The 242196-nt window shown below is 41.8% G+C and overlaps 3 protein-coding genes and 1 long non-coding RNA gene across 9 annotated transcripts; 1 reads left to right on the top strand and 3 right to left on the bottom strand.

Moving 5' to 3' along the window:
- Positions 1 to 8278: 8278 nt before the first annotated feature.
- FEM1B (fem-1 homolog B) lies at positions 8279 to 20755 on the bottom strand. Of its 2 annotated transcripts, XM_060153033.1 has the most exons (3): positions 19843 to 20755; positions 11136 to 12016; positions 8279 to 10913 (listed from the first exon to the last, which is right to left on the bottom strand). In XM_060153033.1, the coding sequence occupies exons 1-3, from the start codon at positions 20088 to 20090 to the stop codon at positions 10381 to 10383; spliced, it is 1662 nt and encodes a 553-aa protein (XP_060009016.1). In that variant the 5' UTR covers positions 20091 to 20755; the 3' UTR covers positions 8279 to 10380. The 2 variants fall into 2 exon arrangements, with proteins under 2 accessions (XP_060009016.1, XP_060009006.1); XM_060153023.1 differs by having other exon boundaries at positions 8279 to 12016.
- Positions 20305 to 101470, top strand: LOC132522427 (ceroid-lipofuscinosis neuronal protein 6 homolog). Of its 3 annotated transcripts, XM_060153045.1 has the most exons (14): positions 20305 to 21001; positions 27156 to 27221; positions 29429 to 29505; positions 60009 to 60123; positions 62956 to 63051; positions 63297 to 63395; positions 64545 to 64733; positions 65035 to 65090; positions 66597 to 66719; positions 88835 to 88931; positions 89034 to 89064; positions 93694 to 93834; positions 95425 to 95613; positions 98288 to 101470. In XM_060153045.1, exons 2-14 carry the CDS (start codon positions 27168 to 27170, stop codon positions 98443 to 98445), a joined length of 1425 nt encoding a protein of 474 aa, XP_060009028.1. In that variant the 5' UTR covers positions 20305 to 21001; positions 27156 to 27167; the 3' UTR covers positions 98446 to 101470. The 3 variants fall into 3 exon arrangements, with proteins under 3 accessions (XP_060009028.1, XP_060009039.1, XP_060009050.1); XM_060153056.1 differs by lacking the exons at positions 62956 to 63051; positions 88835 to 88931; positions 89034 to 89064; ... (1 more) ...; positions 95425 to 95613; positions 98288 to 101470 and adding an exon at positions 68333 to 70181; XM_060153067.1 differs by lacking the exons at positions 20305 to 21001; positions 27156 to 27221; positions 29429 to 29505; ... (4 more) ...; positions 95425 to 95613; positions 98288 to 101470 and adding exons at positions 52816 to 53040; positions 68333 to 70181.
- On the bottom strand, positions 94476 to 100376 carry LOC132522437 (uncharacterized). Its single transcript, XR_009541205.1, has 3 exons — positions 100146 to 100376; positions 98767 to 98855; positions 94476 to 94799 (listed from the first exon to the last, which is right to left on the bottom strand). It is a non-coding gene; the product is annotated as an uncharacterized LOC132522437 (long non-coding RNA).
- Positions 101471 to 104608: 3138 nt separating the features above from the next.
- PIAS1 (protein inhibitor of activated STAT 1) lies at positions 104609 to 222410 on the bottom strand. 3 transcript variants are annotated; one of them, XM_060153000.1, is made up of 14 exons: positions 222387 to 222410; positions 195486 to 195930; positions 148958 to 149042; positions 148646 to 148693; positions 145287 to 145377; positions 144505 to 144639; positions 136521 to 136626; positions 125726 to 125799; positions 114364 to 114524; positions 112491 to 112621; positions 111589 to 111769; positions 107664 to 107806; positions 105624 to 105661; positions 104609 to 104966 (listed from the first exon to the last, which is right to left on the bottom strand). In XM_060153000.1, the coding sequence occupies exons 1-14, from the start codon at positions 222408 to 222410 to the stop codon at positions 104673 to 104675; spliced, it is 1956 nt and encodes a 651-aa protein (XP_060008983.1). In that variant the 3' UTR covers positions 104609 to 104672. The 3 variants fall into 3 exon arrangements, with proteins under 3 accessions (XP_060008983.1, XP_060008990.1, XP_060008993.1); XM_060153007.1 differs by lacking the exon at positions 222387 to 222410 and adding an exon at positions 221478 to 221495; XM_060153010.1 differs by lacking the exons at positions 104609 to 104966; positions 105624 to 105661 and having other exon boundaries at positions 107670 to 109591.
- Between the last annotated feature and the right edge of the window lie 19786 nt (positions 222411 to 242196).

The following is a 242196-nucleotide window of genomic DNA, read 5'->3' as shown; positions in this document are numbered from 1 at the left end:
ACCGAATTGCAACCCCTGGACTCAGAGGCAGCCTTTATCCCCAGGAGGTCATAGTCCCTCCATGTCCTCCCCTACCCTAGGCCAAGAACAACTAAATGGTCAAAAGGTGGAAAAAATGGGAGGCTTGTTTGTATCTTCAAGGCCTTCAGCCCTTGCACTGTGTCGCTCTCCTCTCTCTCTTATCAATTCTCCCTTTCTGAAATTATTTGCTCTGGGGTATAAATGTCCATGGCTGGCCTTAAATGTGCTGGTAGGGCAAGCAGAGAAGATACATTTTACATGGAGCAAAGCCTCGTGCTAGAGCAGCGTTTCTCAGGCCCGGCTGCACATTAGAATCACCTGGAAGCTTTAAACGCTACCTATACAAGGCCCCACCCCCGGGAGTCAAACTTGATTGGTTGGGAGGGGCCAGGGCATCATTTGTGTTTCAGAGTTCCCCTGGCGACTCCAGTGTGCTGACCGTTGAGGTCAACAGGCAGGTGAATATGTAGGCTAGAAAGCGAACAACAAAAAAGGGGTTTACGTGCACAAGTGACCTTCTGTGCTGAGTAATGGGAACTGTGTTGTCATCGTAATGCTGTTCAGGTTTACTTGGCTCCCGCCTGCAGTTTAGAAGACTTTCTCGTTGCGGCAAGTCTCCAGAGTGGAATTTGCTACAGGAGATCACCCAGTTCTTGAGTTGGGGCACATTTGCTAATGTCCGGGCGGGGGGCAGCCTCTGAAGCATTTTTAGCATTTTTAGCATTTGGTGGCAAGCTGTCCGAAACGCAACCTCAAATCAACATGAAAATTCATATTACGGTTCATAGATGGGAGTTCTTAGCAATGCTCTCTGTCTGGTAGTTAAGTGTAATTATTTATGATGGAGCTAAGGAGTGAACTCAAGAGTGTTAACATGAAGCATAACCAACTTAAAAAGCCTTTTAGAAGCCTTATCGGCCCACCCTAGACACTACTTCAAAACAGCTGCGCTGATTTCCAGATGGCCTCGTGATACTAAAGCAATTCCACGGCAGGTGAGCGCGCAGGAGGAAAACGTGCCTGGGGCGGGGCCTGACTGCAAACCAAACTACCAGCAGAAGGCGGTTTTAGAATCTGCTCCGTGGACTGTCAGGATTTTTTAAATTCTAGGCTCACTGTCTAGTAGAGGGAAAGGACCTCCAACAGGGAGTTGTGAACTGAGATGTGCAAGATGTTCCGGGGGGTCCCATGTTGATTCTGACATGGTGATATGGTTAGACCCCATGCGCAAGGGGCGCCGGCCCTCAGAGAAGATACAAGAGCTGAGGGGCAGACCTTGGGTATCTTTGAGAGAGGCCTCAGGCCCTTGCGCCATCATCCGGTGTTCTGCAGGGAAGTGGACATCAATTATGCTGTCCCTCAGTTCCGGCCAGCTAAGAGTTGAAAAGGAGAAATTCAGGTAAGAATGCGGCTTCTTTCTGGTGTCAGATGGTGTGGGCGTGTAAGCTCGGAGGGCAGGGTGTGCCTCTTAAAGCGGAGTATCTATCCAGAGCTGAGCGTCTCAAAGTGGGGTCCTGGGGCCACCTAAATCAGAACCTCAGATGACATTCTACCCCAGACCTCACAGATCCAGTTCCTGTGAGGTAATTTTAAGCACATTAAAATTATAGAACCAGAAATCTAGAGCCGTAAGATTTTGTTATTCTCTAGACTTCAACATCAGTTTCTTACAGCATGGCCTTTCTCAGCTGCCCTTTAGCCTATCTTGGTGGCAGCAGTCATAGGTAAAAACCCCCCAAGGGGTGTCCTTCCAGTGCCAACAGTGGAGTTTCTGGGCCTTCCTTTTGTTAAGAAAGGCGGTACTTCTTAACAAGATGGGTATCAGGTGAGGGGGGCTAATACAAACACAACAGAGAGAGAGAGGAGAATAATTCTTTCCCAGGAAATGTGGGAGAGCTTCTCTGAGACCTTTCCTAGAGGTCTATAAAAGACAAGTTGCTGTCTCCATCAGTATTCAAGAGCTTTTAGCATCCATACTCTCCCAAAATAAGACACGAGACTCTTGGCTTTAAGCCCTAAGATGCCAGGCAGCCTGTAATCGAAGAAGCTGGCTTAATCATGCTTCTTTTCTGGCATATGACTCACTGCAACCACACCTCACCCCAAACATGAAGTGGCCAGGTTTCTCCACCAGATATGCCTTGGGTGATTGACTTAATACAGCCATTAGTAGTGAATAGTCCTGTCTTCACCACACTGACCTTTGTTTTTACCTTTAGCTAATGTCACGTTGCCCTTTATTCTGCACTACTTCTTACCTTTAAAAAAAAAATCCCCCCAAATTATCCTTATATTACTATTAATGTCAACTAGATCCCTATCAGAGGACAGTCAAGCTTAATCGCCCACATTAAATCTGCAGAGTGCTTCTGTGTCACTGTCTGTTCCGTTAGCTTTGACATCACACTAAAGTAGGACAGCATGTTCCAAACAAAAACTGAAACCGGAACGTAGGAGCTTTGCTGGTGTAGCTTGAAGGGAGGGTTACAAGCCTGGCACCTGGCCTCTGAAACTTCAATAAGATATAGGCTAAAATGTACCTAGCAGACTCACAAGGCTCAAAGTAGGGTATGAGCAGAAAAATATTTTTTTTAAGCAGATGGGGGCACCATTCCTTAAGGACTCATCCTTTCTAATCAGTTGTGCATGTTCTTTGTTCCTGTCTCCCTGGTACTATATTAAAAATGATGATGGTAAAGTTTTCTGAAGATGGCCCAAGCCAGCGTTCAAAAGTAACATCTTAAACTTTCAAAATTAAAATTTGAGGAAAAAATAGAAAATCAGATTTCAAATAGAGACATCTAGCTGGACAACAAGCTTATCAAGGACAGGGACCATGATTCTTATTTTTTGTATTCACATCCCTGATATAGTGCCCGACACACAGTAGGTGCTTGATAAACAGGAATTTCCAACTGTTTCTTCCTACTGGTTGAGGCCAGAGCAAACCCCAGTTCTGTTCTCCGGATGAACTGAGCAAACCAAATTTACAAATCACAGGCAAATTAGAATATATAATTTTGTCTAAGCTTGCCAAAAAGCTAAGATTTTGTGAGCTACCTGAAATTTGCATCTCATACTGAAATTTTCTAGATCAGGTATCTGATGAAATATATTACTGCCAGCATTTTCTTTTGTCTGGACATCTGTTACTTTAATACAGCAGACATTACTTGAAATACAGAAAAAAAAAAAAAAGATGATTTACAATTTGGATGATTTCTGCAGTCCAGTCAGATATTTTTGCCAGGCACAGATCTGGCAGAAATGCTAAGATGAGCTTCTCTGGTACTGGTGTGAGAGTCTTACAGTGAAAGAGCACTGTTCAGCGGGTCAGTAAACTCAGAGCCTACCTCAGGCTCTGACACTTGGTCCTTGTGCAACCTTGGATGGCCAAGTCGCTTCTTTGTGAGCCTGTATCCTCAACTATGAAGTGACAGAGTTGCCCTAAATGATTTTTTCAGATCTCTACAAAGGGACTCACTAAATCTAAATTTGAATGCAAACACGTGCAGAGGATGTGCTCCAGTACCACCCTTTAATACCCTTCTGGTAATCTTAACTATTGTAATTAGGTAAAAGAAAGAAATATGAGGTATGAATACTGGAAATGAGAAGGCAAAATCATCATTACCTGTAAACGATGATTAGTGTATCTGGGACATCCAAATGAAGCAAATGAAAAAAAATTTTTTTTTAAAGGGAGGGCTTCCCTGGTGGCGCAGTGGTTGAGAATCCGCCTGCCGATGCAGGGGACACGGGTTCGTACCCCGGTCCGGGAAGATCCCACATGCCGCGGAGCGGCTGGGCCCGTGAGCCATGGCCGCTGAGCCTGCGCATCCGGAGCCTGTGCTCCGAAACGTGTGCCCGCGCACCGAAAAAAAAAAAAAAAAGGGAAATCCATTAAAATGCCTATATCAAAGCATTAACATTTAGAAGTATATACAGTGGAAGAAAGGCTCCTCTCTACAATATAAACAAACAAACTAATGATAAAAAAAAAAGGAAGATATTTGCAAGACCTTTATTAAAAATAAACTTTCTGGTTAGAGAAAAAAGACAAATGAAACATCAGCCCCACTTTTATTAATACTTAACATTTAGCAGGCACTTCACTGTTTTAAGCACTACATTAAGCGTTTTAATTCTCTCACTTGCTCATCACAACTTAGGTAATATTATTGTCCCAATGTACAGAAACTGCGACTTGGATCGAGGTCACAGAGCTAGTAAGTGATGGAAAGAACCCAGACAGTATTCCTCAGGGTTCCACCACACTGCCAGGTCTACAGAATAGAAGAGAGAACCCAGAAACAGATCCAATTACTTTATGGGAATTTACTTTATGATTCATATCAGTGGAAAATAAGAGAGTTCTTGGCTAGCTGGATCCTTAATCAAAATAAATTCCAGGTAGATAAAAGATTTAAACCAAAGAAGACGAGAAGGAAAGAATGTGGAGAAGAAAGAGGAAAAACAAAGGGGGGGGGAGGGGAGAGAGAAGTGGGAGGGAAAAGCCATAAAAGCACTAGAAGAGAACATGGGTAAAAAAGATATATGAACTTGGAATGGAGACAACTTGACAAGATACAAAATTCAATAGATATAAAAACTACTAAAAGTCAAAAACAAACTACAAACTGTGACACGACAGAAAATTTCCTTAAATTTGCAAGGAATTTCTAACACGTAGCAAGAAAAAGACCACAACCCAAAAGCAAACAAAAGAAAGAAAAAAGGTCAGTAAATATATGTCAACCTCATTCATAATCAAGGAACACAAATCAGAACCATGAAATATTTTCCATTTCCATCATCTTGGCAAAAACTAAATGATTAGATAATATTTGATGTCAATAAGGATGTAGGGAGATGGAAGGCAACTGGATCACCTCTGTCAAGATTTTAAACACTCAGTCACTAAACCAGAAGTTCCAGAGCTAGAAATGAATTTGTTCTCTGAATACAGTATATAAGGATGTTCACTGAAGCAGTATTTGGAATATCAGTAAACTGAAAACCTAAAAATCCAACACTAAGGCCTGGTTAAATAAATTTTAAGTCCATCCATATAATTAAATGCTATAAAATTGTTTTTTTAAAAATCTATACATACCAAAATGAAAAACTGTCCAAGATATATTAAATGAAAACAAGATGCAGAATAGCATAGGAAAGTTAAAAGTCCATTTGCATTAAAGAAAAAAAAACAAAAAGGAGAAAATACACATATATACACATAAAATTCTGGGAAGCTACTCAAAAAACTAGTGAGTACCCTCTGAAGAGTCCAAATGGCAGGCAGAGAGAGATGAAAAAGTAACTTTTTTTTTTACTATTTGAATTTTTCTTAACTCTCTGAATTTTTTTCCCCATGCACATGTATGTAACTTTCACAACTTTTTAAAAATGAATTCAACAAAAGATCATCTCAACACTGAACAATAAAGACACACACTTCAAGGCAGTTTTTTTTTTCAAACATTTACTGAACACAAACACCATTTTTTCCTATTACACAGCAATATTGTTAGTTTCAAATTAGCTGGGCTATTAGGACTGTCAGTTACCACGAAATTAAAAATGATTCTACATGTCAAACTCAAATAGAAAATGTCATGCAATATATAAATCACTAACAGGCCTCTGGTGCAGTCAGCAAGTTCACTATGTTTATTAAAGTCATGTAAATGGTTTGACAAAAGTGCACAATAGAATGACATCACTGGTTTGTTATAAATCACAGTGAATTACTAGAATACAACAATGTAATTCCTCTACGTGGAAGATTGCAGGATGGGGTGACTATTATAAAGGATAGGATCTTTCAACACGTTAAGCCAGTCAGAGTTTACTCCCCAGCTATATACTTGATTGGTTAGCAAAGCTGAGGTTATTTTCCCTCATCTTTTCTCCTCTACCAGTTACTAAGCAACAACAACAAAAAAAGGCCATGCACAAATTTTACAACACCTGATTAAAAAAAAGTTACAAAACCTTGCGCATTGCTTGGATGAAGCTTACATCTTTGCTCCTTCATTTTTCTGATTAGGCCACTCACCACATGACTCACCCCTAAATGAAAAGCCGTTAACAATTTAGCACTTCTCACCCCTGCACACACATCAAGGTACACTCCCCATAACCATCAAGTCGGTGTCCCTTTCCTATATGTTAACACAAATGAACACACCACAAACCTAGGACTAGAGACCACATTTACTTCACAGTTTTGAAAATTAATATATCACCACTATCCATGTAGTATTTGTTTCAGATCCCATATTTGGAGAAGGTACTGTACAACCCAGCCCATCTGAAGATTTGGGCAAGTCTGCCAGGAATGTATGAGAGAGCTCGGCAATGTACCATACACATTAGGAGCTCTTTACTTTCCAGAGAAGGTATCCAGAGCAGGGCTGTGCATTTTCAGAGTCGGAGTCAACACACAGCTTAGAATCTTATGGACTAATAACTTTTCATAGAGCAAAAGGCAGAGATCTGTTTTCTTTAACCCATTTTAATGTTATAGTATAGTCAGTGAGGGAAACGGAATAGTCATCTGTACACTGATACATCTGGCTAGCCTGAAAAGGAGCATTTAAAACATTTTACCATAAAAGCACAGAAAACCTACCACAAAAGCAAGTCCTTTATACTTTTATCCATCTACTCTCTAGTTCCATCACTGGCTGCTTCTAAAACCAGCAAACTAATCCAAGGTCCAGCAACTCATTCCTCACCCTGCCCCATTCCCCCAGAAAGAAATGCTTCTGCTTGAATAACCTAAAGTGGCCTTATTCCTCAAGTAGCTGCCTCAACTGAGATGGAGACTGGTGACAGGGTACTGTTCCCTTGGGATTCTGATTTTCAAAACCACTTGCCAAATGCAGAGCTGACACTCACAGAGCTGCTGCCCCCACATCACATTTTACTTCAAACAGTGCTATCGTGCCTAAGTTTCTCATGATTACAGTTATTAATCAATGATCAGGGTAACGCAGTAAAACCCTTCCCAGAAACAAGCAAGACCAAAGTTTGCTTTTTGGTTTGTTTGTTTGAACCTGAAGGTAGCTGGACTGTGGCCTACTAGAGAGCAATCCGGGGTAGACTGAAAACAATGTTGTGTCAGAATTCTTATGTCAAAATTTCCTGTCTGATCAGTTGAAGGATGCATTTGCTGCCCATTCCTTGACCTAAATAGTTACCTAAACTCAAGAGTTCAATTTTACCAACTCTTGAGTGCAAAACCCACCCAAGGGTTCACATGGTTTGCCCAGGCATTCATCCACTTGGGCCTCTAGTTAACTAAATTTATATGACAATTACTGAGCAAGACCAAGGAGTTTTGATGGAATTTGTAATGTTATCAAGGAACACATACAATCTAAAGCATAATTCTACCAATAATAAACACAAAATGACAAAAGTGGCTAAAAAAATGGCAACAGCCCAGAGTTCTCAGAGAGCTGAGATACAGAACTATCACCTTTCTTATTTATTTTCTTAAAAAACAAAACAAAACAAAACTTAAGTTTGGGAAGGGTTTGGCTAAACAGATTTTAAAATAATTCTACCAAAAAAAAAGAAACAGGCATGTAATCACTTGTTTCAAGAATGGTTTTATACAGGTGTTTCACAATACATATTTGGATTCGTTTCACAAGACAGAATTAGATCCTTAGCAATATAGTGCACAATGTACCGCTATACCATAGTTTAAAAAAAAAAAATCTCGGTTACCATTAGCAAAGTTCATAGTCCATTCCACTGTCTTCAGATTTTTTCTCCAGCTTTGTCAGCATTTCAATCAGCAGTTTTACTCTCTCCAGCATTTAGTCCTCCCTTCTCAAAAACACTGAGTGTCATTAAATTTTGATGTCTGAATATGTACAGATAATCATTATCCTCGTTTTATAAGTAAGTAATATCTAAAATAGTTCTCGTCCTGGGTAGCCAAAGGGATGAAATGGTTTTTAAAACATGCAACATTATCTGATATTTTAAGTTTTGATGTTTAAAAATCATATGCATTAATAATGGAACCAAGGGCTTCCCTGGTGGCGCAGTGGTTGAGAGTCCGCCTGCAGATGCAGGGGACACAGGTTCGTGCTCCGGTCCGGGAGGATCCCACATGCCGCGGAGCGGCTGGGCCCGTGAGCCATGGCCGCTGAGCCAGCGCGTCCGGAGCCTGTGCTCCGCAACGGGAGAGGCCACAACAGTGAGAGGCCCGCGTACCGCAAAAAAAAAAAAAAAAAAAAAAAAAAAAATGGAACCAAGTAAATACCAATTATCATAGCTATTCCTCAGACTGTCAAATAAACAGGCCTTGAAGTCTGAAAAATACAGGGTCTGATCTGAGCTGTGAAAAAGGCATGATTCACTCACCTGGAGGATGAGCATTTTCTCTTTCATGAGAGTTGCCAAGAGCAAGGTATAGTAGTTCCCTGATTCATACCAGGAAGATCAAGGCCAGTAATTTTCAAATTAGGGCTCATTCAAATACCTCCCTTTAGACCATCCTAAAAAACCTTCCTTGTAAAAATCTCAGGTTAGGAAAACAGAAATATATTACTATGACAGAGTTTACCATCAAAACATTCCTAACTGAAGCAAGAAGACACGTGAAGTATAACTACAGCACAGTAAAATTATCTCGCGTTCTTGGGGGAAGAAGTTTTTAAAGTACCCCCATCCATTCCCTCCTATCCTTCAGAGTGTTTCATTTCATGGGGTACCTATTTTATTTAAGGTCCTAGGTGCTGATTTTGGCTTAGTCATTATGTTTTATACTGATCCGGCTGCAACCTTTTTCTTACACTTCACAAAGCAATATCCATACATAAAATGTTAACTGAAACCTTACCAGTGGTTTTTGTTGTTGTTTTTTTTAGTTTATATCTGATGTTGCTGCATCATTATAATGCTTTTCATTAAAGAAAAAAAGCTGCAGGTCTTCACTTACAGTACCATGCACTATGAGTAGCTAAGGCATTCACTTGGCACTAGAGAGAAAAATACAGATATAGCTAATTTTATTTTCTTTATCATTTTTAACATTGAAAGAAATAGGTGTGTACCCTTTACTTGAATTTCTGTGATGCTTAAAAGATAATCACAGAATATTCTTTTGACAGTTTACAATGTTGCCATTAAAACAAAACAAACAAACAAAACCCATAAAGACCTCTGTACAGCCTGTCGGAATAAGCGACATTTTGTGGTTCCAAAATTTGCTGCCCTCAGGCAGAAATATCTTTCCAAATGGCATTGAGAATTATTTTTATTATCAAAAACATTTAATTTCCTATACCACACTAGTGATTTTTCTACTTGTCACAGACTGAATAAAGTGAAAAAATTAAAAATATCCCAGTTCCTTTTCATCTGTCATAAAAACCTTCTTAGGGAGGCACAAATAATGCCCTCTGGAAAAGTAGTTTCCAATTTTAAAAGATACCGCACAAGAGGAAAGGGAGAAGGGGACAAAAGAAGAACATATAACTATATTGTGACAATTTGTTTCCTAAGAGAGAACACAGCATTCATAATTTTTACATGTCTGTGAGCTGAGTCAAATGCAGACTGCTGCAATTTAGATTAATTACATTAAAACAGAGACTTCCACACATTTTAGAGTCCAAGCCCAAAGGCAAATAGTCCATCAATATTCTCTGAAAAGTTGCTTAAAGATTTACTGCTGTATATGTACCACCCAGCATAATTCAACAATTTCAATGGATTTAACTTTATAAATTTGTAACTATTATTAAGTTAGCACATTTTTCAGATTAATCTGCAGTTATATTTTTAAAAATCCTCCTGACGTTATAATGCGTTGATCTCTTCACATAAATAATGGAAGAGTGAAAACTACCTAGAGCAGTTTGGCATGTGCAGAACATCTAGATATTCCATTACTTTTAATGTTCCTTTTCGTTGTTTTTCTTCATGATCCTCAAAACTGCTGCAGAGAATAACATGCTGACACAGGCTTAACAGAAATACTTTTCTAGGCAGTTTTTTTTTAAACATTATCAACTTCAAATCATAAGGGCCCTTTTTACATAAACAAAAAATTTTATATTCATTCCTTAAAAAAAAGAAAAATAGTTAAGTGACCAATATCCAAACACCTTAGATTTTAGTTACACCTAAACAATGTGGTTTTGTTTAAAGTGTATTTGAAATCAGTAACCATATGAGGCAAGAAGACCAAATACAAAACTAAGGAAGGATGAGTAGGGAGGAAGGGTAGTGGAAAGAAAAGCACATTTTATGAACACATAATTCTATTGTCTGTGATTAAAGTCCTTTACTTTTTAGCACCACATTAAATGATTTTACATATCCAGTCACTTAATGAAATCCAACAAACTCTTCAAGAGTTCTGGGGATCTGGTCTTGGTAGTTAATGTCATTAGCCCGAACTGCCCGGGCGGCCAGGCACTTGAGACTCATCTTCATTTGAGTTTTAAGTAGTATTTCTGATACCCCAGTTGTACTTTTGTCTAGCGGAGTCTTATTCTGTTTATTTGTCATGTCAGTGTGAGCGCCAGCTTCAACTAGGCTAATGATGATAGAGTGCAAGGTCAAAAAATCACTGATGGGCCTGTTGTACTGAACGATAATGTGAAGGGCACTGTTCCCTTCATTGTCCACAGCATTCACCTCAGCACCACAGTCCAGCAGGAGCTTTGTGACAAGCGCGTTTGGAAAGCTGCAGACATCATTGGTGTGGAAATCATCAACTGGGGTATTCGAGTTGACAGCTAGATGCAGCAAGGTGAAACCTTCACGAGTTCTGGGATCAAGGTGAATCAGGTTGTAGATCTGCTTGTTAATTTTGCACTGATCTTCTTCACTGCACTGCGTTTTGGTGGAAATGCACACTAAATACAGAAAAGTATAGAGATTACATTCATAATTGTCCATAGCACTGTGGACGTCAGCATCTGGAATATTTTTTACTCTGTTCATACTTTGTTCTATTTCCAAAACACTGCATCTCAAAACACATTCTATGTCTGGGGCCTTCACAGTTTCATTCAAATGTATCATCTGTGAAAAAACTTGGGCAAATCGAAGAAGATCCTTATGGGTGTTCCTGTTACCTTTCTGTCTGAGGTGCAGGGCATGAAGCCACAACTTGATACACTGTTCGAACTCCATGTTATCTGCATAAACGGCTCCCCTGTAAATGATGGGATGGGAAACATCAATGTTGTCGGCACCTAAAATCCGTTCCCGAACTATAAGGCCTTCCATATGAAGAGCATCTCTGTCTTGCCGAATGGATTCCAGTTCCTGAGGATTTCTACATTCAGTTCTATTCCCATAGGCATGGATTGGTGGGAGAACCTCTTTCTCAAGAATGTTATCACCATCTTGAAACCTCTCCAACATAGCTAAATATAAATAGTGGTATGTCTTCATGATGTCATAGTTCTCACGGTCATTTGCAAAGGAGGCACCCAAGAGCTCCAAAGCTTCAATCCGACTTCTTCGGTCACAATCAGCATGAGAGAGCAACAGTTCGACAACATCAGCTTTACAGCTTTCAGCAGCTACTTTTAATGGCGTCATCCCATGGCCGTTCACTACTATAGCAGCACGCCATTTTATCAGCTCCTTCACAATATCTATGTGCCCAGCTTCAGCTGCAAAGTGCAGTGCTGTGGCTCCACAATGTGCTTTAGCATTTGGATCAGCACGTTGTTCTAAAAGGTATCTGACCACATCAGTGTGTCCTTTATAGGCTGCAATCATTAGGCAGGTGTTGTCATACTTGTTGGCAATGCTGATGTTGGCATTATTTTCAACCAAGTATTTCACAATGTCCAATCTGCCATCAAAGCATGCTGCCCGTAGCGGGGTTGAGTTAGTTACTGTGGTATGGTTCACGTTGGCTCCATGACTGACTAGAAGCTTAACAACTTCAAAATGTCCTGCCCCTGCTGCACACCAAAGAGCGGTGGCACCATCAATGACATACCTATTCATGAAAAGAACGAACAGTTAGAAAATGGAGGTTACCTGCCCTAACGTAAATTTAAAGGATGTATTCATTTACACTGACCCAAAACCTCAATCTACAGAGCGTTAGTAAAACATTAGTTTGGCTGAAAATAAAATCAGGTAATTTAAGTAAAGCACTTTGCATAGTACTTGTACCTAGTATGAGCTCAATAAATGTTAGCGACTGTTGTTATTACCAAAGTATAAAAACTAAAAAAAGAAGAAAAAACGAATCACTGACTTGCTACTAGCAAAAGTAAATAAATTTCAGAAAACAAAGAGGAAATGTATGGAGTTTTGTAACTTCTTGACCACCAAGCTGATTCACTGGCTCTTAGGAGCACAGCATGTTCCTCCCAGCACCCCCTAGGTACCACAGTTTCATTGAGTACATCAGTGAGAAAGCCACCCCAATCTCTGCATTAACATTGTGTTAGAAACTGCTTTAGGAAGAAAAGTATTTAAGCAGATAATTTTTCCCTAAGATTATCTAAGCTAGTAAGTATTATACTCTACTACAGCAGTGAGAAAGAAACAATTACTGCCCCAACATGCATGGTACAACCTTATAACACAGGTCAAATTCTATCTCCCTTGAAGTGAAAAAGAGTACAATCCACCTGGATTAATATAAATACCATAGTTTAACCGCAATTATCAATACCATCTATCACTTCTGCTGAAAATAAAAGACGCACTTTATAAACATGCAAGCAATTACTTCTTCAGTTTCAAATAATGACGCAAAATGTTTATAAGCAAAAGCATTCCCGGTAACAGTGACCTATGGGGTGACCTATGGCGGAGGGTGTAGGATTCACTCGGATGAGGCTTAAAGCTACTAGAAATGTACTATATTTTGATCTGGGTAGTGGCTACATGGGTGGACATTTAGGGGAAAAAACTCATCAAACTGTACATGAAAGATTTGTACATTTTACTGTATGAAAGACATACCTCAAAATAAATTTGAGACTTCTGAAGTTTCTTTTTAAACTTCATCTTTTTAATGTCATTTAATCGTTAATTGATTTTTTAAACTAAAGAATGAATCAAGAAAATAAGACATTACATCAGTTGAAATGTTTTAGTGGTTGCCAACTGTACCTTTTGCAAACAATTCAGTTTAATGAAAATTCACTTATTACATTTTTTATTGTCATGATTATAAACACAAAGTTCAAAAAAGTTTTCTTTCACTGTCAAAAAAATAAAATTTTCAACAGCATCAGAAAATACCAATATCTGATACTAAATCTAATGAAAAATGTACAAGACTTCTACATTGAAAATTACAAAACATTCCTGAGATAAAGACCTAAAGAAATGGAGAAATATTCCATGTTTATTGTTTAGGAGATTCAATAATGTTAAGATGTCAGTTCTCCCCCAAAATAATCTACAGATTCAATGCAATCCGAAACAAAATCCCAGCAGGGATGTGTGTGTGTGCACATGCACAAATGCGTGCATGCATCCACATATGTGTAGATATTGACAAGCCAATTCTAAAATTTATATAGAAATGCAAAGGGGGACTTCCCTGGTGGCACAGCAGTTAAGAACCCGCCCACCAGTGCAGGGGACACGGGTTCGAGCCCTGGTCCGGGAAGATCCCACATGCCGCGGAGCACCTAAGCCCGTGCACCACAACTACTGAGCCTGCGCTCTAGAGCCTGCAAGCCACAACTGCTGAGCCCACACGCCACAACTACTGAAGCCTGTGTGCCTAGAGCCTGTGCTCCACAATAAGAGAAGCCACCGCAATAAGAAGCCCGCGTGCCGCAACCAAGAGTAGCCCCTGCTCGCCGCAACTAAAGAAAGCCCACACGCAGCAACAAAGACGCAACACAGCCAAAAATAAATTAATTAATTAAAAAAAAAATGCATGGCTTCCCTGGTAGCGCAGTGGTTGAGAGTCTGCCTGCCGATGCAGGGGACACGGGTTCGAGCCCCAGTCCGGGAAGATCCCACATGCCGCGGAGCGGCTGGGCCCGTGAGCCATGGCCGCTGAGCCTGCGTGTCCAGAGCCTGTGCTCCGCAACGGGAGAGGCCACAACACTGAGAGGCCCGCGTACCACAAAAAAAAGAAAAAAAAAACAGAGGCACTACATTACTACTATAATTTAACTTCTAAATCAATTTAAAGAAAAAGTTTAAATAAACACAAATAGCTAATAAATAATTTCCATGTGCCAAGCACTGTATTAAGTGCTTAATATATAGTATATCTTATTTAATTCTCATCATAACCTTCTCCCAATAATCCTATAAGGTAAATACTATTATTACGCCCATTTTAAAGACATATAACTAGAAGGCTTACATGAGATTAAAAATACAAAAGTACTTTGGAAACTATATAATGCATCAAATGTAAGGAAACAATACATGTCATTGTTCAAACATGTTTCAATTTTAAAAGCTTTTTTTAAAAAAACTTCTTAATATAATCTATCCAAAAAATCAATACATAGTTAACATATAGTTATATTTACATAGTTACAAAGTTTCCTTGCACATCTTAAGAATATTATTTGCCAAGAACATGAATATAAACTAAGTAAAAACTCAAGAAATGTTACATTAAAATAGGCATTCACATACATTATCTTTAACTCTTGCAATAACCATATAAGATAAATAGGACCCCCATTTTAAAGATGGAAAAAAAAGAGACAAAAGTAATTAAAAAATTTTTTTTCTGGCCTCAAATTTCCCAGAACTAATGACATGAGTAAAAATTAAATTACAAGTATATACTTCACTTGGTTTTTATAATCGTTTAATACTTTTCCTGGTGTAATCTAATAATTTCCATTTTCCCTATGGTGATGTGACAGGAGCCTAAAAAAAGTTTCAATTATCTATTTTTATTGAGACAAGTAAAATTTTTTAAATAGTTTATGACAAAATATTCACTGTAGAATGTTACAGAATGACTAATCCTTCAGAAACATTAGCCTTAGTGATTTTTAAATTTCTACATCTAAATAAAAACATTAAACAGATTAAAGGGAATTATAATCCTAACATCTATGACATTTTTTGTCCATAAAATACAGCTAAAATTATAGCCATATACTGCCTCAAAACAAAATGCCAAACACATTTATAACAAAATGAACAGAAAATAAATAAAAATATAATCAAATTAATGCAATATTTACTTAATGCCTATGGGAGAAGCACTATAAAACAATGATCTTTCTAGATTGAGTCTAAAATTGCAATGCAAACTAGCTATTATGTATTTCATCTTAAAAATGAAGAAACTTGGGACTTCCCTGGTGGCTCAGTGGATAAGAATCCACCCGCCAATGCAGGGGGCACCGGTTCGATCCCTGGTCCAGGGAAGATCCCACATGCTGCAGAGCAACTAAGCCCGTGCACCACAAATACTGAGCCTGCGCTCTAGAGCCTGCAAGCTACAACTACGGAGCCCAGGTACTGCAACTACTGAAGCCTGTGCACCTAGAGCCCACGCTCTGCAACAAGAAGCCACCGCAATGAGAAGCACACGCAATGCAACGAAGAGTAGCCCGGGCTCACCGCAATTAGAGAAAGCCCGTGCACAGCAACAAAGACTCAACGCAGCCAAAAAAAAAAAAAAAAAAAAAAATCAAACTTTAATCTGATATTCACCTTTTAAACAAAATGTATGCATCAGATGATGGAAACATTTCACAATAAAAGATAACATTTCTGATCACAAAACTAAACTCATGTATTTCCTGGTTCGATCTGAAATAAAAATGTCTAGTTCAAGCATTTGAAATAGAAATAAAAATTCATTAAATGTAACTGACAGCACTTTATTTTAAACAAAGTCCTTAAAATCATTTATCAGATCATATGTAGTTCCTTGAAATATACACTGGAAATGACTTTCTAAATGAAGCCAAATGACGATGTGCCCCTTACACCTTTCCTCTACCTGGACATTTATTAGAAGTATTAGTACTAGAACTGACTTTAAAAGAGTACTCAACAAAAAGCCTCAGAATTCCCAGGGTCCTGTTCTCCTTCCCATCCATGTCAGCAAACTTCTTCTAGGACAAGAGCTCCCCACAAACTCTGGTACACAGCAGTCAGGCCCTCAGAACTCAAGCCAGCACAGAACTCCAAGGTCACATGACACCTCCCCTTTGTTATGTTCCATTTCTATAACATTCTTAACAGCTTCCCATACTCCAACTAAAGGTTCTTCTTTCATTCCCGTTCATTTTTTTTTAAATGAAATAAAAATTCCCGTTCTTTTTTTTTAAATTTATTTATTTATTATTATTTTTGGCTGCGTTGGGTCTTCACTACTGCGCGCAGGCTTTCTCTAGTTGTGGTGAGCAGGGGCTATTCTTGTTGCGGTGTGTGGGCTTCTCATTGCGGTGGCTTCTCGTTGCGGAGCTCTAGGTGCGCGGGCTTCAGTAGTTGTGGCTCAAGGGCTCTAGAGCACAGGCTCAGTAGCTGTGGCGCACGGTCTTAATTGCTGTGCGGCATGTGAGTTCTTCCCAGACCAGGGATCAAACCTGTGTCCCCCTGCATTGGCAGGCGGGTTCTTAACCACTGCACCACCAGGGAAGTCCCAATTTTTCTTCTTATCCACTCGTCTATGTCAATTTTGGTCGTTACACAGTAAGCCATAAATAAAATAATCTCAAATGTTACTCCTAAAAATATGTACAAGGACTCAAATATCAGCATCGGGCTTAACCTAGGTGGGTGGCACCGTCCCTCTTTTGAGGCTCTATTATGAATATACTTTAGTTTTCTAAGGTATTCTAGATGTTTTTAGGCAGAGTATAGGCTTATTTAAATAAGTTATTTTAATGTCTATGTGTCTCTCTATCCCTCTCTCTCTCTCTCTTTCTCTCTCTCTCTCTCTCTCTCTCTCTCTCTCTCTCTCACACACACACACACGCAGAGTACCATATCAAACCCCATAATTACACAGATACTGTTGCTTAGGATGAAGCTAAGAAGTGAGACTTTTTTTTAATATTAGGCAAATAACAGGATAGGTGGTGAACGGTTTGGCAAAAAATTGTGAAGATGGTACATAAATTACTGAAAATTAGGAAACACTAATCTACTTCAGCCCACAAAGAACCCGTTTGTCCCTATCTGGCCATGGGTCTCAAGTACCAGTGGAATCTAAAGAAGGGGGGTTGGCTAAGTACCTCTCAAAAGCCAGTCCCTGAGGGGTGAGTGAGCTTCATATTATTAACACCTCACTCAGACTAACATTTTCACACTGTCTGGAATGAATGTAAAGTGAAATCATGACATTTGCAAGTAACACCCTCTTCATCTATTTCTGAAATGCCTAAATGACTGGAACAAACTGCAAAATAATCTCACAGAGTGGTGTGAGTGGGCAGAAAGGTGGCCATGAATTTCAATTCTTCTCTTTTGTTAATCTGTAAGCTCCTCGAAAGTAGAAACTTTACATTTTCTTCTACATCTTCCACATTATCTGTGTGGCACAGGGCTAGGCCCATCATAGGCATTTAATAAGTTAAAAAAACAAAACTACTTTGACAGAGCAGCTAATAAATCCATAACTGTAATAATCCATAAACAAAAAAAGACAGATTGAAGAAGCCTCACACAAAATCTCAAATGATAGAAATCTTTGCAATTCCAGTCTCACCAATCTGACTCTTGAAATTTTACACAAGGATCATCAAAATCTGGCCTCCACCTCACTCTAGTCTCCCACAATCTCTCTTAATTTCCCAGGCTTGAACCCCTTACTGAAACTGCACTGAAACATTTGTCATTGCAAGAGCACCATGCCGCCGTCCCTCTTCTTCACTCTCTACTATCCTTTAAGACTGAGCTCAAATATCACCTCGGCTATGAAGTCTTCCCTGATTCTCCCAGGCAAAGCTGAGCACTTCCTCTCCCTGTGTTCCCTCAGTAGTCCAAAAGATTTCTATAACCCTAAATGGCATGGCATCTACACTTACTCATTTTCATCAATTTCTTACCTCTGCCACACACCACGCCCCACCTCCAGCCCCTGCCCAGGGCAACAGACTGTCTTCCTCTGCAGTGGGAACAGTATGTCATTCATCTCTGCACACCCAATCCCTACTACAGAGCCTGGCACACAGTAGGTGTTCAAAATATGTTTGCTTATTGAACCCTTTAATTTCACTGGCCAGTGCAAAATACTGGGCAAGGTAAGCCACTACACAGGCTCAATGCTACATTCCTAGCCATTTCTGGTTCTCTTAATTGCCACCTCAAAACACCTTTCTCTTTGATGGTTAAGAAAGATAAGCAAAGCCTTTCCAAATGCTTTAGAAAACTATATTTTCTCGCCACTATTCTCTCCTAATCAAAACAGGCCTCAGCAAGCTCCTTAGCAGCAGTGTAACCAGCAGCTGTTACTGCAGAGATTCCTATCTCAATGGATGCTTGTGCCTATACAACTGGAATGGTGCTAGAAGTTCAGGGGTCATCCTACTTCACTCCTCTGCGTAGAGAAAAGGCTGTGGGAATGCAGGGAGTTACAGAAAGCACACAGAAGCTAGTAAAAGAAAACGAACAAGAATCAGGTTGCCATCTTTGATTAATATGAAAAAGACCATCTCCTTAACGTCTAGAGAGGTGGTACCAGAGGTTAACCACCACCCGTGGGCTATCATTTCAGTAAAATGTAATACCCTGAAATATTTTCCTGTCATCTAAAACAGAAGAAAAAGCTCTTATTATTTCAACCTACAAAAAGAATCAACCAAAATTCAACAATGCCCTAGTCATCTTCAAGAGGAATTGTTTTTTCCATCAGGTTTTAACCAAGCAGTTTTCAATCACCAAAACTAAAGATACGTATCTTTATGCTAGAACCACATCTATCTCAAAAGAAGAAAATGCTAGAATAGCTTATGTACTGGCACAAGTCAACAAAAACAATTAATGCATCTTCATGCAGCTGTAATCTGTAAAACAGGTTATAACCATCCAGCACAGAAAAGATAACGTCAAACCTGACAATTCTGCATTCAACTCTATCATACCCAAAAATATGTACAATTAAACCTAAAGGGCAAGTTTTAACTCTGACAATATGAATTTTTGAACTCCCCACCTGGAATAACAGTATATCATCAAGCTTCCCCACAACATCACAGAATAACATGTAATTTAACAATGGCATCACCTCATCCTACACCAGGTCCGGTGCCATTTTCACAGCCAACACATCTACCCCCAGCAATGTGTAAGAGTCAGAATCATGTCTTGGGAAGCCTGGCTGCGTGACCACCCCTCAAGAGGCTGCAACTGCTGCTGGTTCTAGGGGCTTATTTTGACATTAAGGTCCCACAACCTACTAAGGGGCTTTATCGGACACTCACGTGAAGGGGTAAACATTGGGTGGCCAAATAACTCATCAAACAAAGGTCTTCAACGTTAATTGCTGACCTCGTTAATTTCTGATCTCGGTTACAACCCCAGTACTGATACAGTGAAAACCTGAAAAGGCTGCTACCTCCTCCATACTGCTTCTTCACAAACTATCTAGTAAAGAATACAGAATACCTATTAGGTATCAAGACAGAGGGTGTGGCTATTTACCTATAGAGGGAATAAGGGGTAGGGGCCAATGAGGATGAGCAGCAAAACATGGGATGGAGTATTCGCCCTAGAAGATGAAGTGGGCATTAATGAGGCAGGTCAGGAGGTACAAAATGGGAGAAGTGATACCTCCAAGAAGCGAGAGAGAGGGAGGGGAAGACCCATAAAGTGGTGGGTCCGCGCGCGTTAGAGAGGAGGCTGGAGTTGGGATGTACCTACCCGTCGAAGCGGACAGTGCCAGTCTGCTGAGTCTGCACCCGGTAATGTTCTAACAGCAAGCGCACCACCTTGGCGTGCCCATTGCGGGCTGCGATGATGAGGGGCGTGGAGCGCTGCCCTCCCTGCTGGCTGACATAGCCAAGCAGATAGCGGATGTCGCTTTCAGACCGGTTGAGAAGCAAGGCGGCCAGAGTCAGCACCTTGCCCTCGCTGGCCGCCTTGTATACATAGCCAGCCAGGCCCTCCATGGCCGCTGCCAACTCCAACACCCGTTTGGTCGCCACCGCTGCTGCTGCCTTGCGCCCCTGGAGGCCGCGTTCGCCAGCGCTTCAAACCTGGGCCCTCACAGCCCATTCAACAGGGCGCCGCCGCCGCCGCCGCCGCCGGCGCGCCCAGGCAGCAGCGCGGCCAGGGGAGGGCGGAGACGCAGAGGTGGCCGAATGCCGCGGGGGGCAGGTCAGCGATCCAGGCCGGGCAGGGAGGAGGGCGGTCAGGGCCGTCCCCAAGGCCCCAGACGCCAGCCCTGGGCCGAGGGGATCTCCATGGTGGCCGGGCCTCAGGCTGGACCCCCTCCTTCCTGCGGGCTGCGACAGGCGCGCGCCCGAGCTACGGGTCGCCGGCGAGGTCCCAAGAGGGCCGCGCGCGCCCTGGATGGCGAATGATGGACGCGCTTCACCCGACCCAGCCCGCCGGGCCTAGGGCCTGAAAGTGCTTCTGCCTCCGCCTCCGCTCTGCGTCCTCCCCAGCTGGAGGAAACCTGCAGGCCCTCGCCCACTGGAGCCCAGAAGAGCCAGACGCTGTCTGTCGGTAGCTTCAGAGGTCCACGCCTGGGGAGGCCCCCAGAGAGAGGCGGAACGCTGCGGCCACGGCAACCCCTGGGCTCTGGACGGGGAGGAAGGCGGGCCTCTGCAGACAGGGCTGAGACGGGGAGGGTGCGAGCGGGGGACGGTTAAGTGGGGTGTCTCTTCCAAAGCAGACCGGCCGGCGAACGAGGCCCGATGAAGAAAGGTTCTGCTGCGCGAAGGCGGCCCATCCCCACTTCGGCCCGGGATGTCCTCATTGCCCTTGATGCCTGGAGCTTCCAACTCGCCCCCACTAGGCCCTGGGGGTCCCTAGCCAGGGAGTGGGACAGAGTGAAGGCGCTGAACCGTTACTGCCGGTGGGTTTTGGGGCCCGTCCCGTTTTACCGTAGACATTGCGGGGCTCTTCTCAGCCCCTGTTTGGGGGCCCGGGGAGGGGGGTGCGTGCACCCGGCGGGGTCCGTTTTGAGAACAGGGCGGCGTCTCTGAGCCCCCGAAATGTGGGAGGACTTTGAGGGTCTGCACGAGGCTCTGAGAAGGAACTGGAAGTCCGACCTGCCCTCCCTGGAGAGGAGGATTAAGTGTGTGAGAAAGGTCGGAGAGATGGGGAACTGTGGAAAGGGGCGAGGTACCCTGGGAAGGAAGACGAAGTCTGTGTTCGGACAGACCAGGACTCTAATCCTGAATCTGACGGGACCTTCGGTTTTCTCACAGACCTCACCAGATTGTTAGGGTTTGAAAAGATCCTTCATCCAACGAATATTAGAGATCTACTATGTGCCAGGCTCTGCTTGGCCCTAGGGATTCAGTGATAGACCAGATAGACACAGTGCCCTTCAGGGACTGTGTTGTTGCGGGGAAAACAGACAATAAACAAGTAAACAAATAATAGACAAGACTGGCTGAGTTTGTATCATTACCATTTGCTATGAAGCAAATGAAATAGAGTGATGGGGGGTGGGAGGCGGAGCTAATTTAGTTTGGGCGGTCAGACAAGACCTCCATGACAAGTAAGGAGAACAGGTGGTATTCTAGGCGGAGGGAATAGCTAGTACAAAAGCCCTGAGGAGGGAACAGTCTTGGTGAGTTCAGAAACAAAGGTCAGGGTGGCTGCAGCAAAGTGGGCCATAGGAAGAGTGATAGGAGAGGAAATCAGCAGGGTGCAGGTCATCTTAGGGCCCAGTTACCCATGGTAAAGTGTTTAAATTCTACTCAAGTGTAGTGGGGGCATTTGAAGAGTTTTAAACAGAAAAGTGACAAGATAGAATTTATATTTTTTAAAAGATCACTCTTGCTACTGTGTAAAGAATAAACTGTAGTAGGCAGGAGTCAAAGCAGGAAGGCCATTTAGGAGGAAAGGTTGGGACTAGGATGGTAGGAGTGGAGGTGATGAATCTCATGGGGCAGTCACAGAAGGTATAAGTTCAATATGGAGGTCACTCCCTCCATACACACACAAAGGACAGTATCTACCATAGAGAAAGAGCAAATACATTTATTTGGTCCCAAGGGACCAGGTTGAGCTCAATGAGTTCACATAAATTATTTCATTTGGACCCCACCCTTCCAATCCTAGTTGGTGAAGGCGTCATCTTAGCTGCAGAGCTATTGGTGAGGGTTTGGGCCACTTCTCAGATTTTTCTCTTCCACTCTACAGTACAACTTTACCTATTTTCAGATCTCTATACTTTTTCACCCTTGTTAAACAAAAACAACACTGGAAATCAGAGCTGAAGGTGGGGTTCTACCAGCAAAGTCTCTGAAATAACTGGTGGAAAAGAAGGGGAAGCTGGTTGTTCTCATTCTGGGGCTTCAGGGTTGGAAAAAATTCCAGTTCTAGACAGACTGAGCCAGGCTTTTTGGCCTCTGGGCACTTGGCGGTGACACATTCGGATGTGGGGCCTGGGGGCTCCCTTCCAACTGATTTCATTCCTAGGCTCTACAAAGCAACTAGGCTCATCCTATTCTCTCCCCCTCTCTCCCTCTCTCTCCCTCTCCCTCCTTTCCTCCCTCTCCTTGCGGCCCTTTGCCCTGCATCATTCTTTTCACACCCAACTTTTCAAAGGTGATCCAGACACAGGCCCCTTTCACACCCAGCTTTTGAAGGTGATCCAGACACAGGCCCCTTCTTCCCTTTGGTTTCATTTTCTGAAAGAGACCTGATTCATCCAGCTATTCATTACTGAGTAAGAAACTTTCTTCTGGGACTTTCCTGGTGGTCCAGTGGTTAAGACTTCACCTTCCAATGCAGAGGGTGCGGGTTTGATCCCTTGTAGGGGAGCTTAGATCCCACGTGCCTCTGGGCCAAAAAACCAAAACATAAAACAGAAGCAGTATTATAACAAATTCAATAAAGACTTTAGAAACGGTCCACATCAAAAAAAAAAAAAAGAAAGAAAGAAACTTTCTTCTGCCTTCTCTTGCCCTTTGGAGATGAACTAGGGTTCATCCTGGTGCTGACACCCCAATTTAGTTGTGTAACTGGATGAGTGCTAGAAAGGGTGACTAAACCAAGAGTCATGCCAGAGAGGGGCTCGGAACTTGCACTTCGGGGCCTCCTCCCCCAGATGGGAATATACATCTGCTCCAGCAGCCCAAGGTCAAGAACCTTCTTTATTTATCACAGTTGCCTAGTATAGGGTTCTGGGCTCCTTGGGTTGCTTAATAGCCATTGACTGGGGAGTATTTGGTAGCCTATATTTACCTGGGCTTGAAGGATGATGTTTCTGTGGTCAGGCTGGGCAAATTAGAGACAGGATGTATAAACAGGACAAGGCTGCTTTCCCAAAGGCCAGAGCCCAGAAATAGCTCCTTGTGCTTCTGACCTATTCCCTTCCCCTTTGACAGAAAGCCACTGAGCAAATGATCAGTAGTAAAATGTAACCGAAAATAGTTGTATCCAGATGGAGATTGATTTGCTGATGACAGCAAACTGCAACCTTCTACCTGGACAAAAGACAGGACCAACATCCAGCACTTTTCTGGGGATTGGAGGTGACCTATGAGCAGAATTAGCTGTACCTTCCATAGAATATTCCTTTTTCCAAGCCAAGTCAGCCCAGCCTACAGCTCTTGAATCAATGGAGTTGCTCAGATTTTGTATAAAATGTCATTCAAAATGTCATTTTTCAAGCACCAGTAAAGATACTTGTTTTAGTCCTGTAAGTCTCCCACAGACTCTAATGGAAGAGGATGACTTTTGGTGTTGAATAGATCTGGGTTGGACTCCCTTCTCTGTGGGTTAGCTGTGGCCTTGGGCAAGTTTCTTCATGTGTACAATGGGGGTAATAAATACTTTCCTTGCAGGGCTGGTGTGATGGTGACAGGCAAGCTCCTTCACCCAGCCTCGTCCTGCGAAGGAGTGCCTATCAGTACACATTAGTTTCCCTTCTTCCTAGCTCCCACCCCAGGCATACTTCCATTGTGCCGTTAACCTGTTCAAGAAAGGACTTCCCACCCCATCTGCATTCTCCCTGCAGGATGTGTCTGCCTCTGGACACAATGGAAAGTAAATCCATAGTATGCAAGGGGCTGGGGAGGTTAACTGACAAGAGCTGGGAAATTCCAACAGAACCTCCAAAGGAAGATGTCAAAAATCAGACTGACGACCAGTCTCTCTATTAGCCCAGTTTCAGGGGACTGGCAGCCCACTAACCTTTGTCTCCTCCTCCTCTCTCTCCTAGACTTGCCCTGAAAAGCAGATGTAATAATTGTCAAAGACAAAACCTAAGGTGGAGGAGAGGGGGCAGCTGGTCTGTGTTATTTCCCGAGCCAGTTCACCCCTGCCAGGTTTAGGTTTACCAGGAAAGTAGACTGAAGTCGACATGTGCCTTCTTTCTTCTGACCCCATTCCTCCCTGAATCATGGTACCAGTCAGGTACCCTGGGACTACAATAACAGAACTAACAATAGCGAGCTCATACTGAGTGCTTACCGTGTGCCAGGCATCATAGTAAACACTGTATACAGATTAGCATGTTAAATTTGCGCAAGCCTCTGAGGGACATGCCATTATTACCATTCCCATTCTTCAGATGAAGAAACTGAGATAGAAGTGTTGTGTAACCAGATGTAGAGAACAAACGTATGGACACCAAGGGGGGGAAGCAGCAGCGGGTGGGGGTGGTGGTGTGATGAATTGGGAGATTGGGATTGACATGTATTCACTGATGTGTATTAAACTGATGACTAATAAGAAAAAAAATAGCACAAAGGACATACAAAAACAAAAAAAAGAAAATGCACTGGAGAGCAGGGAAAGATTTTTTTAAAAAAGAAAAAGAAAGAAATGTGTAACTTGCTCATGGCCTCATAACTAGAGTGTGTTAGAATGTCAGGATTTGGATGCTGGATGTCTGACCCCCATGCCCTGACCCTGCTACCAGCTTTCTGTTCCCTCTTTATCCCCCTCTGAGTGGCCCCCACCCAACATGCTCTCTGCAGCTAGGATCTCGGCTGGAGGTCCCCAAGGCTTTCTATGGTCCTGATCACTTCTCCTGGGCTTAGGTGCTAGTTAGCTAATCTGATCATCCATCCTTTGTTAATGGGAGAGGGCTAGAGGAAATTCTTCCCCACCTGGCAATCCCACACACACCTGGACGTTCCTCATTCCTACCCAGAAACACAGGTCCAAATCCAAAGCAAACGCTGTCTCATCCTAGAGATCTTCCTTGTTTTGCCCTGAGCTCTGTACCACTTTATACCTCTCTTGGAACCCTTACCTCTTTCTTTTTTTTTTTAATATTTGTTTATTTATTTGGCTGCGCTGGGTCTTAGTTACAGCACACGGGATCTTTGTTGCCGTATGCGGAATCTTCGTTGCGGCATGCTGGATCTTTAGTTGCGGCATGCAAACTCTTAGTTGTAGCATGTGGGATCTAGTTCCCTGACCAGGGATCAAACCCGGGCCCCCTGCATTGGGAGCACAGAGTCTTAGCCATTGGACCACCAGGGGAGTCCCTTACCTCTTTCTAATAATAACTCACGTCTGTATAGCACTTTGTGGTCTACAACACTTTACCATCCACCCAATCCAGCCCCCACCTCCTAGGCTTCTTAACCACCTTCTGTAACTGGGGTGGCAGAGAGCATGGTGGTTCAGCACCCAAGGTCTGGAATCTACTCTGCCAGCATCCCAGCTCCACCATTTGCTAACTGTGTGATGCTGGACAAGTTGCCTATTTAGCTTCTTCCCTCAGGTTTCTTATCTATGAAATGGGATAATAACAGTGCTTCTATCTGGTCATTGTGAGGGGTAAATGAGATAAACACACACAGAGACACAGAAAAACACACACACAACAACACACGTACACACACAGCAAGCAACTCATTAAGTGTTGGCTATTGTTATTATATCATTGAATCCCCAAACCCTGTGGGAAAAAACAAAGCAAGTCAGTTCTTGTCATCAGTAAACACAAGTTTAAACCAGATAATCTCTAAGCTCTCTGCCAGCTCCATCAAACTCTGATTCTACCATGAATCACGGTTATTTATGGACACATCTTAGTTCTTCTTTGCTGTAGCAACCCCTGAAGGCCCAGCCCTTAATAGAGGGCCTTGTATATAGCAGACTGTCCTGCCTGGTCAGGGTTAGCATGTAACAATAGTCCCTCCCTCATCCAGGCGATGGGAGGAACTAACGAGAAATTCCTATATAGCCTTTAGCACAGTGCCTGGTACTAAGTAAGCTCCTAATAAATCATAATTACTATCGTTCCATCGTACAGTGAGCCTCCCAAACATGGTCCTTAAGAACATAGACTCTAGAACCATACTGCTGGGGTTCATCTTAGTGCTGATCCTGTGAGGCTTTGAGTAAGTTAATTAACCACCCTGGGCCTCAGTTTCCTCATCTGTAAGATGAACACGATGATAACAGCACGTGCCTAAATAAGGTTGTTGCACAGATCAGATGAGTTAATATAAGAAAGGCACATAGATTTGTGCTTGGCATATGCTTGGTGTATGTAAGTGCTTTTTGTCATCGTTTACAAATGAGGAGACCCAGGCTCAGAGACATCAAGTGACATTCCCAAGCAGTAGTGGAGCTGGGATCCAAATCTAACTGAGTCTGTCTGATTCCAGAGCCTCAGTCTTTTTTTTTAATTAATTAATTTAGTTTTGGCTGCGTTGGGTCTTTGTTGCTGCATGCGGGCTTGCTCTAGTTGCGGCGAGCAGGGGCTACTCTTCGTTGCGGTGCACGGGCTTCTCATTGCGGTGGCTTCTCTTGTTGCGGAGCACAGGCTCTAGGCGACTGGGCTCCAGTAGTTGTGGCACGCAGGCTCAGTAGTTGTGGCTCACGGGCTCTAGAGTGCAGGCTCAGTAGTTGCGGTGCATGGGCTTAGTTGCTCCACGGCATGTGGGATCTTCCCGGACGAGGGCTTGAACCTGTGTCCCCCGCATTGGCAGGCGGATTCTTAACCACTGTGCCACCAGGGAAGCCCCAGCGCCTGTCTTAGTATTAGGATATGTTGCTGCCCCAGGTGATCCATGTATATTTTATTACAGGAGCCTTCTCCTATGGTGGAGATCTCAAGAGTGGAGGAGAGTGAGTTGGCACCAGAGACCTCTGGGGTAAGGATGCCCTCAAATCATGGCACAGAAGTGGCTTTTTCCTCACCTTTGTCTGGCCATATGGTTTTAGCGTTCCATCAGGGCTCAGGCCCAGAAGCCCAGAAACATGGCTTCTGGGCAGCACACACACAGGCCTCTAACCTGGAATCTGCAGTAAAACTCTCATTATGCACATTGATGGCACAGGCCCTGGCCTTGAGGCTTTTTCCATTTCTGAGGCATGATTCAGCCCAGGAGACAAGACCAGACAGACTTGAACCGGAGGAAGGAGGGCTTGGTGGTGGATGGAGGGGGAGAAGAAAAACAAACAGAAGTTAGAGCAGGGGAGTCTCTCAGCTGCTGGGCTGCAGGGGGAGGGGGCAGGAGCGAGCAGAGGGAGCCTGCCTGCTGGAGGAGCTGCACAAAACTGGGCCACCCACTGACCAATGTATCTTCCTTGCAGTCAAATTTATTGATTTAAACATGAATCCAACCATGCTTCTGAAGCCCCAGAAAAACACTAATAACATTTCACAATTGTGTAGCACAGTATGATTTCCATAGCATTGCACATAAATAAGCTCAATTTTGAGCTGCTTTTGAAAATAATTGGCTTCTCTTATTGCAAAGCATCACATGCTTATTGAGGGATACTGGGAAATGTTTTTAAGTGTAAATTTAAAAATGTCAGATGTGTATATATTATACCACTAGCAGTAACGTTTTCAGTAAATTTCTAACTAGGCTTTTTTTCTGAGCCTATATACATATATAGGGCACTTAAACAAAATTGGAGGCATACTACATAAAGAGTTTTAGATTTTTTTTCCACTTAACATAAAATCATAGGCATTTTCTAACGGTGCCAAACATTGAGCTATAAAAATCCATAATGACTGCATTTATCAGTATAGAAGTGCCACAATTTCTGTAGCCATGCCCTAATTGTTGGACATTCCAGATATTTACAGAAGTGTAGTATATACCTATAAATAATACTGCCGTGAACATCTTTTTACTTACATTTCTGTCTATATATCTGATCATGTCCTAATAGTAAATTTCTAGTAATGGAACTACTAGCTCGAAGGATTTGAGTATTTTTGAGTACATAGAGCCGAATTACTCTCCAGAAAAGGTATTCAATTTACACTCCCACCAGCAACGTGTGACAATGTACCTCTCTACGTTTTGAGCCAGTGAGTTAGGTAACAAGCATCTCATGTTACAGATAAGGAAAATTGGGGTTCATACAACTAAAAGTCAAACTCTAGTGCCCTGGATTTGGTGCCAGGGCCCTTCCCACTCTGCCTTCTAGACAAGAAGAGCTCTGAAAAGGTTTTCCTGAGTAATGGAGTTGTATAAAATTTTATTTTTATATCCACACTTATTGGTAAAAATATTTTTGAAAATCTTCAGTTTCTTGGCCTTATTTGTGCCATGGGCCCCTTTGGCAGCCTGGTTAAGCTTACCAACCCCGTCTCAGAGTAATGTATTTGTATGCATACAATAAAATACATAGGATTATAAAGGAAATGAATTATATTAAAATATAAAAACAAAATGATGACAGAGTAATACATCTGCTCCTTTATACATGCATTAATGACAAGATCTAGTACTATATGTAGGAGAGGCAGTCCACCAGGGGTCCTGGACATCCTGGCTGAGTTTACCCTTGTGATATTGAGCGGTTTCAGTAGGTAGTCACTTAGGCAACAGACTAGCTTATTTGCTGCTTACTCAAACAAGTGCTGGGCCCTCGGCTCTAAATTCTTCTTATGTAACATAATCTACTACATGTGCTCGAGTCACCTGGCCCTCCACATTGCCCGATGGGAATCAGAGCTCAGGGAAACAGCGCAAATATGCTGACACTCTAGCTACCCCTTTTGCTGTGAGTAATAATGTCTTACATGTGGGATCCAGGAGTTTTGTGTCTTCTGTCCTTATCCAGAAAACTGTGGCAAGCTGACTTGTTAGCTTGCAGGGAGGGCAAAATCTCAGCGCCTTCACAATTCTGACCCTATCTTTCATTTCAAAGTAGTGTTAGGCGTAAATGATATTTTGAGATGTACGCAACAGCTATAATGCAGACTGAAAATACCAGTAATTTTTACTTGTGCAAAAGTCACTGTGGTTTGTTGTGCACATTCGTAGTTGAAGGAAATGCTCACTTTCAGTTAAACGTTTCTGAAAATAAATGGCAGGTTTTTTTCTCATTCAAGTTCACAGATTTTAGGAGAACTCTTGGCTACTGCCACCTCCTCAAAAGAAGACCAGAAAAACCTGTTGATCAAGCAAAGTAAGTCTAAGTTAATTCAGTATTTACTGCAGAAAGGGAGAATAACACCTTGAAAGAGACTTGGTGTAGTTTCTAAGAAGGAGGATTTCAAGAAAGGGTGTTTATAGGATTTGGAGGCCTGGGCTCCAGTGGTTTAAGGTGGTTTTTCAAAGCAAGAAATTGATGGGGAGTGGGCGCAGTTTGTGACATTTAAGACAGTTTAAGATCCGTAGACACAGGAAAGCAGGGGTCTTGAAGCAAGTCTCGTTAAGTAAACTTGGTCATACATGTGAGCTCTTTGTCTGTGTGAGCAGTCTGTGGTCCTGAGAGACACCTGTCCTGTCCCAGATGAGCAAACTATTTGCCCAGATAAATGAATTTCTTGAAACAAACAATTAATCTATTTATCCTCCTGGACTAGAATTTCCTAGAGCGGTTGTGTCATGTTGACATGGGTGGTCTCAGTTCTTATTTAACAAGACCAACTTCTTAGCTTGAAATCCCCTTTCTCACAAAAGTGGAAGCCTGCCTATTTTTACCTGTTTTTGCTCTGTCCTTTCCATACTGAGAGTTCACCGTGTGTGGGGGCTAAATGTTATACTCCTAGATGTGGGGTTCATTTGTTTTCTATATATGTTTACCCAAAAGACCCAGTAAAATATGTTTTTTAATATATGGGGGTATTTATTTGGTGAGGATTCCTTGTGCAGTACACTTTTCCATACATATGTAATACTTGAATAATTAAGGTGTTGGGGTTTTTTTTTGTAATACCCTTCTGTTGACCCAATAGCTGTTGCTTTTTTTTTCCTTTTTGCATCAAAATTCCCAAAAGAGCCATCTGTACTCATTGTTTCTGATTACCCTTTCATTGTCTTTTTTTTTTAATGAGCTTCTTTATTTGGAAAATCACAAACATAAACAAAAGTAGAGAGAATTGTAGAGTACGAATCACCTGGATTCAATAATCATAAGCTCATAGTCAGTCATGGTTCATCCCTACCCCATCCCACACACATTCCCATTGTATTATTTCAAAGCAAATCTCAGACATTTTATCATTTCATCAATAATTATTTTAGTATATATCTTTAAAAGATAAGATTTTTTAACCTAACCATAATATCATAAATCTGAAAAATAGTACCATATTATCTAAAATATAATATTATAAAATAGCATAATACCATAATATCTTAAGATCAACAATTAATTCCTTAATATCATTAAATATCCAATCAGGGTTCACATTCCTAAATGTCTCATAAATGATAGCACATGTTTTTTCATTTGAATCAGGATCTAAATAAGACCATATATTACATTTGGATGCTACGTACCTTAAATTTAATTTAGAAATTCCCTATCCCTCCCCCCCCCTTTTTTTTCCTTCTTCTTTTTTAATTTATTTACTGAAGAAACTAGGTCACTTGTCCTGTAGAGTTTCCTACAGTCTGAATTTTGCTGATTGCATCCCCTTGATTTGTTGTTTAGCATGTTCTTCTCATCCCTATATTTTCTGTAACTTGTTGGCAGTTAGACCTGGTGACTCAGTCAGATTCAGGTTTGAGTGTTTAGGCAAGAATAGTTGAGAGGTAGCACAGTGGTCTCCTATTACGAAGCATAGGATGGATGTCTACTCATCTTTCTCGCTTTATCTCGGTCTCTCTTTGCAACCATTGATGATCATTGCCTACATCCATCATTTCCTTAGTGGTTGCATTATTTCTTCTTTATTTAATAATGAGAATACTTTTATAAAGAGAAACTTCCTCTTGTTAACTATTTAGCTATCCTGACATACAGTTTACATAGAAAAGGCAGGTCATACTTGATTCTTTCTTTTTGTTTTTATTTGTTTGTTTCAAAATAATGAATTGTTTCCCTAGCATCCTCCAAAAATGAACATTACAGATTGCTGGGGAAGTTTACTGTATTACTACAAACTCATGGACTTAAACATATTTCACATGTTTCTGTTCATTCTTATTGACGGAAATACCATTTTTAATCTAGCATATTGTCAAAGATCAAAAAGTTTGAAAACATACAGCACTGGGGTGGCTGTGTAAAATGGTTCAACATCTGTGGACAGCAATTTGGCAATATTTAACAAATTATAAAATGCACATTTCCTTTGACCCAACAATTTTACTTTTAGGAATTTATCCTAGAAATGGACTTACAAGCATGCAAAGTGATGTATGTACAAAGGTATTAATTGCAGTCTTGTTTATTTTAGCAAAAACAATGGAAAGAGATATTTATACACACACATTTATAGCAGCATTATGCACAATAGCCAAAAAGTGGAAGCAACCCAAATGCCCATGGCTGGATGAATGGATAAAATGTGGTATATACATACAATGGAATATTATTCAGTCTTAACAAGGAAAGAAATTCTGACATGACTGCAACATGGAGGTGTTGGTTGCACAGCAATGTAAATACTTGATGGTACTGAGCTGTACAATTAAAATGATTAATTAAGATGGTAACTTTTATATAAAGAAAATTAAAACTGTAATTACTAACATGAATTTTACCATTGATCTTTCTATTGTGCAACGCCAATTTTAAATGCAACTATCATAGTATTTCACTCACACACGGAATCACACAATACAGAAATTACATAATTTGTGAGTTACGGTTTGTCCCCCAGGGGTGCCTTGAGCTGTCCATAAGAGACAAACACAAGAAAGACGGAGGAAGGTCGTTAGGAGGAAAAGAGCCCTCCCAATCCTCCTCCAAGCTCGGAGCCAGAGTAGGGCGCGCTTCCGGAACACGCGGACACTCTCTAGTTAGAGCGGTCCCCCAGGGTGCATCCCTCCTGCAGGGTTGCAGCGAGCGCAGGCCTGCGTGCTGCTGGGTCCGGCTCCTGCCAGCAGATGACCGCCCTAGCCTGGCGGAGTCTGGAGAGGTCAGGCCAGGTGTCTCTCCTGCCCCAGGGCCCCCTGCCCAAACCGGGGCAGACAGGCGACTCCCAACGGTACCGAGACCTCTGCGCCGGTGAAACTCTCGCCCCGGGATTGGGGTGGGCGAGAGACCCTGCGCAGCCAGCCCGGGGAAGGGATGGGCACCATCACACCCCTGACCCTTCCCATAGCCGCGCCCAGAACCCTGCTGGGGACGGAAGGGGGCAGCAGTCGCCGGGCAGGGCCAGGGACACCGGGAGGCGGGGGGAGGCGGGATGGTGCACGAGCCAAGGCTTCCAGCCGCTGGCGCATGCTCCATTGTTCTAGGCGACTTCCTTCTGAAACGCAAATTCAAAGATACAATTAAGGATTTCGAGGCAGTAACAGCACTTCAGAACATGGGACCCTCTGTACGACAGCACCGGCCACACACCCATGCAGCCGGCCCTGGTAGGTAGGGATCGCAAGTCTTGGTGATAACATCTAGAGCTGTGCTGTCCAATAGAGATAAAATGTGAGCCCCACAGGCGAGTCACGTATGTAATTTGAAATGTTCTAGTGTCTAATTAAAAAGGTGAGATTAATTTTAATATATTTTATTTACCCTAACATATCCAAAAATATTATCATCTCAACATGTAATCAATATTAAAATTACTGAGACATTTTACTTTTTTTTTTCATACTAAGTCCTCAAAATCCAGTGTATATTTTACACTTAGGTCACATCTCGTTCCAAGACCTCAATTGCCACATGGGGCTAGTGGTTGATCAAGTGGACAGGGCAGGTCTAGAGCATGAAAAAGGAAGTGGGTGGCTGGAGGACCGTCTGTGCTGTTGCCACTTGGTGGCATAACATTGGCTGCTAAAACAGAAATACCTACCAACGTTTGTCAGTCACTTCCTGTGACTGGTGCAATTTGGCACCAGAATTCCTGTGAGTAATTTTGATGACTATTGTGAATATTGTGCTGCTATTTTAACACTGTTACTGATTTTTAAATATTCCTGTATGTAACAGTGTCATCCAGACATTCATTAAGGCAGTGGTTCTAATGCTAATGCTACAAAACCGCCCCTAATCAATAAACATTAGAAGGGGAAGTTAGATATGTCAATTGCCAAGAGGGAAACCAAGTAACCAACGGTATGCTCCATGTTGTTAATTTAGAAATGAAACCTTGGGAAATACTGGAAAGTTCTGAAAAATAAAAATCAACATTTAAGCAGATACACTTCTTTTTTTTTTTTTAAGCAGATACACTTTTAAGTTTTCAAAAATGGTTACATAAGGCAAAAAGAAAGGAAAAACAAAACCTGACAACAGAGCTGCAAGATCCAGGTCAGAGTAATGTGCACCTGAGCTGCCCTGGTTGTGCATGTAAACACTCAGAACAAAAAGCCCTGTTTTACGTTTTGCATGTGTTCCTACAGGGGAAATTGAGTGCTTACTAGAACACTGTCATTAGGTACAGTTTCATCTTCACCAGCCTTTCCCATTCAGGAGTCACTTTACTGGCGGACTAGCCTGCCATGTAGTGGTGAAAATAGGAAACGACAGGCCACTTTTTAAACATTTTATGCATAGTATTTGAAACATCAAAATAATAAATGCAATATAAAATAAACACCTGGAAGTGCACCATCCATCTTAAGAACTAGAACATTACCTATTAATGCATCCACCTGTATGCCTTTTTCCTATTTTATCCTGCCTCCTCATTAGAGATAATACTGGCTTGAATTTTATGTTGACCATTTTCTTGATTTTAAAAAATAGGTTGTTTTATCATTTGTATATGCATCCCTAAACGAAATATTGTTTAATTTACTCATTTTAGCTTTAGAAAAGTGCTGTCATGATTTTATGCAGTTTTCTGCAACTTGCCTTTTTCATACATTATATTTGACCATGTTATGTGTGTAGCTGGAGTTGATTCCCTGTGGGAATAGATAGCTATTTATTTATCCATTCTCCTATCAATGGACATTTGGTAGCCTCCAATTTTTTGCCATTTTTTAACAGTATGGCAATGATTATTCTTACGCATGTGCAAGAACTTCTTTATAACATATCTAGTTCAATTTTACAAAATACATATAGCCAAAGTGTCTTTCAAAGTTGTACCAATTTACACTCCATTTGTAGTATATAAAAGGACCCAGTGATCATCTCCATCAGCACTCGGTGTTACTTAATTTCTTAGTTGTTGCCAATGGAGTTGGAAAACCGGATCTTATTGTGGCATTGACTTGTATAGTGTTTCCCTGGCCATCAGTGAGGTCGAGTGTATTTTAATTTTTATTGGAGATTTGTTTCCTTTTTTGCAAAGTGCCTATTCATGTCTTTTGCCCATTTCTAACTGGTTTATCTCTTTGTAATTTTAAGATTAAGATCTTAATCTAGGGAGATATGTATCAGTTTCTGTATTTAGCAACCTGGGTGACTTGTATTTAGCAACCTTGGTAAGCTCTCTCATTAATTCTAATAATTTGTCTGTAGATTCTTTTGGGGTTTTCTACATAAACAATTATATTAGCTACAAATAATGACAGTATTGTTTCCTTCTCTCTCCTTATATCTGTCTTATCCTTGCCTTGTGGAGCAGAAGAGGTGATGGCAGACTCCTTTGCCTCATTCTGCTCTTAAAGGAACAATGCTTTCAATGATTCATCATTAAGAATTATGACTACTGTAGGCTTTTTTTAAAAAAGATGACGTATTAATGTTAGGATGTTTTTTTTATCCCTGCTTTACTAAGAGTTTTTACCAAGAATGAATGTTGACTTTTACTGACTGCCTTTACTAGATCTATTTAGATAATCATACAACTTCTCCTTTAACCCATTAATGCAATGAATTAAAGTCATGGGCTTTTATGTTAAATGATCCAAATATTCTAGGGATAAATCCAGCTTAGTCATGATGAATAGCCTTTAATATATGCTGTTGGATTTGATTTGCTAGTATTTTGTTTATAGTATTTCCATCTAATATGTTCATGAGGGATTCTGGTCTGTTATTTTCTTTCTCATACTTTTTCATACTTGACTGATTTTATTTCAAAGTTATACTAACCTCATATGAGTTGAGGAGCATTGCTTCTTTGGATAGTCTTTGTTCGTGTGAAATTAGAATCATTTGTTCCATGAAAATCTGCTAGGAATTGCCTGAAAACCAGCAAGGCTTGATTTTTTTTTAAGCCACTGATTCAATTTCTTTAATACTGTTGGGAACTCAAGCATTCTTGTTACAGCTTCGATAAGTTATATGTTTCTAGAAATGTGTCCCTTTCTAGTAAGTTTTTTAATTCATTGATTAATTCATGTTTTATTCTTTATGGCATGCTCATCTTATCTTTTTAATCTCTTCTGTATTTTCAGCTTTCTTCTGTTCTCCATTCCTATTATTGCTTGTTTGTGCATGCTACCTACTACCTCCCCTCTTATTTAATGAATCTTACCAAAAGTTTGTCTGTTTTATCTGGCCTGGGCTTGTTGATCATCTCTATTGTATATTCATTTCATTTCATTAATTTTTGCTCTTATCTTTATATCTTTTCTTAAACTTTCTTTGTGTTTATTCTACTGGGGTTATTTTTCCTCTTAGAGCGAAAGCTAGCTCATTAATTTTCAGCCTTTTTTCTTTTTTAATGTAAGCATCTAAAGCTATAAATTTCCCTGTAATTACCATTTTTGCTGCATCCACCAGTTTTGATATGTACAATTTTCATCACATATCATATAGTTGTTTCTATACAGCTTTCAATTTCTATTATAATATCTTACTTGACTCCTATAGTATATAGAAATGTACTTTCTGGGACTTCCCTGGTGGCGCAGTGGTTAAGAATCCGCCTGCCGACGCAGGGCACACAGGTTCGATCCCTGGTCCGGGAAGATCCCACATGCCGCGGAGCAACTAAGCCTGGCTGCCACAACTCCTGAAGCCCGCGGGCTCTAGGGCCCGTGTGCCACAACTACTGAAGCCCGCACACCTAGAGCCCATGCTCCACAACAAGAGAAGCCACTGCAATGAGAAGCCTGCACACCGCAATGAAGAGTAGCCCCCGCTCGCCGCAACTAGAGAAAGCCCGCACATAGCAACAAAAACCCAGTGCAGCCAAAAGTTAATTAATTTTTAAAAAAGAAATGTACTTTCTAATTTTCAAAACTCAGGAGGGGGTGTCATTTATCTTTCTGTTAAAGACTTAATTTAATTGCATAAGTTATAACTATGATCGTAGGTCATAAAATGTGATTTATGTGAATCAGATTCTTTGAAATTTGTTGAAACTGGCTATAAGGCCTTTTATATGGTCAACTTTTGGAAGTGCCCCATGTGCACTTGGAAAGAATGTCTATTCCTTGATTGTTGGATATAGAGTGACTTATAAATATCCACTAAATCAAGCTGGTTAATTGTGTTATTCAAATCTTTTTTGACCCATTAATAATTGAGATCATCGTATTGAAATCTCCCACTATGTTAGTGGTTATCAATTTCTTTTTTTTTAATATTTATTTGTGTATTTAGTTTTGGCTGTGTTGGGTCTTTTTCTTTTCTTTTTTTTTGGTTGCACCAGGTCTTAGTTGTGGCCAGTGGGCTCCTTAGTTGTGGGAGGCAGGCTCCTTAGTTGCAGCACGTGGGCTCCTTAGTTGTGGCATGCAAACTCTTAGTTGCGGCATGCATGTGGGATCTAGTTCCCTGAGCAGGGATCAAACCCGGGCCCCCTGCATTGGGAGTGCGGAGTCTTAACCGCACTTAACCACTGCACCACCAGGGGAGTCCTTGCATTGGGTCTTAGTCGCAGCACGCGGGATCTTTTCTTTTCATTGCAGCATGTGGGCTCTTCATTGCGGTGTATGGGCTTCTCTCTAGTTGTGGGTGTGGGCTCCGGGGTGTGTGGGGTCAGTAGTTGTGGTGCGTGGGCTCTCTAGTTGTGATGCATGGGCTCAGTAGTTGCGGTGCGCGTGCTCCAGAACACGTGGGCTCTGTAGTTATGACGCACGGGCTCCAGAGTGTGTGGGCTCTGTAGCTGCGGCACACAGGCTTAGTTACCCCGTGGCATGTGGGATCTTAGTTCCCCAACCAGGGATCGAACATGCATAACATGCATTGGAAGGCAGATTCTTAACCATTGGACCACCAGGGAAGTCCCAGATTAGTCAATTTCTATCCATAGTTCTATACATTTCATTTTATGTATTTGGATACTATTTTAGTAGGTGCCCACAACTTTTGGACTATTATATCTGGTGGATCAAACCTTTTATCATGAAAATGATGAAAGGCCCTAATAATACATTTTGCCTTATAGTCTATTTTGTCTAATACCAATATATTGCACCAGCTTTCTTTTAATTAGCATTTTACTTTTGTTCATCATTTTACTTTCATCTTTTCTGTGTCCTTTTATTTTAGGTTTGTCTAGTTTTTAGGGGCTTTTTTTAAATCTAGGTCTGAGAATCTGTCTTTTGTTTATCCCATTTATACTTATTGTGATTACTGATAATATTTTTACATCTTAATTTTTATTTTCTATTTGTTCTCTTTTCTAAACTTCTTTCAACTTTTTTTTTTCTAAACTGACTTTTTTTTTTTTTTGCGGTACGCGGGCCTATCACTGTTGTGGCCTCTCCCGTTGCGGAGCACAGGCTCCGGATGCGCAGGCTCAGTGGCCATGGCTCACGGGCCCAGCCGCTCTGCGGCATGTGGGATCTTCCCGGACCGGGGCACGAACCTGTGTCCCCTGTATCGGCAGGCGGACTCTCAACCACTGCGCCACCAGGGAAGCCCTAAACTGACTTTTTGTTTTTGTTTTCTTACTCTATTTTCTGCTCTACTGGTGTGGAAGTTATACTTTCTGTGTTTTTAGTAATTACCCTTGATATTTTACCAGGCACATTTAACAAAGTCTAAAGTCAACAGTACTTGAACCTTCTCAAGAAGAACTCAGAACACTCTACCTCCTCTCACCAGCCTCACTCTCCTTCCCCCACCTATAAACTATTATTGTCCAGTATTTGTGCCTGTCATTTTTCAACCCCACAAATTACATGCCATCACCATCTTTCATTACTTGTTTTTTGCAGACAGTGTGTTTGGAATTATCTACATATTTACTGATTTCTTTGCTCACCATTTCTTCTTGCATTCCAGACCTTCCTTCTGGGCTCATTTTCCTTCTTCCTGAAGTGCATCTTCTAGAAGTTGTTTTAGTGAAGGTCTGTTAGTGATAAAATCTCTGGGTTTTTTTTTCTAAAAATGTCCCTATTTTACCTTCATGTTTCTATCTTACACTTATTCTTGAAAGATAGTTTTGCTGGGTACACAATTCTGGGTTAACAGTTATTTTCTCTCAGTACTTTGAAGATATTTTTCTACCTTTTAGATTCACTGTTGTGGGGACTATATTCAATATCCTGTGATAAACCATAATGGAAAAGAATATATAAAAAAAGAATGTATAGATTCACTGTTGCTGTCACTGTCCAATTGTTTCTCTGTAGACAATCTTTCTTTTCTCTCTAGCTGCTTTTAACATTTCTGCCTTTAGTGCTCTGTGGTTTCCCTACAATATGTCCAGGTGTATGTCTTTTTTAACCTGCTTGATGCATGTTCTGCTTCTCCTATCCATAGGTTGGTGTCTTTTATCAGATCTGGAAATTTTTAGCTGTTAGCTTTTCAAATATTGCTTCTCCTTTAGTCTCTCTATTCTCTGCTTCTGGGATTCCGACTGGATATTTTTTAGACCTCATTCCATCTTCCCTTCTCTTAACCTCTCAGTCATATTTCTCATCACCTTGACTCCCTGTGCCTCATTCTGGGTAGTTTTCTCAGATCTATCTCCTGTTCACTAATTCCCTATCCAGCTGTGGTTAATTAATCTGTTGTTTAGCCTGTCCATTGAGGGTTTTTTTAAATAAATTTATTTATTTTATTTATTTATTTTTCTGTGTTGGGTCTTCATTGCTGCCTGTGGGCTTTCTCTAGTTGAAGCGGGCTTTTTTTGGGTGTGTTGAGTCTTTGTTGCTACGTGCAGCCTTTTTCTAGTTGCGTCAAACCGGAGCTACTCTTCGTTGTGGTGCGTGGGCTTCTCATTGCAGAGGCTTCTCTGTGTTTCAGATCATGGGCTCTAGGCATGCGGGCTTCAGTAGTTGTGGCGTGTGGGCTCAGTAGTTGTGGCACACGGGCTCTAGAGTGCAGGCTCAATAGTTGTGGTGCACGGGCTTAGTTGCTCTGCAGCGTGTGGGATCTTCCCAGACCAGGGGTCAAACCCGTGTCCCCTGCATTGGCAGGCGGATTCTTAACCACTTCACCACCAGGGAAGTCCCCATTGAGTTTTTAATCTCAAGAGTTAAATTGTTAAGTTCTATTTGCTTCCTTTTCAAATGTGTCTGGTCATTTGCAGTTGTCTCTTTGCCTTGCTTATTTTTTAAAAGTAACAGCTCTATTGAGATATAATTTGCAAATAATAAGATTCACCCTTTGAAAGTGTACAGTTCATTGGGTTTTAGCATATTCACAGAAGTTGTGAAACAATTATCATGAATTCTAGAACAATTCTGTCACCCTCAAAAGAAACTCTATACTCCTTAGCAATTAGTACAAATTCCTTCTACCTCTGTCTCCCAAAAGCCACTAATCTATTTTCTGTCTTTGTGGATTTGCCTGTTCTGGACAATTCATATGAATGGAGTCATACAATATATGGCCTTCTGTAACTGGCTTCTTTCATCTAGCAAAATATTTCCAAGATTCATCCATATTGTAGGAAATAGCAGTACTTTGTTCCTTCTTATGGCTGAATAAAATTCCATTGTACGGGTCTACCATATTTTATTTATTTACCAGTTGATGGACATTCGGGTTGTTCTTACTTTGGAGCTATTATGAATAATGCTGCCACGAACATTCATGTACTAGTTGTTTTGTTTTTGTTTTTGTTTTTGTTTTTGCGGTACGCGGGCCTCTCATTGTTGTGGCCCCTCCCGTTGCGGAGCACAGGCTCCGGACGCGCAGGCTCAGCGGCCATGGCTCACGGGCCCAGCCGCTCCGCGGCATGTGGGATCTTCCCGGACTGGGGCACGAACCCGTGTCCACTGCATCGGCAGGCGGACTCTCAACCACTGCACCACCAGGGAAGCCCTGTTTTTTTTTTTTAATTTAATTTAATTATTTAATTTTTTATACAGCAGGTTCTTATTCATTATCTATTTTGTACATATTAGTGTATACATGTCAATCCCAATCTCCCAATTCATCACACCACCACCCCACCCCGCCACCACTTTCCCCCCTTGGTGTCCGTATGTTTGTCCTCTACACAGTGTCTCTATTTCTGCCTTGCAAACCAGTTCATCTGTACCATTTTTCTAGATTCCACATATATGCATTAATATACAATATTTGTTTTTCTCTTTCTGACTTACTTCACTCTGTATGCCAGTCTCTAGGTCCATCCACGTCTCTACAAATGACCCAATTTTGTTCCTTTTTATGGCTGAGTAATATTCCATTGTATATATGTGCCATATCTTCTTTATCCATTCATCTGTAGATGGACAGTTTGGTTGCTTCTATGACCTGGCTACTGTAAATAGTCATGTACTTTTTGTGTGTGGATGTATATTTTCTTTTCTCTTGGTCATATACCTGTATATCTAGGTTATGTGATAACTCAGTATTTAACAGCTTGAGGAATTGCCAGAAGGTTTTCCAAAGGGGATGCACCAGTTTACAATCCCACTAGCAATGTAAAAGGGTTCCAATTTCTCCACATTTTCCCCAACACTTGTTATTGTTTGTCTTTTTGATCCCTTGCTTATTCCTGTGATCCAATCTTTTATTTCTTTAAACATTTTGTATCGAGTTATTTTACATCTTCTTCTATCTGATAATTGCAATAACTGAAAACCATAGGGATCTAAATGTGTTAACATTTTGTCTTCTCTTCATGGTAGCTCATTTCCTTTTGTATTTGATGATATATTTCTGTGAAAATATAAGGTAGGGTTTTTCTTGTGTGTATTGCTATATCCCCATCATCTAGAACAGTGACTGATATGTAACAGGTGCTCAACAAATTGTTGTTGAATGAACAAATGAGTCCTAAGGACCTAAGCAGGAAAGGAAACCCCAGAGACGATGTGCATTTGCTTCTGCTTAGTGCCAAGATGCCTATAGACCTACGGCTATGTTAGCCTCTATCAGTCACAGTCTCCTTGGGGAAAACAGAAGCCATACACTCTATGTATTTCAAGTGTATCCACCTGTGTCCAATCAGGAAACAAACCACACAGTGATTTATTTTTTTTGTTTTTGTTTTTGTTTTTGTTTTTGCGGTACGCGGGCCTCTCACTGTTATAGCCTCTCCCATTGCGGAGCACAGGCTCCGGATGCGCAGGCTCAGCGGCCATGGCTCACGGGTTCAGCCGCTCCACGGCATGTGGGATCTTCCCGGACCGGGGCACAAACCCGTGTCCCCTGCATCGGCAGGCGGACTCTCAACCACTGCGCCACCAGGGAAGCCCAGTCCAGCTTTTATAAAGAGCCCAAAGCAGTTGGTATTTTTCTCACAATGCTTTTCTAAACATTAATAAAAGCATTTCTAATTAAATGTTCACTGTTTACTGTTTCTAGCATATTAGTTTTAAATCATATTAAAGACATAGTAAAGTTTTTCGTGTTTCATAAAAAATTTTGCAGTGGAAGAGGGCCCCTTGTGTAATTAATGTCTACAATGACTCCATGCCTGTTTCATAAGGACTGAGCATGGCTTTACTAACAAGTTATTATAAGGGTTTGTTTATAATAACTTTACTTGTAAGACATTTTCATCATTTAATTTATGTCAAATCAGGAACAAACTCCCAACTCAAACAATGTTCTTATGGGGAAGACAGAGTTTTATGCAATGGTCAATTCAAGAATGCCCTGGGGAAAAAACTAGATTGTCTCGTTTCTGGTATTTTAGCCCTGTCCTCCACCCCACCCCAAACCCGGCTACCTTACGTGTTTCCCCAGGGAAGGGACCGCAGAGCAGGAAGACCTGGGAGTCCCTCCTGGCTTCTGCTGGGTAACCTTGGCCTCACATCTCCAAGTTTCCGTTTAATCATCTGTCAAGGAGCAATGACAATACCACGGAGTGGGTGGGCAAGGACAGTAAGGTTACAAGAAATATTGGTTCCATGTGTGCTCTCCTGGTGCAGCTCAACAAATGCTTATTGACTGACTAGGTAACTGGGAACTGGCTCTGGCTAGTTGTCCAACTAGGAAAAGGGATCCCGCTTTGCCTGCTGGGTCTATTCAGAGTTATGACTCGCCCATTGTTCGATGGGGGATCCTGTAGCCAAACAAATGAATAGTTAATTTAAAGTCAGGCAGCGAGGGCTTTTGGCTTTGGGTGGAAACTTAATTCCCAGATAATACATACATTATGTATAGACTGCCTACACCTGCCTCTGCGCTTGGCACTCAGGCCAGAGCCCCGCACAGGAAAGGCAGGGGAGGATGAGACATAGGATGGTGGTGAATGACCCAGTCTAGAACTCCCCGCTCACATCGCAGGGGTGAGGAATCTCCAGGCCATGGGAGTGAAATGTACAACTTGATGTGTCAGCAGGGTGATACTACCATGGTTACCTCTGCTGTCATTCAGAAGGTAATCTTTTTTGCAAGGCAGGGCATCTAAAGTTTTTAAGATTAAAGATCACTTGAAATGGTATTGCTACTTTGGAAAATAGTTCGCAGTTTCTTATAAAGTTAAATGTATAGTTACCATAGAAGCCAACAATCCCATTCCTAGGTGTTTACCTAAGAGAAATAAGACACCTGTCCACGCAAAGACTTGTACATGAATGTTCCTAGCAACTTTATCAAACTGGAAACAACTCAGGTATCCTTCAAATGGATTAACAAACTGTGGTACATCCAGACAATAGAATTCTACTCGGTAATAAAAAGAACTGAACTCTTGAAATGTACAAAAATGCGAATGAATCTCAAAGGCATCATACTAAGTGGAAAAATCCAGATGGAAAAAGCTAGATGATTCCATTTATATGAAATTTAAGAAAAGACAAAACTATAATGACATAAAAAAATCAGTGGTTGTCAAGGGTTGACGATGGTAGAAGGGAGGGACTGCAAAGGGACAGGAGGGAATTTTTGGAAGTGATGGAATTATTCTGTATCATGACTGTGGTGGTGGTTACATGAGACTATACATTTGTCAAAATTCATTGACTTAAACTTAAAGAATTTTATTGTGTGTAAGTTATACCGCAATATAGCTAATTTTTTTAAACTGTGACTTAAAGCTATCATGTTTGTCTCTCAATTAAACCTGAAACTAGCAAAGTTTACTTAAGTTTGATCTTAGACTCATTTTCCAGGCAGATCAATGGGCCTCAGAAAAATTCCTAAGGACTCACTTCTGAGCTGGTGGTGGGAAAGGCTGATACAGGCTTCTAAAGCCAGAAGTTATGTGATGTTTTCTGCTTTGGGAGCCCATGGGCTCAAAGCCCAGAAAGGAATTCAGGGGCACCCTTACAACATGGAGCAGGATACAGACTACCTGGTGGGATTCGAGGGGATCCAGAAAGTTCTCCTTCAGATGGCCCCCACGTTGGTGCTAAACTTCTGATGCTTCCTCTGGATTGAGCATTGCCTTCCCCGAGCTTCCTACCCAGGAAAACACATTCTTGCCACCCGGACAATGACCATGAGTTTTCAGGCTTCTACCACCTTCTTAGAGCTTCCCAATAACCTTGGAAGGGGGCTGTTGTGAGCATCCTGATCTTGGGTGGCTGTGTGGTGGCTGCGGTGTGCGGCAGCTTGAAGCGAGATCTCAGTTCCCTGGCCAGGGATTGAACCCAGGCCATAGCGGTGAAAGCACTGAATCCTAACCATTAGACCACCAGGGGTTAGTGGAGCAGGACCCTGGCTCTTGTCTGCTTTGAAGAAAGACTTCATCAAAGAGATGAAAAGTAGCGAGGCAAGTAAAGGGTTTATTAGGAGAGAAGATAAGTTCAGAGAAAGCATGGGTGGGCTGAGATAGAGAGAGAGCGCCACGCTTTTGGGGTGGTTTAAATCACTTATATGGGGGCAGTTCTTCCAGGTTTCCTCTGGCCAATCCTCTTGCTTTGTCTGTCTTTGAGTCCATGTTTGGTCTGGCTCAGGGCCCTCCCCTCTGTGCGAGCACATCTTTTACCCAAGATGGATTCCAGCATGAGGGTCTCTAGGAGGTTAGCAGAACATATTATAGTCCAGTGCCCCCTCCCCTGAGGATCTTTTCTGTCCATGGGTAGCTTGAGGGGGTCTCCTTGACCTCAAGAATGAGAAATATGTGACCTCCCTATCTTTTATCTAAGCAGGGCTTAGCCCGTATTTGTTTTTCTCATTCCCATCATCTTGAAGTGTCCACAGGAGACAAAGTCCAGCTGCTTATCATGTTCCTGTTATTATCTTTATTTTCAAAGTGTAAACAGGAGGCTAGTTGTAAATGTCTAACCTGGGGCCCATCTATCTCCTACCTCAATCCCATTTTACAGGTAAAGAAACCAAGAGCAGAGAGCTTGGGTGGCTTTTCCCACAGCACACAGCCCTGACTCAACCTCAGTGGGGCCAGAGCCTATCTAAGGCTTATCTTTTCAAAGCCCTCTCTTTCTGCAGCATGGCTGTCCACTCACATGAATGACTTTTCTACTTTTTAAAGATCAGACCTATGAAGATGCCTCTGGGAAAAGCCTAGATTTTCTAACACTAACAGCTCTGGGTCTCTTGAATAGATGATTAATTTCAAAGTCCAGTCACACAGAGTTCAGGCTTAACAATTCTTAAATAGTTTTTAAAAGCAGATATTACTCCTTGCTCGCCATGGCCATGGAGAAACCTCCCTCAAGTCTGCATGGCCTGTCTGGTCAGGCAGCTTGTGTGGTGGTTTCTGAAGAGTACGGGCGCCAGAGGCAGGCTGCCCAGTTCATTGATGGCCACAGCACTGACAGGAGAGGCTGTGGGATCTTGGGAGGGTGACTCAGCCTCTCTGTGCCTGAGTTTCCTCATCTGTAAGCAAGGCAAAATTTATTCCTACCCCTAAGGGCTATTGTGAGAATTAAATGAGGGCAGACACGTAAAGCACTGAGACCAGGGCCTAGCACATAGCAGCTGTACGATAAATGTTAGCTGTTAAGAGTGAAAGAAAAGGGGGGACTTCCCTGGTGATCCAGTGGTTAAGAATCCACCTTCCAATGCAGGGGACGCAGGTTCGATCCCTGGTGGGGGAACGAAGATGCCACATGCCATGGGGCAACTAAGCCTGTGAGCCACAACTACTGAGCCTGCGTGCTCTAGAGCCCACGCACCACAGCTAGAGATCCCACATGCTGCAACTACTGAACCCACACACTCTGGAGCCCGCGTGCCACAACTAGAGAGCCCGCGTGCTGCAACTAAGACCCGATGCAGCCAAATAAATTAATTAATTTTTTAATGAAAGTGAAAGAAAAGGACCCTGAATTCCTTTCTGGGCTTTGAACCCATGGACTCCCAAAGCAGGAAACACCACGTAAGTTCTGGTTTTAGAAGCTCACATCAGCCTTTTCCACCACAGGCTCAGGAGCAGGTGCTTAGAAATTCATTTGAAGCAGTAATTTTGAGGCCCACTGACCTTTTTTTAAAAATGAGTCTAAGATTAAACTTAAGTAAACCTCACTAATGTTCACATAAGAGCTAAGGATGTGGCATCAGGGCAGTGGCAGGCCCTGGGACCCTGTTAGCAGCAGGTGGGAAGGAGAGAGGGCTAGCTGAGAACAATTCAGTGGGGGAGGCAGACTTCCAGACAAGGTTTATAACACATGTAGAAAAGAGTGATCTCTTCCAATAAGGCATGGGGAAAGAGCACAGAATCTCCTGTCTTAGGGCTTTTGTTGAAGCCTAAGGTAGTGAACCGTCCCCTTCTTCCCTGGCCTATCTGGCCAGAGAGGGAGCAGCTGTGACTGTACAGCACCTGGCCTCACTGACTGGCCCAGGGTGGGCACCTGCCTCAAGCTGAGCCAATCGTAATCCCTCCACGAGAACTTAGAATTGGGCCCAGAAGAGTCCAGGCTCATTCTGCTTAACTCCTGGATGAAGGCGAGGTAAACTTGGAAGCTGTCAGCTGAGGCCATTTGCTGCCAATGCTCCCTAGGACACAGGGCAAGCCAGTTTCAGAGACAGAGAGGAGGATGGAACAGAAGCAGAGTTGGAGGGAGGTGGCTTTCGGGTTTCTCTAAGTCCAGGCCCTGGTTCTCAACTGTTCCCCAAGGGCCAGCTGCATCCTCATACTTAGATTCCTTTAAAATCGCTTTTTGCCATTAACCTGGCCCCAGCTGTTTCTAGCAGTCACAACCACAAGACTCTTTTTTTTTTTTAATAAATTTATTTATTTATTTTTGGCTGCATTGCGTTTTCGTTGCTGCACACGGGCTTTCTCTAGTGGCAATGAGCGGGGGCTACTCTTCGTGTGGTGCGCGGGCTTCTCATTGCGGTGGCTTCCCTTGTTGCGGAGCACGGGCTCTAGAGCAGGGCTCAGTAGTTGTGGCTCGTGGGTTCTAGAGCACAGGCTCAGTAGTTGTGGCACGCAGGCTCAGTAGTTGTGGCTCGTGGGCTCTAGAGTGCAGGCTCAGTAGTTGTGGCGCATGGGCTTAGTTGCTCCGCAGCATGTGGGATCTTCCTGAACCAGGGCTCGAACCCATGTCCCCTGCATTGGCAGGCTGATTCTTAACCACTGCGCCACCAGGGGAGCCCCCACAAGACTCTTAATGAAAGCAATTTGAGGCAAACACCTCTTTCTGTTTCTTTCCCCCAAGTGTGGCCACCCTCCAAGCTTCCTTAAGGATGACCTCAGCCTGGAGGAGGGTGTCCTACAGGCAACACCAGCTGATAGGGGAAGCCAGTCTCCATCTCCTTCTATGGTCCCTCCCTCTTCCCCTAGGCCTATCCTCTCTTCTCTGAGGTCTGACCATGTGTAACCCCTGTTTCCCACAAGCAGAGGTCCCTAAATCAGGCCTTTCCTGACTGCCTTTCTCCCAGCATAACTGCCCCTTCCCTGTCCCGTTTCTTCTTTGTCTGCCCTCCTTAGTCCCAGCTTCTGAGTTCAGAGGGCTGTGTGTCATGCCTCCCAGGTGGTGGCTACAGCCTAACAGGGGACTTCAAAGCCTTCCAGAGAGATGATGGATATTAGCTGAACCTACTGTAATCATTTCATAATATACGTAAATCAAACCATGATGCCGTTTGCCTTAAACTCGTGCAGTGATGTATGACAGTTATTTCTCAACAAAACTGCGGGCGGGGGGGGGAAGGCCTTCCTGGGGCAGACCAGCATGGGAAGATGTTTTGGGAAAAGAAAAATTTTCAAAAGTTCTTATGTAAACTTGATATAGAAAGATGAGGGTTCGTCTCACCAGATTAGGAGTGAGGAGATTGGAGTCTAGCCCTGGCTTTGCTTCTAACTCACTGTGTGACTTCAGGCTTCAGTTTCCTCAGCAGCAGAATGGCAGAGTTGAATGAGATCAAAGGCTTTTGGGAGCCTTATAAGGAGGCCTTGGTCATCGCCTTGGAAACGGTAGGGGGGAAAGAGAGATGGTACCTGGGCCCCTGTTTCTCTTCACTCAGAGCGGCCCCACTTGTATCTGTTTTATACACGGAGCCTCCTTCTCAGATGTTACCTTATCCCAGGTTTCCGAAGAAGCAGATCTTGAGGCAGAAGTGTATGGCTAACACTTTATGATGGAGTACGATGCTAGGGAAGCTGAGGTGAGAGAGAGAAAAGGAGGGAGAGGGCACAGAGGACTTTGCTGAGCTGGCTGCTATACACCTCCCCTGATGCTAAATCTTGTGGGCCCTTCTTTAATGAGGCTGTATGAAGCTTAGGACAGTCCACCCAGAAAGAGGAAGAGAAAGGAATTTATCTGCCAATCCCTGTCTCTTACTGGTCAAAGGTTCACCCCATGGAGTGTCTGACACTCCTGCACTCTCAGGCCAGAAATTTGGGGGATCGGGGGGTGCCATTGGCTTGTGCTGGTGAAACAAGTGACAAGACCTGGAAGACAGGTGTAGCTGAGAGGATCTTAGGTGGACATTAAAAAGGAGCTCATACAGCTCTAGTTGGAAAAGAGTGAGAACTTCTGCTAAAATAAAAGTTGAGGGCTTCCCTGGTGGTGCAGTGGTTGAGAGTCCACCTGCCGATGCAGGGGACACGGGTTTGTGCCCCAGTCCGGGAAGATCCCACATGCCGCGGAGCGGCTGGGCCCGTGAGCCATGGCCGCTGAGCCTGCGCGTCCGGAGCCTGTGCTCCGCAACAGGAGAGGCCACAACAGTGAGAGGCCCGCGTACTGGAAAAAAAATGAATAAATAAAAATAAATAAATAAAATAAAAGTTGAAACCACTGGTCTGTGTAATCCCAAAGGACCTTCCCAGCTGCAAAGTCCCTTGATGCTGTTCACTGAAATTGCAGCTGAGACCATTTGCCTTTCTGGTGGGCAGGAACCATGTCCCCAGAGAGTTGGAAGCCAGATTCCTGGAAATGTGTATTCCTCAGTGCCCAAGAGTTGGTGCCAACTTTGCTCTATCCCCTGGCCCTGCTCCCCTCAATTTCCATGCAATTTGAGAGCTAACACAGATCGTATTTTTAAAGAGTTCTGATGGGACAGGAAAAAGGGGGGACTGATAATCCCACCAGGCCGGGGGGAGATTTCATCTTGTTCATTCCGAAAGTCCCAGCCTCCCTGCCAGCCTGGACTCCCCTCCACTCAGGAGCAGCTGTCGGCTCCAGACAGGAGGCAGATTTGATGGTATTTAAGGGATTGGAGGATTAAGTGAGCCAGAGAGGCCCCCACTGCACAGCCTCATCCTCTAATGGCTGGAAGCCCACTCCTGGGTATTATTAAATCGATGATTACATCACAGGTATGGCATACCCCTACCTTTGGAGCCCAGCAGGCTTGCAAAGCCAGCAGAGAATGAGAGATTAGGGTCAGAGTGGGCAGCCTCAATCCTTCTTCTCTGGTGTATGCATAGATCAATCTGTAGATGGAAGATCAGACTCACCAAAATTAAATCTGGGATCCAGTCTGAGCATTGTCATTGGCTGACCTTGGGTACACTACTTCAGCTCAGGACATTGGCTTTCCCTGATGCAAAACAGGAACATCCCCTGCTTGCTGAAAGCAAACGTGCCCTTTAGTGGGGCTGGGGAGGGCATTGGGGGTGTGACCTGTGGGCTGCTGGAGCCCAGGATGATCCTGATGGAAAATGGTCCTGATGCAGGCGCCAGCCACAGTCAAGATGGGACATACGGGCTCTGATCAAAAGGAGAAGGAATAAACCCAATAAAAGTCTCTCAAGTGAAAAGACAGGAAAGAAAATAGAATGGAAGTAGGCATAGCTCAAACCCCTCACATCATGGAGGGAAACCTCAGGTCCAAGGACAGACTGTTGTAAATAACACACCCACCAGTGCCAGGCTCTGTGCTAAGCGCTTCACGTGCATTATTTCACTGAATCATCACAACCCCAATGCAGTAGATGCAACAAGCTTCTCCCTGTTACAGATGAGTAAAGTGAGGCTGAGAGGGGTTGAGCAATTTACCCAAGTGTCACAGCTAGTTAGTATCAGGGTTGAAATCCAGGCAGTCTGCCTTGCAGATTGTTCTCTGGCTTCTTTTTTTTTTTTTTTAATTGAAGTATAGATGATTTACAATGTTGTGTTAGTTTCTGGTGTACAGCAGAGTGATTCAAATATATATATAGATAGATAGATATAGATATATATTCCTTTCCATTATGGTTTATTACAAGTTGCTTATTCTTCTATATTTTATATTCTTTTCCATTATGGTTATATAGTTCCCTGTGCTATACAGTAGGACTCTGTTGTTTGTTCTCAGGCTTTGCCCATTGTTCTCTTCTCTCACAGGGAAGCTGTCTCCCCAGGTAGCCTCTAAGTTTCTAATTGTCATCTGTATTCCTGTGACTCACAAGTCTGTCTGCCCAACTCCCAAGTCTGGCCTAAGTTTCAGATCCATGGGTCCATCAGCCTTCCTGACCCACCTCAAGCTTAATGTGTCCAAGGATGAATTCTCATTTAGCTCCAACCCGCTTCCCAAGGGGTACCTCCACCACCCACCCAGCTGCAGAAACTGGCCACTGCCTGAACTCTTCTCTCACCCCTGACATCCAAGGCACAGCCTTGGTACCTCCCACACAACTCTTGATGTCATCAATTCTCTCCTTTCCACTGTCACTGTAACCACTCCAGGACCCTCACTAGAAGAACTGGGCCCCAGTCTCTAGTCCTGCCTCCTTTTATCCACCTCCCCGAACCCCCATGCTGTGGAGGGAAGGGTCTAAAATGCAAATATGTTGGTGCCACTCCCCTGCCCAACAGCCTTGAACGACTTCCCATTTGTTCTCTGGATAAAGGCTCTCCTCCTTTGCGCTGGTTCCTTCCCCAGGTCAACTCCTGTTGCTCTCCCTCCCTGCCCTCTGCTGCTCTCACTGAACTTCTTTCTGTTCCTCCAAACATCAGGGTCTCTTTGGATGCCAAGCCCCCTGGCTGGCTGTCCCCTCTGACTGGAACACTCTTCCCCACTCCTCATGTGTTTGGTGGACTTCTGCTCAGACTTCATTGTCACCTCAGAAGTCCAAAGTCACAGCTAGGATGTCCATCTGAAGCCCAGTCCCCCTAAACTGAATTCATGATTAATCTCTCCAAAACTTTATTCCCTTTCTTGTCCCCTCTGACCTCAATCCTGTGCTAACTGAACACTAATCAGCCAGAGTCAGGTGACTAAAACTGTTGTTGTTAACATCATTAATGTACTAAAATTGCTACTATAGATATCATCATTAACATACAAACCCAGGTTGTTTCTCCAGGGCAAGATGAGCTAACAGACCCCCCCAGCCATGGACCATCTGGTTGGAGAATCATAACCAGAGATATCCGGACTCCTGAAACAACAATTAACAAATGTCACAAGACGATGATTAATCCCAGCCTCTTTGTTCTTCCCCTTAAAAAAAACCCCTAACTCAAAGACTAAGTTGGAGTGGATCTGAGGCTTGTCTCCCACTCCCTTGCTTGGCACCCTGCAATAAACACTGTACTTTCCTTCACCAAGTGGACAAAAAAAGTTGTCCACCATCAAGCCATCAGCCACTGCAGCTGCCCCCACTGTGCACCCTGAGGGGAATTCAGGATGGAGAAAAACAGGATTCTGGCCCTAGATAGTTAAGATGCAGATCAAAGGTCAGTAAGCCCAGACTCTTGCATCTTCCCATACACTAAAATCATTAACTTGAGATGTCTGTTTTTTGTGATTAGCGGTAATCTTTTGACGTTCGACTACATTTTTTTTTTTCTCAGTAAAAACTCCTGTGTATCCTGGCTCCTCCCTTACCTCTTTGGAACAGTTCCGCAAAGCTATCTGAGCTATCTGGCCTACAGTTCTCAGTAATGTCCCCGAATAAAACATAATTCTCAACTTTTAGGTTGTGCATTTTTTTTCAGCGGACAACCACAACTCATTGTCAGTAAATTGGCTTTGCTCCACGTTTGCAAACGGAGTTCAGTTTCCTAAGGCCTCCTCCAGAAGCCTTGTCTGACCCCACCCCCTCCAAGTTTCCACCGTCACAATACTCAGTACCTTCCCCAGCACACCACTTACCAATCCGCACCCCGAACACCCCATGTAAGCCTACTAGGGTAGGGCTCATCCATTCTCATATGGGATGGGGCGCTGCTCAGGAGTTAATACATGTTTGAATGGAAGAGAAGGGAAGTAACTTTTACAAAACCACAGAGTCCAAGAAAGTGACAAAGCCGGAAATGGATTTTGCATCACCCTCCTCCCCAACCTGGAAAGAATTCGCTCTTCTTTGCGTCCTACCCTCCTATCCCACCGATTTTTGATTCCCAGCGTCAAAGGCCATAGAGTTGACATTTTAAGGAGTGCTATCTTCCATCTGAAGAAGGAAAGTGCATAACACAGTGGGGAAGGGCATTGAACCCGTCCCCCCAAGCCTTCCCGTCCCCAAGGACAAGGGAAATCCAGTCTCGTCTCCTCCCCAGGGGAGCATTTGGGTCGAATTAGTCTTTCCCCACGTCCCTAGCCCACCCTAGACTAATATCTAATATGCGGGTCTCGGGCAGCCTAGGCAAAGCTTCCCGCCACCGGCCACGCAGGGGACCCCAGCAGATCGCAGCTCCATTAGGCTACACGTTGTGCCCTCCTGCATCGGTCCCCACCCACTGCCTGGGACGCCACAGTCATCGGGCCCCTCCTTCCCCGCGCGGAGCCGGCCCCGCCTCCCGCGCTCCCGCGGCGCGTCTCTTGTCCCGCCCCCCGCCGGCCCCTCCTCTGGCCCGCGCCTCTGGGGCCGAGCGTTCTCCCGCCGGTCCGGACCGGCGCTGGGTATTTGCTTTCGCGGCAGTCAGGCCAGCCAAGCCCGTTTCCAGCTCGGGGCAGCGGGGCGGAGGGTCCGGCCGGCGGGGCAGCCATGGAGGCGGCGGCACGGAGGCGGCAGCACCCGGGAGCGGCGGGTGGCCCGGGCGCGCAGCCGGGCGCCTCCTTCCTGCAGGCCAGGTGGGCGCGCGTCGGCGGGCGGAGCTGAACCACAGCCCCGCCACGTGACGGGGAGGGCGGGGGACCGGGGCCACGGAGCCCGGGTGGGTAGTCCACGCGCTATCCCTGCAGCTGCTTCTCGCTCACTCCCCTGAGCCCCGCCTCCGCGCTCCTTTCTCTTCCTGGGGGAACTCCGTGCCCAGGGAGGCTCAGCGGCGGGGTTCAACTGCCCAGCGGCCCGGCCGGCTCTAGGACAGTCGCTCAGCTGGGGTCCAGGAAACTCGGGGTGGGGACGTCGGCGGCGGGCCCAGAGGACATCTCTGCTCACTAGGGACCCCAACGCGCCTGCAAGCCCCGGGCGCCAACCCGAGTTCTCGGGGTGTCTCTAAACTTGACTTGGGTTCTGATATTAACAGGAGACTCACTCCTTGCCCCGAGGAACCAAAGAATGTGGGAATGTAAATGGAACAGACAGCGAAATGTGGAAGCTCCCCTCCAGAGAAAGAATTAGGAAGGGCTTTTTCCACATGCTTGCTGTTCCCTTCTCTCAGTAAGGGGAAGTTATTGGTTTATGTAGCTGAGACCAGGTGCTTGGGGCAGAGGAAAAGGTACAGAAGCCACCTTTTAATCTTTCCCTCCACTCTACTTTCATACCATTTTACAAATTATAGACATTCATTGCACATAGTAGGCATTCATTAAGCATCTCTGTTGTGTCCAGCGCTGTGCCAGGCACTAAAGCGGTGGGTAAGGTGAAGCTAGGAGGGTCCCACAGTCCGGTAGGGCGGGCCTGGGAGGAACAGTCCAGGGGCTGAGAGGTCGTCTTGGAGGGCTGCCGGGAGGAAGTGGAGCTTGAGCTGCATCTCAAAGAACTCAGTAGGTGACAGGGGAAGAAAGGCTGTTTCAGCCAGGGGAAAGCTTGGGAAAGGCAAGGAGTGCAGTGGTGCTGGAGCTTTCTTTGTGTACAGTGGCAGGAGGATGCAGACGGATTGTGAAGGGCCTTGAATGGCAGCAGAGCTGGGACCAGAGTGAGAGCCTTGAGTGCAAAAATTAAGGAGATGCTCTTGGGGCACTAGTGTTCAAAAACCTTCCATGGCTCCCCTATGCCTACTTAAATGTTGGGCCCTGTGTGCCTCACTTGCTTCACCCTAGTTCCTGCCCTAAATGTCAGGTTAAGGATGCAGCTTTTGTTCTGTGGAGCACGGGGGAGCCATGGAAGGTTTTTGAGCACTAGTGTGCTCAGTTTTAGGAAGTTTGTGGTATGATTTGGGATGAAGTCTGAGAAGAAGTCTGAGAGACTTGGGTGAGAATAGCTCTTTTTCATGCTACTAAGGACATCTCTGTTCCGGATCACCTATAAGTTGGGAGTCTTTGACTGGCTTGAACTGTGGTAGTCCAATTAGAACAGCGTGTGAGTAGTGGATATGGTCACCACTTTATCTCATATGCAGGGTTTCCACATACAGCATCTTACTCAGTCTTTTTGTATTTTGTATGTGTGGAAACTGAGGTCTAAGGAGGTTTACATCATTTGCCGGCAAGAACCGGGGCCTAAACCCAGGGCTTCTGTTTTCTGTTCTTACTACTCCACTCTGGCTCTTCCTCTTTACTCCTACATGAGCTCCCCACCATCCAGGTTGCTCGTGGGGATGGCATGAGAGGCTGGCTGTCTTCCAGGGTGTCTCTGCCCCCCCTCATTGGGTGCCTGTAGGCTGGTTCTCAATATCATTGCTGCACAAGACAGTAGGCAGAATCATCCTGTCTGACTCCTAGGATGCTTGGATTTCCTCTGCTACATTCATGCTTTGCTTACATACCTCTAATGACAAGGTGCTCACTACCTTTCAAGGGACTCTATTCCAGCTTCCACCTGCTCTGTTGACAGTTTTTTGTATTGTAATCAAAGTAATACATGCCCATGATTAAATACAACTGCACAGACAGGCTTAGAGTAAAAAGCAGTGGCCCTTTTTCCACCTCTCCCTAGTACCAGAGACAACCATGTTAGCTTCTTTTAACTGTTTCTACCAGAATTAAATTCATATTTCTAAATAATAATAACAAATACTACGTACATACCACTTTCTGTGGGCCAGGCCCTGCTCTTAAGTTTTTGCATTTTAAAAAAAAAAGTTTTTGCATAATTTAATTCAGCCACAACTCTTGACGTAAGATCTAGTATTATCCCCCATTTTACAGATGAGAACATTGAGGCCCAGGAGGTAACTTGCTCAAGATTTGGTTACTGGTAGAGCTGGGATATGAGCCCAGGCAATCTCCAAAGTCCACACTCAAAAGCTATGCTTAGGGCTTCCCCGGTGGCGCAGTGGTTAAGAATCCGCCTGCCAATGCAGGGGACATGGGTTCAATCCCTGGTCTGGGAAGATCCCACATGCCGCGGAGCAATAAGCCTGTGCGCCACAACTACTGAGCCTGCACTGTAGAGCTCGTGAGCCACAACTACTGAAGTCCGCATGCCTAGAGCTCTTGCTCTGCAACAAGAGAAGCCACTGCAATGAGAAGCCCGCACACCACAATGAAGAGTAGCCCCCGCTCACTGCAACTAGAGAAAGCCCACAAGCAGCAACAAAGACCCAACACAACCAAAACTAAATAAATAAATTTATTTAAAAAAAAAAAAAGCTATGCTCAACTGCTATTTCTTGGTTTATCAGTTGCCTCTAAGCTAATGTTTACCCACTAATTTTCTGTTATGATTTGGTTCACTTATGCCGCTCCTATCTTCACAAGATGGTTTTGTATCACCATTTTTAGTTTTGCTCTTTGTTACCTTTGTAGCCTTAAGGAATATGTATATACCATTATTTCTTTTACAGTCAACTGTAAAGCAATATCTTTTTTTTCCCCAAAGTTTACCTATTTATTTATTTATTGAAGTATAATTGATTTACAATAAGGGCAGTATCTCTTGATTCCTTTTTAAAAGAATATTAGTCTCCTACCCTAATCTCTAGCATTCTTTACCGTTTCCCCAACTCCTGTCATCTATAGTTTTACTTTCAAGTTGTCAAGGTTCACAGTAGTATTTACCTGCTGTTTTTTAACCATAATTGCCTTCCATGTTTTGTTTGTGGATTGATTCTGCACTTTGGAAATCAGTATACAATGTTTTTATTAGTTAAGCCATGTAAATATTGTTCCCTACAGAGTCCAGTAAGTTTAACAGTTACATTTGCTTTCTTATATTGCTTTTGTTTTTCCTGGAGTTTCTAATTGCCTTTCCTTTTTGTCTCTTATTTTTTGCCTTCATTTTCTCATTTTTTGTTCAAACTTGTCATCATGTCAGGTATTTCACCATCGTGTATATAGAACCAAAATCAGTCCCTCTATAGTCCCCATTCATAGGTCCCTGCTTGACTCCACCATGGCTGAGCTGACCGCTTTGAACATTTCATCTATATGTTATGTGCTTTATGGCAGGGGTCCCCAATACCCGGTAGCAGTCCACAGCCTGTTAGGAACTGGGCTGCACAGCAGGAGGTGAGCAAGTGAGCAATCGTTCATCTGCCGCTCCCCATCACTCCCCATCACCACCTGAACCATCCCCCCTATTGCTCGCATTACTGCCTGAACCGTCCCCCATCTCCTCCCCACCCCCACCGCCGCCCCCCCCACCCCCGTCCATGGAAAAATTATCTTCCACAAAACTGGTCCCTGGTGCCAGAAAGGTTGGGGACCGCTGCTGTATGGTATGCGCTCCCCAACTGTCGTGGTATCAGTTTTCCCAGATGGTAGACTTGTAAAGCCGCGGAGGAGATTAAAGGCCATCCTTGTCTTGGGTTACCTGCCATTGTGCTTTCACTGTTGTTCTCAGCAGGAGTTTCTGATGATTGAGGCCTAGAGCTGGCATGGCTGGAGGCTAGGTGTGTGAAGTCTGTGAAGTCAGAAAGTGGGGTTAGGTTTGAGGTTGCTCATCCCCAAGAGAGGGGCTGGGGGAGAGGATGCCTTCGCCCTTCATGATCTGCCCCCTGTGCTCAGAGTCCCAACAGGAGAAAACCAGTCAGATGCTCACGAATCTTGATTCCCAAGTTAGGTGTCTGCCCTGCACCTGCCCTTTTTCTTCCTGCTCTGCTCAGCCAGGCTGGACTCCTGATGGGGGTCCCCCTTGACTGAGTGCCTCCTGAGGTGGAAGAGGAAATAGTCCCTGAGCCCCTAGTGTGTGCTTCGTATCCACAGCTTCCAGAGACCCACACTTAAGTGCTTCCCAGGCTTTCAAAACACCTTTATTTCCTGTACCAAACATCCTGCTCTTTGCCCAGTTTGAAGGTTTCCAGAATAAAACACTGAGGACTGTCACTCTCCTTCCCCATCCAAGTTCTTCAGGTCCGGAGGTTGCCACCATCTGCTTTTTGAGGCCTTTCCCTGATGGTCACAAAGGGGAAGGGGCACGGTGGGGCCTCTATACCAGTCACCTGTCTCAGACAATGACTGAATGTCTGCCCCCGTCCGAAGGCCCAGCAGCCCCTCCTCTTCCTTCCACCAATAAGCCAGGCATCTGAGCTCCCTTCAGCACCTTTCTCACTTCCACCTCCAGGCCTTTGATCCTGCTCTCCTGCTGCTTTTCTGCCTACTGGAATCCACCCATCCATGCTTCCAGGCTCCCTTTCTTCCTGCAGGTGTTGCATACTGCTTCAGGCTACACCGATCTCTCTCTATCTTGATCTCCTGATATGCCACAAAGCTTATAATAATCAGCAACAAAATAGCAAGCTACTTAGAGCACAGGTCTTGAATCCTTAGAGACCCAGGTTTGAATTCTCTGCCTTTCAGGACTCCTGGATTACGAGTGACAGAAAGCCAGTGTGAACTACAGCACCCTTAGCAAAAGGGAATGTATTGGCTCTTGTGGCCAAACCATTGCCTTGGGAACGCCTGGAACTGGGAATGTGAACCCTCTCAGGCCTTCTTCTCCTCTTTCCCTGCTCCTCTCTGCAGGGCTGCTTCATTCTCACCTGGCTGTCCCTTGAGGCTGGAACCTTGGCCACAGGCAGCCCCGCGCTCTCATCTTTAGCGTCCCAGCACCAGAAAGGAAGATGCTCTTTTCAGCTCTAGTTAGAAAAGTCCCACTGCTCCGGCCTGGGTCACTGGCCCTCCCTGTGGCTCAGGATACATCATCTCTCACCAGAAGAAGGAGGGAGTAGGAAGGCTGACAAAAGGAATAGTTGATGCGGCTCCTTTTTTTTTTTTTTTTTTACATGTGTCCACTCTTTTTTATTCTTTTCCTTATGATGCAGCTTCTTATTAGCGGGGGTAACCTTGGTTAAGCCTCAGTATCCCTATCTGTAAAATGGGAGGGTAACAGCCTCCTGTTCTGGCTGTGGGGATTAGATGAGATGGTGCTGGTGAAGCTCCTAGCATAGCACACAGTCGGCACTCAGTAAGTGGTGGGCACTGAGTAGAGGGGACAGGAAGACTTAGTTGACCTAGGAAAGGCCCACTCCACCCGCCTTGCCTGCCGCTAGAGGATGATGAGATCCTCCAAGAGCTTGCCTCTCTGTGTCTGGGTTGCTCTAGCAGCCCAGTGTGGACCATACTTGGAATTGGCTAAAAAGGATCCCAGAAAGTTATGGAAGCAACAGCAGTGTTGACAGAGTAAAATCTTCATGGTGCCTCTAAGCTATTGTTGCCACTAAAACGAATGAGTAACTGGTAACGGAGATTGTTTTATATCAGCCAGTAATCACTGAGCATAAATCAGGTACTGAGCTGAAAACTCTGGAGAATATGGACTCACATCACACAGCGCCTGGTCTTGGCACTAATGGGGCAGTACAACTTACACCTCAGTCGTCTTGGGAGGAGTGAGCTGCTTGTCACTGGAAGTATGCAAGTAGTGGCAGGGGCACTGTAAAGAGGATGTGTACTCTGATGGGGAGGTTGGTGAGTTGAGAGAACCTTAAAATCACCCTTCTTCTTGAGGGTCTAGATACGAGCAAAACTCCAGCCCTGTGATGTCATGGCCTGAGTGGGAGTTAGGGATGATGCACTCCCTGTAGTGGGCTTTGGGAAAAGCTTCATCAGGGAAGCCTTCTTGGAGGAGGTGGCACATGCACTGGCCCTTTAGCTTCAGCTCATTTGTGAAGAGCAGATGGCTGACTGCTTTGCAGGAGAGACAGGCATCCAAAGTTGTGTCATCAGATGGTTCTCCTCTTCTTGCCACGTCTCTCACATCACCTCGTCCCTGCTGCCTTCCTTCTTAGGTTTCACTGTGGATTGGTGAGAAGAAGGACACCTGCAGCCCCTTTCCTACCTCCTCATGGTTCAGAAACCAAGGGAAAGGGAGATCCCCTGTTCATCTCAGTGTATAGTCTGTAAGGCACATCTCACCAGAGGGCTCTGATTGATCCAGCTCAGGTCACATGCCCATTCCGTGGACCAATCACTGTGGATACAATGATGGGTTAGAGGTTAAAAATATAAGCTCTGGAATCTAATCATTTAGGTTCAAATATTTAGCTATGTAACTTTGGGCAAGTTGCTTAACATCTTGGGCTTCAGTTTTTTCACTTGTGTAATGGGGGTAATATTCTAACCTCAGATGGTTTCTGTGAGAATTAAGAGAGTTAAATGAGATGGTACGTGCAAACAGCTATAGTAGTGCCTGGAATATAGAAAGTGTTCAATAAAGGTTAGCTGTCATCATCCATCACCATGTTTCATGCTTTTCAGCCACATTTGCATCCTTTGCCCCATCTGATATCCCCCTCATCCTATAGGTAAGAAAACCCAACAGTTGTTATACCCTTTGGGCATTTTCCTGCCTGAAACATAGAGGAGCAAAGGTCAGGGCTGATGGAGTCTACTCCCAGGATACCTCCCCATGGACCACAGTATTTCCAGCAAAACCTTTTCTAGAACTTAATCATGTGTGTTTCCTCCTGCTCTCAAATCTCTGTGGCTCATCTTCATGGGGAAGCTTCCCATGGGAGGAGAGAAGAGCTGACCCCTTTTGTCTGCCCCTTTCCCAGGCACAGCTCCGTCAAGGCTGATGAGGCTGCCAGCACGGCTCCCTTCCACCTTGATCTCTGGTTCTACTTCACCCTGCAGAACTGGATTCTAGACTTTGGCCGCCCCATTGCCATGGTGAGTGTGAAGCTGTGGACAGAGCCCTGACCAGCAGTGAGGAGACAGGGTGACTTCAATTGTCAGAGTGACCTCAGACAAGTCATTGAATCTACCGGTACACTGTGAGAATAGGTCTGGATGCTTTCATGTCCTTTAGTTCTACGACTGTGACCAGTGCGGCAGCTGCCAGCGAGCGGGGGATCCGGGGGGGCCTGACTAGTCATACTGCGCCCCCCCCCATATCTCACACCCAGGTTTAACCAAAGCACCAATTCAGACAGTGGGGTATGAGAAAGGATCCCACCTGCTTTCCCCACAGCCTTGGGATAGTATTGTTTTTCTGGAGGTGAAGAGTATAGGCCAAATTTGCCTATCATGTATGACTTGAGCCTTGGGTAATTTTTAGTGTCATCTAGTGAAACTGTCCCCTTCCCTCCAAGGCTACTTCATGCATCAGTGTCCAGTGGGAGCCTCTACGGAGATTAATACTGGAAGAGCACCAAATCCCCTCACTGGTCACGAATAAGATAGATAAGACAGACAGACAGGTAACAGAAGGTGAAAAAAATTGAGTGAGTTCCCACCAAGAACTAAGGTGTTAATTTTTGCATGTGGGTGGTAAAAATAACAATATCCAGCACTGAAACTGACACCTCATACATGCTAGTGCTAATGCAAATTAGCAAAGCCCTTTGGGAAAGCAGTTTGTCAAGGCGATAACTAGTACCTAGAATAGTGCCTAGCAAGATACGTGCTCAGTATACTTGTATTGAATGAATAATAACAGCTAGAAATAGCAGTTAACATACATGGAGCGCTTGCTCTGTTCTAAGTTCTTCATGTGTTTACACTTATTTAGTTCTCCCACCAATGCTATCATTAATCTCAATTTTATAGATGAGAAGAGTCGAGGATAGAGAGGGCAAATAACCGGCTCAAGGTCACCCAGCCAGCAAGTGGAGGAGCCAGCACCTGCCCCCAGGCACTCTGGCCCCAGAGCCCACCCCCTTCCATCATGATTTTATCCAGAACCCTAATATGTTCATCCCTCCCGACTCAGTACGACCCCTGCCGAGCATCTGCCCTGAAGATGTAATCAGCAAGAAGACAGCCTCCGTACCGAAGGTGTTCATTGCAGTGTTGTTACAATAGCCAAAACTTGGAAGGGACTTGAGTGTCCGGCAGTAGGGACTGGGTAAATCAGCTTTGCTGTACGCAGGCTAGAGGATGCTACCTGGGCATTAGACAGGAATTACGAATACTCTAGAGCAACCTGGAATGTTTAAGGAGAAAAAACATGCCTAAGTGTCATGCATATTGACTGCCTGCCAATTAGTAACGGCCCTAACAGTCTTGTATACATGGGATCAAAGACTTGAAGGGGATGAAGAAAAGCTTCCTGGCAATGGTGTCGGGGAGGAGGTATGGTGGCTTTCTGCAGGCTTGCCGTAAGGTTTACATGTTTTTTAAATGTAGGTGAAAGTAAAGGGACTGAGCCAGGAGTCAGGGCACCCAGTCAGGTTCATAAGTGACTTTGGGCAAGTCAGTGTCATCTGGGCTTTGGTTCTCTCATCTGTAAGAAGACTGGTTGGACTAACTGCTCTGAGCCCCCGTGCAGCATGAAGGTTCCACATACTGGGGGACAAAGGAGCCGCCCATCAAACTGGTGTTACAGGGAGAGGGGAGATGAGGCCAGGGGCAGGCTCATGGCTCTTCTCATTCATTAGGACTCAGCCTCATCAGGTCTAATAGGGGTCTCCTGCAGGGCAAATCACTTCCCCCATCCTGCTCAGAGTTGCTGTGGCCACTATAACCCTAAGTGGGCTTATCAGGAATATACATTTGAAAAACTCGTGTATACACTGGAGCTTTTCAGATGTACCCATGATAGTCCCAAATTTGTAATAACTACAAAATAAAACCTTTTACAAGTTATAAAAGTACTATGTCATAGTTATAACAAGTCAGTTCATACCCAGGGGTATAAAGAAGTGTGAGACTTTCCGTTTCCAGTTCCACCCCTGACAGTTTGAGGCTCATCCTTCCACTCCTTTCTCTACTCATGCAAACATATGTATACGTCCTTTTTTTTTTTTTTCTCTAACCAAAATGAGATTTTACTTTATACTTTATTTTACAACTTGCTTGTTTTACTTTAGAATATATCATGGATATCTCCCTGTCAGTACATATGAGGTGTCATTTCTGTTAATGGCTACTTAACCTATAGAAAAGATGTATTGTAGTGTATTCAAGTAGTCAGCCTATTTCTGGTATTTTGCTATCAAAGAGTATTTCAGCCAACATATATATCTTGCTATAGGTAAAGATACAGAGATACATGCACCCAGCAAGTAAGAAAGAGAAAGAGATTGAGATTCTTATATCCTGAGAGTTTTATTTCTGCAGGGTGAATTTTTGATAGAAATTTATGGTCATTACACGTGTTCTCAATCAACAGATAGTGGGCGTACGGTGTGGCAGGGCGGAGGTTGTGAAGTGTTTTGACCTCGAATAGAGGTTTTCCCACTGACACCGACAAGGCTGGGACTCACAGCCTAGAGCAGTAGGAGGAACAAGGGCATTCTAGACAGAGGAACAGCCCTGGCCTGCCTGCCTTTCTCAGGGAAGGTAGAAAAGGAAGAATTGAATCTTTGTAGAACTCACTTATTTTCTCCTTTGTTTCATAAGGTATAGTTTCGACCTGATTTGGAAGTGGTCCATCTGCTCAGTGGACAGAGTGTTTTTCCATACCTGGGTGGCCAGGAGATCTTGTCATCATCCTAGGACCTGGAGTGCCAGATCCTTAAGGGTCCATGTAGATCACCTGGGCCACATTTCGTGTTACAGATGGGGGAACTGAGGCCTGAAGAGGGGAAGAACTTGCCCAGGGTCACCCAGAACGTTGGTGCACAACTGAGTCCCAAAGGAGCCTCCAACTCTCAGGCCGGTACCCAGGGACCTTTATTTCGTACCCACAGGGAGAGGGACACAGGGGCAGGCCCTGGATTTGTGTCTACTGCGTGCTTACCTTCTCTGGGACTCAGTTTGTCTGTCTGAAAACACCTTGACTTCAGTACTGCTGAGAGGATCCCAAGAGATCACAGAAAGAATGAAGTGTGTGCAGAAGAGGTTCTGAGGGTCTCATGGGGCTGTGCCTGGTAAAAATCATTCCTCCCTTTGCTCCCCAGCTGGTGTTTCCTCTCGAGTGGTTTCCGCTTAACAAGCCCAGCGTGGGGGACTACTTCCACATGGCCTACAACATCATCACGCCCTTTCTCCTGCTCAAGGTACAGTCCAAGGCTCCCTGCCCTCCCTTCCCACCCTCATGTCTTCCTCCACCCGGCAGGGAGCTGGTGCCAAGCCCCGGGAGCGCCCTGAATCAGACTGTCCCCCGCCTAACTCTGGGGGACGAAGGCTGTGAGAGAGGGACATGTCAGGCCCCAGGAGAGGCAGGACTGCCTCTGGCCAGGAGGGATGGAGAAGGCCTCCCCAAGGAGGGGCGTTTGATTTGGGCCTCTGCCTGGTGTGCTTGGGGGTGAACTGGGAGAGGCCTTCAGGCAGGAGCACCTGAAGACAAGGCCGTGCTAGAGGAGCCATAATACATCTGGGGAGGCTGAGGTGGAAGGAGTGGCTGGATCGCCCAGGACGAGGTCAGGGACCAGTCGGGAAGGCAGGTGAGGGCCAGGTGGCAGGAAGGGCAGCAAAGGAGGGTGAACTCTCTCCTCTGGCCTGGAGATCCCTGACTTTGAGCTACCACTGGGAACACAGAGCTATCTCCTAGATAGCTACGGGAGATAGATATCTGGGTGATGGCTATCTCCAAGGTAGCTCTCGGCAATGCTGGCTTTGCATTGTGCCACATAAGGGCTCTTAAAACTATTGCTGTTTACTGTCCCCATCATTTTGTTTTTAGACATTTCAGATCTCCAAAAAATAGGGAAGGTGTAATCTCAGAATTCAGAGGGTCTTTAGTAAAAGAATTTAGTTTCGGAAGCACCTGCCGCATCCCTGTCGTTTTCATTTTTGTTTGCTTGGGTTGCTCAGTCGCTCAGAAACAGGAGGGTCTCCTCAGCAGGCCAGCCCAGTGACCCAGGAGCAGAACTGGCGGTGGTGGGAGGGCAGGACCTGGAGCCTGGATGCCTGTGTCACCTCCAGCACAGCCCGTGGGTGTGTGTGACCTTGGGCAGAGCTGGCCCTGCTGAGTGTGTTTCCTCTCCAGCACAAGAGGGTGCTGATCCCTGGCCCCTGCTGGGTTCACAGGGATCTTGTGAGATTCTGGAGGCTGGACTGGCCCCACTAAAGGGACCCACCAATTTGAGAGTGACGTTCCAGCTGGTGGCATCCATCCCACTCTGGGTGTGAGGGAGGGAAGCAGAGGGCGGCTCCTATCATGGTGGAGGCGGGGGTCATGCTGTCGGGCCTCCCTCTGACCTCAGCTCATCGAGCGGTCCCCACGCACCCTGCCGCGCTCCATGATCTATGTCAGCATCATCACCTTCATCATGGGCGCCAGCATCCACCTGGTGGGTGACTCTGTAAACCACCGCCTGATCTTCAGCGGCTACCAGAACCACCTGTCAGTCCGCGAGAACCCCATCATCAAGAATCTCAAGCCGGAGACGCTGGTGAGCCTCCACCCCGGCAGTGCGATCCGTCCTGGGGCCCAAAGAGGCTGCCCGACCTATCACGGTGCCCTAGATGAGGGCAGCCCCCGCCCCCCCGCCCCCGCCAAGCTAGGATGCTCCTGTGTTGCTAGGAAGTGGCACGTAGGCTCCCACCAGGGCCCCCTCCTCCGGGTAGGGAGGGACTGAGGGCAGCTGGGGGAGGCCTGGCCATTGGAGGGAGGGGGACCGCCGGGTTGCGTGGGTCCCGCACCCTCCCTGAAGCCCCTCCCACTCTGCCCTGACTCGCCTCTACCGCCCCCAGATCGACTCCTTTGAGCTGCTCTACTACTACGACGAGTACCTGGGCCACTCCATGTGGTGAGTAATGGGGCCCGTGGCCGCAGCCAGCTCTGCCGCCGGCCTTGGTGACACTGAACATGGGCCTGGGGTCTCCAGGTGTCGAGCGCAGCGGCTGGAATGGCGTGCTCTTCCCGGCGGGAGCGCTGTCGCTCAGCTCTGGCTCCCGCCAGCCCGCGGTGCCCGCGGCGGCCACTAGAGGGCAGCGAGTGGCTGTCCTCCCTGGGCCGAGGCTGCAGCGCTGATAAACATTCTCCCCCACCCTGGGGATGGGGATGGGGACCCCGCCGGGTCGGGCTGCGGTCTTGGGCATGGAGGCGGGGAGGAAGATGAGCAGGTCCGGCTGGACTGGGGCGGGGGTGGGGCGGGGGCAGGGTACTGTCTGTGCCCCCGCTCCTCCTAACTCCCAGGGGAGCGCCTCCCTCCCACCCCTTCACCCACAGTGGAGGAAACCTCACGAATGCGGGCTCAGCCACAGGAGATGCAGGGCCCAAGCTGGGGGCAGTCATCTGTTCCAGGCCCACACCTTACACAGGATAAGCTGGGGCCGGTGGGAGGGGGTTTGGCCCTGGGTTGACAGCTAGTGACAGAGCCAGCCCTGGGCCTGGGTGGCTCCACTCCCGAGCGAGGTGGGCTTACTCTTGCCGCACTTGCCCTACGCTGTGTTTCTAGGTTCTGGTTGGGGACCTGGAAGGTCAGGGGCTTCCTGGACAGGCAGGCCTCTCGCCAGTTCTCCCCGGCCTGTGCCAGAAGACCCTTCGGTGGGAGGCTGGGGGCGGGAGGAGAGAGGAGGGGAGGCTGGAGAAGCGAAGGGGCAGGAGAGGACTGGGCACATGAGGGGCAGGAGGGAAGGTGGGGAAGGAGACAAGGTGGTGCGCGGGAAGAGAAGGGGGGTGTGATGGCACAGGTGCGTGGGGAGAGCAGCCTGTGTGTGGAGAGGAGAGAGGGCAGTACCTTTGGGGTGAGATGGTGTGTGTGTGGAAAGGGGGTGAGGCTGTGGGCTGAGTGTGGGTGAAGGGGCTTCACAGAGCTCCTTGGAGTCCTCTGGCAGGTGCTGTCCCCCCCACCTTATTTTAAACTGGGACCTCGGGCCTCTCCCTCCTCAACCCTGCTGGGTACACCCCTTTCCAGGGCAGTGAGGGGCTGGGACTGCTGGTATTTGGGTGCGTACACGAGGCAGACACACACACACACACACACACACACACACACACACACACGGAGTGAGTGGGGTGGCCAGCGCCGCGTGGGAGGGAGCTGCCCCTCCCCACACCCCCCAGCCTGCGGGGCTCTGACCGGCATGTGCTCAGGGAGCAGACCTCATCTTCCTGCTTCCCTCCTGGACCCCCTGCTCGGGAAAGGCTGCCAGGGAAGAGTGCCACCCGAACCAGGCATTTTTGTAAACCGTGAAGTGAGACTGCATAGGATGGTGCAGGGAACCAGTACAAGGACGAGTGGGGAAGAGGCCCTGGGTGGGGGCAGCTGGACGGGGCAGCGGGCGGCTCAGCACTGGTTTCCCTGCTGCAGGTACATCCCCTTCTTCCTCATCCTCTTCATGTACTTCAGTGGCTGCTTCACTCCCACCAAAGCTGAGAGCTCAATGCCAGGGCCAGCCCTGCCCCTGGTGGTGCCCAGCGGCCTGTACTACTGGTGAGTGGACGCTGGACCTGGGGTGCGGGGAGGCTGGGAGCCCTTAGTGAGCCAGGGAGTGAAAATGTGCTCTTGACCACAGGACTGCTGTGTGACCCCAGGTGAGACGCTCCCTGTTGAGGTCCCTTCTTCCTCCTCTTTCAGTGGGGATTGTGACTGCCTTATGGTGGCCGCTCTGTGACCAGGAAGCCAGGCCTGAGTGTGACCTCTTCACATTCAGAGTGCAACCTCGGAGCCAATAGAATCCATCTCCGACACCAGGCCCTGTAAAGGCCTTGGGACCTCAATTTACTCCTCTGTGAAATGGGAATAATACCCACCTGTCTCCCTTTTAGGACATGGTGAGAATCCAGGGGGAGAGAAAGGGGCTTTGTAAACTATGGAGCATCATGGAGATGACAAGGACAGATATGTGGGGAATTCCATGGCCTCAGGGGCTCCCTGCCTGGTTTCCTTTTCCCTCCAGCTCTCTCTTCCCATTCCAGGGGCTCCAGGCCTCAGCCAGACTCCTACCCCTCCTCTGTCACTTCCGCTCTGGAGAAAGGCTCCCCTGGGGATTGTGGGTGTCCTGGAAACAACTAGCCCTTCTCTGGTGGGAAGCCTCCAGCCAAATGAAAAGGGCCTCCGCTCCTGGGGCCAGCTCCGGCCCACCTCCAGGGGCTGCCCGTGGCCAGCAGTGGGGGTCCACCAGGGCAAATCCGCATGCCCGCTGAGGGCAGGATTAACAGGAATGGGTGGAGGGAAAGAGGTGAGACGTGGGAAGGAGCTTCGGCCCGTTCTTACCCATAGCACTACCAGAGTGATAGCTACAGGAGGCCATTTATTGAACAATATGCTTTTCCAAGTATGTAGTTCTTGAGAGATAGGGCCATTTATGCCCCCTTTATTAGCAAGGAAACAGAGGCTCCAAGATGTCATGGAAAGTCCCCAAGGTGACACAGCCACCAAGTTGCAGAGCTATGTAGTTCCTTGAGTGGGATGGGTCAACATCTATAGGCAGGGGAGTGGACGAGATAACCTCTCAGAAGCCCTCTAGCCAGTGTTACTGAGTTCCTGGCCACATGCTAGGTACTGCCTTAAGAGATGGAGAGAACCCTGGGAGATGAGACTGTCCCAGCCTTCAACGAGACAGTAATGACAACTCCCGTCAGCTGAAACTGCATTCCCAAACTCAGATGCCTTTAGGAACCAAGCTGGTAACAGAAATGCATGAAGCAGGCATCAAGTGAGGCAGTAGGGAGTGGTGGGGACTGTGGCAAAGCTGCAGAACAATGCTCTGTCTAAAGGCAGCAGCTGCTTTCTCCTCATCCGTTATTGTTACGTGGGAATACAAGCCTAAGGTGAGCAGGGAAACCAGAACTCCACATTGGCAGGTAATCTGCTATTTACATACTGGCAACAAACTCTATGTTTTAAAAAACAGTAACTCTACAAGCCAAGTCAATATGCTGCGTATGGGCCACGGCTCAGAGTGAAGTGGTTGCCTCAGCCCCTCACTTGACGTGCTAATCTGACCCACTGGGTGGGCAGCCTGGTACTTGGGTAGAGGGAGGGACGCCGGGCAGGATGGGCTGTCACGGCACCCACCTCCGCTCACACACGGGCCTCCTTAGGTACCTGGTCACCGAGGGCCAGATCTTCATCCTCTTCATCTTCACCTTCTTCGCCATGCTGGCCCTTGTCCTGCACCAGAAGCGCAAGCGCCTCTTCCTGGACAGCAACGGCCTCTTCCTCTTCTCCTCCTTTGCCCTCACCCTCCTGCTCGTGGCGCTCTGGGTCGCCTGGCTATGGAATGACCCAGTACTCAGGAAGAAGTACCCGGGCGTCATCTACGTCCCTGAGCCCTGGGCCTTCTACACCCTCCACGTCAGCAGCCGACACTGAGTCCGGAGGGGTATGTGCACCCCAGATCCTCGCCCAACCTCAGGCTGCACGGGGTGTCGAGCCACCTGACCGTGGGCAGCCAGAGGCCAGCCCTCCCCGCCATCCACCGGCCTGGTCTCTGGTCTCCCTCTGCCAGAAGCTCTCTCTCCCCACCCACTCCAGGATCGTGGCACCCCTTCGTGTGAGGCTGACTGCAGGTTTCTGAGTGGCCGCCGAAGGCAGAGTTCTCACGCACTTGTACTGTTCCCTGAGCCGCTCACTAGGGGTGGGGACGTCGTGAGGCTCTTCAGTCAGCCTTGTCTCAGCCTCAGTCTCTGCCTGCCACCAGCAGGCCTGTTCCCAGGAAAGGGGCCCTCGTTCCCCATGGGACGCCCCCCCCCGCCTCCCCCGAGGCACTGGGGCCCGGTCTCCTCCCTCGGCTGCGGGCCCTCGGCCTCATTTCCCAGCAGTGCCGGCCTGCGTGTGCGCAGGGGTCTTGGGGGCCTGCCTCGCCTCCCCCGGCCCCGCCTCCTCTGCTGTGCTCTCAGGGAGCCCTGTGCCTCAGAGCCTCCTTTCACCCTGCATGCAGTGGTCCCCCAGCCCCCGTCAGTCCCCGTCTGCTGGCAGCATCAGGGGTGAGAAGTGTGACTAAAGGCGGTGTGGAGCCCAGCCTGGCTGGCTGCTGCTGCTTCTTACTTTGGGAGTGAAGTTGGGAGGCAGGAGGAGGGCGGTTCCTGGAGCAGCGGAGGGAGTGGCTGGTCTGGGGCCCAGGCAGGAGCCCTGGGCTGACCCCAAGGGCCCACTCAGCCCCGTGTGGCTGAGAGCAGGTGTTGCCACTGTCCGCTGGCCCTCCGTGCCACTTAGTAGGATCCTGCGGTTGGGGGTCACCTCAGGAGCAAGAAGGGCCTCCTCTAGGTCCCAGCTCTCTTCAGAGGAGTCTGGGGGGCATTCACAGGGGTGGGGACCAGCATAGGGCATCTCCAGACCTGCCCCTCAGAGATGTCCCACTGAGCCTCCCAGCTGTGCTGCCAGCCCGTTGCAGGGGCTGAAGCAGAGAGGGTGCCCTTCGGGGGAAGGTGGCGGGCCTGGTTTGTGGGAGGTTGGCACTTAGCCTTGGGCAAGTTGTTTAATCCCTTGGGGCCTCAGCTCTTGATCTCTGAGGGTCTCAGCCTCACCACACAGCCACCGGGGGCTTTGGGCTACCGTTACTAGAAAACACAGGGGAGGGCCATGCTGAACCGGAGACGCCTCATTGTTGGCCATGTTGTGATGAGAGAAACGCCTTTGAGGAAAGCGGCTTTGTTTCTCAGGCTTGCTGCTGAGGCATGTTACAGCACGGTAACCCTCCTCACACCCAGAGTGTGGACATAAAGACTGGAGTTTAGGATTCCCGCTTTGCCTTTCCCAGGCACCTTTTAAAATAACCACTCAGCGTTTAAACCCATAAAAAGCTGGTGACCTCCACCCCTCCCGCTTTAGATAGGTACTTGGTACCCTGCTCTCTTCTCCCTCAGGATCTGGGACGGAGGATGGTCCTTCCCCTGGCTCATTGCGCCCCCTGGCGTCTGGGATCTGAAACAATAAATCTTGTGGCTCTACTTCCTTCGTGTGGATCTATTGAAACTGCCTTCAGTCAAAAGGACCCCATGGGTTTCATTTCCCCAGAGTGGGAGCTGGATGCCGAGGAAGCTCCCTGCCGCCCCTGCGTGGGTGGCTTGTGCCCCCTGACTCAGCAGGTCACAAGTCTGTACGTTCTTAATCCATAAGCCAGCTGCGGCCTTTCAGCACACAAGGGCCCCCACCTGCCCAGCAACCTCGTTTGACCCCTTCCCTACCTCAAGGCCACTGTTAACGCCAAAGCCTGCTCCAGGCCTGTTCTCCATAGAAGGACTTAATGGATATCGTCTGAGCAGGCATAGGCCTGGTTATGTGGGGTCTGAAGCTTATACAATTTTGGGGTTGCTTGATAAGAAAACAGTTGAAAAAAACAGTGAATAAGAAATTAGGTATGAAAACGAGTGTTTAGAATGGAAAAGAAATCACAGCAAGTTATTGGAGCCTTGGAGAGTCATGTCCCTCTTGACCAAGATCTCTCTGGGCAGTTTACTGAAAATGTTGCCCTAGAAATACTTCTTAATTGCACCCTGGCTTCCCTCCACCTAGAAAACTCTAGGCCAATGGTTTTCAAAGTATGGTCCTGACTGGCAGCATCTAGATGGCAGGAGAAAATGCAGATTCTTCCCCCCTTTCACCTGCTGAATCAGAAATTCTGGTGATGGGGCCCTTCAGGTGAACAAAATCTCAGCCCCCAAGTGGCATTGGAGGGGGTTTCTGTTTTGCGGCCCGACTTGAACTGTAGCCTACACATGACAAGGTAAAGCAGACACCTTGAGAATTTTTGTATAGTGAACTCAGGTAGCCACCACCCTGTGCAGGTGTTTTCAGTTATGAGAAACACCCCTTAGAGACACCTAGAAACACCTAAAAAAGGAGTTGGCCAGGGTGTCTCAGTTGGTGTGCCTTCGGGGACACAGCCCCAAACTCTAGTGCACACTGACCTAAACTCAAGGAAATGTCACGTGTATGGTCAGGCCATTCAAGATGGCTGTCCTCTTGCTCTCTGTACATCCCCAGCTCGACCAGGCCCTGCTTCGCTCCCATGACTATCCAATCCTCTTAATTGTAGGGCTTCATTAGTCCCTGGTAACTGAGGAGCCCACCTGAAGTCAATTCCCCCTATAACTGGTAACCACCTTCCCCCGCAGAGCAGCAAAGATGGCTGCCGAGTCCCGTCTGCCGCACGCGGTGGGGTGTTGCTCCAGGATGTTGCTTCAAACGTGTAAGATCTCCTATCCGACAAATCACGGAAGCCTCTGTCACTGTCTCTGGGCTGTTCCTTTGGTCTCAAGGCTGGGCCACTCCAAGGCTTGCAGGCCTGCGGGAGTGCAGCCCAACAATTGGCGACCCAGCCGAGAAGCCTGGGAAACTCCCGGGCGCACCGAGATGTCGGGGAAGAAGGACGGGTAGTGGAACGTTGTGAGGAATCCGGGGGGTGGCCATCCACTCGTCTGCGGGGCCCTGTGGCGTCTGTCCTTGATGAATGAGGGCCGCAAAGAGACTGGTGAATCCACAGACCACCCTGAGGGTGTTGCAGAGATGTCGCTGCCGTTACTGTGGGGAGAGAGAAGCCAGACGGTGGAAGGGGTGGCCATGGCTGCGGGCAGGCTGCTGCTTTGGAGGCTGAGAAAGGCCACGGACACTGAGCAAGTGCCCAAGGCTCAGGTTAGGGGCCTACAGGTGGGGTGCCAGGCTGGCCCAAACCAAAACTGCCGGAACGTTAATGGCCAGATTGAGGGAACAAGACGGGAAGCAGACACTTAGCCCACCACGCCGCGTGGCTGAAGGGAAGGTAGCTTCCCCGACAGGGAGTGCAGATGGTTGGGGCCCGTCCAGAGGGGAACCCCAAGGCGTGGGACCCTACAGAGAGAGGTGATGAAGAGGAAGAAGATTGGGACGAGGTCATCGAGCTCCCTGTCCCCCAGGCGCAGATGAAGAGCTCTTTTCTCCCCCAGAGCGGAGGCAGCAGACCATCAGGAGGGATGCCTCTCTCTCCCATCATAATGGTGATATTCTGTTAACCTCAGGGTCTGTTTCCCGTTTCAAAGTAGCAGCCCCCACGCTTGGAGCTCATTTGACAGCCAAGGGATGGCTGGAGAATGCAGACAGAAGGCAGAGACCTGGATGACCTGCCAAATACTTGGGTGTTATCTGGTCAGGTAAGCCCAAAGTGGTACTGTCAGCAGTTACTGGCAAAATGCAAGCACACCTGTGGCCCATCACCCCGAAACAATTACAGACCTGGCTAGGGCTGTTGGGCTGTTGGAGGCCTCTCATCCCGCATCTGGCCCAGACTTTTTGACCCTTGTTCAAGCCTGTAAAGAAGGGAGCTCAGTGGGAGAGGACCCCGGGGGAGGAAGATGCCTTCACCCAAGCCAAGGTGGCTGTTAAACAGATCCAGGGCTTTAGGGATATGAACTCAGGGACAGGCTTTGAGTTGGACGTGGCCAGTTACCTGAAACGGTTTGGTCGGGGCCTGTGGTAACAGCGTAATCACAGGAGTGCCCTTGGGCTTCTGGTCCCACCCGTGGAAGGGGGCAGAATAACGATGCCGCGGGCTGGAACAACAGCTCTGGGCAATCGACGATGCTTCACAACAGGTGAAAGACATCCCAGGAGGCGCCCCAGTGACTGTACGTACTCAGGATGCCACAGCTGAGTGGCTAAAGGATACCTTCCAGAAGCCCAAGTCCGGGCACGCACAAGTCCGCACCATAACTAAGTGGCGTGTCTGTCGAAGGCAACGTAGCCCTTGACCTACTGGCCCACCGAGTGCAGAGTTACACGCTGAGGCCTGGTTACCTACACCACGGAGGACCCCACCGGCCTGACGGAGACAGCTGATCCTCCTGAGATGCCACCTTTAGTGGAAGAAGGCACAGGCGCCATCCCCTGGGAGGTTTCGTACACCGATGGGTTGGCCCGGGGTAATCAGTGCAGGTGGGCAGCAGTGGCCAGCCGGCCTGCAAGGGACAGCATCTGGATGGGATGCAGTGGATAGCCCAGGAGTGGATGGTGGCGGGGCGACCCTATGGCGAAAGGACCCCGATAGTGACCAAGGAACCCACTTTATGGGCCACGCAATTCAGGCATGGGCTGATAAAAATGACAGACACTGGCATCTCCCCCTGCGCTACGACGCCCCTGCTGCCAGGCTAAGCCGCGGGATGAATGGACCACTTAACCAGCTGGTGAAACTGGAAACCCGCTCTCTTGACACGTGGACCAGGACGCTAACTCAGCCCCTCCGAGCTATAACGGAACATCCCAGGGGCAGTCGACCCAGTGCCTGCAGCACGTTAACCCAGAAGCAACTAGGCAACACCATCCGAGTTCAACTGTTGACCACCGAAGGACCAGGACTGATCAGGACAATAACTTGTTTTCACCCTGGCCACCGGACCTATTCCTAGGGGAACCCGGTACACAATGGCCTGGGACTGGCAGGTAGGTCCCCGGCGTTCTGGGTTTGCTGCTTCATGGGGAATAGGATTAGAAAGGGACTTACAGGCTTCACCTGTCCTCCACTTGGCCCTGCCTGACAGCACTAAGGTCATTAATCCAGGCCCCTGTTGGAGAAAGCACCATTATATGAACGCTCTGGTCTGTTATGCGCCCTCTCCAGTATCGGGCACTGGCTGTGGGGACTGAGGGTGGACAGACGGCGTGGGACTGCAGGCTGCGATGCAGACCACAGGTAGGGGTGGTGTGATCTCAGAATGCTGTTACTGCCTGTATTTGGCTTCAGGGTCATGATCTTCCCCCGTCTTGTGCCTGTAAAGCATCTCTATATTTCGTGCCTAGCCTGAGCAGAGGGAATGTGTTTGGGAACTGGACAGCAGTGGTGGCCTCGCCGTTGGTAAGTCTGACTGCTGGGTCTACAGCGAGGTGCTATCGTCATCCTCCTCTGGACTTCCATGAAAAGTTGACCCGACAAGCGCCTGGCTGCAAAGTCTGCCCACCTCTTGGCCTCTTGATACTCCTTAGCAGCTGTTGGCTCTGTTGCCTTTGTGGTATTTGGTTGCAGTGCCCTCTGCATCCCTGACCCCAGGAATATGGCGGAAGAGGGTCAGACCAAGATTGTAAGGGTCATATAGGGTGTGTAGGGGTGGAGCGTATGGTCAGGCCGTTCAAGATGGCTGTTCTCTTGCTCTCCGTACATCCCCAGCTCCACCAGGCCCTGCTTTGCTCCCATGACTATCTAATCCTCTTAATTGTAGGGCTTCATTAGCCCCTGGTAACTGATGAGCCCAGCTGAAGTCAATTCCCCCTATAACTGGTAACCTCCTTCCCCCGCAGAGCAGCAAAGATGGCTGCCGAGTCCCGTCTGCCGCACACGGTGGGGTGTTGCTCCAGGATGTTGCTTCAAACGTGTAAGATCCCCTATCCGACAAATCACTGATGTCTCTGTCACTGTCTCTGGGCTGTTCCTTTGGTCTCAAGGCTGGGCCACTCCAAGGCTTGCAGGCCTGCGGGAGTGCAGCCCAACAATTGGCGAGCCAGCCGAGAAGCCGGGGAGACTCCCGGGCGCACCGAGATGTCAGGGAAGAAGGACGGGGCATGGAACGTTGTGAGGAATCCGGGGGGTGGCCATCCACTCGTGTGCGGGGCCCTGTGGCGTCTGTCCTTGATGAATGAGGGCCGCCAAGAGACTGGCTAATCCACAGACCACCCTGAGGGTGTTGCAGAGATGTCGCTGCCGTTACTGTGGGGAGAAAGAAGCCAGACGGTGGAAGGGGTGGCCATGGCTGCGGGCAGGCTGCTGCTTTGGAGGCTGAGAAAGGCCACGGACACTGAGCAAGTGCCCAAGGCTCAGGTTAGGGGCCTACAGGTGGGGTGCCAGGCTGGCCCAAACCAAAACTGCCGGAACGTTAATGGCCAGATTGAGGGAACAAGACGGGAAGCAGACACTTAGCCCACCACGCCGCGTGGCTGAAGGGAAGGTAGCTTCCCCGACAGGGAGTGCAGATGGTTGGGGCCCGTCCAGAGGGGAACCCCAAGGCGTGGGACCCTACAGAGAGAGGTGATGAAGAGGAAGAAGATTGGGACGAGGTCATCGAGCTCCCTGTCCCCCAGGCGCAGATGAAGAGCTCTTTTCTCCCCCAGAGCGGAGGCAGCAGACCATCAGGAGGGATGCCTCTCTCTCCCATCATAATGGTGATATTCTGTTAACCTCAGGGTCTGTTTCCCGTTTCAAAGTAGCAGCCCCCACGCTTGGAGCTCATTTGACAGCCAAGGGATGGCTGGAGAATGCAGACAGAAGGCAGAGACCTGGATGACCTGTCAAATACTTGGGTGTTATCTGGTCAGGTAAGCCCAAAGTGGTACTGTCAGCAGTTACTGGCAAAATGCAAGCACACCTGTGGCCCATCACCCCGAAACAATTACAGACCTGGCTAGGGCTGTTGGGCTGTTGGAGGCCTCTCATCCCGCATCTGGCCCAGACTTTTTGACCCTTGTTCAAGCCTGTAAAGAAGGGAGCTCAGTGGGAGAGGACCCCGGGGGAGGAAGATGCCTTCACCCAAGCCAAGGTGGCTGTTAAACAGATCCAGGGCTTTAGGGATATGAACTCAGGGACAGGCTTTGAGTTGGACGTGGCCAGTTACCTGAAACGGTTTGGTCGGGGCCTGTGGTAACAGCGTAATCACAGGAGTGCCCTTGGGCTTCTGGTCCCACCCGTGGAAGGGGGCAGAATAACGATGCCGCGGGCTGGAACAACAGCTCTGGGCAATCGACGATGCTTCACAACAGGTGAAAGACATCCCAGGAGGCGCCCCAGTGACTGTACGTACTCAGGATGCCACAGCTGAGTGGCTAAAGGATACCTTCCAGAAGCCCAAGTCCGGGCACGCACAAGTCCGCACCATAACTAAGTGGCGTGTCTGTCGAAGGCAACGTAGCCCTTGACCTACTGGCCCACCGAGTGCAGAGTTACACGCTGAGGCCTGGTTACCTACACCACGGAGGACCCCACCGGCCTGACGGAGACAGCTGATCCTCCTGAGATGCCACCTTTAGTGGAAGAAGGCACAGGCGCCATCCCCTGGGAGGTTTCGTACACCGATGGGTTGGCCCGGGGTAATCAGTGCAGGTGGGCAGCAGTGGCCAGCCGGCCTGCAAGGGACAGCATCTGGATGGGATGCAGTGGATAGCCCAGGAGTGGATGGTGGCGGGGCGACCCTATGGCGAAAGGACCCCGATAGTGACCAAGGAACCCACTTTATGGGCCACGCAATTCAGGCATGGGCTGATAAAAATGACAGACACTGGCATCTCCCCCTGCGCTACGACGCCCCTGCTGCCAGGCTAAGCTGCGGGATGAATGGACCACTTAACCAGCTGGTGAAACTGGAAACCCGCTCTCTTGACACGTGGACCAGGACGCTAACTCAGCCCCTCCGAGCTATAACGGAACATCCCAGGGGCAGTCGACCCAGTGCCTGCAGCACGTTAACCCAGAAGCAACTAGGCAACACCATCCGAGTTCAACTGTTGACCACCGAAGGACCAGGACTGATCAGGACAATAACTTGTTTTCACCCTGGCCACCGGACCTATTCCTAGGGGAACCCGGTACACAATGGCCTGGGACTGGCAGGTAGGTCCCCGGCGTTCTGGGTTTGCTGCTTCCTGGGAAATAGGATTAGAAAGGGACTTACAGGCTTCACCTGTCCTCCACTTGGCCCTGCCTGACAGCACTAAGGTCATTAATCCAGGCCCCTGTTGGAGAAAGCACCATTATATGAACGCTCTGGTCTGTTATGCGCCCTCTCCAGTATCGGGCACTGGCTGTGGGGACTGAGGGTGGACAGATGGCGTGGGACTGCAGGCTGCGATGCAGACCACAGGTAGGGGTGGTGTGATCTCAGAATGCTGTTACTGCCTGTATTTGGCTTCAGGGTCATGATCTTCCCCCGTCTTGTGCCTGTAAAGCATCTCTATATTTCGTGCCTAGCCTGAGCAGAGGGAATGTGTTTGGGAACTGGACAGCAGTGGTGGCCTCGCCGTTGGTAAGTCTGACTGCTGGGTCTACAGCGAGGTGCTATCGTCATCCTCCTCTGGACTTCCATGAAAAGTTGACCCGACAAGCGCCTGGCTGCAAAGTCTGCCCACCTCTTGGCCTCTTGATACTCCTTAGCAGCTGTTGGCTCTGTTGCCTTTGTGGTATTTGGTTGCAGTGCCCTCTGCATCCCTGACCCCAGGAATATGGCGGAAGAGGGTCAGACCAAGATTGTAAGGGTCATATAGGGTGTGTAGGGGTGGAGCGTATGGTCAGGCCGTTCAAGATGGCTGTTCTCTTGCTCTCCGTACATCCCCAGCTCCACCAGGCCCTGCTTCGCTCCCATGACTATCTAATCCTCTTAATTGTAGGGCTTCATTAGTCCCTGGTAACTGATGAGCCCAGCTGAAGTCAATTCCCCCTATAACTGGTAACCTCCTTCCCCCGCAGAGCAGCAAAGATGGCTGCCGAGTCCCGTCTGCCGCACACGGTGGGGTGTTGCTCCAGGATGTTGCTTCAAACGTGTAAGATCCCCTATCCGACAAATCACTGATGTCTCTGTCACTGTCTCTGGGCTGTTCCTTTGGTCTCAAGGCTGGGCCACTCCAAGGCTTGCAGGCCTGCGGGAGTGCAGCCCAACAATTGGCGAGCCAGCCGAGAAGCCGGGGAAACTCCCGGGCGCACCGAGATGTCGGGGAAGAAGGACAGGGAATGGAACGTTGTGAGGAATCCGGGGGGTGGCCATCCACTCGTGTGCGGGGCCCTGTGGCGTCTGTCCTTGATGAATGAGGGCCGCCAAGAGACTGGCTAATCCACAGACCACCCTGAGGGTGTTGCAGAGATGTCGCTGCCGTTACTGTGGGGAGAGAGAAGCCAGACGGTGGAAGGGGTGGCCATGGCTGTGGGCTGGCTGCTGCTTTGGAGGCTGAGAAAGGCCACGGACACTGAGCAAGTGCCCAAGGCTCAGGTTAGGGGCCTACAGGTGGGGTGCCAGGCTGGCCCAAACCAAAACTGCCGGAACGTTAATGGCCAGATTGAGGGAACAAGACGGGAAGCAGACACTTAGCCCACCACGCCGCGTGGCTGAAGGGAAGGTAGCTTCCCCGACAGGGAGTGCAGATGGTTGGGGCCCGTCCAGAGGGGAACCCCAAGGCGTGGGACCCTACAGAGAGAGGTGATGAAGAGGAAGAAGATTGGGACGAGGTCATCGAGCTCCCTGTCCCCCAGGCGCAGATGAAGAGCTCTTTTCTCCCCCAGAGCGGAGGCAGCAGACCATCAGGAGGGATGCCTCTCTCTCCCATCATAATGGTGATATTCTGTTAACCTCAGGGTCTGTTTCCCGTTTCAAAGTAGCAGCCCCCACGCTTGGAGCTCATTTGACAGCCAAGGGATGGCTGGAGAATGCAGACAGAAGGCAGAGACCTGGATGACCTGTCAAATACTTGGGTGTTATCTGGTCAGGTAAGCCCAAAGTGGTACTGTCAGCAGTTACTGGCAAAATGCAAGCACACCTGTGGCCCATCACCCCGAAACAATTACAGACCTGGCTAGGGCTGTTGGGCTGTTGGAGGCCTCTCATCCCGCATCTGGCCCAGACTTTTTGACCCTTGTTCAAGCCTGTAAAGAAGGGAGCTCAGTGGGAGAGGACCCCGGGGGAGGAAGATGCCTTCACCCAAGCCAAGGTGGCTGTTAAACAGATCCAGGGCTTTAGGGATATGAACTCAGGGACAGGCTTTGAGTTGGACGTGGCCAGTTACCTGAAACGGTTTGGTCGGGGCCTGTGGTAACAGCGTAATCACAGGAGTGCCCTTGGGCTTCTGGTCCCACCCGTGGAAGGGGGCGGAATAACGATGCCGCGGGCTGGAACAACAGCTCTGGGCAATCGACGATGCTTCACAACAGGTGAAAGACATCCCAGGAGGCGCCCCAGTGACTGTACGTACTCAGGATGCCACAGCTGAGTGGCTAAAGGATACCTTCCAGAAGCCCAAGTCCGGGCACGCACAAGTCCGCACCATAACTAAGTGGCGTGTCTGTCGAAGGCAACGTAGCCCTTGACCTACTGGCCCACCGAGTGCAGAGTTACACGCTGAGGCCTGGTTACCTACACCACGGAGGACCCCACCGGCCTGACGGAGACAGCTGATCCTCCTGAGATGCCACCTTTAGTGGAAGAAGGCACAGGCGCCATCCCCTGGGAGGTTTCGTACACCGATGGGTTGGCCCGGGGTAATCAGTGCAGGTGGGCAGCAGTGGCCAGCCGGCCTGCAAGGGACAGCATCTGGATGGGATGCAGTGGATAGCCCAGGAGTGGATGGTGGCGGGGTGACCCTATGGGGAAAGGACCCCGATAGTGACCAAGGAACCCACTTTATGGGCCACGCAATTCAGGCATGGGCTGATAAAAATGACAGACACTGGCATCTCCCCCTGCGCTACGACGCCCCTGCTGCCAGGCTAAGCCGCGGGATGAATGGACCACTTAACCAGCTGGTGAAACTGGAAACCCGCTCTCTTGACACGTGGACCAGGACGCTAACTCAGCCCCTCCGAGCTATAACGGAACATCCCAGGGGCAGTCGACCCAGTGCCTGCAGCACGTTAACCCAGAAGCAACTAGGCAACACCATCCGAGTTCAACTGTTGACCACCGAAGGACCAGGACTGATCAGGACAATAACTTGTTTTCACCCTGGCCACCGGACCTATTCCTAGGGGAACCCGGTACACAATGGCCTGGGACTGGCAGGTAGGTCCCCGGCGTTCTGGGTTTGCTGCTTCATGGGGAATAGGATTAGAAAGGGACTTACAGGCTTCACCTGTCCTCCACTTGGCCCTGCCTAACGCTACTAAGGTGATTAATCCAGATCCCTGTTGGAGAAAGCACCATTATATGAACGCTCTGGTCTGTTATGCGCCCTCTCCAGTATCGGGCACTGGCTGTGGGGACTGAGGGTGGACAGACGGCGTGGGACTGCAGGCTGCGATGCAGACCACAGGTAGGGGTGGTGTGATCTCAGAATGCTGTTACTGCCTGTATTTGGCTTCAGGGTCATGATCTTCCCCCGTCTTGTGCCTGTAAAGCATCTCTATATTTCGTGCCTAGCCTGAGCAGAGGGAATGTGTTTGGGAACTGGACAGCAGTGGTGGCCTCGCCGTTGGTAAGTCTGACTGCTGGGTCTACAGCGAGGTGCTATCGTCATCCTCCTCTGGACTTCCATGAAAAGTTGACCCGACAAGCGCCTGGCTGCAAAGTCTGCCCACCTCTTGGCCTCTTGATACTCCTTAGCAGCTGTTGGCTCTGTTGCCTTTGTGGTATTTGGTTGCAGTGCCCTCTGCATCCCTGACCCCAGGAATATGGCGGAAGAGGGTCAGACCAAGATTGTAAGGGTCATATAGGGTGTGTAGGGGTGGAGCGTATGGTCAGGCCGTTCAAGATGGCTGTTCTCTTGCTCTCCGTACATCCCCAGCTCCACCAGGCCCTGCTTTGCTCCCATGACTATCTAATCCTCTTAATTGTAGGGCTTCATTAGCCCCTGGTAACTGATGAGCCCAGCTGAAGTCAATTCCCCCTATAACTGGTAACCTCCTTCCCCCGCAGAGCAGCAAAGATGGCTGCCGAGTCCCGTCTGCCGCACACGGTGGGGTGTTGCTCCAGGATGTTGCTTCAAACGTGTAAGATCCCCTATCCGACAAATCACTGATGTCTCTGTCACTGTCTCTGGGCTGTTCCTTTGGTCTCAAGGCTGGGCCACTCCAAGGCTTGCAGGCCTGCGGGAGTGCAGCCCAACAATTGGCGAGCCAGCCGAGAAGCCGGGGAGACTCCCGGGCGCACCGAGATGTCAGGGAAGAAGGACGGGGCATGGAACGTTGTGAGGAATCCGGGGGGTGGCCATCCACTCGTGTGCGGGGCCCTGTGGCGTCTGTCCTTGATGAATGAGGGCCGCCAAGAGACTGGCTAATCCACAGACCACCCTGAGGGTGTTGCAGAGATGTCGCTGCCGTTACTGTGGGGAGAAAGAAGCCAGACGGTGGAAGGGGTGGCCATGGCTGCGGGCAGGCTGCTGCTTTGGAGGCTGAGAAAGGCCACGGACACTGAGCAAGTGCCCAAGGCTCAGGTTAGGGGCCTACAGGTGGGGTGCCAGGCTGGCCCAAACCAAAACTGCCGGAACGTTAATGGCCAGATTGAGGGAACAAGACGGGAAGCAGACACTTAGCCCACCACGCCGCGTGGCTGAAGGGAAGGTAGCTTCCCCGACAGGAAGTGCAGATGGTTGGGGCCCGTCCAGAGGGGAACCCCAAGGCGTGGGACCCTACAGAGAGAGGTGATGAAGAGGAAGAAGATTGGGACGAGGTCATCGAGCTCCCTGTCCCCCAGGCGCAGATGAAGAGCTCTTTTCTCCCCCAGAGCGGAGGCAGCAGACCATCAGGAGGGATGCCTCTCTCTCCCATCATAATGGTGATATTCTGTTAACCTCAGGGTCTGTTTCCCGTTTCAAAGTAGCAGCCCCCACGCTTGGAGCTCATTTGACAGCCAAGGGATGGCTGGAGAATGCAGACAGAAGGCAGAGACCTGGATGACCTGTCAAATACTTGGGTGTTATCTGGTCAGGTAAGCCCAAAGTGGTACTGTCAGCAGTTACTGGCAAAATGCAAGCACACCTGTGGCCCATCACCCCGAAACAATTACAGACCTGGCTAGGGCTGTTGGGCTGTTGGAGGCCTCTCATCCCGCATCTGGCCCAGACTTTTTGACCCTTGTTCAAGCCTGTAAAGAAGGGAGCTCAGTGGGAGAGGACCCCGGGGGAGGAAGATGCCTTCACCCAAGCCAAGGTGGCTGTTAAACAGATCCAGGGCTTTAGGGATATGAACTCAGGGACAGGCTTTGAGTTGGACGTGGCCAGTTACCTGAAACGGTTTGGTCGGGGCCTGTGGTAACAGCGTAATCACAGGAGTGCCCTTGGGCTTCTGGTCCCACCCGTGGAAGGGGGCAGAATAACGATGCCGCGGGCTGGAACAACAGCTCTGGGCAATCGACGATGCTTCACAACAGGTGAAAGACATCCCAGGAGGCGCCCCAGTGACTGTACGTACTCAGGATGCCACAGCTGAGTGGCTAAAGGATACCTTCCAGAAGCCCAAGTCCGGGCACGCACAAGTCCGCACCATAACTAAGTGGCGTGTCTGTCGAAGGCAACGTAGCCCTTGACCTACTGGCCCACCGAGTGCAGAGTTACACGCTGAGGCCTGGTTACCTACACCACGGAGGACCCCACCGGCCTGACGGAGACAGCTGATCCTCCTGAGATGCCACCTTTAGTGGAAGAAGGCACAGGCGCCATCCCCTGGGAGGTTTCGTACACCGATGGGTTGGCCCGGGGTAATCAGTGCAGGTGGGCAGCAGTGGCCAGCCGGCCTGCAAGGGACAGCATCTGGATGGGATGCAGTGGATAGCCCAGGAGTGGATGGTGGCGGGGCGACCCTATGGGGAAAGGACCCCGATAGTGACCAAGGAACCCACTTTATGGGCCACGCAATTCAGGCATGGGCTGATAAAAATGACAGACACTGGCATCTCCCCCTGCGCTACGACGCCCCTGCTGCCAGGCTAAGCCGCGGGATGAATGGACCACTTAACCAGCTGGTGAAACTGGAAACCCGCTCTCTTGACACGTGGACCAGGACGCTAACTCAGCCCCTCCGAGCTATAACGGAACATCCCAGGGGCAGTCGACCCAGTGCCTGCAGCACGTTAACCCAGAAGCAACTAGGCAACACCATCCGAGTTCAACTGTTGACCACCGAAGGACCAGGACTGATCAGGACAATAACTTGTTTTCACCCTGGCCACCGGACCTATTCCTAGGGGAACCCGGTACACAATGGCCTGGGACTGGCAGGTAGGTCCCCGGCGTTCTGGGTTTGCTGCTTCCTGGGAAATAGGATTAGAAAGGGACTTACAGGCTTCACCTGTCCTCCACTTGGCCCTGCCTGACAGCACTAAGGTCATTAATCCAGGCCCCTGTTGGAGAAAGCACCATTATATGAACGCTCTGGTCTGTTATGCGCCCTCTCCAGTATCGGGCACTGGCTGTGGGGACTGAGGGTGGACAGATGGCGTGGGACTGCAGGCTGCGATGCAGACCACAGGTAGGGGTGGTGTGATCTCAGAATGCTGTTACTGCCTGTATTTGGCTTCAGGGTCATGATCTTCCCCCGTCTTGTGCCTGTAAAGCATCTCTATATTTCGTGCCTAGCCTGAGCAGAGGGAATGTGTTTGGGAACTGGACAGCAGTGGTGGCCTCGCCGTTGGTAAGTCTGACTGCTGGGTCTACAGCGAGGTGCTATCGTCATCCTCCTCTGGACTTCCATGAAAAGTTGACCCGACAAGCGCCTGGCTGCAAAGTCTGCCCACCTCTTGGCCTCTTGATACTCCTTAGCAGCTGTTGGCTCTGTTGCCTTTGTGGTATTTGGTTGCAGTGCCCTCTGCATCCCTGACCCCAGGAATATGGCGGAAGAGGGTCAGACCAAGATTGTAAGGGTCATATAGGGTGTGTAGGGGTGGAGCGTATGGTCAGGCCGTTCAAGATGGCTGTTCTCTTGCTCTCCGTACATCCCCAGCTCCACCAGGCCCTGCTTCGCTCCCATGACTATCTAATCCTCTTAATTGTAGGGCTTCATTAGTCCCTGGTAACTGATGAGCCCAGCTGAAGTCAATTCCCCCTATAACTGGTAACCTCCTTCCCCCGCAGAGCAGCAAAGATGGCTGCCGAGTCCCGTCTGCCGCACACGGTGGGGTGTTGCTCCAGGATGTTGCTTCAAACGTGTAAGATCCCCTATCCGACAAATCACTGATGTCTCTGTCACTGTCTCTGGGCTGTTCCTTTGGTCTCAAGGCTGGGCCACTCCAAGGCTTGCAGGCCTGCGGGAGTGCAGCCCAACAATTGGCGAGCCAGCCGAGAAGCCGGGGAAACTCCCGGGCGCACCGAGATGTCGGGGAAGAAGGACAGGGAATGGAACGTTGTGAGGAATCCGGGGGGTGGCCATCCACTCGTGTGCGGGGCCCTGTGGCGTCTGTCCTTGATGAATGAGGGCCGCCAAGAGACTGGCTAATCCACAGACCACCCTGAGGGTGTTGCAGAGATGTCGCTGCCGTTACTGTGGGGAGAGAGAAGCCAGACGGTGGAAGGGGTGGCCATGGCTGCGGGCTGGCTGCTGCTTTGGAGGCTGAGAAAGGCCACGGACACTGAGCAAGTGCCCAAGGCTCAGGTTAGGGGCCTACAGGTGGGGTGCCAGGCTGGCCCAAACCAAAACTGCCGGAACGTTAATGGCCAGATTGAGGGAACAAGACGGGAAGCAGACACTTAGCCCACCACGCCGCGTGGCTGAAGGGAAGGTAGCTTCCCCGACAGGGAGTGCAGATGGTTGGGGCCCGTCCAGAGGGGAACCCCAAGGCGTGGGACCCTACAGAGAGAGGTGATGAAGAGGAAGAAGATTGGGACGAGGTCATCGAGCTCCCTGTCCCCCAGGCGCAGATGAAGAGCTCTTTTCTCCCCCAGAGCGGAGGCAGCAGACCATCAGGAGGGATGCCTCTCTCTCCCATCATAATGGTGATATTCTGTTAACCTCAGGGTCTGTTTCCCGTTTCAAAGTAGCAGCCCCCACGCTTGGAGCTCATTTGACAGCCAAGGGATGGCTGGAGAATGCAGACAGAAGGCAGAGACCTGGATGACCTGTCAAATACTTGGGTGTTATCTGGTCAGGTAAGCCCAAAGTGGTACTGTCAGCAGTTACTGGCAAAATGCAAGCACACCTGTGGCCCATCACCCCGAAACAATTACAGACCTGGCTAGGGCTGTTGGGCTGTTGGAGGCCTCTCATCCCGCATCTGGCCCAGACTTTTTGACCCTTGTTCAAGCCTGTAAAGAAGGGAGCTCAGTGGGAGAGGACCCCGGGGGAGGAAGATGCCTTCACCCAAGCCAAGGTGGCTGTTAAACAGATCCAGGGCTTTAGGGATATGAACTCAGGGACAGGCTTTGAGTTGGACGTGGCCAGTTACCTGAAACGGTTTGGTCGGGGCCTGTGGTAACAGCGTAATCACAGGAGTGCCCTTGGGCTTCTGGTCCCACCCGTGGAAGGGGGCAGAATAACGATGCCGCGGGCTGGAACAACAGCTCTGGGCAATCGACGATGCTTCACAACAGGTGAAAGACATCCCAGGAGGCGCCCCAGTGACTGTACGTACTCAGGATGCCACAGCTGAGTGGCTAAAGGATACCTTCCAGAAGCCCAAGTCCGGGCACGCACAAGTCCGCACCATAACTAAGTGGCGTGTCTGTCGAAGGCAACGTAGCCCTTGACCTACTGGCCCACCGAGTGCAGAGTTACACGCTGAGGCCTGGTTACCTACACCACGGAGGACCCCACCGGCCTGACGGAGACAGCTGATCCTCCTGAGATGCCACCTTTAGTGGAAGAAGGCACAGGCGCCATCCCCTGGGAGGTTTCGTACACCGATGGGTTGGCCCGGGGTAATCAGTGCAGGTGGGCAGCAGTGGCCAGCCGGCCTGCAAGGGACAGCATCTGGATGGGATGCAGTGGATAGCCCAGGAGTGGATGGTGGCGGGGCGACCCTATGGGGAAAGGACCCCGATAGTGACCAAGGAACCCACTTTATGGGCCACGCAATTCAGGCATGGGCTGATAAAAATGACAGACACTGGCATCTCCCCCTGCGCTACGACGCCCCTGCTGCCAGGCTAAGCCGCGGGATGAATGGACCACTTAACCAGCTGGTGAAACTGGAAACCCGCTCTCTTGACACGTGGACCAGGACGCTAACTCAGCCCCTCCGAGCTATAACGGAACATCCCAGGGGCAGTCGACCCAGTGCCTGCAGCACGTTAACCCAGAAGCAACTAGGCAACACCATCCGAGTTCAACTGTTGACCACCGAAGGACCAGGACTGATCAGGACAATAACTTGTTTTCACCCTGGCCACCGGACCTATTCCTAGGGGAACCCGGTACACAATGGCCTGGGACTGGCAGGTAGGTCCCCGGCGTTCTGGGTTTGCTGCTTCCTGGGAAATAGGATTAGAAAGGGACTTACAGGCTTCACCTGTCCTCCACTTGGCCCTGCCTGACAGCACTAAGGTCATTAATCCAGGCCCCTGTTGGAGAAAGCACCATTATACGAACGCTGTGGTCTGTTATACGCCCTCTCCAGTATTGGGCACTGGCGGTGGGGACTGAGGGTGGACAGACGGCGTGGGACTGCAGGCTGCGATGCAGACCACAGGTAGGGGTGGTGTGATCTCAGAATGCTGTTACTGCCTGTATTTGGCTTCAGGGTCATGATCTTCCCCCGTCTTGTGCCTGTAAAGCATCTCTATATTTCGTGCCTAGCCTGAGCAGAGGGAATGTGTTTGGGAACTGGACAGCAGTGGTGGCCTCGCCGTTGGTAAGTCTGACTGCTGGGTCTACAGCGAGGTGCTATCGTCATCCTCCTCTGGACTTCCATGAAAAGTTGACCCAACAAGCGCCTGGCTGCAAAGTCTGCCCACCTCTTGGCCTCTTGATACTCCTTAGCAGCTGTTGGCTCTGTTGCCTTTGTGGTATTTGGTTGCAGTGCCCTCTGCATCCCTGACCCCAGGAATATGGCGGAAGAGGGTCAGACCAAGATTGTAAGGGTCATATATGGCGTGTAGGGGTGGAGTGTATGGTCAGGCCGTTCAAGATGTCTGTTCTCTTGCTCTCTGTACATCCCCAGCTCCACCAGGCCCTGCTTCACTCCTATGACTATCCTATCCTCTTAATCATAGGCCCTAATCAGTAACCACTACCTACCTATGTGCTTGCCCCTGGCCCAGCTGCTGGTTTGCCTGGTAACTGAGGAGCCCACCTGAAGCCAATTCCCCCTGTAACTGGTAGCCTCCTCCTCCCCTGGAGTAGTGAAAACTGCTGCCGTGTCCTGCCTGCCACCTTCCATCCACAGTGGGGAGTCGCTGCAGGATGTTTTGGACACGTAAGATCCCCTGTCCAACAAATTATCATCTCTGTCGCTGCCTCTGGGCTTTTCGGTCTCGAGGCTGGGCTACTACAAGGCCCAACAGTCATGTCTCCTCCAAGAGACCCTTTCCAGACACAGGGTGATTCCGAGTAAGCACTTGGCCCGGCCCTGCCGGCCTTCCCCACAGGCCTCTGCTCTGTGCTCCCCACCCTTCCAAGCCCCCACCTGACGTCCCGTCTCCTCTTCTCCCATGAGGCTGTCAGTGAGAAGTTCCCCTCTCCTGCCTCCCTCCTGTGTCTCCTCTACTCAGCCCTACCGGGAAGAGTGTGAATCCTCCAGCTGAAATTCTCTGGGTCTAGAAACGGGTGTGAATAGGTGACTTGGGAGACACGAAGTGGAGGAAAAGAGAACCTTCCACATGGAGGTGGTCAAGGGACAAAGGAGGGCCCCAGCTGTCCATGTGCCAATTACCAACGCATCCCTCTGCGCACGTGCAGCCCCTTTCTAGGACCCACTTGTCCCTGGTCCGGGAGCTCTGGTGCAGTGCACAACATGTGCAGCCGTACGTGTCGGTCCTGACAAAGTGGCTGGACCTTGGAGTCGGAGCCCACAGGCAGGACAGCCGTCAGCCGTGGACAAGGGATATAACAGGTGTCTGGGAGAAGAACGGGGAGAACCCAGCCGTGCCCAGCACTGTAGCTCTAGGGAACCAACCCCCCTCACTTCCTTAGTTGGGTGTGGGGAGGGGTGGGGGGCAGCACAAACCACTGAGAAGTGGGGAGAGTCAGCAGCTTCTGCCGGAAGGGGTGGGGGCTGCGGTGGGGAGAGGAGGGAAAGGAAGAAAAGCGGGGAGACTTCCCGGCCGGGAAAGTCACTTAAGAGGCTTCCCTCTGAGCCCCCTGGGCAGCCTGTGGTGGGGCCGGAGACTGCAACGCAGGCATCTACTGCATCCCCACCCCAAACCACACCCCCCCACACCAGAAGGAGGGGAGAGAACTGACACACATGCTGAGAACTGACGGTGCACCAGCCATTTGACCATCGACAGCCGTGTGACGAGGCCCGGCCAGGACACTGAGGCACAGAGCAGTGAAGTGACACGCCAAAGTCACTCAGCAGAGGGGCCTTAGAGCAACAGTGGCTGTGTCCCTTCTGCATAAGGCATCCCAAGGCTCTGGCAGTGGAGGCGGCTGTGCCGTCACAGTGGGGTTTCCTTCCACCTACAAGGTGGTGTGTGATGAGCCTTAAGTAAGGCGGTGTGCAAAGTGCCCGACACCTAGGAGGAGCCTGTCAGCCCCCAGCTTAGTCCCCGGAGAGAGAGAGGAAAGACCCCCGGAGGCAGGGCCAGGGACCCCCTTTCTGTGTGTCACCCCTTCTTAGTGTCCACAGAGGGCTCCCAGGGAGAAACAGCAGCGTTTGTCCTCTGGCTACAGAGCTTCAGCCTCCTGATGCAAGACTGAGGGCTGGGGAAGCCCTCGTGCAGCCCCGGTCTCTCAGAATCCAACCTGCCACTAGCCCAGGCAGGCCGGGCATCAGCAGTGCACGGGAAGCTGGAATCTGACCCCTGGCGTTGGGCCTGGTCTCCATGGCAGCCGTGGATTTATAACCCGGGCCTCCACCCAGCTTGGCGGACTTTCGACTTGAAGCCGGGAGGAAGGGGAACAGGAAGGCGGTTCTGGGAGCAGCGAGCGCACGGGTGGCAACCGGAGGCCCCGCGATGGTGAGTGAGGGTCTGTGTGGCCCTGTCGAGCTGTCCTGGGCTGGGGTGGCGGGGGGGCTTTTGTGGAGTCCCTCCCTGACTGTTCTCCTCTCTCTGCTGCAGGCCAAGTTTCTTTCCCAGGACCAAATTAACGGTAGGTTTGGTTTGTTCTTTCATTAGCAACTCACAGCAAAATGTGGGTCTCGTTAGGTAATTTGCTCTGCTCATTTTTTGTTAGTGGGAGGCAAGGAGGTTGGTGGGAGAGCTGGGCCCACCCACAGGCAAGGGGCCAGCCACTGCAGGGAAGGGCTGGGTTGGAGGTGCAGGTGGGGGGCAAAGCTCGGAGGTAAGAGATATTGGTGTCACACCTGTCGGTGTGATTTACAAGAGGGAGTGATAGGAGAGGGAGCTCACTGGGTTTTCCCCCAGAACTTGATAGCTGGATTTGGGAAAGGAGAGGGAAAGGGAATGGACAGAGAGACACCGCTGTGGCTGAGGACCCAACCTAAGGAGGGGGCTTTGTAACTGGCTGAGAAAGAGAAAAGAGCCCAGGTTTGCACACTCAGGCAGGATGCTTCTACGCTCTGGGCCTCAGTCTCCCCATCTGTAAAGGGGGGAAGGTCAGCTTAGGTGGTCTCTGAGGTCCCTTCTGTCCTGACAGCAAGCCTAGTCTCGGTGTTTGGAGCACTTTGTTCCTGGAGTCCCCTGACCTGCTGGTCCCCAAGCAGGCTTCAGTTTCCCGCAGTGCATGGTTCTGTTTCCACAAGGCCAAGCCAACAGGGTTGGGTTACACAGAACTCAGGGGCCCAGACCTGGCTGGGGAGGCCCATCCGAGCTCAAGTAGGGAGATGAACTGAGAGTTACCTAGGCAGGGATTCCAGAGTTCTGTGTACCAGGAGCTTGGTCTATAAGGGAGAGTGGGTGGGTGGGTTGTAGGCACCTCCCTACAGACCCCTTGATATCCTTACCCCACGAGGGGGAACAGAGCAGGGACTCTTAAAACACAAGGCCCAGGGCAGGGGCCCCTCTTGCCCAGGTCTTGAGGCAAGACTTGAGGAGTCTCAGGGCTGGAGTCCAGCTGTCAGCCTCAGCCTCCCCCAACCAACACCTGGCTCTGAGGGTCACCCTCCCTCTGGGGCCTCTGAACCTCGCAGAAGGGAATAAGGTAAGTTCCCCTTCGTATGTTAATGTCTGACACAAAGAAAGTGACCACAAACGTTAATGAATGAAAGACTGGAGTGGGAAGACCAGGGACCTTGGAGGCAGTGGACCTGGGGTCCAGTCACCTCTGAGCCTCAGTTGTCTCATCTGTGAAGTGGGGCTAATGACACTGCCTCACTAGGCTGCTGTGAGAGACACAGCATATGTCAGCCATGTGCCTGACACTGGGCCTGGGTGTCACCCAGACGTATGCTGGGGCCAGCTTGCCCTTGCTAGCGTGAGCCAGATGGTACAGTTTTAAGAAATTTGTGAGCTGGTTGTTAAAATCAGCCATTATTAAATAATGGAAGATGAAACAATGCTCCAATCCCTCCATCTGTATAAACATTTTAAAAAGATATCTCTTGGGGCATCCCTGGTGGCACAGTGGTTAAGAATCTGCCTGCCAATGCAGGGGACGTGGGTTTGGACCCTGGTGCGGGAAGATCCCACATGCCGCAGAGCAACTAAGCCTATGCGCCACAACTACTGAGCCTGTGCTCTAGAGCCTGTGAGCCACAACTACTGAAGCCCGTGTGCCTAGAGCCCATGCTCCACAGGAGGAGCCACCTTAATGAGAGGCTTGTGCACCACAACAAACAGTAGCCCCCGCTTGCTGCAACTAGAGAAAGCCCGCGCGCAGCAACAAAGACCCAATGCAGCCTAAAATAAATTTATATATATATAAAAAATATCTCTTGCAGTCAATAGTGCTGAAGATTTCAAAGATTTCAGTTTAATGAATATAATTTCCACAAAGGCCGAGAAGTAGTTTAATAGATCACTTATCAGATGTAATGATAGTATAGTCATTGGGAAAAGAGTAGCATTCATTGGCATGCAGCCTACCTCACTTAATGGTTAAATCAAAACTGTAGGTTGGCAATGGCTACAAGAGCTGTCAAAACTCACTGTGATAGTCAATTGGCTAGATGGAATTTATAATCAGTATATTTTATGATTTTAAATTGTGTGCTGCACATCCTCAAGTCTATAAAACTTAAACTACGTACATATATCATCAGAGCCGGTTGTTACATTCCGAGCATACAACTGGTGTTATCCTAGGCCCTGGGGAGGATTATTTTTTGCCTTGGGGTATTTGTATTTTCAAAGGGAAAACCTAAAGGGGATTTTTAATTCAATTTATTTAACCCAATTTGTTCTTTCATTCAACAGTTATGAGTCCTTTCTTTGTGCCAGCCCAGATGTAGGCATTAAAAATATAGCAGTGCACATAACAGCGCCAAATTCCTGTGCTCACAGGGTTCACCTTGCAGGGATGGCGGGCGGGGGTGGGAGGTGGGGGACGACAACAGGAAAGTAGTAACATAAACAGGATGTTGGATGGCCAGCTGGCCTATCAGAAGGAGAGCCAGGCAGGGAGAGGAAGGAGGTATGGAGGTCTGGGGGGGTGGGGTGGGGGCGGGTCTGGGGGGGGTGGGGTGAGGGCGGGGCGGGGGGGGGGGGAGGAGAAGAGCCCTGTTGTTCCAGCGCAGAACTCCAAGTTCAGAGCCAGACTCCCAGGTATCTAAAGGTAGGAAGACAGAACACATATGTAACTGAGGAGGTGGGCCCCCATTTGACCCTAGCCCTGCTGATATCAGGGACCACGGGCCCCCGTGGTGCAGGGCATGGGGGCAGGGGGCAATGTTCCCCCCTGTAGAGCCTGGTGGATTCCAGGCCCCAAGAATGTGATGTCCCCACCTGGCCACTGTCGGAAGATGATCAACTGTCATAGGATGAGGTCTCAGGAAGGCAGCGGGCCCACCCCTCGTGCAGAGAGACAGAAGACAAACCAGACAGAAGACAAGGTGGGTGGCCAAGAGCGGTCCCCAGGAGGGGGAAGGGGAGAGCTGAGTTTAAGCCCTGCACACATGGTGGCCCTCTCTCTTCCCCCATCCCCACTGGCACTGGGCCTTCTTGGAGGAAATTAGGTTTTGCAGGAACCAAAGGTGGGGTTAGGCCAGGCTCTGGCCCTGCTTCCCCTGGGCCACTCCAGCCCCTGCCACCAGGTCCTGTTGGTGGTCTGCCCCTCCGAAGCTCAGGCTCTGCAAAGTTCTGAAAGGGTGGAAAGTTCCCATTCAACCTCTCCACAGGCACAAAAGCAGCTAATTGTCTCTAAACCCCACTGCCTGGCCTGCCTTTGGTTAGCAACCTCCCTGAAATCCTCCTGCCAGGAGAGGCCTTAAGGAGGGACCATGAAAGGGCCCTAGGCCTGGGCTTCCTTTTGCTGTCTCTCCTGCTCTGCTGCCCTCTGGTGGCTTCTGCCCGGGAGTGGAGATCCAGTGTGGTCTCCGGGGCAGAGCAGGCTGCCCACTGTGAGTCTTCTGCTGCTCCAGCCTTCTGCCCCATCTGCACCACGGGAACAACGAAGGTACCACCCCCACAGGGTCACAGTGAGGATTACACAAGGGCCTGGGGGGCAAGTGCTAGTAGCGGGAGCTGCGGTTGCTGGTTTTGTTATCAGCTCAGGAGCCACTGGTCTAGGCCTCTGAGGAACCAGCTGGGTGTGGGAAGCAGGAGAGAGCAGGGTGCTGAGGACAGCACAGGGCTCTGCACGTTCCCAAGCGGGGCTCAAGCCAGGAGCTCTACCCTGTGGGCCCCAGGGACTGGACGAGAGGGGAGTCTTGACCAATTCTGATGAGAGCCCTACCCACAGCCCGTGGTCAGAACCTCTATGAGGGGCCCCTGATCTTCCCAAGCTCACGGCTGGCCTCACTGTGCCTCCAGGGCTTGGGGGTTGGGGGAGATGCAGGTGGGGGTCGGTTCTGCTGGGCCTGGGGGGGCTGTGGATCTGGAGGCTACTTGGCCCCCAGCAGGGTAGAGAGGGTTTCGGGAGAGCAGCAGCAGAGCCTGGGACGACTTCCTGGCAGCGCCTCTTGAAGTCTTGAACGGGGCCAGGGCCTGTGTCAGAGAGCAGCTTGAGAGTTCAGCAGCCTGGAGGCCAGCGGCTGGAGCAGTAGGCTCAGAAGTGCCCACAGTTGTGATTATTGTCATCACATATGAGAGCCTCTCTGCCAGGCCTGCCCAGAGGGGATTTCTGGTCCTTCCCAGAAAGGACCCGTAGCCCCGAGGCATTATTGGCCCTGTTTCCCACATAAGCTGTCTTTGCCAAGGTCCCCTGGGAGTCTGGTGCCCTGCTGTGAGCTCCTGGTCTCCCTGGGCTGGCCCTGGAGGGTGAGAGAGCTTTCCTCTGGTTTTAGTCGACTGAGGAAGGGAGCAGGGAGGGTGAGAGGGAGGAGGCAGAAGGGAAGTCAGGAGAGGGAGGGGAGAGGGTTGGCAGATGAAACAGGACACCTAGTTAAATGTAAATTTCAGATAAACAACAAATACCTTTATAAGTATGTCCCATGCAAAACTTGGGATCGACTTAAACAATGAATACATTTTTTAGAATATCGGAAGTTCGGTTTACCCTGGCAGCCCTGTCTTTTTCTTTGCTGTCTGGCCACTCTAGGAGGGAAAGAGGAGAGGGGAGCAGGCAAAAGGGAGGGGAGGGGCAGAAAGAGGGGGGAGAGGACAGAGAGGCGGGGTGGAGGGTGAAAGGCGGCTCCTGATTCTCCTTTCTGGGCTTTGGCAGAGTACAAGGAATGCTTCTCCCTGTACGACAAGCAGCAGCGGGGGAAGATGAAAGCCACTGACCTCCTGATGGTGATGAGGTGCCTGGGGGCAAGCCCGACGCCGGGGGAGGTGCAGCGGCACCTGCAGACTCACGGGATAGGTGAGTTGGCTGGGCCGGGTCAGTTGCCAGGGAAGGAGGAGTCTGGGCTGAGGGTGGGCCCTGAGCCCCACAGCTGTGGTACTGGGGAGGGCCCGGCAAGCAGGTGCAGATGCTGGGGTGTAAACAGCTCAGAAGTTTGAGGGGTAGGTTGCAGCTGGAGCTACCGGCTGGGTGCTGTGTATCACTCGGGCTTCCTTGAATCCTCACAGCAACCGGTGACACCCCCATCCCAGAGGACCAAGGGATCTAGGCATTCCCACAAGGTTATCACACACCTGCAGCCCAGACAGTGCTAAGTGATCCCAAAGTTGTTTTGATAGAACAATGTCCCTTAACTATTTGTCATGTGCTTAGCTCAACAACCCAATGAAGGAGGCACTATCCTAATCCGGGTTTTACAGACAAAGATCAAGATTCAGAGCCCATTAGGTAACTTCCCCAAGTGCTTACGCCAATGGTGGAATCAGGCTTGGAACCCAATTGTGATCTCCAAATGGTTCTCTGGTGATGCGATTATGGGATTTTCATTCTCCTCGTTTCCTCTGTTTTTGACAATGGAAACATATGGGACTTTTCATAACCAAAAACAAGTTTTTTTTTGTTGTTGCTGGGTTTTTATTTTTTAAAGAAAAAGAGGGAGGGATGTCAGAGGCCAGGCTGGCTGTTTGCATTGGTGGCTGGACACGCAGGAAGGAAAGAGAAGGGCGGCCTGGAAAGAACACTTGCTCAAGAGCCCATCTGGACCTCAGGTTCTTCATCTCTCAGATGGGTTCCCACCATCTGCTAGCGTTAACCTGAGGTCCCATCCGAGGGTGCCTGAAGTAGCACTGGGAGCCCGTCCTGAGGCCAGCCTGGGCCTGGGGGTGGGCCTCTGAAGGCCTCAAGCCCAGGGATGGGGCGCTTAGCAACTGAGATCTGCTGCTTCCATCTCCGAACGGGTGGTGGTTTCCTTTGGTTTCTGTCTCCTGCAAACAGGAAGCTGTGGTCAGAGGCAGTTCTGACTTCCTGCAGTTGTAGCCCAGCCAGGGCCTGGGCTGAGGTCCCCAGGCATGCCTGGAGGAAGGTTGTGGGCTGGAGGGACTGGGGTGGAAGCTGCAGTGAGGGAAGTAGTGAGGCTGCAGTGAGGTGAACAGCCTGGTGGGCAGAGGCTTGAGGCCCCAGGTGGGGGTCATCTGTCTATCTTTGTAAATGTGTTACAGTGGCTGCCAAAAGGGGGGATAGACATGTTGGTGCACTTTCCTCCAGTTCAGGGCAGGAGAGAAGCATCCAGAAGGGGATAGAGGAGGCAGTGCTTCATCCTAGTCCTGCCACTGCTCTGAGGTGACTCTTCTCTCTGAGCTTCTGTCTCCTTAGTGGGCAAAATGCGATAACCAGTCACTAAGGGGTTGTTGGGAGGATTAAATGAGGCATATCCATGGTGGGAACTCAGCAAGACAGGCTGCATCCTCTTCCCCATGACCACTGCCTCCATCATGGTGCTTCCTGAGTTAGGTGGCCCTTGAGCTGGCCATGAAGGCAGGAACCCAGCTGCCTTCCTCAAGAGAAGCCTTTTCCTCCTTGCTCACTCCGCTGTGTTTGGGGGTTTCCTAGACAGAAATGGAGAGCTGGATTTCTCTACTTTCCTGACCATTATGCACATGCAAATAAAACAAGAGGACCCAGAGAAGGAAATTCTTTTGGCCATGTTGATGGCGGACAAGGAGAAGAAAGGCTACATCATGGCGTCTGAACTGCGGTCAAAACTCATGAAACTGGGAGAGAAGCTCACCCATAAAGAAGGTAATGGCCTGGGTCCCTCTTTCCCAACAGCACGAGGTGATTAAGGGGTTGGGGGAAGGACACCAAAGCCCAATCCATGCCACCTGGGTTATGCAGGCACTGCATTTGGTGGATGCCCCAGAAGGTTGTAACTAGATGTTGAGCTTAGTGAACTCTGGATTGGATCCCAGAAAAGAACTAGGGACGCTGTGGGTGGCAGGAGAAATTAGCCAGGGCGAAGGGACGGCTTGGGGAAACCCAGTTATGATCTACTTGGGCATCACACTGTGTTCTAAACTTTCACTGTGGGCCTTCATTTAGTGATTATGACAGCTCTGGGAGCACTAGTGTCCCCCTCATACTGATTAAACAGGTGCAGTGAGTGGCTTGTGAGTAACAGAGCTGGGAGCTACATGCAGGTCTATCAGACACTTGGACCCCCGCCCCCCAGCCCCTCTCCTCTCACCACAGCTGTCTTCTGAAGCTGCTACTGCTGCCAAGTTTCTAAATTGAGATGTTACTTTGCTCCCTTTCCCCACGACTCAGCCAGCTCTAAGAGCTTTTCCAGAAGGGGTGTCCGTGGTGGTCTTTGACTCCTACCTTCCCTGCCTTCCTACCTCAGAGAGGATGAGAGGCTTGGGTCTTCTAGGAAAGCCTGATGTCCATGGTAAGGGTGACTCCAATGTTGGGCCCTTTGCAGGTGTTCTCCCAGTCTGCCTGGTGGGCCCCTCGGTCCAGCCATGGCAGCCATGCCAGGTCGCTACCAGAGTCCACACCCACCAACCCCAGAGGCTGGGATTTCTAGTTAGGCCGCTGGGCCACTGCCTATGATTGAGGCAGGAGGAAAAAGGCTTCAGTAGTGATGGGCCTTTAGCCTTTGGTTAAATCACAACAAACAGACTTGAATCCTGGCTCCCCCTCATTCTGGGGGACCTCAGGTGAGTTTCTTAACCTCTCTCACCCTCCTCAGTTTCCTCGTTGGGAAATGAGGTTACAACAGACAGTCCCTCAGGTCCCTCCAAGAGCTAACATTCTATAAAGCAGTCTGCTGAGATTTTATCTGCAGTCACAAAGGCACAGCGCAAAGCATGTAAAAATAGCTCTACAGAAAGCAGATGGAGCTTCCCCCGCTTTTTCAGGCCGGGAGCTATCACGATCTCGTCTTTCATTGTGTCTGTTTTAATGTGAACAGGGAAACACGGGCTCTCCTTCCCTCCCCGGCTCTGAGGACACTGCATGGGCTTTTATGTACCAAGTGGAGTGTTTGTTAGCAGAGGGCCAGCAGGGGCCTTATTCTTACGATTAATGATCTCTAAAGCAATACCATGGCCCCCAAACTCAAACATATCTCTCATTTGTTTAACCAGTAAAGAAACATTTCAAAGAAACTGACAATGTCTTCCAGACAGAGACTGATGTCCCTTCCTCTGGCTGTGGGAGAAGGAAAGATGATACTAGAAGTAAGACTCCCTTACCCTCAGTGATTGAAAGAAAAAGCTTCAGTTTTACTACAGAAGCATCCTTGGAGCTGCTGAGATGGCTGGGAGGGAGGCCTCCTTTGCGACCTGGTTCTTTGTGGGTTCACAGGGAACCGCCGTTCTACCCAGAAGGCATCATCAGACTCCAGCTGCCCCTCTTCTGGACAGTTGGAGGCTGCAGTGGTTGTTGTTAGACCTGTCCATTGGGACGGTTTTAACCAAGTGGTTGGTGGGTAGAAGCATCTCTATGAAATAAGATAAATTACAGTCTCAACATTCTGAAAATACTCAGAAGTGCTATCAGCTTAAGCACAGAGCACAGTAATTACATTTTTGGAGGAGGATGGTTAAGCAGGAAGTCACAGGATATTTTCTAACAACTACCCAGGATTATGTTGGGGATGCCTGGGGCTGGGGAAGTTAACACAGAGCAGTGATAGTTTTGTAAGAGGGTGAGGATGGTCCTGAGAAGCCACCGTGGAAAAGTGTAAGCTGAAATGGCTCTTTTTGTCAACTGCTGGGAGAAGCTAGTATTTTGTCCCAGGGATCCAGAACCAGTAAATGTTGGGGTTTTGGTTTTGTTTTTTCTTTTTTTGAGCAACATTAGAGAACAGTGGCAGTTTTTTGTAGGCTTTGAGCTTAGACACAGTTGAATATATTTTCTCTTACAGTACCCCACCCCCGAAACACATACTTTTTAAAAGAGGTGATGGTGGCAGGTACCACTTGTCACCGAGCCCCCTTGGGGTGGGGTGGGGGTGTCAAGTTGGAAGGCAGACTGGCAGGTCAGGGGCAGGCCAAAGACTGGGCTGGGGGGCCTGGGATGGAGCTACAGAGGGTGTCTGTTCTGCAGGGGGCTGAGACGGTGGGCTGTAGAAGGTAAGATTGATGCCAAAGCTTTCTGGAAATACTGGCCCAGGGGCCAGACATTTTCTGAAGGGGAAAAAAAAAAGCACAAGATGGTTTCAGTGACTGAATCCTTACCAGTACACCCCTACCCTGGCCCCTGCAGAAAGCCTGATGAACTCAAAATTGGATACATGGTCTCCAAGGGGTAGGGGGTGGGTTGTCCTGTTCCCTCCACTGGTTTATTTCCTCATCTACGGGAATAGTCAATCAGACGCTCAGGGAAGACCTCCAGGGAGTCCCAACCCTCAACTGGATGTCCTATAACGTAACACTAAAGCAAACTGAAAAATTAATGTGATTTATTGCAGTGGATGATCTTTTCAGGGAAGCAGATATTGAACCTCATGGCAAAGTGAAGTATGACGAATTTATCCGCAAGATCACCATTCCTGTGCAGGACTACTCAATGAGGAGAAGGCAAGAGAGCCTCCCCTGGGCCGGAAAACTCAGACCGATGAATCTTTAAAAAGAAAAGCGTTCCTTTCACTTGTGGGAGATGGCAAACACAGCAAGATGACATACCTGACCACAGCAGCGGGTAACTTAGCAAGGAAACGAAACGATTTCAGCTACAGTATTAGCATGTCTTTAATAAAAGACTTTTACTGATTTTAATAACTAACTACCATCAGTCTAGCCCTTTATATCATGGAAAGAGCCTATGGTTTAGAGTTGGGCCAGGGTTCCAGTCCTGACTCTGCCACTTCTGAGTCAGGTGATTTTGGGCAAATCATTTCACCCCTCAAAGCCTTAGGATCCTCACTGAGGTTGGATTCCTACTTCTTACCTCATGGAGCCTGTTGAAAATGGTCTTCAAAGGGCCTTTGCAAATTGTAGAGCACTGTGTAATCCTGGGTTGCCATGGTCGTGCTTCTCCTAAAAAGGGCAATTTACCGAAAGACTAATATTCTGTATTTGGGTGCTAGAATCATCTTCCACATTTTCAAGATAAAGCTAGCTGAGAAACAGCAACAAACAGAGAGCTCAAACTATGGCAACAGTTCTTGCAGCACCACAGGGTCACATACAAATTCTCATTCCCAGTGCATACTAATGTAGTTCAGGATATTCATTCATAAACAGGATAAAAAACAGGTTTAAAACAAGGCAGCATCAGCTAAACCCTGGGAAGAGTGATCCGACTACACCCCAAACCAAAGGAAACCAGATGTGACGAGTTGCATTCACTGAGGCCTTGCAGAGCTTGAGAAGACCTGTTATGATGCTTCTGTCAGAATTTTGAGCTCCTCCCTGACCCATTATCACAGAGGTTCATGGGACTGGGATGGTCTGCTCAAGTGGGCCAAACTGATGATGGCGTCAAGCCATTTCCTCAGGACTAATGGAAAGTAATAAGGGGATGGAACAGGCCACAGCCATGACCCAGCGAGAGCCCTGGAAAACAATAGTAGGGGTACTGGTCCTGCCGGGAGCTTTTCCAGCACAAGTGGCTTTTTAAGTTAGTTATGTAGCCAGGAGGTGCCAGGCTGGTGCTGCCTGTGCACTCATCAATGGTGTGGATCCATCGCTAGCGCCAGCACAGCCCTAAAACGGGCTGGAGTCACACACCAGCATGCTGAGGGCGGAGCGGGGCAGAACTCTTAACTACAGAGATTTTCATCCTTATATGTATCAAAACTGGGATCTCTGGGCTGTGGCTTTTTCTAATTGTGCCTTAGTGGCTAAAGCAAAAGAAAACCAAATTAAGAGGGAGGTGCGTCTCTGGGGAGGTTTACACAGAACGCAAATCTAAGGGCCAGGAACAAGGTAAACTTCAGGGGACAAAACAGTCACAGTCTTAGTGCAGCTATCTCACGATGCTGCATGGCCTCAGACCAAATGGAGGTCCTGAGAAAGGAGAGCCGCTTTCATTTCCCCAACAGTGTAACTGCCAATGAATTCCTAGGAGCTGTAGAGGCGGCTTCTGTGGGGGCAGGCAGTATATGGGCCCCAAAACAGCAAGTAGGTGACCTTGTGATCGTCAGGCTGGATCTTAGGCTCACTCGGTACAGGGGCAGATCCAGGTTTTGTGGGGTCTGAGGGTTATACGATTCGGCGGCCTTCTTTAAGAATATTACAGTAGAAATAGAGAATTACTAGGGCTGCTCCTGGGACCCTGGAAGAGACCAGAGCAAGTGAGGGGCCCTGGAGCTTAAACTTCATTACCTTCATGGTAAATCCATCTGAGGGCTGGTTAGATGTTGGCACCCATGTTGAACTGCTATATTTCACTTTCAGGCAAGGCTCAAGGGTCCTAGTGCGCCACATTTCTTTTTAACTCATCATGGACATGAGGAAGTTAGTCCTGCACAGCCACTCTGACAGTAGATACCTGTGATTTAGATGGGACAGGAAAAGGAAGTTCTGGGCTATAACAATAAACACGGGTACGTTCCCTCAAAGCTTTGTCTTTATATGCCACTGAATGGTACCCGTTTGGTTTCAAAGCAAGTTTTATGAATCTCATTTGCCTAACAGGAACCTGAAGTAGACCTTGCCAAAAACATAAGTGGTGTGTAACAGCCTTGAGAACCTGGGGCTTGTGTCCACTGACTCAGTGTTCCTCATTAAGGGTGTTCAGTGGGTAGGATTCCAAGATCCTGGGATGTGCTCTGATTTAAACTTCTACCCCAGGAAAGGCTCTGACACTACCCCATGTCTGGGTTTCATGCTCATTCCTGAAATTCCTGTTGGTTTACCTAGCACCAAGTATTGTTTGCAAAGAAAAGGCCACAGTGCTCTTAACAATCAAATTGCAGATTAAACAGATTTAAAACTAAATGGATGCTGTGGTTCATTACAAAGCTAGCCATATTTCAGTAAGAAAGGGGAATGATAGCTGTATATTCATTACTTACCTCAAAGCATGTTGCAAGAGAATGAGTTACCTGTCATGCTTTGAAATCTCTGGATCAGAGGGGCTCTGGAAGCACAAAGCATCGTCACTTTTTCTCATAGGGATTGTCCCCTTGTATACGCAGCAGTGTATTTTACAGAAGACAAATTAACTGAAGGCTTTTCTTTTATTACATCTAAAGAGCTCTACATAAACAGGTAACATTCAATAGGTAAACAATTTTTTTTCCAATGCATGTAATAAATATTTTCACTTGGTACTTTTATACAAACTGACATTGGCCTACTATACATTTTTAAAAGCCATTTTACTGGTTTGGCATGCGGTATGGAAATTCTAAGAGAGAAAGTTTTAAGGCAATGAATCACAGATTTAAGTTCATGGAATTTATGGTAACTTTTATATCTGTTTATATACATTTTTCCCCTTTGTTAATTAAACAATTAACAGCAGCACACTCTGGGACCACCAGCTATTCTCCCTCCCTCTTTCTGAAATCTAAGCTTTGTATTTTCTTTTAATTAAAAAACAGAATTCAACATGTATTGATAAAACAAAACTCTTACTAAAATAATTTCAAATGTGCTTTAAAGTCCTAAAGATCTTGAAGTGTTTTGTGTGTTTAAAATTGGAGCTGTTTAAAAACAATGTTCTTTCCACAATTAGTAATTTAAAATTGGGATGTATTTTCATTCAGTTTCAGACATTTGACTCAAAGGAAAATCTGCCAAGAAATCACATTTCTCAGAAGCTTAAGTGTATCTTTTCTAAGTCAGTAATAATAGAGAATTGTGATAATGTCTACATTAATAGAAGTAGAAAATTTTTAATGCTCAAAATAAATTAGTCAACCAAGCGTGGCATGGTTAAGGTCCAGATACTTTTAAAAACGTGTTCAATAATGCCCACAAAATAATTAAAAGCCACTTCAACCCTGCTAGTCAAACAGCTATTATACTAAAGATGTGTGTGTGTGCATATACACACACACACCCACCCACAGTACTATACAGACACACAAACATATGCGCACCTATTATGAGTGACCAAGGCAAGGGGATGGTGGTAACGTGACTAAAGATTCTGAGTCATTAGTCCACAGACAGCATGTCAATATTAGCATGGGTGGGGGAGTGACAGTGGGCTAGGGAAAAAAGAAATAACTGTGCTTTAAAAACAAACAAACAAAAACTTAGAAGATAAAGATGCAGTGCATGACTCCACTAATAATTACTATGGACCATAAAAAGTCTGATTGACTAATAGCGGCCATGAGACCAACAGAGTAATAGTTACTACTACTGCAACATTTTAGAAAGTTAACAACTGAAGAGAACAAACTCCGTAAGAGTGGAATGAACTAAAATAAGAAGACAAACTGAATGGTTAGTTTCTCCCACGGAGACACGACCAAAGCTACTAGACAGACATTTATTTCTCCCTGTTACCTGTTCTTCCCTTCGGTTGGTATAACGCAGGACCCTGAGAGAAAATAACCCTCTCCAAAACTGGGCTGAAGAAAGTAGAGGGACGGTTTTTCAACTGGATCATTCAAAGAGTCTGTTATTCAGCATCATACACAAAGTTATTGATCAGAATTCTGAGACCACTAACAACAACAAATAAAGAAAAACAAAACTATTCATTTTATCTTAGGTAGCTGAATTAACAGAAACGTTTCCTATTACAATATGAAAGAAGCAACTCCCTACAATTTAAGTAATTTCTATCCCAATCTGAATTTAGACACAAATTATAATACTATTAGATATTAGCCTAAGTTAACATGGCAATGAGAGTTCTAAAGTGTGTACTCACACAACACCAGATTCATTTAAAAACTTAACTATTTCCTGTTTTAACTGACAATGAATTTTTTTTTATTGCAAATTGTTTAGTGACTATAACTCAGCCATGTATGTGTGGAATACACATGTGTAGGGAAGACTATATAACTCAGTTGTCACTCACACACTTGTCTATAAATACATATATACACACACACATATACATATCAATACCAACCTGTTTTTCAAAATTCAAGTCAACAATTTGGTGGCAGAGAGATACTGTAAAAACAGGTATGTTTAGATGCCACACAGTCATGTGAACCATTAATTTCATCAGACAACTGAAGATACAGCCATCTTGAACTCTAACTGGATTAAAGTAGGTCAATTTGTTACCACTGCAAGGTTTAAAATGACAATTTTATACACAAAGGTGGTCCTTCATCAACTCTGAGAACAACTCTGAGAACATTAACAGTTGTGATATAAAAATCCAGTCTGGAAAATTGGTAATCGTTATGCCCCTTCTTTATCTTTTCTGCTAAACCTTTCAATCAGATAAACAATATTTTCAACACCTTCAGATATTACCTGAAAAACGGACCTTCTCTGACGAGGATTTTGGAACACAAGTAGAACCACTTTTTCCTTCCCTCCAACCCTCACTCATTTCCTGAAAAACAGTTTTCAATATATTTACATTTCCATTATTAATAAGAGTAGATCAGACTGATCCATGAATTCTTAAAAAGATTTGACTTTCCTATGTCATGCTTGTCTTTAAAAGATGAAGAAAAATATAAAACAAACAAGATAACTAGGCTAAAAAAATAAGTACACTCAGAACCAGAGAGTGAAAATGACTAAGGATCAAGCCCATTTTGAATTTCAACTGTTTATCAGATGATAGATTTCTACAGACTGACATATGGTGCACTGTATTTTCCGAAGAGAATTTACTTTTAAGGATAATTGACTGTCTTTTTTGAGGTGATGTAGCCTTACCTCTGTCAGCTGCACAGGACATCCAACAGGGCTTTCTAAGCTATTTTTACTTCCTACTTTGGTATGAAGATCTCACATGAAAACTTGTTACCCTGTGGCCAAAAAAGCAGGTGTTCACAGACTTGGTTTAAATACATAATACTGGCAATCCAAATTTAAAATAAAGAACTAGACTAAAGTGTATTATTCACAGGTCGGCTAAGCCTACTCCTTACCCAGATAGCTCTACTCCAATCTCTGAAACATATTCTCAGGGGGTATCTAGCAAATAAGAGACAATATGTGATGGAAAACATGCAATTGGGACAGTTGATAAAGATGCTCATATGAGAGTTCAAGACCTTCAAAGCACTTTTAAAGAAGCAGGCAACTGATTTATCAACTGAATGCAAACTCGGGAGAAGGAACAGTAACGACACAAAAATACACACAGACACATACACACCCACAAGCTATGTCCTGAAAATACATAGGGAATGCAGAGGAACAGATGAGATTTATAACTTAAGGCTGGATAAAATATGCACACACACAAACAGAATCCAAGTCTGTCATTTTTAGAAAATGGAAATTAAAACTATCCCCCCCCAGCCCCTCCCCACAACAAAGAAAAGCCCACAATTTAAAACTTCATACATGCAATTCCTTTTCTGTTATTGCAAATAAAATAATGCCATTGAAGTAAAATAAAACCAAATAGGACAAATGATGAAAAAAAAATCTTCAGAATCCAGAAAGAATGAACTGAAGGTGGTTTGTGGGTACTTGTTTTTTTTCTTTTTTTTTTCTTTTCTTTCCTTTTTTTTGTTTTTTACAAGTGTTTTTTCAGACAGGCAGTCTTAGATTTATATACAAAAGTAAAACTGAAAATATAGTTTTGTTCTCTGTACATTTCTTTTAATTTTTTCCCTAAAAAAAAGGAAAAAAACACGCTTGTGTACTTTTCTAAACAGAATAAGGTAAAACATAGCACAAAGTTCTCTTCTTTCTACCAAGTTCATTTAATCTGGGGTAGGGATGGGAGCAGCAGGGGCAAGGGAATCAGTCCAATGAAATAATGTCTGGTATGATGCCGAAGATGGATGCTGTGTCCGTGCTGCTCCTATTTGCGACGGTGTGGCTATGGCTCTCCCTTAGGCTGTTGGAGGATACGAGGCTGCTGTTACTGCCACTGCTGCTTCCATTGGTGGCTGGCAGAGAAGTACTGCCTCCTGCACTTAACTGATCAAGAAACATCTGTGAGGAGGTATATGGAAAAAACCGAGACGAGTGTAAGAGGTCTTGATCATCTGAAACCGCTGCTGCTGCAGCGGCAAGCAGGGAGGTGTTATAATGCTAGGGAGGGGAAACAAAACACAGGAAATAAAGTTAATTATACTTATAAATTAATAAACTTTCTTCTCAGCAGAACAAAGTCCTAAATTTAATATATTCTGAGTACCTGGTGTTTCTGAAATATTTAGTAAAACATTTTGCAAAATCAAATGGTCTTATGTAATGATCACATCATTGACCTTTTAATTTTTATTGGCACATCACTGATCTTAAGAGACATTTTTGTAGCTGAAACTGCGGGGGGGGGTTGTGGGAGGGAAAAAAAATATTTTTTTTTGCTTTAATTTGTATTGCAAGCAATTTTCATAATGCTATTTCCAAAGAGGCATATACTCAGAAGCAGCAGGAAACAGAAGAGTCCACTTTCTTTATCTTCTGGAGATATATGGCCAAGAAATTTATCAGTCAATATGACTCACTGCCCTGTTTTTTATAAAACAGTACTGGGAACCAACAAATAGACATCGTAGTTACTATATATTCAGGCACAGCTGAAACAAAGGGACTTTTATTTAAAGTTTTAAAACCTTAACAATAATGGGTATAACTACTCTGAATTTCCTAAGGAAATTTATTTTCTTTCTCTTGGCTACATATTATACTTTTAAGTATTTTAACTTAGAATTAAAATAACAGTATTTTTTTCATATAACATACCTGATTGTCTCCTGATAAGAAAGGAAAGAAATCTAATCCTGTGGGAGAAAAAATTTAGTTTAAAAAAAAGAAACAAAACAAAGAAAGAAAAAGCCTTCCAAATGCCCCAATACTACAAATACAATATCTTAAAGCTAATTCTAAATTCATTTAGAATTTTATTTAAACATGAAGAGTTGAGCTGAATGTTTTACATCTCTCCCATCTCTAGATTACAAAGCCTAGAGTTCAAGCTTTAGCAATGATTTGCACTCCTGGTGACTCCATTTGTGGGACTTGGGCCAATGCTGCCCTGTTAAGTCCAACACTGATCCCTTAAATTGACAGAGCACTTTTCACTAGATGCTCTCATCGACTCCCCTAAAGTCACCTTTCAATCTACTCGAATTTACTCCTCACAAGCACCTCATGAGGTATGTAATTACTTTGGTCTCATTTTGTGGATAAGAAGATTTTTACATTAAGCAAGTTGTAAGACAGATTTTCTTTCTCAGATTCCTTCATTTCCCACTATCTGTTCCAGATTCTAACTCAGAGACTCCTGAGTGACATAAGAGGGGAAGAGATCTGAGGGGGTGTCTTAACTGCTGGTGTGGAGGCTATTACAGAAGGACCAGCTCTCATCCCTGGCTGCCAGGAAGTCATTGTAAGCCGGCCCCTTCCAAGTCACATTCTTGTCCATATTGCCCAATGTGTAATGCGACGAAGAGCAAGTAAACCAACATGAATAAAATGCCTCATTATGATATCTAAACTTGGAGAAAAGTACAACAAGGTATAGATAAAAATATGACAACAACATGAACACTTTGGGGATCCATCCACTGTCTACACTACAACAGATTATAACATAAGGATCCTGCAAAATGTATAGTACTGTGTTTTTAGTTTGTTTGTTTTGGCCATGCCATGGCAAGGCATGTGGGATCTTAGGTCCCCAACTGGGGATCGAACCTGCATCCCCTGCACTGGAAGCATGGAGTCTTAACCACTAGACCGCCAGGGAAGTCCCAGTACTGCGGTTCTTGATAGTGAGTTTGGCAGTGGGCTAACAGGCAGTGAGAAACGGGGCTACACTGTCTAACAGGGTAGCTGTTAACCACCTGATGTGGCTATTTAAATTTACTAAGATTAAATAAAATGAAAAATTCAGTTCTTTAGTCATACTAGCCACATTTTAAATGCTCCATAACCACGTGTGGCTAGTGGCTACTGTACTGGTCAGATTACATTTCCCTAATTGCAGAAAGTTCTATTGGACAGAGCTGAAATAGGGTTTTCATAACAATCACTAAGAATCCACTCAACTATCTCAGCTCCCAAGATCCTTGCCAGTGACCCTGAATTTTACTGTAGGAAATGGGTGGAGGGCACTTTGTGCTTCTGTATTATATTTTCTACAATGAGCATATATGGCTTTTTGTAATTTAAAAAGTGTTCTCAGATAATATGGCTAATGTACAAATTATTAAATTACAAACATAATGAGAACTAGTAATTCTTTTTGATAATGTAAATGATTATTATGAACTCAAAGTACATCGTAGAAATGAGTATACTGACATTTCAAATTACTTTCAAAAAGAAGAATCAGGTTCACCGGAATAAAAATTAAAGCTTTCCAATGTTTCAATTCTGCATTATCTATAATACAATATGACATAGCTACCCACAATGCCTGCTGCATTATAACTGGATTCACGGAACAAAAAATAATTGTCATAAATATCAAAATTTAAAGCAACATATTGGAAGTCATTAAAAAACAACCTGCAGACTACTTTGAAGCACACAAAACCTAAAGATCATTACACTGTTTTTACCACTGGTAGTAAAACACTGGTAGTAAAACACTGGCTATGAACAAGGAACTGAGTCTGTATTTATTTATGACCACAGTGTATATTTCTCCCAGTTTCCCAGATCCAACCCCTTCTTCTCCTAATCTTTCAACCTTTCTTATACTTGCCCAGAAGAAGACTATATAGATCAAAGGCATTCACAATGCTATGTGACGACACAGAAGAACCGGTGACTCACCTTGCAAGTCATAAGGCATGGGTGTCATGTGGAAAGGATGTCTGTAGTCTTGGATGAGGGATGTGTTAATATAGCTTGTGTCTACAGCAGGGAGGCTTGGGGTGCGGGACACTGGAGATGCTTGATGTGGAAGACTTAATATGCTAGAAGAAGAAAAGGTTTGTGAAATTTTCATGAGTCAGTTGAACTTTTAAAAAGGGTTGCATCTCACAATGAGTCCTAGTTTTTGTGCTGGAAATTAAAACAAAAGACAAGTAAAGCAATATATAATTTAGACTACCATAATTATTAGGAAATAATTTGTATACTTAATAGCATCTTTCAGAGGCTACAGGGAAAAAGATGGACGCAATGGTATCCAACATTCATAAATCACATGTTGTCTTTGGAACGACGTCATCTACACTTTCAGAATGCAGGGGGAAGGCATGGCTGAGCCAATTCAATGGAATATGAGTGAAAAGTATCTACAGCAGACAAAATTCTGAAACCTTTAAAAAATAAGCACTAGAGTGCTGGCTAGTAAAAAGTTTAGGTAAATCCTTGCAAAGAAAACACATATAACAAGACTAGGGGAATGCAGCAATCTGAGCAGTGAGGAGTTAACAGTGGCCCTCAGACTTGTAAGATTTATGAGAATAAAAACTAGGTACTGTTTATCTTGTTATATTCAATGCCCGGCACAGTCATTATCACGCTATTTACATAAAAGGCCTGCTGAATGAACGAAGGCAGCAAGACAAGGAGTAAAGATGCTCCATAGGGGCTTCCCTGGTGGCGCAGTGGTTGAGAGTCCGCCTGTCGATGCAGAGGACACGGGTTTGTGCCCCGGTCTGGGAGGATCCCGCATGCCACGGAGCGGCTGGGCCCGTGAGCCATGGCCGCTGAGCCTGCGAGTCCGGAGTCTGTGCTCCGCAACGGGAGAGGCCACAACAGTGAGAGGCCCGCGTACCGCAAAAAAAAAAAAGATGCTCCATAATGAACAGGTGGTACAGCGTTTTTAAAGGGAGAATAGTATAAATGGAAAAAGAAAAAAAGAACAAAGAGAGGGATTCTGGAAGAACAGAGTGAAATGTTTAAGTAGCTGAGTAGTTAAATCTTTTTTTCTTTACCAAAAATCAGGGAAAAGCAAAAAGAGGGAGAAATAAAGGAAAAAAGAAAAGGAAGAATTAAAATGATTTTGAAAAAAGAATTCTAATAGTCCTGAGTGAAAACATAAGGGCCATATGCTATCCCAACCATACAAGAGGCTAATAGACATATAAGTTATAGAAAATAAAGAGAAAAGAAGGTAGAAACAGGCTGTCTTTTGCTTTTAAAACTTCATGTAAAGTCCTCAGGGTATGGAGATGCAATTTCAATGGTAAAAAATATTTCAAAAGATGCCAAGGTTGGATTTCCAGGAATAGAGTTCTAGTTATGACCTTCTACCATATTTTTATGAATGGGATATGAAGCATAAAATATATTCTCATCCACCTCATAAAAATGTTTTGTCTAATGGAAACTTAACTAAACCTCTTACATCTATAGAAAGTACCATTTTCCATTAGCTATCTCCTCTGACAATACCTAAGGGATTACAAGAGAGACAAAAGGAGTTGAAATGCTAGTCTCTGAAAACATCTTGGTATACCAAACAGCAAAGGTAATTTCTGGATGAACACTCAGCAGCTGAAGACAGCAAGATGTTTTACATTTACTAATCTTTGCCTCTTTCTAATTCCTGGCTGGCTCCTTCTCTTTCAATTTTATGATAATATTCTAAAATGCATTTCCACCTTCACACTGCACAATAACAACAAATACAATATGCTGGGTATAGGTTTCTATTTATTGGCTAGCCATTACTGAAAAATGGTCACTTGTGCTGAATATGGTGCTGTTCTTCTAAAAATGTCATAAACCTTCAGGTTGCTTGTTTTTATCTGAAAATCAAGAGAGAAAGGTCTGGCGTTAGCAAATACTCTATCTGGATTCAATTAGTCACTGGGAAGCTCAGGAAGTAGTTAATGCATCTAATGTAATTTCCCAAACATAATAAACAAACTATTTCTGGAGAAACAGCAAAGCAAATATTCAAAGAAGAAAAATTAGATTTCTAAACACTCAGAAAGTTTCCTTTAAGGAAAAGTGTTTACATATGTATGACTACTATCAATATACTAAAGAGCAGAACTAACGTATATATAATGATGCATTTAATCCATAAAGTATTTATATACCCAGATTTATGAAATGTATTTTAAGGTGCTGTTTTATGGCATTTAAAGTAATAAAATGATATGTTTTGGTCATGCTATGTTAAATATACCATTTAAAAATATATATAAAACATAAAATATCTTAGAATCAAAATTCTACAGACATTTGCTCTAACTACGCCAGCTTTTGCTAATTTGACTCTTCTTCCCTCCCCGCCCCCCACCCACAACTCAGATTTAAGAAAGAAGCTGGTATAATAATACGGTCGGGCTTGTTGGATAACAGCCATCAATGTAGGCTTTCATCAGAGGTGAATGTTCATAAAGTAGGATGTAAAGCAGAATTAGTGTTTAAATATTCATTTTGTATAGAATAATGATACTGCTTTTAATGTCTTTTATTTCTGTCTCTATGATAAAATAAGCTACTCTAGAGTGAAAATATCAACCTGCGTCATATGTCTGGTTGTACTATAAAGATTCCTAAAATAGCCAAAGTCCTCTAATGAGAGAGGAGCCACATTTATCACAATTGTGCTCTTTTACTGTTGCAACTTCATCTTTCAAGTAACTACAAATATACTCAAATAGAAGATCTTTTTATCTCATCAAACAAGATCAAGCTTGAAAATAATTTGACTCCAAGCACAGAAGTGCCTGCTCTTGGTCTGGTGTTTACTTTCCCTCTTTAACCTTGAAATCTGTAACAATGCTTTCTGCCAACTTTCCCTTCCTCACTTACATTCTTCCTTCAGGCACTACAGTTTGCTGGAAGATTTTCTGAATAGCTCCTATTCAATTACATCAGGCCACATAACTCTCCTGATATATACCTAAAAGGGGTCACACATGGATTTCTAGATTTACCTTTGGTGTGCTACAACTGTGCCTTAGAAAAACATGAAGTCTTTTGCTGAGAATCCCCGAAGTGTCTCATAAGACTAACAGTCTGTTTAAGAGTACAGCTAGAGTCAGCTACTTGTTTTACCATCCTCTACAAAATGTTAACTCTTTAAGGTTGGGACTGTACTTACTTACTTTATTATCACCCACGTTTAGTACAGCGTGTTTTACGTAAAGTAGGTAACAGTGTTTCATGAAGTGACATGAAGCATAACCAAGGTACGTTATTACTGATATGAGACTAATGGAAAGTATGGGAAATGAGTCTGCAAAACATAAAGCATTGTGTACTGCAACTTAAGTCCTACATTCTTTCATTGCCAGTCTTATACATTCTGAGGCAGGTTTAAAGCATTCATCTGGACTTTCTCTGCTTTCTGCTTGAAACACTCAACTTAGGGTTCATTTTACAGCACACCTTTTCCAGTTTGACTAAATATTTTAAATCCTATGACTAGCATTAGGATCACCTGGGAACTTATTAGAAATACACATTTTCTCAGTTCCTATTCCTGAATCAGACATGGGGGCTAGGGAAGCAATGTGTTTTAATAAGCCCTTCAGGTGATACTGATGTATACCCAAGTTTGAGAACCACTGTGCTAGAATCATCTTTTGGTATGATGAAGACCATATCCAAGTGACCCCTTTAATGCATTATTCCAACCCCTTAAGAAACACACCTGAGAAAAATTCAACCTATTCTCTGATTACTAAGTTAAGTTTTACAATCATTTTATTTAGCAGATCTTTTAATCCTATTTGCAAAATTAACTTTCACAATGAGTTGTTGTTTTTTTTAAGATCGCAGCACTTACCCTTTATTACTTAGTGGTGATGTGGGAGAGAGAGAAGGGCAGGTTCTCTTGGCAGATGGCTCTTCCTCCTCTTCATCAGATGAACTGTCTATGGTTAGGTCAATCACCTCTACTTTCTTACTTTTATTTGAGGACTGGTGATGAGAAGCCACTTGGTGCTCTAATGTGGAGCTCAAGCATCCTGTGTGGGAATGATTGAAACACAAGGCAAAAAAGACCTGTAACATCTCTCCTTTTCTCAGCCTATGGATTAGATTATCAGTTGTAGCTTAGACTTTATCAGTTACAGTATATTGCTAGGGTCCAAGAATACAAAAGCAACAGTGGCTCTGTTCCCCTAAGCTTAAAACTATTATTTATTATCGGTTGTTAAAGGATTTTTTTGAAAAACAATTCTGAATTAGGGCAAACAATCAAAATATATGTCCACCTCAGAATAAAAGTAGTCTGAGGGCAAACACTATATATTACACACGTTTACCTGTACAATACCTGATATACTGAGAGACGTTACAGTAAAGTTTTTAAAAAGTCATAGTTTCCTTCCAGCAAAAACATACTAAAAAAGCCAGGAAAAAGATGTAAGTGAAAAAAGAACATTCACTAACTTGTACCAAGTCTGTAAAAAATTTAAAAGGATACCATTTCAAAAGCATGACTTTACAAATAACTTATTAGATTATGTTATTCTGAAATCTTATACCACAAAATTTTAAAAGCTGGCAGAAAGTGAATTTAGAGTTTCAATACTTCTGAACATTTAATCAATAATTTAATAAGAGTTACTGAGCTATCCATAAACTGCTGAGTATTCTTAAAAATTTTATGTGTTTTAATATTGAAAACCAAGGCTTTACAACAACAGGGAGACTGCCCCACTCTTTTAGAAAACTAACACTCACCGTCAACCCCATTGTAAGAGGCAGAAACTTCCTGTACTTCCTTTTTTGATCTCATAGGTGCCCAAGAGCCATCCTCCTTAAACTGTATTTCATCACAATCTGTACAGTACTTCAGGATTTCCATAAACAAGCTATAAAAAACAATTTGTCCTTTGAATATCACATTCTAAAGTAAGGCCAATTAGAATTATTACTATTCGAAAAACATTCAGACCTTCTATGTTTTGTACAAGTATAAATGAGAAAGAAAGTGTAACAGACAAGGTATATTTGTTCTCAAAATCTAGGGCTAAATAGGAGAATAGTTACTTAAATTATGGTACCTGTATGCAAGAAAATATTATGTAACCATGAAAAATGAGGTTTCCAAAGATTTTTTTTAATAATATGGGGGGAAATACATGTTCACAGAAAGTGTGAAGAGGCCAAGAAAAGAAAACTCTATATTTTAAAAATAAAATTCTGTGTGAGTGGTATATAAATAGTGCTTATCTCTCAGTGGTAACATTGTGGATATTTATTCTTTTTCTTTATACTTTTCAACATAATCCAAATTGCCTACAATAAGCACATCTTATTTGATAACTGAAGAAATACATGCAAAAATATGTATTGAAAGTTAAAGCTTCTTGATAATTACCATGCAGATATTAAAAAATGAGATTTTCAAAAATGTGTAAAATTAATGATCAAATTCTCAGGTTGTAATGTTAAATAAAACCAAAGGATAAAAAATACTAATACTGTATAATCACAAATATGGGGAAAAAAATCAGAAAATACCATAACAGCTTTTTACTTTCGTATGTTTCCAATTTTTCTTTAGGGGTGTGTGTGTATGTGTGGCTTTTATAGTAAGAAAGAATAATCCCAATTGATGCAGGCATCTAGAGTTACATAATATACAGAGTTGGTAAAATATTACTCAATTCTGATTTATTAGTGATCACTGACATCTCTGAAAAATCAAACATAAAACATTTAAGTTACATGTTTACTTCTCCCCATATGACTGGTCTGACATCTTTCAAGCTCTGGATTACACTTCTATCGCTAAATGTATTCCATTCCTTATGTTATACCTTCAGGCTTCTATGTTTTCTCAAATATTATAGGTAAGTTGTATTAAGCATTTTTCTAAAGAGTACAGGAAATCTCAAGAAGATCCTTCTTTTCACAATTTATCTTTGTTCGGCAGCAAAACAGAAAAAAAGGAGGCTAGAGAATAGGAGAAAAGTGAAAGGGATATTCGAAGATGTTTGGAAGGACAGATAAAACATCAGAGTGTTAAAAAAAAATTGACTGTTGTGATGCTATAGGTGGAGAAGAAAGACAAAGACAAGTATTTTAGAGAAAATAAAAAAACAAAGAGAGCTGCTGTTCAGTGTGTTGATCAGTTTTAGGAGCCCGTAAGGTAGGGAGTAGGTATGCTGGCCCACAACTGAAGCACCAGGAAATCTCCAAAAACAGACCAATTTCTGGTCAATTAAGTTAAGCAGAGTTTCACAATCCTTTCATTCTCTCTCCAAAATGGTCTCTCTCCAAAATGCATGTCGAGGGATAGATGGATTCATGTTAGGAAAAGGTGTAAGTACATCCTACTTAGAACCATTGGTGCTTTAAAATGGTAAATGTCAGGAGGCACTGACAGTAAGGCACACATTTTCAAAACAAGGGGACATAAAGTTAAAAAGGAAAAATGTTCACAATATTAATTACTTAGAAAACTACTGACTTTACAGTCATGAAAATCCTAAAAATATATAACTCAGGAAACACTACCTATAGAATTTTAATCCCAAACGTGCTGGATAACAAAACCAATAACAGATGGTTACTTTGAAGTACAAGGAAAAACTTTAAATTGACATACCCATCAATAATAAGGTGTTCATACGGAGCCTTCTTATCACAGACAGGGCAAACCCAAGTTGGTTTTTTCTCATTCATCTGAATATAAAGAGTTGCATCAAAACACTGCAGATGAGAACATGTAAGGGCCCGACATGGAATTGTCAACCGCATTTTACCAAGCTTTGAAAAAGGGAGACAAAAGTAAATATTAGACAACTGTTATACAAAATTTTTCCTGAAACACAAAGTGTATGTATTCCAATTTAAAGCGTATTCTGTTTACTTTTAACACATTTTCTGTGAAACATCTACCGGTTAAAAATTACAATATTTCTTTGGATATTAAAATAGAGGGACTATGGAAAGTTACAGCAGAGGTTATTTACCCTCAATCCACAGCTTACAGATCTGCGTTTAGGGGAAAGAACTATGAACCCCTTGAAATTACATGCCAAATCTTGTAAGTGTGTGCACTTTTCCGGGGAAAGTGCTTTCACCAAATTCTTAGAGTAGTCCCTAATCCAAAAAAGTTAAGAACCACTTTACTAGGTATTGGGAAAGGAAAAAGGAATGCCTTATTAAATGCTCAAGATACAGATACTCTCATTAAGATATCAGGTTGATTGTAATTCAGAGGTCAGAACAGAATAAGCATTCCCCACAATGCCTGGCATAATTGCCAAAGAGCAGCTCTGAGAAGAAACCCAGGTGTGCGCACTCTCTTCCCTCACTGGGCACCATCACAGGCAATTCAGCAAACACCTCTGGACCTCTAGCATCTCTAGCATGTTATGAGACTTGCTCTTCTTGCCCTGCAAATAGTGCTTATGCTGACATAGGTTGAGTCTGTCCTATGAACAATGAAATCTGTTTCATCTGGTCCCTGAAATGCCAGCTTTGGACCAAAGCAGAGAAGCTGTCCAAAGATCTGCCCAGGGAGCTACCATATCATGCCCTCCTTGCATGGAACACACTTCGTACAGTACAGCTGGATAACCACTGTGGGGTCCCCGTAGGTCACAATGGCCATATAGTATAGAAGTCACCTACTTTCAGTAACCACATTTTTTGCTAAATATCAGGAAAAGATCTTCCACATGTTTGTGAGCTTGAAAAACATAAGGCCTTGGAAAGGATATGAGTTAAGTGAGGAAAAAAAGAGGAAAAGATTCTTGGCTTAGGAGGACTTCACGGAAATGTGTAATTTCCTAGTCTACCAAGGAAATTAACTGTCATTTGGGGCCCTAAATTATTGTTCTCATACCAGTGATTTACTGTGCCTCTAGGAAAGGCACTTAACCTTGCTGGGCCTCTTTTTCTATCTCTGAAGTAACATGGTTTCCTTCTTACTTCAACAGGATGTAGTGATGAAGAATAAAAAAGGACCCAGAATGTGTCATCAACTTGAGGGAGTAATGCCAGTTTACAGTATCAGAAGTATGGACAGGAGGACTCCCAAACTCATTCTACAAGGCCACCATCACCCTGATACCAAAACCTGACAAGGATGTCACAAAGAAAGAAAACTACAGGCCAATATCACTGATGAACACAGATGAAAAAATCCTCAACAAAATACTAGCAAACAGAATTCGACAGCACATTAAAAGGATCATACACCATGATCAAGTGGGGTTTATTCCAGGAATGCAAGGATTCTTCAATATACGCAAATCAATCAATGTGATACACCATATTAACAAATTGAAGGAGAAAAACCATGTGATCATCTCAATAGATGCAGAGAAAGCTTTTGACAAAATTCAACACCCATTTATGATAAAAACCCTGCAGAAAGTAGGCATAGAGGAAACTTCCCTCAACATAATAAAGGCCATATATAACAAACCCACAGCCAACATCGTCCTCAGTGGTGAAAAACTGAAAGCATTTCCACTAAGGTCAGGAACAAGACAAGGTTGCCCACTCTCACCACTCTTATTCAACATAGTTTTGGAAGTTTCAGCCACAGCAATCAGAGAAGAAAAGGAAATAAAAGGAATCCAAATCGGAAAAGAAGAAGTAAAGCTGTCACTCTTTGCAGATGACATGATACTATACATAGAGAATCCTAAAGATGCTACCAGAAAACTACCAGAGCTAATCAATGAATTTGGTAACGTAGCAGGATACAAAATTAATGCACAGAAATCTCTAGCATTCCTATACACTAATGATGAAAAATCTGAAAATGAAATCAAGAAAACACTCCCATTTACCAATGCAACAAAAAGAATAAAATATCTAGGAATAAACCTACCTAAGGAGACAAAAGACCTGTATGCAGAAAATTATAAGACACTGATGAAAGAAATGAAAGATGATACAAATAGATGGAGAGAGATACCATGTTCTTGGATTGGAAGAATCAACATTGTGAGAATGACTCTACTACCCAAAGCAATCTACCAATTCAATGCAATCCCTATCAAACTACCACTGGCATTTTTCACAGAACTACGACAAAAAATTTCACAATTTGTATGGAAACACAAAAGACCCCAAATAGCCAAAGCAATCTTGAGAACGAAAAACGGAGCTGGAGGAATCAGGCTCCCTGACTTCAGACTATACTATAAAGCTACAGTAATCAAGACACAGGGAGATCAGCTCAGTGCTTTGTGATCGCCTGGAGAGGCGGGATAGGGAGGGTGGGAGGGAGGGAGGGAGACGCAAGAGGGGAAGAGATATGGGAACATATGTATATGTATAACTGATGCACTTTGTTATAAAGCAGAAACTAACACACCATTGTAAAGCAATTATGCTCCAATAAAGATGAAAAAAAAAAAAACCACACACACACAAAAAAGACAGTATGGTACTGGCACAAAAACAGAAAGATAGATCAATGGAACAGGACAGAAAGCCCAGAGATAAACCTACGCACATATGGTCACCTTATCTTTGATAAAGGAGGCAGGAATGTACAGTGGAGAAAGGACAGCCTCTTCAGTAAGTGGTGCTGGGAAAACAGGACAGCTACACGTAGAAGTATGAGATTAGATCACTCCCTAACATCATACACAAAAATAAGCTCAAAATGGATTAAAGACCTAAATGTAAGGCCAGATACTATTAAACTCTTAGAGGAAAACATAGGCAGAACACTCTATGACATAAATCACAGCAAGATCCTTTTTGACCCACCTCCTAGAGAAATGGAAATAAAAACAAAAATAAACAAATGGGACCTAATGAAACTTAAAAGCTTTTGCACAGCAAAGGAAACCATAAACAAGACCAAAAGACAACCCTCAGAATGGGAGAAAATATTTGCAAATGAAGCAACGGACAAAGGATTAATCTCCAAAATTTACAAGCAGCTCATGCAGCTCAATAACAAAAAAACAAACTACCCAATCCAAAAATGCGCAGAAGACCTAAATAGACATTTCTCCAAAGAAGATATACAGACTGCCAACAAACACATGAAAGAATGCTCAACATCATTAATCATTAGAGAAATGAAAATCAAAACTACAATGAAAAAAAAAAAAACTACAATGAGATATCATCTCACACCAGTCAGAATGGCCATCATCAAAAAATCTAGAAACGATAAATGCTGGAGAGGGTGTGGAGAAAAGGGAACACTCTTGCACTGCTGGTGAGAATGTGAATTGGTTCAGCCACTGTGGAGAACAGTATGGAGGTTCCTTAAAAAACTCCAAATAGAACTACCATATGACCCAGCAATCCCACTACTGGGCATATACCCTGAGAAAACCAAAATTCAAGAAGAGTCATGTACCAAAATGTTCATTGCAGCTCTATTTACAATAGCCCGGAGATGGAAACAACCTAAGTGCCCATCATTGGATGAATGGATAATGAAGATGTGGCACATATATACAATGGAATATTACTCAGCCATAAAAAGAAACGAAATTGAGCTATTTGTAATGAGGTGGATAGACCTAGAGTCTGTCATACAGAGTGAAGTAAGTCAGAAAGAGAAAGACAAATACCGTATGCTAACACATATATATGGAATTTAAGGAAAAAAATGTCATGAAGATCCTAGGGGTAAGACAGGAATAAAGACACAGACATACTGGAGAACGGGCTTGAAGATATGGGGAGGGGGAAGGGTGAGCTGTGACAGGGCGAGAGAGAGGCATGGACATATATACACTAACAAACTTAAGGTAGATAGCTAGTGGGAAGCAGCTGCATGGCACAGGGATATTGGCTCGGTGCTTTGTGACCACCTGGAGGGGTGGGATAGGGAGGGTGGGAGGGAGGGAGATGCAAGAGGGAAGAGATATGGGAACATATGTATATGTATAACTGATTCACTTTGTTATAAAGCAGAAACTAACACACCATTGTAAAGCAATTATACCCCAATAAAGATGTTACAAAAAAAAAAGAAGAAACAAAGATTGTTTAAGAATCCAAGCCATAGGCTGTAGAACTTATACTATGAAAAGCAGTTATTCTCCAAAGACCGTCACCTCACATAACTTTAGCCCTATAATTTCCAGCTGTCAGTTCATCTTTTCGTTGGGAGAGCAACTCTCAAGCCCTTATATGATCAGCCACACTGACAAGTTTACCTACAGAATTTTTAAGGAACTCTGCTACATGAATGGCACAGGAAGGACGTTTACAAATAAGTATACGAAAGCATAAGTTCAATTTCAAATGCAGTTTATTAGCCATCACACAAATGTCTTGCTTCAAAGAATTACAAAGTAATTGTTATATGACCCTCATACTCCTGATTTTTAAAAACAATCACTAAATTCTAAATACTTATCTATGAATGGACACTGAATTCTCTAACTTCAGAAAAGAAGCTGAGCTTTGAACATCTTCATCCTGTAATTACAAATCCCCCTTTTCCCTTTATAGGATGGGGTGGATATTTGCATCATTCGCAAATAAACACTTAGAAAACAACTACCAAATACGTTTTCTAATGCCATTAACCTTACTATAACATAATAGTAACTGATGATACTTCAAGAGAAAATACCCTACTTAGATATAAGTTCAAACCAGCTTATACCAAAGGACCCCCAAAACATCAATAATATATGTACTTTTTCCTTATAAAAAGAAAGTAGTGTGATATTGAGAATTTTATAACTTTTTCATCATCATCATTATGGTAAGTATTTCATGAATAAATTTCCAAGGAGTTTTTTTTTTTTTTTCTATCAACTCCAAGTGATTTGCATTCGAATTTACAGGTCTAGGGAGTATCTCACAAAGCAGGTTCACAAACATTCTTCCAGCTTTATTTTTAATAAATTAGAACTGAAAAATTCCCAAAGAGCAAACACATCTTTAATTATTTTCACTGCCTTTAGCTAAACAGCACACAGAAACCAGAAACTCATTTATTTTGAGCTGTGTATATCACAAGGGTAATTCAAATGCACAGTCAGACATCATATTTACATATTTCAAAGGGAACAAATCCCTTCTATTATTCTATAAATTTGATATATAGATGAGTTGCCATTACGAAGTTTTACTTTTTAGAGTAGAAACATACCTAAAATACATTGCCTTACTGTTCCAGAATTATTGTAAAGGGATTGTCCTTTTGGCCAAACAGAAATCCATAAAAGTATTATAATTATGGGTTTTATATATATAGTTGTTTTTCCTATAATCTGAATTTTGAAAGCATAAGTCAATTTAAAATGAACTGCTGTAACTGCTCCAATTAAAAAGGAAGGAGCAGGGGGATATAGAAAGAAGAATTTAAAGCTCACCGATTAAATTAAGAGGTGTAACAAGCAAAACATGATTAACATGTTCTAATAATATAAAGATCACCTGAACTATGAAATTCAAAACTAGTTATATAAATAAGAACATCAAGATTTATATTGTAGTCCTTATTTATATGAATAAATGCTTCATATAAATGTTAAATAATATAAACATCATATATATTAGTACAACTGTAAACACTTTTAAAATGAGACTGCAGAAAAACAAGACTCCTTCCAGTGATTTGAATGGAAAATGAAGCTTTTGCACATTCCTAAATTTCTCATGTTCTCTGAACTGGTGTTTTATAATGGAATGGGGCGGCAAGGAATCATGTCAAGGGGGAGGGTGGATAAATAGGTGTTTGGAGGAAAGAGGGTATGAGAGGTATATACCTTAAAAAAAAACTTTGTCTTCTTCCCACCCTCTACTTAGCTGGTCTGTGAACCATTTTTCTAAATGTTAAAAAATACCACATTCCTTTACACCATAGTCTGTTATAACATCTGATTACTTAAGAATCCACCCCATGTCCCCCTGGCCAATATTTTTTATTGTGGTAAAAACATTAACATTAAACCTACCACCTTAACCATCTTAAAGTGTACAATTCAGTAATGCTAAGTATATTCACACTGTTGTACAAGCGATCTCTAGAACTTTTTCATCTAGCAACACTGAAACTCTACACCAATTTGCCCTCCCCCAGCCCTTGGATCCATCTTTCTACTTTCTGCTTCCATGATTTTGACTACTTTATATACTTCATGAGTGGAATCATACGGTATTTATGCTTTTGTGACTGGCTTATTTTGCTTATTGTAATGTTCTCAAGGTTTATCCACATGGCATATGACAGGATTTCCTTCTTTTTTCATGTTCCATACATTATATTCTATTGTATGTATTTATACCGTATTTGTTCATCTCTTGATGGACATTTGGGTTGCTTCCACCCTTTGGCTATTGTGAATAATGTGATGAAAGTGGGTATGCAAATTATTTCAAGATCTTGCTTTGAATTCTTTTTTTTTTTTTTTTTTTTTTTTTTGCATTATGCAGGCTTCTCACTGTTGTGGTCTCTCCCGTTGCAGAGCACAGGCTCCATCTCCGGACGCGCAGGCTTAGCAGCCATGGCTCACGGGCCCAGCCGCTCCGCGGCATGTGGGATCTTCCCGGACCGGGGCACGAACCCATGTCCCCTGCATCAGCAGGCGGACTCTCAACCACTGCGCCACCAGGGAAGCCCGCTTTGAATTCTTTTAGATATATACCCAGAAGAATTGACAGATCATATGTTAATTCTATTTTTAACTTTTTGAGGAACCTCCATACAGTTTTTCCATAATGGCTGCCTTTTACATTCCCACCAACAGTCTACAAGGGTTCCAGTGTCTGTGGCATCCTCACTGAAACTTGTCATCTTCTGATTTTTTTGATAGGCGCCATCCTGATGGGTGTGAAGTGATACCTCATGTGATTCTGATACGCATTTCCTTAATGATTAGCGATGTTAATCTTTTCATGTGCTTGTCAGCCATCTGTATACCTTCTTTGGAGAAATGTCTATTCAAGTCCTTTGCCTATGTTTAATCAGGTTGTTTTGTTGTTGTTGTTGGGTTGCAGAAGTTCCTTATATATTCTGGATATTAACCCCTTATCAGGTATAAAATTCTCAAATTATTTTCTCCCATTCCCTAGGTTGTCTTTTCACTCTGTTAACTGTTTCCTCTGGCAAGAAAAGGTTTTAAGTTTTTAAGACCAACGGGTGTATTCCCATTGGTCTGTCTTTGCTTTTGTCGCTCGCCTCTGCTTTTGGTGTCATATCCAAGAAGTCACTGCCAGATTCAACTGAAGCCCTTCCCCCATGTTTCTTCTAAGAGCGTAACAGTTTAAGGTCTTACGGTTTTGATCTTTAATCCATTTTGAGTTAATTTTTACATATGGTGTAAAGTAAGGGTCCAACTTCATTATTTTGCATGTGAATATTCAGTTTTCCCAATGCCATCTGTCTAAAGAGACCATCTTTTTCCCATTATATAGTCTTGGCACTCCTGTAGAAAGGCATTTGACCATATTGTTTCTGGGCTATTTTGTTCCATTGGTCTATATTATCTACCTTTCTGTCAGTACCACACCATCTTAATTACTACTGCTTTGTAGGATGTTTTGAAAACAGGGAGTGTGAGGGCTGGAACTTTGTTCTCATTAAGATTGTTTTGGCTACTCAAGAGTCCCTTGAGATTCCACAGAAATTTAAGGATTTTTTTTTTGTATTTCTGCAAAAAAATGCTATTGGGATTTGATAGGAACTACACTGAATCTGCAGATCACTTTGAGTAGTATGCACATTTTAACAATATTAAGTCTTCTAATCCATAATTATGGGATATCTCTCCATTTATTTCTATCTTCTCTGAATTCTTTTTTGTTATGTTTTATAGTTTTCAATCTCCTTGGTTGAGCTTATTCCTAAATATTTTATCCTTTTTGATGCTATAGTAAATGGGACTGTTTTCATAGTTTCCTTTTCAGTTTGGTCACTGTTAGTGTATAGAAATGCAACTAATTTTTGACTGTTGATTTTGTATCCTGCAACTTTGTTGAATTCAATTCAAACAGGTTTGTTTTGAGTTTTTTTGTGGAATCTTTGGTGTTTTCTACATAAAAGATCATGTCATCTGCAAACAGAGATTATTTTACTTCTTCCTTTCCAATCTTTTTTTTCCTCCTTGTCTAATTGCTCTGGCTAGAACTTCCAGTGCTATGCTGAACAGCAGTGGTGACAGTGGGCATCCTTGCCTTGTTCTTGGCCTTAGAGGAAAAGCTTTCAAGTCTTTCCACATTGAGTATGATGTTCATTGTGGGCTTTTCATATATGGCTTTTATTATGTTGAGGAAGCTTCCTTCTACTTCTAGTTTGCTGAGTGTTTTTATCATGAAATGGTGTTGAATTTTGTCAAATGTTTTTGTCAAGTTTTTTTTCTGCATTGATTGAGATGATTATGTGGTTTTTGTCCTTCATTTTGTTAATGTGGTATATTACAATGATTTATTTTTGTATGCTGAACCAGCCTTACATTCCAGCTATGAATCCCACTTGGTCTGGTGTATGATCATTCTAACGTGCTGGTGAATTCGGTTTGCTAGTATTTTGTTTACGGTTTTTGCATCAATATTCATCAGGAATACTGGTATGTAGTTTTCTCAGGTTTTTTTGTTTCATTTTGTCTTGTCTTGTTGTGTCCTTGTGTGGTTTTGGGATCAGTAATGCTAGCCTTACAGAATGAGTTCAGGAGTATTCTTTCTTCAATTCTTTGTAAGAGTTTGAAAAGGATTGGTGTTAATTCTTCTTTAAATGTTTGGTAGCATTCTCCAATGAAGCCATAGGGTCCTAGGCTTTTCTTTGTTGGGACATTTTTCATTGCCGCTTCAATCTCCTCACTAGTTATAAGTCTGTTCAGATTTCTTATTTCTCCGTGATTCAGTCTTGGTAGGTTATGTGTTTCTAAGAATTTATCCACTTCTATGTTATCCAATTTGTTGGCACAGTAGTGTCTTATAATCTTTTTAATTTCTGTGACATCAGTTATAATGCCTCCTCTTTCATTTCTAATTTTAGCTATTTGAGACTTCCCTCTTTTTTTCTTAGTCTAGCTAAGGATTTGTCAATTTTGTTGATCTTTTCAAAAACCCAACTCTTGGTCTCGTGATTTTTTTGGACTGTTTTTCTATTCTCTATTTCATTTATCTCTGCTCTAATCTCTCTATTTTCCTTCCTTCTGCTGACTTTGGGTTTAGTTTGTTTTTCTTTTTTTAGTTTCTTGAGGTATAAGATTAGGTTGTTGATCTGCGATCTTTCTCCTTTTTTAATGTAAGCATTTACTCCTATAAACTTCCCTCTTCTGCTGCATCCTGTAAGTTTTGGTATATTGTGTTTTTATTTTCATTTGTCTTCAGATATTTTCTAAATTCCCTTGTGATTTCTTCTTTGACTCACTGGTTGTTTAAGAATGTATTGTTTAATTTCCACGTTTGTGGATTTTCCTGTTTTCCTCCTGTTACTGATTTCTAGTTTCATCACACTGTGATCAGAGAAGATACTTCATAATGATTTTAATCTTAAATTTATTAAGACTTGTTTTGTAGCCTAACATGTGCTCTGTCTTGGAGAATGTTCTGTGTGTTCTGAGAAGAATGTGTATTCTGCTTTGTTGGGTGTAGTATTCTGTATATATCTGTTAGGTCCAATTGGCATACAGTGTTGTTTAAGTCCTTTGTTTCCTTATTGACCATCTGTCTGGCTGTTCTATCTATAACCAAAAGTGGGGTATGGAAGTCTACTACTATTATTATATTGCTGCCTATTTCTCCCTTTAGTTCTGTCAATGACTGCATTATATATTTGGGAAAGAATTTAACAATTTAAAGTAATAATATAAAAAGCCTGGAGTCAAAATACTTTCCCTATAAAAATGACTGGCTATACAGTAAGGAATAAAAAGATAGAAGAATATATACAAAATTATACATTTGGTGATTTTTACTAACTTCGCTGTATTTTTTTCTGTACTTTATAGACGTTTAATAGTGAACAGGAGTTCTCTTAGCAATTATAAAACAAAAAAGATTTTTTTTAAACAGCTATGCAAAGTACTCTATTATAAACTACTTCATGAGCTAATGACTTTTTCATATTGTTTGAGGTTTTATAAATTATAAAAGACTAAGATATAAGACAAATAACACTTAATTTTTGTTTAAATTTTTTGTTTAAGAATAAATAACTTCATCTCAGATTAGCAGGATTCCAATATTAAAAGCTTTCAATATCAGGCTTGCCTGAACAATCCTGGCAAATCAGGAAAGAGCTGAGTCCTCTTATTTTCCATACTTTGTCCCCCAATTTAAATATGATTAATTTGATTAATTACAGAAAAGGCAATCAAAATATCAAAGTAATTTACTCTCAGTTTTTCACATATTTTTGTATGAAAGCATCATTCAACTACCATTCCTACTGTTGGTGGACCTGACATCAAACTAGTTAAGAAATAAACCTTAACACATTTTTGGAAACTTTTCCACTACCAGTTTAATCATTCGGTATGTCTTGAGCCTTATGTTTATTTTGTAGAAATGACTGAAATTGATCTCATTTTCTGGTTTAAAAACATTTCTAGTTGATTTTTATATGCATAACCAATTCAATTATTCAGGCTAAACAGAATAGTTTTTAATTGTTGTTAATAGTCATTGTTGGCAAAATGGTTAAATTGAATGTGTGAATAATCATGGCCAGATTTTTATTCAGAAGTATACTATTTTAAAAAATGAAATTTTAATAAATATACTAAGATAATAAAATGCATTATGTGGAGATTTTACACTTAAGTCTGAGAGAAAGGCATTTAATAACCACAAGCAATATTTAAATATAACTTATTAAGAGTAGAAAATTTTTATAGACATATATTTGTTTAGATTTCAAATCCTAAGACTACATGATGTCTTTTACTTTTCATAAACTCTAACAAACAAGTGGGCATGTTTCAATTTAACAGAACTTGTTAAATACTGGAAATACTTAATAGCCAAAGAAAATGTATATTAAGCCTCCTGGAGAGCAAATATTAGTTAACACTTACTGGACATAGTAGAGAAACCCTCAGGCTGGTTGTAGCTATTTCACTGTCTGGATCCGCAGTCAATTTCTCTTTAACTGACATTCATCAAAGAGAAAACAAACAAACAGAAGTTTATTAAAGATACATCACCGATGCAACATAAGAAAAAGAATGAGGAACTTAAAAAAAAAGAACTCAAAAATAATCTGCTCAATTATTTTCCAATCAATTGAATGAAAAGATAAAAATTATAAGGTTCATAATCTCTACAATAAGCAAAGGAAGGAAAACAACTGTATATCTATAGACTGACTACATTTCCTGTAAGTCTCCTATTTCTCACCCACAAAACAAAAACTGCATTGCACTAACATAAAGGAAATTTATATAGCAGGTTAATATATTCAGCTGATGGCACACCATCTTCCTTTTATAACTCTAAGATACTGGATAAAGATTTTCTTTCTTTTAAACTATGACAATATTATTTTAAAAGAAACTAATAAAAAACTATAAAACTAACATGTATAAGTTTTTACAATGCTCACATAATACAAATATTTATTGTAAACACATTAACTCTAATTTCAAATTATAAAAAGAAAAAAGTTCAATTGATTTTTTTACCATATGATTATTTGAGTTTTATATTTATTTATCCATAACCTAATTAATTATGCTACCTTGGGCAAGTCAGTCCTCCTCTCTGAGCTTAATTTTACTTCTTGGAAAATAACAGCCTACACTAGATAATCTCTACATCTTCTCAGTTCAAATTTCCTATGGTTCTTAAGAGAGGAGGCACTGGTAATTTTACTTTTGAAGCTATTCTGTTACTCTCAGTCAGTCTAACATAACAAGGACCTTTTTTTAAAAAGAAAAATTTATTTATTTTTGGCTGTGTTGGGTCTTCGTTTCTGTGCGAGGGCTTTCTCTAGTTGTGGTGAGTGGGGGCCACTCTTCATCATGGTGCGCGGGCCTCTCACTGTCGCAGCCTCTCTGTTGCGGAGCACAGGCTCCAAACGCGCGGGCTCAGTAGTTGTGGCTCACGGGCCTAGTTGCTCCGTGGCATGTGGGATCTTCCCAGACCAGGGCTCAAACCCATGTCCCCTGCATTGGCAGGTAGATTCTCAACCACTGCACCATCAGGGAAGCCCAACAAGGACCTTTATACTTCTCATCTGAAAACCTGAGACATGTTACTTCTGAAAACCTCAGAACTTTAATTAAACTTCAGCACAGAAGTGAGACTGGAAATGCCTAAACGTAATATTTCAATAATTTTAGAAGCTGTTCCAGAATAACTTTAAAGTCTATATGTGTAAGGGGGCACAAGTGGAGTAGTTGTGGAGTCAATCATAGAATTTCAGAGCTGAGGCACAACTGAATGTGACAGGAAGGAAGGAAGGGAGGGAGGGAGGGAGGAAGGAAAGAAAGACACAAGAAAATGGAAAGGGGAAAAGTACTTGGGTAAGGAAGAACAGTTTCAGATGTCTGTTGAATTGGTAACTATTTATAAGAACTAAGAATTCTGGGCTTCCCTGGTGGCGCAGTGGTTAAGAATCTGCCTACCAATGCAGGGGACACGGGTTCAAGCCCTGGTCTGGGAAGATCCCACATGCCGTGGAGCAACTAAGCCCGTGCACCACATCTACTGAGCCTGTGCGCCACAACTACTGAGCCCATGTGCCACAACTACTGAAGCCCACGTGCCTAGAGCCCATGCTCCGCAACAAGTGAAGCAACCACAATGAGAAGCCCGCGCATCACAACGAAGAGTAGCCCCCGCATGCCGCAAGCAGAGAAAACCCGTGCACAGCGACGAAGACCCAACACAGCCAAAAATAAATAAAAGAACTAAAAAAAAAAAAATTAAGAATTCTGCCTTTATTAAACTTGATGATCACAGAGTCTGGATTTTTTTGAGATGGTCCAAATCTTAGATATTCTATTCAACTGCCTCCATAAACTAGTGGATCTCAACTAAGATGCACATCAGAACTACCTATAGAGCTTTCTAACTTATAACTGCCCACTGAACCAAAATGGGGAAGAGGGACACTAATAAGTAGTTTTTAAAAAGCTCCAGATGTGATTCTGATGACAGACTAAAAAATCATTTTATGGCCTGGAAATTCAAAATTTTTACAGTCTATGTAACTCATAGGCTGTCTATCACATCTAAAAAGGCACACAATCCGTGGGTTTTAGTTTGGAAAATATAGTTATCATATCACTTACGCTAATTAATATTATATGTAAATTATGAAAAGTATGCTTTTGCCATTATAGACCCAATGTTACTCCAACCTTTCTTATAAAGATACATTTAACAAACAGTATCCTTTTAAAGGTGACAAACAATTGCCATACGAAACAAACATGTAAACAGAATTCTAATGTAATTCCTAACCATTCTGCATGTCTTCACCAACCACTCCCTAACACCCACCACGCACACAGCAATGGGAACAGTAACTGACTTTACATCTTATCTATTTAAACTTCGAGTTAAATGAAGCAATATCATAGATCATAATATCAGCCTTATGCAAAACAAAGTTCAGTGTTAGTACTTTGAAAAAAAAATGAAAAAGGAAAGGCAACCTGAGGTAGTGGTTCAGAGCACAGGATCTAGAGCCAGCCTAGGCTGTAATTCAGCTTTAGTCATTTAACTTTTCCATGCCTCAGTTTCCTCATCTTGTAAATGGGAATAATAACAGTACCTCATAGCATTGTTGTAAGGATTAAATGAGTTAATACAAATAAAATGCTTTAAAATAACCTAACATTATACTAAATAAATATTAGTTATCACAACTTAAAATAAAATGTGACTTGTATGTTTATTTTCTCTCAGAGGTGAAAGAATTTTCTGAAATTATTTTAGAATTAGCTTATTAATTTCTATTTAAAAAAAAAACTTCGCTTTTCACCTTTGCCATTATAGACTCAATCAATTCTCTCCTGTAAAGATATTTTTAATACTTTAGGATCTTGATTGGATTGAATTTAACCTACAGATCAACTTGGAGAGAACTGACATTTCTCCAATAACAATACTGAGTGTTCTGATCCATTAACATGATGTATCTCTTCATTATTCAGGTCTTATTTTAATTACTCTCACCAATGTTTTATAGTTTTCAGCATACAATTGTGCATATATTTTGTGTAACATATTCCTAAGTATTTCATATTTTTAAAATTCTTATTATTTGAATTTCAATTTCCAGTTGTTTACAGCTAGTAGAAATACAATTTTTATTAACTGACCATGTATTCTGCAACCGTGCTAAATTTACACATTGGCTTTAGTAGCTTTTTTGTAGATTTTTTGGATGTTTTCTATACAATGAAGTCATCTTCAAATAAAGACAATAATTATTGTTCATTTCTAATCTGTATGCTTCTTTTTTCTTGCCTTATTGTGCTGAATAGGATCTTAAGGGCAATGCTGAATAGAGGCATTAAGAAAGATATTCTTGCCTTATTCTTAGGGGTGAAGATTTTTACCATTAAATATGATATTAGCTAAAGGCTTTTTGTAAATATCCTTTATTACATTGAAGCAGCCCCCTTCTCTCTATTTTGCTGAGTTTTATCATGAATGGATATTGAATTTGACCAACTGCTTTTTCTGAATCTATGGAGACGATCACATGATTTTTTCTTTTTTTGTTTGCTGAGATGAGAAGGTGAATTATATTGATAGATTTTTGAATGTTGTATGAACCTAATATTCCTGGAACAAACTCTATTTGATCCCTATGTATTACCTTTTAATATACTGTATTTGTCAAAACAATTCTGAAAAAGAAAAAGTTGGAGGACAACCTGATTTCAAGAATTACTATCAAGCTTTAGTAATGAAGACTGTGTTATTGGTATAAGGATAGATAAATAGGTCAATGGAAGATAATGGAGTCCAGAAATAAATTCATACATCTATGGTCAACTGGTTTTTGACAAAGGTGTCAAGGTAATTAAATGGAGAAAAAATTAGTATTTTCGAGAAATGTTATGGAACAACTGTTATCCGTATGGGGAGAAAATGAACCTCTAAAGCTTACTTTGCATCATACACAAAAATTTATTTAAAATAAACTGTAGACCTAGATCAAAGAATAAAACAATAAAACTTCTAGAAGTAAAATGTTTGTGACCTTGGGTTGGACAAAGATTTCATAGTATGCAAAAAGCACAAACTATAAAATAAATGCAGGGAAAAGTTGAATAGATATTTTATCAAAGAAGCTGTAAGGATGGCAAATAAGCACATGAAAAGATGCTTAACATCGTTAGTCATTAGAAAAGTTCATATTAAAACCACACGACATATCACCTACACAATGACTAGAATGGCTAAAATCAAAGCAGCTTGACAATATCCACTGCTAGAGAGAATGGGGAAAAAACTCTAAATCTCAAATCTTCTTGGTAGGAATGCAAAAATGGAATATGCACTTTATAAGAAACTGCCAACCTCTTTTCTATACATTTATCATGTGACCCAGCAATCCTAGTCCTGAGTATTTACCCAAGAGAAATGAAAACGTATGTCCACAAAACTGATACTCATATGCAAACTGCAAATGTTTTAGCAGCTTTATTCATGATAACGAAAAACTGGAAGCAATCTAAACGTCCATCAACTGATAAATGGATACCCAAATTACAGTACAGATAAATGGAACACTACTCAATAATAAAGAAGAGCAAACTACATGAATGAACCTAAAACCATTATACTATGTAAAAGGAGCCAGAAACAAAAGGCTACATGCTGTGGGATTTCAAGTTCTGGAAAAGAAAAAACCACTGAGACAGAAATCACATCAATGGATATAAGAACTGGGGGTAAGGAGATGAGACAGAATGCAAAGTGCCACAGGGGAACTTTCTGGGGTGAAGAATGTTACATATTTTGATTGTGGCATTTAGTTCATGATTGCATACACCTGTCAAATTCATCAAACTGTACACTTAAACAGGTGAATTTTTACTGCTTGTAAACTATACTTGAATAAACACAACCAAAATAAAAAAAAGAAGAAAGGTGTGGGGGGGAATCAGTATGTTAAATTTCATAAGAAAGTGAAAAATAAAAATAAGACATCAATATTCATCCTGCTGCATCAACCAACACCGGGTAAATCTTTCAGTCAGGTTTTCTGGTGTCACTGTGAGCTGCAGCCGTAACAGTATTTTACTATTTTACTATATGATGATTAAGTTACTAAAATTAATCTTTGAAAGTCCCTGTTGTCATGTGCTATGAGAGTTAGCCACTAGTCACATGTGGCTATATTTAAATTTAATTAAATTTAAAATTCAGTTCCTCAGTTGCACTACCACATTTCAAGTACTCAACAGACACATAGTACTAGTGGCTATCACACAGGACAGTGCAGATATAGAACATTTCCATCACCACAGAGTGTTCTATTAGTGCTGTTCTAGGTTTTCAAAAAAATGTCTTTCCTTTTCAGAATTTTTTTTTTTTTTTTTTTCCGGTACGTGGGCCTCTCACTGTTGTGGCCTCTCCCATTGCGGAGCACAGGCTCCGGACGCGCAGGCTCAGCGGCCATGGCTCACGGGCCCAGCCGCTCCACGGCATGTGGGATCTTCCCGGACCGGGGCACGAACCCGTGTCCCCTGCATCGGCAGGCGGACTCTCAACCACTGCGCCACCAGGGAAGCCCTCCTTTTTAGAATTTTAAGGCTGTAAACAATTGAACATATTAAGTCCAATACTTAATTTTATAAGCAAGAAAACAGAGGCACAGAGATGTGATCTTTTACTCAAGAACTCTTTTCATCAGTTTACTTAACAAAAGTCTGAGGATCTACTATGTGCCAGGCCCTGAGCTAAGCACTAGGAATTCAAAGAAAGATAAGATTAAGTTCCTGCCCAAAGGAACTCATAGTCTAGTAGAGAGCAAAGATACTTCTCTAATGTGCTGTAATGGAAACTAGCTCAAAGTCAATGCATCAACTCTGGGGGTTCTGAGATACCTCCTGGAAAAAGTGAAACATGAAGGATAACTAGAATTTAGGCAAAGTAGGTAACAGGGAAGTCTGAGGCACAGAGAACAATACTGGCAAAGCACTGAAGAAAAGAAAAGAATTCATTATTTTTGGAGTAAAAAGAATGAGAAAAAGAATGAGAAGAAGAATGAGAAGAAAAGAATGGAGTAAAAAGAATACTTTCCAGATGACACCGGAAAGTAATAAGCAGGTGCCACACCATGGAAAGCTGTATGTTTAAGTCATGTTAACAAGTTGGAGTTTTTATCCCATTGGTGTTAGGAAGTCATGGATTGCAAAGAAATGGTAAGATTAGATCTGTATTAATCACTTAGATTGCTACCAGAAGAGAGATATAAAAAGGGGGGCCAATGGGCTTCCCTGGTGGCGCAGTGGTTGAGAGTCCGCCTGCCGATGCAGGGGACACGGGTTCGTGCCCCGGTCCGGGAAGATCCCACGTGGCGCGGAGCGGCTGGGCCCGTGAGCCATGGCCGCTGAGCCTGCGCGTCCGGAGCCTGTGCTCCGCAACGGGAGAGGCCACAACAGTGAGAGAGGCCCATGTACCGCAAAAAAACAAAAAGGGGGGTGGGCAAGAAAGGAGAGGAATATATAATTCAAGAATAGGTTTTTAAAATAAAGGCAGGATATGAGAGCTTAAATGAGGTCAGTGATGGTAGGGAGAGAGAGAGCTCAACAGAGTTGAGAAATATTTAGGGTTTATGTCTGATAGAACTTAGTGAGTTCAGTTTTCACTACTTGAATCTGAGGAACCAGTGGTATATTTCAGTGAAGACAGTTAGCTATGTGTATCTACATTTGAAATTCAGGGGAAGGTCTGGAATGAAAATATGTATTTGGGAGTTGGTGCTAATTTAAACCACAAGAGTAAATGTGATTATCTCTAGGGAAAGTATGTATGTCCTTGTAGAGACCAAGGACAAAAACCCAGAGAAAACAAATATTTAGGATACTACCCTTAAGAGTATCCATTGAAGGCAAGTGATTGAGAAGAAATAGAGATGAGAATTTCAAGGAGACAGTTGTTGGTATGAAATGCAGCAAAAATATCTGACATAAACTGAAAAGATAAACTTTAAATCTGGCAATCAGATTGTCACTTGTGACATCTGCAAGAGCAGTTTCAGTGGAATGATGGGAGTTAAAAGTTCACAATGGGTTGCAGTGAGGAGGTAGAAAGGGAAGTTTAGATGACTCTTTGAAGAAACTAGGATGAGAACAGGAGGAACACAGATCTCTATCTAGAGAGTAGCTTGCTTTTGTATTTTCTAAAGGATGAAAAAGACTCGACAGTGAAGGCTGACAGAAAGCCTATAGAGCGGAGGAAGGAACTGAAAATACAGGACAGAGAGCAGATAAGTGAGCAGAGAGGCCTCGTAATGCTGTTTCTGAGCATCTCCATCTGGATGCCTCATAGACATCTCAAATACCAAAAGTCCAAGAGTGCACTCTGATCTTGCGCCTGCAACCGGATCTTTTCAACACTGTTTTCCATTTCAGTAAATGGCACTACCATGTAAGCTGGTGCCTAGTAAGTAAGGAACCTAGAACTCCTTCACTTCTTTTTCTTCACTCCCCACACGTAGTCACCACTTCTCCCCTTTAACACCTCTCAAACCATCAACTTCTCTCTATTTCCATCACCATTACTTCAGTTCAAGACATCATCATCTCTTATCTGTACAACAGGCTCCTAACTGGCCTCACTACAACAGCCTAGCTCCCCTTCAATTCAGTCTACTAAGTGAACGTTTTATTGCCCATATCTGACCGTACCACTCTGCTTAAAAATCCTCTAAGGGTTTTTTATCATCTGTCTTCATATCATCTATATGAACTCACCCCATGGCTATCTCTCTGGCCACTTTCCTCCTTTGTTCTCTCCACTTCAACTCTACTGGCCTTGTCTCTTGGCATATTCTCCTCCCATCTGGGGCTTACCTCCTCCTCATCCTTATAATTGTGTCTTAAACATCACAGCACCAGAGAGGACTATGTTCTCCTGCTGTTACCTCCAGAGTTCCCTGTCTTTCTTCTTTAAGACACGTGTCACAACTGTAATTCACTAATGACTTGTACAATCATTTAATTCTGTCTTTCCCACTGGACTGCAAAACTTCTGACGGATGCAGAGACAGTATGTGTTTTGTTTAAGGCTACAGTCTCCTGTGCCTGGAACACAGTAGACTCTTAATACAATTTCTTGAATGAGAAGAATAAATGAATAAAAAATTAACTTTGGGCAGGAAACGGGACATTTCCTCCTGAGATTGAAGAGAATAAATAAGGATGGGTACAAATGAAACTAAGTTGAAAAGTAGTTTTGTGACATTAAGGAAGAAATGGGCAATTTAGACAAGTCACATCTTATAGCACCGATTTTCTTGCGCTGACAGTGTTGAAAGAGGGGGAATATTGTTTAAGTATGGCTAAGGTTTAAAGTGATTGCTAAAGGGAAAAAGAAGAGGAGACAGGAACTTGACCAAGAATTAGTAAAGGACTGCTTTGTGATAGTGGTGAGGGGACAACTCTACATGAAGACGGAAACCACAATACAAAAATCTACTAAATCAAATGAATCAGCGTGGATTTCTCTGTGAAAAGTCTAAATACCATTGACTTCATTTCAAGAATAATGTCTGATTTGACTAATAAAATTTTGCCAGTAGAATTCATTGATAAGATTAAGAATGACTTACAATGAACATATTTGTGGGTAATTTGATTCTACAAAATATCTGAGAAACCCACCAACATTTTCTTCTGTCAAGTTGTTTCACACTATCTTTTAATTACATAATTAATTTGTTGGGTAACTTATTTCTTTAGAGATAGCATAAAGGCAAACAATCTGTTCTTTAGTCAATTATGACAAATGTTTTATTGGTAGGATCCAAATTAAAGTTTTGTTGGTTCCCCAAGCCAACAAGATAAGATACAAAGTTCCACAAAAATCCAACCCAATCTGCAACTACTCTCCACCTCCAGGATTTATTAGAGATGAAATAAACCACTTTTGAATTAAGTAGCTTTTGCTGCTTAACAGTGGCTAACAGTGGTTTGTTCTAGTAAATAAAATAACTCTAGGCTCACCTTCCCACTCTCCCTCCAGATGGTGCCACAGCTGCAAGTGGAGAAGAATTTACAGCTTGAGCAAAGACAGCTTGCCTTATTATTATTATGCAACATAACAGCTTCATCAGCTTTCAGCTTTATTTCTTGGTATGACCTTTTCTACACAGGCTCACACAATTCCATAATACTTTCTGACTAAATGAAATTCTAACGCTATGTGGCAAATACGAAGATTCTCAGGAGAATGACCAGAATGGAGTGTGAAAAAAGAAAAATTCTTCTCTTGTGTGCTCCTTCAAAGCAGGTGTCTGTCCCTCCTCTTCTTTCAGGATCCCCCACTCATCTCCTTGTCCTTGCCAAAAGGTGCTTCCACTCCCCTAGACCTCAAACCAGACCTCTAGCTCTCCACTGTCTATCAAGGAATGCCTACAGAGGCATTAGCCACTAGTGTGCTCCTCTTGACTCAGAATATTTTCAATTTTAAAAGGACCCTTTTTATACAGAAAAATCCTTCAATGAACTCTTGAGGGTATACTGATATTCAGAGGTAATGGGATCTTTTAATCCGGCATAGAAACAGGTTAGAAAAAGAGATAAAATCTATGTCGCAAAGGGAAACAAGAGGAAAGGTGGTCTTACTACCTTAGTTTCTTTCTACCAGAATGTTCCTAACTACAAATCTGATAGTGGGCTTCATTAATCAACTCACATCAAGAATCCTTAAAGGGTAGCTATCGAACCCCCATCTGTAAAAGCTTTGTTCTCCAAGTGCCCATCCCCATCCCCCAATCCATCTATCTCTCACAAAGAAGAGAATAAAGGAAGAACTTAGTTCAACTCTTTGGAAAGGCCACCAACCTCTGGCCTTAACCCTCAAACACTGAGGCCAGAAGAGTCAGTGTGCCCCTTGCTACCTCTCAAGTTCACCTGAACAAAAGGAACCATCTAGTTATTCCTACCTAAGAACCTAGATTTTGAAGGAGCTTTAGATATGATGTGGTATAAACTTCTTGTTACAGATGAAGAATAAGAGATTCAGAGTACGAGTAGACTGACTTTCCAAGGCCACATAACTGGTTAAAAGCAGAACCTACTTCATTATTATATCTACCACCCCACTGACTCTCTTTTTACTTTGTTAATGCAGGGATGTTGTCATCACATATCCTTGGACATTTTTCCTGGATAAACCTTAAATATAAAATAACTCTTGTAAAATATATGCTAAGATTTCCTTTCCATCTCCTAGAATTCCTGAACACTTATTTATTTTTATGAAGCTTTGGTAAAATATTCTTCTGTATTCATGTACTGACTTTACAAAGTTAATTTTAAGATCAGTAAAATATAAACTATAAAATATACGTCATGACAAAGATATTAAAACTACTCTTTTTTTTTTGGCCCCGCCACACAATGTGTGGCATCTTAGTTCCCCGATGAGGGATCGAACCCGTGCCCCCCGCAGTGGAAGCGCAGAGTCTTAACCGCTGGACTGCCAGGGAAGTCCCTAAAACTACTCTTAAGCCTTGAATTACTCTAGCTCACAAAACAAAGTTTTCAGTGTTTTAATCCACTATGACAAGCTCTAGTAAAAAAAATAAACCCTAAAATTTCTTGAGTTGAAAAACACTATTCTAACCTTTACCAAAATAGTTCAGCTGCATAAATAAAATAAAGTTATCATACGTACTTAAAGCTCTAGAATGATCCGGATTCCTTATTCCCTTTGCTCGTAACCTCTGAAGAAGAACTGTTGAGGACAACTGTTTTACAAGATATACTGCCATGGAATAGTTCTGGAAAAAAACAAACAAAAAAAAAGATGTAGAAAGCAAACAACATACGTAAGTAAATAGGTACATCTATTTTAATCCCACAATGATAGGGAAAGAAAATTAACACCTGTTTAAAACACCTACTGTGCGCCAAGCACTATCTTAGGTGTTTTCATGAATGGTAATTCATTTAATCTTAACCAAAAAGCTGCTGAGGTAATCCTATTTTTATGGATGAGGAAAGTGAAGTGTAGAAAAGTAAAAGAACTTGTTCTAATTTTGCAACTTTCAAGAGATAATGCCAGGTCTGTCATGCTTCTGTATTACCTGACTACCTATGCTTGAAGTTAATCAATTTAGGCACTTATGTAAAGAACATTGTTAAAAATAAATATAAACCAATGCCAATAAGATGTCAAAGTCATCATAAAACATATTTAGCAGGTAGCAGTAGCTATTTAAAAAATTAGACTGGCATCCTAATCCATTTAATTTCTCTCTATGCCTTTAACTAGTTTTGAAAAGACCCTACTTGGGCTATTATCACAACAAGCAGAGGGAATATTAAATATTTTCAAAGAGAAGCTGATGGTTTGGCAAAAGAACAGATGAATATCCATTACCAGCAGAGGGACTACCCAGAGATGGTACTAGGAGAAGGGGGACAAAGAAAATAGTTTATCAACAAGCCAAGGCAAAGTAAAGGGTACATGACTGGATAAGAGGAAGAAAAGAGGGCTGAGGCTTATGAAGGGTAAGAGAGAGATCTAAATGAGAAGGCCCACTTTCCACTTGGTGTTGGAATCAAGAGATTTGGAAAGAAGCAAAAGGAAAAATAATTATTGCCATCTTCTATTTATTAGCTACATACAGTTTTACACACACTCTTAATATATACTATCCACTTCATTTAAACCTCAAAGAAGGCCTGTAAGAGATATGTAGGGCAAGTATCTTTCTAAGTAAAGGACTGATAAAATGGAGGCACACAAAAATGCTTTTAATTTTAAATTTTAAAAAATATATGTAATCTGCTCATGATCATGCACCTGCCTGATGACAAAGGTGGCACTAGAAATCAAGAGGAAAGTGAAGGGACGTCAGGACAATGGACTAATGGCCAAGGCCAGTGTAGTTCTCTATAGTTCTTGACTTCACATACCATTTGCTTTGACCCTCCTAACCTAGTCCAATGTACATTCCAACTTTCAGTTACTTTCACACTTTGGAAAATGCATCCCCCTCTTTTGGCAAGAAGAGAATATATTGTACAATACACTCTGGAAGGTCAAATTTTCACTTAGAGTTCAGAAACCTATCCGTGTTCACATGCTACACACTTTCCAGGAAAAAATGAAGTATCAAAAAAGCTAATTTCGGAGGGATAAATTAGGAGTCTGGGATTAACATATGCATACTACTATATATAAAATAGATAATCAACAAGGACCTACTGTATAGCACAGGGAACTCTGCTCAATACTCTGTAATAACCTAAATGGGAAAAGAAGCTGAAAAAGAATGGATATATGTATATGTATAACTTGAATCACTCTGCTGTACACCTGAAACTAACATTGTAAATCAACTATACGCCAATACAAAATAAAAATTAAACATTTTTTAAAAGCTAATTTACTTTCATTAATAAAACCCTTAATTTATTAATGAGGAACAAATAACCTTAAAACTTACCAAAATTTTAGACACACAACATACCAATCTAATATAAAACTAAAAAGCTCCTTTTAGAAAAAAAATCCTTATTCACCTTTATTATTTGATTAATGGTTCACGTATGATAGAAACTGGAGAAATGCTAATTAACACTGTGAAATTATTATATATACTTACAGCCTGAATCTTCAGAACTAGTAATCACCCTAAGGCTTTATATAAATTTTTAAGGAGAGGTCAAGTAGAAACTACAAGTTCAGTGAAAAGGTATGTTCACTCTAGTTGAAACATGTAACCAGATAAGAAATTAAAAAAAAAAAAAAGGAAGCAAAAAGAAGGTCAGGTATTAACAAACACCACTTGTACCGATAATATGGAATTAAATTTTATATCACATGAAAGAGATTCAGCAGCAACCCCGCCGAAACTCCACCGTGGTATAATATCTCTCCTAGGTACATGATACATTGTTCCTGCTAACGCTTCAAAGTACTACTTAACTCCAACTACTGAAATATATTGCATTACACTGATGTTTTTGTCAAATCCTTTTTCAAAGTCTTCAAAATTGTCTATCAAGTTTATAGGACGTTTTCTTCATTATTAAGATATGATCTCATTAAGTGCCCTTTACACCAGTATCTAAATAACTTCTCTACAAACAATGACAATTTAATAAATGGCTAGATGCAGTGATTACTCTGAGGTAGGATAAGAAGTTACAACATAGTTCACTTATTTCCTTAAAGCACTGTACTAGCTCTTCTTTTTCTCTTATATTACAATTTTTAAAATTGAGCTATAATTGACATATAATATTGTATAAGTTTAAGGTGTACATCTTGACTGAATAGAGTTATAATATATTGTAAGACGATTACCACCATAGCATTAGCTCTTCCATTTATTTCCTTTGAAGACATAATGCTAACACTTCTCAATGGCAACTAATAATACAGAAATTAATCCCCAAAACAGTAAGAGATCCTACATGAACTATTCAGAGTATCTTCACAAGCTTAATAAAACTAGGATCAAAAACCAATCTAATAAGTTATCTTTTGGGCTTCAGAAAAGAATAATTTTCTTTCAATGTTTTATTTCAAAAAGAAGGTCTCCAACTTGTAGATCATGGTCTACACAAAGCTTACCTGGGAGATCTTCAAATCACTGAAGATTACTGTTTTCTTTCTGAGGTGTGGAAGGCTTCCCATGGAAGAATACTTCCCCCTCTCCTCTAGTGCTATATATCAGCAACCACATTTCCCTCCTCTCCCACAGTTTGACTTCTTTCATAGTTCACTGTAAACACCCTGGTGTTTATACACTTTTCACACACAGACAAAACCCAAAACATCTGCAATACCCTCTTCAAAAAGGGGGACAAAAACAGGGAGCCCAAGGTACACTAGAAAAAAACATTTAAAAGGATTTTAAAAACCTAATAGTGACATACTGATTAGGTAAAGAAAAAATATATAACCTTGATAGATCTCAAAAAAGGATTTTGATAATATTCAAAATCCATTTCTCTCAAAGATATACAGTAAAAAAGAGGACCATAGGATTATGTTATTGCTATAATTAAGTTCTCTCAAAAATTAATAGCCATTATAATACTTAATGTTGTGACACTAGTATTCTCATTAACGTTAAGGAACAAGCCAAGTATGTCCACTAGCACTCACATTACTTAACATTGTTCTGAAGGTTCTAGACAGCACAGAGAACAAGAATAAGAAAATATGGCCTAAGTATTAGGATTATCATTATTCATATAATGATACATCTCAGACTCAAAACTGCCTATTTGGAAATACCAAGAAACCTACTAAAAAGCTATCAGAACCAATACGTGAATTTATGTACTAAGTAAATATTCAACAATAACTAGCTTTTAAATAAAACAATTAAATACATTTTTTAGAAAATATAACAGAAAAAAGATCTATTTACAATAGCAGTAATAATAATAAACAACACAAGAATCAATAAAAAATATGGAAACTTTGTAAGAAGAAACCTATTAAATTACTGAGGAACATGAAAGAGGATTTGAATAAATGGAGAAACATACAGTTCCTGAAATAAGGACATTAAATACTGTAAATAAGTTAATCCTCTCTAAGTTAATATACAAATTTTAAAGGCAAGCTCATTTATTCCCAGAAAGATTTGGGGGAATAATGCAGGGGAATATGTCTTACTCCATGCAATTACTTTTTCAACATTTTCACTCTCCTCAATGCCCCGATTTCTTCTCTCACTCTCAGCAGACTTCTCTCACCTCCTATCTCACAGACTTAAGAGAATTCATCAGATCAGAACTTACCACTTCTCCAGTACCAATCATATACATGCATCCAATCCTTTTATTCCACTAAATAAAGAAGTTGTCCCTCCTAGCTACAATGAGTTAGTTAATGAAATTCACTATTATTTTTCTCGTGTATATTTAATCTCTTCCTCCCAAGAAGATACCTGCCATCATCCTTTATACATGTTTAACACTCTCCCATTAAAGCAAACAAATAACTCTCATCTCAAATTTCCCTCCAGCTCAGCTGTATCTATTTCCAAAGCTACCCTTCTATAACTCACTATCTCCACTGCCTTACCTCTGCCTGGTCACAATCGGGCTTCTCCTCCCACCATTCACCAAAACAGCTCATGCTAAAGTCAACTTTATGTTTCTAATCCAAAAAGTATTTTTTTAGATTTCAACATACTTGACTTCTCAACATCTGTTCAGTACTGCTTACCATCTCCTTTTTTTAAAATAAATTTTATTTTATTCACTTATTATTTTTGGCTGCATTGGGTCTTCGTTGCTGCGCGCAGGCTTTCTCTAGTTGAGTGGGGGCTACTCTTCATTGCAGTGCGCGGGCTTCTCGTTGCAGTGGCTTCTCTTGTTGCGGAGCATGGGTTCTAGGCACGTGGGCCTCAGCAGTTGTGGCTCACGGGCTCTAGAGCACAGGCTCTGTAGTTGTGGCACACAGGCCCAGTTGCCCCGTGGCATGTGGGATCTTCCCGGACCAGGACTCGAACCCGTGTTCCCTGCATTGGCAGGTACATTCTTAACCACTGTGCCACCAGGGAAGTCCCTGTCCTTCTTCTTTGAAACTCCTCCCTTGGCTTCTCATACCCACCCCCCCGTTCTGCCCCACATCTCTGGTACTATTTCCCCATGTCCTCTGCAGGTTCATTCTCTTCTATCCAGTATTAAAAGTTATAGTTCCTCAAGAATGGTAAGCCTTCAACACTCTCTTCTTTTTACTTGTTACATTTCCCCTAACCAATGTCAGCCTGCTTGTATGGCTCTAGTAACCACCAATATGCAGATGACTCATTTTCTTTTCTAGCCCAAACTTATCCTCTGAGCCTATATGCCCAATGCCTCTTCAGAATGTCTCAAAGGCATCTCGAACTCAAAAGCTTCAAAACTGAACTCATGATTGTCTCCATGTAGTCCTCCAATACTCCTTCCTTCAAAGCAAAGCAAAGCAAAACAAAACGCACCTAAATTCAGTCCTTTTTCAGTGTTTCCTCTATCACAGTAACATTATCATTTACCTTGTCACTCAAGCCAGAAACCAAGGAGTCATCCTTGACTTCTCCCTTTCTCTTAGCCCCTATTTCTAATCTATCACTTAGTCCTACAGATCCACCAATTTATCTCCATCCCCAGTGCCACCACTCTAGACTAATATACTATTTCTCTCACTAATGCTTCAGCAATAGTAAGAGGTAACCTCTATGCATGACTCTGGTCTCCATTCAAGCTGTTCACCACTCTAAAGAGTGGCCTTTTCTAAACAGAAATATGGCCCTGTAAACTTTCTGCTTAAAAAGAGAATATCCTTAACATTAACATTACCTCAGAGGCCCTACACGGTTTCGTCCTTTTTTACCTCTCTAGCTTCATCTTGTATCCTGTTCTTCCGCATTCTATGTACTCTAGCAATTCCTCCTCCCTTTCAGTTTCTTAAGAAGAACTAGGCTCACACCTGCCAGTGGACTACTCTGAATGTTGTTTTCTCTGAACCTTTCACCTGATTCCTTCTACCCTTCTCTCAGCTCTTAGCTCAGTCATTACTTCCTCAGGGAAGCCCTGCCTGACCTCTCTCTAGTGCAAAGTGGCCTTTAATACTCTAAAATCACCACACACATCTTCTTTATATTACTTATAATACAGTTCACATTTTCGTGTGTGACTACCTGCCCCCTAGATCCTAAGCTCCAAAAGAGTCAGGACTTTTTTTTCTCACTATGGTACTGCCAGTCTTCAGCAGAGTGCATGGAATATAGCACACATTCTATAAATTTCAAATGAATTAGTGAATAGACATGAGCTCATATCATAAAACTGTAATAATCAAAACTATTCTGAAATTGTGCCGGAAAAAGAATGCTAGGCTAAGAAACAATACAGAAAAGTTCAGAACACACACAGGATAAATCAAAGCAAATACGTAATAATGGTGGCTTCAGAATTAGCATTTATTTAGTCAATGGTATTAGAACTGGCTATTTAAAAAATTAAATTTGTATTTCACACTACACATAAATTCACAATGGATTAAATATTTAAAGGTAAAACTAGAAACCTCAAAAGTCAAGAAAAAAATATAAACAAATTATTTACGTAAGATTGGGAAGGGCAGACAGACTAAACTTGATGGAGGCTGACTGGAAAGACTATAAAGAAACAAAACTGTGCAACTAGAGATTATAATACTAAGTGAAGTAAGTCAGAAAGAGAAAGACAAATGCCATATGACATCACTTATATGTAGAATCTAATATATGACACAAATGAACCTATCTATGAAACAGAAACAAGTACGTAGAGAATAGACTGGTGGTTGCCAAGGGGGAGGGCAATGGAAGAGGGTAGGAGTGGGAGTTTGGAATTAGCAAATGCAAACTGGTATATATAGGATAAATAAACAACAAGGTCCTACTGGATCGTACAGGGAACTATATTCAATATCATGTGATAAACCATAATGGAAAAGAATATGAAAAATAATGTATATATATGTGTATATATATATGTAAAACTGAGTCACTTTGGCGTACCGCAGTAATTAACACAACACTGTAATTCAACTATACTCAATAAAAAATAAATTAAAAAAAGAAAAACAAAACTGGTTAAGATTTGGCTCCATAATAATTTAAATCTTCTACACATTAAATAAAGGGCAATAAACTAGAAACAAACATTTGCCACATGTAAAAGAGGGTTAAATCAATATATAAAGAACTCATAAACAATAAAAACAGCAATACAGAAATAGATACTGATATGATTTTTAAATGTGAATAATCACAAACATAAAATATGTCCAACCTCAATAATAATAAGAGGAGTACAGGGGCTTCCCTGGTGGCGCAGTGGTTGAGAGTCCGCCTGCCGATGCAGGGGACACGGGTTCATGCCCTGGTCTGGGAAGATCCCACATGCCGCAGAGCGGCTGGGCCCATGAGCCGTGGCCACTGAGCCTGTGCGTCCGGAGCCTGTGCTCCGCAACGGGAGAGGCCACAACAGTGAGAGGCCCACATACCGCAAAAAAACAACAATAATAATAATAATAATAAGAGTACTAATTAAAACAATGTGGTACCACTATTTACCTATTAAAATTAGTAGAGATCTTAAAGAAAATAAAACTCAATGTTATCCGTCGACAGGCACGTGAATAAACACAAAGTCAGAGAATAAATCTGTACAACATCTTTTGGTAAGGCAATCTTCTGTCAATGTACACAAAATTTCTTTAAATTCTGATGCTCTTTGACTCAGCAATTCCACTTCTGGGAATTTACTCTAAGGAAATTACCATGTATGTATGCAAAGTTAGAGCTACTAGGATGGTCTTCAAAATGTTCTTTGAAATAGTAATCAATCAACCAAATAAATGTTCAACAACAGGGAACATCATATTGGAATATGATGTAGCCATTTAAAATTATGCAGATGAACATGAAATGACATAGGAAGATGTTTATGAAAATTACTCAGTGAAAGTTATCAGGTTATAGAACACTGGGTAGGGCAAGATCCCATTTTTTTAAATGGGAACATGTTGAAAATTCATTGTGAGACAAAAATAAATCCTTTTGCAACTCATTTTATTTACACAAAAGCTCAGGTAGCCATGGAGATTAACCATTCCTTATAATACAAAAATCTGGTAGAAACAAAAATTTACTTACTCTTCCAATTTCTGCAGTCCATGAAACAACAATGGTGTTTGGTACAGTTGTGGACAATCGGACAAGTGAGGTGATATTAATTGGTCGGCTGGGTCGCTTTGGTTCCACACCATTTTTAGTAGGTGGAAGATAACCCTAAGGATGAAATATAATTTATTTCTACTTATTACTTCCACAATCATTTCAACTTCCATTCCTTAAAAAAAAAAACCTACAAACTACATATGAGAAAATGAGTATTTTCATTTAAAAGTAGAGAAGCAAACGTTTGTAAGAGTTTCCTGTATGTTTCTCTAAACAACCATACAGTCTCATAGTAAGCCTGAGAAAAATACTGGTGGCAGAACTTAAAAATCTCTAAAATTTAAGAATCAGGTTGAATTCATAAAGAGCTTGGATAAGTATATAAGGACTATTTTAAAGGTGAACAATAACAGCCCCCACTCCTCTGTTAAAGGCACAGCATTCTTCAAATCTCTATTCAACCAAAGCTTCCAGACTCACACGAATACATCTGAGGTTTTGTTGAAACAATCTCGTCTTCCCAAAATTCAGTAAAACACTAAAGCTACCACACCCAACTCCTAGACTATGTCTCCATAGCTAATGTCACAGCTGTTAATTGTACACAGTTGGTACAAGTGTTTCACTCAGTCACATGAATATATATCCAAAATAAAGATGTTTTCTTAACGAAAAATATGATTAACAACAGCTGTGATGACTTATTTGCTAGCTATGTTGGCAATGCACTTTTTAAAAAAATAGCTTTTGGGACTTACTGGAAGGCTGCAAGGTTTTGTATTCACTTTCACGCAAAGATTGGGTGGGAAGTGATCTTCTTGTGGACAACTGGTTTCTGATAAACAAAACCTAAACAATAAAGGACAAGTTTAATTACCTTTATTAAAGGATGACACCACATTAATATTTTTGTTCCACAGCTAATCTAAAAGATGGTCAAACTTAATAACAACAGCAAAAAAACCACTAAACCTGAATAAATACATGAAATAGGTTCAAAATAAATAATTCTGTCAATGTAGAGTTTCAGTGGTCACAACTACCAACCTGTAGTTCTCTTCATAATATTTGAAGTCATTTGTTCACGCATGTTTTGGGGGGGAGGAGGTGGGGAAGTGCTCTGTGGTTGAATAAATTTAAGAAATTTTGAATCAAAAAATAAATTACGTTTCCTCCATATAGAACTTCTCAGAGCTAGGCTAACAATAACTGTAACTTTTTAAGAGGGAAATATAAATATATAGTAGTTCCCAAATTTATTTGTCTGTGAAACATTTTTTTGGTTCTCAGCAGACTATACTGAAAATGCTAGAAGTCCATCCCCAGGATCAAGTTCTGTCCACCAAGCCCAGGTACTCCATTATTCCCTGAAAACTGAAGATGCTGAATAATAACATTAATTGTATTATATCCATTATAATATAATATCCATTATAATATCCATTATATCCACATGTTAGAATACTATTTTAGAAACTCATGAAAACATTTATTTCTAAATTAAATGCGTTATCTTTTGGGAAAACCAAGGACAACTACATAATTTGTACATTCTCACTCCATTCTTACATAGATCAAGAAATAAATTATTAATTTGCTATTTAAGACAACTATTCTTGATTATTATACTTCCTTATTCCCAATATAGAGCTGAGGCTCATTCCACTTTACAGAATGTTCACAGCACCTTTGAGTTACATGTTAAGAAGAATGCTATCTCTGAATTCTGTGAAATATTCATCATGCACAAACACCTTCTCTCAACATCTTGATCTGCCTGCCATGCAATCTGTGTGAGGGAGTGTCCACAAAATGGGACAATTTTCTATATAAAATGTTATGGGTACATATAAATATATGGTCATCTTTAAGCAGGGACAATCTGTAGCTTCCATTAGATTCTCAAAGGGGTTAGAGATCCATATAAAGGTTGAGAATTACTAATCTACAAAGATTTTCTCAAAATATACTTAGCAAACAGATGTCAAAGCCCACAAGATCATCTCTAACTCCAGCAGAAGCTTCTATTACAGGCCAGTTCTTTACTTTCCAACAGTAAGAGGATGCCATAAAGCTTTTAATCAATTACTCCAATGCAGAGATAAATTAGCAACGTGAACCTGGCTGCCTGAAGCTACAGAAAAGCAATAATTTATATGACTAGTTGACTGCTATTCAATTAAGTAAAAAGTGAAAATCTAAATCACCCTTACAAACCGAAGACAAAAAAAAGATTTTAAAAATGGGGAACAAGAGCAGAAAGTTTCTATATAGGAGTTCATGGGGGTGGGGAGGGGAAACAGATAAATGAAAACAGATTAGGAATCTAATAGAGAAAATATTGATCCTAATTCTGACCAAATTGTTTTCATGTTTTAGATAAAGACTTATAGTTAGGATAGTGGAAGGTATACACTCCCAACTTAATACACTGGGATTGCTGTAGGGGGTGAGGAGGGGATTAAAACAATTTAGTAAAATACAAAGAACCACCTAACAATTACCAAATATAATACAAAATGGTTGTTTTTTCATCAAATTCTGGAGATAAATTTGATGGCTAAGCCATTTTTAACCGTCAAGATCCCCTTAGAATCTCTGAATTTATCTTAGAAAGAAAACCTTCCTTTGGAATGTGAACCATACCTCTTTGCTGCTTTAAAGAATGCATGCGTACGTTAGTACTAAGGATAGTAACTAGATATTTTGTTTTAGAGCTATGGTTTTCAAACTTTATTTTAGTCTTGGGATACTCTCCTCAAATGAAAACTAACCCAGAAGTCAAACATGTAGAACAGACCAAAGCCACATTACTTTGGTTCAGAGTGTGTGTATATGTGTGTGTCAGGTGGGGGAATTGGGGGGGTTGGGGAAGAGAAGGTTTCAGAGGGTAGCCCCCAAACAGTGGCTCCAAGCAACAGTCTGAAAACCACTGTTTTAAAGGACAAAGTCACATATCAGTATGAACAAAATGTAAACTACTGAGGCAGGGAAGTAAAAAATATTACAGCAATATACAATTAATTATGAAGGCACCATATTTTAGTCCTTTAATTTATTCAGTCATTATCATAGTCTGTCCCTGACAGAGGAAAAAGTACCTTTTACACAGAAACACCTTGTCAGTGCCTTCCAAAACCAAGACCTCAACCTCTCCTCTGCTTTCTCAGTTTTCATCACACTATTTTTGAACCTAAATCAAGAGTTTTTCACATTATTCCATGAAGCACTGAGCTGGTGCTTTCATCTCTTTTCTGATCTCCTAGTGTATTTATAATCTTTACATACAACTTAGTATCTGATTATTGAGACTGGGCTATCTGTTTGACTTATCCTTCCCACTTTATAGGGAAAACAGCTTGTTGAGGAAAACAACTGTCTTGTATTTCCTCTTCTATCCCTATTGCAACAAGAACAATGTGGGACACTTAGGTTTACACAAGGATAGTCACTGAGTAAAAACAACAGCATAAGATGGTTTATGTAAGCAACAAGAGAGAGACATATTAACATAAAAGATGTCTTAGATATTCTTAGAAGAAATGGGCTAAGAAAAGAAACAATATGGGCAGTAGCATGTTGAAAATTTTTCGTTTTCCAAATTGTAAAATTTCGTCTTTACAAATCTATCAAGAGATGTCTCACATGGAATCTAAATTAGAGAGTATCTAAATTAATGGTTTAAAAATACAGGACAAAACAAATTAGACTATTTTGGTTCTTGTTAGTCCATGAGACACTGTAGACTTAATCTAAGTATTAGTTCTTTATCTACAGTAGTTTGCCACTCATGCAGATAAGGTCTTTGCTTTCATAAAACTGGGTACTTCTAAAGAGCTGACCACCATATTTAAACATATCATTAGCTGGAGCTTCTCAACCAACCAAGGGCAACCAAAATAGAGAAATATGGTTAAATATATGGCACATGACTTGGTTACATTAAAATCTAACTTTGATAGTAATTAGGATGTATCGTAACAGGAAAAGGTTTTCCCTCACCCAAACATCTAAACCCAATACTTTCAATATACTTACTGAAAATCAGGTAGATTTTTCAAATCTTTAAGAAATATTAACTTTTAAACTTTGGATATATACTGTAGCAACACTGTACCTTAACTGGACCTGCACTGTGAAGTCACATTTGGTCCCAGAAATATCCCTAGAAAAGACAGAGTAAGAACTACAGTTATTTTAAAGATATACAGAGGAAAGCTGATTCAAAGACACTGTTACCCCAGAAAGTATTTCAGATTTATCAGAAATATTAACAGTTATTAGGGTAACTAACACTATAATAGTATTTTCAATACTAATATTTGCATGACAATAATACTCATCCAATACACTGTTTTTAAAAGTCACTTATTATAGACAAAACTGGATTCAAAGGTCAAGCTGCAAGTTACACTCGAAGACAACTTACATGGAACTACTGATTTGCTGCACTTGTTGTGGTGTCAATGCAAATGCAAAACAGGTTTCTCGAAAGCGCTGGCTGTTGTCTGATGCTAAAGAAGAAAAGAATTATATTTTTAATTACCTTCAAATTCATCAATATAGAACACAACAGTAAACAAAACAAAAAAACCCAAGCATTCACACACCTTTAAATTAACTAGGACAGATTCTAGAGTTTAGATAACAACTCAGTTAAGACACTGAAAAATAAGATATGTGCCAATATCTAATCATATAGATGTCTGCATCTAAAAAGCACACTTGTATAAAAACATGCTGATATTAATTTTATTTAAAATAATATAAACCCATTTAAAGATACATGGCTTCTGAGCTAAGTAACAAACATATACACACACCTTGAGATCTGCACAGGTAAGATGACAGCTGGACTCGAAGGCAAATTAAGAATTTTATCATCTCCCATCTAACTATACCATGCCAAGTTTTATACAATAAATATCATATACAGTTTCTCCTATGCTTAGATGAAATGACATCAAAATGTGCCTGTGGTCACTATCTCAAAGGAGGAAAGGAGTTACAAGAAGGGAAGGAAGGGAATAGAGAGAAGGAAGGGAGGGAAGTGGAGGCGGGGGAGAGAAAAGAGCAAGAGAACAGGCAGGGAAGCACAGGTCAGTGAAGACCAGGGATTCCTACAGGGTGCTGCCGTGAGCAACAATACTTCTATTGGCTTTTAATACACGTTATGTCTATTTTTAAAATCAGTGGTCAATATCCCTCTTGTTCACTAATATTTCCTCAGTGCTTGGCACAAAGAAGCACTGAATGACTGTTGAATGAACAAAAGACTGAAAATTAAGAAATACCAAACTTAATTATTTAAACTGTCCTTTTCCAGGATAATTTTCTAGAACAAATGGATCACTGAAAGTTATTACCAAGGAACTCCTAGCCTGTGGGCCACTTAAACTGGTGCAGAAAAAGGAGCTGAACCCATCTCTAAAAGGGTTCAAACAAAGTATAAATGGAAGAAGTGAAAGGAAGGTTGAACTCTATCTAGATCAATGGTCTGCAAGCTCATTTGATTATTTGTACCTTTCAGCAAAATAATTTAGCATATACCATGTATATGTTATGTATGTTAAACTATTATATTGATATTGTATATGCTATAAAACACACCAAAAATAGAAGTTAAAAATGTTAAGATTTGACATAAAATTTTAGATATTTTTGTGAATTCGATTTTATGGAAAATCTCAACTTTAGAAACTTCTGTTTTACAGGTAGATATTTTTTCCTTTATCCCTATGGATTGTCTTGTGTACCCCCTGAGATGCATACCCCCAACATCAGAGATCATTATTTTGGATGATCTGCCTGCAAGCAACACTTCCTCCAAAATTACCACCAAAGACAAATGTCAAAAAGCTGTACAAATGTATCACTATGAGAAAGAAATGCAAAAGAACACTGTTGATCTACAATTTCATGTCAATATAGGAGTATCTTTTAAAGTCTACATTTGCTTTTCTGCTTTCTGTGATCTGGGAAGGTTTTTTCTTAAAAACTCTATCCCCAAGAAACAGTTACTGACCAGAAAGTTATCTTAATCATGAAATATCAACGTGGCAAAAGGCAGATAACCAAGGACCAGAATGTAGAAAAGCAAACAGTTTCCTCTGTCAGGCAATGAAAGTAACTTCTTTTGCTTCTTAGAGGATATGTCTCTATAAAGATTTTAGTCCAGTAGGCTTATCCTGATTTAGATTTCTGGCTCCATTCTAAAACAGTGCTATTGATAAAATAATTTCCCAAGTACCCAAATTAATATTATTCTCTGGGAAAAATTTCACATTCATTTTAGAATACATGAGTACAGTAAGTTTTGGACATACACACACGCAGATTTAGATAGAGAAGATATGACTAAAATAACAAGGCTGTTTCTTGAACCACACATAGAAATCAGGTTTATTACTTAATAGTAACCCCTTTTTACATCCTCTTGTGTATAAATGCTCATGGGGTTATTACTGTTTACCTGGAAAAGCATCTTTCGTACTATTTGATTTTCAGGTTTAATTTTGCTGTGAATGCCAGTGAAATTATAGTTTTGGTCTTAGATAAGACTATTTAAAAACTTTTCTAAAAGTTAATTAAGCTATCATCATCCCTTTCAGAAAAGTTCAGGCCAAACAGAATCATGAAATCTTCATATTGAAAAATGAGTCTTACAAATCATCCAAAAGAATGACCTCCGATGTTGGGGGTATGCATCTCAGTGGGTACACAAGACAATCCATAGGGTTAAAGGAAAAAATATCTACCTGTAAAATAGAAGTTTCTAAAGTTGAGATCTTCCATAAAATCTAATTCACAAAAATATCTAAAATTTTATGTCAAATCTTAACTTTTTTAACTTCTATTTTTGGTGTGTTTTATAGCATATACAATATCAATATAATTGTTTAACATATATAACATATACATGGTATATGCTAAATTATTTTGCTGAAAGGTACAAATAATCAAATGAGCTTGCAGACCATTGATCTAGATAGAGTTCAACCTTCCTTTCAATTCTTCCATTTATACTTTGAACCCTTTTAGAGATGGGGGAAGAGAAGCCATCACCTTGTCAAGCAGAAGATGACTGGTGATAAACAGTGTAATTTTAAGAAAGCTTGCAGCCCAACAGAGTAGCAAAGTTTAGTGGAAAGAGATGAGATCACATACACCTGGATTCCAAACTGGTTTTACCACTTACTTGCCACGTGACCTTAGGTACTTATCCACCCTGAATCTGTTTTCTTCAATATTTAAACATAAACATACACGAACACAAAAACGCTCACAGGATTATTTTAAATTTAAATGAGGTAAGGTATTTAAAACAAGCACCAATTTCCTTTTCTGTCTCCCTTCCTCCTTATGCCCTTACACTGAATCAAAATATATAATGCTGTAACTCCCACCCACTGATGTCATATAGCATATCCAGTCATAGCCATTCTTCAAATATTTTAGACAGCATTAATGTGCCCCCTCTCTCTCCATCGACTCTTGCCACTGTACTTCAGGCAAGACTTCAGAATTACTCACCATTCTGATCTTTCTCCTCTGGACATATCCCAGTCTATCACACTTTTAAAGTGACAGCCAGAATTGAACACACTCTGTCATAGCATACTATTTCTCCAAAATATTTGCTGCCCCTCTGTATTGGCCCACCCCCACAGGAGGAATATGACCCAGTGCCACTGATGCCCACTGTGGAGCAGACCTTTAAGAACTATCCTTGGGTTTCAACATCTTTTTCTTTCCAGTCTGCCTTGATTTTAGAGTGGAGAGAACAGAGCAGAGCCACAACCAATCCACAGCTAATAAGTAACGTAAGTGAAAAATAAATCTTAGTTGTTTGCCGTTGAAATTTATGATTGCTTGTAAGCTGACTTATTATTCAGATGTGAGATGACAAGAACAATATTTTTATCAACAACTACCATCTACTCCTGTTAATCCATACAACAATCATAAAGAAATCTACTCTTTTTTCAGATTTAGAAATTGAGGTTCAAAGTAGTTATGTAACTGTCAAGGCCTCATACTAGGTAAGTAAAATCCGAACTGGAGGTCAGATCTACACATTTCCAAAGCTCATGCTCTCCTCAAAACATAGGTCTATTAGCTCCCCTGATCTAAGTGTGCTGTACTTCTTTTTTTTTTTTTTTTTTTTTTGCGGTACGCGGGCCTCTCACATTGCGGAGCACAGGCTCCGGAAGCGCAGGCTCAGCGGCCATGGCTCACGGGCCTAGCTGCTCCGCGCCATGTGGGATCTTCCCGGACCGGGGCACGAACCCGCGTCCCCTGCATCGGCAGGCGGACTCTCAACCACTGCACCACCAGGGAAGCCCTGTGCTGTACTTCTATTAATGCAGCCTAGCATTATACTGAATCATAGAAAACAGGAAAAGAATTACCCACTATACTCTCATCATAACTGCTTGTCATTTTTACATATTTCTTTCCAATCAAATTACACATACAATTTAAAAGCTCGCTTTAAAAAAATTACTCTTATCACATTTTCAATTACAATCTCTATTACCATATTTTAATTATTGCATTGTATTCTATCTGTGAGGTGTATGAAAATTTTAATTGCTCCCTTGATAAACCATTTAGGTTTTTCTAATTTTTCATTATTTGAAATGACTCTGTATACAGGGCTTATACGTTTGTTTTTTGGAATGGGGGCGGGGGGGGGTAGCTATTATTTTCTTCGGATCAATTCCCAGATGTGGGTTTTCTGGGTCAAAAAGTATGGAGATTTTTTTAAATGAATCTTGACATATCACAAGAGTGGTTTGCAAATGCTTGTAACACTATAAGACCATGAGCAATTTGTGCATCCACTAAATGCATCCTAGTCTGGCCTGCACGGGAGTTGCTGCTAATTTAATGGGTGGATCTGGGCAACTCCTTAGTAGTTTAATTTGTATTAAGAATTTTTTTCTTGTTTTTAACTTCCTATTTAGTTAATTGTCTAATCTTGTCCTATGCCCATTTTTACATCTGCATAAGAGTTTCATATATAAAAAAATTAACCCTTTGGAAATCTGCTGCAAATATTTCCCCCAGTCTGTTATGTTTTCTCATTTTGGCTACATTTTGGGATGATACAAAAGTTAAGTTTTATGTAGTGTAATCTGTCAACCACCTCCTTGTAAATTTGTGTTGTTCCCCTTCTTAGGTTCAATCAGTACACAATTCAATTCTCTGGCTTGTTGTTTCTATGTAATTATCAATCCATCTGGAACTTATTTTAGTATGTGATATTTTTAAAAAATCTAAATTTTTGTTTCTCCAAACTGCTTAGTTATACTAATACCATTTGTTAAATAATCCTTCTTCCCTATGGATACGTGTGCTTCCTTTACCATATATTAAATCCTTATATCCAACATGTTCCATTCCCAGGCTATTTTCTCATTGGTCTTTTTTTATCCTGGTGCTGGCACTCTTCTTTTTAATTGTTATAGTTTCACTATGTTTTAATATCTTATATCAGGTTTCTCTACATCCATTCTTCTTTTTTCAGAACTTTAACATCAACTCAAATGTTTTATCATCTAGATAAACTTCTGAATCCTTTTGCCATGATTCTCAAAGCTCAGTGGTATTTTGAGTAGAATTACAATAAACCCATGAATTATTTTGAGAGCTGACATCTTTATATATGTTTACATCTTTAATCTTCCCATCCTGGAGTACTGTATCCATTTATTCATATCCTTAAGGTTTTGTCATTTTCATCATATAAATTAGTCACACGGTTCCCATTAAGATTATTCTCATGCAAAATATCAACAATAGGAGAATGACTGACTAAACATTCATATAATGGAATATTCTGTAACCAAAAAAGGAGAAAAATCAACAACACCAGAAGCTAGTTTCTTTTTGAAGATCAATAAAATTGATAAACCTCTAGCAAGACTACTAAGGAAAAGAAGAAAAGAAAAATAAGAATAAGGAATAAGAGGTAACATCACTACAGATTCTATAGACAATAAAAGTATATAGGAGAATATCATGAACACCTTTTGGCCGAAAATTGACAACTTAGAAAAAACAAGTTTCTTGAAAAACAAAAACTACCAAATAGATAACCTGAATAGCTCTATATCTAGTTTAAAGTTTGAATTTGTAGTTAAATATCTTTCCTGAAAGAAAAGTCTAGGCCCAGATGTTTTCTCTGTGGAATTCTACCAAATATTTAAGAAACAGTACCAATTCTACATAAATTGTTTAAAAAAACTGAAGAATTCTATCAAACATTTAAGCAAAGAGTAATAACAAATTCTAAACAAACACTTGCTCCCAAATTAAAAAGAGAACATTTCACAACTCATTTTATGAGAGTTATTACTCCAGTACCAAAACAAGACAAAGACATTAAAAGAAAATTACCAACTATTACCTCTCATGAACATAAATACAAACATTCTTAACAGAACTTTCACAAATCAAATCCAACCATATAAAAAAAAGGATAATACATTATATATAACCAAGAGAGATTTATCCCAAGAATGCAGGGTTGTTTCAACATTCAAGTCACTAGATTAACAAACTAAAAAAGAAACATGTTGTCATTTCAATAGATGCAGAAAAAGCATGTGACAAAAATTTAACATCCATTCCTGATTTTTAAAAAAACTCTCAGCAAACCAGGAATAGAAGTGAACTTCCTCAACCCAAAAAAGGATTTCTATGAAAAATTTACAGCCAACGTTACATTTAGGGACTTCCCTGGTGGTCCAGTGGTTAAGAATCTGCCTTCCAATGCGGGAGACGTGGGTTCAACCCCTGGTCAGAAAACTAGGATCCCACATGCTGCAGGGCAGCTAAGCCTGTGTTCCACAACCACTGAGCCTGCGTGCTCTGGAACCACAACTAGAGAAGCTTGCTTGCCGCAATGAAGGGTCCTGCATGCTGCAACAAAGATCCCACATGCCGAAATAAATAAATAAATAAAAACCAAAAAAAATTACAATTAAAGATGAGAGACTAAAGAATTAGAAACAAGACAGTGACATCCACTCATCATTTCTATTCAGCAATGTACTGGAGATTCTTGCCAGTGCAATAAGGCAAGAAAAAGAAAGAAAAAACATCAGGATTTAAAAATAACTAAAACCATCTATTCACAGACAACATGATGATCTATGTAGAAAATCTGACAGACTCTACCAAAAGGTATTAGAATAAGTGAGTTTAATAAGGTAACAATGATAGACAAAAATCTGTGCTATTTCTATAAATTAGTAGTAAACAATAAGAAATTGAAATTTTAAAAACACATTTATAGTAGCATCCCCTCAAAATGAAATACTTAGGCATAAAACTGACAGAAGAGGAGCTAGACCTGTGCGTTGAAAAATGCCAAATATTGCTCAGAGAAATTAAGGACCCAAATAAATGAAGAGAGAGACAGTGTTCATGGCTCAGATGACTCAATGTGGTTAAGATATCAGTTGTTTCCAAACTGATCTACAGATTCAATGTAATCCAATAAAAATCCTAGCTAGTTTGTTTTTTTTTTTTAAGAAATTGATAAGGTGCTTCTAAACTTCATGTGGAAATGCAAAGGACCTAGAAGAGTTAAAACAACTTTGAAAAAGAAGAACAAAGCTAGAGGGCCAATACCACTTGGTTCTGAAACTTATTATAAAGCTACAGTAATTAAGACAGTGTGATGTTGGTGTCTAGATTAAAAAAATAGATCTATGGAGCAGAATAGAGAATCCTGAAATATATCCACATATATATGAACGACTGATTTTTGACAAAGGTTCAAAGGCAATTTAGTTGAAAAAGAACAGTCTTTTCAATGAATGGTGCCGAAACAACTGGATACTCATATGCAGTGGGGGGAAAAGTGCTTTGAGTTATATAGTACACCGTATGCAAAAATTAACACAAAGGAGATCATAGGTGACATCAGAGAAAATGGTAGAATAGAAAGCTCCAGGAGTTAGTTCCTCCTCCCAAACAACCATTAAGCTGGGGAAAAAAAAATCAGAATCAATGATTTCAGAACTCTGAACCTGATCAGACACACAGCAACCAGGGGAATGCTTGATGAAGAAAGAGACTGCTGAATCTGTTGAGAGAGCTGTGTGAGTGATCTAGCAATTATCCCCTATTCCTCAGCCCCACTGTAGCTGCAGGGACTGTAGCCTGTCATCTATCACAAGATTTAAAGAGATGTACACACTTTTGGGGGGGCAGGGTGAGGGGTGATTGGATGTTTGGAGAAATCTCCATCAGATCACAGGCCGACTGAAGAGACAATGGAAGAGAAACTTCACAGACCATACACAAAGAATACAGACTTTGCAAAAGTAGTAAAGGAAAGTCACTATAGTCCCCTTGCAGATCTAGCTCCAGCTTCTCACTGAGGGTCACTAAGTTGCTGAAGACCTCTTTGGACTCCTCATCCACCTCAAATCCACAAAAATTGTGAACAAACTGTGGGCAAAGGTTCTTCCAAACCCCATTCATGGTGATGGCTGTAACCTCATGGCAAGCAAAGTCAGTGTTTTTTATGGCCTTGTAGATGTTATAGTCCTTCCAAAATTGTCGCAAGGTTGTTCCTGATTCGTCACTCACCTTTACTGCCTGACGAAAAGTGTGATATAAATAATATTTCTTGAAAGTCGCTATAACTCCCTGGTCCATAGGTTGGACGAGCGACGTAGTATTCGGTGGCAGATGCACTACTCTGACGTTGGGATGAAAGTCATCTATGAATGGTGGGTGGCCCGGAGCACTGTCAAGCAGCAAAAGAATGTTGGAATGGGATGTCCTTCTCCAAGCAATATTTCTCTACCTCTGGGATAAAGTGGTGGAAAAACCAGTCCTGGAAAATGGCCTGTGTAACCCAGGCTTTGGGGTTACTCTTCCACAACAGGAAGAGAGCCCTTGGCTATGTCTTTAAGGGCTCTTGTGTTCTCTCAATGATAAGCTAAGAGAGGTTTCAGCTTCATATCACTGGAAGCATTGCCACCAAACAACAGTTAGCCTATCCTTTGCTGTTTTATAGCCTGGCATCAACTTTTCCTCCTTACTGATGTAACTTTGGTCTGGCAGCCTCTTCCAGTATAGTCCTGTCTCATCCACATTAAGAACCTGCTCAGGTAAATACTCTCCTTCATCAATAATTTCTCGAAGCGTTTCAGGAAATTCCCGGACAGCTACTGTATCTGCACTTGCTGCCTTGACACTTACTTTTACATTGTGAAGGTTGGCTCTAGCCTCGAACTGATGAAACCAGCCAAGGCTGGCATTAAAAGATGCGCAATCTGGGCTTCCCTGGTGGTGCAGTGGTTGAGAGTCTGCCTGCCGATGCAGGGAACACGGGTTTGTGACCCGGTCCGGGAAGATCCCACATGCCGCGGAGCGGCTGGGCCCGTGAGCCATGGCTGCTGAGCCTGCGTGTCCGGAGCCTATGCTCCGCAACGGGAGAGGCCACAACAGTGAGAGGCCCGCGTACCGCAAAAAAAAAAAAAAAAAAAAAAAGATGCGCAATCTGATTCTTCACCATGTTTCTTCAAGTCTTCATAAAGGCTTTTAGCTTTCTCTCGAATAAGCATTAAACTGAGTGGGACTTGATGCTGATACTGCATCCATACACTGAGAAGTTTCTCCATCTCCTCTATCACTTTTCCATGCTTCTTTGATATTACTGATATTGTCCACTTCATCGGCACAGCAGACTTTACACGTTCCATGATCTTGTCCTTGCTCTTTAGAATCATGCCAATGGTTGAACGATTCATGTTATAAGAATGAGCGATATCTACCATCTTTTCGCCTTGCTCCACTCTCTCAATTATTTTCACTTCTGTATCCATCGTTACCACTTGGCACTTCTTAGCAGTACCAGCTACACCACTGCTACTTTTACGCTTGCTTCCAGACATCCTGGGCTTGAAATAAAGATACTGTACTACGGTACTCTATACAGTACTGTACAGCCGGGGTCCCCAACCCCCAGACCAGTACTAGTCTGTGGCCTGTTAGGTACTGGGCTGCACAGCAGGAAGTGAGAGGCAGGAGAGCGAGCAAAGCTTCATCTGTATTTACAGCCACTTCCCATCGCTCACATTACCGCCTGAGCTCTGCTTCCTATCAGCATTATGGTGAGTTGTACAATTATTTCATTGTATATTACAATGTAATAATAACAGAAATAAAGTGCACAATACTTGAATCATCCCGAAACCACCACACCCCCAACCTTGGTCCATGGAAAAATTGTTTTCCACGAAACCAGTCCCTGGTGCCTAAAAAGTTGGGGACCACTGCTGTATAGTAAAGTACACAAAAGCACAACCACTTGTAGAGAACGCACGCACGTGACAACGTACACCAGACACGTGATCTTACATGACTGGACATGAAAATGCGCACTTGCATCTCTGAATGTTCTCAACTTGAAGGTTCGTATGTAGGGGAATTACTGTACACAAAACCAGAACCACTTCAAACTGACGAGATGGCTACAATTAAAAACAAAACAAAATCACAAGAGTTGGTGAGGATACGGAGAAACTGGAACCCCCCCATACACTGATGATAGGAATAATAAAATGGTACAGATGCTGTGGAAAACAATTTGGCAGTTCCCCCAAGAGTAAAACACAGAATTATCATTAAGACTCAGCAATTCCACTCCTAGGTATATACTAATGCAAAGAAATGAAAGCAGGGACTCTAAACAGGTATCTGAATGCCAATGTCCATAACAGCTTTATTCACAATAGCCAAAAGGTAAAAGAAACTCAAGTGTCCATCAAGAGGTGAATAGATAAGCAAATATCTATTCCAGGGATGGATTGGGAGTAAAGATTTCTTTAGGTACAGTCCCAAAGCACGATCTTTTTTTCAATTGATGAATTGGACTTCATCAAAATTAACAACTTATGCTCTTGGAAAGACACTGTTAAAAAAAAAAAAAAGAAAAGAGAAGCCACAGACTGGGAGAAAATATTTACAATTCACATATCCATTAAAGGACTTGTAGCCAGAATCTATAAAGAACTCTTACAAGTCACTAACAAGAAAGCAAACAACATAACAAAATTTGAATGTGCAGAAGATCTGAACAGACACCTCACCAAAGAACATAAATATATGGATGACAAAAAAGCACATTAAAAGATGTTCAACATCCTCAGTCTGTGGGAAATGCAAATTAAAACTACAATGAGATACACACCTATTAGCATGTCTAAAATCCTTAAAATGACAACACCAAGTGTTGACAAGGATGGAGAGCAACTGAAAAGTTCATATGCTACAGAAAAGAATGTAAAATGGCCTAATGGTTTAAAAAACAGTTTGGCAGCTGCTTACAAAGTTAAACCTGTATCTATCATCTGATCCACTTGCTCCATTCCTAAGTAATCTACCCAAGAAAAATATAAGCATATAATTATACAAAGATTTGAGCCTAAATTTTCATAGCAGATTTGTTCTCAACAGCCAAAAACTGGAAACTCAAATGTCTATCAGTGGGTGAATGAATAAATAGTGTTATATCCATATAATAAATACCATTCAGCAATAAAAAGCAACAAACTACCGATACAACAACATGGGTAAACCTTAGAATATAATCTAAGAGAAGTCAGCCTCGTTCCCCTCCCCCTCCCCCCCCAAAAGATTATATATTCCATGATACCATTATATAAAATTTTAGAAAATGCAAACTGATCTATAGTGACAGAAAACACATCATATCTAGGGGCTGGTTGGGAATGGAAGGGGCAGCTGGGAGGAATTACTAATGGGATGAGGAAACTTTGGGGAGTGTTGGATATGTTCATTATTTTTATAATGATGGTGATTTCACATAGTCAAAATGTATTAAATTGTACATTTCAAGTATGTGAAGTTTATGGTATGTCAAGGATATTTTGATAAAGTTGTTTAAGAAAGTAGTAACTAAAGCAAAATGGTGCACACACGCACCCACACACAAAAAAACTGGCAGATGGTGAGGGGGAATGAACAACAGAACAGAACCCTTGTACCACATTTAAGGCTCAAGTCAAAGAAGAAACAGCCAGAAATTCAGAAAGAAAAACAGGAGGAAATGGCGTCCTTGACATCAAGGGAAGAGAGCATTTCAAAGCGGCAGTGGTACACGCTCAGAAGTCAGGATAAGAATTGAGAACTAGACTTAATAACTGGCAAGCCACAGATGATCTTGGCTGGACCTGTTTCAGTGCAATGTGGAGCAAACATCAGACTGCAACAGATTCAGGTATGAATGGTTATTGATTTTAATACTTAAATATGAGAACTTTGTTTTAATAGCTGCAATAGGAAGTTAATATCTCAGATTTGTGAATTAATTACTATTCTGTTTTGAATCACTACAGCCAATCTTGAAGGTCTCCAAAGTTCTATAATGTAATTTGAAATTTTGCTAAGATAGGACTTTGAATATTAGCTGTTTTGAGGATGTAGGATGAGTGTCCCGGGTAATAACTCAGCCTCTCAATGTGGCCTTGTATACTTGTCAGTAGCTCTCGTTGAGGGTAAAAACAGTCATTCAGATTTCCACCTTTTCCATACTCCAATTCAGAGAAAGGATGAAATGTTCTAGTGGAGTTTGTAATTAAGGATACCTATAAAGGTGTCGTGGAGGATATCTCTTGTGAATATTAAGGGCTCACTGTACTTACAGGAGAAGATTTTCAACAACCTGCCCCCCCGTAAGTATTAATTACCAATGTTTCATCTGTAAGAAAGAAAACCATTGCCTATAATAACCAGAATATAATTATCAATCAAAACATAAAATGTGCAGAGAAAAAGTTATGGCTTTAGAAATTTCTTTTTTTTTAAAAAAACATTGTTCCATAGAGAGATGAACTAGACTAAAAAGAGAAAGAGGAATCATGTTGCAATTTACATAAACTAAACATATTGGAAGGCAAAACCTAGATACATAACATAAACAAAGTTATTGAGATTCTGATGATAGAAACACTAAGCTAATCTAAGTGGTTGTACTTTCAACTGCTCTAAAAATATTTATTATTCCACCTCACCAGCAGAAAGAAAAGCTAAAAATAGTCATCTTTCTGTTATAGAATATTTCTTGCTGTCTTGGGGAAAGTGAAACTAAAGTACCTATCTACAAATGTCAGTCTTAAAATCTTTATTGAACATTTTGGTTTATTCAAAAAAACAAACAAAAACCTGGACAATAAGGTAATTTTTAAAAATATACCTGAAATTACCTAATTTCATCATTAGACTGCTCTACCACTGAAAAAGAAGGTTGCAGAGTATTTGTTTCCCCAATAAAAGGCATATACCGAATCATCAACGAACTTATACTGCTTTTGACTATCTATCTTTAATATGGTAAGTATTTTAAGCAAACAAAATATAATGACCTGAGAACACAGTCATAAAATATTAAGGTAAAAAAGGCAAGATATAAACTTGAAATGCACAGCCTAAGTAAATTTATTTATATATGTGTATATAGATGTATACACGCAATGAAAGATCAAAAGCAGCAGCAAAAACCCGTTTCTTTGTAACTTAAAAGTTTTTTCACATTGAGTATGCATTGCTTTTATAATAATTTGTTTTACATATCTTATATAGAAACCAATATAATATCACACATACACGTTAAACACACAGCTATGATGTTCTACTGCTAGATTTTAAGAATTCTCATGGTGGCAAATATTCCACAACATTTGCCTGGCTAAAGGCAAAAGTTCTTTGGGGGTACAACAAAAGCCACACATGAATTTTTCCATGAAGCAGGAAAGAACACTGTAACATGCAATTCTGTTGGACTCTAGCTCTATAAAACCCTCTGATATCATTTTATCACACCCTAATTGTAGGTTCCTAATAAATTCATTTTCAGTAAGCTTACTATGCTTTTCATCATCTTTCTCCTCTGGAATTTAACTCTACCTGTCCTATTTATTTTGTCTTTATAATTTCTCAGATAGTTTACTGAGTTAGTCAGCTGGTCTCCTGAAGAACTTAAATCGTTATGAGCCTATACAGACTCCTAAGTAACTTTAGAGCTAACAGTATGGTAAATATTATATCTGGCCTATCCTTTCACAGCTGGCAGGCTATCAAGCTATTTTAAGTCCAGTGGGGTTAAGAAACAAGACTGCGTCAAACCAAGTCAGCCAGCTATGAACAAAGTCTGATGATCAATGTTTAAATGCAAAAATAGAAAAAGGAACAAGACTATAATTGGAAAGTTAGTTTTCTTTCTTTTGTAAAAATTTTTCATTTTCTTCTTTTTCTGATGTTGGCAATACAACCAAACCAAGTTAGAAAAACCCTAAAATTCTGCCACTTATAGCAGCTAAAAAACACTTTGGTATCCATTTTTCCAGGTATTTTCCCATATACACACACTGTGCATATGTACATCCATCAGTGTAATATACACAATGTTTCCCACAAAAATTGTTCTGAATACTTTTCTCACTTCAAAATGTGTAGTAAAAATCTTTCCATGTCAATAACCTATCTGTCATCATTTTAAGTGGCTACATGGTATTCTAGTATATAAATATGCCATAATTTAACCAATCACCTATTGTTGGATATTTAGGTTGTTTTCAATATTTTCCTTTTATAAACTATGCCTTGATGAATCCTTTCCTCTCCCCCTGGGGGTGTGTGTTTGTATTTGTGTGATCTTTATTTCCTTAGGACATACTCTTAGAAAAGGAATGCGTGGGTCAAAAGATATACACATTTTTAAAGCTTTTGTACAAGTTGCCAAACTGCTTCCAGAAATGCTGTTCATTTGTATAAGTAAGTGGTATATGAGAGTTCCTTGCCAACACTGGGCACTAGATGAAAAACATCTTATTGTCTTAAATTTGCATTTCTTTGGCTACTCTATAAGTTAACTACTTTTCATACCCTTATTGGCTTTATGTTGTAAGGCACTCTAATCGTACCAGTCACATTTTAATTTTTTCTTTTGATGTTTCAAAACTGAGCAATGGGCAATGGGGCTTCCCTGGTGGCGCAGTGGTTGAGAGTCCGCCTGCCGATGCAGGGGACACAGGTTCGTGCCCCGGTCCAGGAAGATCCCACATGCCGCGGAGCAGCTAAGCCCGTGAGCCATGGCCACTGAGCCTGCGCGTCCGGGGCCTGTGCTCCGCAACGGGAGAGGCCACAACAGTGAGGCCCACGTACCGCAAAAAAAAAAAAAACACACACACACACACACACACAAACTGAGCAATGACTTGCTTTTAGTGACATAATGGTCACTGATGACCTAGATAACAGAAGTTTCTTTGTCATGGGTTAAGTGAAAACCTACTTGGAAAGGATTCATGAGAGAAAAGGAAGGAAAGAAATCAGAGACAGTGAATTGAAACACTCCTGGCAAGGAATTTTGTGGTGAAGGAAAAGAAAATGGGGGTATAGCTGGAGGGAAATTAGGAGAAAAGTAGTTTGTTTTTTAAGATGGGAAAGTTAGCACAAAATTATATATTAATGGAATGATCTAGTACACAGGCAAAAAATTGATGACATACAAGAGAGAAGGAAGAATAAGCAATGTCCTTGAATAAGCAAGTGAATGGGATCTAACACACAAGTGTAAGGAATGGCCTTAGTCCAGAGACCAAAGAATTCATTCAGAGTCACGGAAAAAACATATATAGCATATGGTCAGAGACGTAGGTAGGTGTGGATAAAGTACTTATGGGATGGGAACTTTTAGAAGTTAACTTTTGGGGACTTCCCTGGTGGCACAGTGGTTAAGAATCCACCTGCCAATGCAGGGGACATGGGTTCGATCCCTGCTGCAGGAAGATCCTGATCCCTGCTGCGGGAAGATCCCACATGCCGTGGAGAAACTAGGCCTGTGCGCCACAACTATGGAGCCTGCGCTCTAGAGTCCGAGAGCCACAACTACTGAGCCCACATGCTGCAACTACTGAAGCCCACGTGCCCATGGGCCCACGCGGGCCCATGCTCCACGACAAGAGAAGCCACCATAGTGAGAAGCCCGCGCACGGCAACGAAGAGTAGCCCCTGCTCACCACAACTAGAGAAAGGCCACACACAGCGACGAAGACCCAACACAGCCAAAAATAAAATTAAATTAAAAAAAAAAGAAGTTAACTTTTAACTGGTTCCATTTTCCTGGTGAAAAAGAAATAACAAGCACAGTCATCAACAAAGAGAGTGGAAAAATAGCTGTGTGTGAGAAAAAGTGTGTTGTGACAGAGTAAGATGAAACAGTCATTCAGTGAAGTGGAAAGAGTGTATGAACTAGGGTAACACTGTCTGATGGCTGGGTAAGATTAAACACTCCTGTGCACACACCAATTATTCTAACAGCCTTTCATATATTAAAGATTTGTAATATGGTCATATATTGTAAATATTTTCCCTTGGTTTATTTATTTTGCCATATAATGTAATAAAAAAAAATGAGTCCTCACAATTCATGTTTTTCCTGAAGAAAAATTCCTCCCTAACTCCAGTATTATTTAAATATTTTTATGCAGTGTAATACATTATTTATGCATCTATTTAAATGCAACCTGTATTTCCCTCTGACATCACTATAGTTTCATTTTTAAGCATTTAAATCTTTAAACCATATTTTGATATTATTCTGACAAGTTGCAAGGCAGGAATTTAACTTTTTAATGGTTAATTAGGTACTCCTGAACAATTTAATGTCTAATTCATGCCACTAATTAGAAATTTCAGTTTTGTTATTTTAAAATTATATTTCTACTTCATTAACTGCTTATTCAGGCATCAGTTCCACAGTTTCAATTATTATACATTTGTCATACATATAGACAGTATATTTTACATGTGGTATGTCATACATCTATTTTTCAGAATTCCTCTGTCTATTCTTATTTTTTCTTATAAATTATACTGGCTATTTTAGTCATGCTACCTACCACATCCAACTTTCCCTCCTAGTTGAACCTTCCCAGCCCACACCTTCTACCAGGAAAGTAGCTATAGGCTGTTTTCTATACTGGACAGCCACTGATAGCAACAGGGAGCATAATTTTCCCAGGGGTGGCCTATCCACTGGGTAACCCATAAAATGACTATACCTGAAGGGACCCATCCATTAGCAACATATTTACTACAATCAATTCAAACTAGCTTCTTCCAGGATTTGGAGTATGGAACATAAAGGGTCTCCAAGAGCTCTCTGTAGTCAGAGGCAAACAAACTAAATGCTTAGAAAGATATAGAGGTGCCATAGAGGGAGAGAATATACATAACCAGACAAAGAAAGTACATAATCATAACTTTCTAATTCTTATACAACCTTACAATAAACCTTTCTTAGGTGGCCTGAGGTATTACCCTTTCTTGCAATCTAAAAAACCTACAACACAAAGGAACTTTGGAAGTCATTTGATAAAGCTCTCTTTCTCTTCCCTTTACCTCCCTGTTAAATTGGATTTCTAATTACAACTACGCTAAATTTATTGAAAACAGACATCTTTCAAAGGACTGTGTCTTTCTAAATATTCAAGTCTTTGGGGAATCAAACATTTTTTTCTTCTAATAAATCCTGTAAATTTGAAGAGTATTCCTTTGTATTTTTTCTTTTGTTGCTGTTGCATGAGATTTTTCTTCAATTTTCTAACTAGTTCTTAGCAAACATAACAATATTTCTCATTATGTGGGCCGTGAGAATATACCATGAGATCTTCTAAAGGGAAAAGGCTTCCATGTTCAAAGAATTTTGGGAAGTTGTTGCATAAAACATATCCCACTTAGAGATTCATAGAGTACATTATTATATTCAAAACCCTGAGAAATTCTGCAATAACAAAGCTTTTTTAAATTTAAGTTTCCAAAATTAATAGGACATGGTCAAAGAATACCTACTGACATCCCATGGAACCAGTATCCAAGGATCACATTTTGTAAAACAGTGGTATACAAGCTAGTAGACATTTCTTGTATTCAGCAGCTTCTATTCCCGCAACAGACGTTTTTATTTGTGACTTTACTTCCAGTCTCAGAATGGAGCATATGACCAAAGTCTAGGCTGAAAAGGGCACCCCATTCCCCTGAAGGGTTGACTGGTCAAGGGCGGCACATGGCATTTAAAGTAGTTCAATCATAGTGAACCTCAGGATCTTTTCCTGGGGATACTGGGACAAAGACTTTTTCTCTTTTGGGCTAGATCTGAATCTGGAAGTATTCCAGGAACTGCTGGGAACTACATACTAACTAAAAAAATAAGACCAACAGAAAGAAAGCAGAGTCACAAAATAACATGAAACAGATTTGTTACACAAACATTCATTCAACAAATATTTATTGAGCACCTAACATGTATAAGACATTATTCTAGGTGCTTGGGATAATCAACGAAGAAGAAACCAAAACCTCTGCCCTTATGGGACTTACATTCTGACAGGAAAAGAAAGATAATAAATGATATCATAATAAAGTATGTCAGAAAGTGATAAACATTACAGAAAAAATAGCACAGGGTAATAGGGATTAGAAAGAATGAGGTGGAATTTTAAATAGGGTAGTCTGGGTAAGTCTTATTAAAAAAAATTAGTATTTTTGGCTTGAAGGAGGTGAAGGAGATAGCCATGTGAGTATACTGGGAAGAGCATTCCAGGTAAAGAAAACACCCATGCCAAGGCCCCAAGATAAGAGCATACAGTGTATCTGAGGAACAGCAAGAAAGCCACTGTGGTTAGAGCCAAGTTAAAGAGAATACTAGTAAATAATAATACCGGACAGGTAATGAAGAGAGGGCTAGATCATAGGATTTTGGATTTTACTCTGAGTCACATGAGAAGCCAACAGAGAGTTTTAAACAAAGAAGTAACGTGATTAAAAGAGTCACTTAATGGAATCACTCTGGCTACTAAACTGAAAATATTGTAAAGGAGGGAAATGTAGCAGCAGAAATCCATGTAATAATCCAGGTAAGAGATGATGGTGGCTCAGATCAGCGTAGTGGCAGTGAAGGTTATGAGAAGCGGTCAGATTCGGAATATATTTTAAAGATAGAGTCAAAAGAATTTCTTAACTAATTGACTGGGGCATAATAAAAGAGCAGAATCCAGGATGACGCTAAAGATTTTAGCCTGAGCAACTAGGCAGATGGAAGATGCCCTTAACCAAGATGACAACTAGGGGTAGAATTTGTTTTAAAAGAAAGAACAAAAATTCATTACTGGACATATTAAGTTTGGGATAGACATCTGAATAGTGATTTTATATGGGCAGTTGGATGAGACTCTGGAACTCAGAGAGGACTTGGCTAAGATATAAATGTTATCTTGTCAAATAAATGTTATTTTGTCATATAAATGTTATAAATGTCATTAATGTTTAGTTACTATTTAAAGCCTTGAGACTAGATAAAATCACCAAAGAAATAAGGATAGCAAAGAGGTCTGCGAGAAGAAGAGAAACAAGAAAAGAAGTGTAGAAGACACATAGATGGCCAAGGGGCACAAGAAAAGATGTTCAAAATCACTAATTACTAGAGAAATGCAAATCAAAACTACAATGAGGTATCATCTCACACCGGTTAGCATAGCCATCATCAAAACATCTACAAAGAATAAATGCTGGAGAGGATGTGGAGAAAAGGGAACCCTCCTACAGTGTTGGTGGGAATGTAAACTGGTACAGCCACTATGGAGAACAGCATGGAGGTTCCTTAAAAAACTAAAAATAGAGCTACCATATGATCCAGCAATCCCACTCCTGGGCATATATCCGGAGAAAACCATACTTTGAAAAGATACATGCACCCCAATGTTCACTGCAGCATTATTTACAGTAGCCAAGACATGGAAGCAACCTAAATGTCCACTGACAGATGAATAGATAAAGAACATGTGGTACATATATACCAAGCCATAAAAAAGAATGAAATAATGCCATTTGTAACAACATGGATGGACCTAGAGGTTATCATACTAAGTGAAGTAAGTCAGACAGAGAAAGACAAATATGATATCGCTTATATGTGGAATCTAAAAAAAATGGTACAAATGAACCTATTTACAAAACCAACAGAGTCACAGATATAGAAAACAAACTAATGGTTACCAAGAGGAAAGGGGTGGGGGATAAACTGGGAGATTGGGACTGACATATACACACTACTATCTACAAAAGATAACTAATAAGAACCTACTGTACAGCACAGGGAACTCTATTCAGTGCTCTGTAATGACCTATATGGGAATGGAGTCTAAAAGAGAGTGAATATATGTGTATGTACAGCTGATTCACTTTGCTGTACAGCAGAAACTAACACAACATTGTCAATCAACTGTACTAAAATTTAAAAAACTATTTAGAAAAGAAGTGTAAGAAGAAATGACCAGCAAGATGTAAGGAAAACCAAGAGAGAGAGAGTTGTGTCCTGGAATACTTTGTCCAGTGACAAAGCGCTGCAAGTAGGAGAACCTGATTAACTGTGTCAAATGCTGCTAACAGATCAAGTGAGCTGGGGACTGAGAAGGGACCATGGGCTTTGGCATCAAAGATCTTCCTGACAAAGGAAGTTTCAGTGAAGTGATTGGAACAAAAGCATGACTGGAGTGAACTTACAGGAGAATGGAAAGTGAGGAACCGGAGACAGAGACTACAGAAGACTTGTTCGTGGAATTTTGCCACAATAAGGAGCAAAGCAATGGGGGTAGAGGTTCACAGGGGAAGAGTAGAGGGATAAGAAAAGGATCAAGTGATGTCATTGAGCTGAGCATCAAGCCTCTTATTCTTTGGTTATATAAACTAATGGATTAGTTTTTACATTTATGCCCAGTTTTAGGTGGATTTTTCTATCATTTGTAGTAAAAAGAATACTGATTTTTTCCCCCACAATAACCTTTAATTAGCTCTCACGCTGAACTCAATTAGTTCTAATAGCTCCTCACAGTTGATTTTCTAGTAGTTTTCTTGTAGAAGAGTTTCTTGTATTTATATTAAAAAAGAGTTCTTGTATAAAAGTAGCTAGAAGTTTCTAGCTACACTACTACTCTTCACTAGAAAGGGAAATTACTTTAAATAATGTTTCAGTAACCACCTGGTAGTACAGACTGAAACACATGACTGTGTACTTAGTTTTTTCTTAAATATGTATTTTCTCCAGTAAGTATAAGCATTAAATGTTTATCATGGACTTTTTTTCTTGTTTATAAATGTTGGTCACTTTGTCATCATACATTACTATTAGCTGTATAACTGCATTTAGATATAGTTTAACAGCCATTTTCAAATTCATTCTACACTATCCTTTCTTAAGTAGAAGGGTAAAATATTAAAATTTAAGTAGCAACCTAAATTCATGAACCCAGAAAAGGCTCCAAGGACTATAATTATCTAGTGTAAATATTAGGCATTTAATAACATTTACCCATAACTAATTTTATGTTTACAACAAACTAGGAATGCCAGGCATTTGGGTAAATACTGATTTATACTCTTGAAATATACTGCTTAAGAGAACTCAGTCTTACAAACTATTATGTTTACTTTCCCGCAGGAAGAAATGGAATTTCCTTCTGATAAGGATTAAGAGGACTCATGAGGTGAAGGTTGCGGCAAGTGAGCCCATACCCAAGCATATTTGCTGTGAACAGTGATCAAAGGGAAACCAGCTGTAAGTCAATGGATAATTCCTGACAAATACTTAAATTACAAATAAGCAAACATGTACAAATAGCTACTACTATCCTGGACTCTCATCCCTAAGCAGAGAACCTATAGGTTCAAAAGTAGAAATATCATGGGTATCAAGGTTAATTTACAGATCAGATTGTTTTCTTATTTCACAGACAACATTAGAAAGAAAATGGAGGGGTTTTGTGGAGATTAAGAGGTACATCTGCAGGCCTGGAAAAAATGCCACAGGAAGGAGCTAAAGACACTAGACACCTAAGAATAAGGCAGGAGGAGGTGGGAGAAGCATGAAGAAAGACAAATGGGAAGATGCCAAAGACAATTTTCCACTGAAATTTGGCCTGGGCCAGTTTTGCACACGAGTAAGAGAATAGTTTCTTCCTGTTCCTCAAGTTCACCTTCTTGTACCACAAAACCCTCCATTCAGAAAATCTAGAAGGCCTAGAAGCAAAGGTTATTTTCCTCATGGGCACAGAAACAGGTGTTTAACCATCATTTTTAGCCTTGATGGGAAAGGGGAGTGCAAATACTTTAATATCTCTAATGTACACATTCTCATTTCTTTCTCTTATTCTTTTGAACTCTGGGTGCAAATGAATGCACTCTGTCTCTTACACACAGATATTCTTGTATGCAAATGTATGTATATTCAAACTAGAGTATTTAAAAAAAACTCAAACGGAAAAATAAGTATCACCTTTAATTGAATCAGTATCTAAACTGTAGTTTGCCATATAGCAGAAAAAGTATGCTTTGCAATGACCTTCAGTTGAAGAACTGAATTAGACTGATAATTATCATTTTTTAAAGGGCAAAATGTTTAACTGTGTGAGGTGGTTTCTTAGGTATCAAAAAAAAATTTTCTATCCTCTAATTTTATATATTAATAGAAAATCTAATATATGTAGGACAATAAGAGATACAACAAACTACTATCATTAAGAACTATAATTTCATTTTGTAAAAGTTAAAACACATTTCAGAAGTTACTTTAAAAGCATAATGGGGGTAAAAGTAGAGGTGAAATGCTAGATTGGGGAGCAAAGAAGAAGTAAGCTGCAGACAGAAAGACTGATATAGATTACTCATTAGGTAGTAAAAGCTCCAGCATTTTAATTCTCGTCACACTAAGTTAAATGTCATTCTCCAGTCTTCTGATTTAGCAAATCCAGATCTTACGGTGGGAAGGTGAGAATTAACATGAAAAAAATCATCACATATATGAATACAATTTTGGCTTTAAACTGACTCAAAAGCACACCAAAATCTACACAAGCATAAGCAAGTTATACACAAACACATAAATACACACATATGACCTTATTTACTTTATCTAAAAGTAACCATGGGGGACTTCGCTTGTGGCACCGTGGTTAAGAATCCACTTGCTAATGCAGGGGACACAGGTTTGATCCCTGGTCCGGGAAGATCCCACATGCTGTGGAGCAACTAAATCGTGTGCCACAACTACTGAGCCTGCACTCTAGAGCCCACGAGCCACAACTACTGAGCCCACATGCCACAACTACTGAAGCCCACATGCCTAGAGCCTGTGCTCCACAACAAGAGAAGCCACCGCAACAAGAAGCCCGTGCACCGCAACAAAGAGTAGCCCCTGCTTGTCACAACTAGAGAAAGCCCACGCGCAGCAACAAAGACCCAACACAGCCAAAAATAAAAATCATTTAAAAATTTTTTTAAAAATTAAAATAAAAATAAATAAATAAAAGTAACCAAGGGATGAATTCTAAAGAAATTTCAGCCTTAAGCAGAAATACAAGTTACAGCATCAAGGCTATCTGTTAAAGAATGTATTATTTCTATTAAAAAGGAAGTAACAATTCACATCTTAGGTGAACTTGAAAATATGAATTTCCTAATCTGCTTAATGGATAAAACTATAATTTAATATGTTAGATATTGTTATAACTCCACTCTTTTGGTTGAGTTTTAACTAAATTCACAATATATTCATCAGATTTTCTAATCCCCACTCAACCTACTTTGATTTGAAAGACTGCTTGTTAGCTTTTGGATTCTATAGAGACCTCTCAAAATCTGAAATAAACCACTAAAGTGAATGTCTGTTTCTCCATTTGACAGCAATTCTTTCATAACCATAACTATTGAATCTATTAAGATTTCTACTCTTATCATGCAATGAGGGAAAATGCTTCTTCCGTCAATGACTCTCACGTAAGCTTTAATTGTTAATATAAACTTTGAGCAAAACAGCCATCAACATATTTCTGATAAAATAAATCAATGAATAAATTAACGAGGGGAAAGGAGAGGCAAGACACATTGATTACACTGAAAAATTAACAATGTTGGTAAGAAAATTTAGGTTTAAATGTGTTTGGTAAACTTTAACTAGTAACTACTTAAGGAAACAAAGATGGCAGAACAAAGACCAAATATAACAATGACAACATAAAAATGAGAATATATTACATTTTTAGATTGAGTTTTTTTAAAAGCCAGCTAAATGCTTGCTATGTATAAGAGCAAAAACTGCCACACTGAGATACCACTTCATACCCACTAGGTTCCCTATAATCAAAAAGAGAGTAACAAGTGCTAGCAAGGATGTGGAGAAACAGGAACCCTCGTGTATCACTGGTGAGAATGTAAAATGGTACAACTGCTTTGGAAAACACTCTGGCAGTTCTTCAAAGTTTAGACAGAGTCACCATAAGACCCAGCAATTCTGCTCCAAGATATATAACCAAGAGAACTGAAAATACATATCCATACAAAAACATGTATATGAATATTTGTAAGCATTATTCATAATACCAAAAAAGTGGAAACAACCCAAATGTTCATCAACTGATGAATGGACTTTAAAAATGTGGTATACCCGGGCTTCCCTGGTGGCGCGGTGGTTGGGAGTCCGCCTGCCAATGCAGGGGACACGGGTTCGTGCCCCGGTCCGGGAAGATCCCACGTGCCGCGGAGCGGCTGGGCCCGTGAGCCATGGCCACTGAGCCTGCGCGTCCGGAGCCTATGCTCCGCAATGGGAGAGGCCACAATAGTGAGAGGCCCGCGTAACGCAAAAAAAAAAAAAAAAATGTGGTACACCCATACAATGGAGTATTATTTTGCCATAAAAAGGAATGAAGTACTGATACACGCTATAACATAAATAAACCTTGAAAACATTATCCAAAATAGGCAAATCCATAAAGACAGAAACTGCATTAGTAGTTCCAGGGGCTGGGGAGCTGGGACTGAAAAGTGACTGATAATGAGTACAAGGTCTCTTTTTGGGGTGATGAAAATGTTCTAACATTGACAGTGGTGATGGTTGCACGACTCTATGAATATACTGAAACCAATGAATTGTACCCTTTAAAAGAGTAAATTTTATAGTATGTAAATTATATATCAATAAAGCTGTTATTTAAAACACAGAGAACATCCTAAAATAAAATGCCACAAGAGGTTGAAAAAAACAAAGAACATAGCTTTTATCAGGCAAATGCTAACAATAAGGAAGCTTAAAAAAGAATTATAACACAAAACAAGATAACTTTTTTCTTTTTTTTTTGTGGTACGCGGGCCTCTCACTGTTGTGGCCTCTTCCGTTGCGGAGCACAGGCTCCGGACGCGTAGGCTCAGCGGCCAAGGCTCATGGGCCCAGTCACTCCGCGGCATGCGGGATCTTCCCAGACCGGGGCACGAACCCATGTCCCCTGCATCAGCAGGCGGACTCTCAACCACTGCGCCCAGGGAAGTGCAAAACAAGGTAACTTTATGAGGAAAAGTCTGAAAGCAGGTGGGAAAAAAAATCAGTTTATCTTGAGACTTTCACCCTAAGATTAAAAACAAAGGATGGTAATTCTCACCACCAGTATTCAACACTCTGTTGGAATCCCAACCAGTTAAATATAAGATAATGGCATAGAAAATGGTAAAAGAAATAAAACTATCCCTATTTCCAGATAACATTGTAATCTATGTAGAAAATTCCAAAAAATTTACAAAAGTCTTCCTAGAACTAAGAAATGAGTTCATCAAGGTCACAAGATACAAAATCAACAACAAAAAAAAACAACTGTACCTGTATATACTAACAAACACATGAAAATCAAAATTTAAAATACAATAACATCTGTAATCACTCAAGAGAGTGAAATACTTACGTATAGCTCTAATAAACATGTGCAAGACTTGCATTCTGAAAACTACAAAATGCTGATGAACAAAATAAAACTAAATGGAAAGATATACCATGTTCATATATTGGAAGACTCAACAGAAAAACTTTTTTTTTTTTTAACATCTTTATTGGAGTATAATTGCTTTACAGTGGTGTGTTAGTTTCTGCTTTATAACAAAGTGAATCAGCTATACAAATACATATATCACTATATCTCTTTCCTCTTGCATCTCCCTCCCACCCTCCCTATCCCACCCCTCTAGGTGGTCACAAAGCACGGAGCTAGAAAAACTATTAATTATCCCTAAACTGATTTGGAGGTTTAATTCAATTCCTATCAAAATCTCAGTAGGTTTTTTTGGTAGAGATAGACAAGATAATGTTAAAATTTGTATGGAAAGGCAAAGAAACTAGAATAGCTAAAATAATTTTTAAACAAAAGAATAAAGTTAGAGAAATTACTCTACCCAATTTTACGACATTATATAGCTAGTAACCAAGATCTTGTGATATAAGTGGGAGACAGACTACAGATCAGTGGAACAAAGGACCTAGAAAAAGACCCATACAAATAAGGACAACTAATTTTTGACAAAGGTGAAAAAGCAATTCAATGGAGGAAGGATAGCCTTTTTAAACAAATGGTACTGCAGTAGTCAGACACCTATAAATGAACCTGAACCTAAACCTCACCTTATATAAATAAGGTAACAACAAGTGGGTCATAGATTTAAATGTAAAACATAAAAATATAAACCTTTTAGAAAAAAACAAAGGAGAAAATCTTTCAGATCTAGGGTTGGGCAAAGAGTTCTTAGACGTGACATCAAAAGCACAATCTATAAAAGAAAAAAATATTTAATTTTGCTTTGCAGAAGACCCCATTAAGAGAATTAAAAAAAAAAACTACAAAATTGGAGAAAATATTTGCAAACCACATACCCAACAAAGGACTAGTATCTAGCATATATAAAGAACTCTGAAAGCTCAATAGTAAAACACAAAATAACAAAAACGAAAACCCAAATACTCCAGTTAGAAAATGGACAAAAGTTATGAAGAGGAAATTCACCAAAGAAGATATTCAGATGCCAAATAAGCAAATAAAATGACGCTCAATATTATTAGCCATTAAGGCAATGCAAATTAAAACCATGAGATATCACTGCACATCTATCAGAATGGCTAAAATAAAAAATAATAATAATACCAAATGCTAGCAAGGATGCAGAGAAACTGGATCACTTATACATGGCCAGCAGAAATGCAAAATGGTATAGTTATTGTAGAAAATAATTTTGCAGTTCCTTTTAAAACTAAAAATGAACTTACCATATGGCTCAGCAATTGAACGCTTGGGCATTTATCTCAGAGAAAGGAAAACTTATTTCCACACAGAAACTTGTATATGAATGGTCACAGCAACTTTATGCATAACAGCCAAACACTGAAAACTATCTAAATGTCCTTCAGTGCATAAAATGGCTAATAAACAGTATATCATACAATGGAATACATCCCAGCAATAAAAAAGAACTACTGATAAACACAAAAACTTAGATAAACCTCAAAGAAATTATGCTGAGTGAAAAAAGCCAATCTTCAGAGGATACAAGGCATGACTTTTTTTTTTTAATATAATATTGCTGAAATAATTTAGAGATAGAGTACTGATTAGTGGTTGTCAGGGACTAGGAACAGGGCAGGAGGGTAAGTGAGGCTATGAAAGGGTAGCAAGAGGTGGTCTTATGGAGTTAGTAAATTGATTGTGGTGGTGGTCACATGAAGCTACCATGTGATAAAATTGCAGAGAGGTATACACACACAAAGAGTGCATGAGTAACTGATATAATTTGAATAAGCCCTATGAATTGTACCAATGTTAATTTTCTGGTTATGATATTGCACTAAAGTTAGAAAAAATGCTAACAATGGGGAGGCTGGGTGAAGGGTATACGGATGATCCTTACTGAAGACTTCTTCGCAACTCCCTATGAATCTATAATTATTTCAAAAATCAGATGTTTTTTAAAAAAGAAACACAATCTATACCCTGGAAGAAAATATTTCCAAATCATGTATCTAAGGACTAGTATCTAGAATATATGTTGCAACTCTTAAAATTCAACACTATAAAAACAAACACTGCAATTTAAAAATGTGAAAGACATCCACAGATATTTCAGCAGGGAGGCTACAGAGACAGCAAACACATCATTTTAGCCATTAGGGAAATGCAAACTAGAACACAAGGAGATATCATTACATACCTATTTAAACATCTAAAATAAAAAGCGACAATAACAAATATGCTTGCAAGGATGCAGAAAAACTGGGTCTCTCATACACTGCCAGTAGAAATGTAAAATGGCATAGACACTGGAAAACTGTTTGGTGTTTTCTCAAAAAACTGAACACACACTTACACTTATGACTCAGAAATCTCACTATTGGGCATGTATCCAGAAAAAAAGGAAACTTATGTCCATACAAAAACCTGTACGTGAAAAAGAAAAAAAGAAACAAAACCCCTGCACATGAGTGCTTATAACAATATTATTTGTGATAAACAAAAACTGGAAAATACTAAAGCACCCTTCAACAGGTGAAAAGGTAGAGAAACTGTGACACATGCATACCATGAAATACTACTTCGCAATAAAAAGGAATGGAATGCAAATTTCCAACACCAATCATAAGTAAAGTCAAAAGATATCACACTAGAAAAAACAGCTGCAATTTATATCATGAAAGTGCTAAATTCCTTAATTCTACAAATCAGAGAAAAGTCTTATAAACCAATTTTTAAATGGGCAAAGTTCACAAAACAATTCAAAGAAAAAGAAATACAACCATCTCAAACAGACTTCACCATCACTCTTAAGAGAAATGCAAGTAAACACTATAATGAGTTACAAATATTCATCTAATAATTTGAAATGATCAAAAAGTTTAATAACACAGCATTGCTGAGGCATAAGGAAAAAAAACTCTCTCAACATAGCCGCTAGGATTATGAATTCGCACAAACCTTCTCTGGAGGGAAATTTGGCAACACCTATCAAAATTTTAAACACACATTCTACTTCTAGGAATTTATCTTACAAAAACATTGGATATATTTAGACATGTGCATAGGGATATATATCACAGGACAATCTCTGTAACACAGTTTTAATAGCAGGAAACTATCTAAATGTCAATCAACAGGAGAATATTTAATAAAGCACACTCCAATCAACTACATACTAAGTAGATGCTAAAAAAAGAATGAGGCAAATATGAGGATGAGAACTTTCTGGAATGACATAGAAGGAACTGAAAACAACACCTCTGGTTGAAATAAAAGTAGGAGAGGGACTTCCTTTTCACTATAAACTCTTGTAACTTTTGACTTTTGTATTAAGTAAAAATGTATTAAAATGCATTTTAATTACAATAAAAAATTAAATATAATAATCACATGTTAGTGCAGAATATATAAACAGATCAGGAGAACAGAATAAGGTCTGGAAGAATATTCATTCAAAATAAGTTTTGGAGAAAATAAGAGCCTTACTCTCATATAAATAAAAATAAAATCAAGAACTGATGCAAAAAAACCCATGCATGTCAAATAGAAAATGTAGGCACTTGCAATTTACTCATCTAGACACAGGATAGGTCATCAAAAATCAGAAGACAAAATCCATAAGTCACACTGTTTAATATAGGAAAAGCAATCAGTATAATAAAGAACAAAACCACAGAGACATCTCAACAGAGAAAAAAGCATTTAAACAAATTCCAACATACTTTCATGATTTTTAAAAATTCAAAAAAAAGAATATCTATGAAAAAAATTCCACAGCTAACATCATACTCAATGGTAAAAGACTAGATGCCTTCCCTCTAAAGAGCAAGATTAAGAATGTCCACTCTTCAAATTCAATAGCACATGAAAAGGATTATACACCATGACCTAGTGGGGTTTATCATGAAATGCTAGGATTAAAATATGACAATTAATCAATGTAAAATACCACATTAAAAGAACAGAAAAAACCAAAACACGTGACCATCTCATTTGATGCAGAAAATGCACCTGACAAAATTCAATACCCTTTCATGATAAAAATACCCAATAAACTGAAACTAGAAGGAAACTATCTCAACATAATTAAGACCATATACGAAAAACCCACAGCTAACATCATACTGAATGGTAAAAGATTGAAAGCTTTTCCTCTGAGATCAGGAACAAAGTAACTTTCTATTCAACACATCATACTATAAGTCCTAGCCAGAGCACTTAGGTAAGAAAAAGAAATAAAGCGAGGTAAAATTATCTCTGTTCACAGACGACATAACATATATGTAGAAAACCTTAAAGATTCCACAAAAAACTAGTAAACAAATTCAGGAATGCTGCAGAACACAAAATTAACACTCAAAAATCAGTTGCATTTCTATACACTAACAGTGACCAATCTGAAAAGGAAATTAAGAAAATAATCCGATTTTCTAGTATAGCATCAAAAAGGATAAAATACTTAGGAATAAACTTAACCAAGGAGCAAAAGACTTAACATGCTGAAAATTACAAAGCATTGCTGAAAGAAACTAACACAAATAAATGGAAACACATCCAGTGCTCACGGATGGGAAGACTTAATATTGTTAAAAAATGTCCATATTACCCAAAGTGATCTGCAGATTCAATATAAGCCATATCAAAATCCCAATAGCATTTTCTGCAGAAATCGAAAAAAATCATCTTAAAATTCATCTGGAACTGAAAGGGACTCCGAGCAGCCAAACAATCTTGGAAAAAAAAAAGTCAGAGGTCTCATATTTCCTGATATCAAAACACATAACAAAGCTATAGTAATCAAAAAAATAAGGTACAAACAAAAAACAATGTGGTACTGACATAAAGATACATAGATCAAGGGAACAGAAAAGAGCCCAGAAATAAACCATTGCACATAGGGTCAAATGATCTTTACAAGGGTACTAACACTACACAATGGGGAAAGAATAGTCTCTTCAACAAATTGTGTTAGAGAATCTGGATATCCACACACAAAATAACAAGGTTGGACCATTCCTTTACAGCATACATAAAAATTAACTCAAAATGAATTAAAGACCTGGAACTATAAGGCTTCTCGAAAAAAATATAGGGGAGACACTTCATGATACTGCATTTGGTAATGATTTCTTAGAGATGACACCAAAAGCACAGGCAACAAAAGCAAAAACAGACACTTGAGGCTACATCAAACTTAAAAACATATTCACATAATGGAAACAACAGAGTGAAAAGGCAATCTATGGAATGGCAGAAAATATTTAGAAATCATATCTGATCGGTGTCTTCTTTGTTTGTTTTAATTAATTTATTTTTGGCTGTGTTGGGTCTTCATTCCTGCACGCAGGCTTTCTCTAGTTGCGGTGAGTGGGGGCTACTCTTTGTTGCGGTGTGTGGGCTTCTCATTGAAGTGGCTTCTCTTGTTGTGAAGCACGGACTCTAGGCATGGGGGCTTCAGTAGTTGTGGCACGCAGGCTCAGTAGTTGTGGCACAGGGGCTTAGTTGCTCCACAGCATGTGGAATCTTCCCGGACCAGGGCTCGAACCCGTGTCCCCTGCATTGGCAGGCGGATTCTTAACCACTGCGCCACCAGGGAAGTCCTGATCACGGTTTAATATTCAGAATAAATTAAAAATACCTACAACTCAACAACAGAAAAACAAATAACCCAATTAAAAAAATGGGCAAAGGACCTGAATAGAGATTTCTCCAAAGATATACAAATGGCCAACAAATACGTGAATAGATGCTCAACATCATGAATCATCAGAGAAATGCAAATCAAAAGCACAAAAAGATATTACTTCATAACCATTAGGATACCCACCATAAAAAAAAAACAAAAACAGAATATAAGGGTTGGAGAGAATGTGGAGAATCTGGAACCCCCTGTACACTGTTAGTGGGAATGTTAAATGGCATACCCATTATGGAAAACATCGCTGTATCACGTACGGTGGTTCCTCAAAAAATTAAAAATGGAGCTACCATACGATCCAACACTCTCACTTTTGGACATAAATCTGAACGAACTGAAAACAGGATCTCAGCTATTTGCACAATCATGTTCATAGCAGCATTACTCACAACAATCGAGAGGTGGAAGCAACCTAAATGTCCATCCAGGTGAATGGTTAACCAAATGTAGTACACGCATAAAACAGAATATTAATTAGCCTTAAAAAGGAAGGAAATTCTGTCACACACTACAATACAGATGAAACTTAAGGGCACTGTGTTAAAGGAAATAAGTCAGTCACAAAAAGATAAGTACTGTATAATTCCACTTATATGAAGTACTTAAGTAGTTAAATTCTTAGAAATGAAAGTGCAGTGGTGGTCACCAGGGGCTGGGGGGAAGGAGAAATGGGGAGTTGTTTTTTGGGTATAGAGTTTCAGGTTTTTGTTTTTCGGTTTTTTTAACATCTTTATTGGAGTATAATTGCTTTACAATGGTGTGTTAGTTTCTGCTTTATAACAAAGTGAATCAGCCATACATATACATATATCCCCATATCTCCTTCCTCTTGCATCTCCCTCCCACCCTCCCTATCCCACCCCTCTAGGCGGTCACAAAGCACCGAGCTGATCTCCCTGTGCTATGCAGCTGCTTCCCACTAGCTATCTATTTTACATTTGGTAGCGTATATATGTCCATACCACTCTCTCACTTCGTCCCAGCTTACCCTTCCCCCTCCTTGTGTCCTCAGGCCCATTCTCTATGTCTGCATCTTTGTTTTCTTCTTTGTTTTTTGGTTTTTGCTGTACGCGGGCCTCTCCCTGCTGTGGCCTCTCCCGTTGCGGAGCACAGGCTCCGCACGCGCAGGCCCAGCGGCCATGGCCCACGGGCCCAGCCACTCCGCGGCACGTGGGATCCTCCCGGACCGAGGCACAAACCCGCGTCCCCTGCATCGGCAGGCGTACTCCCAACCACTGCGCCACCAGGGAAGCCCTATGTCTGCGTCTTTAAGATAAAAAAGTTCTAGAGGTCTGTTGCACAATATTAATATACTTAACACTACTGAAATGTACACTTAAAAATGGTTAAAAGAGAAATATTTTTACCACAACTTAAAAAAACTTTTAAGGAAATCAGACATATCCCACTAAAAATAATTATATACCAACCTGCAAAAGAATGAAGTACTGATGCATGCTGTAACATGGGTGAACCTTAAAAACATTATGCAAGTGAAAGCCAGTCACAACAAGGCCATATATTATATGATTTCATTAATATGAAATAGCCAGAATAGGCAAATTCATAGAGACAGAAAGACAATTAATGGTTTTCAGGGGCTGGGAGGAGGGGCAAATGGGAGTGACTGCTAATCAGTATGGTGTTTCTTTTGGGGGTGATGAAATTTTTTTCATTAAATAGTAGTGATGGGTACACAACTCCATGAATATACTAAAAACCATTGAATTGTATGCTTTAACAGGGTGAAGCTGTTACTTGAAAAATCCGAACACCGTAAAAGTAGTAACAGAGTTGACAGTTTTTTTCAACTTCTGTGTAATGAAAGATATTAGAAATTACATAATAAGATCTGTAACAGACCAAGATAAAATATTTACAACACATAATAGAGGGCTGGCTAATATGCAGTACATACAAAGTACAAACCAATAAAAAAAAGCAATATAGAGACTAGAAAAATGAGCAAAGAATATAAACAAGCAATTCATGGATGACAAATGGTTAATAATCATTAAAATGTTTGGCTTCAGCAGTAAGCAAAAATATATAAATTAAAACAAGATGGTTTTCATTTTATCAGTTTATAAAAATTATTTAAAGTATTGATAAAACTGTGGATAATAGGCACTTTCATAACAATGTTGTTGGTCGGAGTGTAAACTCTTTTGGGGGGCAGGGGATGAAATTTGATAGCAAATTAGAAGTATGCATATCCTTTGACCTAGCAAAATTATTTTAAATTTTTTAAAAATAGTCACATAATTACAAAAATATATACTCATATATAAGGATGTTTGCTGGAAGAGGAGCAAAAAATAGAAACAACCCATACGTTCATGGAAAGGAGAAAACTTAAGTTTACGACTATACTATGATACATTCTGTAGGAGTTCAAAGAAATAACATGATCTACGTGAGAAAGTTTTTATAATGTACTATGATGTTAAATACAATTCAGAAGATCTGGAGTGTGGAAAATCTCTATTTTTTATAAGCACCCTCAGTAATTCTGACTCAATTACTCCACAAGACAAAAATGTTAAATTCACGCTCCCTGGTAAATATAATCTCTTTGATTTTTATCCTTAGGTTATACCTTTTAGTTTACTTTCCCTTGTGTTTTCTAAGATGAACTATGTATGTTTGACTCCTCTACTAGATCATGAACTCCTTGAATAACCATGTCTTATTTTTTCTCAGAAACCAGAATGATACTTGGCACAAAAAGGAACTTAATAAATATTAGTTAAATGAATAAATTTTTTAAAAATCAAAAATATTATACTTTTGTATCTATGTTGTCTAAAACATTGGGAGGAATGGATGGAGAAGATTGTACTTTCATGACCCTGGGTATTTACATAAAAATGAAAACATGCTTTATTATGATCTTTGTTCTTTTGGAACGTTTTACAGTGGCTTGATCCATATGGAAAGGATAAAAATGAGCAAAAAAAAAGAACTAAAGAAAAAATAACCAATAAAATAATTCTCTGTAACTTCATTTTATATTTCTCTTTTATTTATGTAATTTTAGAAGAACTTTAAACTTTTTACTTATAATTTTTTCCCTATTGTTTTTGAGGAGTCTTAGAATCTTCATCTTATTTTTAAGGTCTCTTTATATCTTATAAAATACCATAAATTGGGCTTCCCTGGTGGCGCAGTATGAGAGTCCGCCTGCCGATGCAGGGGACACGGGTTCGTGCCCCGGTCCGGGAGGATTCCACACACCGTGGAGCAGCTAGGCCCGTGAGCCATGGCCACTGAGCCTGAGCGTCCGGAGCCTGTGCTCCGCAACGGGAGAGGGTCACAGCAGTGAGAGGCCCGCGTACCGCAAAAAAAAAAAAAAAAAAAAAAAAAAAAATTTTCTTTAAGGCAAACAAGGTTTTGCTCCCCACAAATATCAGAAAATCAGGGAGATTTTGAGATTAACTACACATACTTGTCATTTCAACAGAATGAATTTAGCAAACACCTGAAATCTACACTGGGTTGAAAAAAACTTAATTCCTCTTAAAGATACTTAGGTATTGAGTTATGAAGGGTCTATAATTTTAACACCTTAAAAAAAAATTCTAGGACTTCACTGGTGGTGCAATGGTGCCTGCCAATGCAGGGGACACGGGTTCAAGCCCTGGTCCGGGAAGATCCCACATGCTGTGGAGCAACTAAGCCCATGCATCACAACTACTGAGCCTGCACTCTAGAGCCCGCAAGCCACAACTACTGAAGCCCGCGTGCCTAGAGCCATGCTCTGCAATAAGAGAAGTCGCCACAATGAGAAGCCCGCTCGCCGCAACTAGAGAAAGCCCACTCACTGCAACGAAGACCCAACGCAGCCAAACAATAAATAAATATATTTTTTAAAAAAATTCTAGTGACCGAGATCTAGAGGTGCTAAATCAGAATTCCTCACATGTACTGTGAATTTCACACAGGTCCAAACTGATCTATTGAAATAAAACTCCATTTACATTATGTACTGGCAAAAATTATCATGTAAAATTAAAATGTCAAACCCTCTTTCAATGTATATATGAAATACAAAAGACCTTCAGTAGTTCTCCATACAGTAAATTTCAACACAGTGATCCCACCTGTAGACCCAATGAATTCTACTGGAAAAAAAAAAAAAAAGACTTCACTAAATAAAAATGAGAGCAAAAGATGTTATAAAATTGCAAAATTATTTTAAAGAACAATTTTTAAAATACTTTCATTTATTTTTAATATATTATGTTATACAGGAGCATTGGCTTTGGAAGCAAACTTACTTATTTTCAAATCCTGACACCTTCCCCGCATCTCTGTGAATTACCTTCTTCAGATCTCAGCTACTACCACTTTCATAAAATTTAGGCTATTGGTCTAACCGTCCAAAGCTGTTTGGAGGCTTAAGTGAGATAACAGATATAAAACTCCCAGCTTAATGCTTATCAGAGTAGATAATAATTTTTAGTTGTGTATCTAATTTCTCTCCTCATGTATTAAAGACTTTATAATAATTTTAACTGATCCTTAAAATATTCTCTATAGTAAATATATCAGTTTAATTAAATGTTATTCTATAATTGGATATTTAAGTTATTTCTAAGTTTTATACTGGAAATAATGGTGCAATGAATATTCTTAGGCTTTGAGTTTCCAAAGGTGGAACTAATAGATCAAAAAGTATTTTTAAGCTCTTGCTGCATATTGCCAAAATGTACTCTCAAAGAGCTGTATTATAGTTTATGTTGCTACCAGCAATGAACATAACATTTTAACACATCTCACGGATACTGTATAGAAATTCACATATACTTTAATGTAAGCTATAGACAAGATTTAAAACCTCATTATTGACTTAACTTTGAATTTTGGTTAAGAACTAGTGAAGTTCAGTGTCTTTTCATGTTTCCTAGCTGCACTTCCCCTTTAATAATTTACATTTTCATACACTGTCTAATAGAGTCTTAGTATCCTACCCCATATTGATTTGTGAGTTCTTTCCTTCAGTCTTATATTTGATTCAAATATTTTTATTCGGTATTTACTTTGACACTTGGGTTTTAAAAAAAAAAACTGATGCATAGGGGTTTGACATTTTTATGTAATCAACTCCATCATTTCCTTCTGAGGTTTCTTAAATTGTATGTAAACATGAACTGCTAATTTTACATTTAAACTTTACATGGAGAGGTGGCGAAAAGAAACACAAAATGCCACGAGTACTTATAGATAAGTGATTTTCCCCTCTAATTCATATCTTATGTAATAAAATAATTTTTAAATTAATAAAATTTAAGAGCAGAAATAAAATTTTCAAAACTACAACACCAAAATAAACAACGAAACAGAATTCTAAAAACTGCAGAGAACATATAGAGGTGATAAATTGAATTTGTTTTGTTAAAATAATTCAGCCTTTTTATTTTTACCTACCTTAAAGTGATTTAATTCTAATAATACATTCAACATCCAGCTTCTTTTAAACTGCAAAATCCCCATCTTTGGCATATCTAAGGCTTATTTACATTTTAGTGTTAATAAGTTTAGCAAGAGTAGTGCCAAAAAACTAGAATGACTAATTGCCACTCAAAACCATTGGGGTCATCTGCAAGCACTGTCAATACTGAAATAGTAAGGCTCAAGAAAGGGAATGGCGGTCCAGTGGTTACGACTCTGCAATTCTACTGCAGGGAGCATGGGTTCGATCCCTGGTCAGGAAACTAAGATCCCATATGCCACAAGGCAGCCACAAAAAAAAAAAAGAGAGAGAAAAAAGGGAATGGCTTAAAATTACCTTCCAATCACCCAGATATCTAACAACAAAACTTCTGTTTTAAAAAAAGCAAAGAAGGGGCTTCCCTGGTGGTGCAGTGGTTGAGAATCTGCCTGCCAGTGCAAGGGACACGGGTTCGAGCCCTGGTCTGGGAAGATCCCACATGCCGTGGAGCAACCAGGCCCGTGAGCCACAACTACTGAGCCTGCGCGTCTGGAGCCTGTGCTCCGCAACAAGAGAGGCCCGGGCACCGCGATGAAGAGTGGCACCCGCTCGCCGCAACTACAGAAAGCCCTCGCACAGAAACGAAGACCCAACACAGCCAAAAATAAATAAATAAATTTATTTATTAAAAAAAAGCAAAGAAACAGAATGCCAAAAATGGGTTCTCCCTTTGTTGTACCATCCTACCTGTACCACCATTACCACAACCAAGTCCTCCAGCTGGCTGGTCTGCAGCTTGTATGGTAACTCAACTTGTGCTGGGAAGACTGGACCAAAGTGGTGTAGGATTCATTGGCAAATTCTGAAATGCTACATTTCAAGCACTATATATACTACATGTTTGATCTTTAAATTTCATCCCAATAAAGTCTCATATGTTGGATTTCTCTGTAAAACTACATGCTTGCTTCTGAACCTAAATGGCTGGCTCATTAATCTCACAATTAAAATTTTTAATGTCATATTTACAATTATACACAAGGATTCTTTACTGATTCTGATCATCAAGATTCCTTCCCAACAACAACAAAGTCCATCATTCTAGTTCCCAAGATAACAATCAAGAACACAAAGATTCATTTATTAAAAACACAATAGATGGCTTCAGGCTTCTGGGCCACTTATACAAACGATAATAAAAATATTAAATTAAATTCACCAGATGAAAAGACAGATTATCTACAACGGGATGTAGATTTAGAAGTAAATTTTAGATTTTGTTTTGAAAGTCAGAAATCAGTGCTGCTCTCCAAAAAAAAATTGCAGAGGAAGGAGCACTTCCAAATTCATTCTATGAGGCCACCATCACCCTGATACCAAAATCAGACAAAGATACCACAAAAAAATAAAATTACAGGCCAGTATCACTGATGGACACAGATGGAAAGAGCCTCAACCAAATACTAGCAAACCGAATCCAGCAATACATTAAAAGGATTATACACCATGATCAAGTGGCATTTATCCCAGGGATGCAAGGATTTTTCAATATCTGCAAATCAATCAGTGTGATACACCACATTAACAAACTGAAGAATAAAAACCATATGATCATCTCAATAGACGCAGAAAAAGCTTTTGATAAAATTCAACATCCATTTATGATAAACACACTCCAGAAATTGGGCATAGAGGGAACATACCTCAACATACTAAAAGCCATATATGACAAACCCACAGCTAACATCATACTCAATGGGGAAAAGCTGAAAACATTTCCTCTAAGATCAGGAACAAGACAAGGATGTTCACTCTCACCACTTTTATTCAACATAATTTTGCAAGTCCTAGCCCAGCAATCAAAGAAAAAAAAGAAATAAAAAGAATTCAAAGTGGAAAAGAAGTAGTAAAACTGTCATTGTTTGCAGATGACATGATACTATACATAGAAAATCCTAAAGATGCTACCAGAAAACTACTAGAGCTCATCAATGAATCTGGTGAAGCTGCAGGCTACAAAATCAATACACAGAAATCTGTTGCATTTCTATACACTAACAACGAAAGGTCAGAAAGAGAAATTAAGGAAACAATCCCATTTACCATTGCATCAAAAGAATAAAATACCTAGTAATAAACCTACCTATGGAGGCAAAAGACCTGTACTCCGAAAACTATATAAGATGTTGATGAAAGACATCGAAAATGACACAAATGGAAAGATATACCATGTTCTTGGACTGGAAGAACCAATACTGTCAAAATGACTATTACTACCCAATGCAATCTACAGATTCAATGCAATTCCTATCAAATTACCAATTGCATTTTTCACATAACTAGAACAAAAAATTTTATAATTTGTATGGAAACACAAAAGACCCCGAATAGCAAAAGCCATCCTGAGAAATAAAAACGAAGCTGGATCAGGCTCCCTGACGTCACACTATACTACAAAGCTGCAGTAATCAAAACAGTATGGTACTGGCACAAAAACAGTAATACAGATCAATGGAACAGAACAGAAAGTCCAGAAATAAATCCACACACACAGTCAATTAATCCACAACAAAGGAGGCAAGAATATACAATGCAGAAAAGACAGTCTCTTCAATAAGTGGTACTGGAAACACTGGACAGCTACATGTAAAAGAATGAAATTACAATATTCTCTAACACCATACACAAAAATAAACTCAAAATGGATTAAAGACCTAAATGTAAGACCTGATACTATAAAACTCCTAGAGGAAAACATAGGCAGAACACTCTCTGACATAAATTACAGCAATATCTTTTTGGATCCGTCTCCTAGAGTAATGGAAATAAAAACAAAAATAAACAAATGGGACCTAATGAAACTTACCAGCTTTTGCACAGCAAAGGAAACCATAAACAAAACAAAAAGACAGGCTTCCCTGGTGGTGCAGTGGTTGAGAATCCGCCTGCCAATGCAGGGGACACGGGTTCGAGCCCTAGTCCGGGGGGATCCCACCTTTGTTGCCACGGAGCAACAAAGCCCATGCGCCACAACTACTGAGCCTGCACTCTAGAACCCATGAGCCACAACTACTGAAGCCTGTGCACCTGGAGCCTGTGCTCCGCAACAAGAGAAGCCATCCCACTGAGAAGCCTGTGCACCACAACAAAGAGCAGCCCCTGCTCACCGCAACTAGAGAGGCCCCACGTGCAGCAATGAAGACTCCACGCAGCCAAAAATAAAATAATTTTAAAAAGGCAATCTACAGAATGGGAGAAAATATTTGCAAACGATGCAACTGACAAGGGATTAATCTCCGAAATATACAAACAGCTCATACAGCTCAACAGCAAAAAAAAACCAAACAACCCAATCAAAAAATGGGCAGAAGACCTAAAAAGACATTTCTCCAAAAAAGACAAACAGATGGCCAGGAGGCACATGAAAAGATGCTCAATATCGCTAATTATTAGAGAAATGCAAATCAAAACTACAATGAGGTATCACCTCACATTGGTCAGAATGGCCATCATCAAAAAATCTACAAATAATAAATGCTGGAGAGAGTGTGGAGAAAAAGGAAGCTTCCTTCACTGTTGGTGGGAATGTAAATTGATATAGCTGCTATGGAGAACAGCAAGGAGGTTCCTTAAAAAACTAATAATAGAGCTACCATATTATCCAGCAATCCCACTCCTGGGCATATATCTGGAGAAAACCATAATTCAAAAAGATAAATGCACCCCAATGTTCATTGCAGCACTGTTTACAATAGCCAAAAATGGCTAGCAACCTAACTGTCCATCAAGAGATGAATGGATAAAGAAGATGTGGTAAATATACATAATGGAGTATTACTCAGCCATAAAAGAGAATGAAATAATGCCATTTGCAACAACATGGATGGACCTAGAGATTATCACACTAAGTGAAGTAAGCCAGACAGAGGAAGACAAATATCATATGATATCACTTACATGAGGAGTCTAAAAAAAAGGATACAAATGAACTTATCTACAAAACAGAAATGGACTCTCAAACATAGAAAACAAACTAATGGTTGCCAAGGGGAGGAAGGGAGAGGGATAAATTAGGAGTCTGGGATTAAAATATACACACTACTATACATAAAATAGATAACTAACAAGGACATACTGTATAGCGCAGGGAACTATACTCAGTAGCTTGTAATAACATATAATTGAAGAGAATGTAAAAAAAGAATATATATTTATATATATGTGTGTATAACTAAATCACTTTACTATGTACCTGAAACTAACACAACACTGTAAATCAACTATATTTCAATAAAAATTTTAAAAATAAAGATAAATAAAATAGCAATTTATAATACTTAATGGACACTAGTTTATGCTCATACTGTTGTATACAACAACAAATGTAATTAAAATGCACAAGCAATAAATTAGCCAAAGTTTAAAATAAATAAATAAATTATCTCTACATCTCTTAAAAAAGAAAAGAAAAGAAACCAGTGCTGCCAAATTAGGAAGAAAAGTTCCTAGGGAAGAAACCTGCCTACAGAAAAAAATAGTGCTTTTGATTTCCTAAAATTCAAGTACAGAAGAGCACAGCTTGTGTTGAATTGTTAGAAGGCAAATCTTCTAAAAGCAGAGTAGAGTAAATCATAAAACCTCTGAATGCCCTTCCCAATACTTATCAGAGTCTGTGTCCTTGAATTTGCATCACCTGATCTTTAGGCACTGGCTATTAGGCATGTGGAGGAAGGCAAACTCAATTATAAAAAATGAGAAGAGAAGGAAACTGTGAAATCTAATCCAATGCCAGTCGAGCCCTTGGCAGAAAACACTGGTAACCAATGTTATTAAGATGTAGCAGAAACCTTACCCACACTGCACAAAACAAGATGGATCGTTTTAACTATTTAGGAGTGCTGAAGCATCTGCTGCCTTGTTTCCTAAGGCAAAAAACCAAGTGCATATATATAAAACATATATATTAATTCAAATCTTTTCTATAAATTATTCATACATCTTCCCAAGCCTAAAATAATTGTAATTTTCTATATACAAATGTTCTACTTTAAAAAGGAAACAGACTGACCTAGCTTTCTAAAATACTGAAAATATAAACCCTATACACCTAGGATGTTGGACATCCCTAGGAAATACCAATACACCGTCCTACATCAAATTAAATTATAACTACTTGTAACAGAACTCAGGAAAATCAAATATGTAACCCAGAGAAGAGATATTGGTGGTGTTTAACGGAAAAGATTGTTTGACAAACATTAAAACTTAAATAGAAACCATCTTCCAAGACATAAAAAAAGAGGTAGGGAGGGATAAATCGCGAGACTGGGATTGACATATATACATTACTATATATAAAATAGATAAGAACCTACTGTATAGCACAGGGAACTCTACTCAATACTCTGTAATGACCTATATGGGAAAAGGATCTAAAACAGAGCGGATATATGTATAACTGATTCACTTTGCTGTACAGCAGAAACACAACATTTTAAATCAACTATACTCCAATAAAAGTTAATTTTAAAAAAGACTTAAAAGAGAAAGACAAAAAATATAAGTGACTTGTTTCATGACAAACTGAAGAATGACATCCATGACCAATAAAATGTCACAGTGTTTCAGATTCTTCAGTATGTAGCATCCAAATACTTTGCAAAAAACAGACTTTATTGTATTTAAATAAATTGGAGAGCTAATAATTGTTTACTGTGGTTACCACATAAGAGGTTCATAGCTCTGTATATTATGGGAATATACAGATGAACGCAGCAGAGCTGATTTTGAGGAACTAACAACAACAAAATGTTATTAAGAGCATGCAGGAAAGTGAAATTGATTTGGATGGGGGAAGAACAGACAGATATAAGGGGGGCATCTTAGAAAGATTAATGGAAAAGGTTTTTAAAAGCATTTGAAATGGGACTCATAGAACAAACAGGATTTTAATACTGACAGACAAAAATACACAGTAAATCAAGCATTTTACTTTACAACCACCTTTACTTCATCTCCCAATTAATGAAAAGAATTCCCTTTAATGTGTGTTCCAAAATGAATAAAGACCTTAAAATTACTTATTGTTAAAGAAATAATAACAAGATGATTATAAAAATGGATAAGAATTATCTAATAAAACAGGGGAATACCAAAACTATTGTTTTGATTTTAGTTAGAAACATTAACCACGCATACAAACATTCAGCTTACACTAGAACACCTTAAACTCTGTTTAAATCTACTGCTTACAGATAAAATGGAAGGGGAGAAAATGAAAAATTAAATTTAACCACCACATTCTGGACTCAAGTGATTAAGTGTGATGAACTAGCTAAGTACAGGTCCAAACTAAACTCTTAAGAGCTTGTAATGATTTTAAATGTATTCAATATGTATACTAAGAAAGAGAATGCTGAAAACCATTTAATTTTTCAGAGAATATTGTTTTCCTAAACTTAAAACAAATAATCTACTGGCGAAAGTAATCCCTTAGAAAACTGAATTCCATGATGCAGTAGTCATTTCATTTAACGAAGTACAGAGATAGTCTTTTAACAATGTTAAAAATCTTATAGATTCCTTTTTTCAATTTTTTTTTTTTTTTACTTAACAGGGCCTTAAAATATGTTCATCCTCAACTCTTGCAGATTACTCAGAATCTTTTTTCAAATTCTCTGAGTATTTCCATCCCCTGAATAGTTACTGAATCAATAAACTTCCACAAATTACTTTCTGGTGATCTTTTTATGCATAACCAAAATATTTGCTTTTATTTTAGTTCTATGATAACAATGAGAAATTAGAAATCTATTTACATACCACCAAGCAATTCCATACCACCTATTAATTTTGTGTTTATATCACAAACAATGGATTTATTCATGAAAACTGGTGTTCTATAAAGTTGCCACAAACAATGAGTTAGTGAACACTGAACCATTGCTCCTAGGAGAAATACAGGGTTAGGTTCCTGCAAGCCTCTGAGCACATTTTCATCAACTGATCAATACCTAACCTTGTTTTATGTGTGCTTCTGTTTAAAGACACCTTATTTGATATATATTGATGATTCATTCACACTAAGCTCATTGCCAACAGCACTGCAACTCAAGCCTGAACAAAACTGATCTAATACATGTATTTTCTCCATAATGCACATCACAGCCTTTATGCATACAGGAACACTAGATAAAACTTAAGCACTATGCTTGGGGGCCATTTTAAACAATGCAATCACCAACAAAAAGCACAGAAATGCAAAAAATGTGGCATTAAGTAGAGTGCAAAGCAGACATTTGTTTACAATATGACAGCAGAAAACATGAAAGCAAGAACCACCTAGTTCAACCACAGGTGGGAAAGCACACATGAGCCAACTCAAATTCTTTGCAGCTCTGTGCATGTCTATAAATGGCTGTGAAACTGTTGTGAGTAGTGATTTTGAATTTACTGAGATAGCAGGCATTCATCCACTAGCATGTGCAAATAATGAGGCTTGACAATACAAAGAAAGTCCAATTAAATAAATCTTACGGGAAATATTTTAGTACTTCAACCCATCAATTTTGTAAATGCAAGGGTTTACTTAATGGTTATCAAGAACGGGCAAAACTTTTATGACATTGCTCTTAAACTACTACACAAAAATACCCCATTGAAGCATTCTATAAATTTTCAGATGAAGAGTAAAGACAGAAAAATTATTTAAAATTTACTGACTATTCTTTAAAAACAGTCAGTAGGGAGAAAATACTATAGAAAGATAGCAAAAACTATCTGCAGCTTTAACAACACAATTTCTTATGAACTACCTGCCTCTCATATCTTTTTAGGGAAAACCCAGATGTTTGCCCACTATTATTACACACTAAAAAGTTCATAAGGATAAAGTACCCTGAAGTATTAAAACAATAAGATATAAATTATGATAAGTTAAACTGCAAAGGCATAAAAAGACAGTGTAGACAATTAGAAATGAACACATAACATATATATTTAAGCAAAGTACCTCAGTAAAATAAAAATAATTTTAAATGCTCAATTTTTATTAATATTTAAAATATTATCCAATATAACCAGAATGTATGTCCAGTTTGCATTTCTACTTTTCATATCAAAATTTAGATACGTATGTAAACATCACCTATTCACACTGGTACTTGAAATTTATATTAGTGAAACTGAAAACAAGAAGATATGTTAATTACTAAGACCCAAAGAAAATTTGAGAGCTGGGAATCAAATCAAATAAAAGCCACCAACATTTTTTTCCTTTCAAATTTCAGATGATGTTCACTATAGCATGTGTTTGGCAGCCAAAAACTAGAAAATACGTCTTTTAATAGGGGACTTATTTAGAACATAAAATAATACACAGTCTTTAATAAGAAATGAGCTCATATATATATACACACACATGCTCACACATGTACACATAGACACTATATATACGTGTGTGTATATATAGCCTTCAATTAAAAATGGGAAAGACAGACAAGAAGAAATGTCTATATTAGTAAGGCAAAAGAGGGGTAGGGGCAAGTCACAGAACACTATGTATTGATACAATATAATTCCTTCTTAAAAACAAGAAACATAACTTGCTTATATATGCATATATACTGAACTGCTAACAAGAAGGGACTTTGGCACTTTCGTTTTTTATAATGAGCATATATAAGTTTTAAAAGCTTACAGTAGGTTCTCAGCAAGTGTTAAGTTTTCTTATTAATGGCTATTTAAAAAATAAAGTCATGTGAAAAAACTCATTTTGTTTGAAAATGACTCCTATAATCTTAATTTATTCAGTTATTCTGCTAAAAATAATTTAAAACAAACATTTCCCAGTTCAAAGAATTTCTGTAAATGTTCTCAAAATTCAACACTCACCAATCCCCCAAACTGAAATGTTTACTGATTTGTAACAGGGGTTGGCAAACTTTTTCTGTAAAAGCCAGACAGTAAATATTTTAGGTTTTTCAGACATACATGGTCTCTGTTGCATATTCTTCTCTCTGTTTTTGTTTTATTTTACAACTCTTTAGGAATATTAAAAAAAAAATAAAAATCTTAGCTCAGATCCACCAAAACAGGCTGCAGGCTGGATTTCCCTTGCCAGCCGTAGTTTGCCAACCACTGATTTGTAACAACAAACCAGCATCTGGAAGTCTGATATTTTAAATATATTATACCAAAGGTAGCAGAGATCCCAACAGGGTCAATTTTCTTCTACCTTAAATAAAGTAAGGTAGCATTATAGCAATTAAAATTTCAAGTTGATTAATACATCGAATTCTATTAATAGGCTAGGCACTTATCAAATGATGGGAAAACATAGTACATGAAATTTCAAGTGTTTATTAGTATTATATAATCATGTGTGCACCTGCAAGGTACACATATCCATTTGAAAAAGTCAACTGGAATTAAAATACTACACATCAAAGCTCAACTCTCCTTTTATAAAAATTTAAACCATTTACTCATTTAAATAATCAAAAATAGTCATTTGTTTTAGATGTCATCAACCCTTGAAAATTAAAAACTGAATTCAGAGACTGATTTTAATTACTGGGTTTTAATTTTAATTTTGTAAGGGTTATTATAAAATAGTAATCAACAATCTAAAATATTACACTTTAAAAACGTTTATATTCTTGGAAAGTTTTTAACATTTTCTGTGTCAGCAACCATCACGGAAGACTTGAATATGCTTTTTTTCTGTCTAAAAGACAGCTTTTATATATTTGATTTGTCTAAAATTGAAAGATCCTTTTTACCATCTGGATCCTACCACCAAATATAAATTTTATTATGAATAATAATCTGGGTCAAATTCAAACTCAAAAATGAAAATGTATCCTCCAAAAGCAACCAAATAATCATTACAGAATAATCTTACCTAGACTGGTGGGTTTTATCAGTTCATCCAGTAAATCATAAAATGGTAATTTTTGAAGTTTTATATCCGGATGGACTGGGTGAAGAGCTGATGTAAGATGTGGGAGTTCCAGTTCATGTTTAGGTCCCAGAAGAGAAACAGGGAGTAACGGTGATGATGCAGGGTGACCATCATAAGTGAGTTGTGGAATGGTAGATGGAGACAAAGTTGCTGGCATAGGACTTGAATGTACGCTGGAGATGGACAAGTCCGCAGGCGTCATGATTTTCTGGGGGAACCTCCGCCTATAGAGTTCTTTAATTTTCATTTGTACAGCAGGACTGCAGCCAGCCTTTAGCAAATGCAGGGCTTTTGTGAGAAGTTCGTGTTTGCGTCCGTGCTTGTTTCTCCCAGCGTAGCCCAACAGTACTTGGAGTTCAGAAACTCTAAGGCTCATAACCATTTGCTTAGAGACAAAACAAAATGTAAAACATTAGTATTCCAATAATATGTTACAACATTAAACGATACTTTATTATAACACTTTATCCTTATGCTTTGTTTACAAAGGCCAGTTCATTTACAGTCAATTCCAGTTATTTCAAACTTAAAATCTAATCATTTGATATAACCAAAGAAATTTAAAATTCATAAATTCACTAACTTCTACCTAGGGTTATGAAAGATGTAAAATAAGTATACATCAGGTAGAACCACATCTCACCTTATTCCATTGTTATAGTGAAATTTTCAGGTATTTATCAAGCACTTACTAAGTCTCCAGGAGAGTACTGAGTGCTGTGTGGACGGCAAAAGGTAATGAGCCCTCAAGAACATTTGTTTTCTTAGGGGAAAATCATATAAGTATATGTGAAACATATAAACAGTCCACCTCAAGCACCAGATGTAGGCAGGATACAAATAACATTATGTTACATTCTATACTGACTTTGGGATTTGGATTTATAGGGCTTAAACTATACCTTTTTTGACCTATTATATACCAGATACATTTGATATTTTCATATGGGTTTTCATTAAATCTTTACAACTCCACAAGGTGTTACCCTTCCTGCTTTACATGTGAAGAAACTAGTTAGGAAAGGTTAAACAACTTACCTAAGGCCACATAGCTACTAAGTATCAATGAGGATTCAAACCCAGTTATGTATAATTCTAAAGTCCATGCATGATCTTTCCACTAAACCATTAGGAAAAGGATGACACTGGAAACATATTATTGACACTCTATTGGCAAAGCCAGGCTAAAAAGTCCAGGAATTGCGAATTTCCTGGCAGCCCAATGGTTCGGACTCTGTGCTTTCACTGCCAAGGGCCTGGGCTCGATCCCTCATCGGGGAACTAAGATCCCACAAGCCACGCGGCAAAAAAGTCCAGGAATTCAATCCACATGCCATAATGCATAAGGCTGAAGTAAAGAAATCTATTTAACTTTAACTCTGCGTTCCCAAACTTATTTCTCCTTTCTCCCCAACTACTAAGAGACTACCAACAGGAAATACCCGCACCAATTCTCCTATTTTAAAGTTGAGGAAAATGAAATCCAAAGGGAAGACAAGATCATACAGCTATTAACAGAAGAATCCTGACTTTACCACCACTGACAGAGAGGTGTCAGGATGAAAGACACATGTAAGGTTACCATTTACTCTCTATTTGCACAACTATTTTATCCCCTCACCTCATCCCAAATACCACAAAAGCTAAGCTGCCTTCCCTAATTTACCACCACTCCCTGGGATAATATCCATCTCAAGCCAATCATCTAGAAGTTATTTGCAGATTACAAAACAATTGAGAAAAATAAAATAGTGAGAAAAACAAGTGTATAAAGAGATTTATATGCAATATAGCGGGTTAACCAAAGAAATATGAGCCCTTCCCCTACCTTCCCTGGCCTGGAGAATGCTTTGTTTCCTCAAAGCCCAGATTTTGTCAGCCTTGCCCTTTAGGCCTGGCAGAACTAAATGACTCTCTTTTCACTACTCTTACTGGCCATTTTTCATATCTTTATTTTAGCACTTATCTTGCTGTATTATAATTTTCTTTTTTTACAAATGATTCCATGACCAGACTGAGGTCCTCTATGGCAACAGTCCCCAACCTTTTTGACACCAGGGACTGGTTTCGTGGAAGACAATTTTTCCATGGACCAGGGAGGGGGGGATGATAGTTTCAGGATGATTCAAGTGCATTGATTTATTATGGTCTCTGTGGAGTCAAACCTGTCTGCTCATGATAATCTGTATTTGCAGCCGCTCCCCAGCACTAGCCTCACCGCCTCAGCTCCACCTCAGATCATCGGGCATTAGATTCTCATAAGGAGCACGTGACCTAGATCCCTCACATGCGCAGTTCACAGTAGGGTTCGCGCTCCTATGAGAATCTAATGCCAGGATAACAATTTCTCCTTACTATCCAAACTGTCCTAAGAGTACAAAATAGTTTTAAAGATTTTTTTTTACTTATTTTAAAAGGAACAGAGATTGCAACAGAAAAGCACTGTATTAATAAGTTTCTGCTCTTAAAGAAATAACATGAATTATGCTTCAAAGATTATACGTTAAAACTAAACTTAAGTTGGCATTGGTCAAATGTATTTTGTTTTACAGAGAAAACACGATAAATTTTTAGAAAGAGAAGAATGTCTTTCCATTTCAATTCAGCTCCATTCTCTTAAGTCAAAAACAAAAACGGAAACTCAGTGGTTACCATCAACTTATGACAGCTTTTGTCCTAACTCTATGTGTATAAGGATTTAAATGCAGCACAGATGTATTATTGTTCTATTTCTATGGAAGAATACATTGACAACTCGCATAAAATAAAATCTCTTGCTTGATGATCAAAAGAAAAAAGTTAATGACATAGGCATAATTTTTGTTTTCATTTTCACAGGATGCATAATTAATCATCACAATTATAAGGTAGGTATTGTCCTCAATTTACAGATGGGAAAACTGAGGCCTAGGAAGGTTAAGAAATTTGTTGAATGTTACAAAACTAGTTCACTCCAAATGTTGTACCTTTACACTATGTTAGTGTCTTTTAGCAAAAACAAACCACATGCCTTTTAATTAGGAAAGAGAAAAACTTCTAAAAGATCAATTTATTTAATATTTAATCTCAACTTCAAGCTTCAACATTTTAGCTTAAAATTGGTGGTTAAGATAAAAGAAAACATCTGGATTCAAATTAACCACTGCACCTTGTAATCAGGTACAGTGAAAGCTGAGGTGCTATCTATTGCGATTATTGGAGCAGCTGCTGCATAATCTTAAGGACTGTAATAAGCATGCACTATTTAAAAAACCAAATAAAAGAGGGCAGGAAACGCAACCATCTGAAGTATCTCTCAACCAAAAAGCTTCAAAGAAGCATGGAGCAATCAATTCACAATGTAAAGTGTTGACAACACAGAGGAAAACTAAACACTTAAATGTGAAATGTTGAAATGCAATGTATTTTAATCTTTCGTGTGTTTAAAATCTCCATTTGTTAGCACTACAACAAAATGAATATTTATATCTAAGGATAACATCAACCACTGCTATTACTAGAAATCATTGCCTCCTTGGATAGCATTCTGCTGACTCTACAACCCCAAATGACAGAATGCCTGAGAAATGTGTATATTCTGTACAGAAAGCATTCTGTGAGGGTCAACTTTTTTAAATGAATCTTTTCAATCAGAAAGACCTGTACACCGTTTTAAAAGTCGAACAGTTTTACAAGAAAAACAGATGTCACTTGCCCTGTCCCCATTTTTCACATCCCTAAGGCAACTACCTTCAAGTCTTTTTAGCTATTTCTTCAGGCGTTTTTTTCACTATTTCTACTATATAGTAGGTCTATTAGTTATTTAAAATATTTTCCCTTTAGGAAAAAAATTGACTTCCTATTAAAAGGTAATGATTTAGATCTGTTACAACTTCCCATCATCATTTTTGGTTGAATCAACTGTTAGAGTTTATAATATTACTATGGCTGTAAATAATATTCACAGACGAGCCAAAAGTACATCATTATTACTGTTTTTTTGTATGACCTTGTTTTCCTTCTAGTTAATAACTGCACCATTTTTGCATTTGCTTAATTTTCTGTGTAACTACGGTTAATTCATCTTTAAATTGCTAGTGTTAACTTTCCTCTCAACATATTCAAATATATCAGGTAAATCTGTTTTAATTTCTTTTTTTTTTTTAATTTTACTTTTGGCTGCGTTGGGTCTTCGTTGCTGCGCATGGCCTTTCTCTAGTTGCGGCTAGCAGGGGCTACTCTTGGTTGCAGTGCGCGGACTTCTTATTGTGGTGGCTTCTCTTGCTGCGGAGCATGGGCTCTAGGCGCATGGGCTTCAGTAGTTGTGGCACACGGGCTCAGTAGTTGTGGCTCGTGGGCTCTAGATCACAGGCTCAGTAGTTGTGGCACATGGGCTTAGTTGTTCCGCGGCATGTCAGATCTTTCCGGACCAGGATCGAACCCATGTCCCCTGCATTGGCAGGCAGATTCCTAACCACTGCGCCACCAGGGAAGTCCTTTAATTTCTTTCTTAAAAGTATACTTCATACAATCCTCCATCAAGTTCCAATTTAGACTGCTTGTTCTCTAGGCCTGGTACAAAACTATGGTCATGGAATTTCCCTTTAACTTATCCCGGGAATTCCCTTATCACTCTTCGTGTTGGACCCCCTGTTTCCTTGATCTCACTTCTTTTCTTGATTTTCTCTTTTTAGTGGGGTATTTCCTCCAGTAGCTTCCTGAGAAGGAGGCATGGGAAGTACACTTTTTAAAAAATCCCTTGCATTGTCTAAAAATATCTTCATTTACTCATACTTAGTAACTGAGTTTGGCTCAGTATAGAATTCCAGGCAGGAAAGTATGTTCCATCAGAATTTTGAAGGCCTTTCCTCATCATCTTCTCTTAAGAAGCCTGGCACCATTCTGATCTGCAGTCTTTCACAGTCACCTATATATCCTCCTCAGGAAGCTTCCAGATGCTTCTCACTATGTGTTCTGAAATTTTACAATATTGTATCTTGGAGTAGGTTTTTTTTTTTCTTAATTGTATGAACTGATAATTGCTAAGTCTTTTACATTTATAGATGTATGTCCTTCAGTTTTGGGAAGTTTTCTTTTTCTTTTTAAATAAATTTATTTTTGGCTGTGTTGGGTCTCCCTTGCTGCATGCAGGCTTTCTCTAGTTGTGGCAAGCAGGGGCTACTCTTCATTGTGGTGTGCGGGCTTCTCACTGCTGTGGCTTCTCTTGTTGCAGAGCACGGGCTCTAGGCACGTGGGCTTCAGTAGTTGTGGCACATGGGCTCAGTAGTTGTGGTTCGCGGGCTCTAGAGCACAGTCTCAGTAGTTGTGGCACACGGGCTTAGCTGCTCTGCGGCATGTGGGATCTTCCCGGACAAGGGATCGAACCCGTGTCCCCTGCATTGGCAGGTGGATTCTTAACCACTGTGCCACCAGGGAAGTCCCTGGGAAGTTTTCTTGCAGTAATCTTCCTTTGATTTTTCTCTGTTCTTTTTCTTGTATACCTATTATTTAGATACGGGCCTTGCTAGACTGTCTAATTCTCTTTTGATCTGTTTTCTTTTTCCTCTTGCATTTACATCTCTTGTCTTTAGCTCTATTTTCTGGGAGATTTCCTCAACTTCATCTTCTAACTCTTCTATTAAAATTTCAATTCCCATGAGCTCTTCTCGGTTTGCTGCATTTTTCTTTCTCTTTTTTTTCCCTCTACATCTTGTTCTTATTTTACATGAATGTAGTATCTTCTCTCTTTTTAAAAAATTTTATTTTTTACTACAGCATCTTTTCTCTTGAGAATATAAATAAATAGGGTGTTTGACGTTGTTATTTTCTTCACCTGCCTGCACTGTCTCTGTAATCTGAGTTCTTTCTTGCTATTTTCTCTGGTCTCTGCCTTTCATGCTTGACGTTTTCCTCAAGTAAGGGAACCTTTGGCTGTACATTTATATCTAAGAGTAAGACACGAAAAAGATGATCAGATGAACTGTGTGAGTGAGCAGACTGAGTACTGCACTCTAGGATGATAAGGCAGGAACTTGGCTATCATGAGGATTCCATTTTTTCCTTTTATCTGATCACTTTTGACACAGAGGAATCCTCCAACCTCCTGCTTTGGCAGTATAAGGTTGGCTTCCAGTGTTCTCAGGGCAGAGTAGGGGAATGGGGAGGGAGGAGGGGAAGGTCCTCACCATTCTATAAGAACACATTTCAACTTAATCTCCTTCTCAGATATGTAACATTTTACACACACACGCACACACACAGTTCGGTGTGCGTGCCTGTATAAGAACACCATTCCAACTACAGAGGTAGGGACCATATTCTGAGAAAAAGAAATACAACAGTCAAGCAATATCAACAAGTACTGTAGACAAAGAGATTTCTGAGATTAAATAAAAAGTGCCAGGGCTTCCCTGGTGGCGCAGTGGTTGAGAGTCCGCCTGCCGATGCAGGGGACACGGGTTCATGCCCCGGTCCGGGAAGATCCCACATGCCGCGGAGCGGCTGGGCCCGCGAGCCATGGCCGCCGAGCCTGCGCGTCCGAAGCCTCTGCTCCGCAACGGGAGAGGCCACAAAAATGAGAGGCCCACGTACCGCCAAAAAAAAAAAAAAAAGTGTCTCATTAGCTATGACCCTACATTATTAAAGGTCATACCTAAATTGTGAATAAGAATTAGGTACTTCTTGTTGAACCACCTAATTACTCTCATTCACACATCCCACTGCAGTATTTTAGACGATGAATCATAAAGCAGACTCTATATTATGAATCTTTATCTGGTATCAATTTGTAAACAACTGTAAACCAAAATGAATTCTAAAGACAGTCAAAATAGGCACTTAACAATGTCATAATATTTCATTTATACTTTTACTTTCTACCCACAAAAGCAATCATCAAAAATACTCTAACTGCATAAAGATTGTACAGGGGGCTTCCCTGGTGGCGCAGTGGTTGAGAGTCCGCCTGCCAATGCAGGGGACACGGGTTCGTGCCCCAGTCCGGTCCGGGAGGATCCCACATGCCGCACAGCGGCTGGGCCCGTGGGCCGTGGCCGCTGACCCTGCGCGTCCGGAGCCTGTGCTCCGCGGCGGGGGAGGCCACAACAGTGAGGGGCCCGTGTACCGCAAAAAAAAAAACGATTGTACAGTACTACAAAAATATTTTATCCATTATTTTCAAAGTCAGATTCTTCATTCAATGGAACTGACTTTAGGATCATTTCTAATCCTCTCCACTTGAAATAGTTAATAAACAGCTGTTAGATTAGCAATTTGTCAACAATGTCCAGTTCAACCAGAAAACCTAGTTAGACAGTTTCTACTAAAGCAGCAAGTCAGGCTGGTTACATACTTCTCCATAATCTTGTTCCACCTGATTTCTCATCTTTTATTTATTTCTCAATATAAGATGACTGAAAAATGACCTGTAGTGCCTACTCCTCTAGCTGATTATCTTTCTCCCCTTCTGGTATCTTCCATCACATGGGATTCATTTAGCTCCCACATAATGACAAAACATGAATATTCCATTCTCCTTCAAACAAAGTATAAACCTACCACTCTGTTGAAATGGCATACCATGGCTTTGATTTTTGATAGATAATTTAAATATTATCCCCATTTATGTACTACCACATTTCATGAAACCCATGGATATGTCCTTCAAAAGCTCCTTCTAGATGATAACTCAAATACTAAAAATAACAAACCGAAATCAAAACAGTTTAAAATTTGGATTAAATATTTTTTACAATAAAAAAAGTTTAGCTTAATTTAAAAAGAGTTTAAAAGGAGTTTAAAATTCTAACACATTGCCAAACTTCTTATGCAGAGGTAGGACAAATATAACTTTAAGTAAAAAGCTGCTCTGCACACAGATGTTCAATAAATGCTCTTTGGATCCATGAATGAGCCGTAAATGAGTTGTAGAAAGGGAATATAGGAACAAACAATGAACACACAGAGATAAGCTATTCTTCAGAGACAGAGACTCATAATCACATTAATTCAATTCTCAAATGTGCTAGGTACAAATACAACATAATATGGTACTAGTATATATAGAATTTGGATTCTAATACTAACTCGGCCACTAATTTACTGAATCACAATCTTTCAGGGTCTATTTTCTCTCTTTAAAAAATGACAGATTGACTAGAGCTTCTCAAAGATTCCTCAGTTTCAAAATTCTATAATGTTATAACTATTAAGTGAAATCTTTCTTTTCATTCTACTCTTTCACAGGATAAAGAAATACAAACAATCTGTATGGTCAGTGAAATCTCTCAATGAGCAATGTTCTCAGTCAAAAATATAAGTGTCGGGCTTCGCTGGTGGCGCAGTGGTTGAGAATCTGCCTGCCAATGCAGGGGACACGGGTTCGAGCCCTGGTCTGGGAAGATCCCACATGCCGCGGAGCAACTAGGCCCATGAGCCACAGCTACTGAGCCTGCGCTCCGCAACGAGAGGCCGCGACAGTGAGAGGCCCGCGCACCGCGATGAAGAATGGCACCCGCTCGCCGCAACTAGAGAAAGCCCTCGCACAGAAATGAAGACCCAACACAGCCAAAAAATAAATAAATAAATAAATTTATAATATATATATGTGTCATACATGAGTTGATCCAGTAAAAATGATAAACCCAATATGTATTAAATGCTTATAATATGCCAATTACATATTAATTATAGTAGCATGAGTATCTTACTTAACCGTCACATGAACCCAAGAGACAGACCAATATTATTCCCATCTATGGAGAGAACTGATGCTAAACAGTAAATAAGTAGACAAGTGATGGAGACAGGGCTCAAACCTGACCTGACTTCAGAGCTCAAATTTATAACCACCAACCAATACAAGTGTCTTATCACAAATCTTACCCAGGACAGAGTATGTGTTACACTGGGATGGGGACACTAAATGACAGTGAGAGAAATTAGACTCTACAGAGTGAACAAGCAGCAGAATAAATGCTTATTTGGGGACAGTAAACATGTGATAAAAATAGTTTAAGGTTATTCAAGTAGCCACCTATAGGATGGATGAAACAAGACTAAGAAAGTAAGACTTCTAGCTAAAAGACATAGCAACAAGCAAGAATTAATTATCTACATGTAAGAAGAAACTGTGACAGTGGAAATAGAGGAGACAGGACCAAGAAATACTGCAAAGAAAATCTGCAAGAACGTTCAATAATCTAGATAAAGTGTCTTTTAAAAAGCAGTGCTATACATGATCATGAGAACAATCGTTCACTTTTCAAATAGTAAAGCTTTATGGACTTCCCTGCTGGCACAGCGGTTAAGAATCTACCTGCCAGTGCAGGGCACATGGGTTCAAACCCTGGTCCAGGAAGATCCCACATGCCGTGGAGCAACTAAGTCCGTGTACCACAACTACTGAGCCTGCGCTCTAGAGCCCGCGAGCCACAACTACTGAAGCCCACACACCTAGAGCCCGTGCTCCTCAACAAGAGAAGCCACCGCAATGAGAAGCCCACGCACAACGAAGTGTAGCCCCCGCTCGCCACAGCTACAGAAAGCCTGCGCGCAGCAACAGAGACCCAACACAGCCAAAAATTTTAAAATATATAAATAAATTTATAAAAAAATAAAATAAAGCTTTAAGAAATTTTAAGTCCATCAAATTATAAAAGAATGAATATTTTTTCACAAACTCCTCCAACTAAAACCAAACAAAATGTTGCATTTACAACTGGAGATATCATCTAATTTAAGTTTCAGACAAGATGCGATGAAAGATACATTACACTTTATCTGAGAGAAAGTTAAGAAGTGTAAAAGGAAGAATAGATAAATACTAACAAAACAAAAAGTGATAAAAAATGCATTCTGTAACTATACAAAATCTTTAAATCACAGCCTTCAATCTGGGTCCCAAGTAAAAACCTTAGAGGGAAAGTATCAAGAGAACTATTTCAGAGTAACAGGTGTAACCTATTCAATCAAAGTTAGAGCTAGTAAATAGCGGAGCTCAGACTCAAAAGTCAGATGCCAAAGTCCACACAATGCTGCAGAGTACTGACAATTACAGACATTATTAGGGAATTTGAAATGAGTTTGTTTTTTTTTTTGCCGCACCACACGCCATACAGAACTCCCCTGACCAGGGATCAAACCCGGACCCTCTGCAGTGGAAGCACGCAGTCTTAACCACTGGACCACCAAGGAAGTCCATGAAATGATGTTTTTCTTTTTTTAGTTTTTGTTTTTCTAATTTTGGCTGCGTTGGGTCTTCATTGCTGCACACGGGTTTTTTTTTTCTCTAGTTGCGGAGAGCGGGGGCTACTCTTCATTGCGGTGCGCGGGCCTCTCACCGTGGCGGCCTCTCATTGCGCAGCGCGGGCTCTAGGCGCGCGGGCTCAGTAGTTGTGGCGCACAGGCTTAGCTGCTCCACGGCATGTGGGATCCTCCCAGACCAGGGATTGAACTCGTGTCCCCTGCATTGGCAGGGAGATTCCCAACCACTGCACCACCAGGGAAGCCCTGAAATGATGTTTTTAAAAACTGTAGAATCACAGGATCATAACATAAAATAGGACTTTATTTTTTTTATTTATTTTTCTTTAAGTATACCTGACTTACAATGTTGTTAGTTTAAAATAGAACTTTAGCAATCATCTTGTCCAACTCTCCATCTAATATATGAAGTTCTACTGTAACCTCCTTAACTGATGGTCTCTCAGCCTCTACTGAAACACTTACATGAGTTCACAATCTAATCGTAAAACATCCTACATTACTAAAAAGCTCTATGAATTGAAATTTTCCTTAAACTTCTACCCAGTGGTTCTAAAATTTCATCCTGTTGGTATAGACCCCTTCCCACCCTGGCCATCATACTCAGAGTGAATGAAATAATCCAGATAATAGTTTGACTACGCTTAGTACTATCTCTCTTATTATGAACAGAGCTATTTCTACCAGTGCAACCTAATAAGGCATTTTAGACTGACTGGCCTGTTTTATTTAGGCAAGTGGAAGGATGTTGTACGTTATGATTTTCTTTCAGCAGGGACAGGGAGTCACGTCCACATCATATTGTCGCTCACATTAAGCTTGAGGTTAACTAAAACCTTTATTCAATTGTTTTCACATGACATGCTACTAGGTTAAACCTCCTCATCCTCTAATACAATTTTTAAAATTTAAAAATAGAACTTTATATACAGTGCTGTTAAACTTCGTTTTTTCCAAGTTCATTATTCCAATCTTTCAAAACCCTGAAGAACTGCACCCTGCACTCTCTACTGCAGCATTTATCACACAGTGTTGTAAACAGCTGATTTTCTAGTCTATGTCCTCCCCTAGACTTTGAGCCTTTCAAGGACACTTTTCTCCATATCACCTATGCTAAGTATGGTAGATGACATCTAGTAAGTGCACAGGAGATGATGATGATGAATTAATTCCTCTTGATTTTGTCATCTAACATTCTTCCCAGCTTTCTGACACCTACAAAATCTGAGAGTTTTGCTACTTAAATATTCATACAGGTCATCCTTAAAACTTGGGATATAACAGGGTCAAGACTATAGAGCCCAGTGGCACATGATAAGAAATTCCCCTCCATATAACAAGGTTTAACGTTACAAATAAGATTGTTCAACTACTTAGGATTCAGATGATTATTTTTCCCCAAGATTCTCCAATATTAAGGTAATTATTCAATAAACACTATCCAGGGTGCACAAAAAAAACAATTAAGGTTATCATATGCTAGTCTTGATTTATAGCTTTCAGAGAAAAACAAGCTTAGAAAAAGATACATACAATTTTTTTTTTTTTTTTTTTTGGTGGTACGCGGGCCTCTCACTGTTGTGGCCTCTCCTGCTGCGGCGCACAGGCTCCGGACGCGCAGGCTCAGCAGCCATGACTCACAGGCCCAGCCGCTCCGCGGCATCTTCCCGGACTGGGGCACGAACCCATGTCCCCTGCATCAGCAGGCGGACTCTCAACCACTGCGCCACCAGGCAAGCCCCTTTTTTTTTTTTTTTGGCCACACTACAAGACTTGCAGGATCTTAGTTCCCCAACCAGGGATTGAACCCAGGCCCTTGCAGTGAAAGCACTGAGTCCTAACCACTGGACCTCCAGGGAATTCCCACAAATGTTGTTTTTATTTTATTTAAAAAAATTATTTTCCATTATGGTTTATTATAGGATATTGACTATAGTTCCCTGTGCTACACAGTAGGACCTTGTTGTCCATCCATTCTATATGTAATAGTTTGCATCTACCAACCCCAAACTCCCAGTCCATCCCTCTCCCACCTCTCCTTCCCCGTTGGCAACCACAAGTCTGTTCTCTATGTCTGTGAGTCTGTTTCTGCTTTGTAGATAGGTTCATTTCTGTCACATTTTAGATTCCACATATAAGTGACATCATACAGTATGTCTTTCTCTTTCTGACTTACTTCACTTAGTATGATAATCTCTAGGTCCATCCATGTTGCTACAAATGGCATTATTTCATTTTTTATGGCTGAGTAATATTCCATTGTATGTATGTACCACATCTTCTTTATCCATTCATCTGTTTGTGGACATTTAGGTTGTTCCCATGTCTTGGCTATTATGAACATAGGGGTGCCTGTATCTTCTTGAATTATAGTTTTGTCCAGAAATACACCCAGGGGTGGGATTGCTGGATCATATGGCAACTCTACTTTTAGTTTTTTGAGGAACCTCCACAGTGTTCTCCATAGTGGCTGCACCAACTTACATTACCCCCAACAGTGTAGGAGGGTTCCCTTTTCTCCACACCCTCTCCAGCATTTGTTATTTGCAGACTTTTTAATGATGGCCATTCTGACCAGTGTGAGGTTGTACCTCACTGTAGTTCTGATTTGCATTTCTCTAATAATTAGCAATGTTGAGCATCTTTTTCAGGTGCCTATTGACCATCTGTATGTCTTCTTTTGATAAGTGTCTATTTAAGTCTTCTGCCCATTTTGATTGGGTTGTTGTTGTTGAGTTCTTTGAGCTGTTTGTATATTTTGGAAATTAAACCCTGTTGGTCACATCATTTGCAAATATTTTCTCCCATTCCATAGGTTGCCTTTTCGTTTTGTTTATGGTTTCCTTTGCTGTGCAAAAGCTTTAAGTTTGATTAGGTCCCATTTGTTTATTTTTGTTTTTATTTCTATTGCCTTGGGAGACTGATGTAAGGAAACACTGGTACAATTTATGTCACAGAATGTTTTGCCTATGATCTCCTCTATGATCTCTTCTAGGAGTTTTATAGCATTTTGCCTTTTTTTTTTTGAATTTCTGAATTCTATTCTATTTTTTTATACAGCAGTTTCTTATTAGTTATCTATTTTATACATATTACACCACCACCACACCCCCCAACACTTTCCCCCCTTGGTGTCCATACGTTTGTTCTCTACATGTGTCTCTATTTCTGCCCTGCAAACTATTTCATCTGTACCATTTTTCTAGGTTCCACATATATGCATTAATATACAATATTTGTTTTTCTCTTTTTGACTTATTTCACTCCATATGACAGCCTCTAGATCCATCCACATCTCTACCAATGACCCAATTTCGTTCCTTTCATTCCTTTTTATGGCTGAGTAATATTCCATTGTATATATGTACCACATCTTCTTTATCCATTCATCTGTCGATGGGCATTTAGGTTGCTTCCATGACCTGGCTATTGTAAATAGTGCTGCAATGAACATCGGGGTGCATGTGTCTTTTTGAATTATGGTTTTCTCTGGGTATATGCCCAGTAGTAGGATTGCTGGGTCATATGGTAATTCTATTTTTAGTTTTTTAAGGAACCTCCATACTGTTCTCCATAGTGGCCATATCAATCTACATTCCCAGCAACAGTGCAAGAGGGTTCCCTTTTCTCCACACCCTCTCCAGCATTTGTTGTTTGTAGATTTTCTGATGATGCCCATTCTGACTGGTGTGAGGTGATACCTCATTGCAGTTTTGATTTGCATTTCTCTAATAATTAGTGATGTTGAGCAGCTTTTCATGTGTATAGCATTCTGTCTTATATTCAAGTCTTTAAGCCATTTTATTTTTGTGCATGGTGTGAAGGTGTGTTCTAACTTCACTGATTTACATGCAGCTGTCCAACTTTCCCAGAATCACTTGCTGAAGAGACTTTTCCCCATTTTATACTCTTGTATCCTTTGTTGAAGATTAATTGACCGTAAGTGTGTGGGTTTATTTCTGGGCTCTCTATTCTGTTCCATTGATCCATATGTCTGTTTTTGTGCCAATACCACACTGTTTTGATTACTGTAGCTTTGTAGTATTGTCTGAAGTCTGGGATGATTATGCCTCCTGCTTTATTCTTTTTCCTCAGGATTGCTTTTGCAATTCTGGGTCTTTTATGATTCCATATAAATTTTAGGATTATTTGTTCTACCTCTATGAAAAATACCATTGGTAATTTGATAGGGATCACGTTAAATTGGTGTATTGCTTTGGGTAGTATGGCCTTTTTAACAATATTAATTCTTCCAGTCCAAGAGCATGGGATATCTTTCCATTTCTTTGACTCATCTTCAATTTCCTTTACTAATGTTCTATAGTTCCCATCATATAAGTCTTTCACCTCCTTGGTCAGGTGTATTCCTAAGGTTTTTGGGGTTTTTTTGGTGTGATTTTAAAAGGTATTGTTTTTTTAAACAACCCATTCAAAAAATGGGCAGAAAACTTAAATAGACATTTCTCCAACGAAGACATACAGATGACCAAGAGGCACAGGAAAAGATGCTCAACACCGCTTAGTATTAGAGATGCAAATCAAAACTACAATGAGATATCACCTCACACAAGTCAGAATGGCCATCATCAGAAAGTCTACAAACAATAAATGCTGGCGAGAGTGTAGAGAAAAGGGAACCCTCCTACACTACAGGTGGGAATGTAAATTGGTACAGCCACTATGGAGAACAGCATGGAGGTTGCTTAGGAAACTAAAAATAGAGCTACCATATGATCCAGCAATCCCACTCCCTGGGCATATAGCCAGAGAAAAACGTGGTTCAAAAGGATACATAAGCCCTAATGTTCATTGCAGCACTATTTACAATAGCCAAGATGTGGAAGCAACCTAAATGTCCACTGACAGATGAATGGATAAAGAAGATGTGGTACATATATACAGTGGAATACTACTCGGCCATTAAAAAGGATGAAATAATGCCATTTGCAGCAACATGGATGGACCTAGAGATTATCATACTAAGTAAGTCAAACAGAGAAAGACATGTATGATATCACTTATATAGGGAATCTTTAAAAAAGATACAAATGAACTTATTTACAAAACAGAAACAGACTCACAGACTTAGAGAACAAACTTATGGTTACCAGTGGGAGGGTTGGAGGGGGAGGGATAGACTGGCAGTTTGGGATTGATGTGTACACGCTGCTATATTTAAAACAGATAACGAACAGGGACCTACTGTATAGCACAGGGAACTCTGCTCAATATTCTGTAATAACCTAAATGGGAAAATAATTTGAAAAAGAATAGATTCATGTATATGTATATCTGAATCACTTTGCTGTACACCTGAAACACAAGGCTGTTAATCAACTATACTCCAATCAAATAAATATTTTAAAAATAAATACAATTTTTAAAAAGGTATTGTTTTTTACATTCCTTTTCTGATATTTCATTGCTAAAGAAATGCAACTGATTTCTGCATGTTAATCTTGTATCCTGCTACCTTGCTGAATTCATTTTTCAGTTCTAGTAGTTTTTGTGTGGAGTTTTCAGGGTTTTCTATATATAGTATGTCATCTGCACATAATGACTATTTTATGAGGTTATATTTTTTAAACTTCAAATTTTACTCATTGTAATAAAGTTAGCTGCCCAGATATGACAGAACAAAATCCCAAATAAAACGTAAAACTGAGAAGCAATCTGATTGAGCTTCACATTAAAAAGCTCCAATTTAAATGACAGGATACTCCAAGTCACCGTTTTCCAAACTACGTTCATACGGTTAATAGATATTCAGAGTAATAGGGTGCTGGGGAAAAACTGGTCCAGGAGGGACTTCCCTGGTGGTCCTGTGGTTAAGACTTTGCCTTCCAATGCACAGGGTGAGGGTTTGATCTCTGGTCAGGAAGCTAAGATCCCACATGCCTTGGGGACAAAAAACCAAAACAAACAACCAAAAGCAATACTGTAACAAATTCAAATAAGGACCAAAAAAAAAAAAAACAAAACGGTCCAGGAAATTCAAGAGTCTATAATTCCCCATCATGCCCTCCCTTCTCAAATAATATTCACACATTAAAGGTCCTAAGAAGTCTAGCAGAAGAAGTATGTTAACTTTGCATCCAACATTTTACAAATTTACTTGACCACAAAACTCTTCTTTATTAATATCATTTTAAAATCACTGTCATCTCATTTCTTAGCACTTCACAAAAAAAGTATTTTAGAAAAAATTACAAGATCTTCAAGTTTTCCATTTTACATCTGTTGTTCTAGCAACATTATTAAAAGCATCCTCTTCCACTCTTAAAAGTGTCCCACTTTGGTTGATAAATTATATATGGTCACTCTAATACTCTAAAACTAAACACAGGGACTTCCCTGGTGGCACAGTGGTTAAGAATCTGTCTGCCAATGCAGGGGAAATGGGTTTGAGCCCTGGTCTGGGAAGATCCCACGTGCCGCGGAGCAACTAAGCCCGTGTGCCACAACTACTGAGCCTGCACCCTAGAGCCCGCAAGCCACAACTACTGAAGCCTGCACGCCTAGAGCCCACGCTCCGCAACAAGAGAAGCCACCGTAATGAGAAGCCTGCGCACCGCAACAAAGAGTAGCCCCTGCTTGCTGCAACCAGAGAAAGCCCGTGCAGCAACGAGGACCCAACGCAGCCAAAAATAAATAAATTTTTTAAAATAAAATAAAAGTGGATAAGATGGTAAATTTTAAGTTATGTATATATTACTATAATTAAAAACTTTTAAAGAAAAAAGAAAACAAAATTTTTAAAGATTTGTCATTTAAAAATAATAAATTACTTAACATATATCAAAATATTAAATTAAAAAGACTATTCCAAGACAAAAAAAATTGTAAAAATAGTCATTATTTTACATTTTTGCACATCTCTTTAATGTCTGGTTTAAAAAAGACAGCCTCATTTTCATATCCACTTTCACATTCAATCTGCATTAGGTTGTTTTGATTGAAGTACATGAAGAAAATTCAGCATCATGCAGATATGTAGTGGAAAAAGATGGCATATTTCAATAGCTTTCTCAGATAACTGTGGATATTCTTTGGTCCTCTACCAAAACTCAACAAGTGGCAGTTTCTTAAAGGCTGTTCCAATATGGAATCTGAAACCATATCAATGAACATTTCCTACTCTGATATACTCAAGTCCGTTGGTTTGTCTTACATTTCCAATGGATCTTTTTACTATTTTGCAATACCATGCATTGATTATTTAGAAAGTATTGGTTCAGTGAGTTATGCAGTTCTTCCAAATGTTGACCCTTTCACTTTACAACTTCAATATATAACATTCATTAATACCACCCGGGAGACTTCCCTGGTAGCGCAGTGGTTACGAATCCACCCGCCAGTGCAGGGGACACGGGTTCGATCCTTGGTCCAGGAAGATCCCACGTGCCGCGGAGCAACTAAGCCCATGTGCCACAACTACTGAGCCTGCACTCTAGAGCCCGTGCGCTGCGACTACTGAAGCCCACACACATAGAGCCTGTGCTCCACAAGAGAATCCACTGTAATGAGAAGCCTACGCACCACAACGAAGAGTAGCCCCTGCTCACTGCAACTAGAGAAAGCCTGTGTGCAGCAACGAAGACCCAACACAGCCAAAAAATAAATAAAATTAAAATAAAATAAAACAACCACCACTGATCTTATCCAAAAAAAAAAAAAGTCAAGTATTGGGAAACTGTCACGCTCAAAGCGGCAAACATAAATCTTCCAAAATTTTATTTTCACTTGAAAGCTGAAATTTTATCATTAGCAACAAATATTGTCAGTTTGTCTTGCTGTGACAGGCTCACTTGGTTTAGTTTCGAGAAAATGTCTGCCGAATACCCAAGTCTTTATAACCATACTTTGTCAGCCATTCTTTCAAATAAAAATGGTATCCCATTAAAAAAGTAGCTAGTTCAGGGCTTCCCTGGTGGCGCAGTGGTTGAGAGTCCGCCTGCCGATGCAGGGGACACGGGTTCATGCCCTGGTCCGGGAAGATCCCACATGCCGCGGAGCGGCTGCGCCCGTGAGCCATGGCCGCTGAGCCTGCACGTCCGGAGCCTGTGCTCCGCAACGGGAGACGCCACAACAGTGAGAGGCCCACGTACCGCAAAACAAACAAACATAAACAAACAAACAAACAAAAAAGTAGCTAGTTCAGCATGCCAACTCAAACAACTGCACAAGTTCTTTTTCTTGAATTAACCATCATCAGATTTGGTGTTCAGTAAAAGTGGTTTACAGGACTTTTCATCACACAAAATATATTTTAAAACATATTCAAGAATTGAGACATAATGAAATTAATAAGTTTTATTGCTTCATCATCTTAATTCCAAGTGCATGATGTCATAAACTAGTACAGTTTAGTGTTACTGCCTTAATTCATGTAATTTTACCCACCACTGATTTTACAAATGTCAATATAGCAAATAATGTCTTACTTCTATTGAGAAAATAGTTTTGACCTGCAGGATACCCAAAAAGAGTCTGGAGAACTACCAGAGTTCTGGGAACACACTTTGAGAACCACTGTAATAGGTGGTGCATTACTTGGATGATTAAGAAACAAATATTTTTAGTACATATCCCACTATAACAAGAGTGTTTAAATAAATACACACATTTATATGGTGATATGCTCAAACCAACTGATAATCTGGTATTTCACATACAGTCGGAACTCAAACATATAATGAACGACAGAATATGATACTTCCTGAATAAATAACAAATAATTACCAAATACCTACTATAAGCTAGACTCTGACCTAGGTGCCTCTATGTTCTCTTTCTTGGGTAACTCACAGAAGCCCATAGACCAGACTGATGATTTTAATACATGAGAAAAATATTTACCCTGAAATCTTTCAGATCTTAAGATTAGACCTACATGGCTACAAGAAAAAGTCTTAAAATTCACCATAATGCATAAGATAGCATGTTTAAATTCTATTTTAAGCACTATGCCATGAAGCTAAAAACAGGCTTGCTCACATTCAGAAACCCAAATACAAAATGAATTGCTTTGGCTGTGTACTGCCAGCACCCCATAAAGAGCCTACATTCATTTCTCCTCAAGCCAAACAACCCTTACCTGTTACAGTTTTCATTCCTATTTTTAAGTGAGACTCCAATATTAATATTATAGGAGTTACATTCAATGTGGCAACTATTTTTTTTAAAAAATATATAGGAAACCATCAAAACAAGTTAAGAACTTTTAGACATATACACTGATAAATTCAAGAGGTAAACCTCTACAAACATACATATGAAATATTTGCACTGTAAAAAAGAGACCATCTCGTTTTGGCACATGTCATGGAAAGAGCTTCAATATAGTATACAGTTAAGTGAAAAAAGTCAAAGGATACTGTATATAGTATGATTATGTATAGTAATACATATACATTCATTCAATAAATATTTACTTACTGAGTTCCATGTATGTCCCTAATTTGTTCTGAATCTAGACATACACACATACAATAAATTATGAATGTTATACAGACATACATAATTAAATGTCCAAAGAAAAATGAATAGGTCAGACACAAAAGACTACATATTATAGGATTCCATTTATACGAAATGTTCAATACAGGCAAATCTATAGGGACAAAAAGTAGATAGCGGTTGCCTGAGGGTGGGGTGGGTTGTGGCAATGGGGTGATAGCTGAAGGGTGCAAGATTTCTTTGGTGGGGGGATGGGTAAGACAAATATTCTGAAACTGGTTGCGGTGATGGTTACACAACTTTGTGAATATATTAAAATACCATTTAATTGTGCACTTAAATGGGTGAAATGCATGGTATGCAAATTATACCTCAATAAAACTTATGCTCTCTCCTTCTCAAAAAAATAGAATAGGTACCAAAGAGGTTGCAAGGGGTAAGGAGTGGGTGGGGTGAAGATGAAGGCCTTTAAAATTTTATTCTACTTACTGCTGTAACATTACAATGAGAAATGTAAAAGGTAAACCTAAAACAGTCTTTCATAAATTATCTGGATTTAATGTTATTCAAGTTCATCTACGCAGCAGCCACGAAAAAAAGTATGAAGATATGACCCTATCGCCGAACATTCACAATTTAGACTTGTCATATAAACATGTGCAAGTGCCCCCTCGCTAACAGAAACAAATCTTGAATGTAACTCATTTCACGAATATATCTTAGGCACCTACTCTGTCCACAGGGTAGGGATGAGGGAAAATGGAGTGGTGTACAAAGCAGAACACTAGTCAAAAATAAAAAAGCAAACTAACAGTTCTGGCTTTAAGTTAAAAACTTTTGCTATACAGTGGAGGAGACAAAACAGACACACGAAATGTACTGGAGTCAGACTATAGAAAATCTTGAATACCAAACTGAGAGCTAAGACTTTATCCTGTTTTCAATGGAAAGCCAGTGGAGTGACAGGATGAAAGGAGTGTTTGGGGAAAACTGACCTGGCAACCAAAGGGGGGAAATTGAAAGCAGAGAAGAATAGCAGGAAAGGTAAGAAAGAGATGAAGCTTTTAAAAATAGGAACATATATTAACAGTCCTGTGAAAGTTATTGATAATTCAAAGTTACTAGTTAATGTTCAAGGGGTTTATGTTTGTTTTGTTTGCTTGATCTAATGTGAAGCAGAAAAGGAAAAAAGGTGATTTCTTCATTTTGATGAATTTTAGAAGTTCATGGCTAAGAATGAAGGTTTACCAGAAAATTCTGAGGGGAGTAGGGGCTTAGGGAGTTTTTATTCACGTGCTACCACGAAACCAAGAGTAGAGGGAATCAAAAGCAATTGGGAGTTCCACAATTTTTAACATGGAAGAGGAAGTAGCACTCAAACATTCTGCAGTAAGTAGCAAAAAAAAAAAAGCATAACAATTAGTACTATTTCTGAAATTGATAGGAAAGGACAACTAAGTATTTTTAAGTATCTCTATCACCTATTTCTGAAAAATCCTAATGATACAATTTGTTATATAAATGCTAAAGATTTAGGTGAGGAACAAATTTAACATATCAAATTTAGAGTATGATCAATTTCATACCCTTAATTTCATCAGCTGTTCCTTCTACAGTGCAGTACTTTCAGATGTTGCACAAATAATATTCTTAATTCAATTCACACATGCATTTATTAATTGATTTAACCCATAAAGGTTCTTAAGATAGAAAAATGGTTTCATTGCCTATGTAACCTCCTTTCTCTAACAGCCTCTCCAAAACAATGTTACCTACCAATCTTACACTATGGCAACACTTTGCTTTGAGATTAAAAATATGGGTAAAGCAAAAATTCTCATAATCTATTTCATACTTTACCAAATGTTCTGATTCAGAGCATTTATATAATGTTTACTGACAGATTTACAGGAACAGAAATAATAAAGGTATAAACAACGAACAAATCAAAAATTACTTTTCACTCACAACACTTCACCTAATCAAAATCTTATTTGCACTGTTCCCTGAAGCACACAAAAAAAAGGTCTGTAGAATAAATATATTTAGCTAGAGTAAAACATTTTCAGGGGATTCCCTGGTGGCACAGTGGTTAAGAATCCACCTGTCAACTCAGGGGACTCAGGTTCAAGCCCTGGTCTGGGAAGATCCCCCATGACGCGGAGAAACTAAGCCCGTGCGCCACAACTACTGAGCCTGCGCTATAGAGGCCGCGAGCCACAACTACTGAACCCCGTGAGCCCAGAGCCCGTGCTCTGCAACAAGAGAAGCCACCGCAATGAGAAGCCCGCGCACCGCAATCAAGAGTAGCCCCTGTTCGCCACAACTAGAGAAAGCCCACACGCAGCAACGAAGACCCAACACAGCCAAAAATAAATAAATAAATTAAATAAATTTTTAAAAAAATATTGCAAACTTTTCTATCAGGCTGTTTGTCAAGACATTGTTTAAAATAGCAAAAAAGAAAAAAAAGTGGAAGTAATCTGATTGTCCAATGATAGGGGACTAGCTGAATAAAATACAATGTTACCTTTCAAATGATCATATAAGCCTATATTTACTAACCTGGAAAGACAGCCATGAAAATAGCAGATTACAAATAAAGAGTAGTACAATCTCTCTTTTGTGATGTATATACATATGCATTTACTCACAGAGGGAAAGTCTAAATGGATACCCAGATGTTAACCATGATATTTCTAAGTGCTGGGATTATAGGTGCTGTTTATTTTTGTGCTTACTTTTCAGTATTCGCTGAAACTTTCTCAAGTAAAATGATATTTGCAAGAATTAATGTCTATGATTCCAACTAACAAACTCAAAAATCTTCCTTGCAAAAAGCCCAAGGAATATCCAAAAATACCCTGGCATAGAGCAAGAGGGAAAGTATTAGCAACAACATAGCTAGAATTCTTTGTGAGCGAAGCACCCTAGAGGGCTCCAGGACTGACATGGCACCTTTAATGCAGCCTACAGTACAGGATTTTGAAATCACAAGACCTAGGCTCAAGTCCCTGCCACTTTTATCTGTTATGACCTTAGGCTAGTCACTTACCTTTTCTGGGCTTACTTTATTGGTAAAAGGAAGATATTACCTGCCTTTACTACCTTAAAGAACTGATGGAAAAATCAAATGAGATAATGTGATACATTATGAACTGCAAAGTACCATATAAGACATTATTCAAACATAAAAAAAAAAAGGTCCTTAATGCCAGAGCAGAATACTTCAGAACACACTGCAATTCTATGAAGTAATGAACCAGAGGTTTGTTTGTTTTTAAAGGCTATGTCTCATCATAAACACTGCAGCTTTCCAGAAATTTAGATAATTCTTCCCATCCCTACTACAACTCTAAGACATTTTCTTTTCTTATCCCTAGTTACAAGCAAGAAAGGGTGCAAATTACACTGAACTCAAAAGCCTCAGCAAGAACCCTGGAGTAGCATGTTGATGGAGTTCACCAGGAGAAACCCAAGGTTAATCAGCTATGGACTCACCACTAAGCACTACTGCAATCAACAGGGATTACAAGAGACTCTTTGAAGAGAAAGACAATACAATTATCCAGGAGAAAACGGAGGAGGAAAAGGAGATATTTCAAAACAATTATATGAAATACTTAAATATTAAAGTGTTTTACAAATTTTTAAATATTGTTCATAAACATGGTGACTTAAAACAAAAGCCATCTAAATGTGGCACTTGAGAAAAGCAACTTATGGAAATTCAATTCAAATTCATGAATAAATTGTCAGATTTACTTGCTTCTATCTGAAATAAAAGCGGACAAATTACACCACAAAGATCAAAATTAAGTGGCTAGTTCTTGAAAACAGAGGCAGAATATGACAACAGAATTTACTGACATGCTTATACAGATACTACTTTTAAAGGTATGGTTTTTAAAGTATGATTTCTCTTCCCCTTGAATTCCATTATTTACTCCACTAAAATGATAATGAACTTCTTCCTTCCCACTGTTCCTCCAGTGAGTTAAAAACGGCAATATAACGCAATTTGACTTTTAATGCAAAAAAATTTGTAATTTTTTTTTAAACTACTTTAAGAGGAGCTACATGAAGCTGTCAGATTAACTTCCAAAATCATCTGGCCATCACACCCTCCTGCTTTTGAGTTCCTAAAGACAATAAAATGCTCACTCTCTACATTCTTACAAATGTCATTTATGGGTATTCCCCTAATAAAAAATTAAACCTTTCATAAACAAATTAGTACAGAGAACTTTTTGATATGTCTGACTCATAATCTAATTTTTATTGGCAATATCTTTAAGTGTTGCAGCTTGCACAATTCCTATGGGGGTACAGATCTATCCATTTTTCCCATCTGATCTTGCAGATCTGTTATAGATTTAAAAGGACTCACTAAAATGGGTCATGAGGAAAAAAATTATGAATACAATCCACAGCAAAATGAAATGTGGGTTGTAAATTAAGATAACAAAAGTCACTATTTACTCAAAGCCTCATAGTTGGAAATCCATTGGAATACTTTTGTATTCACCTACAACTTTGAAAAATCTGAGTTTTTCTTAATTCTTACTCTGACCTTTCATTCCTTATTAGGAATAAGTGCTACTTATCTCCAAACACCACAAAAAACAAATAAACAAAATACCACTCAGAAAATATAATTTCAAAAGGAGTATCTTCCAAAGCTTACTGCACAGAAAATTACATATACACATTCTTAAATAACTATGGTAGGCGTTTCTAAGATCATCTCCTCCCCTTCAAAAAAAAAAAGAGCAAATGTAACCACAATCAAATATAAACATGTTTAACACAGCTATTACTAACTAAGCAATTTATCACAGCTCCTCAAAGTACTGGGCACACACAATGACAGACCAGTATGTCAAGAGCAGTTATCATAAGCTGGAGAAAAAAACTGTACAACAGAACATAATATTAGAAAAAAACTCCTTTGGAAAAACTCAAGTAGATTTTGGAGAGAGCAAAACAGGAGACCAATTTTAGAAAAATAATGTTTCCCCCCAAGTGTTTAGCGTTCATCTGATGCAGGCTCATTTTTGTGAAGAGAAACTTTACCTAACAAGACTCACACCAGGGATCTGATCTATCCCTAAAGGCACTTTCTTAAAATGAGAAAGAACAAAGGAGTAAATCTCCCAGCATGTGCTTTCCATACCAGTTTCTTTGGACAGCATCAAGAGTGACAACATAGCCAGCACAAGCTTTTCAGCTTTACTCTGTAGTCCACGTAAAACAGAACTGATTAGCTATCATTCAAAAGGATTCCTAGCAAAATAAATATTAGAAGGCAAAGATCACAGCAACATAGTGACTACATTTTAAAACTACAGAAAACATGTATCTTAAAGTTGCACACTTTTTTATTTCAAGAGTTAATTACCTCCAAATACTCAAATTTCTAGGGCTTTTTCATTTCAGTCAATAGTTTGAAACTGGAAAAAACGAAACCATCCATTCTAAATCTGCTCTCCCTTAATTTGCAATTAGAAGTAAATTAAAAAAGAATGACACTCAAAGACAGAGCCTAAATATACAAATTTTGGAATGTTAACATTGAAAAACTATTGGGAAAAACGATCCCTCAGCGAAGGTTTCCACTGAAAAACTCTCCAGAAACAAACCTGGCGTTTGCTTGTTCTAGGAGTTGTCGTTTCATTATAACCGTGATAATTCTTTAAATAATTTTCATTAATTATAAAAAGACGACTCTCCCCAAAGATCTACAACTGTATATCCCGATCTCCACTCTGACAGAGATGTCAGTTCTCTGGGTCAAGATTTAACCAACTACTCGGTTCACACACAGGAAGCCACAGAGAAGGGAATATCGCGTTCACAGCCTCGAAATAATACGCGTTAGTTAAAAACTGCTTGTTACTGAACCAAAATTAATCAAGCGGAGCCCCATTTGTCACAATCCAATCATAAGGGTTCCACCCCCCCTCCCCCAACTGCTTGTGTAGTGGCATATCTGCTTCGGTAAAGAAGCCATCATCAGGTAAAGATTGGGGTGGGAGAAAAAGCGGGGAAAAGGGGGCACCCTTTCATCCAATTTCGCGAGGCGAGAGCAATTGGTACAGTTGAGAGGAAGGAAGGAACGTTCTATTTATTGGGGGTTGAAGTAGAATGAGGGAAAAATTTCGTTCAAATCAACATGGCCAGCAAGATGTCCCTACAAACAAAAGGCAACGGGGGGATATAAACACTAACCATTCACCTCCATCAGCTATAGCATCGCCATCATGGTGTGTGCAAAGACCCCCCGAAGGCTCCTCTCACCCTCCACACCAGCCAAAAGGAAGAGACGAAAAAGAAGGGAGAGTAGCTGCTTCCCACCACCTACCACTGCTTCCAAATACACACCCTTCGAGGGGGTTTCTCCCCCCGGTTGCCCGGAATCAGAGAAAAAGAGTACCGTCCCGCCCAGGCAGACTCCCCCGTCACCCCCCAGTCGAACCCCAAAGCCAGCCCGGGGTTCACTAAACTTTACTGGAGCTTCTCCCCCACATCCCCACCCCATCGCCCCAGGATCGCGCTGCCCACAAACGGGGCACCCCGGGCGCCTCCTGACAGGCGGGCAGCCGGGGAGAACCAAGTCCGGGGCGGGGGCGGCAGGGAGCCCCGGAGGGGCGGGGCGGCAGGAGCCAAGTTCCCGGGGGTCTGAGGAGAACGCCTGACAGGAGCCCGGGACTGCAAAGGAGGAAGAGGAAGCGGCGGCGGGGAGCTCTCCCAATGCCCCCAACATGAACACCCTGCCCCTGCCCCCGCTCCCCACGGGGGGCGGGGAGGCTGCCTGGAAGGTGAAGAAGCCGAGCCCCGGGGACAGCCGCGGCCCCCACCTCCCGACTCCCTATCTCTTCCCCCGCCACCCCCGCCAGAGGCGCCCACAACAATAACACGCTGGGGACGACCCGTCAGCGCCCCCGAGGCACCCGGGGCCCGCGGCCCGCCGCTGCCGGGCCCCCTCGGCTGGGGCCCGGCGCGCCGCTCCTCTCTACAACTCCAGGCCCGGTTGGAGTCAGGCCCGAGCAGCCCCCCAGGGTCGGACGCATCCCCCCTGGCACCAGCGGCACAGTCTCCGTGGCCGAATATTAGAAGTGAATTCGAGCTGCGCTTTACCTTTAGTTCCGCACTGTCCGCCATCTTGCGTCTGTCAGCGCAAGCGCAGTGAACATCGCCGGGGACCGCCGCTAAACCCGCCCCTCTAGCCAGCCTGGCCCCGCCCCGGCCAGTCCCCTCTCGCCCCTCCACCTCCCCGGCCCGCCCCCGGCCTCCGCCCCGCTCCGGGGGCTCGCAGCCCCGCCCCGGGCACGTACAGCTGCGAGACGGGCACGTACCATTTAAATAATGGCGCCAACCGAGGAGGTTTGACAGTTACTCCCCCCAGGCTCCCCGCCCCTCCTCCTTGCCCGGCTGGCGCCTCCGGAAAAAGGCCGGAGAGGGAGGGCTTCTGGCCTGAGCCCCGCCCCTCCGCGACCTGCGGAACCCTTCTGCAAAGCTTCGATGCCTACAGTCACAGGAAAAAATAATACCTCTCTCCCCCAATCAGCAAGTCCTTTTCAGCACCTGCTACCTGCGAGGCTACATGTGGGCCGCAAACAACAATACGTTATATTTAAGGATCACTTGATGACGCATTTCCAGGTTTATTTGCTCAGATCCTCCTGGTGACGATGCGGTGAGGTAGGCAGGGAAGAGATTACAATTCCTGTGGTATATGTATGTATTCAGACATAAAAGCTCAGAGAGGAAAAGTGACTTGCCCAAGCTAGTACTTAAAAGAGGTTGCCTCTAAGACAAAATTCTGAAGACGTTTATTCATTAACTTATTTGTTTTAACAAATAATTATTTAGTGACTATGTACCGGCCCTGTTTCTAAGGGCTATATATACATTGGGAAATTAAATACAACAGAGTTCCTGCCTCCCTGTAGTTCTCTAAAGTGGGAAACAGACAACTGAACCAATAAAGATACAATTACAAATGGTGATGAGTACCAAAAACGAGCAAACGGTCCAGTGAGAGAAAAGCGAGTTGGGAGGAGATGTACTTAATCCTGGAAGGGCTTGCTCCACGAAATTGACATTTAAGTATTCGTGATGAAAGAATTATTTCACACCCTCCCCTCTCTACTAAAATCCTCCTCCCAAACCACTGTTCAACTTTCTCACACCTGATGGAAAAGACATCAGATACGAACTCCTTGTCTTCTCACCACCAAAACTACTTTTATAGGCATAGTAACATTGGGGTTACTATGAAAGAAGTTTCCCTATGCCTATGAAGGCCTGTCCCTCCACCAGGGACCTGTTTTTTTTTTCCCTCCCACGTTCCTAAGGATTTTACTCCTACAATTACCCCTCCCTCCAACATCATTACATTCTCTCCCCGCCCCCATTAGATTATTTCTATCTGCATATAAACATACTGAAGTTCCTCCCATCTAAAACAAACCTTGACTCCAAATTCGCCTCCAGAACTGCCCAATTTCTCGTCTCTCTTCACTGCATAAATTCTCGGAAAGGTTTTTCAAGAGCTCTCTACAGTGCTTGTTCCCACTTCCTCACTTCACGAAATTCACTCCTCAGCCTACTGTGATCCAGCTTTGACTTCCCTCATCAAGATCACTTATCAAGATTACTAATGATCCCCAGGTTTCCAAAGCTAACTGCCAATTCTCTATCCTTATCTAAATTGACCTCTCAGCAGAACTGCAAACAGTTGACAGCTTCCTTTCTTTTGAAACACTTTTCCCCCTGAACTTCCCTCAATATCTTATTCTCCTGATTTTCTCGTTCCCTCACTGAGCCTCATTTTCAGAATCCTTTGCTAATTTTTCCTCTTTGGCTCAATCTTTAAATGTTGCAGTGTTCCAGGGCTCAGTCCTTATACTCTTCTCTACTTTACTCTCCCCAGGTGATCTCCTTGATGCTAAGTCTACAAACTGATGACTCTCAGATTTCTGTCCAGCCCAGACCTCTCCACCAATACCCAGATTCACAAATCCAACTGGCTACTTAATATCTCTACTTCATGACTCATGGTCATCTCAGATCCATAGCAAAAGGCCTTGATTTTACCCCCAACCCTTCTTTCCCAGTATTCTCAGCGGATGGCACTTTCATCCACCCAGTTGTTCAAGCCAAAAATGTAGAAATCATCCTTGGTTTCGCTGTTTCATTAACCTCTCATAATCAATCCATTGGTCAATCCAGCTGACTCTGTGTTTCTACTACCATCACCCTACTCCAGGCTGCCATAATTTCACAAATGGACAGCTGGGAAGGCTACTCAACTGACAGGGCCACATTGACTTTTGTGGCCCCAGGCACTTTTGCCTTCTAAAGACTGTGGTATATAACAGATATTATTTGACCTCCTCCCTGGTTCCTGGCACAGAGTTCCTAAAACCCTTATTTCCTGAGCCATAGGACTGTCTTTTGTTAATCATAACAAGCCCCTTTCCACCACACCTGAATTTATATTAATGAGGTGACTCAGGGTGGGGCTCTTGCGTAGTTTAAGGATGGGAGCTGGTCAATAGAAAACCACATGTGATTAAAGAGAGGTCAGTGAATAAACGGAAGTACTGGGAGGCATATCGGGAGGCAAAGTGGGGTGCCTGAAGAGGGTGTGGAAGCTTTGCATCCCCTCCCCGCCCCGTACCTTTCCCTATGCATATCTTCCATTTGGCTGTTTCTGAGCTGTTTTATTTATAATAAACTGGTAAATGTAAGTAAAGTGTTTTCCTGAGTTCTGTGAGTCATTTCAGTGAATTATCAAAACTGAAGAGGGGATTGCAGGAATCCTCAAATGTGCTCAGTCAGAAACCGATGGAACTGGTGACTGGTAGCTGAAGTAGGTGCAGTCTTGTGGGACTGAGCGCTAAACCTGTGGGGTCTGATCTTACTTCTGGAGTTACTGTCAAAATTAAATTGTCAGATACCCAGGTGGTGTTGGAGAATTGATGTGGAAAGATTCCACATATTTGATGTCAGAAAGAACCTCAGTCTCTTTCTTCCATAAAAATTATATATATATATATTTTTTTTTTTTTTTTTTGCTGCACCACACGGGATCTTAGGGTCTTAATTCCCTGACCAGGGGTCAAACATGTGCCCCCTGCAGTATAAGCATGTAGTCTTAACCACTGGCCCGCCAGGGAAGTCCTAAAAGTATATTTTACATCTGCATCAGTATAAAGACTAATGTAATCCAAACAGAGTGTACTCACTTTTTCTTCTGATTTTAAAGATTTAGAATATTTTTGTGAGACCCTAAAACTATTGTGGATCTCACTCAACACTTAAAAATTAACCCCAGGAACCCTCTTGCATCGTTGCAACCCTCTTGCAATGTAAACTGATACAGCCACTATGGAGAAGAGTATGGAGGTCCCTTAATAAACTAAAAATAGAACTACCATATGACCCAGCAATCCCACCACTGGGCATATACCCTGAGAAAGCCATAATTCAAAAAGAGTCATGTACCACAATGTTCATTGCAGCACTATTTACAATAGCCAGGACACGGAAGCAACCTAAGTGTCCACTGACAGATGAATGGATGAAGAAGATGCGGCACATACTATGGAGAACAGTATGGAGGTTACTTAGAAAACTAAAAATAGAACTACCATATGACCCAGCAATCCCACTACTGGGCATATACCCTGAGAAAACCATAATTCAAAAAGAGTCATGTACCACAATGTTCATTGCAGCACTATTTACAATAGCCAGGACACGGAAGCAACCTAAGTGTCCACTGACAGATGAATGGATGAAGAAGATGCAGCACATACTATGGAGAACAGTATGGAGGTTACTTAGAAAACTAAAAATAGAACTACCATATGACCCAGCAATCCCACTACTGGGCATATACCCTGAGAAAACCATAATTCAAAAAGAGTCATGTACCACAATGTTCATTGCAGCTCTATTTACAATACTCAGGATATGGAAGCAACCTAAGTGTCCATCGACAGATGAATGGATAAAGAATATGTGGCACATATATACAATGGAATATTACTCAGCCATAAAAAGAAACGAAATTGAGTTCTTTGTAGTGAGGTGCATGGACCTAGAGACTGTACTACAGAGTGAAGCAAGTCAGAGAAGAACAAATACCGTACGCTAACACATATATATATGGAATCTAAAAAAAAGAATGGTTCTGATGAACCTAGGGGCAGGACAGGAATAAAGACGCAGACTTAGAGAATGGACTTGAGGACACGGGGAGGGGGCAGGGTAACCTGGGATGAAGTGAGAGAGTAGCACTGACATATACACACTACCAAATGTAAAATAGCTAGTGGGAAGCAGCTGCATGGCACAGGGAGAGGAGCTTTGTGACCACTTAGAGGGGTGGGATAAGGAGGGTGGGAAGGAGATGCAAGAGGGAGGGGATATGGGGATATACGTATGCATATAGCTGATTCACTTTGTTATACAGCAGAAGCTAACACAATGCTATAAAGCAATTATACACCAATAAAGATGTTAAAAAAAATTAACCCCAAATAAATCATAGACCTAAATATGAGTTAAAACTATAAAACTCTTAGATGAAAACTGTGGAGTAAATCTCAATGACCTTGGGTTAGGCATAGTTTCCTTAGGTATGGATCACACATACCTTGTTGATAGGAATAGTATAGCCACTTGGAATATAGTTTGGCAGTTCATTTGAAAACTAGAAATGTACTTACCATACAACTTAATTGTGTCCTTGGGCATTTTTCCCAGAGAAACGCAGGAAGTTGTAACAGAATTTTCATAGCAGCTTTATAAGAGCCCCAAACTGGAAACTATCCAAATATCCTTTAGTGAGTAAATGGCCAAATAAACTGATACATCCATACCATGGAATGCTGAAACTGCACACCTCAGGTGGGATTTGATACCAGTCAAAACTCAGATTGGGTCTTGAACCCATGGGCTGGGACTCGAACCCACTGTCTTTTAATTAAAAGCACTCACCTGGGCTTCTCTGGTGGTGCAGTGGTTGAGAGTCCGCCTGCCGATGCAGGGGACACGGGTTCGTGCCCCGGTCCGGGAAGATCCCACATGCCACAGAGCGGCTGGGCCCGTGAGCCATGGCCGCTGAGCCTGCGAGTCCGGAGTCTGTGCTCCGCAACGGGAGAGGCCACAACAGTGAGAGGCCCGCGTACAGAAAAAAAGAAAAAAAATCACTCACCTGGTGTCAGGAGTTATGCAAACTCAGGTTCTTCATGTCTCAGCACAGAAGGAATTCAGTGAGAGGCAAAGTGATAGGCAAGAAGTAGATTTATTAATATAGGACACTTGTGAGGGATACAAGTGGGCAGGCAAGGGGGCTCTGCCCCAAGAACTAAGTGGGAAAGCAGGTTTATTTAGGGAGATACACATGCCAAAGACAAACTGCAGTCAGTCTGAAAAGGCAAGAGCAGCCCCAAAATATGGGGGGTGGTTAGTTTTTATGGGCTGGCTAATTTCATAGGCTAATGAGTGAGAGGATTATTCTAACTATTTTGGAGAAGGGGCAGAGATTTCTAGGAATTGGGCCACCGACCACTTTTTGGTCTTTTATGGTTGGCCTCAGAACTGTCACAGCACTTGTGCATGTGTCATTTAGCATGCTAATGTATTACAATGAGCATATAATGAGGCTCAAGGGCTACTGGAAGTCGAATCTTCCACCATCTTGGGCCCAGTAGGTTCTAACGAGTTTTTGTCATATTCACAATGCCTATGTCATTCTTTTTTTTTTTTTTTTGCGGTACGCGGGTCTGTCACTTTTGTGGCCTCTCCCATTGTGGAGCACAGGCTCCGGATGCGTAGGCTCAGCGGCCATGGCTCACAGGTCCAGCCGCTCCGTGGCATGTAGGATCTTCCCAGACCAGGGCACGAACCTGTGTCCCCTGCATCGGCAGGCAGACTCTCAACCACTGCGCCACCAGGGGAGCCCCTATGTCATTCTTTTAAAGGTTGTGCCCTGCCCCCTTCCTTCCTGTCTCAATACTACTCAGCAATTTAAAAAAAGATCAAACTATTGATACACACAGCAACTTGGATAAACTTCATGGAAATCATGCTGAGTGAGGAAAACAATCCCAAAAGAATTGCATGAATTATTGCATGATTCCATTTATGTAATATTAATGAAATAACATAATTACAGAGATGAAGAAGAGACTAGTGATTGCTAGGGATTAGGGATAGAGGGAGAAAATATTTCTTACCTGTGTCAACTTCCTGGTTTTGATATTGTACTGTACTTCCATAAGATGTTAACTTTGGGGGAGAATGGGAAAAGGATGCATGTAACTTTCCTATACATTTTTTTTTGCAATCTCCTGTTAATCTACAATTGCTTGAAAATAAAAGTACAAATATTTTTTCATATACGTTTGAAAAGTATATATATTTAAAAAGTATATATATATATATATATATACGTATTAATATATCAAAATTTGTGGAGAGAGGGACATCAACAAAATAGCAGAGTAAATAGATCCAAATCCCATACTACAAAACACTGAAAAGTTAACCAGAAGCTGTCAGACCAACTTTATCAGAACTCTGTCTGGAAAACAAAGGTTTACAGCAACCAAATGCTTAATTTAAAAAAAAAAAAAAGACAAGTTAAAAATGGTAAGAAAACTTTATGACATTTTTACTTGCCACTGCCCTACTCCCTCCCTGACTCAGCAGCAGTCTTAAAGACAGAAGCCCACCTTCCCAGGATGGAACCCTGGTCCCTAGTAATCATTGTGTTTGTTCCAATCTGTCTAGGGGCTAGCTGAAGGACTAATTCAAGGCTTTTGTCTTCATTTTGCCAACTCTGGAACCCATAACAGAAAAGCAGTGGTCATTGCTTGAAAACACTGTAAGGTGAACAAATAACCTGCAACTGCATGGGGCCAAAGATTACAGTTGGTACATACAACAGACCACCTAAAGCCTGGAAGTAAAAGCGGAGGAGATAAATTTGCTAGGAAATTAGGGCATTCAGATTCAAAAGTGCTTGTGCACACAGGGCGTTTAGAAAGCTACATACATGCCTGAGACAGGATGCATGCTCAGGAAAGGCCTGAGGAGATCCTAAGATCTGAGAAGATCCTAAGATTCCACCACTGGCTGATTTACATGCTCAGTGCAACCAGGAAGTGAAGGATGAGGAAGAATTTCAAATGGCCTGGCTAAGTGTTAAAGGAATACAATGCAAAGATTGGGAAAGGTGTTTGTTTTTTTAAGTTCTCATTGTTCAAGAATATACCGGCTGAACAGAAGCTGAGGCTTCAACAATCAAGAACAGCAAACCCTCTGCAAGGGAGAGAGTTTGATTTCCAGAGATAACCCATTATAATATTCAAATGTCCAGTTTTCAATGACAACAACAACAACAAATCACACAATGTACAAAGAAACAGGAAAAAATGGCCCATTCACTGAAAAAAAAAAACTGACAAAAACTATCCCTGAGGAAGCTCAGACATTGAACTTATGATACAAAGACTTTAAAACCACTGTCCTAAATATTCTTCAAAAACTAAGGAAAACTGGACTTTCCTGGTGGCACAGTGGTTAAGAATCTGCCTGCCAATTCAGGGGACACGGGTTCCATCCCTGGTCCAGGAAGATCCCACATGCCACTGAGCAACTAAGCCCATGCACCACAACTACTGAAGCCCACGCGCCTAGAGCCTGTGCTCCGCAACAAGAGATGCCACCACAATAAGAAGCCTGCCCACCCCAACGAAGAGTAGCTCCAGCTCGCCACAAATTCAGAAAGCCCACGCGCAGCAACAAAGACCCAATGCAGCCAAAAAAAAAAGAATAGAAAAAGATATAACATACTCAACTCTTTATGAGGCCAGGACTGTAAGACAAAAACCTGACAGGGATATTACAAGAAAGGAAAAGTATAGACCACTCTTTCATTCCCACAGAGTGAAAATCTTAAGCAAAATATTAGCAAATTGAATCCAGCAATATATATATATAATATATATATATATCCATTATATATATATATATATATATAAAATGGAATATAACCAAGAGGAACTTATTCTAGGAACACAAAAAATTGTTTAACATTTGAAAACCAACCATTTTAATTTACCACATTAACAGAACCAAAAATAGAAAAATGATATGATCACATTGATAGATGCAGAAAAATCATTTAATAAAATTTAACAACTATTCATGATACTACTTCAATAAACTATTAATAGGAGGAAACTCCTTTATATGATCATAAGTATCTACAAAAACCCACAGAAAACATAGTTAATGGTAAAACATTGGAAGTATGTCTTTTGATAATGGGAATGAGACAAAGATGATAAGGTAAGTAGAAGAAAAAATCAGGATTAGAAAGGAAGTAATACAACTGTCATTCACAGAGAACATGATGGTGCATGGAGAAAATCTCAAAGAATTCTCAGAAAAACTATTAGATATTAGAATTTATTAATAAGTTAATTTCACTGGATGCAATGTGAGCTAACAAAAATCAATTACATTTCTATATATCAGCAATAAACGAATAGAAGATATAATTCAGAAAAAGATGACAATTACAGTTACATTTTAAAAATAGCAAAAAGGGCTTCCCTGGTGGCGCAGTGGTTGAGAGTCCGCCTGCCGATGCAGGGGACATGGGTTCGTGCCCCGGTCCGGGAAGATCCCACATGCCGCAGAGCAGCTGGGCCCATGAGCCATGGCTGCTGAGCCTGCGCGTCCGGAGCCTGCGCTCCGCAACGGGAGAGGCCACAACAGTGAGAGGCCCACGTACCGCAAAAAAAAAAAAGAAAAAACTATATTGGAACACATTTACAAAAAAGCCCTCTACATTGAAAGCTATTAAATTTTTGATGAAATTAAAGACCTAAATAAAAAGAGGGATTATACTCTTCATAGATATGAATACTCAATGTTGTAAAGATGTCAGTTCTCCCCAAATTGATATATATTTTATTGGAATATATTCAATGTAATTGTAATCAAAATCCTAGTAGATTTGTTACAGATACTAGTAAACTGATTCTAATATTGATAGAAATGCAATGATTCAGAAATAGCAAATATAGTCTTGAAGGGAAGAACCTTAGTGGAGGCCTCACACTACCAGATATCAAGACATATTATAAACCTAGAGTGATTAAATCATTATAATATTGGCACAAGGATAGACAGACCAAGGAACAGAAAAAAATAGTTCAGAGACACTTGGAAAAAGCATGTTCAATAAAGATACAGGTCAATCACATATCATTTAGCAATAAATGATGCGTGACCCCTACCTCAAATCATATATTGAAAGCAATTACAGACAAATTATAAATCTATATATGAAATGTAAAGTAAAAAAATTTTCTGTAAGTTAACATAGAAGAATATCTTTTCGGCCTTGAGATAGGCAGAGATTTCTTAAATGAGATGCAAAAAGTGCCAACCACAAAGGAAAACAGTAATAAATTGGAATACATAAAATTAAAACTTCTCTTCATCATGACACTATTAAGAGAGAGAAAAGGAGGACTTCCCTAGTGGTCCAGTGGTTAAGACTCCGTGCTTCCACTGCAGGGGGGCACGGGTTTGACCCCTGGTTGGGGAAGTTCCGCATGCCGGTGGTACGGCCGAAAAAGAGAGAGAAAAGCAAGCCGATAGTGGGAGAACATACTTGAAATACATGTATCCAACAAAAGAGATCACCTAGAATATTACACAACAAGTTTATAAAACTTATTCAAAGCAATTCAACAAAATAAAAAGCAGACAACCCAGTAGAGCAAATAGACAAGAGGACTGAGTTGGCACTTCACTGAAGAGCATATTCCAAATGGCCAGTAGATATATGAAAAGATGCTCATCTTCATCAGTCATCAGGGAAACGCTCATTAAACCCACAGTGTGGCAAATTTGGGAAGAGGAAGAAACAGGGTTGGTTCAGCTTAAATGTTACTCTTTCTGAGATGCCTTCTTATCTAAAGACAGTACTTGATAGAGTTTATTTCACCTCTAGTCAATATTTGCCCTATTTTTGGTGACCCACATCTAAGTCACCTCTATTGTAGTAGACTTCACAGAGGGAATTCCCTATGGTGGGGTGTTTTGGTAGGACGCGAGCGTCCAGAGCTAACCACCCAACACGGTGGCCAGAAGCTGAGAGAGAACAGCTTCGTGGTTCAGGTAGGGGGACAGTTGTGTGAATCAAGCCCGTTCAAGTAAAACCTTGCTGTTGGTTCCCTGGTTCTCGGTTGAGACACAGAGACACAAGGGCAGAGACCCAGTGAGCACAGTTTTCTGCAGCACCACCTTTTCAGTGGTTCCTGCTACCCAGTCTCTGGACCACTCAGGGTTCTAGTTCACTTTCCAAGTCCACTTGTCCAGATTCCCTTTGATCCTAAGAGTTCCCAATTACCTTCTAACCTAAGTGGATTTCCTTGCTTACAATCAAGTATCCTGTCTGATGCATCTTTCTCTCGTTCATTTTTTTTCATTATAGTTATCACAGTGTACAATTACTTTATCTCTTTGTCTACTTGGTGCTGACCCTTACCTAAGAGTAAGCTTCAGGAAGTCAGGGTTCATATCTGTCTTGTTTTCCACTGTACCACCTATACTTAGAACAGGACCTGACATATAACAGGAGCTCAATGAATGCTAGCTGAATGAATGAATGAATGAATGAATGGATGAATGCCTCCTTTGCTTACTTCTCTGCTGTCTTGTCTGTTTCTTCACAGACAAAGGGTTTTCAGCAGCCATCCCCTCTGTAATGTTTAACTCAACATATTTTCTGTCAAGACATTTTCATCCAATGATTAAGAAGCCTGCATTTCGGGAACCTAGCTTCAAGACAGACCTAGGATTTAATTTCAGGATGAAAGATTAGAAAGCTGCCTCATGTTGCTACTTCTCCAATATGCCCAGATATTTATATTAATCTTTTAGTTGCTAAACAACAGTTCTCTTTTCTCTCTCACTAACATTCTTCCATTCCACAAAGTAGATCATCATAACTTTATGAATATCCATCATCTTAGGGAAATAAACTAAGCTATTTTAAAATTTTGAACAGAAACAAAACAAGACTTTTGTTTTGAATAAAAACAAATTTTTAAATTTCTCTGAATTGACCCTCTTGCAAAACACAGTAATAACCAGGGTTTTCAGTCTTTAATAGAATTACAGAATGAAGTATCAGGTAAGGAAGAAGGATAGAATAAGGAGATATCCTAATTATAACTTATTTTGAGTGAGTGTGGTTCTAGTGGAAGGAAGTCAGTCTTAAGGATTCAGTATTTTTATTCAGCTTTAAAGCAAAATTAAATTTTTTTGAAGGTGGGCTCAGAACATGGTGGCCCATCCTCAGAACCATAAAAATAGAGTAACAGAAGTCCTACTTGGAGTTAAAAAACTAGACCCAGTGATGCGGATAATGAGAGGTTGTTATTGTCACCTATAGCCTATTTCACTGCAATAAACCCACAAAACAAAAATACCTGTGATAGCCGTTTGTGAGAGCCACAAATATCCAAGTGTTAGGAGAAGGAAGATGTGTCACTTCTAGGCAGAGCCGTGGATCTGTGCCATATCCCCCCTCCCTGCTGTGATGATTGTAGAAGCATATGCTGAAGTGGACCTTCCATTAGCTAAGGCTCCTGGGTGACTTCAATGAACAGATGGCCCTGCTGACCCACAAGGAACACGTAGTATAGGCAAGAAATAAACTTTTATTATTTTTAGTGATTGAGATTTGGGAGTTTGTTACTACAGCATAACCTACTTTATCCTGACCTGATCCCTAAATATGAGATGTTGCCAGAACAAAAACCTAAAATGTGGCATTGGCGGTGACAAGGATGACGAGTCACGTTACCCGATGGTGAAATATCTGGTAAAGCTGTTGCCTGAAGTTACTTGGAAGGTAGGTCACGTACCTAGTGAAGTTGTAGCTCTAGAAGAAGCAATTAAAAAACCATAATGTTAACAGTATGATTTGGCTGTATTTGACAAGTTATTACAGAGAGAGAGAGAGAGAGAGAGAGAGAGAAAGAGAGAGAGGTTGCGTGGTTTGCAAGCAGGAATGAAAGGCAAAAGAAAGAGTCCAGAAATTCAGAGATTTGCAGAGTTGGAAGACAGACTGCTTCTCATAACAAATAAAATAAGAGATCAAACAATGAAAACCCAGTTTTACAGCAAGAATCTAATCAAGGCTATTCCCTCATATCCACATTTAAAACCTCCGAATGGATTAATATGTGGGAATAAAGGTCCAATCAGAATGGGACTTTAGGGTTGACTCCCTTCAAAAAGGGTGCGTGAGAATATTTGGATTGTGGGAAAGGCATCTGGTGGCTGAAATGTGGATTATAGTAGTCCTCATGGCTTTTCACAAACATTTTGGTTTCCTTCTCCTAAGCACATGGTAGGATTGTACTTCCCCTCTCCATCTGAAATTAATCCTGACCATGCCATTGAATTTGGTCAATAAAATGTGAAAGGAAATCATGGATGTTGTTTTGGGGCAGAAACTTTTCTTGTTTTCTGGGGTTTTGTTTGGCCACACCGCGCAGCATACAGGATCTGAGTCCCCCAACCAGGGATGGAACCCGTGCCCCCTACAGTGGAAGAACGGACTCCCAACAACTGGACCGCCAGGGAATTCCCAGGACAGAAGCTTTAAGAGCCAGTGCTGACTCATCATGTCCTCTTCCTCTTCTTCCCTCTGTGTTGGTGTCTGTAGAAGCACGTCTTCAGACACAACCTCCTTTAGCATGGGTTCCTGAGTGACTACAACTCATACATCTTTCTGCCTACACAACATGTAAGCAGAAATACTTTTATTGTTACTCCACTGAGATTTTAGAGCATTTTTTTGCTTCTTATCACTGCACCCCGAATCTATCCTGACCAATATAGTGACCAGTGTGTTTATCTCTGTAGGAGGAAAACATTAAGCAAAAAAGGAAATCCACAGCCATAAACTTAAAAAAAAAAAAAAAAGCTACATTGGACTATATACTAATTGTAACTTTTGTATGGTAAAAGACACTACAAAGAAATCATATGCTAGAAAAGACACTTGCAATACATATATAAAAGCTTAACATTAGCTATCTTCAAAGACCATCAATCAATTGATAATAAAACCACCCAACAGAAACAACAGGCAAAGGATACAGGAAGCTGAGGTGGACATTTGTTGTTTCCTTCTCCAGCATTGTTTTTCCTTCTGCCAAAAGCACATAGATTTTCCTTTGGAGAAACTGCTCATCTTACATTTTCAGGCATGTGATTGGGTAGGTTTGACCACACCCTCAGCTCCAATGGGTCCCAGACTAGATTGAGTCACATGCCAAACTCTGAACCAATCATTGAGATTGGGAATGATTGGATAAATGCTGGCATTTCCATGAGATATTTCTGAACAGCTTTTTAAAAATGAGATTGCTCTAGTATGCTTACATGGAAACATGTGCATAATATATAGTTTAATGAAACAAGCAAGTTTCCAAGTAATGTGTATACTCTGACCACAATTTTTTCCAAATATAAAGGGGGGAAAGCCTATAATACATGTGAATATATCTTTGTATGAGCACAGAGAAAAGCGTGTAACATACAGACAATATCGTTAACACTGTGTGCTTGTTGTCGACCATTGTTTCAGGTCCAGAAACCTTTCATTCTGCTTTGTGATGCTAGGGCTGAGACTCCACAAACCGCATTTCTGGTTTGCCAGCTGCTGTCTGTCACATTCTGTTAATACGGGGTGCTGGAGGGACTTCCTATTTGCCTCCTGAGGGCTTCCTGTTCCTGTCAGAGTAGCCCCAGTAATTTTTCACCCTGGCAGCAACAGGATTTTCCACATCCCCAGAATGAGCTTCTTGGTGACCCTTTAGAGCACTGGCACTCCAGTGCCCGCTCCTCAGAGGTCTGGGTCCCATCTCCACAAGGCCCCTTCTCCAAGTTTCTGGGTTCAAACAACCTTGGCCAATTCCCTTTGTTTGCCAGCCCTAGGAGTGGGGAGTCACTTCCTGCAGCTTCTCTGTTATCTCAATGCCCCCTTTTGCCTCCTCAGTCCTCTAGCACCTGTTAAGTCAATTGTACTAGTTTGCTATTGCTGCTCTAATAGGTTATCACAAACCTAGTGACTTAAAACAACACACATGGGCTTCCCTGGTGGTGCAGTGGATAAGAATCCGCCTGCCAATGCAGGGTACACGGGTTCGAGCCCTGGTCCGGGAAGATCCCACGTGCTGCAAAGCAACTAAGCCCGTGCACCGCAGCTGCTGAACCTGAGCTCTAGAGCCTGTGAGCCACAACTACTGAGCCCACATGCCACAACTACTGAAGCCTGAGCGCCTAGAGCCCGTGCCCCGCAACAAGAGAAGCCACAACAATGAGAAGCCTGCGCACCACAACTAAGAGTAGCCCTCACTCACTGCAACTAGAGAAAACCCGTGCACAGCAACGAAGACCCAACGCAGCCAAAACATGAATAAATAAATTTATAAACAAACAAACAACATACATTTATTATCTTACAGTTCTGGAAATCAGAAGTCCAAAATGGGTTTCATTGGGCTAAAATCAAGGTGTTAGCAAGCCTTCGTTCCTTCCAGAGGGGCTAGAAAAGAATCTCTATCCTTGCATTTTCCAGCTTCTAGAAGCTGCCCGCATTTTTTGGCTTGCGGCCCCCCTCCTCCACCTTCAAAGACAGCAGCACAGGACCTTCAAATCTCTGTCTGACTCTCTTGCTTCCCTCTATTCCTTTAAAGGACCCTTGTGATTACACTGGACCCACATTAATAATCCATGATAATGAAATTTCCACATTTAATCATGCAGGAAAATGTTAAAAATATATGGACATTTAATGGGACATTTACCATATAATGGGACTATCCCATCATAAAACAGTAGATACCCTACAATCCAATTTTCAAAAGGTGTATTTATACATGGAAAAACTATGGACAGGTATACTCTAACACATTAAACAGTGGTTATCTCAGAGTATGGGGTTTTGATTAATTTTTATTTAAAATGTTTATTTCCTTGTATCTTTTAAGAGAAAAGTTAGATGTGTCATACACACACACACACACACACACACACACATAGAGAGAGAGAGAGGGAGAGAGAGAGATTGATTTATATATATCTTTGAGATACAACTTAGGGGCCCTACTGCTTTTTCACCTGTAACTCTTTAGCTACAGAGTAATATTATAATTCCTAAGTTACTGCTTTCCGCATCCCACACAACAAGGTAAAACAAAGTAGCTCTAAGGACCAACAAGCGGTCCTGATCCCAGCAAGAACTGCCTAAGAACGAGCCAGCTATTCTTCAAAGCCTATGGCAAACAGCAATCTTTCCATCCGTCCCCTCCTCCTCCCACTCCAGGTGACTGTCACTGCACCTCCTCTGCATGCCCTAGGCACTTTAGTGACACCTCAGAGGCATTCACATAAGAATCTTCCCACCTAGAATAGAAGCACCCGTGGGCAGGAATCCCATTGTAGTTTGAGAATTACTCTCAGTTCATAATATGAGTGATAGCTTTGGGGTCATTAAGCCCTACTTAATCTCCGGCAAGTGTCTTGAGTTCTTTGAGTCTCAGTGTTCTCATCTGCAATTTGGGATAATAAGGTCCACGTGACATGACCGTAGAGGTGTAACTGCTAAGAATCAGGGCTTTGGAGTTGAACTGGGCTTCTTATCCAAGCTCTACCACTTGTGTGCTTTGTATCCTTAGGCAAGTCACTCTACCTCTGAGCCTGAATCTCCTCCTCTACATACGAAGAATCACTGTAATACCTATTTCAAAGGTTTGGTGGAGGGTAAATAAGAATGTGATCGTGATGACCTCACTGGTCCAAGGATCAGCATCACCTTTCCCCCAGTTGACGGCATTGGCCTCCTCATGTCTCCATGCTTCTCCCTCCGGTCTCTGCTCAACACAACAGCCAGGGTGCTCCAGCTGAAGCTCCATTACATTCTGTCATTCCCTGCCAGTGGGCATCAGCAAACTATGACTTACAGGCCAAATACAGCCCATAAGCTCAAAATGGTTTTCACATTTTCAAATGGTTGGGGAAAAAAATCAAAAGGGGAATAATATTTTGTGACACATGAAAATTATACAAAATTCCAACAGTGTACATAAATCGAGTTTTCTTGGACCACAGCTACACTGGTTTGTTCACACAGTGTACCTCCATGGTAGATGGCAGCTTTCTGAGTAGTTGTGACAGAGACTATACCGCCAGCAAAAGCTAAGATATTTACTATCGGGCCCTGTAAGGAAAAAGTTACCAACCAGGGAAGCCCGTTTTTATTATTTTTGATTGATTAGTAGTATGTATACAAGTGCCTAACATAAAACAAACTCGTAGATTTCAATTTCCTTCCCTTCCTTTTATATCTTACAGCGCTTGGAAAAGTGTCTTATCCTTACTAAGCCCTCACTACTCTGGTGACTTTTCACTCACCCCTGTGCCCATCCGTATCAAACCAAATACTGGGCCTCTACTCCTTGTCCTGTCCAGCTCCCAACATTCAGCTCTGTGGCTCTGTCACCAGGGGGAAAGTCTGCATGTGATTGAAGGGATACTAGTGGCCCCATCTTACCAGATCTGCCTGAACTACTGCGGACGGTGCTGTAAAGAACTCTAGTTCTGATACCAACCTCAGAAAGACTATTTAAAGGCAAAACACTTAGGAGGTCTGGATGCTTGTACCTAAGATAAAACTGTTATAAAGTCTCCTGGGTTTGGAAAAAAACTGGCTGTGTAATCACCATGGCTTGGCTTTGTTTAAATAAGAGTGTTTGAGGAATGCGTTCAGGACTGTTTAAACTCAGATCATTTAAATTCTAAAGAATTCAAAAAATAAGGGTAAACACTTAAATGATTTTAAAGATAAGCAAGATAGGAGACTATGTAACTTACAGAGCTTCCACCCTTCGTTCTGAGGGTCAAGTCATTTTATTTGGAGTGTCTGGGGGGGAAATAAAGGTAGGGGGTGGGGGATATGGAGTCCAGGTGTACAATGAAGTCATACATCTTGGATTTTCTGGGGGCACACTTAATATCAAATCTTGTGGCATTTAACAGACAGTGTATGTTGGATTTTTATTTCTGAGAATATGGCCATTTTAATCCATTTAGATCATCTATTCCAACACCCTTATCTTACAAAGAAGAACATGAGGTCCAGAGAGGGATTCGCAAATGCTAGGCATAATTCCTGGCACATAGGTGCTAACTAAATATTTGCCAACTAACTAAAATTGGACCAATGACTTGCTCAAAATTAGTAAGTTGAGGAGTTAGGACACTTCCTCAGGCCCTCTCAGCTAGAGACCGTCAAGCCCGCCCTGTGCAGCCTCAACTCCACACAGGTACCAGGCCAGTATTGACCACCATAGAGAGAGCATTAGCCAACACAGGTCCTTCAGGCAGGTGGGTTTGGGATTAAGCGAGCTTCTGTACCCTTGTTGGGGCCTCTGGGCACCAGTTATATATTTCTCCAATGCCGATCTCACTGGTAGCACGTGATGCTATTTTTTAAAAATTAACAATGATTTCTTTTTTTTTTTTTTTTTTTTTTGCTGTACACGGGCCTTTCACCGCTGCGGCCTCTCCCACTGCGGAGCACAGGTTCTGGACGCACAGGCCCAGCGGCCATGGCTCACGGGCCCAGCCGCTCCGCGGCATGTGGGATCCCCCCGGACCGGGGCACGAACCCGCGTCCCCGGCATCGGCAGGCGGACTCGTAACCACCGCGCCACCAGGGAAGCCCAATGATTTCTTTTTTAATTTAATTAATTTATTTAATTTATTATTTTTATTTTTTGGCTGCGTTGGGTCTTCGTTACTGCGCGCAGACTTTCTCTAGTTGCGGTGAGCGGGAGCTACTCTTCACTGAGGTCCGCGGGCTTTTTAGTGCGGTGGCTTCTCTCGTTGCGGAGCACGGGCTCTAGGTGCACAGGCTTCAGTAGTTGTGGCCCGCAGGCTCTAGAGTGCAGGCTCAGTAGTTGCACATGGGCTTAGTCACTCCGTGGCATGTAGGATCTTCCTGGACCAGGGCTCAAACCCGTGTCCCCTGCATTGGCAGGAGGATTCTTAACCACTGTGCCACCAGGGAAGCCCCAGTGACACCATTCTTACAGACCCTTTTGAGAAAGCCGTCTTGCTCTGAGTCAGGTAGCTCTGCAACCTATGCCCCCATCTGATTAGATAGAGGATAAGGCCCAGGTTAATGGTGGCCATTTTTATAGACTGGAAATACAGGAAGTCTGGAGGGTGTCAGGCATGAGACTCTGACAAACAGGCACCTTCTCCACAGCAGAGTGACTGGTGGACCCACCAGAACTACTCTTTAGGGCACAGTCAAACAGAAGATGTAGGGGATGCTGTGATGTGCCACCACATCCCCCCTTTAGGATTGAGGCACTCATTCTTCCCCACTGCAGGCATTCTTGGCTATTCACAACCCACCCCTCTCCTAGACTTGCCCTCAGCCAAATTATACCCCTTCCCCAGGAGCAGCCAGCAACTAATTCCTCGTGAGAGTACAAAGACCTGACCCCATTGTCTCAATCTGAAGCACCTTTGAAAGGCCATTCCAACTCCAGAATTCCCCATGGGGTTGGTTGAGGCCTTTGTACTGACTGCATCGAAGTCCAACTTCTCCCTTATCTCTTACTCCTCATAGGTATTGATCTTGAGAGTTCTTTGCAATAAACTTCCCGCAGACAGATAGCCACCTCAGAGTCTTTTCCTAGGGAATTCTAAGACAGAAGGGGAAGCAGACAGTGGAACAGAAGCCTAGACACGTTCAGAGAAGACACTGAGCAAAAGGCATGAGGTAGCAGACACCATGTCCTCGCACAAACCATTCAGAAGTCAGGAGCTACAGTTAAAAGGAGAGAAGAAAAGTTGAGAAAGCTCAAATCACTTTCCCAATGCAATGTTAAAATCAGTTGAAGTAACCTGAGTTGTCTGTCTCCTTTCCTTCTAACCAGAAAGAGCCTTAGGACCACACTCAGCTGGACACGTGCCTCCTGTCCTTTTTGTTTTTCCACTTCCTGCCTTGACTCTGGGACCACGTGGCCAGGACACTCTGCCCACATTCATCAGCCTCTCCCTTTGAGGAACTGGCCAGTATTCTCTAAACCCCCAACTTCTGGCTGCCGTCTACTTCTGAATCAACTGATGACCCAGAACAAAAGTGCTTCCTCCTGTCTGACTGTGAGTACTGCATGTCCCTTTGGACACTGTCTTGGATTGCTGCCCCCCCCCGGGGGCTAGTTTGATGGCAGGGTCATTTTTCCTAGCTCCATGCCCTCAGGCTCTGGCTCCCGTTCTCTCCCCATTATCCCGTGATGTTGAGGGTACAGCCAAGTACACTCAGGTTCTATAACCTCCTTTTCCTTTTTGGCTTTAGTTTCACCTCTAAGAAAATACAGACATGGCTTCTTACAATTTTAGTTTTTTTCCCCTCATTTCTTGCTCTCTTTGTCTGCATGTCTCATCCTTTAGCAAGAAACCTTCTTAAGTTTTAAAACTTCATTAGGTCAGAACTAAGGGTTATGGAGAACATCTAACTAGTAGCATAAAGTGTTCACAGTGAGTCTGAAATATTAGTTCAACTATTTCTTGTCATAATATAAAAGATGATGGATCGTAAAAAGTTGCTTTAAATGGATTTATTTATTTTTTTAAATGTTAGTATGCAAAAGTTTAAACATACACATAAGAAATCATATAATACTTCATGTACCCATCATCCAGCCTAATTTATCTAAAATGTACATATTTATTCTACTTTGTTCAGTTGAGTGAACGCAGTCAATAGATGATGAATCAACTAATTTACTTGCAGGTAACTCAAGGTCAACCT

Source organism: Lagenorhynchus albirostris, chromosome 1, assembly GCF_949774975.1.
Source record: "Lagenorhynchus albirostris chromosome 1, mLagAlb1.1, whole genome shotgun sequence".
Lineage (NCBI taxonomy): Eukaryota > Metazoa > Chordata > Mammalia > Artiodactyla > Delphinidae > Lagenorhynchus > Lagenorhynchus albirostris.
The sequence above is the reverse complement of the archived record's forward strand: the minus strand, read 5'-3'. Positions and strand labels throughout refer to the sequence as shown.

Excerpts from the sequence above, each read along its gene's own strand:
- FEM1B (XM_060153023.1), bottom strand. The coding sequence starts at position 20,090 with ATGGAGGGCCTGGCTGGCTATGTATACAAGGCGGCCAGCGAGGGCAAG. Across the intron at positions 12,017-19,842 it reads GGCACTGTCCGCTTCGACGG|GTATGTCATTGATGGTGCCA; the intron begins GTAGGTACATCC and ends TTTCATGAATAG.
- LOC132522427 (XM_060153045.1), top strand. The coding sequence starts at position 27,168 with ATGGTGGAGATCTCAAGAGTGGAGGAGAGTGAGTTGGCACCAGAGACC. Across the intron at positions 66,720-88,834 it reads CCCAGCGGCCTGTACTACTG|CTTGGCGGACTTTCGACTTG; the intron begins GTGAGTGGACGC and ends GCCTCCACCCAG. Across the intron at positions 93,835-95,424 it reads CCTGCAGACTCACGGGATAG|ACAGAAATGGAGAGCTGGAT; the intron begins GTGAGTTGGCTG and ends GGGGTTTCCTAG.
- PIAS1 (XM_060153000.1), bottom strand. The coding sequence starts at position 222,410 with ATGGCGGACAGTGCGGAACTAAAG. Across the intron at positions 111,770-112,490 it reads CTCTTACAATGGGGTTGACG|GATGCTTGAGCTCCACATTA; the intron begins GTGAGTGTTAGT and ends ATTCCCACACAG. Across the intron at positions 107,807-111,588 it reads TCACCACTAAGTAATAAAGG|CATATTAAGTCTTCCACATC; the intron begins GTAAGTGCTGCG and ends TTCTTCTTCTAG.